The 288,358-nt window shown below is 48.7% G+C and overlaps 1 protein-coding gene and 2 long non-coding RNA genes across 3 annotated transcripts; 2 read left to right on the top strand and 1 right to left on the bottom strand.

Annotated features, from left to right (window-relative positions):
• Positions 1 to 48,867: 48,867 nt before the first annotated feature.
• On the bottom strand, positions 48,868 to 212,359 carry Mvb12b (multivesicular body subunit 12B). The gene is made up of 10 exons (XM_052725728.1): positions 212,196 to 212,359; positions 199,095 to 199,217; positions 162,967 to 163,074; positions 155,596 to 155,692; positions 149,455 to 149,584; positions 145,728 to 145,850; positions 123,125 to 123,219; positions 74,593 to 74,648; positions 71,671 to 71,730; positions 48,868 to 52,609 (listed from the first exon to the last, which is right to left on the bottom strand). Exons 1-10 carry the CDS (start codon positions 212,268 to 212,270, stop codon positions 52,523 to 52,525), a joined length of 954 nt encoding a protein of 317 aa, XP_052581688.1. The 5' UTR covers positions 212,271 to 212,359; the 3' UTR covers positions 48,868 to 52,522.
• Positions 168,457 to 172,166, top strand: LOC128102173 (uncharacterized). Its single transcript, XR_008215336.1, has 3 exons — positions 168,457 to 168,884; positions 169,317 to 169,394; positions 171,499 to 172,166. It is a non-coding gene; the product is annotated as an uncharacterized LOC128102173 (long non-coding RNA).
• A 66-nt stretch (positions 212,360 to 212,425) lies between the features above and the next one.
• Positions 212,426 to 221,913, top strand: LOC128101591 (uncharacterized). Its single transcript, XR_008215131.1, has 3 exons — positions 212,426 to 213,625; positions 214,894 to 215,025; positions 221,092 to 221,913. It is a non-coding gene; the product is annotated as an uncharacterized LOC128101591 (long non-coding RNA).
• The last annotated feature ends 66,445 nt before the right edge of the window (positions 221,914 to 288,358 follow it).

The following is a 288,358-nucleotide window of genomic DNA, read 5'->3' as shown; positions in this document are numbered from 1 at the left end:
GTGTGTGTGTGTGTGTGTGTGTGGCCAGAGGACAGCCTTGGATGTTGCTTCTCTCATCAGCCTGGACTCTTCCATTAGGCAAGGCCTGCCAGCCAGTGAGCCCCGGGGAGCTGCTTGTTTGTGGCTCCCCAACGCTGAGATTACAAGCACCCACCACACCCACCTCGTTGTTTTGTATTTTACGTGCGTTTGTGGACCAAGCTCAGGTGCCCGTGTTTACACATTGAGTGCTTTGCCAACTGAACTGTCGTTCCAGCCGGACTAGTGAGAGTTAGCCGAGAACTTGCCTGGCATGCAGCAGTCACTCAAACGGTTGGTCCCATTGCTGCAGATCCAGCGGCACAGACAGAACACAAACCTGGACACGACGTTGAGTGCAGAGTGTTCACACTAACAATTCTCTACTCCCCTGCCACGGGGGCTGCACCTCCAATTCCTCCGCAGGTATGAAGTCTGTCCACTGTCCAGGTGAGCCACAGAGGGCATGGACCCATGCAGGCTACGGCAGCAGCATGCAAGCAGGCCTGGGGTGGGGAGGCCAGCGTGTCACTTGAGGGCTTTAGGGTCTTGGGTCTGATCTGACTCAGGGACTTCCCACTGGGGGGCCTGGGCAAGTCTTGATCACTCTCTCTTTCAGCTATCTGTGAAAAATAGGGACAATAGGCCTCACTCACTGAGTCACAGCGAGAGGTCAGTAAGTCACGTGTGCTTCCTTGGCCAATAAGGCTGACGGAAGCTCTGGGCCGTCCTGTCTGGCCCAAAGCCCAAGTTTCAACTTTATGGCTGCTATGGACTGTCTCCAGAGGCCCCTGTGCTAAAAGGCTTGCTCCCCAGAGGGCTACTATGGGAAGTAGTAGGACCTTTCAGGGGCTGGGCCTAGCTGAGGGCCTCTCTGCCACCGGGGCTGTGCCCACAGAGGGGATTGTGGGAGCAAGTCTCTTCTTTACAAACTGACTTATCTCAGGTAGAGTGGGAAGGGCCATCTGGGAAAACGGTGGCCTCTACTTTCCCTGTCATGTATCCTCAGGTCACAAAAGTCAACCAGAGGTGCTGAGGGGAACCCAGAGCACCTCCTCCACACACACACACACACACACACACACACACACACACACACACACACACACACACACTCATACGACACATCCATGGGCTGAGTGTTCAGGGCCTCTAACCCTGGGTGAATTTCTCTCCATCTGCACCTTGAAAGATGTGACCAAGCAAGGGAGGTTCCCTGGGGGCTGGGCAGGTTTCCCTCTTCTCAGAGTGTCGTCCTTTGAGGTACAACACAGCCAGTAACTCAATGGTGAGATTGTACAGGCTTGCTGTGTGGACAGTGAGTCCCAGACATAGCCTTCAAGACATAGAAGGTCTTGAACCTTCTATGACTCCCACTGTCCAGAGGGACCATTCAGGTACCTTAACTGGATCAGTTCTGCAGCCCACACACCTGCCCGTCTATGGTGTGGGGTGCCTTGGGCACAGGCGTGTCTCTTCTGAGGCTCAGTTTTCTCACCTGGAGAATGGAGAAAATGTCTTCTTCCAGGCTTGCCGGAGTTAAAGGAAGCCCCGGGCTGTGGGGGTGCTGTTAGTTCCTTCCCCTGCTGCTTTGATACGACACCTGCCAAAAGCAGCTTCAGGGAGAAAGGGTTTGTTTTGGCTCACAGTGTGAGGTTATGGCCCATCATGTCAGCGGCAGTCACAGTGGCTGTGTCTTGAGACAGCTGGCCACTTGCCTCCACAGCCAAGGAGCAGAGTGCTGGATGCCAGTGATCAGCTTAGCCTCACCTTTTTATACAGACCAGGACGCCACCCACAGTGGGCATAACCTCCTACCTCAATTACCCTAATCAGGATAACTCCCTCCAGCTGCCGGGTGATTCTGGATCTCATCAGGTTGACAATTGAGATTAACCCTCACGTGGACTACAATGTGTCAAGGTCCAGGCAAACCGGTATGAGCTAGAAAGGCAGGTTTGGTATGAGAGTTGGATTCAGCATGAAACCTGGGCTCAGTGTGAGGGAGCTGAGCTCACCATGAAAGTAGGGCTCATCAAGAGAGTCACGCTCAGCGTTAGGGAGTCAGACTCAGCACCGGGGAGCAGGGCTCAGTAGACATGCTGTCCTATGATGAGAACCCCGGGTCTGCCCACTGCCAGGGAAGTCCTTGGCTCTGCCCTTGCCACCACATGTAGGTGGTGAAGCCTGGGAGGGTAGATGAGGAGGTGGACAGGCAGGCTGTGGTCCTGGGGCAGGGAGGACCCGTAGCCCTCTTGCTGCCTAGCTCTGCCACTTCTGCAGTGTGTTGGATAAGTAAACTTAGTTCTCGGGTCTCAGTTTCCCTGTGCATGGTCAAGTGGGGAGCAAGGCCAGCAGGTGCCACCTAGCAAGGCCTCTCCAGGCGTTCATGGGATGATCCCTCTCAGCAGTGCGCTCACCAGTTTCTAAAGCAAGCATCAGTGAGCCATTCCAAGCTTGGGATGATGGGTCAGAAACCCTCCCCATCCAGGAGCCCAGTATATCCTCATAACTTCACTAGTTCCAGAAGTAGCCACTATTGTCCCCATTTTCCGGATGGGGAAATTGAGGCTCAGGTCAAGGAAGGAAGTTTCCCAATGTTGTCACAAGGAGTTAGGTAGGCTAAAGGGACCACACATTTGTCCCTTCTCCAGACAGCTTTTCAGCCAGCACCCCCTGGCCCTGCTTCTAGACATGTTTGTCTTTCTCCCCTCAGGCTTGGTCCCTACCCTCTGGCCCCCTCTGTTTGTTTGTTTGTTATTTATTTATTTTTTGTGTGATGAGTGTTGACATTTTGCTCGTGCCTGCCTAGTGCCCACAGAGGACAGCAGAAGACAGAAAACGGTGTTGGATCCCCTGGAACTGTAGTTACAGACAATTGTGGGCCACCACATGGGTGCTGGGAATTGAATCCAGGTCCTGTGCAGGAGTAGCTGGTGCTCTTAACCACAGAACCGTCTCTCCAGCCCGCCTCACTGAATTCTTCGTTGTGCTTATCATTTGCGATGTTTCCTTGTTTCTCACTCGTGTCTCCCCACACGAATGGCAGCTCTAAGAGAGTGGCAACTTTTGTTCTACATTCACCGGGAAATCCTCAATGCTAGGATCAGGTTCTTAGAAAGTCCTTGTACCGTGAATCCATCATTTTCTAATTATCCCCAAAACAAAAAAAGTATTTGATGTTGTCTCAACTCCAGCTGTGATGCACTGTCCCTTTCCAACCAGAAGATGGCAGCAGAGAACAAGGCACCTGCCGGGTGGAGCCCAGGTGAAACCCCAGGTTTGACTTTCCAGGTTGGCCAGAGGGCCACTGTGGTGTGTGTGTGTGTGTGTGTGTGTGTGTGTGTGTGTGTGTGTGTGTGTGTGTGTGTGTCTGTGTGTGTGTCTGTGTGTGTGTCTGTGTGTGTGTGTCTGTGTCGTCTGTCTACTTCTTTCCTCCTAAGTCCCCTGTGGGGTGTGTGTGTGTGTGTGTGTGTGTGTGTGTGTGTGTGTGTATGTGTGTGTGTGTGTCTGTGTCTGTGTCATCTGTTTGTCTGTCTACCTCTTTCCTCCTAAGCCCTCAAGAAGCCTGTCTTAATAGCATACATTGACACTGTCCTTGAGGAGACACAGAGGCACTGCTGTGTTGAGATGGCATGGGACCTGTCTTGTGACTGGCCTCCTTGTGAAGGCAGGTGTGGGGCTGGTCTGCGCTGCCCTGCAGTGAGGCTTTGAGGATCTGTTGCTGAGCTGTGGCTCTCGAAGGTGCTGCTGGGAGGAAGTGAGCGCTTGTTGCTAGAGGTGTGCTGGTTGTGCCGGGTAGCACCCACTGAGAGGATGCAGGGCTACCATGACACCCAGAGCCAGCAGAGTGTGGAGATCTCTGTGCAGAAGTTACTGAGAATTTCAGTTGAGCTAGGCCTGCTACCACCTTAATAGTCAGAAAGCTGAGGCAGGGAGGTTGATGAAAGGTTGAGGCCAACCTGGGTTATATAGTCAGCTCCAGGCCAGCCTGGGCTACAGAGTGAGATCTTGTCTTTAAAAAAAAAAAAAAAAAAAAAAAAAAAAAATTAAAGCCGGGCGGTGGTGGCGCACGCCTTTAATCCCAGCACTCGGGAGGCAGAGCCAGGCGGATCTCTGTGAGTTCGAGGCCAGCCTGGACTACCAAGTGAGTCCCAGGAAAGGCGCAAAGCTACACAGAGAAACCCTGTCTCGAAAAACAAAAACAAAAAAAAAAAAAAAAAAAAATTAAGCCAGGCGGCTGGTGGCACACATGACTTTAATCCCAGCACTCGGGAGGCAGAGGCAGGCAGATCTCTGTGAGTTCGAGGCCAGCCTGGTCTTCACAGCGAGTTCCAGGACAGGCACCAAAACTACACAGAGAAACCCTGTCTCGAAAAACAAAACAAAATTAAACCAAAATAAAAATGTAAAAATGAGCCAGAAGATGGTACCAGCAGAGTGCTAGCAAGACAGCGAGCCCTTCTGAGCTCCAGGCTTTCTGCAGGATGCAGGTCAGGGTCAGGAGGCCAGACCGTTTTGCGCTGGGTGGGTGGCTGAAGAGGCGGGTGTCAGGGCTGTCCCAAGGTCAGCCCAGTGTGAAGGACTGGAGGCATGGGCTGGGCAGTGTGTGGAACTGAGCAGGAGAGATGGCCTGGAGGCCACTTGGTCTGAACCAAGGAGGCCAGCTCTGCGGGAGTCCCGGAAAGAGGCCTCAGCCCCTCTCTTTTCCTCAGATGGCTTCTTTCATCCATGATGTGATTTATCTCCTCATGAAGGACGGGGCAGCCTTGGAGGCAAAGGCACTTCTGATGGGCTGTGAACCTCTCCTTGGCAGACCGTCCAGCTGTTCTCCAAGGGGCCAGTCTGATCCACACTTCCTCTCTGCCAAGTGAGGATTAAGGAACTGTAAAATAAGGACCCCTAAAACCTGTCTAGAGAGCCCACAGATGGACCTGAGTGCTGTAGCCATTCAAGGGGGACTGCGGGGGCTTGAGGCCTGGAGGAGACTCTTCCCTTGGAGGCCCATTTCTGGCTCCCTGCCTTATGGAGGGAGCTTCCTGGTCCAGCTGGGAGCCAGAAATGGTCAGGGTCACCCCCAAAATAAGGGACCCCAGATGGAACCAGGGTTAAAAGTGCTCACTGTGTGGCCAGGGAGCAAGGGAACCCAGGCTAGACTGAGAATAAAGGCACCCCTGAGCGGACTGGAGGAGGAGCCCCGTGCCCTCCACGTGCTCACACAGATGACACAGGCTGGTCTCCTTACTCCCAGACAAAGAACCCAGGAGTGGGGGTTGGGTGGGCTGGGGGAGGGGGCTGCCTACCAAGGCCATACAGCCAGGAAGTGATGACGCCTGATAAATGGATAATAAAGAGAAAATTTTTACATTTTACCATTTGAAAAGCATCTATTTCTCAAGTGTTACTTCTCTCTTTTGATACAGGGCCTCAGATAATTAATATGTTGGTAAACTTGATGTTTAGCTGAGGACAACTCTTGCCTTCAGCCTCTGGTGCTGGGATTACAGGGGTGCACCGCCACACAGGTGTATGTGATGCTGGGGGGTCAAATTCAGAGCTTCGTGCACCCTAGCAAGCACTGTACCCATGGAGCTGCGTCCCCAGCCCACTTTGAAGTGTTAAGTACTTATTTGGATACAGATTCTCACTATGTCATCCAGGCATCAAACTCCTGGGCTCCAGCAATTCTCCTGCTTCAGCCTCCCAAGAAGTTGGGCCACATGCACTTTGTCATATCTGGGCAATTTAATCTCTGTTAATGACTCAGTTATGTGGCACCTGGTGTGCAGTCCAGACGTGCTGTAGGAGCCTTGCAGAGCAGCCTTCTCTGCTCACAATGCCCTGTAACTCCAATTCCTAGAGACTGAGCTCCCTCTTCTGGCCTCTGAAGGCACCTGCATTCATGTGCACAACCCCTCAGCCCAACACTCTCACACACACACACACTCAGACATACACAAGTTTTTTTTAAAGAGAAAATAGTGCTCAGTTACATGTGGCTTCATGTTCTAATGAATTAATTAGAATTAATTAATGTGTCTGTGTGTATATGCATATGCCAAACATAGTATCTTTTTTGTTTCTTCGAGACAGGGTTTCTCTGTGTGACCATGGCTGTCCTGGAACTCACTCTGTAGACCAGGCTAGCCTCAAACTCATAGAGATCCGCCTGCCTCTGCCTCCCAAGTGCTGGGATTAAAGGTGTGCACCACCACTGCCTGACCGAATATGGTATTTTAAGGAGAGAATGAGAGACTTTTGGGTGTTCAGTGGAGAGGAATGGGAACTGCTAGGGTATCTAGGTATGGGAACAGAGCCTCAGTGGCCTCACATAGAGCATGGTGATAACAGGGCCTAAGCATTTCAATGACAGTGTTGGAGAAGTGCAGCCACCAAATGGAGAGTGGTGATACAGCCTATAATCCCAGCTCTTGGGAGGGAGATGGAGGCAGGTCAGAAGTTCAAGGTCATGTAGCCACCCTGGGCTACAGGAGACCCTGTCCCACATAAAGGTGTTATCAGTTATTGAAACTTGTACCATACCCTCCACTGTCTTATTTGGGAGGCTCATTATCTTTATTTCCAGGTAGAGAAACTGAGGCAATGATCCTTTCAAATCCTAACTTAGCTACAATCAAATCCTATAGTCCCCGGTACATCATTTCTGAGCCTCGGTTTACTCAACTGGAAGGTGGGGTAGCAGCCGTCCCTCCTTCAGACACTGTGGAGCACATATTTTTCAAGGTGGGCTGGCACCTGAGCCCTATTCTAAGGTCACATGCCACACAAGGAGCCAGCCTCATCCTGCCTAGGCTGCCTCTGGCTCCTGGGGTAAGAGAGTGCTTCTGACTCAGCAAGGGGGCTGGATGGTAGAAGCCTGGCACACAGTAGGGCTAGAGATGAGGATGCCTTGCTTGGAGTAGTGACGTAGTGAGAAGTATGGCCAAGGCCAGGGCAGGATGCTGGAGGAAGGGCTCAGGGCACAGTGCCCAATGAGGCCAGTGTTTCCTAGCAGCTAACGCTGTGCTAAGGGGCTGTGTGACCAGATTTAATTAAGAAGCATACATGTCCCTGCTGCAGGCTGGCTGCTGCCGGGCTGTGGACCTGCAATTAAAACTTAGCCTTATAAAGCTAACACACAGGCATGGGTGCTGGAGCCACTGGCTTTCCCGAGAAGAGCATGCCCTCCATGCCCATGTTATTTATTGAGTTAATTTTGTCTTCTGCAGTGTGAAGCCGATGTGGGACCATGAGTCCTAACCCTGGCTCAGAGTGGGCCATGTGCTGCCTCCTTTGGGAGAGGAGGGAAGCCCCTACGCCTGCTCTTTACTCAAAGGACCTGGGTGAGGCTCTCGTGGCTTTAGTGAGAGTGTAGGTGACAGTCCCCCGGGGTCTTTAATCACAATATCCAGATGGCAGACAGCTAGAGCTGCTCCTGAGCGGAGTAAGGCCCCACAGAGACACCATGGGAAGGACTTTACACCCGGCATCTACAGTGGATTTGGTGATGCCTAGTGAGACAGCTCGACAGAGCCTCGGGCAGCTGGGGCAGCTGGGACAGCTGGGGCAGTTGGGACAGCTGGGGAGCCAAGGCAGGCACACAAAGTAGTGTCTTCAGGAGTTAATGTGGAGGCCTGCCAGAAAGATTCAGGTTCGAGTCTTGACTACTCTACTTAGTGGTCATGTGGACCCTGGGTGTCTGCTCATCTGCGGAGAGGGGCAATATCAGCCTTCCTTATCTGGTGCCTTGAGCGAGCTGAAAGGTGTAGCCGCCTGTACAGTGGTCTTGAGGACTCTGAAGGCTGAGAGTAGGTGTCGGGGAGAAGGGTGCTGGCTTTGGGCCCATCTCAGGGCAGAGCTTCCCAGGGGACCATCAGGTCAGCACTCTGCTGGCGGGGAAACCACTTCCCGCACATTTACTCACAGGTGCCAACTGCTATGGGCCAGAGGGGTGGGGGAGGCAGGGGCGTAGAGGCAACAGCCTCATGGCCAGATAGAGGCCCGATAGCAGGGCCTTCGGGACAAAGCTATCAGAGGCGACGACAGGATACTGAATGGGCTTCTCGGAGCGGGTGCGGAATTGCATTCGGCTTGGATTTAATTAAAAAGACTCAAATCTTTCTGATAATCCTCCCCGCAACGGCTGAAGCGGGGCCTGCAGCAGGCTCCCTGGCAACGGCGCATCCTGCCGATAAAGAACTTTCAGGGGAGGAGATTGTGAGCCCCCGTTACTGCCGCCACTGCTATCACCCTGCCCATCGCTGGGCAAGGCCAGAGTAGCAGCTGTGGCCCCCACCTCTACAGCGATCCTCAGTCCTTTGTGCCTCACACTCCTACAATGCCCGGCTGTGGATCTCTTTGTTCATGGCTGAATCCTCTGCCTGGCATCCACACTCCTTCCCCGTAGCGCTGGGCTCCTGCCTCTTCCTGATCCTTGTGGGGGCTGTAGACCACTGCAGATCTGTCTCTGCGTCCTGGAAGTATAGCTCTCCAGCTCTGCTCCAGGTCTAAGTGTGCTGGAGGAGGACGAGGTCAGGCACTGGTCCCTGAGAGCACTGTCCACCCCCAGTTTCTGCCTGCTGGCCTCTGTCCAGCCCAGCATCCTTCCTTGTCCTTAGTTCCAGCCTCAGAAGCCCTAGACTCAAGTCTGATTTACAGGTGAGGATCCCCTCTGGAGACGAGAGCCTGGTAGGGAGTGGGGCTCAGGGATAGCTGATGAATGAATGAATGAATGAATGAATGAATGATGCCGAGACTGCCGTAGTCCCAGGGCTCCTGAGTCACTTCTGTATATCAGCATCTGTCAAGCAACTGACTTGCTTCCAAGCCAAAGGCCTCCACATCTCCATCGCCGTGGGTGTCCCTACTGACCCTTGGAGGCTCTACCTTGGGGTGAGTCCCGAGAATCAGACTGTGTCTAGTGGCTGTCACCATGGGCTCACTTGCCATGCCTGCTGGCCAGCATGGATCCTGCTGGCCGGCATGGGGCACTGGTTCTACAGTCAGACTGCCAGAATTTTCTTCTCATCATTGTGGCCCCTAAGCCCTAAGGTCACAGCCATCTCTGTGGTCTGGGCTTCCTCATCTGGAGAGTGGGGGAGTTAGGCTTTACATGGATCTGCTTTCAGGCTGGCGGTGACTGTGATCTCCTGTGGGCGATGGCTGGTGGCACATGCCTAGTCCTTGTGAAGACCTCTGAGGGGCGGAGAAGCAAAGGGCACAGAGGTGGAGCCGGGTCTGAAGCCAGGCTGTTACCCTCCACCAACTGCATCTGCCTCTCAGGGCGGCTTATTGCTAGCAATGCCTTCTCTGCCCACCGCAATGGTCTGTGTTACCCCGCCTCCCGGAGGTCATGTCCCAGCACTGAGGACAGATAGCCAAATTCCGTCTCAAAGATTGCATCCCTGTGTTCTTCCCTCCTAGGCATCCACACTGCTCTGACTGTCCTTCCTGTCTCCAGGGTCCAGTGCCAGGGCCAGCTCCATCCCACATCATCCTGGAATGTGAGGAGTTTCAGAGACAGCCCCTACCACTAGTACCGTGAGGAAGATGTGTGATGAGGGCGTGGGAGGGAGAGGGGGACTGGGGTGACAGGGAGAGCCTGCCACTCCTGCACTCTGAGCCAGTACAGGGATGAGGGTTAGGAATTCTCATCTAGGGCTGGAGAGATGGCTCAGTGGTTAAGAGCACCGACTGCTCCTCTGGAGGACCCGGGTTCAATTCCCAGCACCCACAAGACAGCTAACAACTGTCTGTAACTCCAATATCTGATACCCGCACACAGACATACATGCAGGCAAAACAAATAAAAAATAAGTAAATAAAAATAAATAAATTATTTTTAAAAAATCTCATCTAATCCATATGACAACTCAATGACAAGCCTGACTGTTATGTCTATTAACAGAGGAAACTGGGGTTCAGACAGGTCAGGACTTTTCTTGAGGCTACACAGCTCACAAACCAGTCCTCAGTAAAGGCCTTGGACAGATGACTGTCTTCACAACAGAATCAAAAGCATCCCCCCTCCCAATAGACCCCATGCCCTTTCCTCACCTGAGCTGACACATGTACCATTGTCCTTGTGTGCACCTCAGTGCCTCGGGGTGAACCAGATGGCAAGCTCACCCCAGGGGAGCGGGGCCAATGTGTTAGCATGCCTGTGAAGGTAGCCTGGGACACTTCTGGACTGTGTCTCTGTCAAGAACAGACCCAGGGCCATCAGGTAACCCAGAGGGACAGGCAGAGGAGCTGGAGCCCTGAGGCCCCAGAGTCAGAGCAGGTATCATGACTTACCTCATATCCAGTGTCCATCCCAGGGTGGGTCCCTCCATGTGTGAGGGAAAAGGCTTTGATGAGGGAGAGAGGGCAGAGAGTGATGCCATTCTTGAGAATGGAGGGCATGCAAGGAGCCATGTCCAACATAGCCAGTGCCAACCCTAAGGTCCCGCCATCGCTCCTCCCAGCATCAGGACATCAGGGCTTGGCTGTCACCTGCCGGGAGCTTGGGGCAGTGAGGAGTGTGCTGGAGGATGCCCAGGGATGGAGGAGGCTGCCAGGAGGAGCTTGAGGGGAGGGTGGGGCCAAGGTAGGGGCAAGAGAAGAGAACCAGAGCCCCTGAGGGCCAGACCAAGCAAGGATCTCTTCCTCCCAGAACTCACAAGGAGGTCCCTGAGGTGCTTGGCAGGTTAGGAGGTGCCACAGCATGATTTCTGGGAACGTCACCCTCCTCTAATCAAAGCTCCATGTTGGTATGTATGGAGCCTCTGTGAACCAGTGGTTTAGATGGAGGATAATGCCAGCTACTCTGGGCACTGGGGACCATATCCGTATGAAATGGTGGTTTTTAAGCATTTACCTAGAATAGATGTTCTCATCTGTGGGTCGTGACCCCTTTGACAAACCTCTGTCTCCAAAAATATTTACATTATGATCCACAACAGTAGCAAAATTTCAGTTATGAAGGAGTAACGAAATAATTTTTGGTTGGGGGTTACCACACCATGAAGATCTGTATTAAAGGGCTGCAGCGTTAGGAAGGTTGAGAACTACTGTCCTAGAACATCCTGCCTCCAGGATGCACACACAGCTACCAGTGGTGGGCTTGGGGCAGAAGGGTAATGGAGGCCAGGGCAGGTAAGGAGGCAGTGTGGAGATCCTAGGCCGGCTATCTCCAAGCTCACTTGGCAGTGGGGGGCTGGATACATACCTGGCAAACAGGTCCCTGGGTAGGGGTGACGGGAGTTAAGGGGGACAGCATCTCAGATCAGAGCTGTGTGTGAAGGTGCCAGGGGTGAGGTCAGTTCCGGGAAGAGTGAGACATTTGGTGGGGTGGAGGGGAAGGGGCCTTGGCGTGTCAGGCCACAGCTCCCTGGGCTAATCTTCAGAAAGCCTGGCTGGAGGCCCACAGTGAGTGTTTCTAAGGCACTTCTGGGGGACCTGGTGCTTGCTCAGAATGGAAACAGTGGTGGGAAGGATGCTAGGGAAGGAGCCTTGAGGGAGAGTGCATCTGGGGCAGGCTGCACCACGGGTTGTCTGCCCTTGACCAAGGCAATCAGCGCCATGATATCACCAGGTGTCAGTTTCTCGGCCCATTGGTCAGACCGTTAACTCCATTTTGTAGGAAACTGTTATGTCTATTTCTCAGTTGGAAAAACTTACGGAGGCCGGTGAGATGACTGGGTTGGGGAAGTGGATACCTAGGACCCAGGCAAAAGCTGAGTGTTGGGATACATACCTGTGACCTTAGAGCTGGGAGAGTGGGTGTGAGCGTTGACAGGTGGATCCCCAAAGCTTGCTGGTCACTCAGCCTAGCCAATTGGTGAGCCCCAGGATCAGGAGAGATCCTATTTCAAAAACTATGGGGAAGAGTGAGAGAAAAGACACTGACCTCTGTCCCTCATGGGACACACCCATGTGCACACAAACACAACCAAAAATATTACGAAATACACAAAATACCTACTAGAGTAGTGGTTCTCAAACATTAGATGCTGCGACCCTTTGACACAGTTCCTCATGTTGGGGTGAACCCAACCATAAAATTATTTTTGTTGCTGCTTCATAACTGTAATTTTGCTACTGTTAGGAATCGCAATGTAAAAACCTCTGTTTTCTGATGGTCTTAGGGGACCCCTGTGAAAGAGGGTCAATCGACTCCCAAAGGGGTCATGACCCACAGGTTGAGAACCACTGCTCTAGAGAACCCTTAAAGGAAGTAGAATAATAAAATAATAGCACACTATCACACAGGTGTTTGCATTCTGAGAATATGCATTACCTAGCCAATGACTATTCATGAATATTCAGCTTTGTGTGTGAGGGTGAGAAGAAATGTTGGATCAGCCAGGCACAGACAACACATGTACAAAAACGCAGGTATTCACGAACACGTACTCAGGCACATGTACTCATGTGCACATCCGCTTTGCAAAGATGGTTTATTATCTGAATCCTCTGTGCACCTCATTATTTTTGACAGCTCTGTGTGTGAAAATGCACAGACATGTTTAGCATGGCCTTTTCAAAGATTTGCTTATCAATTTTTTAAAGATTCATTTATTTTTACTTTATTTTATTTTTTTTGTGTGTGTGAGTGTTTCACCTCCATGTGTATATGTGCATCAGGGAGCCAGAAGAGGACATCAGATCTCCGGAACTGGAGTTACAGCTGCTTGTGAACTGCCATGTGGATGCCAGGAATTGAACTTAAACTCTGCAAGAGCAGCCAGTAGTCCTAACTGCTGAGCCAGCTCTCCAGCACCCACAATTACCTTTATTTTTTAAATTATGTGTATATTTGTGTATCTGCATGTGGGTAAGTGCATGTGTGTGTGCAGGTGCCTAAGAGTCCAGAAGAGGGCATCAGATCCCCCAGAACTGGAGTTACCAAGGCCACAAGCCACCCATGTGTGCTGGGAAGGGAACCCAGGTCCTCTGCAAGAGCAGTTGTTTCTCAGCCACTGAGCCATCCCTCCAGGCCCAGATTCACTTCTGACTATTTCCTATTTCTTGGACTTCTTCCTGTTCCCATTTAGAATTTTTTTTTTTTTTTTGGTTTTTTTCGAGACAGGGTTTCTCTGTGTAGCTTTGCGCCTTTCCTGGAACTCGCTCTGTAGACCGGGCTGGCCTCGAACTCACAGAGATCCACCTGGCTCTGCCTCCCGAGTGCTGGGATTAAAGGCGTGCGCCACCACTGCCTGGCTCCATTTAGAATTTTTATATTTCACTCATTCAGAGTAGTCTGATATGTAATTTTATTTAGAAATATGTACATGGCTTAATATTCAATGATTTAATTTTTTTATACTTAGAGTCTCACTTTTGTAGTTCTGTCTGGCCTGGAACTCACTATGTAGACCAGGCTGGCCAGGAACATACAGAGATCCACCCGCCTCTCCCTCCGAGAGTGGGATTAAAGACACTGAGCATCATACTGGAGTTGCGCTTAGGAGGATTTTTTTTCTCCCCACACTCAAGAGTATATAAGTATTCATCAATATTTTCTTCCTGTAATTAAAATAACTTCCTTCTGAAACCTTAAATCTTTTATCTGTCTGGAGTTTATTTTCCCATCAAAGCAGGGCTCCAGCACCACCTTTCCCTCTGTCTTCCCTTCCTTTTTTATTTTTTTTTTTTTTTTCAGTACTGGGGATGGAACACAGGGCTCCATCACTAACCTACGCCCTCAGTCCTCCTTCTCCTTTTTATATCGAGACCGAATCTTACCAAATTACTTGAGTTGGCCTTGAACCTGCTATTCCCCTGCCTCAGCTTCGGTAGCCAGAATTACAGTCCTGTGCCACCACAGATAGCTTCACTTTTTAAAAAGAAGATTGATTTTGATTTATGTGTCTGTGTGGATGTGCTGGGATGGCTTTTCTTGGTCGTCAACTTGATTGTATATGGAATTAACTAAAACCCAAGTAGCTAGGTATACCTGTGAGAAATTTTTCTTGATTGAATTATTTAAAGTGGTTAGACCCACCCTAAATTCTGATCTTTTGAGGTGGGACAATCCAGGTTTAATCTGGGCCATACCTTCTGCTGGCAGCCTGTATAAAGGACACGGAGGAAGGAAGCTTTTGTTCTTTGCCTGCTTGCTCCGGCTAGCAAGTTCATTTCTTCACTGGCATTAGAGCCCACTCCTTTGGGATTTCAGGGTACACTGGAGACCTTGTAGGCTGAGCAGCTACTGGATTCTTGGGCTTTTCCATTGGTGGACAGCCACTGTTGGACTAGCTGGACCACAGCCTGTGATCCACTCTAATAATATATCTTCAGTCTATCAGTTCTGTTCCTCTAGAGAACTCTGGTCAACACAGGTGCCTTTGGGGGCAAAAGAAGACAGTGGTCCTCTGAAGCTAGAGTTCCAGATGCTTTCAAGCTCCTTGATGTGGGTGCTGGGGACTGAACCTACATCCTCTAAAGAGCAGCAGGTGCACTTAACTGCTGAGCCACTGCTGCTGTCCCCACACTAAACATTAAGAGCAGAGTCTCCGAGACACCTAGATGAGAGCAGCCAACTTAATTACATTTAACTGGGAAAAGTACATTTTAGAATGTTGGATTATATAAGATTTCTCTCATCCAGACCTGAAAGAAATCACAATGCATTATACTTTAAAAAACATTTATAATTACATTTACTCGTGTGTGTGTGTGTGTGTGTGTGTGTGTGTGTGTGTGTGTGTGTGTGTGTGTGCACATGAACGGGTGAGCCTAGGGAGGTCAGAGGACAACTTTGCAGGAATCCATTCTCTCCTAGCACATAGGTCCCAGGGATAGACTTGGTGGCAAGTGCCTTTACCCCCTGGGCCATTTTGCTGGCCCACAGTGGATTACACTTCTAGTGTTCCCGATTCTCTCTGATAGCATTAGGTTTTGTATTTTTTCATCAGTATTTACAGAAAAAAGTATTTGTAGGGTTTATGTTGGGCTTTGGGATTTTGTGTGTGTGTGTGTGTGTGTGTGTGTGTGTGTGTGTGTGTGTGTGTGTGTGTGAATGTGTGTGTATGTGTGTGTGTGAATGTGTGTGTGTGTGTGTGTGTGTGTGTGTGTGTGTGTGGCTAGAGGCGGATACTAGGTATCCTACTCTTTCACTCACCACCTTATTCTCTTGAGCAAGGTCTGTCATTGAGCCTGGAGCCAGGTGAGCAGTAAGCCCCAAAGATCATCCGGCCTCCATCTTCCACGGGGCTGGGGTTATAGGCATGCAGGCCGTGCCCGGCTGCCTCCATCTTCCACGGGACTGGGGTTATAGGCGTGCAGGCGTGCCCGGCTGCCTCCATCTTCCACGGGGCTGGGGTTATAGGCATGCAGGCTGTGCCCGGCTGCTCGCACAGTTGCTGGGGAGTCTAACTCAGGTCCTTGTGCCAGCACAGCAAGTGCTCCTATCCACTGAGCCATCTCCCCAGGTCCTGATTTGTACCAGTTTCCTAAAAACACAAGTGAAATGCCTCCATCTTCCCAATTCCTTGGGAATATCTAGATGGCATACATAGTCTTTGTTCTTTTCGGGACTCAGACAACCATCAGAGCCTGGCGACATTTTAGAGTCATCACTTTAGAGTTGAAATCTGGCTCAATCCAGTGGATTCTCACTGTCCACAGAGAAAGCACAGAGCCAAAGCTCCTGCAGGGTCAGCCCCATGGCTCTTCTTATTCCTCTCCTGACACCCCTGCCATGCTTGGCTTCTTCAATTCCCCAGACCCTAGTCTGGTGCCTGCAAATTGAGTGGTCACAATGTTCCAGTCATTGCCCACCTCAGTGGCCTCTGTGACAGTGCTCCCTCAGCACCTGGAAAAGACACTCAAGCTTTAGTAGTTCTGAGCAGCTAGAGAAATGCGCACTTGCAGAAGGATGTGTGGGGGGCAGGAACTAGGCTGGTGTGGGCAGGTATTAGCTCTGCTGGGCAGAGCCTGCGGTGGGACAGGAGTGCCAAAGCCTTTCCTTAGAGTTGAGAAGGACCAGCAAAAGGTTAGAACTCTGCATGGGGATGGTCACACCGCCATCTGAAGGAGGGTGGGCTGGAGGGAGTGAGGGAGAGTGCTAATGGCAAGGACTAGGGTGCAGAAGGCTGACGTTGGGGCTGGGGGAACAGGGAGAAGGACTGAGGTGCAGCCCTGGCCATGGGGATGGAGAAGCCACACTCCCTAACCTGGCGTCTGTATAGAACAATCCTTTTGCACAATATGAATATATATTACTCTCATTGTTAAGAAAAGGCTGATTGGCTGATGGCGAGGCAGGAGTTTCAGGGCAGAGAGACCACTGGGGAGAAGAAAGGTGGAGTCAGACAAGTCGCCAGCCCGACGCAGAGGAACAGGACATGTACAAAATGAGGTTAGCAAGCCATGAGCCACATGGCAGCACATAGATTAATAGAAATGGGTTAATTTAAGTTGTAAGAGCTAGCTAAAAACAAGCCTAAGCTATTGGCCGAGCATTTATAATTAATATTAAGCCTCTTTGTTCTTATTTGGGAGCAAGTGCCAGGACACAGAAAAACTCCACCTACAGGGGTCCTTGAGGGGGTGGTTCTCTGGGACATGCCAGGCCCTGGGAACTGGGGTAAGGTGCTTGACCCAAGAAAGCAGTCTTGGGGCAGGTGCATAGGGACTGAGTTGTCATCATCTCCACTCTCACAATCTCCAGAACAATTAATAACCAATGGGGCTGGAGGGATGGATCAGAGGTTTAGAGCACTGGCTGCTCTTCCAGAGGTCCCAGGTTTAATTCCCAGTACCCACATGGCAGCTCACAACCATCTGCAATCTTAGTCATAAGAGATCTGGCGCTCTCTTCTGGCCTCTGTGGGTCAGATACCCATATGATACACAGACATTTAGGTAGGTGAAACACCCATACACATAAAAACAACGAGAGAAACAATATTTCATCACATTTGTTTAGTTATTTGTGTGTGTATATACAGCACATATGGAGGTTAGGGGACAGCTTGTGAGAATCAATCCTCTTCTATCGTGAGGGTCCTGGGGATGGCACTCAGGGTGTTCATTTGGAAGCAAGCTCCTTTACCAGCACAGGAACAATTCCTTTTTTTTTTTTTATTAAGTCAAGAGCTCAGTACCTGTACACAGAGCTCTGGGTTGATTTCCCTATTGCTATATCTCTAGATCTCATAATTGGCTTTCCAAAGAGAAAGACCTTGATTCGTGGAGTATGGTTTCCATGGTGTAAACACTCCCAAGGTAGGTGGCTGATCTCCAGTGCCAAACAGGAGCTCATTGAACACGCAGTTGGGTGATAGCAGGGAGCATCATGCATAATTATGGTCTTAAGTGCCTCTCAAGAGGCCCACATGGTAAAGACCTGGCTCCCAGTATGATGCTCCTGGAGGGTGTAGACCATGGGGTCTGTACCGAGTGGGGTCTGGTTGGAGCCTTTAGATCACTGAGGATGTGTATTCAAAGAGGATTATGGGACACTGGTCTTTTTAGCAGCAGCTCTGCCTTGCTGAGCTTCTGCGCAGAGGCAGGCCTTGCATGCTTTGCATGCCATTACAGGCCTAAAGCAGCGGGGCCCAGAGATGGTGGCCCAAACTTCTCAAGCCAAAGCCAATTAAACTTCTCTCTGTGAGTCCATTACCTGAGGACAGAGTTACCTCATCACACATGTCATCCACAGCATTCACACCATAACCATAGGGCACACTGCAAGATGTTGGATGGTGGGAAAATGATGAGCTGGGAGGTTTTATTACTTTTGATCTGAATATCACTTATTTCATTGCAAGTTTAGATCATTTGTGTGTGTGTGTGTATGGGTGTGTGTGCACACTTATGATCCTATATGCAACCTCTGATGGGTTCCTCAGGCACTATTCACCTTTTTAAAATTTATTTTTATTTTATGTTAGTATTTTGTTTGCATGTATGTATATGCAACGTGTGTGTGCAGTGCCTAACGAGGCCACAAGAGGGCATCAGCTCCCCCGGGACTAGAGTTACAGATGGTTGTGAGCTGCCCTGTGGGTGCTGGCAGCTGAACACAGGCCCCCTAAAGAACAGTTAAGTGCTCTTAACTGCTTAGCCATCTCACCATCCTCTACCTTTTTGGTTTCTGAGTCTGCAACTCACTAATTAGACTTAGGCAGGCTGGCCAGGGAGCCTCCTGTCTCACAATTACAAGTGTACACTATCACACTTGCCTTCTTACACATGGCTTCTGGGGGTTGAACTTTAAAGGTGAGCAGCACTTTACAGACCCAGCCATCTCCCCACCGGCAAGTTTGTATAATTAAAAAACTTAAACACATTCCCAGTTCACAACATTATTTCCTAGACATCTAACAAGGAGGCCTCATAAACGGGCATGAACTGATTCTGCCACATGGAAACAATCCCCAGCCAGAGATGCTGCTACCAGGGAGGCGAAGTGAGTCACCTAGACAGTAGATGGTACAGTTGACTGTCTTTGAACAAGTGAGTTCCTGTCTCAGAGCCTCAGTTTTCTCATCTGTGAAGTGAGGTACAAGAAAATGTACCTCCTGGGGTGTTGTTGGAGACTGAGCTACTTCCAGAACAATCAGCAAACAGGAAATGCTTGGTAAGTAGGGACCAGACCACTGTTGTGATATCATTGCTTATTTATTTTTAAATCTATTTATTTATTTGGTGTGTGTGTGCATGCAACTTTCAGCAGTCAGTTTTCTCCGTCCACCATAATTCCTGGGGGTTATACTCACGTCTTCAGGCATGCAGAGGCACCTCTTCAGGCGTGCAGACACATGTCTTCAGGCATGCCTCACCAATTGCCTCACCTCCATAAAGGCTCACCTTGCCAGGTAAGCCATCTTGCAGGCCCTAATTATTTTAATAACAAACATGGATCATGCCCTTAAGATATACATATTTGCCTTTAACCCCAGCACTCAGGAGGCAGAGGCAGGTGAATCTCTGTGAGTTAGAGGCTAGCCTGGTCTACATAGTGAGTTCCAGGACAGCCAGAGCTACACAGAGGGATCCTATCTCAAAAGAAAAAAAGATATTCATATTTATGCTCCAGAGAAAGGAAGTGAATGACAGAATATATATATATAAAATCTAAATCCTATGATTTATATAGGATATATATATCATCATAGGATTTTTTGTTAAGATTTCATGTATCCCAGGCTAGCCTCAAGCTCAAGCTCAGTATATAGTCAGGGATGACCTTAAAGTTTTGATCTTGCTTTTCCTCCTGTATATTGGAAATGCAACCACACACTACCACACCTGGTTTATACAATGCTGGGAATTGAACCAAGGGCCTTATGCATGCTAGGCGAGCACTCTACCAACTGAGCTGCATAGCCTTAGCCCTTCCTAGGATTCTGATTGAGGAGAAAAATCCAGGTTTCCAGGGTGAGGTTGCATTTGAACTGGGCCCAGCAGATTGGGAGACTGGGTGCTGAATGTGAATTTGCACTCCCTTCAGATCAAAAGGGGGCCATGGCAGGCAGGCTGCTCAGCAAGGCAGGCTGCTCAGCAAGGCAGGCTGCTCAGCAAGGCAGGCTGCTCAGCAAGGCATTCTGCAGCCTTCTGGAGGCTCATTGTGACTGCAGTGAGGAGAAAGGCCAGGAGGGGGCAAGGATGGCAGCGGCTAGCGGCTAGCGGAGGTGCCCTTGACCCCTCCTCCCCTGCCGCAGGAGTCCCTCCCCCTCAGCCCTGACTCTGGCCCAGGTTACTAATCCTAGTGACACTGGGTCCTAAGGCTGGGTTGGGCGAGCTGGGCAGCTGGCCTCAATTAGCTTGGGAGGCGGGTCTGGACACTGTCATTAGGAGAAAACCAGAGCCCAGCCATAAACTCTAATGAATGCATTAATGGAAGGCTTGTGCGCCTCAAAGCGGGGAAAAAGCAGGTCTAAATAAAGTCATTAACACGGCCCACCTGTGCTCGGCCCTCGGCCGCTATTGTTCAAATAGCCCATTAGTTTCCCTGAGCAGCCTGGCTTGGAAGGCAGCCCTGCCTCTCTGAAGCAACCGTTTAACTGTGTTCATATAATTCAATTAGATTCCTCAGCCCTGGTCCAGAGGCATGGCCGGGGCTTTCATCTCGGTAATGACCTGCAGGCCAGAGTGGGGAGCATGGGGTTAAGAAAGGCTTGGACCCTGCCTGTGATTCCATTCACCAGCATCAGAGGACCCTCAAACGACTTTCCTGGGGTAGCACCCTCCAGCCCTCAAACGGAGTCGACGTCTCAGCTGCCCAGCTGCCGGGCTCAGGATTTGCACTCAGACTCGTGCGCATTATCCACCCTGTGTCCAGCCCGACACCTCTGGTTCAGCCCCGATCTCTCTTGTCTGAGAATCCAGCCCATCTCTCCTCCTCCATGCAGTCAACCCTATTAATAAAGAGTTAAGAAAATTCATTAAGAGTGAGCCTTTTATAGATTCCGCCAAAGCCTTCTTCCTACTCTGTCACCGAGAAAGGGATAAAACTCCCTTTATCACTCCACAACTTGTTAATGCCCCACCCCGGGAGTACTTCATCTGTAATAAACATCTTCACAAAATATGCGTCTCCAGGGAGGAGCCGTTAATTTCCTCGAGGCCTCACACATGTGAGGGATTTTATTGCCTGCAGGTGCTCCTGTGGTATTGCGGGAGCCACTAATAAACCACCAGTAATCTGCAGGTAACCGTGGCAGACCAATGGGGCTGTGCACCTGTCCGCCAAGGCCTACAATGCCTGCCTCTCCCTCCTGAGGCCCAGCCCTGGTCTGGTCCTCAATCTGCCCCCAACCTGCCCCTGGAGACGTCAGACAGGTAAGTTCTGCTGCCTCTAATCTCCCTGGTCCACTTAGAGAGCCTTGGGAGGGGCCAGGGCTCTGCTGTTAGCAAAAATTCTGCCCCTGGAATCTGCATGCTTGAGAAGGGATTTCCCCAACACACAAAGCTGTGGACACCCGTTTTCTTTGTCAGCTTCTTGCCCGATCTCGTTTGCCTCTTTGCTGCCAGTCCCTCCTAACGTCGGCGCTGAGGAACTGTGATTAAGGACACACTTAACTTCCCATTTTCTTAATAATCACTATGAAGGGGAGAGAGAGTGTTTCTCTTTCAAGTGGGGTTCCTGAAAAATGTGGCTTGCATATCTTAAGGGCAACTTCTCGAATGTTACCAATAATCACTAGAAACATACTTTGTAGCTCAGTCAGTAGGAAAAAAAAAACTAAAGGAATAATTAAAAGTTTGCATTTAATAAGTATCGCTCTGCTCTTGGGTCCATTCCAGTTTTTGATCACTGAACAAATTGTGAGGTCCTTGCTGGGGTTCTGGATGATGTGGCAGGGCTACTGTGGATGCTCTGAAGGCTGTTTCTGCCTGCAGATGTGAGCTGGGGACCAGTCCCAGGGCCCCGGGGCTTCACAGAGGCCCCAGTGGAGAGAGACAGAGGGACTGTTGAGGTCATGAGCTGAGGGCTCACAAGATGACCTGTGTAGCCCTTTCCAGGATAAGGTGACTTTAAGAACCAGGAGTCAGGATGCTTTGACCACTCTTAAAGGTAGCGTGTACTGTTTCTGGATTTGAATTCATTGGTATTTGCCGGGCACCTCTGTGGAGGTGGGGCTCAGGAGGCCATGATGAGATCTGGATGGTGACTGTTCAGCTCTGTAAATGTTGAGTGTGGATATTCAATACCCTGGGCTTGCCAGGGAGAGCTTGAGGCATGCACCTGGGAAACTCCCCAGCTGAGGACAGAGGAGGGACACCCATGGATTTAGCCCTCATGTGGTGGTTACGGTGGCTAGAGATTTGTCGAGAAAGGGGAGATTCTTAATAGGACTCTACTATATTTTGCAGGCAGAGACTCTGGAAAGTTCCAGCAGGCCCAGAACCCAGTCAGGCCTGGCAGGCAGGCTCATTGCTAGCCTGGGATGGGGAATTCAGCATAGGATGTGGTCATAAGGGTCAAGGCGAGTCTCGAACTCCTCCCAACACTCACTGGGGGTCAGCTCCTCAGGACCTTGATACCCATTCCCCCCCACTCCCCCCTCCTCACACTTCCAAAAGGGAAAAGAGGTGAAAAGAGAATGGTGGCCGGGAGCACAAGCTGAGGGCCCTGCTGAGCCTCCTCCGGGTCCTCTGGCCAGGCTGAGGGCCCTGCTGAGCCGCCTCCGGGTCCTCTGGCCAGGCTTCTCAGCAGTTCACAGAGACACTCACCTTGGCTGTGGGGGAGCCTGGCCCCGCATCTGCCCCCTTTCCTGAGGCATGGCTGCCTTCTCCTGCCCTGCCCCTGCCCTGGTCAGCAGGGGAGAGAGGTCACTCACCCCTGCCCCACTCCTGCTAGCCAGCCTGGCCTGGCCCAGCCAAGACATAGGAGGGCCAGGGACCCCTGGAGTGGCTTCAGAGGCACATTGGCCATGATGAAAGCCTGGGAGCATGGGGCCCAGCCCAAAGGTTAGAGGAAACAGGATTATTCTGCCCGGGGAGCGGAAGGCCCAGGGGGCAGGGGCCCTGGCTAATGGAGAGCACCAGATGCTGGCCAGCTGTTCTCTGTCTCCCTGGAGGCCAAGCAGGACCAAAGGGATTGTCCTACAGCACGATGGAGTTAGGGAGGATAGGAGAAGGAACTGGTTGGATGGATGGATGGAGCTGAAGAGAGGATGTAAGAGGCAGGATGCCAGCTCCTGGCTGGGTCCTGGGGGCTGAGAAAGGCTTAGACCCAGAACCCTAACCCTGATCAATGTACCCTCTAGAGATGGCAAGGAGGGGGCACTTACAAGAGAGGACCCTGGAGCACCTACAGTCTCCTTTTCTAGAGATAGAATGTAAATCAGAATTCAACTGTGCCCGTGTTTCTGCTGTGGAGACCAAGCTGGCCCCTGGCAGGCCTGTGGTGCCAGGTCTCACTCTTCCCATAGGCTCTCTGCAGTCTCTTTCCTCAGTTCAGTGCAGTAAGAGATACGTTTGGGAGACCTCAAGTTTCAGGGCGCTGGACCTGCTACTCACAGGGGACCACTGAGTCAAAGCCTTTGGTGGTCAACACCTCTGAAAGGTCCCAGTACCCCCCATGCCTCACCCCACCCCAGAGGCCATCCAGGCCATCTGAGTTAGGAAGGCCTCTGAGGCCCGGTACCTTAAGAAGTTCAAGGTTCCAGTGTTTGCTGGTAGTATGTACATGGGGCTGTTCAGTGAACAACCCAAGCCAGCACTGCCTCCTTAGAACATTTATACCTTCATGCAGAGGCCCTGGAAGATAGGCTGAACCAGACACGGAAATCCTCCCTCCATCCCTGCCTACTGACCTTACCTCCTCTGCTGTCAAGAATGGACACCAGGGCAAAGAAGTCCCTTTCCCTGAAGATCACAGCCAGCCACAGATCACCTGCCTGAACAGAGCACTGTTTCCTGGCTGGCCTCAATTCTGTTTCTAGATAATAGATAGATAGATAGATAGATAGATAGATAGATAGATAGATAGATAGATGAAGAATAGAGCTGTTCTCACTCAGCCTTAATCAGCCCATTTAGAACCCAGGGCTCAGGCGACAGGAAGAAACTGAGAGCTTCACAAACAAGTGAAGGGCAGTTTTCAGTGCTGGTCTGTGTAGTACTTTCTTCTGTGCTCTTTGGGACATATTTAGATGCAAAAAAAAAAAATTCCTTATTTAAAATTCCTATGGCATGGAACGTCCTTATTTTTACTTGCTAAATTTGTCTGTCCTATACAGGATCCCATACCCTCACAAAGGGGACCTTCCAGGCCCCTTCTGTGGTGACAGAAACTGCAGCCAGATAGAGGCGCTTGCTCTTAGCCTACAATGACAACAGGAGATTGAAGTTGCCCCTTTGCTGTTGCAAAGAGCAGAAAAATGCATTCTTTATAAATATAAATATACACATATATTTGGGGGTGCTCCCTCTCCAGGGAGTGAGTAGGGAACAAGGTGCTTTTGAATTTGTTCTTGGTGGCCCTAGTGCAGTGGTGTGTGTGTGTGTGTGTGTGTGTGTGTGTGTGTGTGTGTGTGTGTGTTGTATGTGTGTGCATGTACACGCATGTGTGATTTTGGTAACATTGCAATTTAAAGAACAAAAAAAGGAGAGCCCAGGGCATAAAGACACATTTCCCCACTAAACTTCTGGGCCCTAAGTGCCTTGATTTACTGCTTGCTGGGACACAGGTGGATTTTCCAGTGTTAACAATGGAAAGAAAGGAAAATTCAAAAGTGCTCCTTGAATTGTCTGCCAAATGGCCCTGGGCACGCATAGATCCTCGCAGCAATGCGATTTCATTTTTTAAATTGTTGAGGGATTTTTGAAAAGATTATTTCCAAAAGAGCTGTTCCGTTTGCTCAAGAAGCCTTTTCCTCTCTCTCTCTTTGGGCCTCTCTTTTTTTAAAAGCAAAGACAAAGATGTTGAAGACATTATTTGAACTAAGCAAACAGGAAAAAAGCTAGCCATTTGTTAAGATGGAAAAATTGCAACTGGGTTATTCACCTGAAAGTGGACACAACACAGGGCAGTGAGAGTCTTCCTATTAGATTTTCTTAAAAATATTTTAACGTTTGAGTTTCGGTCTTGTGTACCATTAGCCATACAAAACATTTCCAGTTCAAATCTGGGATACTTTCTCACAAATTTCCTTCTAAAGATTTGATGGCTTAAAGAGATGTGGGACTAGGAGAAATACTGCAGTGTGGGAAGCTGACGTCGTCAGACGTTCCCTCTCCCGAATGGTCTCCAAGAGCAGCCAAGCTCTGATCTTAGAACATTATGTTTTGTAAAACCCTAGCTCCGGTTCTCACGGTTCACACCGACATCGGCACTCACCACTCCACTACACACGTGCAGCGGCGAAGGCAGAGGGATGAAGGGGAAGAGTGCGTGTTGCTGAGAAAGGAGCACAGCTGTAGCCCAAGCGACCAACTCGGACCCTGTACCTGGCCTGTACCCCATTTCCCGTTCTTTTCCACTCTCGCTGAGCTCGGCTCTCAGACGGAAACCTCGGTGGAGCGTGGAGCCGGGAGCCGGGAAGACCGCTGGAGATTGTGTACAGCCAGTGGCAGTGGTGTCCCCAAAGAGTTAACTAGGATGTCCCAGTGCGCAAATGGGGGATAATTGGGAAACAAATTCTACAAACATCTTGAAAGAGGTAAAGACCTTTGATCTCACCATAGAGAGGCAGACATCACCACGCTGCCGGCCTTTTGGGGCAGGCACACATCTCATACCAGGCTAGAGGATGGCATCTTTCTGAGAAATCAGCCAACACCTAATCCCACAGTCCCTTAATTATCCTAACTGGTTTCGCATGGCCTGAGGCATTTTCCCCAAAGATTAGAGCTGGAGGAGGACTGACACCATAATTAAATATGCAATTTGCCAAGCGTGGGCAATATGGCTTTGAAATCACCTTTGCAGGAAGCTTTACTGCTTGTTCATTGACATGTATATTGCAGGCTTCAGACTTTTATTTAAGCTGTTTTGATTGCCTTAATGGATTAATACGAAGCACCATCAGTGAGGGGACAAAGACTCGGGGGCTGTTTCTAATTTCAAAAATATTGCGCCTGCTTCCTTTGGTGTTATGACAAAAACAAGTTGTGTAGAACTTAAAGCAACAGGCGGGTCCCACAAATAATGGCCCACCGTATGAATGTGTACCTCACGAGTGGTAGCTTCCAGGATGCGAGAGCAGGGATGTAAGCAGGCCTAGGTTGCGTGCTTTTGGCACTTGGCTCCAGTTGGGTGGCATTCTTGAAATAAGCCCATTGTCTGTGGGGAGCAGGATGCCTTTCAAATCAGGGCTTGGCAGCATCCAGGAAAGTGGAGGAATGTTACTGTCCTAATTCTAACTCCCGGACATTCCTCAGGGCTGGGCCAGGGGAGCCTACTAGCTGGGATTTGAAGAATCCTGGCTCAGGCCGTGCTGCTGGCGTCTGTGGGAGGCTTTTGGAAACCCGAGCCTGGAGCAACTAGTTTATATCATGTGCTCAGATGCGGGAGAGAATCTGAGTTCAGGACAGGGACTCTGCATGGGGAGGAGATTGCACCTGCCAGCCATTTCACCAGGCTGGGGGCTGAAGGAGTGTCCTGGAGTCTCCCCCAGGATGGGACCTGCTAGGAGAGGAGACTATAGGGATGCGACACCTTGAGAAGGTTCTCCTTGTGGGCAGAAGGCTTGCGGGCTTGTGAGGAGATTGGGGCCGAGCCAGATTAAAGGGCTGGCTGGGAGGGAAGAGGCTGGAAAAAGAATCAACAAGAAAAACACAAAAAGATCAAAGAGCTCTAGCAGCTCCCACCTGTGGTCTGAGCACTCTGGAAGATCATCTTGAGTTTGAGGCTGGTCTGGTCTACATAGTGACCAGCCTGGGCTACAGCAGGAGACCTTGTCTCAAAAAACACAAACTAGTGATAAAAGAGGAAAGTGAGTCTCATATAGGTAGATGTGGTCACAAGCTCCTGCCCCATGCAAGCAGGGACAGTGGGCTCCTCCCCTTTGAAGGAGAGACAAGGCCTAATTGTCCTGGGATGTGCATAGCAGCTTGATGTTTTCATCCTTTCTGAATGCCCTAATGAGGCTGTGGCCTCTCGCCGTGAGAACTTCACTCTCTGAAACCAGCTTTGATAAAGTGGACAGGCCGTCTGGGACGAGTTACCGGGTCCCATTCCTTTCCCTTTTGAACCTTGTGGTGCTTTTGTTCTTTCATGGCCCGCAGAGTGGGGACAAAGTGTCTAGCCTCTGGCCTCAGTTGGTGCAGGCCATCCTACCTCCCGGGATACCCCATTGTTGGGGGATAGGGAGACCATGGTCATTAGCAGTAAGTGAAAGGGACTGGAGGGAACTGCATATTCCAGCGTCTTTGTCCATCAAGCAGGGGTGCCAGCACTGGTGTAGGCAGCTTAGGAAACCACACAGCCCTCCGGCTAGCTTGGGGTGTAGTCACAGGCTTGAATCACAACAGTATTGGTGCTGCTGACTATGGTCTGTGGATCTCTCTGCACCAGGCTTGAAGCCAACAGTCTGACAAGGACCATTGATTATGGCCTGCAAGCAATCATGCCCTTTGGTAGAGGATAAACAGATTTAGAGAACTAGATGGGCTATTGGGCAGAAGCAGGAGGTGACGGCCCCTTGGTTAGAGCCCCGAGTGGTTTCCAAGCCCCTGAACACCCTCAGTTTTTGATTGTATGTTGCTCTGGCCTATATTTGTTTCTTATTAACATCAAGACCATATCTGTGAATTAGCCCTGGCTCTGGGATCCCAGGGCGCCTGTCCTCGCCTCTCCCCATCTGATGATAGAACACAGAGTCCAGACTCCTCTGAGCCCTCACTGGCCTGCCAGGCTCTGGAAGAGGTGCTGCTGAGCCAGGCACACATGGACAGGCAGGAGGCAAGGGGAAGGCTTGGTGCACACTGCAGCTGTCCCCTGAAGGAATGGCAGCCCAGTGGGCCTTGGCTTTGATCTCTGGTGATTAAAACCAACTCCCTCTGGGTGGGCGGCTCCTCCTTTGAGGATGCCCTCCTTCCTGGTCAGCAGACATCCAGCAGATTGTGGCTGGTATGTCCAGTCTGGCCTTGATTCCAAGGCAGCTGTGAAGTGCCCAGCTCTGGTCATGGCAGCCTTGTCTGCAGTCCAGGAGGAGCCTGCACCTCCTCTGCTGACCCCAGCTGTTCCTCTCTTGCCCTGGACAGCAGCTGGTGCTTTAGGCTTCTCCACCAGGGTTCGACGTCCTTCTCATGGGCAATGCCAGCCTGCTTGCCTGCTTATGTCCCACTGCTGCTGCCCAAGAAGGCAGATGGCAGGGTGTCCAGATGTCATGGCTGGCCACTCACCCCTTCTCTCTGCGGGTTGCTGCTCTGTGAGGAATGACCTTGACTTTCTTGTAACTCGTGAGAAGCAGGACACTGGCTGAGGGTTGTGACTGCTCTCTGGAGCATCGCTTTGTGTCCAGGAGCCGGTGGGGGTGGCGGGGGCCAGGGAGGGATGTGGCTCCTGCATCAGAGTTTCTTCTGTGCAGCTGCTTGGGGAAGCCCAGAGTGTGGCCACACTGGCAGAAGAAGCCAAGGACCCTCTGGTGGCTGCTCCTGGCTGCTCCTGGGGAAGGAGGGTGTGAGGATGTCACACTAGGTGTTTCGTGTTTCCATCTTGGTGGGCCCACAGCAGCTCACACGCTGACCTCAGGATGTCTCTGTGAGGAGCAGGAAATCGGGGCACACCTGTGAGCACTATGAGGTTTCTCCACGGGTAGAGACTACAGAGAGTGAAGTGAAGAGGGAGGGGTGTGGTGAGAGGGAAGAACCCCCCAACTTAAAATTTTGTCTTTATTATTGAGAATGTCCTGTATGTAAACAATGAAATGTAGTCCTTTCCCCCGACTCCTCCTTCCCCAGTTCCTTCCTCCTAACTTCATCTTTAAAAAATTCCACTGGGTTTTTAATATGAAAATATCCAAATACAGAAAAGCAAAAGTTTAAAGAGCATGACAGACCCTCTGCTGGTCATCTGGCTTTCTGCTGTTAGTCTTTTGTAAAAAACCCGGGTTCCAAAATATAAATACTCGTTATGACTCACTTGAAAGAAAGACCACATTCGTATAACTTTCATTTATTTCTAAAAATTAAATTAATTTATTTAGTGTGTATGTTTGTGTGTGCACACATGCATGGAGGTCAGAGGATAACTCACAGAAGCTGGTTCTTCATGTGGCTTCCAGGGATGGAGCACAGGTCAGCAGCAAGCGCCTTTAGCTGCTGAGCCATCTCATTGGTCCCTTACATAACTTTTATTATATTATATTGTCATGTCATTTTATTATAAGATATTATCATGCATAATTCATAAAATAAACTCATCATAGGGACATATGCAAGAATACACAATGTATGCATAAGTATCTGTACATGATCCACGAATGGTGATAGCAGACGAGATGAGGGTCTTAGAGTGTCTTTTCAGTGGATGGGGGGGTGACTATACAGTGAGCGCGCACATGTGTTGTAGGGAGTTGTCTCTGAGCCTAAGAAGCATCATCATCATCAGAGTGGCAGACCACTTGAAGTGAGCCCAAAGACTGGGCCTGTTCACTGCTGATGTCCCCACACAGCAGGGGTGTGTGGGAAGGGCCATCACACCCTTATCTCATCCCTCCTGCACCTCCCAGCTATGCGTGTAATTCAGTCCTCACCAGTCCTCACCACACGTAGCCTTGTGGTCTCAGGGGCTGTTAGAGTATGTGAGTGTGGAGGGTTAACTGAAGAGGACTCTCCTCTCCACAGGCCTGGGGAGTTACCACATGTGCTGGACTAAGACTTTTGGTGGGAACAGCACCCATACTCTGTGACCAAGCCCAAGAATCTCACTGGTTCCCCAGGTAGGCCTTTGGTAGAATTACATTTTGGTTTGTCTTTGGGTGTTCTGCAAGGAGGGGCACATGTGTATCTACATATTTACAGAGAAAGAGTTCCCGTAATGCACGCTCCCCCCCTCCACCCCCACACATAAAGCCTTGGCTGCCCCAGCTCTCTGTATGTGTATACACATGTCTACATTGTTTGGAAGTAAGCTGCAGACGCCATCCTTAAACACTTCAGTGTGCTTTTCTGTGGGTAAGGGTATTCTCTTAACCACAAACCATTTGAAGAAAATTAACAGCAATCGGAGAGGGAGGGACCTGGGGTTGTTGGGACATCAGTACAGTATCGCAGTTTGAAACCCTAGGCTTTACAGAGTACTATTCCGTGGAAGCCTCCCTTTGGTTTCTGTCCCCTGCTGGGCAGCAGGGGGGAAGATAGACAGATGCTTGGGTTATAGAGTCCAAGCTGGAGAGGCTCCCAAGAGCTGAGGCTGGTTGGCGCACAGCAGACTCTCAGCTGTGCCCCTCAACTGTGAGTAGAAAGGGAAACTCTCCCCCACAGAGTCTGGCCTCCGGATTGTTGTTTTAGCTCTGCCCTGTCAGAGGAGAGGGGCGAGTGGGAGAGGGGAGCTTTGCGGGGCCTGGAACTGGGTTTGATTTCCTGTGAGACTTAAGCCGACTAGGGTCCTGGCTCTCCTGGGACTGTAGAGGCTGAGTTTAGACAAGATGGAGCAGTGGCCCCTTCTTTGACCCCTGAGGTGGGAACCTGAAGACAGCATGGGACACATGGAACAAGGCTGGAGTTCAAATACCTGAGTGCCCCCTCTCTCATTTCTCAGTGTGGGGATGGGTCCTTGGAGCTTCCAGTTATGATATCCAAGAGCCTGCAGAATCTCTCACAGTCCCTTCCTACCTGGACCAGTGTGGCAGGGCTGTTCCCCTGGCCCTTCATGTGCACCCCTGACAATGTATCAGCATATGGAGACCTACATACAGGTGTCTCCATTGATGTGGGACTGTTTTTCTTACAGGTCTTGGAGAGTGGCCTGCATGTGCCCACATCTGTCCTCACATGTGTAAGAAAAATGGAGCAGAGAGTGTATTATTGGAGTGTGTATCTATATATGTGACCACTTGGGGTTCATGTCCGAGTGGATCTTCACATAGGAACATGGACCTGCATTCCTGTATGATATCACCAACAGGACCTGAGTCAATGGAATAGATGTGATCCTTCAAAGGGGAAAGATTAAAAAGTTCCACGCAGGGTCCACACCTGCAGTTCCAGCAATTGGGAGTTAGAACCAGGAGGAGCAGAAGCTGAAATTCATCCTTTGCTCCACAGCCAGTTTGAAGCTAAGCCTGGGCTATAGAGACCATGGTTTTTGTTTGTTTTTAGAAAAAAGAAAGAAAGAAAGAAAGAAAGAAAGAAAGAAAGAAAGAAAGGAATTTTGACCAAGGCTGTGTCATAGGTAGGCCTAGGAAACTTTAAGTTAAGTGAAAAAGCCAGTCACGAAGAGAAAGGGCCAGGAACCTGGAGGTGTGGCCGCCGAAGCCAGCCGAGGAGGAAGAATGATGGCTGTGGGGACTGGGAGAGGGAGGAAGGAGAGGTCAGGAGTTTTGTTTCCTAAGATGCACTCTGGAGTTTGGATGTGGGCACGAGCTGCCCAGCCCTGGGTGTGTGCCCAGCGTCCCTGAATTGTATTTAAAGACTTAGGGGATTTTGTTACACGTATTGAAACACAATTAAACAAAACAAAACAGGTGAGGTTTGGGTGTTGTGGCTGCAGCTCCTTCTTCCTGGCTTCCCGTTTCAGAAGGACAGCGGCGCCATCTCCTGTCCCCCACCCCCCAGGTGACATGATGGCTCACCGCCCATTGTTCTCCAGGAAGGCCAGAATACTTGTCAGTCACAGAGACACTGAGCTGGTGCCAGGCAAGCTTTGAGGAGCGTGTGGGTACTCAGCCCCGAGACCCACCACTTCTGCCTTTGGAAGCTTGTCCCTCCAGCCAGCAACATCAGAGGTATTTTGTCAAAGGCAAGGACCTTGATGAAAAACTGTTTTATGAAACCTGAATTCCGACGTGTTTGCACGTTCCAGTTTGTCAGAACGCAGGGCCATAAATGTTAAGCATGTTGTTTATTATTGTGCACAGTGGATTTCTTTATGATGACAGTCTTATTTAAAAGTTCGTCACAGAGTGACTGCAGTACCGTGCGTGTGTGCTGCATGCGTGTGTGTGTGTGTGTGTGTGTGTGTGTGTGTGTGTGTGTGTGTTGGGGGTTCCAGAAGAATTCTAGAAGGGGAGCAATGTCTTAAAGAACCATGGGGGAAACAGCTTTTCTTTAAAATGAAAATGGACTGCGAGGCCAAGTCCCTCTTTTGTCAGGGGTCTGTGTGGTGCAGTTCTGGGGTTCCTGGCCATGGAGCTTTGGCTGGTGGTTACTGATGGCAACCGGAACAGAGGGAGCTGCTGCCCGCTGGCTGACACTTCGGTAACATATGCTCTGACTCTCTGTTCCTTGTTTGGGTGGCATCTTTCCCTTTGCAACTCTTCAGCGTGCAGGGGGTCTGTGCGACCTGGGAGGGACACTGAGCTACCCCATAGCTGGCCCTGACACCCTCAGACTGTGCCAGACTCTTTCCCTCTGGGGCCGCTGTTCTCCTGGGCTGGGTGCTTTGGAGGGGATGGAGGGGACGCCCCACCCACATCCTCAGGCCTCTCTTCCAGCCCCGGTGTCGGCTGCAACAGCCCCAGGTCTGTCTGATAAGTACTTGTCCAGGAAACACTGTGTCTGCCTCACTAGGTCGTTGACATGGATGCTCTTCACCCAGGAGGTGATTCCGTACTTGATTTCAGGGCTGTGGTGGGTGGAGAATGGGTGGGGGGGTCCTGCTCTGAGCAGAGCTAAGTGGTCTTGGCTACGCCGATGTACCTTTGCGAAACCTGGAGGGTCTGTACTCTGGCTGAAGCCCCACCCTGGGGCTAGTGAAACCGTCTGCAATTGTAACTTGGCTCTTTGGGTTTTGAGCTGGGACACCAGCTCCTGGTGGCAGGACAGTGTCTATAGTGGCCTTTGCAAGATGGGAAGTACAGGGGCAGGCATGCAGAGCAGTTTCCACGATCGTTTTGTGAGTAGGGCACAGAGACTGTGGCCCTGGTTTGGGCTACACAGCCCTTTGGCAGAGGGGCTTCCTGCCAGTCCTTCCTGGGCTGAACTTGGTGGGACTAGGGAAAGCATCTCTTATTACAATACTCCCGTCTCTGGCCGCCACCTCCTCCGCTTTCTGCTTCCCCTTTGGGCATGTAATGTGTCCCTTACCCCAACCACCTCATGCATCACATTTCTACTTTTGTGCATACATTTTTGGGCAGGAGGAACCTATGAGGCTGGCCATGAGTTATTTGGGGTCTTTTTGCCCCCACAGAGTCCAGAACACATCTAGTCAACTGTGCAGGACTCCTGTGCCCCTGAGCCACCACTGTGCTTTGGGAAATGTTTTTAAGAAAGACAAGGTGGGGAACAGGAGACATCAGCTAGAGAGCCTAGTGTCCCAGCCCCTGCCTGGCTCCTGCCTCCTCTGTCCTGACGCTCCCCCAGCCACTGCCACCACCACAGCCCCAGCTCCACAGCTGAGCCTCTGTAAAGGATAAAGGAGTTCGTTCTTCACTTTTTAAGTTGCACAAAAGCTGTATACATAATTAATGTGCAATAAACGTGAGGGGCTGGAAATTAACTAAATGAAAAAATGAATATACTTAACTGTGAAAATGTAATTTTGCCTTCCTTCGCGCTGCCTTTCTCCCGGCCCCCTCCCCTGCCCTTTTACAGCTTGTCCTATCCCTCCCAGAGACCACTCGGGGCTTGCCCGAGTCCACACTGTGAAAGCCTCAACTGCTGACCTCTTGCCAGGGAGCCTCGGCCATGATTAGTTTTAAGCTACAGCCCCAGTCAGGGACTTGTGGCCCAGGGTCCAAGGGCACCCATGAGGCAATGCTGGGGTGGGGAGCAGGGGGGTTAGCCTGTCCCACAACCGGAGTTCTGCCTTGAGGCACATGCCTGGTTGTTTAAGGCTTTGGTGTATGCAATTTTGAAAAAGTCAAGCAATAAATCCATCATGGTATTTAAAATTCCTAAAATGAATTTGGTACTTAAAAGGCCAGAGGACTAGCTATATTTACATATATTCAGACACAATGTATCATAAACAATGAATCTACCCTGCCTTTATTTTTCTAATTTTTAAAAACAGGATAAGACCTTTCTAAGTGGTGAGATTTGACATCCCAGTGGGCAGAGGAGGGACATGGTGACATGTTCTCATTACCGAGTAAACCTTCTTAGTGACACATTTGACTTCAAGAAACAACCATCCAGGTGAGAGAAAATTTGAAAAGATTTTTTTAAAAAGAGAGAGAATAAGACTCTACTGATAGTTATTCAAAAGTTTGATTTATTGCACACATGTAACAATAAGTGAAAATATCCAGTCTTTGGAAAGACATCCCTGCCGATCCGGGCTCCCGTTCGTGCCTCTGCCATTCTCGGCCCCAGATGTATCTGCAGATAATTATCGAACCAGCAGCAGGATGGAGAGATGGAACCCACTGCTGCTCGGCTGCTTGGGCAGGACAGGGGCTAAGTGTCCTGGGTTGTTTTTTCCCCCATGTTCAGCTAGCTGGTCTTTCTCAAGTCTTTGCAGGATGGACTCAGGTTACCCTATTGCTGGCCTCACCGACAATAAGAAAAGACGTATTCCATGCAGCCTTCCTGCACTTACTGCCAGCTCTGCCCAGGGACCTGGGCTTGCAGCTGCCTGATGGCTGGGGACCACAGCGAGCTGTAAATAACCAGGTCTGTGACTGCAGACACCACTGGCTAGCCAGCCATGCCAGCTCCACCATAGTCCAGCTGGCAAATTCGGCTGCCTCTGAACAGGTGGCCTGCAGGAAGCTGAGGACAGGCAGTGGCAGACAGGTTCTACAGCCTTCACAAATCTGTGTGGTTCCTGCCCATGCTGCACGAGCACATGGCTGGACTCCACACTCACACTACTGTACTAAATAGCTTCTGAAACTAGGACCCCGAGTCTGCTGGCATTGTCGGAGCAAGACAACACCGTCCTCAGGTCCCCTTAACTGCAGACAGAGCTCACGGCTGTTCCCAAATAGATCTCTGTTCCATTTTTATTAATCACAGGGATAGGTCTCGTTTCCTGGGTGACAAGTAGGGCCAGCTGGGGACTTGTGAGCACTGGCAGGAAGACATTTGTTTGCACACTAATCTGGGGGACCCTGAGCTGGAGCTATGGTGACAGTTTTGAGGTTGAGACAGGAAAGCTGTAGCCGAATGCAAGATTACAGACCACGGGCCAAGGACACAGTCTCAGCCTACCCGGGAGTTAGTGGTGTCTCTAGAAGTTTATTCTGTAGAATGTAGAGAGAGCACTCACATCAGGACTGCTGAGCAGGACATCAAGGATGGAGCTGCCTCCATGTCCATCACTGAAGATGGACCAGAGAAGAGGGTATCGGGTAGTTAATGGTAATTGCCATTTTTGTGAGTAGACAGTGGCTGAATGTTGGTCACGTATGAACCGATTTCTAACACATCTATTGAAAGGAATGGCTTACAGTCTTAGGTGAGAGATGGAGATGCTACCCTAAGATATATTATTAAATGAAAAGGCAGGCTATAGAGCTGTGCACCAGCTGTGTGCTCCAAAAGACACACACCTATTTGCTGATCTCCACCTTCTAGATGGGAAGGGGCATGAGAAATTGTCCAAGGCTTACCTGGAGGACTGGAAGAAGAGTCTGAGGGCAGGGTGGCAGTGGAGCTGACTCTGTTTCATAGCCTTTGAGCTGTTTGAATGCCACACAATGTGTGCATGTGATAGCAAATAGGTCAGCATTGAAAACAGAGATCCAAATGTCCCCAGGCTCTCCTTTGTCTGTACTAAGGGCTGAGCGGGTTCTGTGTGCAGGCCCTTCTGGGCTTCGTGGCCTTCATCTCATAGTCTCAGTTTCCCTATCCATCAAGTGCAGTGACACCAGAACAATAGTATCCACATCTTTGAGACATAAGTGTAGCCCAGGGAAGTCACTAAATTCTGTGTGTTTTATAAACGACACGTAAATCAATCTGCACATGTTAATCCATATATTGACTGGTATGTCACTTTGATTTTCCTGGAAGAGACCTGAAAACTAGCTGCGTGTGTTCCAGGTCCAAAGCTGAGGTGGCTGGGAGTGATGCTGTCCATCCGAGGGACCGTTGCACTGTGTGGTCCATGCTGGGTTTGCAGAGTGGGGCTGACATTTTTTTCTGAACTGGTAAATGGTCTTCCATGTCTCTGTATACACAGGCAGGTGACCTAACAGAATTAAGCTTATTGGTTTAATTCCTTTGGGCCCCCTTGGCAAGGGGAGAGCAGCTGGGTGAATATTTTAATTAAGCTCCGACACCCAGAAGTCAAAGTCTCGGGTGGTTTCATCAGGCAGCGGCTCACAGTTTGGGCTTTTAATCAAGTGCACCTTCAGAGTTCAAAATTCTTCCTGGACAGAAATATGTCATTAGGCATCCAAGATTTTCACTGGAGAGAGAGAGAGAAAAAAAAAAATACAACTTGACTGTATTTTCTCTAGAGAATGACACCATGATTCGATTAGCCTTTTTCCTTGACATTTTGCCCATTTTATTAACTTCTGCTCTGCTTTTAGGCAAGCAACTACTGTTTTACTTCCCTGAAGAAGCCCATAATATTATAATTCAAGTGTCAGGACAGATTAGGTTAAACGAACTGTGTAATTCCCGAAGGAAAACAAACTTCAAAACGGACTCCGTTAGCCTTGTAACATACCATGGATTGCATTAGCGTCCAGCCGGCGAGCCCGTCACCTAATGTGCTAAAGTTGGCTCTGATGTCCCCTTCGCTCTGCAAGGTGAGAAATTACTTAGCTAACAAAATATTCCGTTTCTCCCACCCCTCTTTGCATTCTTTCTTTATGAGATGCCGAATTGTGACATTCGCACCAAAAAAAAAAAAAATCTCTGCGCTTATTTGTGAAAAATGTATATTAAAACCAAAACCCATCACATGGAGAGAAATCCCAGATGGTTTTATTCACAAGCAGTAGAATTAATGGCCTCTCTTCTCTTTATAAATATTAGAAGCAGATGAGTTCATTAGGATTGTGCCGTAATAAAGAAAACCTGCTTACTCTGACAAGACAGGCACTTATCTAATCTATCTACCAAGTAACAAAGCTACTTCCGCCCTGTAAAACACAGCCCAAGTCACCGGCGTTACCTGGGCTGTTTTGAAATTAATGAAAACCACGCCAATTCCACATTCTGCAAAAGAAAGTCTTGGGGTGGTAGTGGTGGAGAGGAGATGATGGAATTCAAGGGATTTTTTTTTTTTTTAAATGTGAGTGATTTTGAAAAGCGAGGGTTTTGAAATGTTTACTTTGTGGTGGTTTGAAATTTTTACATCTTTCAACAAAGAGGCCAGAGAAGTGAAAACACGTGAAAAGACTTTCTGAAAAGCACGATTCAGCAGAAGTTGGGTGAAGCCGCTGAGGGTCCTTTATCTGGGGCAATCTGTGCATGTCATGGGGCGGGGAGGCTCGGAGCTCAGCCCCGCTGGCCCACCCCAGCCTGAGGCCTCGGCTCCAGCTTCAAAGCGCAGTTAGTGGAGCGTCTTGGGAGGGAATCGGACACCTCACTCTGGGGACCTTTATCCCCAAGCTCTGTCGCCTGATGTGGTCATCTCGTTAGTCATGGGAAACCCGGGGAATTTCTGTTTGTGCCTCTTTCTACACTTATTAAGCAAGAAGTGGGAGGCTGGCAGGAGAAACCAAAAGATGATTGTTGTCCCCTGGGCTGCAGCACTTGGGACCACAGCCTATCCGTCACTTCGGAGGCTGTATGGAGAAATGGAAAGAGTCAACCCTGCCCAGAGTGGGAGAAAGTAAGCACTCGGGGGCCTCCTTGTCCACCATGTCCTGGCTGGGCTCCCATGGAAGGGCGTGGGCTAATATAGTCTGAGAAGGGAATGCCTTTGGGGGAGCCAAGCCACAGCTTAGAAGAATGGCATGTCACCAGGTTCTGTTGTCCCATTGTGTAGCTCAGACCTTTCCCCCACTTCCCCCAGCCAGGGACCAACAAGAAGCTGTCACACAGAGCACAGACACCTGCACAGACCTGTCCCTGCCGTGGAAGAGGGCCAAGACAAAAATCCTCCAATCTCCTTTCCTCTCCTCTCCTCGTCTGTCTGTCTGTCTGTCTGTCTGTCTGTCGGCAGTGCTGGAGTTGGAATCCAGTGTTTCATGGCTGCTAAACAAGTGCTCCTCTACTGAGCTGTTCCCCCGACCCCAGCCTAGAAATCCAGTTTCTAAGCATCCTTTAGACCACCAAGTCCCAGTACCTCCAGATCCTTCCAGAACCTGCATCTCTCTGGCCGTCTTGTCTAGTGTTCTCTTCCTCCAAGTGTGCTGGGCTGTGACGCTCCCACAGGCCCAGGTGGACTTCTGAGCTGAAAGATTATCAGAATGCCCCTCATGCCCCAGTCACACATGCATCAAACTTCTGGGCAGAATTTTTGGGGAAGCAACAAGTTTGAGCCAAGACCCTGCGATTGAAATTCTCCAATAAATCCCTCCCAGCTGAGCCCTAAGGGTCTGCAGCTAGCTTCAGCAAGCAAGGGTGGTGGGGAGGGTTTTTTCCTTTTTTCTTTCCTTTTTTTTGCAAACTTCAAACAGGACCTGGGGTTGGGGGTGGGGGTGGGCTGTGCTGAGAGAGGAGGCCACCGGCCAAGGCTCCGAGTTAATTAAAGAGACTGTGCTTACACCTATAAACTCAGCCCTTCATACATGAAAGCGTGCTGCTTGCTTTCTTGCAGGGCCACCTCTCGGGGCGAGCCTGGAAGTGGGAGGAGACTCAAGCCACCCTGGGAAGGTGTTGCAGCCCCTGGAAGGCTCCAGCCAGGGCACTTTGCCTTCCACCAGGAGCTAAGACTGTTCAACGGCTTTATTAAACATTGATCTACAATCTTCCAAAACAGTCCTGGGCACTTCCCTGGGATGCACGGGCCACCACCTCCCCTTTTGTCAGACAAGGAAAGTGAGGTTCAGAGAGGCCAAAGTGACCCACTCAAGAGGATGTCCTGGTACTGGAGAAGGCAGGGCTAGAGCGCTATGTCAATGGCTGGGGCAGGCACCAGCAAGGGACAAGCTGCTCTCACCCCAGCCCTGCCCCCTTGCACTGCCCGTGACATTCAATCAGGTGCTGGTGATGCCTGGCCCAGCAGTCCGGGCAGGGCCTCCTTAACCTCCCACCGACAAATGGTTCCCGTTTGAAAGGGAGGTTATGAAAACACATGCCCAGAGACACTGTCAGGGAACGGAGGATTAATCTCACTTCAGTCAAAAGACCATTCCAAATATTTTTCTGGGGGTGGGAGGGAGTGGGGGTGGAGAGCAACCCTATCTGGGAAGGCAGTCAGGTTCCTGGGGTACCCCTCAGGCTGGGCTCCAGGGGCATGCTGTGGTGTAGACCACTGGGGCTGAGGTTGCTTGTATGTACCTGGTGAGGCTGGGCCCAATCAAGCCCCTTGCTCTGAGGCACAGGTCCCCACAGCTTGCTTTGCAGGAGGCCTCCATGCTGGCTTGCCTGCTCACACCATGTCCAAGGTCTTGGCTGTGTTTCAGAACCCTTTAAGTTGCCGAAGGGAGGGATTAGCCGTCTGGGACATTTTCATTTTCTGGATGGTGTCAAAGGCTGAGTGTTTTTTCCTGGCCTCTGGAGCAGAGAGGGCCCTGAAGACCAGCTAGGGGAGGGCACTACCCCATGCCTTTACCAAGACCCCAGGGCCACACATCAATTCACTTCCAAGACTTTGGGCTTGCTTCTAGGCATAGACTCTTGGGGTGCAGACTCTTGGCAGCGGCCAGGCCTCTGTTTTTCAAAGGCCCTGCTTATTGAGGGCATAAAGGCCTATAGTGGTATGTTATAGATTTATTCATATCCTGGAAGGGCTTTAATTGAGCCCACTTTCCAACAGGGCAAATTGAGGCTCCGGGATGTGCGGGTGGCTTACCTAAGCCCTGGAAGCCAAGAAACAGTGACACATTTCCTTAACCTTTGAAACATCTTTTCAAGTAGGGACTGTTAACTCGCGGTGTTACTCACGCAGAAGTCGAGGCTCAAGGCTGACTTCTCCAAGCCCTGCCCTGCTGGCAACGGTGGGACTCCCAAGCAGTGAGGACGAGGACGCCACTGTGGGCTGGCATCTTTCCAAACACACGTCAGCAGCATGCAGACGGTAGATTTGTCTTCCATCTGTTAAAGGAGTCCCGTGTAGTGCTACTTTCCCTGTGAGACGGTTGGTCTGAGGGCCCGAGGTCCATGGTAGCACATGTGAGGTGAGGGCCATCCCCATGGGGTCCAGTGAGGGCTGGCACCAGGCCACATGTACTTACCCCAGCAGTCCAGTGTGGCCTGACTGGGTGCAAGTCAGCTGTCCAGAGCCAAGCTAAGGCTGGGGGCACAGTGGGCCCCCATCTAGGCTGCCCCCATCTAGGCTACCCCACACCCTGTTGGCAAGGTACTATAACAGCCTTCACTTTATCAAAAATGACCAGAGACCCACTTCACAACCACTCATGGGACCAGGTTGGGCCTATATAGCTGTGAAGTGCCTTTTCTCTGGGGACCTAAAAGAGGGACTCCTGGCACTCAGAGACCCACCCCGGAGCCCCCTTTCAGCAGTGAGTCCTGTGCTGTGGTCTTGCAGCTTTGGGTAAGTCTATTGGATTTCAGTTTAGCTTGAAAGTAGATTTCAGACAGGATCTGGGACTGTCTGGCAAGAATGGGTGATGAGCAAGAGGAGGGTGCCTGTGTGCACAGGTGTGCGGGAAGTCAGACCTTCCATCCTCGGCCCCCTTCCTGCCCACCGTGCAGGGGTCTTTAGGGAGCACTTCAGTGGATGGTGTCTTTCTCTGGACAATCCCATTCCAGCACTGTGCTCACTGTCCTGACCTCATACCTCCATCAGAAAGTCCTAGAGTGGCTGATGGCTGTTAACCTGGAACTCCCGGGTCTGAATCATACGGGGGGAGGTGGTAGGCCTGAACTGCCTGACTTCAGGAGCCATCCTGTCCCCATAACCTCTACGACAGAACATTTTCCTTTAGATGACACCCTCTGGCTACATTCAGGCACTGGAGTTGGGGCTGTATGGGATACTGTTCTTGGTTTGATGGGACCTTCTAGGCATCACCTAGGCCTCAGTTTCCTCATTTGCTAAGTCTAGGAATACCTAGCAGCAAGGCTATTCTGGTAACACCCACTGGAACACTGGCATTCTTCATCATCTCTAAACAGCATCTCCTCACCCCTCACTCATGTTCACCCAGGGACTGACGCCCTCTTGGGCCGGCCCCCACACTCGGGGCACACTTCCATCCTCCAGGAAGTTTCTCCACTCATCCCCCACCTGTCTTGGAAGAAATAAATTGTCAGGATAACATCCATCTTAAAACTATTTGAGAGGACAAGGAGATTTAAAAAAAAAAAAAAGGTGTGTATAAGTGCGTGCCTGTGTGTGCGCATGCGCTCATTCTCATGGAAGTCAGGAGGGGCGTCATCCTCTGGAGCTAGAGTTACAGGTGGTTGTAAGCTTCCTGACACGTGTGCTGGGAGCTTGGGTCCAGTCCTTGGCAAGGACAGGAAATGCTCTTAGCCACTGTGCTGTCTCTGCATCTCCCTTGGTCTCTAAAATTAGCAAGGTCTTGCTGTGCAGCCCTGGCTGGCCTGGAATGTGCTATGTACAGCAGGCTGGCCTCAAACTTGCAGTGACCCTCTCACTCTGCCTCTGGAGCATGGGGATCACAGATGTCAGGCAAGAGTTCTTAATTAAGGCATAGGAGACTAACCGTAGAGGAAAAGATGGACCAGTGACCCAGATTGATGATGTCCACGGAAGAACTGCCAAGGAAGAAAGGGAGCTATGGGCTGGGATTGATGTTGCACACAAATACAGTAAAGGAGTCCCTTTGAATGTGTATAGACAACATGAGCCAGGTGTGGCGGCATGTACTTTGAGCCTCGGCTACTTGGGTGGCTGAGGCAGGAGGATCACTTGAGCTGAGATGTTTTAGGCCAACATGGGCAACACAGGGGACCCTCTGCCCTAAAGAAGCAGAGTAAAGAGAAGAGGGAAAAGTTCCCCTCCTCCCACAGTTGGGGAAAGACTTTCAGGCCTGCATAGATGTTACCAATGACCCATAGACATAAGAACATGAGCTCAGCTCCATTTGTCAACAGAGAAACACATTTCAAGCACAGTGAGATGCAAGTTCACACTCTCTAAAAGCCCGAAAGACCTAGGATTTAGTTAAGGGAATGAGGCTATGGGAACATCCATGTCCCCCACTCTCTTATCTCGGAGCCTCTGATTCAGGGCCACACTGCTTTTAAACCCTAAAGAACATTTTAGGACAGTTTCAACTATAGAAAAAGCACCATTTTTCAGAGTCCACATGTAGTTTTGCTTCTTATTAATATCCCTCAGGAGTGTGGTGACAGTATGTATTTTTGAGTGGTTTCATTATTTTCAGTTATGTGCATGTCTGCACATGTGCAGTGCTCATGGAGGCCAAAGGCATCAGACAGCCTGAAGCTGGAATTACAGACAGTTGTGAGCTGCCTGGTGTAGGTGCTGGGAACTGAACTCGGGTCCTCTGGAAGAGCAGCCAGTGTTCTTAACTGCTGAGGTAGCATCTCTCCAGTCCCTGACACACTGTTTTCATTAGCTGTGCAGTATCTGTGTCTGGAAGAAGGAATCCCTCTGTGAAACATGTTTAGAGCTAGGGCTATAGCTCAGAAAAAGTGCACTTGCCTGGCATTCAAGAGGTCTGAGTGCCAAAACTGTTTAATGTTGAGCTAGGGAGATGGCTCCGTGGGTGAAGATCCTTGCTGCCAAGCTGGCAACTTGAGTTTGATCCCCAGGCCCCACTTGGAGGAAGGGAAGAACCCACTGCTGGAAGTGACCTGACCTCCACATGCACATCACCACACTAATGTATTTCCACATATACACAAATAAAAACATTTTTGGACAAGCTTAATGTAGACTTTTATTCTTCATTAAACACTTGAGCATTTTAGAATAACTGTCAAATGCTAGCAGGATTCTTGCATGAATTTTTACTTTTAGAATTTTTTTTTTTAGGGGGGGATTCTTCCTCAATCAAGTCTGATTTTCTTTTCTTTTTTTTTTGAAGGTTTATTATGTATACAATATTCTGTCTGCATGTGTCCTTGCAGGCCAGAAGATAGCACCAGATCTCATTACAGGTGGTTGTGAGCACCATGTGGTTGCTGGGAATTGAACTCAGGACCTCTGGAAGAGTAGTCAGTGCTCTTAACCCCTGAGCCATCTCTCCAGCCCCACTTTTAGAAATTTTATAATTTTTAAAAGTTGTGTAATTTTCTGCTGACTTGAACTGAATATATTAGTTGGAAAAGACAACATTTTCACATTAATTCAATAAATAATTACCGAGGACCTATCTTATGCCAAACATGGCCCTGGTCATTAGAGTCTAAGCTAAGAGTAATTACTAATTCTTTTTTTTTTTTTTTATGAAGCATAAAATGGTTTTAGAATGTTAAGGTAACATAGGGTATTTTTAGGGCTGGAGAGATGGTTCTGAAGTTAAGAGCACTGACTGTTCTTCCAAAGGACCTGGGTTCAATTCCAAGCACCCACAACTATAACTTAGTTCCAGGGGATCTGATGCCCTCTTCTGGCCTCCATGGGTACCAGGCATGCAAGTGGTGCACAGACATGCATGCAGGCAAAACACCCATCCAAACTCATAACAATAATAAAATCATAGGGCTTTTCTACTAATTTAGAAATCCTTTGCTTTTATGTATTTAGAAATCTTCACAGACAACTTGCACCTTGTTAATTCCTCAATATATTTATGCCTGTTTGAAAGACTTTGGATTTCATTTCTTGGTCGGCTGCCATCTATACAGAGGAGCACAGATCCTTTCTGATAACCATTTTTATGTCTGACACCCTTGCTCACCTCTCTCCATTCTGACCATTTGTTGGTTCTTTTGGTTTTCTCTGCAGATGATTATATAACAAGTCAAGCATGGCGCCTTTGCCTCTCTCCTTCCCAGCTGTATTCTGCCTTTCCTCTTTGTCTTACAGCACTGGCTTACACCTCCGTGCACAGTGAGGAAATGGTGGTTGAATGCCTGCATCCTTGACTTGTCCTTATCCATAAGGATAAGGTTGGTGCTTACAGAGGCTCCTAAATTAAGGTGTCTATTAAATGCGCCTTCTGCAGTGGGTGACAGGTCTGTGGCTGTATTTCCTTAGCTCATTGAGTACATTGCCCAGGCCCCCTTCCCAGTATTGAACATTCTTGAATTTAAATAACTTATTTTTATGAATATGGTGTGTTGTCTGCATTCATGTGTATGCATATTTGTGCCTGGTACTTGCGGAGATGAGAAGAAGGCATTGGGTCCCCTAGAACATGAGCCACCATGTGGGTGCTGGGAATTGAACCTGGGTCCTCTGTAAGAGCAGCCAGTGCTCTTAACCGCTGAGGCATCTCTCCACCCGTTGTTGAAAATGGCATTTAAAATTTTAATTTTGTGTGTATGATTGTATTGCTTGCATGTATGTGTGTGTACCACATACATACCTGGTGCCCTTAGGGGTCAGAAGACATTAGATCCTGTAGAAATAGACTTATGGATGATTGTGAATGACAGTGTGGGTGCTGAGAACAAAGCTGAGTCTTCTGCAAGAGTAACAACCGTCCCTAACTGTGGTGGCATCCCTTAAGTCCCTCTTACATTCTTGAGATAATCCCTACTTGTCATAATTATTTTTGAATATGCAGGTGAATTCAGGTTTATATAATATCTCATGGAAAATTTTGTTCTCCGACTCCTAGGCCAAACAGGCCTCTGACTTCTGTGTACTGTCCTTGTTTGGCTTGAACCAACTTAAGATGAACTGAGCCACCTTCTTCCTCCTGTGTTCTAGAGACAGATGTGCCAGGAAAGGCCTGTTGTTTCCTGTGTGGCTCAGTTCTCCATCAGTGTCCAGAGGTTTGCTGCTGTGCTTTGTGCGGGCACATCACACCAGGAACACAGGGCAGAGCAGAGCCTCTTACCTCAGGGATGGACGGGAGCAAGAGAGATAAAGGGGAGGGCCGGGCTTCCACTGTCCACTCTGACCAGTGACCCGAAGACCTCCTACTGTGCCTCATCTCCTAACAGATCTGCCACCTCCCAAGAGTGCGACCCCAGTGAGCAAGCCTGCAGCACAAGGGCCTTTGGATGACACTTGGGATCCACGCAGCAGCTGCAGGAGTAAACTCAGCCTCACGGTACCTTGGTCTATAGTTTGAGGGTGTGGAAAGAGATCGTTAACTATTCTTTATTTTTCTTATATATTATTTTTGTGTGTGTGTGTGTGTGTGTGTGTGTGTGTGTGTGTGTGTGTGTGTGTGTGTGAGAGAGAGAGAGAGAGAGAGAGAGAGAGAGAGAGAGAGAGAGAGAGAGAGAGAGAAAGTAAGTATATGCGTATCTGGGCAGGTGTCCTTAATGGTCAGAAGTGTGTCAGATCCCCTAGAGATGGAGTTACATAGTTGTGAGCTGACATGGGTATTGGGGACCAAACTCAGGTTTTCTGCAAGAGATTATGTGCTCTCTTAACCTCTAAGCCATCTCTCCAGCCCCATGTTTATTTTTCTTTTATTATTGTTATTATTACTTGTGATACTGGTGTTTATTATTATTATTATTATTATTATTATTATGTGGTACTGAAGATTGGACCCATGGCATCACCCATACTAAGCAAGTGTTCTCACTGACTTACATCCTCAGATCCAGTGTTTTTAAAAGATTTTTTTTGTGTGTGTGTGTGTGTATGTATGTCCGCGCGTGTGTGCGCTGGTGAGCGTGCATGCATGCACGCATACACGTGGAGATGCCTGTAGAGGCCAGAGGTGTTGGATGCTCTGAAGCTGAAGTTAGGGGCGGCTGTGAGCTACCTAATGTGGATGCCTCCTCCTGTTTGTTTTCTTGATACAAGGTCTTACCTAATTCCCCAAGTAGTCTAGAACTTACTATGTAGCTCAGGCTGGTCCCAAACTCCTGTTCCTCCTGCCTTGGTCCCGTTGCTTGGGACCTATTATGGGAAGGGATGCCTTGGCAGAGGAAGTCTGTTTGCCTCATGAGAACCAAGAAGTGGTGAGAGTAAGAAGGGGTGGGTAGGGGAGAGTGGGAAGCTCACAGTTCTCTCAGGGGCACACCGCTGATGACCTTGCTTCCTCTGACTTCCTGAAGGTCCTACACATGCTGGCAACCAAGCTGTGGGCTTCTGAGGGCTTGGAAGATCCAAACCACAACCCTGGGGAAGTGTTGGAAGCCTGGCTTAGACATCCGTCAGAGCTGCAGTCTGAGGTCACCTGTGGAGGGGGGCGCTGGAGGGGATCTCCTGGAACTCACTGCCCCCGAAGAGGTTGTTGTTTGATCTCCTGGGGTGGGTCTGGTGCATGAGTGTGAGGAACTCTCGAGACGCCCAGTGGTGGCTGGGGTTGAATGGTTTAGCCTCAGTCCTATGGACGAAGAGAGTGGGAGATGGACATGTCTTGTCCATTCGTTCACCTTGTGCAGCCTCTGCCCCTGTGTCCCCAGTCAGGGGGTCCAGACTCTCAGAACCATTCCCAAGGCCTGCTGTCTGGCCACAGCTCCCGAGCCTGAGGTGTGGGAGAGGGGAGGTGGGAGCATGGGTCCAGCCTACCTGCTGGGAAGGTTGCTGGCTAATGCCCTTCCTCCACAGCCCTGTTTTCCTACACCTTCCAAAGGCCAAGAGTTTCCACCAGGGCCAGGCAGGAAAGAACAGAGCCAGAAAACCAAGTCCCTAGCAGGCTTAGATTAGGTTCTGTGCTTCGTTAACCTTCGATTGTCTTTCTCCCCAGAACAGGCTGCCAGGGAGCGTCTGCAGCCAAGGCTAGTCACCGAAAGCCTGCCAAGCCTGGAGCCAAGCCTGAGCTGGGGCAAACCTGTTGAGACCCATTTCTGGTTCCTTTGGACACATCAAGACTAGTGCAGAGAGGCCACCGAAGGACCTCATGGTACCACTGGAGTCCATCCCTCCCTGACTTCTCACGTCTGTTTACCTCTCCCCCGTTGGCCCTGCCCACTCCTGTGGCAGGGGAGGATATGATAAACAGGGCATGGCCCCCTCCTCTTGGGATACACTACCAAATGAGAGCATCCAGTGGCTGCAGTTCAGTGACGTGTGGGCACTTGTGGTAGGTTCAGGTCGCTTGAGATGGAGAACCAATACCTTTGCTGCAGAGTGGGGCAAGGCAGAGGGTCTTGAAGGGTGAAGAGGAGTTTACCAGGCAGAAGTAGGGGAGATGCATCCTAGGTAGAAAGAACAGACTAAGCCAAGACAAGGAGGCATCTCAGAGTCAGGTGGGGATCACATGTCATCTAGCAGGGCCACTGGGAGAAGTGAGTCGGATCTGGGAGGGGGACAGGGACTCTGGAGGGCTCAGGCTTCCTTCTTAGGGCGCAGTGGGAGTGGAAGGGCCTGCTGGGAAGATGAATTCGAGGAAGGCGGGGTGTGTGCCTCACTTCTGCTGGGGAGGGCTGCTAAGGGTGGTCGCAAGCCAGGGAAGAGAGCGGAGGCCAGGGAAGAAGCACGCTAGCATCAGATAAGGATTGTCTCCCAGCTGACTTTGTAGGCCCTGGGACTCTGCATTTGGGATGAGATTGGGGCTTCAGCTATAACTGATTACAAGACTGTAATCTTGGAGTCCATGTTAACTTTCTGTTGCTATGGTAACATACCCGAGAAGATCAACTTTAACCATCGGAAGTCTGTTGACTCTCAGGGATTTCAGGTCATAGTCTTCGACTCTGTTGCTTCGGGCTGGGGAGACTGGGGAGAGCTGCTTACTCCACAGTGGCCAGGAAGCAGGGAGGAGATGGGGAGGGGTGGGGACAGGAGATGGTACCAAGGGCAGCCCCAAGGATGGAGTCCTGTCAACTAAGTCTCACTCCTTTACTCTTTTTCTGTCGCCTCCAATGGCTCATCAAATCATAATCACACCAGTGGAGGTAGCCACGGCTACCGTCAGAGCCTTACGATCATGTCTGAGAAGCCTGTTAACTGGCAACTATGACTTTATCACGGCCTTTGGAGGACATCTGAAATCCAAATTATAACTGCGCCCATCTGCTTGTGGGAATCATATAAACTGCCGTGGGGGAGAGGCGGGGACTTCAGGTACCCAGATGGTGGTTTGATGAGGCCCATCAGTGAGGTGGGGCAGCAGCAGCTGGCTTGGGCTCCCTGAGCGAGTTTCTGGCTTGGTCACCTCGCCAACTTTGGTCTAGGTTGGAGGGCATGTGGGCACATCGGGTGAACAGGCTCTGGGCACTGGGGCTCATTCTGTCTTTCCCAAGTGGTGCAGAGGACTCCTGTGACTAAGGTCTTACTTGCATTTTCTTCCCAAGTGCCTTGCACTCTGTAGCTAACTGGCAAATTGTCCTTGCCCCAGAGAGAGGCCTCCATGTCACTCCGCCTCTGAAATGTGCTCAACATGCTTGACCTCACTCCATCTTCCAGAGGGAACTCTGGAGGGAGGGCAACCATCATTCTGTCAGATGAAGGAGCCTGCAGTCAGAACCAGAACTCAGACCTGGTTTCCCTCAAAGATGCGTATATGTGTCGGGGATGGGGGGTGAGGGGGAGACTTTGCTTTGTGGTAAAAAGACTCGAGATAGGAGGCTGGGTTTGGGAAGTCAAGGGTACAAGTGTGCAGGTGCCCCTAAGTTTCCAGGAGCCCAGGAGAGGAGTGGTGAGTCAAAGGTCACCATTCTAGCTCCTTCCCACTGAGGTTGGTGTGTGCTGAGCTGCAGGCAGCCAGTCAGGCTGTGAGGTGGATCCTAGAGATGCAGAAGTCACAGCCAGGGGTGGGGAGGCAGGGCACTGATAAGGACAGGGAACCTCGAATGTGTGTAGGACCCTGAGCCATCTCTGCAGGTGGCATCCTGCAGCAGGTGAGCAGTTAGGACTGTGTGTGTGGGACCCTGAGCCATCTCTGCAGGTGGCATCCTGCAGCGAGCGGGTGAGCAGTTAGGACAGGCCCAAAGCAGGGAAGCTGCATCCCAACCCGCTGAGGCCCAGAGACAGGACAGGGCGGCAGGAGACAAAAGAGCCCTCTGTATTCTACTGGGGTCTTGTTCATAGCAACTGGGATTTCTCTCAGGAGCTTCCGAGGGTCAAGGATGTCGGTGGTACCGAAACCCTCAAGCCACCTGCCAGCTCTTTCTAGAAATCTGAAAAGTGAAGGTAGTGACCACTTGGCCCTCAGGAGCCCTGGAAAGCAGGGCAGACAGCTTGCAGCTGGCCAGAAGGCCTCCCCTGAGGGACACTGACCTCTGCTGGCTTTAAAAATAACAGCAAACTGGGGAAAAGAGGTTAAAACAAACATTTATTTAACAAATTATATTAAGAATACAGCCACACAGTGAAACCCCCTTTGCCAAGCAGTCACCTTGAATAAATACACAGGAAGGCAGCTGGGCCTAAGGTCCTCGTTCCCAGCGCCACACAGTGGCCCAGCAGCTCACAGGCTCTGAAGGGAAACAGCCTGGACTGGTGCTGATGGCTGCTCCACCTTCCACCCAGAGCAAGGGAAGCCGGGCCGCTCTGCTGTGCCTCGCCACCTGAGAGGGAGCTGGGTACAGGAACGAGGGCCCAGCTTCTTCATCAGGCTCTGGGGGTCAGAGGGACGCAGAGCGATTCCGTGAATTCGGCACTTCACGGCCTGGCGGCACATCAAGGCCTTTCCTATGACCGCAGCAGGAGACATGCTCAGAGGCTGGGGGGTCCTCGGGTCACAGGAGGCACAGGATGAGCTCTCAGCCTGACCTGTGCCCAGGATCCACTGCCATGGTGAGGTGAATCCATAGCAAAAGAAAGCCCATCACAGGGATGGGCACAAAGGCCAGATGGTTGGCACAGGGATTTTGGGGTCAGGTTCTGCCCCTGCTACTGGCAAGCTTACAGACATGCCCCAGGCTCTTCATGTGACAGGGGACAAAGAGCACCCAGTGCTGGGCTTGTTTGGGGATGACAGGAGATGTGCTTAAGTCTGCCAGGTCTAGTGCCCAGTGAAGGAAGGGGGTGAGCTCAGTATCTCGGTCCCCTTGTGTATGTGTCCTTCTGGCAGAGGGTCATCAGCTGCTTCCTGCAGAATGGCCATGGTCACAGGTGGCCACATGCCACTGACCACCAGGAAGAATACTCATGACTCTGACCTGTCCTTTTCCCAAGGTGAGTGAGGCTGATGTGAATTCTTAGACTTGGCCTTATGATAAATTTGCGAGTGAGCCTGGAGCCCACCTCCCCCTGCTCATCACCCATGTGCCACTTCCAAGGCCCTTAGGAAGGAACTGACTTTTCAATGTGGGGACTGTGGGGTAGGGTGCTGTGCTCTGGTTAGCCTTTTCAAGAGAAAGACGTGTGCTTGGCAGGGACAGCAGCAGCTGTGGGACATGCTGGTGGGGGAGGAGGAGACCTAAGGGAGAGGCTGCAGCTCTTCACCCCTCCCAGGGTTCTGTGTGCTCATCGCACAGCGGCCAGGGGTCGTGCGGACAAGCGTTCCACACCATACACAAAAGGCTGTGAGCCGCAGCCCCGTCTCCTAGGTCTGGATCTGTGCTGGGTCCACACAAGGTGAACAAGGGTGTGCACACACCACCACTACCACTGCCAGAAGACAAGAAACCAGGGGTTTGGTGCAACCTAAAACTTACAACAGACACCAAGTTGTCCTTAACACTTCAAAAGCTAGAAGCTGTTGACGCTACATCATTCACAGTCAAGGTTATTCTTAAATTAAGTCTGCCATGTCCCGAGGTTACTCCAGCTCAGAGCATGCAGTTTGCTCTTGTCCCAGTGGCGGAGTCCTGTGGGAGGGCGTGAGTGGGCTGCAGAGGCTGAGTCCCAGTGGCGGAGTCCTGTGGGAGGGCGTGAGTGGGCTGCAGAGCCCGAGGCCCAGTGGCGGAGTCCTGTGGGAGGGCGTGAGTGGGCTGCAGAGCCCGAGGCCCAGTGGCAGAGTCCTGTGGGAGGGCGTGAGGGGGCTGCAGAGCTTGCGTCCTTCCTCCAGGAACCTCTTCACTTGGCCTTTTTGATTACCGACAAAGGGTCCACTGTCTTCACCTTGGAACGCCCAGGGCCTGTAAGAGCTTCAGGGAAGCCACATTCTCCATCAAGGGAAGGAAGGGGGAGGACCACCTGGCATCACTTGGTAGGGACAATTTCACAACTGGGAAATGGAAAGAGGTGATAAGACAATGTGCGCAAGCGTAAAGGAAGTGGCCAGGAGACGCTGGAGCTTTACCCCCAACCTTCCCACTTAACTCAGGCTATGAGTGCTCGCTTCTCTGTTGGGCCACTTGGTGTTACACCAGGAGCAGTAGACACAGGTCCTCAGGTCCCCAGCTTATGGAGCGGTCTGGGGGACAGTTCATCAGCTCTCCTGAGCACCAGTGTGGCATAGGTTTTGACCCCACAGGCCTCTGGGACACCGGCATTTGAGTTAACTACCTTTTCATGGCCTGTGCTGCCTAGAGGCTGTGGGACCCAGAGTCGGGGGTTGATGGGTACCCCACAGGGTGTGCTCAAATCTGAGAGAAGGTAAGGTGACCATTCCTGACACAGAAATGAAGTACCATCAAGCAGAGAAGGCTGACTGAGGAGAGAGGGTGGGCCACAAAGGACCTGAGGAGCTGAGGGGCTGATGGAGGTTGGTGAGGTATTTTTGGCCCTGCCCTGGCTCACTCCATCTTGTCGGCTGGTTCTTGCTGCTGATCCTTTTGCACCTTGGCCACTCAGCTGCTTGTGGCTCTCTGGAGCTGTAACTGGAGAGGTTTGTACCCACTGGAGTGTAGCTGCCTATGGCTACTGACCACTGTGCACACCTTCACATCCACAGACACTCCAGGGACCAATGTCAGACAAATCCTAATAGCCAAATATGGCAAAGCAGTGCATCACGTGAGGCTGAGAGCTGGGACAGTAGTGGCCACTATTTTCATGGCAACACATGTGGAGTTGAACTTGGCACCTCAGATGGACACCCATGAAATGTTCTAGGCAAAATTCAGAGGCCTGGGACATAGGGACTTTTCAAAACAGCAGATCCCTGGTAGGAGGTGCCTTCTGGACTGTGGGTGGGTCTGGCTGAGAGGAGTTGGTGCCCTTGTGCTGTGTCCCTGCAGGGCTGGGTACCATGCCTCTCAGAGCATGCTCTGTGTCAGTCGCCACCAGGTCAGGGCACCAGGCAGAGGCATATGGAGGCTGTTGCTGGCAGGTGGATGCTCCATAGATGAGCCCTTTGTGGGGATTGGAGCTTGTGGCCAGGCCCAGCACCCTAGCAGCCAAGTTTCTGTCCAGGTAGGCACCCAGTTACCTCCACAGAGAGCGGAGTCCCATCTGTGCTCTCTGGACATCCAGTGTGTGCATTGGCGGAAGAGTCCACAGTTGTCTGGAGTGAAGCAGAGTCCTGTTTTCTCAGTGTCATCATGAAATGCATGGGCCACTTGAACCTGTTGACAGGAATGCTTGTTCTCAGGTAGCCTGGGTCAGAGGTGAGCAGTGCATCTTGCAGGGTCCTATGTGATGCAGTCAACCCTGGAGTCTTCCAGGAGGGCGACAGTGGCTTTGTGGGATTCTTAGAGTGGGTGATGGTCATTTGAAGGGAGCCAGTGGGCATCACTGGGCCGCTGGAACATGTGCCCGGGCCCTCATGGGTGACTCCAGGTAGGGAAGGGTTCTTCTTTCTTTGTGGGGTAAGTGGTCATCACACAGGTATGCTAGGAGCCTCTGGTCACTAACAGCACATACATTAGTCACAAACAACGTTCCCAGGGAGGCAGGGGAGTCTTGTTAGGCAAGCTGATGACCGTATATGACCACACAGCTGCCCAGAGTCTCTTGGTCAGTGGGGAGGGCAAGCAGAATGGGCAGGTGGGGGAGGGAGTAACTCTCCCCCCAGCCACCCCATCAGTAGTCTGGGCACCGGGTAGGAGACGTCTTCTCCCCCATGAGGCTGTGGGCTCCTCACGACTGGGGGATCTGCTGGCACCGGGTAGGGCTGGGTGGGAGCCGTGCTGCTGCGCTCTGCTCCGTGCGGAAACTGTACTCGTACTGCAAGAGGAGGAACAGAGAGGCACGGTCAGGCCAGAGGACTCTAGAGAAGGCCCCAGCTGAGCAGCGATGATGCCAGCCCCTGCTGAACCCTGGGCAGAATGGCTGCTGGGAACTGAAGCCGGGATAGTATGTCACTGTTCCTATGTGTGTGTGACAGGCTCAGGAGGTGACAATGGGTAGGTAGCGCTCACAATCCCCGCCTGCCTCTGCAGGGTAAGACTTTGCTGAGTGCATACTTCTGGTACCAATGGCAAGCTTGCATGAGAACCTTGTGCCAGGCCGAGAGGCAAGTACCTTCCTGCTCCTGCTTGTACCTCAAGGAGGGACCACTGCAAGGCTGTGGGGAAAGACCTGTGAGTGGACTCCAGGACTGACCAGCGGCCTCCCTCAGCCCCCAGATCCCGGGACTCCTTGCCACCAGGCACACTGTGCAGGACAGCACTTTAGTGGCCTGACGGATCAGGGAAGGACTTCTGGGCTGCTCTCACAACCGCATACCCTCTGCAAATGTTCCTCACTGCACCCAGAACCTGCCCTGGTGGGGACCCTGCACAGCTACACAGATGGGCCAAGCAGATCCTGGTGGTGGTGGTGTGCCAATGTGCGTGAACCTGCCTTTTGCTAGGCCATGCTGTCATCCTGAGCCAAGAGCCAGTTCTATGGAGGATTATTAACTCTTGCACTGGAGACCCCAATTCTGTAGGGGCTGGAAGTAAAAGGCTCCAAGTCCAGTGAAAACTCTGAGAAGAAGCGAGTAGTTTGGGTGGGGAGAGGGGCCCTGCAGTTCACTTGAAGGCTGAGACATTCAATGTGGCCATTGGTGAGGAGCAGCGGAGGATCCCTTATCCTGACAGAGGTGGAGGGGGGTTGTGGGATAGCCTGGCAACATTAAGTGAGAGATGTTTAGGTTAGTGGTTGCCAGACATGTTCAATCAATCGGAAGTGGTGAGTGGTGGGAGGCCCTGAGAAGGCTTTCCAACAGAACGCAGCTCTGAGAAGAGCTGCTGTCTTTGAACTCGGCTAATCTGCAGGACACCCACCTACTATGCAGCCTGTGGAAGAGAACGTGGTGCAACTGTAGCAGGAGAAGCTGCAGACCCCAGCCAGGCTGTGTGGCCCCATGGCCCTGCTGCCATGCGCACTGGCCAGTAAAGGCCGACCAGCCTCACCACACACCCAAAGAAAGCTGCAGGCAGCAGGGTGAAAGAAGAGCAGCTGGGGACCGAGGTCCAGTCAAGACAGCACCCACGCAACCCGCAACCCGGTGCGGCCTGCCCCACAGCATCTGTTACCAGGATGGGTAGACAGAGACTGGGCCGGGTGCTGCAGGAGCCCTCGGGCAGGTCTCCCCGCCCAGGATCTTGATGGACTCACTTCTAAGGTGAGGTATGATCTTCTAATCCCAGGGGTGGCATGGGTCCATCCTTGGTAGCAAGCAGTTTCCAACTAAACATCTGGTGGCTATGAGGGGAGCCCATCAGAGCATCCCACAGCACCCCCTCCACAACACTGCCCTCTAGTGACCCTCGAAGGTACACTGTCCCATCAGGCTAACCTATCCCATCAGGCTACTGGCAGCGGGCTACCCAAGAGGCTTCAGGCAATGGTCAGCACAACACTGCCACCTGGTGGCTGCTCAGGTGTGTGCATGTCAGTGAACAGCAGCATGTTAGAGCCTCTGTTGGCTTTATCAGCACCTACAGGTCTTACTCTGCTGGCGGTTGGGGTGTCGGTGAGTGGGTGGGAGAAGGAACATTTAGGGGTGCGGGTCAGGATTGCAAAGGCATAAGTTCTATGAAATCCTTTATGCCTAGGGCTCATACGGTGGTAGCAGAGGGGCCCAGGAACTTTCCACACGGCCCAGGACTCAAGCAGGAGCACTTCTTGGAGCATGGGCCTTTCCCAGAGAAGAGCAAAACATGGTAGGGCAGGGGAGCAGGGGGGCTTAATGGTACAGGCTTGGGGATGGAGGGCCCAGGTGCCGTTCCCAATGGTACAAGGGCCTGGAGCATCAGGACACCAGAGGAAGTGCAGGCTGGGGAGAGGACATTGGGTTTGCTGGTGGCTGGGAAAGGGTCCCCAGGAGTGTCCAGGGGAAGAGACAGTTAGTATTATATGTGTGTGTGTGTGTGTGGGAGGTGTTGAGAAGTATCTGGGGCCATAGTGACAAGAACATGCATTCAGAAAACAAGAAGACAGGCCTATGCTCTTAGGGTAAGGACTGGCAGCCCTTGGGAGCAGGATGCACAGCCCTGGAGCAGGGTGAGAGGCGACACCCTGGTGTGAGCCACAGATCCTCACCTGGGAGCCGCCAGCCCCAGGTTAGCTGGGATGTAATTCTGGTGGTGGGGTCTGGGATGATCTGAGGTGTGCATTTTCAAGTGGTTTCGAGGTGACTGGATGTTGGGGTCAGTTCTGAGAGCCAGCCTGACCAATCCCGTGACCAACACAATCTGGGAATAATGTGGGGAGGGTAGGAGTGGAAGGGGCCAGAGTCTATAACATGGTGGTTGATGGGTACCAGGAAGGAGGGACCAAGGACAAAAGGGGTGGGGTACCCCACTCTGAAAGCCAGGACTGAGGTGCAGTGTCTCTCAGGTGAGGGGACGTGATACCGGCAGGGTCAGGGCTGGCGACAGCCTGAACTGTCTTGCTGCTGTTTCGGAAGTGTGCTCTGCCGTGCTTGGCTCCCAGGGCAGGAGGAAGCCAGGCCCCAGGGCGGTGGTGCTTCCTTCATTTGGTACTGTCTGGTTGGCCTGCCTCCAGACTACTCAGTCTGAGACAGGGTCTGGGTCTGGGCACCTGCAAGTGGATGGAGCTACAGCTTCCTGGGCAGTGTGTGTTTGTGGGGGGGACATTTGGCTGACCAGGCAGTGGGGCCTCAGTAAGTGGGGGTCATGCAGTCCAGGCCTGTGGTGGCTGGGAGTAAGAGAGGGTCTCTGGAAGGGGCAAGGACTTGCCTTCTAGTTCACCATCTGAGTTCCCATTTCTCTTGCACCCTGGCACAGAGCACAGGGAGGAACTGCAAGCGCACACTTGCCCTGTCTTGCCCTACAGCCCGCGCATATGGAGACCCTGGGGGCCGACACAACACGCAGATCCCTTGGTCCCCTGCCCTCTCCCTGGAGTTTTTCCCTTTTTAGGTTATCCTGGCTGGAAAGAGTCGCCACCCCCACTCTTGTTTTCCCTAATTCCCCAAATGAAATTTCAACATATGTCCCCCGACATAATCCCCCTTAGGCTGCGGATAGCCTTCCCACAGACGATGTCCTCCGCCTGGGATTCCTCGTCCCCAAGATGTTTGCCCAAGAGACTAGGGCCGCTTCTGGAAGCCCTTTCACTCCCTTGGGCAAACAGAGAGTACCTTTGAAGGTGGATTTGAGCCCAGATCTGTTTACTCAAGACATTAGTCTTCTGCATAAGGAAAACCTGCACTTGAGTACAAACAGCAAATCCTTTTTGAATTAAAAAAATTTTTCAATTAAAAAGCATTTGGTGTGCAGAGTCCAGTTCAGCTGAGCAGTGTGGGGCAGTGTGCCCTCTGGTGGGCACAGTCTGTCATTGCAACTGTACCGCTGGCCTGGTCTAGGAAAGAGATGTCACTGTCAGGGGCTCTGTAGGGGACTTTCCCGGGGGCCCAGGACCTTCAACAGTCTTAGGCCTTTCAGGCAGGGCAGGTCACAGTTGCCACAAGCCCTTGCTCACCATGAGACCAGTGTCCTGCTAGTAGAACGGAGCAGCATCACAGAGGCTCGGTCACTGCAGCACCAGGAAAAGGGGTGACCAGACATTTCCTGCCACTCACAGGGGAGCTGGAGGAGCCACTGGGGTGATCTGTGCAAACACACCCAGCAGCACCTGTGCCCAAGAGGCAGAGATGGGGACAGCAGCGACATTTATAAAAGTCCCTGGCCTGTTTTAATGGTTGGTGAGGGGAGGCACGGCCTGAAACAGAAGCGCTACCCACCTAGGGAGGGTTGGCGAGCACACACTGTGCCTGCCCTTGGCCCCGATCTTCCTCTCCTCATCAATACCAGTCATATCCACCAGAGGGCTCTAGACGAGGAAGGCAGGAAGGAAGGTCTCTGTCCAGCACCACACTCACCTGGGGAAGGAAGGGTTCAGCTTCCCGAGACCCCAGAGTGAGCCAGGGGAGTACTGGCCCAGGCCCAGAGGGGCACTGGGAGCAAGCGCTGAGCTGGCCAGGTGTCCATGCCCACCCCTTGATGGGCTGCAGATGGGACATGGGGCCAGGCGACAACCAGAGCAAAGGCAGGCTATACCGCACCAGACCACAGAGGTCCTGCAAGGGTATGGACAAGGGCGAGTTTGGGGGCCCAGGTAAGCTTCTAATGTAGGCAACTACAGGGCCAAGACTCAAGCACAGAGGTGCTTCAGGGCTGGAGAACAGTAGAGGAGGGCTGGGCTATCACAGATGGCCTAACATCAGGGCAGAAGGAGCAGAAGAGGTTAGACCAGTCAGCCCAGGATAGCTATGAATGCAGCCTAGAACAAAATACTCAAAAACAATCTCATGATGTTTTAAGTAAATTAAGTTTTTTTCTTTTCTTTAAAGACAGGGCTTCTCTGTTTAGTCCTGGCTGGCCTGGAACTCTTGAAGTACTGGGATTAACGGCATGCTCCACCACACCTAGCTGAAGTTTTTGTAAATTTTTTGGAACTCAATCATACTGTTCTTGAGGACGAGCTTTGTGAACGACTGTGTGGCTCAGAGAGGCTGAAAGGCTGGACACAGTCACCCACCTGCCTGCTCTCTGAGGCACTGCCATAGCCCAGGCTCAAACCTGCCTTCCATGTGTGACTAAGTTCTTAGGCCACAGTCCTTCCTCACCCACAGCCCAGCCTCCAGAGAACCTCTATTCTGGAAGGGCCTTTTCCACTCAAGGGTTCTATGCTCTCCAAGCTGTGTCTCGGCTCTGGGGTTCAACCCTGGGGAAGGACCGGGGCAGCCCTGCTGCCCTGCTTTCCTGGGATGAGCTAGCTTAGACTTTGCATCTACCCTCTAGCAAGGACCCCGGGTATTCCACTTCACAGCCAGAGCTGGGAACTCCGAGGTACAGCCAGTCCTTCAGGCAATGGAAGGGCATGGCTGAGGGATGGAGAGGGAAGGACCTGTGTGGTCCATGTCCTGTCAACTTTTCTTAGAGGTGTCTGTTTCCTCCTTAGACACGGGCAGACAGTGAAAGCATGGTCCGGCAAGAGTGCCACAAGCAAACTGGGGGAGCCGAGCCCCTAACGGGCAGGGTGACTAGTAACATGACAGCCAGCACACCAGTCCTGTCCTCTCTCCACAGGGACAGAGCAGAGCCACACACCGTCTGACTCCCACAGAGTGACCATCAGCCTTCATGCTTCTCCCGGAGAGAGTGCACACTCCCCAGCTAGGCAGAGGCCTGAGGCTGCCACATCATGGCGACAATAATACCCCTGTCAACAGGGACACATCCTGCAGGAAGGTGAAAAGTCTCTGTATTCAAGACAATTATTAAAATTTGAGAGTGAAAGATTGGCAGAGAAGTCATGCAGTTGAGAAAATGGGAGCATGCTCACTTTACAGATACAAACCACAGCCTTCCCTTGCTGTGGTCTCCAAGGGCAGGCGCACGTGTGTGTGTGTGTGTGTGTGTGTGTGTGTGTGTGTGTGTGTGTGTGTGTGTGTGTGTGTGTGTGAGTGTTTGAGTATGTGCAGATGCCTATGGTGGTGAATGGAAACCACAGCTGTACCACAGCCTCTGGGCTGCCTAGCATTGAGATGGCATTTCAGAATTCACCTCTACATCTGCAAAAATGGCTGTTTGTAATGTTCCTCTTCTCTAGGTCATGGGAGAAAATAGAAATACCGGAAAGAACACTGCCTTGCAGATGGGGATGTAGACTGTGTGGCATGTTCTGTGGAGGCCCCATGCCACTCCATTTTTGCTGTAATGATCACTTCTTGTCACCTGTGCCTGGCAACTTCTAGTTGAGTTTGGGGACTTGCCTTATTTTAACGTGTGGGACAAAGGTCCCATGAACCCAGAGAAAAGAGTGGGACACCCTCGTGAAGGACAGGCAGAACCCAACCATTCACCTCGACTCTGGTTCTGCACAAGATGGTGTGGCTCATGACGGTGACCTTGACAGACAATGCAGCTTGAACCCATCTCTGCGGCAGCTACAGTTCCACGGCTCTTCTGTTTACACGCTGGGCGCCCTAGCCACTAGGGAATACCCTCTCTGGCAGTCACTCTTAGGAGTTGCTGCCTTCAATAATTCAAAACATAAAGCAGCAGTTTCCAATGTGTGGGTCATGATCCCTGTGACAAGCCTCTATATCTAAAAATATTTACATTACAATTCATAACTAGCAAAATTACAGTTATGAAGTAGCAATGAAATAATTTTAGGGTTGGGGGTGACCACAACATGAGGAGCTGTATTAAAAGGTTGCAGCATTAGGAAGATTGAGAACCACTGAGATCGAGGTTCAGCCATTAAGAGAAGTCACTTCTCTTCCAGGGGAGCTGAGTTTGGTTCCGGCATCCACCCTGGGTGCCTCACAGCTGTTCATAACTCCAGCTCTCTGGGATCTGACTCCTTCTCCTGGCCTGTGAGTGCACCTGCACACACACGGCAACCTCACATGCAGATACACATGAGCAAAAACAAAACCTCAAGGACAGTGAGGAGAGGGACCCGGGGAGTCACACCCAGGACTCTGTTGACACAGTTCACCAGGCTAATATGCAGAGAGGAAGAAGAGCCCTCTCCACAGATGACCAAATGCCGCTGCCGAGAAGCCGCCACCCATCCTGATGAGAAGCCGCGGGAGGGACGCACGGCCAGCTCTTAAGCAGGAGAAAGAAGAAACCAGAGCAGAACGTGTGGATACTGAGAGAAGAAACTGCCACTAAAGAGGCCCAGGCACCCAGAAGGTCCTGCTGAGGAGACAAGGACACCAGGAAGGGGCAGCTGCTACACAGAGCCCAGGACAGTGCCTGGGCTGCTTGGCTCTGGGCAGGGTGACAAGGAGAACAGTATCACTGCTGTTTCAGGTCGGGAGAGGTTGGCTCTAGACTCACTGCCAAGGCTGGGAACTTTGTCTATCATGTGACAGATGAGACAGAACAAGCAATGGTCCTGCTGACAGAAGCCTGGGTCACATGACACCCAGGCATGTCTTGACAGGAAGCAGGAGGGGGCTTGGCAGGTGGCTCAGTTGGCACAGTGCTGGCCCAGCGTGCGTGCGTGAGGCCTGGGTTTGATCCCCCAGAGCTGTACAACTCTGGCATGGTGGTGCATGCACTGGGAAGAGAAGACAGGAGGACCAGAAGCTGAAGGTCATGTTCAGTTACATACAGAGTTCAAGGCCAGCCTTGGCTGCTTGAGACCCCATCTCAAAAGGATAACAAAAAGAAACACAAGAGAACTCTTCAAAGAAAATCCTTTTGGTTTCCCATCGGTCAATGCGCAAAGACCCGGGCAAGCCAGCACACCTGTCCCCAGGTGGACATGCCAGGTAAAATGTCAAGTACCCTGCTACCATGGGTTCAGTGCCAGCCTGATGACCTGAGTTCGATCCCTGGGACCTCCATGGTGGTAGGGGAGAAACAGCCCCTCCATAAGCATGCACCTAAAATAAACCAAATGTACTAACACCAAACAAATGGGAGGTGGAATGGTGGCCTGTCTATAATCCCGTTTTTTTTGAGGCTGAGGCAGGAAATTCATGAGCTCAAGGTCATCCTGGAATATACAGAGAGACCAGGGAGACCCTCTCTCAAAATAAAAAAGTAGTTTATACACTCTCCGCTCCTTGAAAGTCTGTAAGGTTCAGATGGAATCGTGCCTCTAATTAGGAGAATCAGCGGGAGCACAGAACTAACCCATCATATACGAGAGCAGTCACAGAGCAAGAGTTGGAACAGAAGGCGCGGGAAAAGCCCCACAGCACACACGCCCAGATGCAGCAAAGGTGAACACTTAGAAGTCACAGAAGAAAACGACCCGAAAACTGCCTAAAACATTAGAAATAAAGCCAGCTCTAGAGTTTTCTTCCTAGAACATGCCAAATAGACGAAGTAGTTGGTGTTTAATATTTAGTATTTTAAAATATAAAATAAGAAAATGCAGTGGTTTTTATTGTAAGAATGACATGAAAACAAAACCCAAAGCATCTCCCCAGGCCCGAAGTTGCCATTTTGAAAGCATAAAGGGCTCTTAAAAATGAGAAGGGAGGAGTCTGAGAGGGGAGGGGTCCGACTGAGAGGGGAGGGGTCTGACTGAGGGGGGAGGGGTCCGACTGAGAGGGGAGGGGTCCGACTGAGAGGGGAGGGGTCCGACTGAGAGGGGAGGGGTCCGACCGAGAGGGGAGGGGTCCGACTGAGAGGGGAGGGGTCCGACTGAGGGGGGAGGGGTCCGACTGAGAGGGGAGGAGCCAGACCGAGGGGGGAGGGGTCCGACCGAGAGGGGAGGGGTCCGATCGAGAGGGGAGGAGTCCGACCGAGGGGGGAGGGGTCCGACTGAGAGGGGAGGGGCCAGACTGAGAGGGGAGGGGTCCGACCGAGAGGGGAGGGGTCCGACCGAGAGGGGAGGGGTCCGACTGAGAGGGGAGGGGTCCGACCGAGAGGGGAGGGGTCCTACCGAGAGGGGAGGGGTCCGACTGAGGGGGGAGGGGTCCGAGTGAGGGGGGAGGGGCCAGACTGAGGGGGGAGGGGCCAGACCGAGAGGGGAGGGGTCCGACTGAGGGGGGAGGGGTCCGACTGAGAGGGGAGGGGTCCGACTGAGAGGGGCGGGGTCCGACTGAGAGGGGAGGAGTCTGACTGAGAGGGGCGGGGTCCGAACCTCCCCCCACCCACCAATTGGGGAAGCTTCTCCTTGCAGTAGGTGGCAATGACCACCAAGCAGTCAACACACAGAGATTGTGGAGAGCCCAGCCCTAAAAGGGACATTTGGAGACATTTGTATCACACCCTCCTCCAAGGCTCTGGATCTTCAGGAAGAGGGGACTGAAAGATTTATAAGAGTCAGCAGCAGGAGCTGGAGAGATGGCCTAGCAGTGAGGAGTACACAGTGCTCTCACAGAGGACCTGAGTTCTGTTCCCTACGCATAAGGTGGGCAGCTCACAGCTGCTTGTAACTCCAGCTCCAGGGATATCTGAAGCCTCTGGCTTCCCCAGGTGCACTAACATGCACCCATCCCACCACCAGGCAATTAAAATAAATTCCTTTTTTTTTTTTCATTTTCTGAGACAGGGTTTCTCTGTGCAGTTTTGGTGCCTGTCCTGGAACTCACTCTGTAGACCAGGCTGGCCTCGAACTCACAGAGATCCACCTGTCTCTGCCTCCCGAGTGCTGGGATTAAAGACGTGCACCACCACCACCTGGCTTATTTATTTTGTTAAGAATTTATTTATTTATTTATTTATTTATTAAAGGCACACACCTTTAATCCCAGCACTCAGGAGGCAGAGACAGGTGGATCTCTGTGAGTTTGAGGCCAGCCTGGTCTACAGAGTGAGTTCCAGAACAGCCAGGGCTACACACTGAGACCCTGTCTCAAAAAACCCAATAATAAATATATAGAGAGAGCTGAAGGTGCTCCATTACTCCCAGACCTCACTGGACACAGGAGCACACAGCAGCTGTGATAGTGCGTTAAGACCAGACCCCGGCAGCTGACAAAATCCCGGCAGAGGAGGGTAAAGTGGACAGGTAGTCCCACCCCAGTCACCGCCTGAGAAACTCCCGGGAGAGGGGGGTCTTTTAATGTGACCCCTTGTAGGAAGACCACATACCAGAGCAGACTCCACTCCCACCCAAGATTATCAGGGCAGCACAGACCAGACTCAATGGAAAAAAAGAAAAATAGAGACATCTCAAAGGTGGGTGAGAAGGGGTGAGGGTGGGGTAGAAATGGAAGGGGCTGGTGGTGAATATATTTAAAATACATTGTATGTGAATTCCAAAGAATTAAGAAAAGTATCACTAAAAAGTGAATGAGAAGAGGTTGGAAAGATGGCTTAGAGCAGCAGTTCTCAATTTGTGGGTCATGACCCCCACAGGGGTCACATATCAGATATCCTACATGTCATGTATTTACATTATGATTCATAACAGTAGTAAAATTAGTTAGGAAGTATCAAGGCAATAATTTTATGGTTGGGGGTCACTGCAGCATGTATTAAAGGGTCACAGTGTTAGGAAGGGTGAGAACCGCTGGCTTAGAGGGCAAGGTGTTTGCTGTGTGAGTATGAGCATCTGAGTTTGGATCTCCAGAACTCAGACAAGTGTAACAGCTTGCTCCTGTAACTCCCAAGCTGTGGGACAGCAACAAGAGGTCCTGGGGCTCACAGGCCAGCCTAGAGGAGAAGAGCAGCTCCTGGTTCAGGGAGGACCTTGTCTCAAAACATTAGGTGAAAGACACGGGATGCTAAGCTCTAGACTCTGCACATAGCTCTGCATGGGCAAGTGTACCCACACATCCATGCGCCCTGAGGAGAGGGGAGGCGAAGGAAAGGGAGGGGGATGAATATTAAATAAGCTGGAGGAAACCCACCAAGGCAAAAGCACCAACAGGAGAGATTCCCAAGACAGATGCAACCAGTGGACAGCCACTGACGACAGAACCACGTGGGGGCCAAGGAGACCTTCAGCTCTAGAGTAGGTAACAATGGCAATCGTTAAAAGCACAGTGTTGCTGGGCTGGGGTTGGCATGTGGAGAAAGCTAGCCTCATACTCCTTTGGGTGGCTTAAGTGGGCTCACCTCCATTTGGAAAGCAAAGAACTAATATTTCCCCTTCTAAAGAAAGCCCCACTCAGGGGAGCAAAGCCATGCACACAGAAAATCAAGTTATACGCACTGATAGAGAGTCACTGGGGATGACTCCAAAGTCAGTCAGCAGGTACTGGCTAAGTATGTCAGAGCATCCTCATAGAACGGCATGGCATGGGGGTGAGGCTGCACCCCACAAAGCCACAGACAACAAAACCCCCAGCGCCAAGCATGAGGAGCCTGCAAGCTGTTAGTCAGGGAGACTATGATACAGGTAACTGCTGTTGCCATAGAACTGGAAGGCAACATGCTGCTGCTGAAGGTGCTGTGCATGTTGGACACAGGACTTGGAGAAATCAAGCTGGAGCTGACCTGGAAGCCTTCTCCCTGAGGATTAGACAAAGGTGCTATGTGGGCTGCCGAGGGAGCAGAGCAATTAAAATCCTACTCAGCTGTAAAGCCTATGATCTGTGACGAGGATCAGCATGATGTACTGGAGGGCAACAGTGGCACCTGTATTTTGGAGGTAACCAACGCCTCCTAGCTGGACTTAAGGCCCACTCAGTATAGGAAGATGCATGCCTGCTAATATAGACCTAGGCAAATACCTGTGGCTGGTGAGCCCATACCTAAGCCAGTCTGATTCCCAACAGCATTCTAAATACTTGCCCTTATAACCACAGAGAAGTACAGCTCACTCCTCATCCAAGAAGCTTCTCTTCGCAGAAGACAAGACCATTATAGAAGCCACAACTGACCAAAATGCAAAGACCATCTGACTGTAGGGTGCACATGCCCAATTGATAAATACACACAAGTTCAAGGAACACTGCAGGTGGTGTTGGCAGGAGAGGGGGGCGGGAGATAACGTAAGAGCCAGCGAGCCAGGATGCCAGCTATGAGATAGTGTCCTCTATTTAAAGCAGGGAGATATACCCATTAAATCTCAACAACATGGCTGCTCAGACAAGACCTGCACAGTGACACCATTAGGTGACATCCCAATGTGGACAAGGGAAAAATCTCACACGGCCCCAACACTAGAGGAGGAGCTATAGGCAATTAATGGCTGCCGAGAGAGGGAGAATCAGCCTTCTTGAGAGATGAACCCCTGATAGGTTATCCGATGCCATGTGGTCAGCCAATCCGATGTGGTCAGTCCCAAGTACAAAATGTACTAGCAACACTAAATGGACCCAGCGGGGTGTGTGTGTGTGTGTGTGTGTGTGTGTGTGTGTGTGTGTGTGTGTATGTGTGTGTGTGTGTAACAATAATTGAAGAGGTCATGAAGTTGAAAGGGAGTGGGAGAAACCCAAGAGAAGCTGGAGAGGTAATGGAGTGATATAAATACAGTGTTTGTGTATAAAATTCTCAAAAAAGTATTTTTAAAAAGGCAGAGAATGTGGCCATTAGAACGTGGCCATTAGAAGGAACGACTGTAAACTGCATTTTGGCCCGTGGTGGCTGCTGTAATAGTCTCCATCTGCTGTGAAAGAAGCTGCCTTGATGGAGGGAGAGCTCCAGTTACCTGTGGGCCTAAGGGGAGGTATTTAGAATGAGCGGGAGTGGGGAGCAGGTTACAAAACTGTGATTGCAGGCAAGCTGGCCCAATGGTGTGCGTGTGTGTGCATGCATGCACGCGTGTCCAGGGTGGGCAGCAAGGGATGTTCACTCCATGTGTTTCTAAGTTTGCATTTTTATGCATGTGAAATAGTTGTCTGTAGGGAAAATACACAACACTGAAAAAGCTGATGTCTGGGCCAGACAAAATGGCTCCGCTGGAAAGTGCCAGCCACCCAAGCAGGAGGGACTGAGTTCAGATCATAAGCATCTGTGTAAAAGCCAGTATAACCCCCGTCGTGAAGGATGGAGACAGACAGATACCTGAGGCTCATTGGCCAAGCTAGCCTAGCTGAATCAATGAGCTCCAGGTTCAGTGAGAGCCCCTACCTCAAAACTGAGGTAGAGGATCAAGGAAGATACCATGTTGACTCCTGGTTTCTAATGCACACACGCACATGAGCACGTGTGCACACAATCTATTCCAACTGGAAAGCTGCTTCAAATGATACCATACCAGCAAGATCAGTGCTGGTCTGTGGCATGAACTGTGGTTGTAGAGCACGTGGCGGGGTGAACCAAACTCCTCCCACATTTCGGAAGACATCTTTTGTGCCTTCAGAAAAGCCAGTTAGCCCACCCATTAGGTTCTTTAAAAATTAAAAAATATTTCTTTGCACCTGGCAATCATCACATGTATGCTGGCAGCTCGGTGTGGGACGCAATATAAACTGGTGCAGTCATCTGACTGGCACACCCCTACCTTACCAGCATACCATCTTTTGGGGTTTCTTTGTTTTGAGCTGGAATGGTCTCAAGCCAGTGTGAGCTCTGAAACTTGGGTGGTAGCTGGGGCCTGTGAAGAATATATAAGAGGAAATAAGAGTATTCCAGCTTAATTACACCTAGTGCATGAAGTAGGCAGAACTATTTTTCCAAATATTTCGTCTTCCTGGCTGAAAATAAAGCCATTGATGCTGGGTGGAGAACCTTGCATCTTACCTAGTAGAGAGGCGGCCATGTAATCTGTTGCAGTTCAAGACCCAACCACTAGATGGTGGAAAGGGACCATGTATTCCTGTGGCTGCAACTCAACCCTTCAAATCAGTTCACATTCATAAGCACAAGGAAAGCTTTCCAACAGCAGAAAAGAAGGAACAACTGGGCTGGATCTGAACACTTTGCTGAGATAAAATTGGGACTCTGCCATTTCATTATGAATGCAAAATCCTGCCTGACTTTCCTCCGGCAGACGTAACTCCCCAGCCCACCCTAACCTCGTGCATTTGAAGAGGTCCCAGCAAAATGGACATCCAGAAGTCGAATTTGAAAATTCTTTTAACCTCACGCTGCCAAATGCATTTCCATTAATTTCACCTTTGAGTCGTGACGTAAATGCTAGCGGATCAGCCCCAAGCTAAACAAGCAATAAGCCCCATTTTTCAACAGGCAAACACATAAAGATGTCAGCTCAAACTGTTTACTAATTAACACTTAAAAAGACACAAATTAGATATGCGTGGCTAAGAGCAATTATAATCAAGACGAATTCCTCTAGTCATTTGGGAACTGGAAAAAAAAGCCTAATTGCTGGAACCAATGTTTTAAAAACTGAAATCATGCCAGTTAGCAAATATGTTCATTTAAAGAGTATCTCACGTGACTACACTCCTGAGGCCCGACTACAAACGCGAGAACAAGGATAATATTTAGGGATAAAATTAAAATTTTAAGCTCTCTTAGATTTATAACTTCTTCATTAAATATGTCTGCAAACAGCAGCCCATAAAAACCTGTAGCAATTAAGTGGTTAAATGAACTGCCTCCCTTGTCAATTTTAAGGGGGTGATTAATATTAGATGGTCCCTCTGCTAATGAGACTCTCCCCCTTTCAGCTTTCAAGTCCTACAAAAATGGAGACTGGTTGTTCCACCAGCAAGAGAGGTAGGCTAATGAGAGAACTCCTCGCCACAGCTCCACGTGCCCCACCAAGGGTTCTGGGTGAGCTGGTTCACATGGAGCCTGGAGGACTGGTTTCCCAGCTGCGCATGCCCTTTCATGACAGGGATGCACTGCTTCTGATTTAAAAGGTTTGTGTGGGATGTGCCTTCAAGCCCTGCCTCTTGGCCCATGAGACCTGGGATGGAGAGGGCAGTGAGGTTGATCTAGTTGGGGTGGAGGCTCATGGCAGCATAGGTAGGTGGAGGCAAACGGGATGCAGGCAGCCACGGCAGGGATGGTTTTTGAGGAGGTGGCTGGAAAGAGAGTGTGGGGCACGCCCACCCTGGCTGCGACAGGGAATCCATCAGATGGAGAAATGGGCAACTGCTTACAAGGGAAATAAAGAGCCGCGGAGACGGGAATATTTATATGCCCATCTACTCACTCATGGGAAGATGCTTCATCATGGACCGCTGTGGAATTGCATTTTTCCTCGTTCTTCAACAGAGCAGCTTTTGCTGGGGCAGGGGCGGGGGGAAGTGTGGCTTTGTGAAGACAGTAGCCCCATACCACCCTCCCACAGAGGCAAGAAAACAAGAGGAAGCCATTCTGGAACAGGCCAGCAAACCTTGTGTGACCCCTTGGTCACCTCCCATGGGAAGGGGAGGCAGCAAAATTCAGCCTATTGCCTTGACCTAACTAACAGGAACCCTGCTGAGGCCTCTGCGAAGATGGGCAGAGAGGAGCGTGTGCCAGCCTTCCAGGCTGAGTTACTGTATTAATCACGGCTTCATTCATTTCTACCACCCACATCTCAGTGTGTGCCTGAATGGTGAGGCTTTTGTCTTCAGTGACTCCTCCCCCGCCACAATGCAGCTTGATGGCATGTATTTTGACTCTAACTTTTAAATAGCACCTTTCTTAAGTGTCTTCCTATAATCTAAGGGCTGTGCATGCCGGGAAGCTCTGGGAGCATGACAGCTGAGGCACACGAAGGTCTCTGCCAGCTGTGAGGCGCCCAGTAGGGACACCATGCTATGGGGTTGGTCCATGAGGCCTGTGCTCCAGCTGGGGTTGGAGAGGCAAAGGAACTTGTCTGAGGTCTGAGCATGGTGGTGAATAACCCTATCAACTCTGGAGGCAGAAGCAGGCAGATCTCTGTGAGTTCAATACCAGCCAGAGTTACATACTGAGACCCTGTCACAAACAAACAAACAAACCCCCAACCCCAACTATGGGTAGATTTAGCATCTGACACAGACAGACTGGGGACCTGCCCACCATACCATATCACATCTACTAACACATGGCACTCGATCACAGACTTGCACACTGCTCACCTGTGTCCTGCCTGTAAAACTATCCTGTCACCTGCACCATCTGAACATGGACACCAAGATTCCCAGTGTCCTGTCCATGACACCACGTCACCTCCAAGAGAGCATGCTCAGTGAGGTGGTCTGAATGAGAATGGCCACCACAGGCTCATGTATTTGAATGCTTGGTCCTCAGTTGGTGGGACAATTGGGGAAGGATCTGGAGGTGTGGCTTTGTTGGAGGAGGTATGTCACTGGGGTGGCCTTGGTTGTCCTGCTCTTTCTGCATGAACTCGTGAATCAGATGTGAGGTCTTAGCTTCTGCTCTAGTGCCTGCCTGCCTGCCACCATGCTTCCCGCCATGATGGTCATGGACTAGCTCTCAGAAACTGTAAGCCAGCCCCCAGTTAAATGCATTCTTCTGTAAGTTGACTTACTCATAGTCTCTCTTCACAGCAGTGGAACACTAACTAACACACTCAGCCTGATGGACAGACAGACTGGCCAGCTGTCTTGAGGGATGGGCACTACTTCTTCAAGCTGTGCCCTCTCAGGAGACGGGGCAGGGGTACACTTATTAGGCCACACTGAGTCCTCGTGTTTTCCCTGGACCCACCTGCTGACAGCTTAGTCACTCTCAGGGACTCTGCTGTCCACTGGACCTCAGCCCTGGTTTTTCTTGCAGGATGGCTGGGCACCGCTTCTGCCCACAGAGGAAGTGCTTCCCAGACACCTTGCTCCCACTCTGGGGAGGAGCTAGGGGCAGGGTCCTAGATGTTCAGGTCTAGCCTGTGCTCCAAACTCACAGATGGTTATCTAGGCCAGTGAGATGGCTCACTGGGGAGAGACCTGCCGCCAAGCCTGCTTACCCGAGTCCCATCTCCGGAACCCACACGATGGAAGGACAGAACAGATGGTGCAAGTTGTCTTCTAACCCCCACACTGGGCATCAGGCTGGAAAAAAAATTAAGCACCCTATTTTTTGTTTTGTTTTAGGGTGTGGTTTAACAAGTGTAAAGCACAGAATTGCCAGTGAGCAGAGCATGTTTCCAGCAGATCCTGGGCTCCTTCATAGGGGCAGCCGGGCCAGCAGGGAATGAAAAGCGAAACCAAATGTCCTGACCCGGATGGCACATGCCAGCTCCCGGGCCCCCACACCTGTTCTAAGGGACTCCCGAGCAGTTCCAGCACCTGCTTGCTCCAGGCCCAACACTGCATGCAGGCCATGGCGGAGGGCTCTTCAGGTTTCTACATCACAGAAGCAACTCTGAGTTCGGGTTAGGAGAGGCAACATCAAGCTGCTCCCAGGAAACTCACTGAGGCGGCTGCAGAGGACGGCACTGTCCTTGGGAGTGTGGGCAGTGACGCCCGAAACACCGTGACATGAAGCACATGGGTGGTGAGCGTAGGTGACTTTCAAGTCCTCAGTGGAAGACGCTGTGCCACCCCCACTCACGGTGGCCCTTGCTTCCACACCCCGTTTTCCCACCACTGACTGCCCCCACACCGTTCTGTGTCTTCCTCATGGCAACTTTAACATAATTCAGGAGCAAATGCAGGCCTGTCTTCGTACCGAGACTAACAGTGAGAAACAAAGCAAGATGGCACCCCTCAGCTCCTGACCAGGATGGGCGGACACTGCCTCCTGCCCCGGCCCCGGGAAAAGGGAGGGCAATAGTGACGGGCGGGGGCAATGGTTATGCTACCAGCTCTGCAGGTTCAGGCCCCGCTCCAAACCCCACAGTCTCAGCAGAGCATGGCTGGTATTTCCATTACTACCCCATCTGACAGAAAAGGAAACTGAGGCTCAGAAAAGTCAACTAGAAGAGTTGGGATCAAGCCCACAGACTCCTTCCAGAGCTGCCCCCAACACCCAGTGTTGTGTCTTGGGGGAAGCCACACCCCCAGCTCAGTGCTGAGGTAAAGAAAATACACATTAGAATATGCTTGGCCAGGTGCCAGCCCTTGGAGTAGAGGGAGAGCCAAGACCTCTGGTGTGAATATCACACCCCAGCCTGACAACAGGGTCTTATCTATTCACTGCACCCAGAACCCTGGTGGACTGGTCTCCTAAGACCCCACTGTCTCCACCAGGCTGGAGAGCCTCCTTCAAGGGACTTCCAGCCACAGGACAAGGCTAGGCCTCAGTCTTGCCTCATCCAAAGGAGGAAGGAGGTCACTTGGTCCCTTGGGCTGAGAACAAGAGAGCCCCAAATACGAGGACTGTGCCCACAGAGGTGCTTAAGGAAAAGATGCGGCGGTCAAGGCCCCCAGGCAAGGACAGGGGTGGTCAGGAGGGAGGAGGTGGGATGCCCCTTCCTGCAGCACCCCACCCCAGCACTGGGCACCCACTGCCAGCAGTGTTTCCACCTGCGCACACTGCACTGGCTGATCTCCTCTGAGACAGGCTCTCCCTTGCCCTCCAGAGACCAGGAGGTGGCCGGCCTGGGTCAGGCAGCCAGGCTACTCCAATTCGGTCTAGGTGACCTCAGTCTGTCTTGTCCCCCAGAGCAGCTGGAGCAGCCCACCCTCTCAAAGCCTCCCCTGGGTACCCACAGGCTCCATCCCACCTGGAGGCCCACCCTATGCTGGTTCACAAGCAGCCGGACTGCAGAACCATTTTAAGGGCAGATGTGAAATTCTACACACATCTAGATTTCTAGCATTGTGGCCAGCCATTTCTCCTGTCGCCAGCCAGCAAGCAAATAAGACTACAGGTGACAGTCATGTTTTTAGGATTTACTGAGAATCTAAGACAAAGGGGGAGTTTTTCCTCTTGTTTTTGCTTTGACAGGTTTAGGAATTTGTTGTACTGCATTGATTCAATTTTCCTTGATTCCAGCCATCTTTCAATAATGCAGCCTGCTTCTGCTGGCTGGGTACACACAAGAAAACCCCAAGGAACCAAGGATATTGAAATGGTTCTGCCATTTCCATCTGTGAGACAAATGTTCCTCTCTGAGGAGCTCTGGTGGCAGCACGTGACCATGGCAGTCTTCTCTACACAGAGGATGTGCACACTGACGCTAGTCCGTGAACAGGGCAATGCTAGCATGCCTGGCCTCCCATAGAACCTCACTGTTTCAGGCCTGTCTCCTTGGAACTTTCCTTTGGACCCTGATCCTGGTGTTTCTTATGATGTCCAGACGCCATCCATCCATCCAGCGGTGTGTGTGTGTGTGTGTGTGTGTGTGTGTGTGTGTGTGTGTGTGTGTGTGTCTAAGTATGAGGGGCCTAGGATACTCCTCTGGATCAAGCGGGTTGACCAAACGTGAGACGGTCCTGGTGGCAAATGACGGGAGAGAGAACAAGGCACTGGTCACAGTCTATGGCAAAGTGCATTCAAAGTGACTCACTGGTTTTTCCCTCAGAAGGACTCTTACATCCACCTTTTCTAGAACAGAGCCCTGATAGAGGGACAGGGACTCCAGAGGAGTGAGCAGTGTCGCAAGCCCAGCGTACTTACCTCCTTTTCAATTTCTGCCAGGGACTTGATGGTGATACCCAAGAGATCAAAAGGCTGCATCTGAAAACACAGACCAAGTCACCCTTCGATGGCTGGAGAATGCCCCCTTGCTCTTATGACAACTGTGATGTTCAAGCTGCCCTAGTTCCCCGTCCCCCGCCCTCCCCCCACACAAGGAACAGGTGTTGTGACGCTCAGTCATTGCGGGTCCAGGAAGAAATCACAAAGCACATGGTGGGCTGAGCCTTCTGTACCACAAGACTACTTTGTCACACAGTCACAGCACTAGAGGGTATCGGGGGATTGGGGTGGGGGTCATGGCCTCCTGGAAGCTGTGCCTATGGTCAATCAGCTTATCCTATTCCCTGATACCAAAGGAGAAAGTGAGTGAGATTTAAGCTTCTGTGATGGGATATGGGGCTGGAAGTGTCTGGAGCAGTCTAGACACACTGCCCGCTGTCTCCAGAGTGGTGGAGGGCCTAAGGGCCTGCAGTGTCTAGGGAAGGCTCTGGTGGATTCCAGGTCTTTGTCAATAACAGGAGAGGGAAATAACTATCCATCAGCTAATGGTTTGCAAGGTCAAGGGTGGCGAAAGTGATAATGTTGCACATTAATGGGGGTTCTGCAGTTCTGTGGACAGTGAGACATTTCTTGCAAATACACAGGTTAAGAGAATCAGCTGCAGGTGACTGGCCTGGACCGGTGAGCTTCCCTGTCTGTGAGGCTGCCAGTGCAGAATCTTTCCAGGTACACTTGTTCTGTGTTTTCACGGAGCAGCAGCAGACCAGCCTCCTGCAGCCTAGCTGGCAGGTAGCACCAGAGGTCCCTACAGAACCCAGGACTAGGAGCCCTGCCCTGGGTTGGGAGCTAGCGCTGCCCTGGGCTCCAGGGATGTCCTGCATGGCAGGTGGCCAGAGGCTGGCTCCCAAGTCCAAGGCTTTGGATTCCAAACTGGCTGCCTTGTGCTGCAGGATGGGTTAATCTTCTCTATTCACTTATTCAGCATATTTTTAGAGTGTGAGTGTGGACACACACATGCGGAGGTCAGAGGGCAATTTTCAGGAGTTGGCTCTCTTTCTGCCTTGCCGAAGCAGGTTTCTCTCATTTCTGCTCTCGGCCAGCTGGCTCACGACTCCCATCTCTTCGGGGTACTAGGATCACACATGCATGCCACTGTATCGGGCTTTTTTATGTGGGTTCCTGGGTTCGAAGTCCAGTGACTGGGCTTTTGCCGCAAGCCCTTTCACCTGCCAAGGCATCTGGATGCCCCTCATATTTACTTTAAAAGCCCGTTAAAGTGGCACAGTGGGCCCTTCTGGTCTGGCTGCAGGGGGAAGGGCTGAGCACTGGGCTTGGCCTGCATCTGTGGCCTTGAGTCTTTGCTGAATTGGCAGTAGCACATTGTGAGGGCAAACTTGGGATAGGGCCACCGAATTAGACCCTGAGCTCCTGGGGCTGCTTTACCAGTAGCCACAAAACAGTTTGGCTAGGGTGAAGATGCCAGCCTTCATGGTGTGAGGGTGGGGCTGCCTGCCCGCCTGGCCCAGGAGCCAGCAGAGGTCCAGCTGTTGCATCATTAGCTCTAACTATTCCACTAAACTTTCCCAACTGGAGCTGGTGAGCAGGGCAGAACTGCCTCTCCCAGGGAGCATGCGGGAGAGGTGCCAGTGTCTCCATGGCAACGCAGCCAAGTGGAATCTGCGGAAGTTCCTTAGACTCCCCATGTCACGTCAGGAGCATTTTTCACGATTAAGCTGCTTACCAGAAGGGCTCAGAGGAGGCCTATTATATTTCATAAAAATGGAAACGACAGAGCAGGTCGGATCGCCAGCTGGGTGGTTTTAAACTGGGTCCAAGAGAAACACTGTGGGGTCTTCGCTGGGCCAAACTAGGGCCTTGGTGTTTAGTGATGCCTCAAAGCAATCTTCTACAGGAAGGATAAAAGCCAGAAACAACTTTACTGACCCAGCATGGCCCGGGCCTGCACAGCTGAGAGGGTGAAGGCTGTCCTGAGGACCAGGCACCATCCACCAGGAGGGCATGGAACCCAGTGCAGGGCCCTGGCTCTGGCAGGCACCTCGTGTGGTCTGGATACTGGCCTCTGCCCTTGGCTGGCTCACCTAGCTCCTCTGTCATTCAAGAAGGCTCAGGGTGAGACCACAGCCAGAGGCCCTTGACACTCCGTGCCACAGCAGAGCATGCGGCACACACAGAATGCAGTGATGACAGCGAGGAACTGGGCCAACTCCATCACTATGAAGGAAAAACTAAGAGCACGTGTGTGAACCAGCAGAGGAGGAGGAGGAGGCGGCGGGCGGATCTGAGTTTGATGACAGCCTAATCTATGTAGTGAGTTCCAGGCCAGTCAGTGCTGTATGTCTCAAAAATAAAATCATTAAGTCTGGTTGTGGTGGTGCATGTTTTAATCTTAGCACTCAGGAGACAGAGGCAGGTGGATCTCTGTAAGTGCAAGGCCAGCTTGGTGTAGAGAGCTAGTTCGAGGCCAGCCAGGGCTACACGGTGAGAGTCAGTCTCAAACGAACTGCTAGACTGACTAAGCTCAACTCAGGAAACACTTTGCAACTGTCCAACGAGGCTCAAATGCCAAAGTGTGGCCGTATGCACTCATCTGCTAGTGTCTCGAGAAGCTTGTACCCTACCTGCTCTTTCCTTCTACTTCTCAAGCATTTGCTAGGTGCAGGCCCCAGCTGGAGAGCCCAGAGATGAGCAGAACGCATCCCAGCTCTCAGAAGTTGTGCCTTCTGGTTTTAGGGTTCAGCATCCAGAATAAGAGAATCATCAGGCAGAAATGCTTCCACGGGCCCAGGGAGCTCCAGGGTGCAGGAGCAGCTCATGCGCACAGAACTTGAGGGACTTCAGGTTAAGGTGGGAGATGGGGAGGGGATCATGCATTAAACTTACACTTTCTGGGATGCAGGAAAACTTCTCTGAAATCATGAAAGGCACACCATCCATTGCTGTAAGAGGAAAGAAGAGAAAGGCATTGAGGACACCATTGCTGTCCAGGAAGCTAAACTGTCAGTCCAGAGAGAACCGACCAGTCCCTGGCTGGAGGCAGGTGCTGCCCAGTTCAAGTGAGTGGGACAGGGTGCCCTCCATTCCCAGGGACCACATACCCAGGGATGCAGACGCCTTGTGTGGATCCTCTGAGTGCAGTTAGTCATGCAGAGAGGGTGGGGGAGTAGCACGGGGCTGGTCTGGAAGCCCTCTCCCAACCTTACCCAGGAGTCTGACTTATGTCCTAAGTGGTGGGAGCCACTAAGGGCCTGACAGCAGGAAGAAAGTGACGTGTGGCTAGGAGGGGACAGAAGTGCATTCTAGGAAGAAGCTGGCAGTAGCATGTCTATTGTACATGCTCTAGGCTGAGCCATCACCTCTCCTGGGTGGTGTTGGGTGCTCATCAGGGTCTCCATGAAAAGACAAGTTGTCTGGTAGTCAGAATGACTGAGCTGGAGTCCTGGCCTGGACTTGTGGTGAAGTCAGTCATGTGTAAAAGAAGTGTGGCTAACGGCTTCGAGGTGTGCTGTGGGTCTGCAGTGAAGTGTGCCCAGAACCTGCCAGGGCCGTGAAGAGTGGACTCAGTGTATGTGGCAAAGGGGAACATGTGCTCACGGTGACTGATTCCTTGTCAGAGCTTCAGGGCTGAGGCCGACAGGACACGAGGGGAGGAGTGTGGAATGAGCAGCCTGCGAAGGAGGAACTCAGTTCCTTTCTGTACCACATCTCCTGCAATCTAAGTGTGTCTACATCTTGCCACAGAGGAGCCTGTGATGCAGGGTCCTCACAGTGTGACCCATGGACTGCTGCTGACTGAGACACCAGTCTTGCAGAGACGGGATGGAGCTGAGGCAAAATTCAGCCTACACCTCTGGCCCTCAGCGTAGGGACCTGCAGGCTGCAGTGAGAGGGAGTTTGTGGCAGATAGTGGTTGTAGAATGGACATTGTACGCCACCATTTCCTAAAATGAAGGCTTCCTTGGTACTCAAATGCTGAGCCCAACTTCTAGGGCTAGGGCAGAAGAGAGGCAGGAGTGGAGAGGAGAGTCAGGAGGAAGGCGCAGCTGTGCCCTGCAGTGTGTGTTAAGCTGTGTCCCCAATACTGCAGGGAGGGAGGGAACAAAGGACAGGGCTGGCCTGCACCGGAGCCCCTCTGCAGGGCCACCTCCTGTGTGCTTTCCAGGCTCTACAAAGGCCTGCAGCAGGGACCGTCTCCCACTGCAGCTGGGCCCCACAACCCAGAAGAGGCGAGGATGGGAAGAGCGGCGTGATGTATCCGACACTAGCCCAGGGAGGAGGGACAATCCCAGATAATGTCGGAGACCACATGCAAACACCCTGTATGACCTAAAAACCTATCACAGCAGACAGCACCACAAATGAAGGATCCCTGGAAAGCCACAAGCTTGCCAGAGAGGGATGGAGGTCCCATCAACACCCAGAAAGGCCTCCCATGGCTCCTGCCACTGGCCACCCAATGTGAACTCTAAGCTTCCATTTACCCCGCACAGCTCTTGTGTGTTTTAACCTCAAATGCTTGCTGGGTCCAGGGCCCTCATATCACTTCTGATCATTTTGAGATGATGAAACAGAGGGTCCAGAGGGAGAGCCCACCAAGGTCATATAGGCAGGAAGCAGTAACCTGGAAGCCCTGACTTAGGACAACTGGACACAGATGACAATTGACACAGGCACTGTGCAGGGACTAATGACACTTCCCCTCAGCCACTTCTACAGTGAAGTCCTTACCGGGAGCCTTATGGGAGCTCTGGGGCCTACCAGACGACAGGGGGCAGTGTTTCACACTGTGAGAAACATGAGGCTGCTTGATGGTGGCCACCAGGATGGTGGTGGCAGGTCCACTCCTGCCTGGACGGGCAACAGAGATGGAAGCCCCTGTGCCCAGTCCTGACGGAAAGAAGCCATTTGGTAAAGTGACTGAGGTCACATTTGGTAAAGGGGACTCACAACAGGAGGCTGGGCAGTCAGACACTCCTCTCATTCACTAGAAAACAGATCTTAGCCTATCTGCCCAGCAGGGCAGCGCTCAAGAGAAACCGCCTAGATAGGGCTCCCAGTGCACAGGACACACAGAAGCAGATGTGACCTCCAGGCCATACTTACTGGCCAAATTGCATTAAAAAAAATCTAGTGTGTGTGTGGTTGGGTGCAAGGCACTGGAGAGATGGTCCAGTGGCTAAAATCTTTCAGAGGATACTGGTTTTCATTCCCAGCACCCACATGGCAGCTCACAAGCATCTGTAACTCCAGTTCCAGAGGATCTGACACCCTCCTCTGGCCTCCATGAGCACTGTATGTGGTGCCCAGACAGGCATGCAGGCCAACATTCACACACATAAAATAAATACGTCTTAAAAAAATCTGGTAGGGGCTGGGTGAGACGCTCAGCGGGTAAAGGAGCATGCTGCGCAAATTCAACACGTTGAGTTTGAGCCCTGGAATCACAGAAAGGTAGAATGACGGAAATAACACCACAAAGTTGTCATCTGGCTTCCACAGTGGCATCCACCTCCCCCTTCCATAGGACACAGCCTGCACTGGAGAGGCAGGTTAACCAACTGCTCTGCAGGGGTCAGGACATCACCTGTTATCTAAGAAGAAACACGGGATAGAAACCTAGTAGGAATGCTTGTTAACTGGCCAGCAGTGAAATCTGATGAAGGGCGCAGAATATTGACATCTGGGCTACGTCAGAGCATGGAATTTCCCAGGGTCAATGTAACACCTTGTAGTCTAGGTCCAGCTGTACTGGATGAATGGGAGACATGCACAGTAACAAAAGGGGAAACGGTTTAGTGCTGGTTGGACACATCAATGTGATTTGATTATGAACATGGAAGGTGCCATCTGCAAAGCCACAGTGCCACAGCATGGCCACAGGATCCAGGTGCCACTTGGTCTGCTTTGAGCTTGTATAATATTCTCGAATGATCATCCTGAGAGCCATGAAAACAGGGAGGACATTGTAGGGCCCTAAGCTAACTCCACGCGGAAATGGAGAGGCAGACTCAGGCCTGTTGCCCCAGAGAGGTGGGACTCTGCCCAGCACCCAGCACTGCATTTGACACATGGGGAGAGGCAGAGTGGGCTTGTGTCTGGAGAAGAGAAGGCTCGAGGTGGGCTAAGAAGCCACAGCTGCGGGGAGGGGGGCGGGCCGGACCAATCATGGTTCAGGGGGCCTCACTTTCCTCTTGGAAGATGTACTGCACAGAGCAAACAGGGGGAGCAAGTGATACTTGCTGGGCCGGAGCAGGGTCTGTGTGTTGCAGAGTTTAGCTGTAGGAGGAAAGGCCCCTTCTGATTCAAAAGCATCCATTCCTAGGAGTCTTATCTGGACAGCCTTCCATATTTGAAAATATTCAGAGGTTTGGCAAACAAAATCCCTAAAAATGATGGCAAGCATTTTTCACGTGGTCCCCAAGATTGCTCATAAACCATCTCTGTCCTCCTTCTGATGGGGAGCCCTGTTCCCCTCCTTCCTCTCTCCTTCCCCAGCCAGGGCTGGTATGTTTTCATCACGACTGTTCTAGAGCGGAAGCATGGACTGCTGTCTTAGTTACTGGTCTCTCACTGACCCTAGTCAGGGCCACACACGGCTGTGACTTGGTTCACAGGGTCACTGTGCTCTGCCAGCCAGCAAGAGTTAGGGCAGGGCTTCTCCCTGATCCTGCCTGACTTGTGTGCATGGTCATGTTGCAGAATCAGGTACTGGTCCTTTCTCTGGGTAGGGTTCCCAGGGTGACATTACAAAGGCTCCTCCAAGCCTTGGAGGTAATGAGAGAAGAAAGGTAGAGGACCCGTGGTCCCTCCAAGGTTTCTTCCACAGAGGAGAAGCCAGGAACCAGGTGCCTTCCCTTGCACAAGGTGGTGAACCTTCAACCTTCCTACCTGCAGCCTCTTCACCCAAGTCAGGCACTCAAGAGTTTCAGGGCTGTGACAGAGCTAGGGTTCAGGTCCACAGCCTGGCCTGTGGTAGAAGGATGGGCTGGTGGCTGTGTCCACACTGGGCCACCACACTTTTGAGCCTGTCTATAAAATGGGCCTACACTACAGTAGCTCAGGAGCAGACTCCTTACATCAACGGACACATTTGACGACAGCAGCCAGGGGTCTGCTGTGGGGACAGCATCCCGGCACTGTGGCTCCCGATATCTGACTAGAGCTGTGTCCCTTTAGTGTCAGGCCACTGCTTTCTTCTTTTTACTTAAAAAAGAAAATTGGTGGCAGTTTTAACAAATGCCGATCCATGGATGGAACAACAAGGAGCAGATGAAAGCGAGGATGTGCCGTGGGCTCCGTAGCGCAATTAGCATTCTCCTAAACAAACGAGCTGCAACAGAGCTGTAATTAAGCAGGCCTGTAATTAAGTATATGCCCTTTATCATAACGATCATGCTTAAAAATGGCACGAAGCACGGAACTGTGTTATTAATGCTGTAATCCCAGACTGAAGAGCAAGTACATAGAAATCTGCATGTCAGGCCTGTCACCGAGAGTGTTTGTAAAATACATTAAAGAAAGAGGCCCCCAAACAATGAGCTCGTTCAACTGTTCTTTTTACAACCAGGCAGCACAAGTCAAGAGGACTGTGAATGCTTACTGATCCTGAGGTTTAAACAAATAAAGCTGTACTCTGCTGCACGCCTCACCCCCGCTGCAGAGAGGGGCGTCTAGAGCTGTGTTCTCTTCTTCGGCTGACCCACACCCTGTCTTTGCTGCTCTCAGGGAAGCTGCCCAATTTGCATGCTGCATCTGGTTGGACATCAAATTGGATTTCTGCTCCCACAGATAACTCTATGAACCTGTAGGAAGTCTGCCTGGCAAATGGGCTCCCCATCATAGCTCCTGCCTCCTCCCTTTGTGTGGAAACTATCATTTTACTTCCCAAAGCCATCCCTAGAGCTCGCCTTTGATCCCCCATCTTGACACATGCTTCAGGCTTCTTTAGACTCCACACAAACCACCCACTGGCCAGCTCCCAGGGTCCGGACCCCGGGCCCTCCACCGTCACCCAAAGTTGCTCAGAGCAGTCAACTCCATCCCTCCTTGACATCTCCATAAGCAGAAGGGACAAGGACACTTAGATTTCATCTCAACATGCTTGATAAAGAGTCATAAAATAGAGTTGTAAAAATGTAAACTTTAAAACGAAACCCTATTCCCATCACCTCTGCTGTTACCTGCTTACAGTCACCACACAGTGGTAGGTGAGCCAGGTAATGGTACCTGGATGTCCCAGAGGAGGCTTGGCAAACTGGCTGACTGGCAGGTAGTCGTTTTTTGGAATGGAATTCAATGTGGTTGGAGGGGGGGGGGGGCTTTAATCTCCTGTACCTGCTTGGGGCTCGGAGCCATAAGCAATCAGTATCCCACCTCTTCCCCTCCTTTTCCTGTGGCATTCCCAAAGTCCTTTGCAATCTGGGATGGGAAAAGTGCCAACAGCTCAAGATCTCAAGGCCATTTCTCAAAACTCATTTGCAAACCAAAACACGGGGCGTCCTGCTTTCTGGGTGACTCACTTTGGAGATATCTTTGGAAGATATTTGTAGACGCCTCCGGAGCTGTCTGCTCGGTGACATTCCAATTGAGTTTACACAAGGCCAACAACTTCCTTCTAGGTCCCCAAAGTAATTTGTTTTGCCATGTTATTCATAAGCCAAAAGGAGCAATTTATCAGCCACAGCCGGAGACTCCGGAGCCCCACGCACAAGAAGAAGAAGAAGTGTGGGCACTGGTGTCAGTCACATGTGCGTTGGTGCCCGCTTGCCAGGCACGTGGTTTTGGGTAAGTCACTTAATCCCGAGTCAGAGTTTCACCTGCCTCTTCGGCAACGCCGGGGTGGGGGCAAGGCAGCAAGCATGAATGAGCCGAGCCTAGCCGTTCTACGGCCGCCACTTGACGCATGACTTCCATATACAGAGCACAGACCGTCTCTTTGGGGACTGAGCTCAGAGCACAGCCTCCTACCCCACAACTGTTGTGACTAGGACAGGGGTCGCTCTATCTGACCTTTCTTTCAACTGTAAAAGAAAATGATAATATCTGGGCCACTCCTGTCGAAATGAGATAAAAACACAAAGCCCATGTACAAACAAGCTTCTTGGTTGGTTAGGGATGACGATATTACTGCTGCACAGGAAAAGGCCCTTCATAAACTCCATGTATCCATATTAAACCATATTACCCGTGAGTCCCGGTCAAAGGCTCGCAGAGGTATAGACGCAATGTCTGCCCTGCACTGTGGTATGACGCACAGGGTGCCCAACAGTGCCCTCCCCGCCATCTGTTCTCTCGGCAGTTACAAGCAAAGCTTGATCCAGAAATGGGGTTCTGGAGCAATCTGGTACCACACAGGTAAGGAGTAAGATGTGAGGTGACTGAAGAAAACCAAGGCTGCATCTTAGCTGGTCTCCCAAGTGGCCAGAATGTTGTTGTGGTTAAATATCCCTGAGCTGCAGCTAGGCTTGTGCTATCCTCCACATGAACTAGTGAAGGGGTTGTATCCTCAAGAGACCTGGCACCATTCAAATACCGTTTGCATTGTGGTTTTGACCTCAAGCCTAGTCCCAGGGGCTTTTCTAGAGGACCATGGGAAGAAATACCACGAAAGGGCAATCTGGTTCATTATGAGTTGGGAGGGAAAAAGGGTCACCTCACCCCATGAATATGTCACCTCATAAATATTCCACAGACTTTGAAATCCAGATTACAGAGCGCACTAGGCTGCATCCCACTTGGGGGCAGCCCCCACCATCTCTCTTTGACTGTTGGTTTTGCTCTGCTAAATGAACTTCAGCTTAAAATATCTGTGTCTTGACTGAATTCTTTTCTTCAAGAAAACAAGAACCAAGACCCCGCCCCCAATAGGTCCATTTGTTTGATGTCCCCTGGAAAGAGTCCTAAAGGGCTTGGAGCTCAGCTCAGGGATAGAGGCCTTGTACCCGCTTAAGCCCAGCACCACAGGCAGAAACAAAACACAAACAAAACTGCTATAAAGAAGTCCAGGCTGAGCCAGGTGGATCTCTATGAGTTCGAGGCCAGCCTGGGCTACTAAGTGAGTTCCAGGAAAGGCGCAAAGCTACACAGAGAAACCCTGTCTCGAAAAACCAAAAAAAAAAAATAAAAAAAATAAATAAATAAAAAAAATAAAGAAGTCCAGGCTAATAAACTACAGGCGTCTCCCACTAACGGGCATTCCCCAGGTTCTGCCGGGCACAAGCATTCTGGATCTCACAAACACACAATCATCTCCAGACCCATCTCTACACAAAATGCCCGACCCTGTCACTTCAATTGAGGGGTGATTCCTCTCCACATCCCTAGTACCACGAGAGGAATGAGGCCTCAGCCCCTGCTCAGAGCAGCCCTCCTCTAATGCAGACGACTGGTCAGGTGAGGGAGGTTCCTGGCGAGCTCTGAGAGCAGGAAGGGTAGAAGGACATGTCCTATACTCAGGAGGGCCTAGAAATCCAGCTAGACCAGCTGCATTCCTCTGAGGAAACTTTTTAACTTTATAACTCTGTAATGGCTTTGCTCCAAGACCATTTGCACTTGGCTTAAGGTGAAGACGGTTGTCTCAGGATCACATCCATGGCACTAACGGGAGGCCTCTGTAGTCAGGAGGCTCTGGAGTCAGTGCTCACACCTGCTGTTCCAAGGCAGAAACTCTAAAGCCTGTTGGCGAGCAGGAGCTGAAGCATGGGGGCGTGACTGTGCCGAGCGGAAGGCAGGCTGTTCTTGAGGAACAGCCGTCCTCAGGGAGTCGGGTGCTGTGAAACAAGGGCCATTCCCACCCAGCCACTTCACTGTTACTGCAGGCAAGTTTGGTGGCCAGGACAGGCCCTGCTGGCAGAGGTCACACACAATGGCCTCTGTGGGGGCGGACACCTCAGGAGGGGAGGTACGCCTTCCCTTCCCGGGCCTCTTTTCACCTCAACACCAACACAAACCATTTTAAACTGTATTTTTTCTTTTCTTTTTCTTTTCTCTGAGACAGGGTTTCTCTGTGTTGCTCTGGCTGTCCTGGAACTCACTTTGTAGACCAGACTGGCCTTGTACTCACAGAGACCTGTCTGCCTTTGCCTTCTGAGTGCTGGGATTAAAGGTGTGCACCACCACTGCCAGCTAAATTATATTGTTTGAATGTCTCAATATATGAATCTGTTTTCAAGGAATCCATCCCTAAAGGACAGCTAAGCTAACACACTCTGAACCCTAGGTCAGCAGTCTGCATGGGCCTTGGGCCTGTAGCTGTTTTCTGTGCATTTATGTGTGTCTGAAAGTGTAAAGAAATATACTTTGTCTGTCTGTGTGTGTGTGTACGCATGTGTGGGTGTTTTAACAAAATCAGCACCACAGTGTAACTGCTCTGCACTTTTTCACTTAGCTGTGGAATTTTCCATGTCAGAAGGTGAAGTTCTAACTCGGACTTTTAAACGTCTGCACAGGAGTAGGGTGCAGAGACCCATGGCCAGTGCCTTAACTGTCATCCCAAATGGCTGCTAGATGAGTCACACAAAGGCTTGTGGGCTGGGAAGACTAGGGAGAGTCAACTTCAGGATGTTACCCTAGCAGATGGGGCCATTCCAACCATCCAGTCTAGCTAGGGTGACCAGACAGAAGAACCACCTGGGAGACTCTCCTGGCTGGTTTTCTTTTTGTCAACGTGACATGTTAGAGTCACGTGGGAAGAAGACCCTTCATTGGAACAATGCCTCCATCAGACAGCCTGCAGGCAAGTCTATGAACATTTTCTCTTTTTTATTGAAAATTAATTTTCACACAATTTATTTTGATCATGTTGTTTCCCCAATCCCTATGGAGCACTTTTTAAATTAATGATCGATGAGGGAGGGTCCAGATCACTCTGGGTGATGCCATTGCTGGGCATAGTGTCCTGGATGGTATAAGGGGTGTCCTGGATGGTAAAAGGAAGCAGGCTGAGTAAGCCAGTAAGCAGCACCTCTCCACGGCCTCCGCTTCAGTTCCTGCCTCCAGGTTCCTGCCTGACTTCCTTCGATCATGGACTGTGATATAGAAATATAAGGTGGAACAAACCTTTTTCTCTCCAAGTTGCTTTGGTCACTGGGTTTTATTACACAAAAAGAAACCCTAAGACAGACATATTGGTACCCGGGTTTGTGGGGTATTGTTGTGACAGACCTGACTGTGTTTGGGAGAACTGTGGAGTCACTTCCACTTTTTGGCTGGAAAAGGCATTGAGTGATCAGGGCTGGCTGAGCTGTTGTGGGAACTTAGAATATAATGCTGAGAGCAGTGCAGATGACAGAGACCCGGCTCGTGCAGTTTCCAAAGGAAGTAAAGACTCTATGCTGTGCTATTCTGTAACAAGACTATGCAGCCCTGAAGAATTATCTGTGATCAACACGAGACAGAATCACCCAAGTACAGCCTTTGCCTTGCTGGGACAATTAATACTGGTCACCTGGGGCTGAAGAGTGAGCTGTGATTAAGAAAAGGCTAGCATCACTGAGACAAAATCTTCTGGGGTGTGTTTTCTCAGCACTCAGAAGTTATGGCCCGGACGGGGCCAAGGCTGCATCTCATGCCGGCAGCAGAGTGTGGTGTAAGGAAGAAAGAGCAAGAGTCTTGTGAGCGTCTTCCAGGTGATACTGGTTTTGAAGGCATGAAAACGTCATGGAGAGCAGCTGAGACTTGGCATCATAAGAGCCTAGGAGAGCCTGTTGGTGAAGGCACAGCCCAGCTGCAATGAAGACTCCAGCATTTGGGGGACGCCAGTACCATGGGACTACCACCAAGGACAGCAACAGATGTGGCGTGCACCAGCCTGAGCCTGTGAGATGAGCTATGACTGGCACAGCCCGAGGGGTGGAGCTGCACAAGTCCTGTGGAATCCGGAGGGTCCTAAGTGAATCCCAGATACCATGCACCATGCTTTTACACCACTGGACTTTGGTTTTGCTTTGAAATGATTATAACTGTGCCCTGGCCTTTCCTATTTGAAATAAGAAGTACGTAGCCCAATTTTTGATGTTACAGGAGCCCACAATTAGGAGACTTTAGATATTTTAGAGAGACCTTGTACTTTGAAAGAGACTTTGGATGTTTTAAATAGACTGAATTTTTAAAGTGTTTAAATTCCTAAAGACTGTGGGAATTTTAATTTAATTTTAATTTGAATGTTTTTATTTTGTGATGTTGATATTGAGACACTGGGGATAAACATAAAAGAAAAGGTTATGGTTTAATTGTAATGCATCAGTGTGCCAAGTTGACAAGGGGTCAATTGTCCTGGCTGGTTTGTTTGCTTGTTTTGTTTTTTGTTCAACTTGACACAAGTTAGAGGTATATGGAAAGAGGAACCCAACTGGGACAATGCTTCCATCAGGTTGCTTGTCTGGGGGCGGGTATTTTCTTGATTAATGATTAACATGGGAGGGCCTGGGCCACTGTGGGTGGTGCCAGCTTAGGCCTGCAATCCAGGTTGGTATAAAGAAGCAAGCTGAGCAAGCCATGTAGAGCAAGCCAGTAAGCAACAGTCATCCATGGACTCTGCTTCAGCCCTGTCTCCAGGTTCCTGCCTTAAGTTCCTATCCTGACTTCTTTGATGATGGACTCTGATGTGAAAGTATAAGATGAAACAAGCTCCTCCCTAGGTTGCTTTTGACTGTGATGTTTAATTATTTCACCAAAACCCTAATTAATACAGGTAGTAAGGCTGATGCAGGTGGTTGGGGCAAGAGCTGTTTGCAAAAGGAGTGTAGGAGAGGGAACGTACAGAAGCAGACATAGACGGAAGAACTGAGAGCCTGGGAACTGGGCTAGAGGAACAGGAGGGATCCAGGGTGATGGAACAGGATGCCAGGAATTGCTATGAGGGTGGGCAAGCCAGCAGGCAGCAGATGAGCTGGGGTTTCCATCTAGCATGTGCTTTTTGTGGGGCACTTGTGAGGTCCAACAGAAGAAAACTGGTTTGTGTAGGTTGGAACACCATGGGCAAAACTGTTGGGACTAACTAGTAAGGACAAGAGAGAAAAGTGCTAGGCCTGGTGCCCTGAGAGAAGGAGAGAGAGAAGAGGGGGATATGGGGAGAGAGACTATGTGGTATGGACCAGAATGGGGTTAGTCAGCATAAACCTGGCTTCAGTGTCTAGGTGGAGGGACTATGTAAAGATGGAAGTACAGGACTGTGTGTAGACACATGGACACACGCATGAACACATGCTTCTCAGCTAAGGGCCTAGATTCAAGGGCACTTGGGAGCAGCATGCAGGCTTGGAGCCCCAGCTTTTGTTCCTTACACCCTGCTCTACAAGAAGCAGGCTCTTAGAGAAATGGCTGATTCTAGACTGAAAAGGAAAACCAGGAACGTCTTGAGCCACAAAACAAAGACACTCTCACAAAACCATGGAAACATGGAAGTTGGCTCAATGGAGCTCCTGCTGGTAACTACAGGACAGTCTGAGCATCTAAGAAAACAACAAAGGACACAGATGGGGTGGTACATGCCCGTGATACCAAATTCAGGAGGTTGAGACAGGAGGATTGGAAGTTCAAAACCTGCCTGAGCTACACAGCTGTCTTAGGAAGAAAAAGGAGGTCAACAAACGAGAAGCCACTGGTTCATGTTGATAGAAGCTGATAAACATATCCACAGGCTGCGAGAAAGCCCCCCTCATCAAATGCCAACCCCCAAATATGAACAACTGACAGTGACAGTCAATGGCTACAAGTCCAAGTGTGCCGAGGGACAGGCTGCTCTGTGTCCAGAAGCATTTCACTCCCCAGACTGCATGCCCATTATGGAAGGGACAACAGTGACTTCCCAGTGAAAACCCAGGGAACCTGCGCTAACCCCAGTGCTGAGCTGCGACAGCCCATGGATCCCCCGATGTCCACCCCGAGGAAGAAGACAGACTGACTTGGGTGCTTTCCCTATGGCATGCACAACACACACCTATGCCAAGAGAAGCTGAACCCAAGATCAGGCTGAGGGACAGGGCCCAGCACAAGACCCCAGGCACAAGGCACTAAGCGCAAGACAGGACTCTTCCCTATTCTACTTGACAACTAAGCAAAGGTGACCGTGTGTCACTCAAACCTGATTTCCTGTCAAGTCCACAAGCACACACACAAGGTTATTATGTCTACCCCAGGGCTGAGATCCAATTTTTAATAGGAATTATCTCAAACACTAGATTTCTTAATTATGAAGTATATATCTCTGAGGCATCATTAGAAAGTGCTCTAAAGTAGATGCAAATAAACTTTGGGATTTCAACACTGGGATCCTTTCTTTTTTCCTAGTGACCCCCACACCAGTCAGAGGAAGGCCTGTGGTCAGGACAGGGGTGTCTCTGAGAGTAGATAGGGGTTGGTAGGCTGCAAAATACCACATGGGCCTAACCCAGCACCCATCCCTCTGCAAGGGGACACGGATGCCATCACGAAGTGTAACCTGCTCTCCTTCTCCTCCATCAGGGCTTGGCAATGTGACTTGCTTTGGCTAATGGTGTCACAATGTCTATGTGACACCAGTTTGTACACTTGGGAGTGTGGTTCCCCTGCTGTGTCCCAGCTGGGCTGGCTGTGTGGAGTGAAGGCCAACGGTCCTGGTTCTGCTCTTGCCACATCAATGAAGCTGTCCCCTGTCATATGTGTGGATGTTTCCGTTCATGACCATCTAGTCCAACCACCTGTTGACCACAGAACACTGAGTGAGTGTAACTGTTGGCTAGCTCAAGCCCTAAGTCTTGAGGTAGTAAGGCAAAGAAACCGATAGGGGCTTTGAGGAGAAAATTCACAGAGATTTTTCAGATGCTTTGGCTGGCTGGGCACACTCCACGCACTGTCCATCTCCAGTTCCCCAGAACTAGGTTGCACACTTGCACCATCACATCTGACACACACTTCCACCACCATATCTGACACTTTACCATTTACGTGGGTTCTGGGGATTGAACTCGGGTCCTCATGCTTGAAGGACAAGCATTTTACTGACGGCGCTGACTCCCCCGCCTAAGCCAATGCCTTTTACTTTGATTCCATGACTGATTCCTATCTTCCCAAGTATTTCAGCAATAAGAACAGTCTGTGAACAGCACACACTAGATAAGTATAATGTCCCCCCCCCCCCCCGCTGCTAGAGGGCATACGGCACCACACACACACACACCCACCATATATACCATACACAAATACACATCACATACACACCACAACACACTCACATACACACCATACATACCATACACAAACACACACACACACACACATCACATACACACCACAACACACTCCATACACACATACACACACACCACACACCACATACACACCACATACACACACACACAACACACATACACATACCACACACGCCACATACACACCATACACACACACACCACACACACACACATACACACCACACACACATACCACACACATACACACCACACACACCATACACACACACCACATACCCCCTACACACACCACACACATACCACACACACCACACACACACACACACACCACACACACACACATACATACACACCACACACACATACACACCACACACACCATACACACACACCACATACCCCCTACACACACCACACACATACCACACACACCACACACACACACACACACCCCACATATCCTCTAAATATTGGCGGCTGGTTCACTTTGTAGATCTTCCAGAGGAAACAGGTGTGAGGCTACCTCCTGTTTCTGACTGTACTGGTCACCTGACAGTAATCCAAGGCATGATCATCTCCTCCGACACCTCTCCCACCCCAGGCAAACGGCTCCGATAACCACTCCGGCCCACTGTGGAGCTCAGCCTTGAGGTTTAACAACAGCGCCCACGCATTCACTCTGATTTCTCGAATGCTGAACTTTCCCAGGCAACACGAGCTGAGCTAATGAGCATGGGGATGACAAAGAATCTTCACCCAAGGTTCTTTGAGCTCTCCAGGATAATAAGTACTTGTTCCTTTCTACAATGGGCATATAAAAGAGAAATCTAAATAATAATTGCTGTAATTATCTTGCAAAATATGCAGAGATTAATGGTGATTATGAAAGTGTCTACTTTCTCTGAAGTCACCGCTGATCAAGTGGTATCCGAAAGGGCCGCTGCCAAGGAACTTTTGACACTGAACCGCAGGTGGGCAAGGGGACATGTCACCGTGCCTTTCTCCCCAGGAAATCTTACCCTGTCTTTATGAAATCTGCTTTCATCACTCCCAACCCCCGACTCACATTTTAACTCTTCACACCGGTGCTCTGGAGAGGCTTCCAAGACACCCTGAACGGGCTGCGTGGTGTCACTGTGGTTCAAAGCCCCAAGTTCAACTTGTTATTTATTCAAATAATTAATTACTCGTGTATCCATCGAGCAGTTTGTCATGACACATTAATGACTTGATAGACTTCCATGAACTGGTGAACACAGAACAGCAGAGCGTTTTTATCGTCATTTAATTTTAAAACGATCCTGTGTGAAATTATCTCGTCATGAGTGATGGGCGCATAAAGAACCGACTCAGCAAAGCCCCTTTTGGATCATTGCCTTATTAATGGGTAACGTCAGGGGAATGAAAAATGCTAACATTGTCATATTCTGCTGCTGGGTGGAGACGGATGGCGGGAGAGTGGGCAAGGGCTCTGCATGATCCCTGCCACGAGTGGCACTCCCCCTTCCCCACGCCACAGCCAGAACACCCACTAACCCATCCAGCGGTCCAGAAGCCCAGGCGCCCTATTTTGGAGTTTATGGCTCTCAGCATTAGCGTGTGTGGTCTCTTTTCTCTTAAACTTGGGTTTTCCATGAGTGATATAAAAGCATTCCACTTTATTGCTTTGAACATTAAACGTTATTAATCCAATAGAAGAACGTTAAAGATATTGCTGTCACCTTTAAATGTGAAATGATATTAGGAGCTTAAAAACGCTGGGGTAGGAGAAAAGATGTTCTTGTTGCTTTCAAGTCTTCAGATGCCCATGCCGGGCTGAGGATAAAACCCCAGGTCTACATAGCTCACAGCACAGCATCTGCTTAAGAGGGATGCCCTGTTCAGCCCAGCTCTCTTTTCTCTCGTGCCCTGAAAACCCTTCTTCCTTGTTCCAGTTGCAAACTTGGGAGTCTTCACAATGACTTCCCTCAGTGCCACCAGCAGCCAGCAGACATAGCTGGTGACCTCTGCAGAGCCAGTGCTCGCCACCGCCACTGCTAGACATGCTGGGCTGCTCTGACAGCTGCAGGCCTGCACTCCAGGGACCACAGCAGCGGAGCGGGGAGCCAGGTGCTATCCCTAGCCTTCTAAAGGAAGGCGGACACCAGGTTTGTCTTCCAAGCTTCCTGCTTCTGCTCTGGCGTAGCCAGGAATAGCTTCACCACTCGCTGGGATGTCCTCCTTCCTATCTGCCACACTAGTTGCCAGAGCTTAGACTCCCCAAGAGGATGGCAGCCGAGATGGCAGCCGACGTCCTCACCAGCTGTCTCTGTGCTTCCTGCTCACCTGCTGTTGACGCCAAGAGAGTTCTGTGAGGTTTGCATAAGGGGCGATTCTCCTGTTACCTGGATGATGTTGACACCCATCTCACAGAAGTAACGAGTGGAGGCTTGGACATTAGATGGCAAATGTAGACCAGCTGTGAGCAGTGTTGGGGCAGAGGGCACACAACAAAACCCATGGGTGCTGGTAGAAACTGAGCTGTCAGGGGCTGAGGGCGCAGGCCAAGGCAGGCAAGCGAGGTGCAGCCAGAGGCTGGCTGGGCCGTTTGTCTTGTGGAGCACCTTAATCCTGCAGATGGACACTGGGGCCATTCCCAGAGATGTCTAATAAGGATGTGGCAAAGCTGCCTTGTGTGGTGGGTACATCCGAGTGACGAGTGGAGACTTACTCATCTGTGGGTGAGCAGAGCAGAGGCACAGCTTGTAGGAAAAAGAAGTACTAAATCCAAAGTCCACGGCTTTGTCCCATCCGCGGGAGGCACAGCCTCTCAGCGAGGCCAGTCAACACTGCAGCCAGTCTGGAATCAGCTGGGCCTGCAACAGGTACCTCAGGAGAGCATCCTCATTCTTCCGTGGTGGTAGGGAGCTAGTGACTTCAGCCCTCAGAGCAAGTGGCACCCCTTTGTCAGAGGCAGCAGCCCTGATGAGAGAGCCAGTCCTGGGTGCTGACGAACTCGGCTAGCCTTGGTGCTTTGAAGATGGAGTCTTTACAGCTGACCCTGAATCCCAGAAGCTTGGTTCCTTCTGAAGTGTGTCAGAAGGCACAGTCCCTTGGATGCTTATTAAGCACACAGCCCTCAGCCCTGGACCTCAGACTTCACTGGAAGCCTGCAGGTGTGACTGTGCCAGGGATCCCAGAGGCGGGTCCTTCAAGTCTTCTGCACACACAGGTCCTCTGTTACCTGGTCAGGATAGCTACCTGACAGCTGGTGAAACTGTGGCCTGTGTGCTAGGCACAGCCCTTAGTGAGGAGCCAAGTTCAGCCAGGCTCTGGATATCCCTAATGAATACAAGGCAAGAGACTTAGAGATCCTGGCTCCTGAGTACAGCCAATAGATTACCTAAGGGTTCCAGAACTCTCAGAACTGGGTCTCTGAAATCTGCAGTATGAAAAGACCCCAGAAAGAACCCAGGCCCACACTTTCACACTGTGTGGGCCTGGGTTCTTTCTGGGGTCCCTATGGCTTATTACTTTCCACAATAGGGAAAAAAAAACCATTAATAAATGCAGACACTCTGGGAATGACTCTTCTGGAATCCAGACAGGGGGTTTTGTTTTCTCCTCTTTCTCTGCATAATTCAAACTGAGCTCTTCATAGTCTGGGGCTCAGGACTGTGGCGCTGCCAACGTGAACTGGAGCCTTTGGTTTCTTCCTCTGTCTTCTGTGGGAAATCACTTACAGCCACTTGAAAACCTGCCCTGATGTTTTTAAAGAGGCTCTTTGGTCAGAACAAAGTGAGAGAACACATTTCTGTACAGCCTCCCAGCGTAGAGGGTTCCACACAGGCGACTCCCAACTGTGAAGTTTCCAGAGCCCTTAGGAGCCAAGGAGGACAGGAAAGCAAGGCCTGATGGGAGACACGCAGTATCTCATGGGAAAACACAGAAACCCCAGTGGGAAATGGGACTGTGCTTCAAAATACTTTCTTAAAAGCCCCAGGGGAGGCAGAACATGGTGTCAATCAAAGAGGAGGAGGAACCCACATGAGCCAGAATCGAAGAAGAGTCATAGATGATGGGATTTCCCAGACCCTGCACACCTGGCACCTCTGGAACTCTGAGAGATTCAGATCCAGGAGGGTTCTGCTGGTTCTCACCTCTCCCCTGGGCTCCTGTGAGACTGACTGCCCCCTCGCCCCCCCCTTGTCCCTGACCCCCCTGCCCTACCCCACCCCTTCCCAGTTTCACCTTAGCAACACTTGCCAGAGAGGGGTTACAGGTTTGCTTCGCGCACCCAGCGGGTGGTAAGAGAACCAGGTGCACAGTGTGGCTCTCCTGACGGCTACATAACTATTTATTGGTCCAGTGGAAAAACTGTCTCAGCTTAGGCATGGCAGGGACTCCAGAGCACAAAGTTAAGGCTCCGGCTTGGAGAGGGAGCAAGGCTTAGAGGCTCAGGGATGTGGGGCAATGGCCAGCTTTCTGCTCCTTCGTTCCTGTGAACTGTCCCCAAACTGTCTCTTGTCAGGCACTCCTGGAAAGCAGCAGCTTTTGCTTGTCCTGTGATCCTGGTGGAGTGGAGGCAGCTTGTGATTGTGCCTCTCAGTTGATTCCACAAAGGCTGTTGGACAAGCACCAAACTGTGTTTTAATTTGTGTCCAGAGTAAGGAAAACACAGGTGGCCATTAAGTTTTCTGCCTGTGAAACCCCAAATGGCCAGGAGACAGGGTGCTGCTCCACCCACACACCTTTCCTCTTAGAAAAGAGATGCTGGGAAAAGATGCTTCTAAGAACCATACAAGAAGCCCTCCGGTTTGAGGTCTCAATTGTAAGAGCATGGTACAATGTAGGGAAGACAGACGGACAGGGTGCTGTGTCCTTCTGTCTAACACACGACCGTTTGGATCTGAGATGGTAACATTCATGGTAGAACATTCTGCCTATGGCAATCCAGAAGGTGGAGACACAAACTAATTTGTCATCCTGCAAAGGTGCATTGGGGTTCTGCAGGAAGGGTGCTCTTGTGGGGTGTTCACTGGCCAGTGAGTGAGCCTGTCTGATACTCCACCCCAGAACCCGTACAAAAGCCTATAGCGAGGTGGAGACAGGAGACACCAGCTACCCTGGTGTACTTGGGGAAAATAACAAGAGACCCTGTTCCAAAATAAGGTGGAAGGTGAAGTCTGATACCTGAGGTTACCCTCTGACCTCCACACATGTCATAGCATGCACACACCTACGTTCACACATGACTGCACACCCCCGTATGTATACTCCTCTCTCTCTGTCTCTCTGTCTCTCTGTCTGTCTGTCTGTCTCTCTCTCTCTCTCTCTCTCTCTCTCTCTCTCTCTCTCTCTCTCTCTCTCTCTCACACACACACACACACACACACACACACACACACACACACACACACACACTCTGATACTGTCAAAGGGCCAACAGCTAATGCTACTGATGAACTTCTTGGGGGACAGGAGCTTGTGGTGTGAGGACGCCGCCGAGGACAAGGCATGCTCAGAGGGGCGCAGGAGAAAGCGGTGCCAGTTACCAGGAGCTCCAAGCAGAGAGCGGCTTTAGAATGTGAAGAGTCCTAAGGGGCTATGGGCAGAGTCTGCCACTAGTAAAGCAGTTTGTGTCCTTGGAAGTGAGTGGCTGTGGCTGGGAGAGGCTTCATGGGCCTGTGTCGCAGCAGAGGCACTCAGCTGTGCTTCCGAGTTCGAGATGGCTACAGCCTGTTTCAACAGCAGCCTGTCCACCCAGCCAGGCCAACATCTTGAACACCCCCCTACAGGAAGCAGGAATGGGCAAAGTTAGTAAAAACTCCAGCCAAGTATACTGTCAGCCTGTTAAAAAAATCCAATTCGTTTTTATATAAAGAAATCTCACAGTTAAAATTATTAACAATGATGTCACCTCTCAAGGAATTCATTTTAGTGAAAATTTATTTAAATAACTTGATAAATGATGTCATCTTTTACTTACTGAGTCATTCATTCTCAAGTTCACCAATGTCTGTGTTGTTCCTGCACTGCTGAATTTTGTGAGGGACACTTATACTAAAGAGTTAGGTTTTTTTAATTTTTATTTCATGTGCATTGGCGTTTTTGCCTGCATGTATATCTGTGTGAGGGTGTCGGGTCCCCTGGGACTGGAGTTACAGACAGTTGTGAGCTGCCATGTGGGTGCTGGGAATTGAACCTAAGTTCTTTGGAAGAGCAGCCAGATGCTCGCTAAGCCATCTCCCCAGCCCCAAGAATTTTTTTTTTTAAATGTGGAGATCTGGGGACATTGTAGAGAAGTATCCTACAGAACACTTGCTGTTTGAGATGACCTTGTGTCATGACCTTTTGTCATCAAGTACAAGCAGTATTTGTGACTCAGGACTTCTCACGGGGTTAAAAACAACGCCCATGTCCCATCACAAACTCATCCTTACTCTTTTTTGAGACAAGGTTGAATTCTGTACTCTAGGTTGGCCTTGAACTTGTGGCAATTCTCCTGCCTCAGCTTCTTAAGTGTTGGATTTATAGGTGTGGCTCACTATGTCTGGCTTTGTCCACTGTTTAAAAAAGTCACTTAAAAACTTATGTGTGTGTGGTGTGTGTATGCCGCATGCACTCAAGTGCCCACAGAGGCCAGAAGAGGGCACTGGATTTCCCGCAGCTGGCGTGACGGGGGACTCTGAATCCCCTGACAAGGGTATTGGAAACTGAGCTCCAGTTCTCTACAAGATCAGCAAGCTTTCTTAACTGCAGAGCCATCTCTCCAGCCCGTCCTCACTCTTAACCAACTTCTTTGGTCAAGGCTGGGAACCCCTTTCTGATTTCTGGGCCATTGCAGTACCCACTCTGAGAAGGACTCACTGGGATGGCTGGAGAGCGGTGAACGGTGCCAAGATAGAAATGAGTATTTCCAGGAAAAAAGGCCCCCTTGCCTCATTAATCCCTAGCTGAGTAAAAATTACCACCTGAAGGCGAGAGGTGGTGAGGACCCGCCACAGGGGTGGGCGCCTGGCACGGCCTCTAGGCATTTGCTTCACGGGAGGCAGCCTCCAGGCAAACCTTGCTCTCGGATGTGCGTAAAACCTTTGGAATCTCACTGGAAAACCTTTTTATTTCCAGGGTGATCTCTGAAGTGTGAAAATGGAAACAGAAAGGCTGTTTCTGAGTCTGGAAAGCTGGGCTAAAGCTGTTGGAGAGACCCAGGAGGCACTGTGGGGTGCGGGGCTCCCATCCCTGTCCTGGTTAGGTCCCCGACTGCTCTGAGCACCCCTTTCCTTTCCCTCTCTCCTCTGTCTTTCCGGGGCCGGGAAGGGTGGCTGGACAGTGCACCCAGCAGGGAGCACGGGCATGCAGCACGTGTACTACGTATGTGTGCATGTAAGGGGAGTGGTTCCGAGATGAGCCTGGTAGAGGAGCAGAGTCACATGTGTGTGGTCAACACCTACTTCTCAGAGCCTCTGACAGGCTCTCAGAGCCTCTGACAGGGGCTGGGCTACAGAAACAGATTCCTCCACAGTCCAAGCACACAGACAAAGTATCATCTGTGACATTACTGATTTCAGAAGTTAAAAAGAAACTCCAAACTTTTGCCAGGCTTGGGAGGCAGAAGAAGAGGATCTCTGTGAGTTCCAGGGCAGCCTGGTCTACACAGTGAGTTCCAGGGCAGCCTGGTCTACACAGTGAGTTCCAGGGCAGCCTGGTCTACACAGTGAGTTCCAGGACAGCTTGGTCTACACAGTGAGTTCCAGGACAGCCTGGTCTACACAGTGAGTTCCAGGCCAGCCTGGTCTACATAGTGAGTTCCAGGCTAGCCAGGGCTACATGGAGACTCTGTCTCAAAGGCAAACAAACAACCTCTGCCTCCACCAAACTAAACTGGACCTAAACTGCAAACTTGAGAACAGAAGCAGGACAATGGTGACAGGCACCTCCAACTCCTGAGGTCCCTTCTGCCTGTACCAGGCCTGGCTCACTGCCACCCTCTGAAGCCTCTCTGGACACACCAATCCTTTCAGCAGGACTGGTCCAGACACTGCAGCAGGCTCAGGTACATGGGGAGACAGTATCTTCCTGAGGGTGATGTGGGAGAGATGGGAAACATGTTCAACAGAATGTCCCCAACCAGTCGAGAGGGAGACTCTCCTTGTGAGTGTCCCAGCCAGCAGTACCTCAGTGCCTCCCCTAACCACTGGCTAGGAAGGGGAGATAGCGGGCCACATCTTCATTCTATTTGACAGTGGCTTGTGTGGGGTGGAGCTGAGTCCCCCACGGTTCTAGGGCTGCACTCTGAGGCTCTGAGCAGGTCACATGTCCCCATGAAGGGCTTAGTTCCCGAATGGCTGGTAAAGCCTCACTGGGCTGCCAAGCCTTTCCCAGTGCTTTCATTTCTCACAGCAGTGAGCAATCGTCTTTGCACTCTCCTCCTGAGACTGCGTTACTTCAGTCCCCAACTCCCCCCAAACCTCAGGTCACCCCACCCCACCTACCAGGGAGATCACAGGCAGCTGTTCTAGGCCGCGAGGACACTTGGCTTAATGGGGAACAGAGGATGGGCACCTGCCTTCTTCTTTCCATGTCTGGGTGCGGGGACAGCTCACCAGTCTTCAGGCCCTGTGGCCCTGGCCCTGCTGCCTCAGACCACAGTGCTTTGACTGGAATCCAGCTGTCTGCTCCCAGGCCGAGCTGGGCTGTCATCACGCGGCTGTGCACCTGGAGCCAAGCACTGGCAGCTCTAGCTCAAGCGAAAGCAGGGCCAGGGTCCCCAGAGCAGTACACAGTGACCTGTGGATGACAGAGCCTTTGGGTTTAGTGAATATAACTTAAAGGAGTGAATATAGTCTATACCAAAACACAACAACTAGACTGGGTCCATTATTAAAAGGGAAAGTTATGTGTGAGCCTACACACGTATGTGCCTGCCTGCATGTGCGTATATGTCTACATGCACATGCATATCGACGTGTGTGCAAGCCCATAGCCTCAGGTGTGTGCACCTGTCTACATGCATGCACTTCATCTAACCTTTTCCCTTTTCTTTTCTGTAGGGGAGGGAAGGCGCAGTGACTTGTCAACAAGCTCTGACACACTGACCCTCGCCTCCCCCGGACCCTAAGGTACGCTCGTGGGCTTATCATACTGTACTACTTGTTTATACCCGGTAGAGAGGCCAAAACAGTGTGGTGCTCAGAGCAGTCTCCACTGTGTCTGAGGTGCCCTTGATCCTCCACCCACATGGCATGTATACAGGGTCTGGGCAAACAGCATGGTGTGGTCACATGGGTAACCCTAACTTGCTCTTCATCATCCACCTGCTTTTCAGGAATTTGCCTGTGATGTAGGCTGTGAGCTCTGAGCACCTTCAGGCCAATGAGGAGGGAGTAAGTCCTTTTCAGAGAATGTGTATCCCGGCTCCAGGCCCGGGCTTCCTTGTATCTGGGAGGTAGTGGAGGTTGGTGTCCCAGTTCCCTGGCCCAGCAGGGTAGAACTCTTTACACCACAGCTCCTGGGATCCTTCTCTTGATGGAACCGTGACCTTGTCAACCTCAAAGCACCCTGAGGGTCAGCCCTTGGCCACATTACTCTTCCTACGCTCCTTCAGGGAGAACAGCTGTGGCCTGGCTCTCCACTCCTCTGGAGAGGTGTCTCCACCCAAGGAAGCACAGCTGCGGGGGACCAGGCATGGCTCTCTGGTCCCCAGCAAGGAAAGCTTGGTACCAAGCTTGCTGGGCTAATCCCTACCCTAGCAGTCCCCGCTTAGGGGAACAAGAAAGGGCTTCACCATAGTACTTGCCAGTCTAAACGGGGGCACACAGGCCAGAGACTGGGTCCATGCTTTGGTCTTCACCTGAGGGTCTGAAGGGCATGCCTGGAGTGTCATTTGTTCGGTCTGCCTCTTTGACTCCAGGCCTGAATGAGAGGCGCTCTTTGAGTGACCATGACCCACCAGACAGTGGAGGGTAGTCCGTAGACACTGGGCTAGCCTGGAAAGCTGTGGGACTCCACAGAAACTAGCTGAACTCTCTGAGCCTTAGCATGCCCACTGTGGCCTGGGATTAATGATGCCCCACCTCTTTGCATGGCTGTGTGATGGGACAGAGGTGACCGTGGCACTGGGGACAAGGCGGTACTCTAAACATCATCACACGTGGCTACTATTATTATTGTTCATTTCTGGAATATAAAAGAAAATAATCAGTTCCTGCTCTGATGCCTGCCCCATCTCCCACAAAGCAGAATCCTGTAAATAACTCTCACGGGAGATGCTGGGGCAGCATGACTACCAAGCTGTGGGCCAGGCCCAGCATCGTCAGTGTGCTCCCCTGGGCCGAGTTAACCAGCGCTTCCAGGGACAGCACCTGGCACCCAGTCCAGGCTGCTGGCCAGAGGCTAACATGAACATGACAGAAGAGCTCTCACTGAACGCTCGGATGCTGGGCTGTGGAGGCCAGGCACGGGCTTCATGGGCGTCCGAGCAGCAGAAAGAAAGGTATTCTTGGGGAGGTACAACAAATAGATGGCATTGTCTTGATTGCTGTGTGACCTTGGGAAAGTCACTAACCTCTCTGAATCTCAGCTCCTCATTTGTAAGATGGGGATAACAGGTTTGGGGGAATAAGGGGGTCTACCCATGAAGGTGATTTAGTTCCATAAAGGCACAAGTCACTTGCTTCTCTACGGAAATGTCAACTAGGAGGACAAAAGCCAGACTCATGACACACTGTCACCCCATGAGCACAGGGATGCTGGGTGCTTACTGGGCCCAGGCGAGCCCTATCCAGGTTCAGAAACACACAGAGGCCGGTGGCAGGAGACAGAGCAAGTGACTACATTAGCCCAGCCTGCAGGCCGTCCTTGTGAGGAGGTACTGTGGCCTTACTGCCATGCTAGTGACAGGAAGCCAGGTGGCCATGCTGCTGCTGCACCCAGAGGAAGCACTAAGGGATAAGGGCCTGGGTGCTCTGCAGATACCCGGGCTGTGGGCCTCTGGTCAGCGAGACTACCCTATGACTTGGCTGGAGCAGGGCAGATTACACTCAAACCCTAGAGCGCCTGTGTCTATGTGGGCTGGCCCGCGTGGCTCTGCACTAGGTTCAGGGGTGCCGTGGTCACTGTGGTGTGTCATGAAGCAGCTGGTGTGCCACATGAACTTCAGGGACAGAGCTGTCTAGCAATGCAGCTGCCACAAGGCAAAGAGACCACACAGGGCTGGACACACAGCATCACTCTGTCCTGCTGGAGCTTGGGAAGGAGGGGCAGCTATGGCAGGCTTCGGAAGGGCTCCTGCCCTAGGTATCAAGAAGAAGCACACCGAGGAGAACAGTTCCCTGAGGACAGGACCTATCCAGGAAGAATGGGAGCCTACCTAGGCTAGAGGCCTCCAGGATGAGGGCAAGGACCTGGAAGGGTCCCTGGGACCAAGGGACAACCAGAGGGAAGGTGGAAGCTTGGAGCAGACAGAGAGGATCAGGGCTCACAACAGCCTGGCCCCTGCACAGAGTCTCCCTAACCAAGATGTCACAGACCCCAAGGCCACCAATGTCACCTGAACCCCAAGGGACACTTCTATCTAGACAGAAGAAAGCTGCAGAGGACATACCACAGGTACCAACCTCACAGCCTGGACCACCCTGCCCAGTGTGGACCTTCAGAGCATCAACCAGAGGCATGGTATTATAATCCTGCCATTCTCAGTACTAGAGGATAGCCTGGGCTACACCGTAAGACCTCATCCTCCATCCCATTCCTCCAAAAAGAATTCCACTAAATACACATGAGAAATCTGACTCAAGGAAAAAATAGCATAAAATTCAATAATTATGAAAGAAATTGAAATTGTGTTCCTCCCCCCAAAATACTCCAGCTGGGCCCCACATGCTTCTAAGACCAGTTAATGCTTAGAGGGAAATTTTCTCCATTCCCAACCCCCAAAGGAACAGACATTACAATATTTCAGAAATATTCACATATTTGAAAGAAACAGTCCTGACCCTTCAGTCATTCAAAAATGGTATTTTGATAAGCATCAATCCCAAATAATTTCCATAAATGCTAGAATCATAGCACAGACACAGCAGCCCGGAGCTAATGTACTTTTAAAGAATGTCGCACTACGCTAAAGCATGATTTATTTCAGAATACAACAATAGCTTTCTAAATGCAGAATCATCAAAACAAAGTGATTCGTCTCAATAAGCTAAACGAGAGGAAAACCTCGATATTGTTTTAATATATTCTGACTTTTTAAAATATGAAATATAAATTAGTGCCTGAATTTAAAGAAAGAATCCCGAGCAAGGGAAGGCCTGTTTCTTCACCACGTCACAGCTCTGCACTGGTCTTCACAGGAAGTTCACAGGGAGCTCCTGCAGCCAGGAGCCAGTGACAGGGTGCACAGCTGTCACACTGCCATTTGCTGCTCTGGAAGCTCTGCCCAGGAGTGTGGAGCAAAAAAAAAAAAAGAGGAAGCGTCAAGTTGTCAGGGAAAATCACCTGTGTCTACAGAGGATGCTGTAGTCTACCAGGAAACAGAAGCAAATCATTTTGGAAGTTACTGGAAACGACAAGCAGAGAGGTGGCCAGTTACAAACAAGTACTGAAACTCAGCACTGTGTGCACGTGCACATGTAAGCACTGAGTGTGTAGTGTATGTGTGTGCATGCACAGATGAGCATGTGTGTGTGGTGTATATGTGTGCGTATTGTGCATGTATTCACATATGTAGTGTATAGTGTGTATGGTGTGTGTAGTATGTGTTGTGTGTATGCATGCACAGGTGTGTAGTGTATGTACTGTGTAGTGTGAGCTTTGTGTACTATGTATTGTGTAGTATGTGGTGTGTGTGTATAGTGTGTGTCTGGGTATATGAAACCACTGGTTAAAACCTAACAGGCAAAGCAATACATAAAATGTCAAGACCTAGAAAGGGACCTTTGATACATGGAGACTCACTCTTCTGGAAGGAAGGATCATGTTCTTTAAAGGTGACCATCCTTTCAGAATTAATTTGTAAATTCAATGGGTTTCAAACAAACCTAGAAAGTATTTTTCTTAGAACTTCAAGTTACTTTAAATTTCAACTGGATTTTAAAAAAGTGAGCTAGAACTATTAAGACCATTTTGAAAAACAGCAAGACAGGAAATCAAAGACATGCTTCTGGTGCTGGAAAGATGCTCAGTGTTAAGAGCATTTTGCAATCTATGCAGAGGACCCACATCAGGCAGCTGACACTCACTTGCAAATCCAGCTCCAGGGGGCACCTGGCATCCTCTTCTGACTGCCATGGGTACTGTACTCACAGATCCACACACAGACACACACACATCATTTTTAAAAATCTTTAAAACAAAGGTACACATTTGTAATAAATAAAGGTGTGGTTGTCATTAGGCGGTGTATCCAAGTCAACATGTCAGGGAAGGAACCACAGAACATACCGTGTAAGCTGTGACGGTCATTTAGGACTACCTTTCAGATGCACTGGTTAAAAAAGAAATATGATGTCATAGTGACACTGATGAGCAATGCATGTTTATCCTTGTCATATAACACAAAATTATAGGTGAATTTTAGATTTAAAGGTGAAAAAAATAACAACAGTACCTGGATTACCAGGAGATAGGGAAGGTTCCTACACATAGCATTAAAGACACAAAACAGAAAAGAAAATCTAAACCAAAGAACAACATGCAAACTGAAAAACGCAGTCATGATCCTGGTTCACAAGGTCGTGAGTGTGGGGGCCACTGGCCGAGTCAGGAAAACACAGTCTCACTAGTTACCCAGGAAACACACTCTCAGGAAGCCACATTCCCGCCTTATAGGCAGACATACCATTAACAGCCAGTTGTGAGGCCTTGAGAAGGGACCCCAAATGGACCTTCTTTTGTGTATGTGTCGGCAACATAAACTAATTCAACCAGTATGCTGGGCAGTTGATCATTATACACTACAATGGTCAGACCCGTTCCACCTACATACTCACCTACAGAAATAGAGCACAGGTGCTGGTTCCCCACAGACCCACAAACCCAGGCAGAAGCTCTGGCTATCCAGAAAGGCGACAGGTTCAGGGAATCACCACAGCAGTTCATATGTCACAAAGGTTCCCTGCATGCAGTCATGACTTAAAACGGCACCTTTATGCTTGTTTACATTTCTCCTGACTGTAAATGGTGTTGTGCACCATCTGTGAATGCCTGGGTACATGAGTTCTGAGAATGTGTAACTTTTCATAATGTATGTGTGTGTGTGTGTGTGTGTGTGTGTGTGTGTGTGTGTGTGTGTGTGTTTTATGTTAGTCAGCAATCAAAAAGATGATTATCTACATATATTTTATGCATTCATGACATATTTGACTTTTTCTTAACTTTATATAGTCCTGTAGTCTGCAGAGGTTTTTCAAATCCTCATGAATCTCAAAGATAAAAATTTGCATGTAAGTGGCTGGTAAAGCTTGAAGCTAAGCCAGTGTTGTCCACAGGTCCCTCTCAGAGGAGGCGAGGATGAGATTCCGTGACGATGAGTGAGAAGCATGATGTCATCATAAATAGATCCTTAGCCACAGGAAGGATCAAACTGTCCACACATGCAATATTGGAGGCCTCACAGTGTCAGGCTGGGCAATACACAGGTGGGCATGGTATAAGCCATGAGACCACCAGAACTGTCCATGAGGGAGGGGAGCAGCCAGAGTGGATGTGAGTGAACTTTTCGCGGTGATGGATACATTCTCTATCTTGCTTCTCAAGGGGGTTGTCATATAGCTCAGCATTCTTCAAAATCTCATAAAAGTAAAGGATTGTATGGTATGTAAAAGTGTACTCTAGTAAATCAGATTTAAAAATATCCAGAATGGACAATTACCTCTGCACATAAATGCCAAGCCTCCCCCTCCCCCCCTCAAAAAAAAGTCAAGAAAGGGTAGTCTCTAAAACATTGTTTTTCTGAGCAAAGAGAGTCTGAGTGGCATTTGTTTCCTTCCCTCACTTTCATGAATTTTTCTCAACTTTTGTTTTTAGTAGTGAACATGGGACTTTCATAATTCAGAAAGGAAATGGTTTGCATCTGGTTTTGATCTAACAACAGAAAAAAGAACAAAAACCCATCAATGAACCATGTGTCTGGCAAAGAGCCTGTCTTTCCTTTCTTTCTTTCCTTTTTTTTAAAAAAAAAAACAACAAAAGATCAATTTTTGTTATTTTTAAGTATGTGTATTTGTGTGTGTTGGTGTGTGGGTATGTGAACACAGGTACCCAAGGAGGTCAGAGGCCTTGGGTCTCCCTGTAGCTGAAGGTAGTTGTACGGTACACCATGTGGGTGCTGGGAACGTAACCTAGGTCCACTGCTGGAGCAGTATGCACTCTTAACAGCGGAGCCTTCCCTCCAGGTTCCACTGCATTGGGTTCTTACAGGAAGTGTCGGCCAAGCTCGAGTCCAGTGAAGACCTCCGCCCCATCAGCGCTGATGAGGGCCAGGCGCCTATGAAGTGTCTGTTCTCCAAGGAGGCTCTGAGCGGTGAGGGTGAGGGGAGCTTCTGGGAGGCACATCTGGTGCAAAGCTTCATTTGCAGATAGGAAGACAAGCTCTGGAGACTCGAGGCCACCTTCTAAAGTTAGGAAGGGAAGCACCCCTGGGGACTCAAGTTTGGCTAACCTGTGAACAGTGCACACCTGCCCAGGTGCTTGGGCTCTGCCTACCTACCCAGCTGAGGATGGCAGTCTCAGGTGTTGAAGGTATATCCCTGGCTGGTGGTGCTGTTTCGGGAGGAGGGGCCCATTTGGAAGAAGTCATCACTCACTGGAGGCGTGCCTTAGGATCTTTTCCCGCTCCTCCCCATCTTCCTCTTTGCTTCCTGGCCACCATGGTGTGAAAGCTCCTGCTGTCTCACCCCAGCCACAGCGATGGAGTCAGTCACTAGAGAACCCAGTAAATCCTTCTAACTCTAAAGCTGTTTCTCTCAGGCATCCGTCACAGCGACGGAGAGCCAACCCCTGGACCAAGCTCCTGCTGCGCTGAAGATCAAAGCTGACAGCAGCAATGGCTGTAGATGCTGTCGGTCAAAGCCTTCCAGGCCAGGGACCACTGTCTCATAGTCTGGATTCCTGCTCTTCCCCAGTTCAGTGACTGTATTTTCCTTACAGCTGAAACTCACTTCTTAAATTCAGAATGCCTACCACTAATGGGTGGCTCTGCCACCCCAAGTATGTATTCCCACTTCCCTCAAGAGTATGACTGTTCTCACCCACTGTCCTGGCAGGATGGAGCCTCCTGCCCCACTGCCCCTGGTTGGGCTGAGACTCTTGCCATGTCCCACAAGAGGATGCAGGACTGCTGGCCATGTCTTTTGGGTTTTCATTATAAACACAGCTACAGATAGGGACTGCTCTCTCAGCTTGGATCCCAGAATGAGAAGACACATGGAGCAGGTCCCAGCCAACTTACAGCCAACCAATGGGTAATCTGAGTAATAATACATAAAGTAGGGTATGGTAAGCCCTGTGAGCTGGGGAACTGTTTGTTACTGCAGAATACCTCAGCAAAGACTGATGGATACACACATTTTAATATTCTCAACAAGGGCACCCAATGTATGCTATTGTGGATGAAATAAAAGATTTTAAAGGCCACTGTATCTACCCTGAAATCACATCCCCACAGCACACACCTTTGAGAAACACTGCAACAATCTGAGAGAGTGGAGAGGAGGGGAAGGGAAAACACACGAAAGAATTAGCTCTGAGGTGAGGAGCCTCCAGAGCCACGAAGAAAAAAATCCAGAAAGATCTGAATCATACTCTAGAACCAGGAGCCCTGGCATCAGCTTACAGCTGGCCGCACTCCTGTGTGCATTACTGCTTAAAAATGTGTATCGGGGCGGGCGAGATGACTCTGTGGTTAAGGGTACTTGCCTCCAATCCTGAGGGCCTGAGTTCGATCCCCAGAACTCACATGGTGGGAGCACTGAGACCCACAGGTTGTTCTCTGGCCTCCACAGGAGGTATGTGCACACTCCCTCAACACACACACACACACACACACACACACACACACACACACACACACACACACGTTAAAAAAATTTAAAATGTTTGTATCAGTTGGAGGAAAGATCTCAAATTCAGTTGCTAATGTGTAGGCAAAGTACCTGTAAGAATCAAGGGCTATTGGGAGACTTGGAGAAATCAAAGTCAAGAGGCCAGTTCCCTGAGCAGGTGGCATCATTATGAAACTACTCAGCCATTAACTCTTGTTAAAGCAAAATCCACTGGACTGCCTTGCTGACCTCATCTCTAATCTAGACATTTGGCACAATGGGTTCCATTCGGTGACCTAGAACTTTCAGTCTAGATGCATCATGCTCTAATCATTAATGGTCCACTTGTTTGGCTCAGGTAAATGACATTTGCATATGCAAATTATGTCTAAATATTCTGTACTATTAATGCTAGCACTAATTACATAATAATAGTTACCAATTTCCACACAGATCAAACTTACAGTTTTGTAGCTATTAGGGAAATTGTGCTTTGTAATTAAGATAATCTTCATTTCCAGATGCTAATTAACTATATAATAATTAGTCTCACTCACTAATGCAAATGAAGGATTTTCATCTTTATTGATAAAGGAGTTACTTCTTATCGGTTAAGGAGCGGTCTCCCAAGAAATCTTGCCGAGAAATGCTTTTCCCTCTAAAGGTTAAAAGGTAAATCCATTTTTATCAGCCTCATTTGCAAATGCAAATGAGGCCTGATTAATCAAGGCGAAGATAAATGCACTGGTCTTGTATCAGGATGGCATGTGTGTGGCTTACTGGGTTTCCCTCTACAAATACAGATAAACAGAGTCCTGCTCAACACCAGGCCCCGCCTGTTACCCTGCCTTTTGCTTCTCCAGGACAACAGGAAGGACAAGAAACTGCAGCGACTTATGTTCCAGCCACCGTGGGAACAGGGGAGCGGAGAATTTTGTGAGTAAATACACAGGCCAAAGGGAAACCATGTTTGCTCGGATTATTAAGTTTTCTGTGCTGCTGCAGAACACAAACTGGCACCTCCCATCGTGACTAATGAGAGCTGCCTGGGCGAGAACAGAAGGGCTGACAGCCAGCGAGGCCTCGTTGGCAGGCCCCAGCCAGGGCCTCGCCGCATTCATCATCCGCTAAACCAATCCACCAATTCGGCACCACCATTTGTCATTAATTATGCTAATCAGCACGCCATTACTCTCTGATGACACCGTAGCTGTTATTAGCTAGTTACGGCTTTTCAGAAGTACAGCGATTGCGTATGCACGGGCTGTTCCTGCATTAGCCTACAGGGAAGAAATGTCCAATTACGAAAAGAAGAAATTTGCTATTATCTTTTTATAACAAACCAATTTAGTAATTATAAAAAGTCTCTGAACTCACACATTCTTTTTCTCCCCTTTCACCTAAAAAATAATTGAAACCCCAAAAATTTGCTTTTCAAGAATTTTCTGAAAGAAGGAGTAAAACAGAGACATTTAAAAGTGGGGTTTGGGAACCACCTGCTTATGCTTTGGGGATACCTGGCCTCACAGGGTGTCCTCCCATCATGCCTCTGAATTAGCAGGACTACTTTACTGTGGTTATTTCAGTCATGCTAAACTCTGAAAGATGGAAGCACACCCATGTGACCTTCACAGCATGCTCACAGTGGATCCAGGCTGCTCCATAAGGATGCTGTTACCCTGCCTTTTGACTCACCCGGCAGATACTCCCACAACAAGGATGGTGACAGCCCCCTTTAACCCCTCGTTCTCCCTGTGATGCTGGTGGCCTCTCAAATAACCTTGGAGATGCACATGGTTTGGGGGGAACAAAGGGACTGTCCCTGGGCATCACTGTGGACAGCAGTCATGGCCAGGCAAGGAAAGACCCTTTTCCAAAATGCCAGGCCTTGGCAAAAGGCTCACACTGACCCCTGGTGTCAGCAGGGCCAAGCTGTGGGCACTTGTCCAAAGCAGGTATCAATCCCAAGTCTCCGAACTCGGGCTGGGAGTCTTTACCACTAGTTTGAGAAGCTTCAGCTGGATTAAGAGCTCATTAATATCATCAGAGTAAATGGGCCTATTAAAACATCTTTAAGCAGTATCTGAACATAAATCTCCCTAAACTATATTTAATGACTGTACTTAAGATACATTATATGCAAGTCTTAATGAGACATTAGATAGCATTTTGAAGATTAAAATTAGAGAATCCATATAAAGCCTGTCCACTTAATGTAGCCGTAAGCTATCCCGATGAACACATTACTACCAAATTATACTGCATTAGAACAAATATTTTTAATCATGTCTGATTTATGCATTCCCTTTTTGCATAACTTTCATTTAAAAAATCCATTTGTAGTTTACAAAAGAGTATATGTGAAAGATGCTAAGTTTTTGAAAGTATCACAGAAGGAAGATGGAAAGAGACTCTTGGTGCTGTAGAATGCAACTGCTCAGAGTTCCCGAACTACATTTCTTCCTGTGTGGTTTCATGGGTGTAGCCACATACATTTGACTTTAAATTTCCTTCAGACCAGAATGAAAATAGAATTCAACCAAACATATTCTGAAGACCGGAATCAACAAAATGGATGCGTGTCACAGGTGCATCCAGGCACCCAGCACTCTGCCCCCTGCTGCTCTCTGCCTGTGTCCTGCGCTTCGTCGCAGATCCAGATGGACACACTCGGCTGCAGTGTCACGACCTTCTGTTTGCTTTTGGTCCACCAGAGCCTGTGGAGGTGCCAGAGAAGCCCTGTTTCTATGCCAGGGCCGTGCAAAGACCACTTGGTGTGGTTACTGGAAGAGGGATAGCTTCCCCTGGGGATGGGGGGATTTAGAGTCCCTAAACAGACCAAATCCTCTCCAAGTCTGCTCAAACCAGATCACATTTTCCAGGACTGCAGAGTGGCTGGGGTGCTGGCCTCACAAGGAGCTGTGGGTCACAAAAGGGAGCCACGGGGGTCTCTTTGGAAGACAAGTCAAAATTCACGTTATCTATACTGTATTTAAAATACTACATAGCTTAACAAGATTTCTTCTTTTTCAAAGTTCTGGGGATGGAGCCTAGGGTGTCAGGCATGCTAGACAAGTGCTCTGCCACTAAGCCACACCCAAACCCAGCCCCAATCAAAATGGGGAATTTTAATGCAAGAGAAAACTGGCTACCCCCTCCTGCATGACTCTTGAATCAAGGCAGTGACTTGAGGATAGGGCCCTCGAGGCTGAGTCTGCGAGGTGTCTCAGACCCTGCTGGCAGCAGACCTCAAGGTGGGGATACTGGCCAGGACTGGCTGTCATGAGTATCACTGGGAGCAAGGATGACTCAGACCTGCTACCAGCTCAGATGCCTGGCAATAAACTGACACCTTGGAAGATGTGAGAACTAAATCGCTCCTGATGCCCTGTACCAAATGTGACCACCTTTTATGCAAGCTATTCAATTATGGAAGGCTTCTGGGATTATGCAAATCAAGACCAGTCAACCCACGACATTTCTCTTAATAGAATGAGATTATGCAGGCTCCCCCCACCCTCAAAAGAAGAAAGTAACACAATTCAAATACAGCAGTCATTAAAAGAAGACTCCTCCCCTGCATGTGAACTGGAAAGCAGCAAGCCCATCTCTAGTCCCTCTCTCCAGATAGCCTCTCCTAAAAAGGAACTACTCCATAACACAATTTTGCATTTTTAACAGTGCAAACGAGGGCATTCTTCATAAACAACAGCCACGCTCCGTGTACAGGAGCTCCTTTTTATTAGGGACACAGTGAGGAACAATGAGCAATGTGTTCTATTATTCTTTGTCAAATCACAAAACGCTACATTAGAATAACTGTGCTGGTCAATGTAATATAGTAGATTAAATTCAACTTCTGTGGAAAAACCACTGTAAAACAGCATGATAAGAAGGCTATAAAAAATTTAATTTTACTCCAAACTCCATCACAAAAAAAAAAACGGTGTGAAAAGTAATTTTGCATAATCAGTACACGCCATCTGGAACAATTAACCGATTTCTATAGAAGTATGAGGATCAGTCATATCTGCTTATTAAAGATCAGAAATTATACAAGTAATAAATCCTTGAAAAAACTAAGCGTACTCCCGCCTGTCAACGCTATTTTAACTTCAAATACTGAAGAACGCCTGATAAGGCTGAAAAGAAGAGATTAATATATGCAAATTACATCCAGCATTTAAAATCCCCACAACTGTCTCTGGTTTTCTGCCCCTTATTGCTGCCTTTATGTTTTATTCATACACCAACTCACCTGTCACTTCATAAGCTATAATATTATGGGGTATTATTAAACAGCATAAAGCCATGCTTTAATTGGAAAGCTTCATTGCATTTTCCAATTATTTGGAGTAAATTAAAAGCAGATGCACATAGTTTAATAAAGAGTCTAATATCAGTTCCGGGAAATCAAAATTCATTGTCATTACTATGCCGTGATAGTTTTGCAAACTGTACTCAATTTCAGAGGTTTTCAAAAGAAAATCTGTCTATGCAATCTGTTAATTGTCATTCGGTTAATAACTGTTTAAATATCCAAACTACACAGCAGCTTCCTATTAAAAAAATTAACTATAGGCTTTCCACAAGCAAACAAACAGAGCGAGCACTCCTGGGCTGGGCTGGACTCTGCAGCCTTGGTGGCGGCACCTTAAAACAATGGGTGGGCTGGGCTGAGACACCAGCACAGGCAGCAGCCTGAGCTGAGGACAAAGAACAGCAATTCTGTACTTCCCTCAGCACAGGGGTTACAGTCCTTGCAGGCAGCTCTCTGTGGAAAAGGGTAGAAGCCGTTATAAATTGTGCTTTCAGAGGTCTGCACTGCTCAGCAAAAAATTAGCCTCCAAAGTTTTAATTGGTACACCCAAAATAAATCCTTTTAATGAGTGAATTAACTGATTCAGGACACAAATATGAGGGAAAAAAAATCAAAGAAAGCAAATGTTGTGAGCAATTTGTTCTTTAAAAATGGACCCCAAAGGGCCGTTCCCTGACTAGTTCACAGCCCTTGAGTGGAGTGATCTGGGAGCTCTTTGGCACCAGCTGGCCTCAGTGCCTACAAGTGGACTGGACGGCCAGGTGAAAGGCTGTGTGCAAAACTGTTCTGAGTGGCTCTCAAGGACCAGTCTTCAAGGGTAGTCCTGGTAAGGAATCCAGCGGGCGATGGAGCCCACAGCTACAAGTTGCAAACATACAAATACGTGTAGCGAACGCACTTACAAATGGAGGGGCAGAGAGCACACCAGCTGGACCGCTAACCTTTTCATTTCTGTACTAAGTGACAGACTTCCTCAAATCCTAGTGTGTAAATTGTAATAGGGCCAGCAGTAATTGACTTTTCAACTCCACCCACCGCCAGGGCTACAATTAAGAACTGCTGCTCAGCAAAGTTCATAATTTGTAGACTCTTTCCCCCAATCCAATTAAAACCCAAGTCTTCTGAGAAGGTAAGAGGTAGGATTTATACCGCAGCTCTTGTTTCAAAGGGCAGAGTGGCCACATCCAATCTGGCAAGGCCAGTCCCCTCTAGGCCAGAAAGAACACAAGAGCTTTCTGCCCAATAGCCGAAAACCGTGTTCAGAGATGAAGATAAAAGCAATTCTTGTGCAGTGATCCAAAAAATAGCATCTCTTCCCCCCCCCAAATTACTTGTTTTAATAAAGTAGACACACTGTGCCAACTCAACCATTTAATTATCTGCAAAAATGATGAGTCAAAACAATAGTTTGCAACAATAAATGACTAACCTCTGATTAAAATGTCTGTCCTCATTAAATCAAAATAAAAGCTACAATATCTTAAAAAAAAAAAGTAGCCTGAAGAAATGAGCCATCTCAGCCTCCGTTGCCTTACCTGTGACAGTGACCATGACTTCCTGCCTGGACACTGGAGGAAGTTGACACAGGAACTTCCTGAGCACACATAAGATTCTATCTCAGATAAGCTGAGCAGGCCCCAAACCCAAAACCTTGAAACCTTAAAACATCTTTACCCAGTAAACTAGAGTCTCAGGCAGGTAGTCAGAGGCAGGAGGGTGGGTGTGCACTCAGGACACCAGGGGGGAGCTGAACAGCAGGCTGAGTGAGAGCAGGACTTCTGGGCAGGTGCAAGGTACCCCCCCAGCTACCATTTCTGGAATGCCCTCTGTGGATGTTATTTCTAATCTGATAAATGCCAGAAGAGAAAAATGTGATTCAAACTTATGAAAGAGAAAAGGGAATGGCGATGTTACATAACTCATCTCTAGTCACACGTCTGGACAGGGCAGCATCAGGCAGGAATGGCTTTAAGACCAGTTCCTCTCAGGAATAAGACCACAAATACTGAGTACCTCCTGTGTACCTGGTCTGGGGCTAGGTGCTCAGCATGCTGGGAAATGAGATGTCTTTGTTTTGCTCTCCTAGCTGAACTTTGGCTGTGAAGACAAGTGTGTGTGTGTGTGTGTGTGTGTGTATACATGTGTGTGGAGGATGGAGGACAGAGGTCAGCCTCAGGTGTCATTACTCAGGAAGGCTGTCCACTTCAGTCTCTCACTGGCCTGGAGCCCTCTGCTAAGCTAGGCTGCTTGCCATGAGCTCCAGGGAACCTTGTCTCCGACTCCCCGGCACTCTTAGTTTTTTGTTTTTTTTTTCCCCCGTGGTTGCTGGGAGTTGGTCTCAAGTCCTCACACAAACCCTCTACTGACGGAACATCTTCCCAGCCCTAAATGGCCCTGAACAAGACTTGTTAGCCAAAGGTTGGGCTCCTTCCTTAGAACTGGGCAATCAAGCACAAGGCCAAAGTTTTGCAAGAACCAAAATCAACCAAGAAGTTCACTGGCCTAAGAAGACACCTGCCCTGAGCCTACAAAGGTGCCAACACCTTCTGCAGAAACAGCAAGAGTTGGGGACCAGGTGACTCTCAAGACAAAGAGCCTTCTCTAAGGACAGAGTTCTGCTGGCACTGGATATATTTCAAGTAAACACACAAGGGAACGAACATAAAAGCCCAGCGTGTTTATTGCCTCTAGGTAGTGAGCAATTAAGGATGCCTACGGGTGTCAACAGAAGCGATGTGTAGGGCCAACAAGGCAAGCTTTACTCTCTCATTCAAGATTATGGATGTCGCCTCGCCAGTGGATCAAGAGATTGCTCATGCTGTAAAGCATGCCAGGCGTGAGAAAGTGCTCGCCAACAAAGGATCTCACCTTGGAGGCGAGTTCAGCATCATTCACTGTCTCAGAGACGATGGTCAGACAAATCTTAGTTGGAAGAGTCTCATTCTCTGTGACATGTGATAAGTAATTCCATCCCAACCCCAGGCTGGAGGACAGAAGGTGCTTTACTTATGTATTTGTTTGTTTGTTTGAAATAAATAACAAGGGGGCTTAGGATCATCGCTGACTGTAACCAAGAGGAAGGAAGAACCGCAGGGGACATGCAGAGCAGCGCTGAAGGAAAGCTGAGCTGAGCCAGGGGCTGGGGAGACTCAGGTGCTCTGGCGGCAGCAGCTTGCTGTTCTGAAGTGGGCTGGGAGCTCCTCTGTGCAGCTGTCAGAAGCTAGATGCATATGTCCCCAGAGAAGGAAGGACCCTGGTGTGAGACACTAGGCGGCTTCTGAGCTTATTACCCGCACCTGGTCCTGCTGATGCCTATGCCATTGCCTGGTAAATCTTAAGGCGCCAGCCTGAGCCTCACATCCTTGAGGCAGGTGGGTGCAGAAAGAGGGATGTGTGAGGTGAAGGGAGTGGGCTGGTGGATCATGGGTCCTAGGCTGGGGATTCTCCAGAGGTGGCTGGAGCATAGCATTGGCAGCTGTCCACTATTCCTGGCTCTGACTTCAGTGAAGGATGGCCCTCTGGAGGCCTGAGCTAGAGAATGAACTTTGAGGAAGGAGAGGCAGGTGACACTGAGGTGGTCACCAGTTCAGATGGGACTCCTGCTGGTGGACAGAAGTAGGAACTCAAGGAACAGTAAAGCTCACAATAGGGAGAGGAATGTTGAGGGTTCAATCCCAGCATGTGACATGGTGGGCTTGGGGCTACCCACCAGCACTTGAAGGTTCACAGACTCACAAGGGGACACTGGTACCCAGAGATCTCTAGACAGAGACTTACACAGCACAGTCAGTCTAGCCCCACCTACTGATAAGGGGTGTTGAAGATGCTTCCTATACTCCTTACCTGTCCTGGACAGGGCCTGAGAAGGGCTGGGAGGGGCTTAGAGTGCTGTGGTACAGCAACACTCCTGTGGATGGATCCAATCCTCACCCAAACCCACCCACATTCCCCTCCACAGAGAGGGAAGCAAAGGCAGAGGACGAACTCACCCCTTGCCCAAGGTCACTTCAAACCAAGCAGCCCTGGGCCCCCTAATCATGGTTCTGCCCACAGAGCCCATCATTCCTGATGCCCTTGGGACTTGGAGATCCTATCAACAATATGTCCAAGGCCTCTCTCCAACTGGGCCCCAGAGGATGCGGCTACTCGTGATTTCAGACAGACTGAGGCCCAGCCTGATACCTGCCTGAATCATTCTGGGTTTGTACACTTTCACCCTTCAGTTGGACAAAGGGAAAGGAACACCCAGCAGTCCGGACTGAACAAGAGTCACGGCCTCAGGGCCTGCTGTCCAAACTGAATTCAAATCTCAGCCCTGGGTACAACTCCCGGCAGGTCCCTCCCTCCAAACTCCTCCTGCCACCTAGGAAGGGCTGTCTTGGGAAGGACATACATTTTAAATTAGTGGCAAAGTGCACAAAAAAGTGCACACCGGAGCCCTGCACACATACTGGGGAGGGTGGGTATTATTAGATACATTATTTCAATTAACTCAATCCATTTTAATAAAGTAACACCAACTTCAGCTCCCTAAACGCATTTAAATGAAAGAAGTTACCTTAATCACACCCTCTCTCTTCTCAGCTGATGGCTTATTACCAAGAGAGAAGCTGAGGGGAACAGAGGGTAAACCTGATACACAACCCTTTCCAGACAGCAGCGTCTAGAGCAGACCCCGGCAGGGGAGTCGAGAGCAGAAGAGCCGGGGTTAAGTACACGTCCTTGGTTACTAGAATGTTTTGGGCCAGGTCTGCAATGGTGTTCTCTGCCAGACAGAGAAGGTAAACATCTGGGGAAGAGGGAGTTCCCAGACCAGCCCTTCTCTGTCAGGGTGGTGTCTGGACAGAGTGCCCATGACATCTAAGGGCTGTAGATGCAAAGCAGTAGGCAGTATCTTAGACCACCTTGAGTTGCACGTATCCATGGTACCTATGGCCCTGGCGGGTGTGACCACACCTGTCTCAGACAACTCAGCTGTTTTTGCCAAACTGATGTGGGAGATGGACGGGCTTCCATCCAGACCTGGTGCTCCTCAGATCCCTGGAAGGGAACTCAACCTGCAGCTGCTCTATGAGTCTCCACCAAGGTCCAGCCAAGGCCCCTTGTCTGCCTCACCTTTGGATTTAAGGCATTGCTGCCCATGTTCCACCAGGCTTTCAAACCAAACACAGACTGAGGACGCAGTGGGAGGCGGCTACCTTCTTAAGAGCTCTGAAGTACCTGCCACCTCATAATATTTTTATTTTCCACAATGACGGAACTGGAATGCGTCTTGGTGCTCCCCACCTGCAGAGTGCAGGCGTGCACACAGGCCTGGGCAGCCATCAGCCCCCATCAAGCATTTTTCCTGCAGACACCGAAGGCACATACAGGAAGATTTTATAGACGCTGGCAAGCTCTGCCTGCCTGGCACTTCCCTCCTTCCTGCCCCTGAGCCGTCATCCCGTCACCTCCCCGAAAGGGCCTGTGGGCTGTCTGCCACGGAAAACAGCCCACTTCTAAGTGATGATGCGTGTCGGCATCCTGGCTTCCAGAGGTGCTGGCTCAACTGTGGCAGAGAGCCTTTACTGCCTGATTTTCTGGATTGGGGTGGGGGAGGACATATTTTCTCAGAAGAGAACATATCCATCAGATCTCTGTAAGGGAGAAGCAGGCTACAGTGAAGGCCATGCTAGGCACGTGCCAGCGTGTCCCAAGTCATCTTTGGCTCCTCCACAGATCATGCCCTGCAGAGAAAGGAAGTATGGACAGCACCCACATCCTACACAGCTTTCTGCCTTGCAAACTGCTTTTATATCAAGCCCTGAATCCTCTCTGCAATGGGGTGGGGTGGGGCTGGACAGTTCTTGTATTTCTCAGCTGTGAGAATAACTACAGCATTGTGACACCCGCCTGAACTATCATGATTCAAGGCTCCAGGGGACGCTTGATGTATGTTGTTCAGTGTACAGCCTGGGAGGCTGCTCCAAGCAGCTCTCTCTCTGAAAGCTGGGTAGCATGTATCAAGACTCTGAACATGTGTCCCATCAGCGACATGATGGTTTGTTTGTCAACAGGCCTCCTGCTGATCACAGGAGCCCGGGGTCTGCCCCAGCCCTGGGAGGCTGATAACCAACGGAGGGTGAGCAGCCTCGCTCCTCCTGCGGACGTCGTTTACTTCTATCTTCCTGGCTTAGAAAGTGGAGAAGGCCACCTCCAGGCTTCTGAACAGGCGTCTGTCTGCTGAAGACGCCCAGCACAGGCAGCATGGGGCGAGCCAGGAGGATGGCAGCAGACTGGAGGGGATTAAAGGCTTTGAGAGCAGCTTGACAATAGGTCTTTGAAGATAGTTCGGGAAAGGTGAGGTGGGCTCAACTGCTGTTGTACCTGGTGCAAAAGCAGAGACAAAGGCAAGTTCCGAGAGAGTGGCCCGGGCTGGCAGGATGCAGGCACCACGTGTCAGGTGGCGGTCATCCAGGCAGGTGAGGTCTGGACGATGCAGGCACTAATGCCCCGGGATATGGGGAGACATGTCGGTTTGACTTGAGAGGAATGAAGGGCCCAAGCTGTGCTTGGAGGAAGCATTTCCCACCTGGGCAGCTAGAAGTGAGGGTTAGAAAAGGCCTGGTCAAGCAGGAGAGCTGTGGGGGCGCTCAGCATGTCCAGGCACCTGCTTGGGCTGGACCACAAGCTTTGTGAAGTGGGGATGCAGAAAACGAAGAAGGGCCATACCAACACTCAGTGCTGAGGGGTCACAGGGCACACTGGACCAACACTCAGTGCTGAGGGGTCACAGGGCACTGGCCAGCCATGGGCAGGGGTGTCGGGCTCAGTCCCTCTGTGGAGTGCTGTGGAAACGCTAGCAGTCGCAAAGCTCCAGAAGGCTTGAGCTCTGAGTGCCCCGTGAATGTGCCTGTGCGTAGTGTTCATTAACTCCCGTGACATGGCGACCATGGTGAATGTACAAAAGCACATCCAATTAGCCAGGCCTCTGTGAGTATTTGCACTCTTAAATCTTTTTGCATTTCGAAAGGGTTAAAGCTTATTATTAGCATATAATTTACAGTCCTTTCTCCCAGGGAAGGAATAATGCACAGTAAATGCCACATTCATTTTAATAATACATGTTACAGTCTGTGCCCACATCTGCACAAAGGTAAAGGAGACAGATTTTTTTGACATGTCCCACTCTGCCATCTAAACACAGGCTTTTTGTTTCTTAAGTGACGGAAGGTTTAATCAAGAAAGCAGGCAATTCATCAATCGAAACAAGGCAGCGTGCGTGCGCCTGACAGCACACACATGGTTGTGTACAGAGCGAGCCCGGCCACCTGTCAACCACCCCTTTACAGCAGGATGTGCAAATACACTGGGTGATCAAGTCCCCATCCGCTTCTGCTCAGCTCTTCTTTTCCTTATTATATTTTTCTTTAGATTCAATTTCATTGTCAGTCGGGGCTGGGGCAGACGGGCAGACAAGGTGAGCCATGGCCAGCACAGGTGGTGGTGACAAAAGATCCTCCCACTCTGCCACCACTTACTTCCTCTTGACCCAAGAGCTGCCGTCGGTCACGCTTCTCACTGCGTCAGGGACTTTCCCCACATGCTGCACTCTGTGGCTGTGTCGAGTTGCCATTCTCTGCCGAGACCTTTGCTGCATACCCAGGAATTCACCTAACCCCTTTCTAACTCATTCTGGGTGTCTCTGAGCACCCCAATAGAGGATAAAGGGAAGCAGAGATCAGAAACACAACATCACCCAGGCCATGCGGGCATGTCCACCAAAGACGAAGGCCGTAGGGACACTGGGACTGCACAGGCAGTGTCCCTCATGTGCTCCCACAATAGGCAAGGTTCTTTCCCTTGGTGGCGATCATTGGTGACCCACTCAACCCATGCATGAGCTAAAAGGAGACCCAGAGCATATGCACAAGTGGACTCACGGGCAAATCCTGTTACCCAAGACCTCACCCCTTTGCACCAGTGGCCAGGGTCAGCATACCACACAGGTCTGCCCTGCTGTCTGAGCCTCAGATCTCTCATCCCAACCCTGCAAAGCTTCACTAAGACACGAGACTTACTTTCAATGTTTTGTTTGGGCAATACAGCCTCACTCTATAGCTCAGACTGGCCCAGAGCTCACAGCAATCCTCATGCATAACCTCCTAAGTGCTAAGATTACAGGTATGAGCAATCACATCCAGTTTTATTTTTTACCCCCTCTCCCCACTTAGAGAGAGAGGGAGAGAGAGAGAGAGAGGACTAATCACTCCAAATGAAAGGAACCATGTTTGGGATGAAGTGTTCTTCTGCTTGTGTGGCGGTGAGGTTTTAAACAAGTAGCCCTCGAGACACACAGACTCTCTGCCATGAAGCACCCCACCCCCAAGACTCTTCACCACAAGATGAAGAGCTGCTGGCAGAAATTTTATCCCATTGGATGAAATGTATAAATCACGAGTTTCATAATACTGATAATTAAATGTCCATCTTCCCATTTAAATGAGAACTGGATTAAAACTGCATGGAGAAAGGCTGATCCTCAGAAATCATTAATTATTTTTAATTGCTTCGTGCCTTTGCAGTCCACGTCAGAGTTCCACAGCTCATGCACAGATCTGTGTTTCAGATAAAATTGTCTTCTTTTCTGCCCTGACAAGAGGATGGACTTTGCCCCAAGCACCTTCAGCCCTCCTTGGTATCAAGCGTCTTGAAAGGAAGTGGTTTTTAAGAGAGTAGCCATAGAGGTCAAGAAGACAGTTTTTCTAGTAATCAAGAGAAGTCGGGGTGGTGGTGGGGGAAACCTAACATTGGGGAGTGGGGAGCCAGGGCAGATCTGGGTGTGCCTTTCACTTTGGTGTATGGCCAGTGATGCTGTCGGTGGGGCCACCTGCCTGGGTGGTGGACAAGGATGAGTCCCCACCTCTGCTGGGCACTAGCCCTGGTGTTTCTGTACTGTGGTGCTTCCTCGGGACCTGTGTGTTGGGAAGTTTGGATTTCCTCACTTGCCAGCTTTCACTCGTATTTGCGTAATTTTACTACCTTAAACTCCAATGTTAGCGTTTATTAAAAAACAAAAAACCTAGTTTTCTGGGGTTTAAAAGGCAATTGGAGGGAGGGGAGGGAAGGGGGAAACAATGTAATTATATTTTAATTTAAAAAAAAATTTAAGAGGCAATTTTGCAAAGCTTGTAACTGTAGCCAACAAAGGCCTGGGCGGCCCAGCTTCCACTGCTTTGGGGCTTGTTCATTAAGCACATCTGCCACAGAACTGAAGAAGCACCCTGGATTAGGAAAGTGACATCAAGTCCCCTTGGCTAAGTCCCTCCTCACGGGAGTCCTCTGGTACAGATGTGCCTTTCCTGGTAGACACCTGGCATAGTATTCCACTTACAGGCAGGGGGCTGGGAGGAGTACCCATTGCCCTAACATGCATCTCACAAAGGTCTCAAGTGGTGTGGGTCATTTCAACTGAGAATGGATATCTTTCCCCAGGGCCGTATGAACTGTTCTCATCAAACACCATTATTGGCACAGAAAGTTGGGGAGGGTGCTATGAAACACCCCCCAATGGAAATATTTATAATTCTCTCATCCATGCACAAAGTTGCCTGATGGACCTGCTCCTTTCAGTCTGTATCTGGGGGATTATTATCCACCTGGGGCATCTTACAGATGGCAGAACTGAGGAGACAAGGCTGGCTGCAGCGTGACACGCACATGCAGAGTCACTCTGTCATTTCATTCAGCTTTCAGGAGAGCATACCTGGAGTTGTCCTGGGAGGAAGGGTTATTCTCTGTGATCAGGAAGAAGGACACTTAGCACCTCCCCACCAGAGACTGAGAGTCAAATCCAGAACTCACTGCCAGAGAGCCAGCCAGCTGCACCCAGCACCCCATCCTATTCCCCATACCCTATCGTGTTCTCACATGTGTGCTGATTCTGTTGTATGTATTTGGGGCTCTACCTAGGGGCTCTCACCAGCTGGGCACTGAAGATCCCAACACACTTCCCCTAAACCTACAGTCTTCTAGGAGTCTCACCAGAAACCCCCTTACAGTAAACCCCCTTTAGTGCACGTCCTAAACCCTGTGGAGGATCTGAGTTTTATCCAAGGAACATTCAGAGTCCACAAACAATCTTAGTTATCAAAAAGGGAGGGGGTGGTTTCTTAAGAACCCTCTGAGGTTAACCCAAGAGCCACTGAAACAGTACACACGGCTGATGTTGAGTTGAGGCCCATGCTCTGAGTGTGCCTTATTTTTCCCACAGGTGTTTCTCTAGTTTAATAAAAGTACAACCCTGATTCATGCTGGCTCATCCTGAAATCCCTTTTAGTATCAAATCCAACAGTGTCCTGTTTTACTGGAGTCCAGGTTCCTAAAAGAACTTAGACACTTCAGGCAACAGAGTGCAGCTGTGCCTCTCTGTCCTTGCTACTGCTGACAGGGATAAAATGCCAAAATAGAAAACTTTTAATTAATAAGAGATGCTGGGCTTGAGAGATGGCTCAGTGGCTATTAGCCCTGGTTCTTCTTCCAGAGGACCTGGGTTCAATTCCCAGGACCCATGGGGTGGCTCATAATCATCTACAACTCCAGTCCAGGGGATCTGGTGCCCTCTTCTGGCCTCCGTGGGCATTAGGCAGCACACAGTGCATGTACAAACATGCAGACAACATTCATAGACATAAAATAAAAAGAAACCGACCTTTTTAAAAGTAGCTTAAAAATAAGACATACTCAAAAAGAAAAATGTTAGCGAGGGAAGTCTATAGGGTTGGTTGTGGAAGATCTTGTCAGATCCACTTGTGATGCTGAGGCCAGGAGGCGCCTCAAAGGGCTCAGATCCCAAAGGCGCATGCCGACAGATGTTCATATGTCTATGGAGCTCACTCAGGAAAGGACCGCGTGAGAGGGACAGTGAGAGGGGCATAGGCAACTGCTCGCCCACAGTCAGAGGAAAATACCCTAAACATGTCGGTGTGGATCTTTCTAGAATTTATACCTTAAAAATGAGATCTCATTGAAAATTCAGCTGCCGTGTTTTTTTTTTTTTTTTCTTACTTGGCAACATTCTGTGTACTTTATTTATGGCTAGCTTTAAAAGCCAGGCCACTGGACAGACAGTTTGTAGGGCATCCTTGTACTGGACATGCGAGAGACACCCCCCCACACCTTCTCTGCCTGCTTTACAGTATTACTTTTAAAAGCAACAGTCCTCCTCATCCTGGTGGGATGAGGCACTCCCCTCTTCTGATAGGTGAGAATGCACATCTGTAAGAACTTTTTAGAAGGCAGTCCCAGGAGAGGAGGGTGAGGGCCAAAGAACCGCTCCACAGCTTGTTTTGGGGGGAGGGGTTCAAGGGGCACAAGGGATAAAAATAGTTTAGAATTTTAGCACTGAGCCAAAGTTCCTCATTCTCTTCCATGAGCAAGAAATAATCCTCTGGACTGAGTAGATCATGGCCAAGCTGCCTGGTGAGTACTGAGCACCGAAAACCACTGGGTGGGTATGAAAGGGAAGGGCCGGGAACAGGCAGGGGACAGGCTGGCTGGAGCAGGTGGCCTAGCATTCAGGTGGCAGATCATGTGATTACACACTGAAGGGTTCTCACATGGTTTCTGGGCAGAGCAGATGCTGGCTTAGTACTTCTCTGCCCGCCTGGCAGCATCCTGGATGGTCTCTGCTGCCGCCACAGAAGCTCTGAGCTAAGGCTCTCTGTGTAGGCATCAGGGTGGGAGGAGACTGTCCTGGCCCAGGGAAGAGGGATCCGTACCACTAAATGCCACTGAACAAACACTGGAAAGTAAGTGTCCCCACACCTATCCAACAGGACTGCCTTTTTACATTTCTAGTTACAGTGTTTTGATATCTCCTTATCTCAGCACAGGGCTGTAAGTTACACAAATGACTATCGATATCTTCAGGAACCACAGAGAGCATGCCAGAAGTTTGCATCAGTGCTGGCGGCTGGGAGGAGATAGTCTGGTGATTCGTGTCATGATTTGCTGAACTCCTACTGTGGGGAGTCAGAACTGGGCTAAGCCGATTGGGGCACATGGCACCTTAACTGTTTTTGGATTAAACCTCTGGAAACACTTTCTTTATGCCAAACTGAGATGTGTGTCACTTGGTACCAGATAGTATTTATGTTGGGGTCTCTGTGCCCTTGAGTCAAACAAGACAGAAGCAGGCAGCCAGTATGGGAGGATGGAAGGAGGCAGATGAACTTCCCAGACCCCTGCCCAGGTACCATGGTGAGCCTGCAGGCCTTGTGGAGCCCCCAGGGCCTGCAGGGTACTTCTGGTGGCACTGTGAAAGCCTGCTCCTGGCAGAGAGATCTGGTGCCTACAGCTGCCAGGGAGACTTGAGCTCTGTGGCCTGGGCTGAAGCCTCAACTACCTCTGGAGAGAAAATCCCAGATTGTCATTTACATAAATGGGACTAGGCGTTTCTGACATTTCCCTGTGTCCCGAGGCTGTTACCTTACTAAACCAGCAGCTGAGATGAGCCCAGTCAACACTTCATCAAAGCTGCACTGAAGAACCAGTGGGCCAGAGGCAGAGGGAACATTCCTACCAGACCAGAGCATGTGCCGTGTGGGCCATTTGCTGAGCAAGCATGAACAGTTGGGAAGTCCACAAGGACACAGGGATGGTGGGTGCGGCCCAGTGTCAAAGTCAGAAGATTTGCAAGCTGCCAAAGACAAGAAGTGTGTGAGGGCACCGTCCTTGCATGGTCTGAGGGGAGTGGACCTGGGTTTCACAAGGGCATGGTCCTTGCATGGTCTGAGAGGAGTGGACCTGGGTTTCACAGCCCTGTTACGAACCACTCTGCCACTGAGCATGTGGGAAATAGTCAGCTTCTGTACAGAACAGGCCATCTTCCCACACTTGTTAAGTTCCCTGATGACGCCCCTAAAACAGCCATGGTGCAGAAGCCATGCTCCCCACACACTCACCCTCCCGTCCTGCTCCTGGAGTGCAGCCAGGGCCTAGACTTGGGGCTCCCCCTCCCAGCAGGAGTGACGCCAAGAAATGAAACAACCTGCCTTTGCTTTCACATCCAAACCTATTAGGGAGTGATCATAACAAGAGAAACGCACACTGACAAGAATCATGCCACTGTTGGAGTTCATCTATTTAGTAACCTGAAGTTACAGTTTTTAGAAAGAAAAGAGAGGGAGAGGGAGAGAGAGAGGGAGATTACCTTTTAAATAACCGATTCATTATGGGACACGAATGAATGTCATGTTCCCATGTTCGAAATGTCACTCAGCATTAAGGATGTGTGCTGGTAAGTGGCAACCATTTACCACATTCCCTTGACAGACAGACACCTCTGTCTGGGGCCCCAGCGACAGGAGGCGTTTGTGGGTTTCCTGTGTTCTTAGCGCGTCACCTGTATGGCCTCACACCCCATGCATCTCGGTTCTGCAGCGAGGCCGTCCCACTTCCCCTCCCTGGTGAAGTCCCTGCCACAGTAACACTATCCATTTCGAGGCTGAGCACAGAAACCACAGGCACAGACTGGGTGAGTGAGGGGGAAGAGGCTGTGTCCCTGCTGGACACATGCAGGCTCTGAGAAGTGTGAGGTGAGGAGAGGCAGGAACAGGGCAGCCCGGCACTCTCTGTATGTGGTGAGTATCCCCCGACCTTCCCTCAGCCTCAAACACCCACACATGGTCCATCGTCAGCCGCCAGACATGCACTGGGCCTTTCTCTAAGTTCCAACACACAGGAAAGGGAAGGCCAGGTCCTGCAGGGAAGGGACAGACAGGCCTGGCGGGGGTAGGGGGTGGGGTGGGGGGTGGGGTGGGTGAGGGGACTGAGACGTATCAGCATGGAGAAAGTGGCCACAGGCACAGTTCCGCACTGGCCTGCTCCAGTGGCCCGCATACCTGATATGGCATACAGATTGGAGAGCTGGTACTCATAGTCTGTACTGGTGTTGTTTCTGCCTCGGAAGGTAGCCGGTAGTGTTAGTGAGATGTGCCTGAGAGAGACAGGAGAGAAAGGTGGTTACAGGAGTGTGCAGTGGCCCCTGGACTCAGAAAGCACATGATGTCATCCATGGTTGACCAGCAGCGGCAGTGGCCAGGGCAGGTGCTTCTGTAGACCTCCATCTCTCAAGGAATCAGCAGCCATTTTCTTCCAGGCAACCTGGCCCAGGCCTCAGTGTGGCATACAATGCATCAGTATGACCAAAACACCCAGGCTCAGAACAGCGGCTTCCACACCCACCACAGCTGGCGAGGATTTTACTATCAGGTCAACTGAGGAGACTAGCAACCTCTGGCAGTGAGCATGGCACCCTGCTTTGAGCCACTGTGTCCTGTGCCCCCTCGGCCAGAGGACTCAGGAGGTTCTCAGGAAAGCCCCTTCCATAAGTCCACAAAGCTGGTAGGAGCCTGTGAGCAGAGAGTGGAAGTGAGCCACACTACTCAACATGCTCATGGCTGCCTCCAGTCAATACTGGCAAGGAGAGCTATTGTGATGGGGTACAGGGCCCAGCAGGTGTGGGCAACCAAGCACCACTAACTTCCTGGAGGGATGCCTAGGGGCTGGCTTGGAATAGCTCAGTCACCCATGCTCGGGCTATCCCCAGCTATTGCTCAAAGCAAAGATGCTGGTGGAGTGATCACGTCAGAATTCCTGTTCACCCCTCAAGGCCTCACCGCCTACCTGAATGCATTCTCTCAGGGCTGAGATGGACTCAACAGCAGGGCCAGATCTCAACTTTGCACCATTTGCTAGGACAGTTTCTATCTCAGAGCAACTATTGACTACTTGTCAACCCAATCAAGTGTTGAACTTAATCCTCTTAGTCCTTCTGCGGTACCAACTGCTGCTGGCTCACTCATCAAACTTCTCTGAAGGGTGTTTTCCAAGTGGACTTGTGGGTCCCATTCTTCTCTGCCATGGAGAGAGGCAGGTGGGCGAAGGAAGAAGGCAGGGGCTGTGGCAGCCACGGCAGCCACAGCAGCCACAGTGGCCAGGAACATACGAGGGGAAAGGAAAGTTTCTGTTCATGTACATGGGGTGACATGAGGGGTATGGGATGTGGAACTAAGAGAGGACAAAGGCAGGCCTAAATCTTTGAGGAAGGAGCCACTCAGCAGACAAGTATTAAACAGAAATCAAGTTTCTACATTGTTTGCACGCACTCCTCTCTCAGGAAGGAAGCAGGGACTTGGGGCTGAGGAGAGATCCCCAGTGCTCAGGTAAGAGGAGCTGAGTCTGGAGTTCCAGTTCCTAGTGTCAGACACAGGGTGCCAGCCTCACGTCCAACGCCTAACTTCTCCACAGATGATAACGTACGGAGGAGGAACAGGCCCCTCCACAGCAAAACCAGTACGAAATTTGGGAATGAGAGACAGCGGATCCCCATGTCTTCTAGAGGTAATGGCAACTATTATTTAAAGCTATGCTGCCTTAGGACTTGGAGAGAGGTCATTCAGGCAGGATGGCAGTGTCCTGGCCATGTTTCTGAAGCCAGCAATGCCACAGACCCAAGATCCCTGCCACACACTAGCACAGCAGCCCCAAGTGACAGCTCATTGTACACAGATGGACAGCTAGCGGCCTGGCCTCTGTGGGTCAAGGCCACTGCCCTCCAGACTTCACTGGATGTGGGATTCAATCTCAGTGCTAGCACTCTGGAGCTGGGTGGCCTCCGAAGGATGTGCCATCTCCCAGCACACAAAGGTTGCTATGTAAGCAGAGCAGGTACCACTCACAGTGAACCCTTTAACTTGGTATGAGGGTTAATCTTGTCAACGTGATGGGACTGGAGATGGGATTTTCCATCTTGATGCACACAAGTCTCTGGACATGCCAGAAAGGCAGCTTCCAGATTAGGTTGAGGTGGGAAGGCTTACCCCAAGTACGAGTGGCACTGTGCCACCGGCTGGGGTCCTTGGTTGAACAAGGAGAAAACAAAGTGTGTGGCAGCGCTTACCTGTGCTTCCTGACTATGGACACAGTGACCAGCCGCCGCCACAGCTGTCCCCACACCTTCGTCACCATGACAGACTCTACCCTCAGAGGTGAGCTCACATCAACCTTCCTTCCTTAAGCTGCCGCCATCCTAACGTCCTGGCTCCTGAGGGCCTGAGGGTAGAGCCAGGGCCAACCCACCAGGACTATCCCCTGCCTTAGATTGCACCTCGCCGGCTGTGAGGCCCTGCCAGCTTAGCCCAGCTCCCACCCTCACATTTGCCAATCCCAGCTTCAGCTTTTTGTGCCCTATCCCTCTGCCCTTCAGACCTGCTCAGGCCTTGCACTTGCTATTTCTCTCTGCCAGGAATACTTTTTTGCAGCTTCCCAGAGGCTGGTTTCTCCGGCCAGGCCGCCTCACAGATGCCTGCCTTGGCGACCGGTGAAGAGATGCCCCCTCCCATGAATTCTTTTCTAATGATGCTCCCCCCTTGCTTCCTGCACAGCCCTCCCTCTGTGGAGAAGAATTTGATCTCCATCACTTCTTCTCCCCTCAAGAGCCCCAGTGCTGAGAACAAAGCCCTGTAAGCTGCACTTGCACACTTCAGGGGAGATCCTGTAAAATTATCTAGGACTTGCTGAATGAATAAATTTGATTTTGACTTGTAATTAGGGATAATTTTGGGACTCTTCCAGCAAGGCTTCCCACTTGCCTCCTTCTCACCCTCAGGACTGGGCTGCTGGTTAATGGTTTGGAAAATACAGCCCCCTCTGACTCAAGGACAGCTTTACATAAGCAGTCAGTACTTTCCTTGTGGCATGGCTTAGAAAGCCGATGACATCAAACAATGGGGGACAGTTGAAGCTCCGGGACAACTGTGTGCTCAAACAGTTCAAGGTCTTTGTACAAATCTTAGGAGACTGCTGGATGGACCAAGCTGGCACCCATGAAAAAGAGGGGACCCAGTCTAGTTTCCACATTGAAACTGGAACCTGCTGGCCCCAGGCACTGGCCAAATTCAGATCATGGCACTGCACTGTGGCAGGGAAGGGAGGGACGGGGCTTCACAGGGCCAGTCCATTTGCTTAGCTCTTGAGCAGCTGTGTCAAAGGCTGCACAGCTTCAAACGCCACCAAGATATTCCAGGAGGTGACCTGGTGCCGTTGTGTAACAGAAACAGCAGGATTACAGGAGTGGGCTCCATGGGCAGACACAGTGGCTGTGGAGACACCCCTAATGACCAGGAAATCTAAGGGGCAAGCTGCCCTCCCCTCGGGAGTCTTGGGGATCATCAGTGAACAACACTGCTACTTGAGTCAGGTAAACACTGCTACTTGAGTCTGTCCACCATCTGGTTGACAGAAAGGCATCGGTGCAGTCTCCAAACCCTAGAGAGCCTTTGCCCAGGTTTCCTTCCTCGGGACCTGCCCTGGGGAGACAAGCTGTACCCGCAGGGCTGGTGCTGGATGCTGCTTCTGGAGCCATTACATCAGTGCAGAGGGGCTGGCGTTCTGTAACAGATGAGCATCACGCTGTGCCAACAACAGATCCAGCTAAATAGATGCTAAGGGAAATTTCATTCTTGCCCCCGAGTCAGTGTGAGGCACCTTATTCAATTAACATGGCCACTAAGCCTCAGACAGCCCTGTACAAAAGCCCTTCAGTTACAGATGACATTTTATTACATGACAGTAGTTGCCAGCACAATTTATTTCCTTTGATTCTGCCTTTTCCTTGCTAATTTAAATCCGTATTTTCTAGTGTTGATTCCAGGTCTGTGTGAATTTTTAAAATGTGACCATCAATCTTGTGGACCCAGTGGTCACAAGGAATGGGGACGGCGCTGCTAGGCAGCAGCGGACCCTATCGTCTCTGCAAACTGCCGAGGGCAGCAGCGGGGACGGGGGTGGGGGTAGGGGTGAGGGGTGGGGTGGGTGGGCAGCAGCTAATGTGCAGCCGGACATGGCTGATGTTGTCATGTCGTGTCCCCTGTACAGGCATGCACAGCTCTCTTTGCTCTGTCACCTTCCGAGGCAGCGGACTCCCATGTGCACTCCAGGGACCAGGGGGTCCTGAAATTCCGGGTGGGGTCCAAGGTAATAACACTTACCACAATATTGAGCTATTTGACTTTCCTTAAATGGGACATTAAAAAGCATAAACCAAGCCATGTGTGGTAGCTTATACCTATAATCCTAGCACATAGGAGGCTGAGGCAGGAGGATCGCTATAAGCTCTAAGCCAGCCTGGGTTATATAATCAATTCTAAGCCAGCTTCATAAACAAAACAAAACAAGAAAACAAAATCCATACTAGCACAAACTATAAAAAATTCAATAAACCGACTTTGAAATCATGCAGCTAAAAACTGAACCGAGGGCTGGGCAGCTAGCTCAACAGTTAAGAGCACACACAGTATGCTCTTGTGAGCACCCACATCAGATGGCTTATAACCATCTACAACTCCAGCTCCAAGGGCCCCAATACCCTCTTCTGGATTCTGCAGGCACCTGCACTTACATGTACATACCACACATAGAAATAATCATACACATAATCACAAAATAATAAAAACAAGTATTTTTAAAATGACAACAAATGCTAGGCCTGGAGAAAATAGGCACAAATCTGACTTTTGCCTTGGGGCATATTCAGAACACTTACTGAAGGGGACTCCCACACAGCGGGGGACTCCCTCCCAGACTCCAGATTAGGCACAAACCACACCCAAACACCTGTTTTCACAGAGAGATCCTTTATTAAGCTGGGAAGAAAAGTTAAAGTGGCTGCTTCCTGACTCTGGCAGAAAAACAGCAGCAAATGATGTTGCAGGTGTCATTCTTAAAGGGAGAAGAAGGGGAGGTCTCTGTTAGGGGGGCTAGGATGCAGTGGTAGAGGAGATGGGGATGAGGGAGAAGGGGAGGGGGGAAGGGAAAGGAGGAGGGTCATCTGTCCAGAGGGACAGAGGACTGGATAGAGAGGAACAGGCATGGCCCTTAGGCAAATGGCGGTTCGTAAAGGGAAAGGGGAAACCCTGTGTTAGGATGAGGTGTTTACTTTTAATTTAATTAGGTGAATCAAAGGGAGCTTTTGATTGCTGGACCTTGGTAGTCAGCCTCAGGAGGAGAAAGTGGCCAAATTGACCAAACAGGCCTTGGTGGCAGCTTTAGGACTGTAATCTAAAGGATTTCAGCAAGGCAGAGGGAATGGGGGAGGGGTAAGGCCTGCAGGAGCCACACGCTCACCAGGCTGGGCAGAGTCTCTTCACTTACAACTTAACAGAAGATAACCCAGGATAGAATGACCACAGCATTGGAACTGACACATCCCTAAGGAAAAACAAATAGCAAATTTGCCATGAAAAGACTTACTAATCATGAGTCAGGAGGGACATGCAAGTTCACAGCACAGTACAGCCCTCTCTACCTTCAGAACGGCTGGTATGAAAGAGATGGATATTGTCAACTGTTGGCAAGGACATGGGTAGCCAGAACCTTCAGGGGGCACTAGCAGGAGTAGCAGTACAGTCACATCAGAAAGCGGTTTTCACTTTAGTTTTTAAAAGTTGGCTACACCTATTCACACAACCTACCGAGGAGAAAAAAAAAAAGTGTGTGTCGACACAAAGATTTGTTCACAAATGTACTCTGGCTTTATTTGCCATAGTGAAAATACTAAGATCAAAACAGATGTATAATTCCAGGTGACTGGGCTGGGTGACTTGTCATACTATGGTGTCACTCAGCAATCAAAGAGGAATAGACTACCGATATGCAAAATGGATCAATCTCAGGGCAGTTATGTTGAGTAAAACAGGATAGAAGGGAATATGCATGAGATGACACCATTTCTAGAATATTCTAGAAAATGCATGTAATCCACAGAGTCAGACCAGTGGTTGCCCAGAGGAGGAGGGATGCTTTACAGGGGTGCACAAAGGGCTTGTGGGGGACACACTTGTGACCTTGGTTTTGGTGAGGGTCTCACATGTGCACACATATCCACATTCAAACGTATACACAGCTTACAACATGCAACTGCCACTTCAACAAAGCAACAACACTCTCCTGCTAAGAGTGAGGACCTGTGCAGCAAAGACAAGGGGGCTCATGGAATTCCAGAGCAGGCAGCAGGGCCTTCAGACTCTCCCTGTCACACTGAGTGACAGGAGGAGGGCAGAGACTCCAAGTCTGGAAGATAACAAGCGGTGTCATGAAAACCTTTTCACTTCTTCCAGCTGAAGACGATGCAAACCATTGCCTCCTCTTTCTCTGGAAGAAGTGCATTAAAACTGTGGCTGCTAACCCAGCTACTAAGGAGGCTGAGGCAGGAAGATTACTTGGGCCAGAAGTTCAGGGCTAGCCTGGTAACATAGTGAGCTCCTGGATCAAAAATCCAAACACAGCCGGGCGGTGGTGGCGCACGCCTTTAATCCCAGCACTTGGGAGGCAGAGGCAGGCGGATCTTTGTGAGTTCAAGACCAGCCTGGTCTAGATGAGCGAGATCCAGGAAAGGCGCAAAGCTGCACAGAGAAACCCTGTCTCGAAAAACCTAAAAAAAAAAAAAAAAAAAAAAAAAACCAAACACAAAACAAAACAACAACGAAAACCAAATGCTCCAGGTGATCTCAAGCATAGGAATGAGAAGCAGATGGGGTAAAAACACTGGATTATTCACTCCCTCTGGGAACGTGAGGGCAGTGAGAACGATGGGAACTGGGTGCTTTAGACAGAAACATGGCTAGCTGGCATCCACAGAAACTATCTGGAAAGGCAGTACACAATCCCTGACCAGCTAAGGAGCCAGGTGCTGAGGTTGCCCCAGACTGCAGAGGTGTGCGTGGGGGTGGGGGTTCCTTAGCCACTGGGCTAAGAAGGTGGACACAGTTTGCTGGATGTTGATTTGGGTGCCAACTCTGCCCTGGCTGTGAAGATGCACGCAAACCTGAAGACACTGTAAGACCACCATAGAAAGTTACACAGACATAAAGCAGTGGGAATGGGGGCTAGGGCTGGGAGGGGTTGAGTGAGGAACTGGGGAGACCATGTGTGGAGTGGAACCTCAGCTGGCAGGAACCAAGTCTTTGAGCAGCAAACTGGGGTAGCTTTGATGACCTCCCGACATTAACGGGGGCAGAACAAGAAGGTACGAGTGAGCTGGGTGTGTTAACACAGCTGCTAGGCAGTTCCAAAACAGCATGTCACAACCAGCCCTGAGGGACAACCTACTTCTGCACATAGGTGCAGTGTCAACAGGCCTGCAGGGTGTCCAGTCTTGTGTCATCACAATAACCCTGAAGGGAGCGCACACCCACCCACCCACCCACCACCCCACTCATGATTTTCATTGCTAGTGTTTTCAACCAACAATGGCAAAGCCAGGGCAGACTCTCAAAGCTGTGGGCAGGACTCTAAGAGACGGCACAGGGGACAGCCCAGCATAGCACTAGTGTGACAGGGCTAGACGTCTTAGCATCTATGCTATGCGTCTGGGGGACTGTGGGACGTGACCCTGGGCAGTGCATGAAGGAGAGTTGAGGACAGTGGAAGAAGGGACGCAAAAACACCAGTAATCGAGTTAAAGTAGTGGGGGCGTGGCAAACGGCTACATGAAATTCCCTTTTATTCACACAAAACACCACTGGGAAAAAGTCGGCTGCGAGGCATCGCTTCAGCACCAGGTGTGAGGACGTGCTTAATGAATGCCATTTAATGAAAAAAAAAAAGGCTCTGATAAAACACCTGGTGCGAGCAGGGTGTGGGAGTCACAGGACGGGACCTCCACTGCACCTGCTGGCATTTTAATCAGCACCTTTTGGAGCATCCGTGCTACAAGCTGGTCAACAGTGTTAGAAAGAGGTCCCTGGCCAGTGCCCACATTCGCTGACAGTCTGGGGACCCTTGCTTCTTAAGGACCATATGCTCAGGGGCGGACTCACCCTGAAGGTAATTAAAATGGATTGTCTTCAGCTGGAAGGACCTGGCCAGCACGCAGACCCCTCTCTCGGACCTCCCAGCCTGGCTCCTGCTTCCGGGTCCTCTGAGCACCTGCACTGGGACTGAGCTCGGAAGGGTCCCAGTGAAGCCAGAGGCCACTCTTCCTTGGAAAGAGCAAGGCAGCGCGCACGCGCTCCAGCAGCTACAGGTCCGGCCTCGCTCTCATCCGTGACTTTTCTTCTCTTGCTGCTCTCAAAGGTCACGTCCAGGAGAATGCACTGCTGTTGTTTCTCCAATCTGATGTGACACATTTCCACACCCTGAAGGCAATGAGTGCTGTAAGCCTACCTCAAATGCTTTCTACACCCAGACAGAAACCGAATCCTAACTACCCTAGTGAGCAGGGCCCCACCCAGGGAGAGAGGGCTGTTATCCGTGTGCACACAGGCTGTTTGCACTAACAAGTGCCCACAGACTCTGTCCAACTGGTTATTCTTTTAGGTTTATTTTTATATTTATGTGTATGTGTATATGACTGTGTGCTGTGGTGTGCATGTATGTAGAGGTCAGAGGTCAACCTGTGGGAGCTAGTTCTCTTCTAACATGGACCCAGGAATAGTTAGGCTGTCAAGCTTGGTGGCAAGTGTCCCTAGCCCCTGGGCCATCTCACCAGCCCTGTCCAATCATCTCTAACTGGACGCCTGCTGTAATGTAAGCACTGTGCGAGTTGCTGCAGCGGTTTAAGAAGCCAGAGTGCAGCACATTCTCCCAGTGGGCGCCTGCTACCACAAACTGGAACACGGACACAAATCTACTGCAAAGCAAAAAGCTCTAAATTCCGAAGACTAAAGGAGTATAAGGTTGCAGGCTCTGGTTTTAAAACGATGAGGGCAGGGACAACAGCCAGCACCTGTTGAGGGTCTCCTGCACGGCCCTAGCTGGGACGGGAGAAAAGGCTCAGGCCACAAAATAGCTATTCATGTGTCAAAACAACAACTCAAGAGATGTCACATGGCAAGATCCAGGCAGTGCAGGGTCTGAGAGGGAGAAGTGGGAGATAGGTACTGACTCAGACCATGGAGAGGGCTTTCTGGAGGAGGAGAATGCTGGGGGCTTTGTCCCTGCAAGCGCCTGAGACCGTGACAGTTACCACTGTCCCACCTGCCTCACAGCCATCTCTAAACAAGCTAGGAGGGTACAGGTGGGGGCAAAGTGGCTCAGAGGGGTTAAGGAACTTGCCCAAAGTCACATAGTTAAAGAAAGTGGCTGGGCTCCCATGGGAACCATGCTCTCCCTGTTACACCACGCTACCTCACGGAGGGACGGCAAAGCACAGTGCAGAGCCGCTCACTTCCATCCGAGCCACCATCTGCCTTGATCAATATGACTCCAGCCTACCAACCTGACTACACAGTGAGCTTCCCTCCTGGGCCATCCCCCGGCCCCCACCAAAGCATAATGCATTGGACAAGTTAAAAAAAAACCACAAACAAAAGCTGTTATAGGAAGACTAAGGAAATCACAGCGCCCCGAGTTCCTACTGTGCAGCTTTAAAGTGTGCACAGCTCGACAGCATATGGCAAATCAATTACTAGTTTAAATCTTAAAACAAAAACATGGCAAATGCAGCACAGAAATAATCAGGTACAATGGTTCGGCTCAGATTACGGCGGCCACTGGAGTTTTGAATACAATTAATCATCGTTCCAGGCAATGGGAAGCCATATTGACACTTATTCCTAATTTGAATATTTAATTAGGGTGAAGTTCTTCATCAAATTATCGCAGAACTGGGAGAAAGCCTGGAAGACTTACACAATTACTATCTTAACCCCTTCCCAGCTGCTCCCTGCCTGAGAGCACGCCAGCTCTGCAGGAGGAGGAGGAGGAGGAGCGCGCTGCCCTGTCCTGCCCTGGTTCTGAGACTAGGGAGGCAGGAGGAGTTAAGACTGTGTGCAATAGAAAGAAACCAAAGAAAGATCCCAGGCTGTGAACCAGGCCTGCACTGATTCAATTCCGAGATGGGCCCTGACGAGCAGGAAGTGGCGAGCTGTGTGCTTATGGAGCCTCAGCTGCAACAGGTCTACCTACATTCCCCACTTAACTCTAGCCAGGCCTGCAAGGAGGTGCCATTACCCCATCTTAGAGAAGGAGAAACAGAGGCCTGGAGCAGTGCTGGGACTTGCTCAAAATGGTCAAGACAGCCAAGTTACTCATCACCCAACAGTTCCTACAGCAGCTTCCTTCTGGCACTGGTCTAATCATCAGTTAATCAACATGGACTCTCAGCCTGACTTCTGACTTATATTCATTCTATAAACCACATCTACATACAAAGACATGCTTATGGTGTGTTGTGTGATGTCAGAGTGAACATCAGTAACCAAGAGAGGAATGAGCCGGGTGGCAGTGGCGCACACCTTTAATCCCAGCACTCGGGAGGCAGAGCCAGGCGGATCTCTGTGAGTTCGAGGCCAGCCTGGTCTACAGAGTGAGATCCAGGATAGGCTCTAAAACTGATGTGCCTTGGCTAAGGTACCACGCACGGAAGGCAGGCTGATGACAAATTTCTGTCTTTAGAACCATTCAACCTTGTGAGTTTATTGTTATTCAATAAATTCTGACTCTGTGGGCAGACACAAAGCTGCTCAGCTGTGTCTCTGGCAGTGTGCTCAGGGCACCCACCACACCTGGCTTTTCGTGTTGGTTCTGGTATTGAACTCAGGTCTTTATGTTTGCCTGGCAAGCACTTCATGGACTGAACTGTATGCTCAGCTCCCACAAAAAGGCTTTGGTTGGCCTTTCATTACATTCCACCCAAGTGATTACACAACCCAAAGTAAGGACTCTCTCCTCCAAGACACCTCTACTCTCAGCCCCCACTCAGGCTAAAGGCCTCTTCTGAGCTCCATGGAGATGCGAAGGATCAGTGACAGACTGGGCCACGGGAGCAAATGTCTTAATGATTCAAATGGGCTCCATCACCCGCTTTTGGGGGGCCTCCTACCTCCCTCTGCAGTGGCCCCTTCAGCAGGACAGAAGGAAGGAACCACTCCATACAGTCCAACACCACATAGCCTCTCACCACAGTCACCCACCATCAGACCTAAGTCCGGTCACAGCAGGAGACCCCTGGATTCATCAGGCCCGCTCTGAGCAAATGGCGTCAGGAACTTTGAAACTTTCCTTTGTATATTACATTAATCCATATAAGAAAATCTCGCTTTTAATGAGGAGTGATGTAGTCACAAACTCTCCAGAGCCATAATTAGAGCAAACTAATTGAAGTTGTGTTTTGACACACTTTCCAAATTCACGGGTGCCGGATGACATATTCACAACCCTGCTGCCGCACAACCATGGCGACAGCAGAATCATTAGGCTAAGAACGCTTATTTGCATTCTTATCATGCCGGCAGCTCTCCCTTAAATGCTGTTTCTACTACTGCTCCTTTACTGTAACTTTCCACTAGACGGTATTAACAGTAATTATTAGTGCTCTAGTGGAACTTTAATGTTAAGAATAACAACGTGCATTAGCATACACTGAATGGCAATGCTGTCTCGTGACCACCACCCATCTGCAGGTTTGGGGATGCTCCCTGGCCCCGGACCCCAGGGTGACCAGATGCCATCTTTGCAGCATTTATAGCAACCTCGCAGGGTCCACACCCAATGAGATCTGAAGTTCCTCATTTACTGTTTCAAACGCTCGATGAGAAAGTCTTTCTTCTCTTTTTCCTTCTCTCTCTTGTAAGGACAATAAAATGAAATAGTTAAATAGGGATTTTTCCGAGCTGTTAAAAAAATTCTCAATTTACAGTCCTGTCTTGGCCAATAATACTAATGAGTTCCAGGAGGCCAGGCTGCGGCCCGTCTCTGTCGCCACCCACCCTCACGGGGATTAAAGGCAGACAGGGGACAACTCACTAGTGGGTGGGAGGAGGGCTGGATCCACCAATGTGGAGGCACTGTTTGCCACCAGCAAGACCAAGTTTTTGTATGTTTAACTCAGACAGACAGACAGACACACACACACACACACAGGCATGCACAGGCACACACACACACACACACACACACACACACACACACACACACACACACACGCATACCAAAGACTCGGCAGTTTTAAATAATGGTTATTAATGACACGCTCTTTGAAAGTGACAAATTACTTCTGATATTTAGAATCCAAGAGGTATGAAGAGTAAACATGTTCCATGGAACATGACAGGAAATGACAGTGGACACACAGAGCTCTCATTGACCTGGAGTGAGAGGAAGGCAGAGGGCCTGCTTGGGGCACTGGGCTGGTGTACACAGTGGTGACCATAGACGGCCCCAGCTGTCCATGTTGTGACTGAGGGCACATCCTGGCGGGGGCACACACCCTGGTGGTATGCTCATCTTCAGTGGAAAACCTGAGGTTCTTGCTGTGTTGTGGGGAGACCTGGGAGCCAATGAAATCCCAGACTCCTTAAGTATCCTAGGATTAGAAACAACCATGGCTTCATTCACTGCCCATGAACACGCATGGGTGGAATTCCCAGCTATTCAACGGACTGTGGGACCCTGTCAATCCTCCACTGAGAAGAATCAGACAGGCGGAGAAAACACTTCCTTAGAGAATGGCCAAAGACGATCTGTTCCCCCAAAGCCCGGGGGTTTTCTGTTGACCAGCTTACAATCCTGTACCAATCTGCTATTTTTCAAGTCACATTAGTTCCAAAAAATTAAAAAGGGGAGCAAACTCTCAGAGCTTCCGTGGCACTCTGATTCACTGTATTTATTCACTACACTTAAGTTTTATTACAGTCGAACCATGCAATGCCAAACACCTACCTCTCATATGAAAGAAATGAAGAGGAAAAGAGCCAAGCCTGGCCCAGGGCCGCACCCTTCCATCCCAAATGATCAAGTCTAATCCTATAAACTGAAATATTTAAAGAGTCACTAAACCTCGCTGACCCAACTTCTAAAAACCAGGAACACATGGGTACCGCTGGCTTTTCATCTCCTTCCAGCTGACATGGCCGCCTTTCCGAATTTCAAAAGCAGCAGCCAAGCCCATAACGAGCTGCATGTGTGAGAGCCCAGGGCGGGCAAGTGGCCAGGCGGCGCTCGAAGCCCCAGACCCCAACCAAGAACCCCAGGCAACAGTTTCCTCTTCTAGCCTACTCCACCTTAAGAGCCATGGAAAACATCTTGGTTAGCAGAATTAAGTTTCTGGCAAGGAGGAAGTGGGATGTGGGCCATGGGCTGGACAGCTGTGTTTGGTCTGGCGCCAGTTCATACCTGCTGGCTATAGGAAACACCGAGGCAAAGGGCTGAAAAACCAGGAGGCCCAAGGCTCCTTGGAGGAAGCAGGGTGTGATCGTGGTCCTGGACTCTAGTGCTGGCTTCTCCTAAGCCTCACTCTTTGCAGGTCAGTCTTCTCTCTTAAAAGAGAGACTGCATTGTTTACCTTGGAAAAGATAAAAGCTATGCATGTACATGTACCCACATTCACACATATGCACATACACATGCACAACCACGGACATGCACTTCAGTATTTATATGATGCCTAACACAGGATGCTCAGAAACTTGTAGCTGAAATGATAACAACTGTATTTATTCTAATAATCACTATTAATATCATTCAACTAGAAAGAAAACATATGCTGTTCAAGAAGGATCTTTGAATTGAATTTTACCCAACCCATGGGCAAAAATTCAACCCAAATAAACTCAGAAGATTTTCTGAAAGTTACTGAAGGCAAAGGATTTTATTAAATATCCAAATTAATAATTGAAACCCTGTCTTGAAACAGAGCAGTCTAGAGGGGAGGGAGGTGAGCCCCTGGAAAGCGTGCGGGCAAATGATCATTTTTACTGTTTCGGATCTCCACTGGAGACCCAAGTGAAATGTTCCACAGAGCTACCTGCACAGAGACTGTCAGCTTCAACTCTGATAAAAGGTAAAACATGCTCCTCTAAGTGGCCAGGTTCACAAAACCAACCCCAAAGTGAGCTGATAAATCTGGACTGATGCACAAAGAACTATTTTCATAATCCTGAAAAAGGCCTTTCTCCAAAGCTGGGGGCTGACCGCACAAAGAGCAGGGTGCACTGGAGAGCGAGCCTCAGGAAGGACTTGGCACCCACAACCCAGCTTTCCAGGACAACCTCTATGCAGAAGCTACACAACTATCACTGTGAGAAATGAGACACTCGCTATGTCACACGAACTACAGCACAGCGTTCTAGCAAATTCGCAAGCAGCAGACACCTTGTTAAAACCCGGTGTGAGGGACTGACAGCCGCCGTGGCTCAGAGGTAGGAGCCATATTGACTAATAGTCAATTCTTCATTAAACAGAAGCCCTGACTTCCCAAGACGCCATATTAAAAATTAATATCTAAAAGTGTATTGCTCAGCCTAAAGTCATCATTCATACAGAACAATACCAAACTGCATTCTAATGAAATTTCTCCTTCAAAATTCCCCGACACCAGCATGAAGCCGAGTTTGGCTTCAGAAGTGGTCGAAGGCTCTGGTCACCAGCACCTTACTGGGAAGGTGGCTTTCACAAGACTCTCTCTGGTCCGGAATCAGCAATACTTCCCGGAACCCTGCCAAAGTGGGGTGGTGGAGTTGTGTGAGGGATGATGACATGGACCTTTGGGTACGGACGGTACTGCCTTCGGCCAGCAGCTACAGCTCAAGGGCACCCCACTAGAACCCTTTAGTGTGAATTCAGACGCTGACGTCATGTCCAGCCAGGGGGCCTGGGGAGGCGACGTCCAACCCCTATAATCCTTAGGAAGTCCCTGCCACCACTTCCCACGCTAACTGCTGGTCTGGAGCCTGGAGAAGCTGCCTGTTTAAGATAGCTGAGTGCCAGAGGGCTGTCTCTCAATCAGGTGTGGGCCCAGTTCTCAATGAAAGCTCAATAAACTCAACAACCAGGGGCCATGCAGTCACAGGCTGTGGGCACAGGGCAGGCCTGCAGGCTGAAGGGAGCTGGCCTATGGGCTAAGATCTGGGCTCTGATGTACCAGCTGTGGACACTAGGAAAGGAACCTCATTCCTTTAATATCCATTTCTCTACTTAAAATGGGGCTGACAGCAGTGCCTGCCCCATGGAGCTATTGTTAGGATGTTTGTTTATTGCTTATAAAGTTCCCGAGACAGGGCTGGGCAACCCAGCACTGCTGTGTGGGTCTCTGTTGCTGGGGCTGGGTGACAGGAGCGCTGTACAGACAACACAAGAGGTGAAAAGCAGGTGGTAAGTATGTACCGACTCCGAGCTCTACACCAGCTCACATTGCATACAGTCAACACATACGATCTGAAATTACTTCCCACATGCTGGGCACCTGGGACTCAGAGGTCTTAACCAGTCTGCAGCCACATTTCACCCCAACCACTTCCTGTATCCGGAGAAATGGCACAGCTGAAAGGTTCCAGTTCACGGTGCCAGCGTACCACCATCACCGCTGCTTATGTGGCCAGTCTTCTTTGGGCACCACGGGCCAGGAGGATGTCCAGCCTAACTCTTCACGAGGGAAGAGGCTAGCACAGGTGGGCACTCTCATAGTGGCTGCCAGAATGAGTCACTGCTGAACCCCAGCAGCCTCACCCCTGCCCCAGCTCTGGAGCCTAGGCCTGGTCTCTGCAGCAATCTTACCCCTGCCACAGCTCTGGGGCTCCTCCAGCAGCCAGCTGCTGGTCCTCTCTAGGGAGTGGTGTGAGGCACACAATGGATTCAAACTTCAGAGCAAATATCTGTGCACCTTGGGCAAAGAAGCTTTACACCATGGTATGCACCTTAAAAAGCATCTCACTAAACAAATAAAACAAAATCTGGGTGGGTTTTGTGAAGGAAAGAAAATCTAACTGCAGTGGTGTTGAGCCCCACACTCTCTGGACAGGACCAGGGCAGAGCACCCACCCACCCCCGACTTGCCCGTGGCTTACCATGGAAGACCAACTCAGAGCATGCCACGGCTGCTCACTGTTAGCAGGGAGGAACAATTCATTCCTTGGAACCAATTCTGACACTTGTCTGCAGCCTGACCAGGAGGTAGGGTGCATATGGCCCTTCTGAAAATGACGACCCTTACACCACACCACAGCATCTCACCCCAACCCTCAGGGCAGAGTCATCCCCTACGAAGACTCTGCCAGGCAAAGGTCTGCAGTGCCGTCTCTCACCATGCAGAACAGGAAGTTTGTGCCACCACAGGAAGAGAAGACACGGCCTCCCTGCCCTGAGCTGGGTGGGCCTCTCACTCCAGTCCTGCTCAGCAGGTGAAGTGGCAGATACATCTGTGGTGCAAAGATAATCTTGTAATTGAAAGCTGACAGAAGGCAGCTGGAAGATTTGAGGCCGTCGGTGTAGACATGAGGACTCCACTTGCAGGGTATCTCCTGTGCTAGTCGGCCAGAACATTCCATGAGGCAGCTAACCTGGGCCCTGGGTCCAGCAGGGAGGCGGGGTCGGGCAGGCAGGATGCTGTTTGGCTCATGGGCTGTGACAGGGGATATGACAACAGTGAGAGCAGGTGGCATGATTTCCTAGCTCCTTCAGGAAGGGCCATTAACCTTTTAGATGACAGCCCCGGGACCCAAATGATGGAACCATTTTTGAGGTCAGCAGGATCTATGTTCTTGAAATCTGACACCGACATGCAAAAGTTGTGACTGAATCGTGGTGTCCCCGAGAGGGAGACTAAGTGCGTGTGACAGGTCTTCTGCCGTCAGAATGCCCCACTTCTCAGAGTATCTGTCACGGAATGATAATACCCATGCAGAGAGTTCAGTACAATTATGTCTGTCACTGAGAAACACACTTTGGAAACCGACTGACAACTTTCTGGGAGCTGGCGAATCACGGGGAGACCCCAAACACCTCTAAGGAGCACGCACCAGGCCACAGAGAGGCCAGCTTGGCTGACGGACTCCTGGGAACGGCTCCAAGCAGCTGCACCTTGAGGGGATGATGCTATGACCCCCTGCTGGAAAACGTGGAGTGCACTCTGTGGCTTTTGGTGAGACAGTCCTTTCTCCTGGGGGTCAGATGTCCATGAAGGACAGGCAGGCCTGGTAGGGTTTCTCCTACAGGACCACAGGGCACAAACAAGGACTCATACTCCAGGCCTGTGAGTAGGGCAAAACACAGCCACTGTGTGCATGTGTTCCAGTTTCTAGGCAGTCCCCATTCAAGGTCTACACAGAAACGAACTGTATCAGCATGTCCAGCACTCTGGGGCCCCAGCTACTTATTTCAGATGGGCACTGGAGGGGCTCACACAGCAACCGCTTAAACACACCAGTGCTTGGCTGAGACACAGTGTCAGCACCACTGATGCCTGGGCGTCCTGCAAGGACTGTCTGCACCTATCCCAGGTACGCCACAGGAGCTTTCCTCCTCCTGGAGGCCCTGCCACTGACACCAGCACTTGAGTGCAAGGGGCAGTACCTGTGGAATCTGGAGCAGGTCTCAGTGGCCAACACCTACTCTGACATCCCAACATACCATTGACCAAGGCTACCACAGCATGGTGTCTGTTGAACCTGAATTTCTAAGGGAGGGAGCACGATGGGTGGTTTTAATTTGTCAACTTGACACAATCTAGAAACACCTGGGAGAAGTCTCAGTGACGAACTGTCTAAATCAGACTGGCCTGTGGGCGTGTTGATGAGTTATCCTGAGTATGTGAACTGATGTTTAGAGACCCAGCACAAAAGTGGGCAGCACCATTCCCTAGGCAGGGGATCCTGAACTGTATAAAAGTGGATAACGCAAGCTGAGCACAAGCCTACGGCACGGCATGCGCTGCTCTCTGCTCCTGGCTCTAGAGGTGATGTGACCAACTCCCCTGCCTCCTGCTGTTCTGGCCTCCACTGTGATGGACTTCAGCTTGGAGTTAAAGGCTAAAGAGAATGAGCTAAAGAAACCCTTCCTCCTCAGCTGCATAGTCAGGGTATTTCATCACAGCAACTGGGAACTAAACCAGGCCAGGAGAGGAGGGAGATGGACACTTCCTGACTAAGGTGTGAGAAGCATGATTCCTCCAGTGGCATGGAGGTCCAAGAGACCTCACCTCCTTTGCTATGGTGACAATATCCCCGGATAAACAATGCCAGAGAGGGAAGGTTTGGCTCACGGGTGCAAAGCTTTCACAGTCAGCCAGCTCTGTTGCTTTGGGGTGGAGGGAAACATGTAGCTGAGTAAAGCTTCTCAACTCAAGGTGGCCAGAAAGCAGGGAGGCTTGAGGGGAGACTCCAGTGACTCACTTCTTCCTATCAAGCCCCACCTTTCCAGTGTCTACCATTTCCCAATCACCTGTTCAACTGCGAATCCATCAGTAGATTAGTTACTGATTAACTCAGCACTATCATGATCTAGTTACACACACAAACAGTCTCACCTCCAACACTCACTAGAGGCCAGGCCTTCAACATACGAACATCTGAAGGATACTTCCCACCAAACCCTCAGCAGTAGCTCATGCCCCCCCCCCCAAGTGGTCCCGTCAAGCCACAGAGCCCACTTCTGTGAGGTTTATTTATTTATCTATTTATCTATTTATTTTTATCTTTTTGGTTTTTCAAGACAGGGTTTCTCTGTGTAGTTTTGGTGCCTTTCCTGGATCTCGCTCTGTAGCCCAGGCTGGCCTCTAACTCACAGAGATCCGCCTGGCCCTGCCTCCCGAGTGCTGGGATTAAAGGCGTGCACCACCACCGCCCAGCTATTTATTTGTTTTGAAAAAGAAATGTTGAAAACCCAGTGCAGTGGTCCATGTCTCCAATCCCAACACCCTGGAGGCACAGGCAGGTGGGTCTCTGGTCTACAAAACAAGTTAGTAAGTCCCAAGGCCATGGAGAGGCCTAGTCTTGGGACGGGGTTGGGGGATGATGTCCCAAATCTGTTACCTTGTACCTTTGAGCCACCTTAGCTTCCCCCTTCTCCATTCACAAATGCTCATGCTCTCTCTAATGTTAACCATTTAAATAGCTGAAGCCAGCTGCCTACCTGTGCTCAGGTTAAAATTCAACACTGCAGTTTAGCAGTTTACATGACTCTCTGCCGAACCTGCCGGGTGTGACAGGACATAGCATGGCCATACACAGCAGGGTGCATGCCACAAGCTCAGGATCAGTTCACTTCACATGCAGGCACGCGCGCGCACACACACACACACACACACACACACACACACACACACACACACCCTACCTCTGGGCCAAGTCTTCTGACCCTGTGCTGTGGACCACGTGACCTGTGGGAGGCCTTTCTTTACACCCACTGCCCTCTGCCTCCTGGTTCCCGGGGGTGCTGCAGCTGTGGAGTTATACGATACTGACCCTATCCTTGGCACAGCCGCTCTCCCTAGTGACTGTGTCGTCTGTGGGTTGATAAGCATGACTCTGACATCTTTATCAAGCTTCTGATCCCACTGCTCAGCAAGCTGGGGCCAGCAGCCCACCAAGATCCATACCCTATGCCCCCAAGTGGCAGCCCCGAGCAGAACAGGAAGCGTCCCCTCCCCACAAAGCTGGCTCACTTAGCTAAGGCCAGCCCAGCAGAGGGGTAGGGAGCTAGGACATGACCTCAGCCCTCAGGTCACCCCATCCTACTGGATAATGTGCCTGACACTGATGGGCAGGGGTGGAATGCTTGCTGACTGGAGGGAGATCTAGCCTCCAGGTCCTGGACAAAGTGGTCTGCCCCAGCGACCTAGCAGAGGTTTGTGGGTGAAACCAGGGCTCACTGTACAGAGGGTGAGTTCTGCCAAGCTATTTTATACTGCTTTTGACACAAATTCCACTGAACTCAATGCTCAATTCACCGGTCATCGCCAACGAGCATCCTACCAACCCTGAGGCCTTTGTTTAGGAAGACAGGGAGGGGCCCCAGATCATGTTCCACCATGACTGCCCCTGCAGCAGTGGGAGGCTCGGGTGCTGCTGGGATGAGGAAGGTGACGGCCTGTCACCTGTGAAAAGGTCAGCAAATGCCCCTTTTGTCTGAAGTAAAGTTGGAAATGACAGCTCTCTGAAAAGCTGCTGGGAACGCTTTAAATTCAAGTGTTGGCAGAGCACATGTTCTTGGCTTTTGAAACAGACTCCCAGGCTCATGAGACAGCTTGTCTGCCACCCACTCCATCTCCCTCCCAGCGTGCATCCTGCCACCTTCTAGGTGGCCAGTAGAGGGCACCCCACCACCACGCTCCTGGCAGCTACGCTTGGGTTCTCAGATCAGGTGTTCCCACACAAAGACCAGGGAAGTACCTGATGTTTGCGATTTACTGCTCCATGGGAAAATCATGAACTTGCTATATATGCGATGATGTCACCTACATAAAAGTACACAGGGGAACGAGCTCAAAGGAAATGTAACAAAAGGTTATGAGAATGTGCTCACTGGAAACGGGTTTTGTTTTTCCATTAAGTTCTATATTCTGCCAATTTCCCACAAGCACTTAGTGCTCTTGTGATTGAAAAACTCAGCAGTGCTCACGGATGGGGAGTCATCTGGAGGGGCAGAAACATGGTTCCTCACTGTTGGAGAAGCATGTGCTGTGACAATGACAATGGGGGACTCTCACCCAGTGACCTGAGCACAGGCAGCCCCGAGGGTGGCCCAGGGGAGGCCCAGGGTTCCTGTGAGCACCGGCTCAGAGGAGGAAACAGGACTGGAAGTGAGGTGCCAGTCTGCCTAAATTCTGGGGTCTGAAGCTGGGACACAGGACTGAAAGTCACGGGCAGGGGTGGGGTGTAGGAATTTGGGCGGGGGTAGTCTATGGGGGGAGCTGAGTCTTCAAGTCATCTTAAAGCTGTCAGTCCCTACAAAGCCCTAGCATGCCCAGCCCTTCCTGTCTTCAATAGAAAATTGAAGTAACCAGCAATTCTTAAAAAAAAAAAAAATCAAAGATACTGGATAGGAAAAGAATAAAATCCCAAAGCCAACTCACAAAAGATAAAAACAGCAAACCCAGATGACTTAAGAGGCGCGCGCAGGCATGCACACTGCCTGTAAATCAACACCCAGCCAGAGAGGAGACTGGGAGAAACACACAACAGCATTTGCATACAGGAGGTGATCCTCCTGAATGCTGCCGACTTAACTCAGCCAAATTAGAATACATTTTATATTGACTATTTTGACATTTGTTTTATTTGGCAAGTAAAACAGAACTGATCCAATTTCCTTGCAGCCATTGTAAACCATAAACTGTGCTCCAAGGCCATAAAACACAGAGCCTTGTAAGGGCTGTGCTGGGTGACACCACCCTCCAGGCCCACCAGCTCTGGGCTACCCGCTGTGGCGTAGGTGACCTGGCTCTCCTGTGACAGGCAAGCTCAGGACATTCTCTGTTTCTTCTGGGACAGTAGGGACCCTGTCCAGTAAGTTCTTGTCAAGTCAACACAAGCTAGGGTTATTAGGAAAGAGGGAACCGCTACTGAGAAAATGCCTCTATCAGCTCGGCCTGCACGCAAGTCTGTGGGGCATTTTCTTGATTACTGCTAACTGATGTGGGAGGGCCCAGCCCACCACGAGGAGCAAGCCATGGAGAAAGAACACTCCTCCATGGCCTTTGTCAGTTTTTACCCTGTCTTCCTCAATGATGGGCTATGACAGGACGGACACACCAAGTAAGTCTTCCCCGGGTTGCTTTTGGTCAGTGTTGTTTGTTTTTGTTTTTGTTTTTTTTTCCTCACAGCATAGAAAACAAATTAGAATGCCTTCATTCCATGCAATAGGACTTATTAACTGATTGAGGTGATGCCCGTTTCTGGTCCTTCCAGACCGCATGTGTCTTTGGAGACTGGCTCTATTTATCCAAGGCCGTTGAGCCCCAAGGGGCTCTGCAGCTCTGCAGCTGACTCAGACTTGAGCTGACAAGAGCGCTGGAGACAAGTGGACCTCCCCCAGCACCGACGACAGCCTGAAGCGACGCTGGCAGCGTTGTTCTTACTGTAATGAGTGCAGCCTCCTGAAAACACCACTTTCTAAGGACTTCTGGCTTGTAGTCCCTGGAAAGCACAAACATCCTGGGCAGCTAACCAGTCCTGCTGGGTCTCCGGTGGGCTACTGGCAGAGCTGAGAGGGAGTTCTGTCCTCTGGAAGCCAGGGCCCTGGTCACTGGCTGTCACACACACCTGTGTGTCTATAAGCTCACTTGAATGGCAAGCCAAATTTTGTGTTTTGTTTAATCTGGTTTGGTTTTTGAGACAGGGTCTCACTATGTAGCCTTGGCCTGGAACTTGCTATATAGACTTGGCCTGGAACTCAAAATCTGCCTGCCTCTGCCCTCTGCCTCCTGAATGCTGGGATTAAGGGTGAGAGACACCACAGCCAGCTTGACCAACCAAGTTTGAGCTTCACCTCTTGCTGTGTTGGGAACCTGTGGTATACCCACGATATAGAATATCGAGAGGCCTTTATACACACGGAACACACAGATTTCTGACCATGACTTTTTAAGGCCCAAGTTTAGACCTGCAAATTTTCAGCTACATGTTGCACTATTTCAGCAGATATTAAGTGGGTGTTTTCTAAACTGTTGCATGGCTTGGCAGCGCCCAAGGTCATGGAAGTGCATGGGTGAGAGTCTCAGCAAAGCCTCACCTGGGAAGGTTTGGGGCTGGGGTGGAAGCCGCTGATGACTGTGAGGGCGTGGTGGGTTGAGATGAGTCGTGGTTTCTTGGCACTCTGCCCATGCGATACCAGATGCCCATGCTGTTCAGTTCCCTGCAGGAGAAAAGGAAAACCTTCAAGGCACTGCTGAGCTTGGAGCACCGACCTGAGCCACAAAGTCAACCATTACCTCAAACCCCAGGAAGACCACTCTCACCATGTAAGACAGGCTCCATCACCTCCCTTCATGCCCCGGACCTAGCACGACTACAGCTCAGGCCCTCTTTGTGTGTGATGTGTTCATCTTTACCTACCTGGGCATGCCCACCTGCCTGCTCTGGGCATGCCCACCTGCCTGCTCTGGGCATGCCCACCTGCCTGCTCTGGGTACACTGCCTTGCTTGTTGGCATGTACTCACTATTCATTTTACCATCTCACTGCTCTCAAGTACTCTATGTGGTCAGGGTGAGGCAGCTGGCAAAAGTTCTGGAGACACATGCCTGACTTCCAAGCATGAGAAGGATTCTTCTTCAAGTTCACACACACTTCCACATGTCAGGATTTGGCCCCTCATAGCTGGGAGTCACTGCATGTGGCCTCACTCCAAGGTCAGTTGGGAAGATGGCCTCAAACCCTCAAACTAACGGCTCACAGCCCACAAACCAGCACAATCAAGAGTAGATACACAGCATACATGGTGTGACAGCCACAGTGGCCATGAGTAGATACACAGCATACATGGTGTGACAGCCACAGTGGCCATGAGTAGATGCACAGCATACATAGTGTGACAGCCACAGTGGCCGTGCTCACACTGCACGCCTGTGATGTGAATGAGGCAAGCTCACCCTTGGCAATCAAACAGGATAACTTCTGCCACGTGCAAGCCCTCTCTGCCACCCCAAAACGGTGTCTATGGGACTGGAAGCCGAGGGACAGCATCTCTTCTTCCAAAAATAAAAGGCATTTACTCTGTGGGTCTTGGGTGCAGCCGGGGTGGGGGGGTTTCTAAGCCAGACCCTGCCTCATCAGAAGAGCAAGCCCACCTTTCTCCACCCCGCTGCAGCCTGTACTTCAGTGGACGATGTGCCCTTTCCAGTCTGAGATTTCTGCCTCTCAGAGCACAAGTTCAGGCCCTTGTCATGTGGCACTCAGATTAAGTGACTTTGGTACTTAAAAATCATGCTATGTCTTCTAGGAGAGGATGTTATGGCTTAAGATGAAATAAAAATTGTACTCCAGCAATTTAAAAAATTATACCAAGGAAGAAAGATTCTAGTTTTGTTTATCAAGACAAATACTGATTTTAAAAAATCCATTCTTCAGAATTGTTTAAAACAGTTAAAATTGCATCTTTTAAAAATAGTATTATAGGGGGCTGAAAAGATGGCTCAACAGTTAAGAGCACTGGCTGCTCTTCCAGAGGACTCGAGTTCAATTCCCAGCACCCACATGGCAGCTCACAACTGTCTGTCACTCCAGTTCCAGGGGATCTGACACCTTCACACCAATGCACATAAAATAAAGTTAAATAAATTATTAAAAATAGTATTGTGATGAGAGATGTGAACAGTAGATGCAAGTACACTATGAAAGTACAGTGGCTGCTGTCCATGTGTAAATGGAAGCCTGTGGGGTGATGTGAGGTTGCTCTGCTCAGGGCTTCCTCCCCTATAACCTGCCTGCACAGTTAAACTCAGGGCACAAAGCAGGATTTGCAGGTGTGGGAAGGGAATGGCCAAGCCCTTCCTTTACCTGTTCATTTTTGGTGCAGGGGATGGAGCCGAGTTGACACTCCTAAGCATGGGCTCTACCACTAACGCCCAGCTTAAACCCATCTTGACCAGAGTACGTGAATCTACAGCGGAAGAGGCTGAAGAACCTCAGCTGCAAGACCCTAGACGCAACCACCTCAGTGCAGGAAGCATCCATTTTCTTGAGTTCATCCAGCCCCACCCCAGCCCCCCCTACCTGACCTCCTGCACATTTTGGCACAGCTACCCTCTGGTGATATTTTATTTGTATTAAAATGTTATTTGTATGTTAATAAATAAAGTTGCCCGGGGTCAGAGCTATTAGCAAGCCATAGGAAAGCAGGGCAGTGGCGGCGTATGCTTGTAATCCCAGCACTTGGTAGGCAGAGCTAGGTAAGTCTCTGTGTGTTCAGGGATACAGCCATTATTGGATACACATGCCTTTAATCTCAATACCAATCTTAGAAAACCTGGAGGCCTATACAGACAGGCCGTGACGAGGCAGTCATGTGGTTGGGTTTACAACCAATGAGAAGGCAGGACAGGAACTCTATATAAAGACTTTAACACAGGGGAAGCTCTGGTTCGGAGAGGTAGGACCATCGCAGGAGGAAGGGTAAGGTTTTAGCTCTTAGGTCTGACCTCTTGGCTTTCTTCTTTGCATTGGTTCTGTGTTTCTTATTTAATAAGAAGGTTGGTTACATCTACAACGCTCCTTTACTGTTCCTCCTTGAGCTCTACTGAAGCAGTCCTTACTTCCAGCTCAGGCCGGCCAACGAGGGAATGACCTTTCCCAGGTAACAGTGACCAGGTAGGGCTGCACCTAATGCTGGTCAGAGGAATCAAAACCAAGAACACTGAATTCAAGAATTGTGATGGGAACTGCAGGAAGGCAGACTTGCTAATCTCTGAAGCCGCTCAAAGGGACAGCAGTGTCATGCCTCCCCAGAGGAACAGGTATCAGATGGAGTCCCACCAGAGGACCAAGAGGGCAGGAAATGAGGTGTTCTCATCCTCTGAGTTCCTACTTCTGCCTGCCTAAGCCTGGCTGCTGCATCAGCCAACAAATGCCTCGTTTTGCTTAGGTCACTCTGGGTGGGCTTCCCGTCACTCAGGCTCAGAGGCCCAAAGCGAAGAGCTGGGGTTTGCCTGCACTTGGAGTTTACGGAGCTGCTTTGGAGCCAGGCCCTGCTTACTTCTGAGGCTCTAGGTGACCAGGACCCAATGGGCCCAGCCTCCAGCAAGCTCTCTGCTATTAGAAGACATGCATTGTAGAGTCCTGTAATATGTGGGTTTCTTTCTGACTTACAACCAATGTGACTAGAATAAAACCCAGAGGACCACTATTTCCCTCTGGGTCCAACGTTAGCTCCGGTGTGCCCACAGGTGGGCCTCTCTTCCCAGGATGAGCCACACTCACTCCCACTCTGCCCACCCAGTTCAGTCTTCTCTTCACTGCTGGTTCTCCTGACTAAGAGATCTATGCTTAGTAATCCAGCCTCCTGTCTTAACTAGAGTAGGCCAGTTCATCACATTCCCCTCACTGTCTGAAATGACCTTGTTCATCTTCTTGCTCACTGATTATCTCTCTTTTCAGAACAGCCTCTCTATGAGGACAGGGCCTTTGTCTCTCTCTCCTGCACACAGGATCTGTCCAGTGGTACAAACAGGTTGGCCATAAAATGCCCCAGGCCGATAATCAGTGTGAAGAGTTGAGGTCCACAGTAGCATTCAGGCAGCATGCAGAGGGGCCTGAAAAGTGATTGGACAGGGACCAGAAGGCCCTAGGATGGAGCTACACTGTAAGCTGAGGTAGACTGAGGTCAGAGTCAGTGATGAGCACCAACACCAAGAGCTACGGATTATGGCTGAGTCTTATGAGCCATGCAGGAGTGGTCCCAGGAGTGGCCCAAACACTCTCAGGGGAGGTGGATCTGTGTGTGGAAATACTGTTGAGACTTACCCAATAAATGTGTACTGGGGAGGTGCCTGCTTGGTCCGGCCCATGATGCGAATGTCACAAATGGCAGCTTCGGTTGAATCCCGGGGAATAAATTTAATGCATAGCCTCTTCTTCCTAAAGGCCACCTCCTCTAAGGAAATAACAACGGAAAGGTGTGAGTCTGATGGAGATGCCACCTCCTCTCCCATTTGGGCTGCAGAAGGGATGGTCACCCTTGTCATCTGAAGAGGCCCCTAAGGACGTGTGATGGCAGCAGAGTACACCAGTCACCCTGCCCTGCATCCAGGGCCTGACCCCAGACATGCTGGCCAAGAAGGAGTTCCCTGAACTGCTGCCACAGTCGCCGTCTGTGGACACCACCCAGGGACACCCCACTATAGGGCTGCTCTTGCTTTTCAGTTTTTAGTGTAGAAATCTTCAAGCACACCCCAAGGGGTGAGAACCGCAGGGCAGAGCCACCTGCTTCTGGTCGGCACACTGGCTCCAGCTCTTGACACACCTTTAATTTTCCTGTCTGGATATATGGAACAACCCTCCCAGCACTACGTCATGTTGCCCAGCTCGACCCCAGAAGGCATGGCTGTCATGTCCCTGCCATTTCTACCAAGAACAAGGAAATTCCTGAACTCATGGTCTGAATTCCAGTTTCTCCATCATCGCACAATGCCCTGCACCCCTGCACTGTCTGGAGCCACATCTAGACTGTGTGCTGTGCAGCGGGCTGGCAGGTCTCTCGGTCCTGTTTGCACTGTCGGCACCCCCCGCGGCTCCTTGTTGCTTTGTGGCGCAGACAGGCAGGGAAAATAAACAGCTGTTCGGCCCTCATCCAGTGGCACGTCGGAGCTGGCTGGCTTTGACCCAGTCAGACCTCTCTGGAAGGCAGCACACGTGTGGGCTCCCAGGGCCACTGCACTGAGTTCCACAGTGCGGGCCTGAGACCTGGATCACCGCTCTCGCTGTGGTTTTTTAGGATGTGCGTAGCTAAGAGCCATACCTTGGTTCGAGGTTTCGAATAGCAATTCCCCAAATCCTGCCTTTCCTTCTGCATTGATGAGCTCAAGTTCTTCTATCTAAAACATAACTCTTCTTCAGCTATGCGCCACTCTAAGGTTGATTTTGACCAGGAAGGAATGCCAGTGTGTGGCTCTTCTCTGTCACTTGTCCAGCCCCCACACAATGGGCTGGTGCTGTAGCAATGGACAACGGTGCCCATCCAGGTGGCGGTGTGGCTCATTAGTGGTTCTGAACTTTTCCCAACAGTTCACGAGTCTTTCAGTTGGATTTGTGGGTAACTTTTTTCATTTTTTAAAGATTTTTGAAATTAAAATAATTATACCATTTTCCCCTTTCCTTTTCCGTCCTCTGGCCCTCCTATACACACCCCCTTTGCTCTCTTAAATTCATGACCCCTGGCCTTTTTCTTTAATTGCTGTTACGTATATATTCCTAAATACATAGATACAACCTGTTCGGTCTGTATAATGTCTCCTGTTTGTACATGACTGCAGGGCCCACCATTTGGTATCAGACAACCAACTGGAGATGCCTTCCCTGGGGAAGACTGTTTCCTCCACTCTCTGCACTCAGCTGCCTGTAGCTTTGTTTGAGACAGGGTCTCACTGTGCACCCTCGATCAGTCTCAAACTTGTAATTCTCCTGCCTCAGCCTCATAAATGCTGGGATTACAGGTACGTGCTACCACACCTGGCTCCATCAGTAGGGTCTGGGCTAGGAGCCCAGCTCTGCCACTGCTGGCACTGGCACCTCAGAGCCACTTGACCCCTCTGAGCCTCGGTTTTGCCATCTGTAGAAGAGAACTGGGGAAGCCCACCCCAGAGGAGTATGGGAGATGCTGTGTGGGAACATGATTTCTTAGCCAGTTCTAGGCACATGGTAGGTGCTGAGTAAAGGACAGCTAGGAGGGATTGGCAAGCCAGCACAGTGTGCACCTAACATCTGCGCTTGGTACTGACCCTCCAGTGGCAGAATCTGTGACCATTTACACATGGTCCTGCTGCAGGCAGGCGGGGGAGGGTGGTTCTGCCGGCCCGGTGGAATCAGCAGTATTATTGGGTCTTTGCTATGTTTTGGAGGAAAGGGGTGTCTTTTTAAAAAGCCAGAAAGCTGGGCAGTGGCGGTGGTGGCACACACCTTTAATCCCAGCACTTAGGAGGCAGAGGCAGGCAGATCTCTGTGAATTCGAGGCCAGCCTGGTCTATGGAGCGAGTTCCAGGACAGCCAGGGCTACACAGAGAAACCCTGTCTTGAAAAAAACAAAGAAACAAACGAACAGGCAAACAAAAAGTCAGGCTGAAATGCCCAAATTCTGTGAGTTCTTTCCCGGAAATAAAAGCAAAGGGCTACATCCTCAAGCCACAAAGCTTCAAGCTGTAGAAATGTCTATGACACATACAGCAAACACCCTCCTTGAGGCAGAGATGGCATCCTGGAGGAAGGGGGCGCCATTATCAGTCCTGTACCTAACACCATTAGCTACCAAGTTCAAGTCCTGAAGGAGATGCACTGGAGACCTTCCCTGAGGTAAACGGCAGGGCAGCTATTCTGCTAGCCTTTGCCACAGCTTGGCTCCATGTCTCCATCTGCAGCCAGCTCAGTCCAGGACGATCCACTCATTCATTACACATGCTTAAGCAGGCCTCATTTTAAGTAAACATATTATACATAGTCAATAGAAATGTGTTCAGTCATGCTAATGAACACAGGGAGAGTACACAGCACTTTACTAAAACAAACAGTCTTCCAGTGTTTAAGTGCTGTATGGACTGCAATAGGCTATATTTTAAATTAATTACAGGAGTCTCATCTTTTTGGCTGACTTCATGAAATCAAGGCTTTAAGTGCTCTCAGGAGATACTGGGCTGACCATGAGGCTTTTGATCCCCTGGGAGTCTTTGAGAAACAGTCCCATGACTAGAGGTATGCTTAGACACCTGAGGGAGAGCACAGGGCCCCCTGGACAGCAGCAGATGCAAACATGGGACCTGGCTTCCCAGTCAGAACCACTGGGCCCCAGCAGTCCCAGCACCGGTCCACAACAGGCCTCCTCACTGAATGAGCTCAACAAACCGGAAATGCTGAATGTGGAATCCCTTGTGGCTACACCATATATCCACACAAAAGATACTACGCATCAATTAGCTGTCAAAATAAACATCAAGGAAATATTTAAAACTCTGAAAACCTCAGGAAGAAAACAGAACAGGAATGAATACAAATCACTGTAAGCAGAGAATTCACCTAAGAGAAAAAGGTAGCAAGCGATCGTCGCAAAAGCACTCAGGCTTGCTAATAAGTAGTGAACTACAAATTAAACACAATTTAAATAGTGAAACAAAGTAAGAGGCTGAGCGCCTGCGTGGCAGTCTGAGGAAATGAAGCCTCTGCTGCAGACAGTGAGAGACCTTTGCGGAGGTCAGCAGCTGGCAAGTCCAACCCGCAAGGGACCAGTGTGCTCCAGCAACGTACCCTCCTCGCCTGACAAACAGGGAAACTGAGCCAGGATTCTGAGAGGACCTGCTCGGGGCTCCACAGCATGAGCAGCAGGGCCAGCCTGAACCCATGGACACAGAGACAGATTCAGAAGGAGGGCTCCGGACTGGGGTCCTCCTGTCTGCACACTTTCCACAGCCTGACATGACTATGTGGGAATGACCGGAAACAGGCGGAACTACATGGGAAGCACCGGCTGGGGGGCAGGGCGGCCAGGGCTGGGAAGCAGTGTCTCCATGACGTCCGTGCCTGCTCTGAGGGCAGCTGTGGTGAGGAAAGGCCCATGATGGTGGTGCACAAGCATGACTATTCTGAGAAGTACTGGACTGTGTACTTTAAATGGGTGAATTACATGGTACTTAGATTGTACCTTAAACCACTATTAAAAAAAAAAAAAACCCTGTTACTTAGAAACTCTGTTTGCCCAAGGTGCTTAGTACATGTGTGTGTGTACATGTGCACACGTGTGTATGTTCTGTGTGTGTGCGTGTGCATGTGTATATGTAGGTGTATGTGTGCATGTGTATATGTAGGTGTATGTGTGCATGTATATATGTAGGTGTGTGTGTGCATGTGTATATGTAGGTGTGTGTGTGCATGTGTATATGTAGGTGTGTGTGCATGTGTATATGTAGGTGTGTGTGTACAGATGTATGTGTGTGTACTATATGCATGTATGTGCATCTGCGTGTGTATGTGTATATATATGTGTATGTGTGCATATGAATCTGTGTGTGTGTATGCATATGCATTTGTATGTGTGTGCATATGTACATGATTATGTGCATGCATGCATGTGTATTGTGCATATGTGTGTATGTGTAAGCATGTATATATCCATGTGTATTTATGCACATGCATGTATGTGTGCATATGTTTCCATGTGTATGCATGTGTATGTGTATATGTGCATGTATGTCCGTGTGTGCATATGCATGCATATGTACGTGTGTACATCTGTGTTTGTATGTGGGTGTGTTCTTACACTTGGTTAAGATGCAGTCACTGTACCTTGTTTTTCTCACATGCAAAGCAGGCCTAACACCCATCTCCATAGAGGTCTCCTAAAGATAAGATGACATCATGAGGGTGGAGTGTTTATCATGGGGGCTTTACATGAAACGTTAAACGTCAGTGTCCTCTTTTTCTGTTGCTGTGGTAACACATCCTGACCAAAGGCACTTGAGGAAGAATGGTTTATGTGGCTTACAATCCCAGGCTAGAGCACGTCACTGAGGGGAAGTCAAGAACAGAGAGAAACAAGCTTCCTCAAGTTTACAAGAGAAACAAGTTTACACTCCGTCGCTGGCCCTCTGCCCTCACATAGCCCAGGACCTCCTGCCCAGGTGGACTGGGTCAGTTAACAATCATGACAACCCCCTGCAAGCATGCCCAGAGGCCGATCTGATCCCTTCTAAGGTGATTCAAGGCTGTGCCACAGTGGCAGTTAAAACCAACCAGCACCATGACATTTGCTGGGACACGGAGCAGCACACGAGGGATCCGTGCTTTGCTGAAGTAAGTTCCACTGGAGGGGCTGGAGACATGGAAGCTGTTCAGTTTGAAATGTGAACAAGAAAATGGCAAGCAAGTAATGGGTTCAGAAACATTTGAACCAAGGAAAACCTGAAAACACACACACACACACACACACACACACACACACACACACACACACACACACACAAAATAAAAACAAAGAACAGGGTACAGAATTCCATAAAGGAATTTCACAGATAAAGGGATCTCTGTTCTCTTATTCACTGCCTCACTGCTGTGGAGGGGGCTCAGGAGTGATTACAAATAAAGCAAGTTCCTGTACACCAAATAAAGATGCTCAGATACACAAAGTCTCCCTGACTCTATCTTACCAGTCCTGCTCCAGAACCGGCCCTAGCCCAGGATCCTGAGGCAGCTTCTCCATCTTCCACAGTTCTCTGCTGTTCAGCTCAATGCAGTGTTGCTCAGTGGTTGGAACATCTGGTCTAATTCAAATCTTGTTTTTATTTGTTTGAGGTTTTTGTTGTTGTTTTGTAATAGAAGGGGTCTCATGTAGCCCAGGCTGGCCTCTCACTTGCTATGTAGTGAAGGATGACCTTGAATTCTGATCTTCCTGCCCCTACCTCCCAAGTGTTGGGACTACGGACATGAGCTACCACACCTGGCTCCATTTGATCTTGCATGCTCTAACTTGCAGCCTTTCTGGTTTGTGCCTCTTGCTCGCTCTGTGAGCCCCAAACCAGGCACAGAGCCTTTCTTGCAGCCTCCAGGGATCTTTTGATCTCTGCCCTTCCTCCCTTTTGCTTTGGGGTCTTGTGCCAAGCCTGGCTTCAGCAACAGTTGAGGGCAGACCAAAGACCAACTATCCCTAGACTCTCTGTCCTGTTATCGAGTGACCCCCAAGCAGCAGGGGCATCATTCTAAGAAAAGGGACTCTGCTCACTTGCAGGCAGGGCCCCACATACTCTTTGGACACACAGAGAACCACAGTGGATGTCACAAGTGGCAGGCTTTCTTTACCAGTCACAGGAAGTCCCTTCAAATGTTTCCAGAGAAAACCACACAAAGTATTAAGTCCACCAGAAGAGAAGGAGACTATCCCCAAGGCATGCATGCTAAGAGCAGACTCACGTGTGTCCACTGTCTCCTGAATAGGAATGAAGCCCACAGGCAATGTGTCCTTGACATCGATGAGCTTCATGTCCACCAGCACATTCCCCAAGTGACTCTTGGGAAGAAGAAAAGACACACAGGCTATTAATTGGAGCTCCTCAGTCGGCTTGCAGTCCTGGCTTCAGGACACATATTTAATACAGTGACCACTGCAGCTTCCCCTCTCAGGTTAGTTAGAGAAGACACCTAATGTTGCCCAGCATTTACCCAGGGACCACAGTGGACCTCAGGAAGGAGGTTCATCTGTGAAACCTCAAAGCCACTCACTCAGATGTGGCCTTGATGAGCTGGATGAACCACGCTGTAGACAGAACCCAGCAGAGGGCACGTGGGCATGTAGCCTAGATCCCACCCCCTCTCAGGGTCTGCAGGGTTTAAATGGAGGAGGTTCTGGGATGCTTGCAGGAGAGAAGTTGCATCTGAACTGAATGGAGACTGGTCACACAACCTAAGGGGGTTTTGGTCGCAGACAGTTTTCAGTTACAAGATGAACTGTACAAAATCCCAAGAATCATAAACTAACAGAACAGCAGCCCAGCCACTTCCGTACCCCACGCCTTCTGAAAAGAGTCGCTGGGGGGCTCTTAGGAGTTCCTATTTAGTGGTGGCAGAAGGGTCCACAGTGCACAGTTGCCATAAAGACATCTTTTGAAGATGGCAGGTGGCGTACCATTCTATAACCACAAGAGAGAATCTTTGCAAACACGCCAGCACTTGCAGCCCTTACTTCATGCTAGAAACGGCTCGCAAGAAACCTGCCCTATGCAGGGCTGCTGTGGAGATTACATTCACATCTTCAGAGTCCTCTCAGCCTTGTCAGAGCCAGTTAAGGCAAGAAAAGTGGGTTCCCAGCCCAAATCTCCCATTAGGGTCACAGCAATGTGCTCTGTGTGCCCACTTTGCAGAAGCACCGTCCTCCAAAGCCAGCTTGAACGCACGCACACTTCCCTTGTCTGCAATTCCGAAGAAACATCTAAGGGGGCAGCCCAGGCTCGGTTCTCACAGGCACTGCTCAGGACAGGGTCCCCGTTGCCTAGAGAAGGGACCCAACTTCATCTCTGAACTTGGGGAACACAGACTCCTCTCCATCCTGAGAGCACAGGCATCTCCGAAATCCATACAGGGAACATCTGCTTTCTGAACTAAGCCAGGCACTCTCTCCTTAAGCTCCTTTAAACTTCCTATCAATTTATAATTGGACTCTGTGGTGGTTTGAATAAGACTGGCCTCCATAGGCTCATAGATTTAAACACTTAGTCATCAGGGAGTGGAACTACTTGAAAAGGATTGGGAGGTGTGGCCTTGTGTCACTGGGGGTGGCCTTTGAGGTTTCAAAAGCCATGCCAAGCCTAGTGTCTCTCAGCTACTGCTCCAGCACCATTTCTACCTGTGTGCTGCCATGCTCCTGGCCATGGTGATAATGAACTATAGACAAGCCCCCAGTTAAATGCTTTCTTTTATAAGAGTTGTCTTGATTATAGTGTCTCTTCATAGTAAAAGAACAGTGACTAAGACAGACACTGTGAGGTATCCATCTACCTACCATCTTCAAAGATGTTGTTACAGAAACTGTGCAGTGAGGGTCAAGAATTCATAACTAATAATGTCTCCCTGTCTTTATTTGGGAGCTGGTTGGTGGCCCAAAGAAAGTTCCAACTACATTTGGTGGCACACTTTTCAACAGGTGGGTGCTGATGATCAGAAACCAAATCAGACTTCCTTGGATGGCAAATTGAAATGGGTCACCCAAATTCTGAAAGCTTATTATTGGTTATTATGGTGCATAAGTAAAACACATGCCTCAGGTAGAAATCAGGAGTGAGAGTGGCATGTGTAGTCTGTGCCCAGCACTTCCATGATTGTCCCATCAGACACCTGTCCTTTTCTCTCAACATCCCTGTGCTTGCCAACAGTTCCATGTTATCACTGCTCAGGGGGCCAGGGCTCAGGAAGACAGAATGTACTGAGGTGCAGCATGTGGGAGTAGGCCCTCTCTAGTGTGGAACAGACTTCTAACTACACGGGAAGGCCAGGCTCAGCCGAGAACCTTGGAAGCACCACCTGCCTTGGGAGCAGACCAATCTAATCTACTGCGTTTACCCCGAGGCAGCTGCCCTTCTATGTCACGCTGCTTTCTGCATCGAGGAATTAACAACTGGGCGTGTTCTGCTGCCCCAGAGATGGATGGGCACTCATCAATATTGCACTTGAACATCTTCAGCTTGACAAGCTGGACTCCGTAGAAGTCAACTGCAAACCACTTAGCAGCGTCAACCTCCCCACTCTCGAGAAAATGCCCTAATCATAACATCAGAGCGTTGGTGGTGCAGCCACTGAAACAAGCATGGCGAAACCCTTCTGTGCATAAAAAATGGGAGGCTGCCCTGTCGACGCTTCCAGCAGCCTGAGTGTGGCCCTCTTCTGCGGGCTGTCCCTCTGTGGGATTTTTTTCTTTTTTTCATACTGTAGGCCTACAACACCATGAATTTTGCTGGTTCCTTTCCCTTCCCCCTCTTGTGCTCTCTTTCATTTCCTCCTCATAAATATGAAGAACGTATTCCCAATCCTTGTTGAGCAAATGATTCATACCAGAAGCCCGATATACACTGACTCAGGGTATTTATATTGTCTCTGGTAGCCAGTATTTGCTAGTATACTGTAATTATTTTTGACAACTTTGCATTTAAGGTGGCCACAGATAACCAACTTAATATTCAAATGTTCATAAATCCTTCTGTTTAACATCCTCCCTACCTAATCCATGTACATTATTATTACAGGTAATGCCGAAAGTACGGGGCATGAAAAGCGCAATTAATCTCACTCCTTCCCCAGGAAACGACGTCACTCTAAAGCCAGGTTCCTATATTAATGGTCTGATTGGGGAAAGGAATTTAGGATTCAAAGGAAGCTCCCCAAACTCCTATGCTCGGAATCTCAAGTCACCTAATTAAGACTTGGCCTGCTCTGGAGATCCCACACCCTCCCATATGGTTGTAAAATGGTACTCTGCCAAGCCTCTGTTGACTCGAGGCCAGGACAGACAGGCAGCCGCCACCGGCTAGCATGTGCCTAGCTCCTGCCTCACTCAAGGACTGGCAAGTGGGCCACCCAAAAATTTGATCCCAAAGCAAATTCTATCCCCCGATTTGATCATTTAGATGATGGCAATGCTAAGCTAGATCCCCCTGCCCTAGACATATTCATTCTCTTCCATAAAAAGGGAGCACCCAGGCTTCAGTACAGGGCAGGGGCTTCTTGGGCTGTCCTCCTGGCAGCCTCACACCTCATCACCCCAGCACCCAGCTACTGATGAACAGCAACATGTTTTCTGGCAGTGCCAGTGCTGTGGGGTGTTTTGTATGCTGTGAATGTGTTGCTCTGATTGGTTGATAAATAAAATGCTGATTGGCCAGTAGCCAGTGTAGGCAGGATAAGCAGACAAGGAGAATTCTGGGAAGAGGAAGGCTGTGTCAGGAGACGCTAGCCCACTGTCCAGGGAGCAGCATGTAATGGCACACAGGTAAAGCCACGGAAAACGTGGCGACATATGGATGAACAGAAATGGGCTGAGTTTAAGTGTAAGAGCTAGTCAGTAGTAAGCCTGAGCTAATGGCCATGCAGTTATAATTAATATAAGCCTCTGTGTGTTTACTTGCAGGACTGGTGGGTAAGAGAGATTTGTCCTGACTGCGGAACAGGCAGGACACAGGAAAATTTTCAGCTACAGTGCCAGGGACCGAATCCAAGGCCCCATGTATGCTAAGCAGGTACTCTACCACGACCCTCAAGCCCAAGAACTGTGTTTCCTCCTCTGAATCATAATGGACCTGTTGCTGCCCCCACTCCCAGGACTTCAAGAACTCTTCTGCCTCATGGATTTCAGGAGGAAATGTAGCAAGCCAGTGTAAGTGACCCAAGGGACTGTGGACATCCTCTGAGCACAGGGCTGGGGTGATTTGAGTGAGAAATGTCCCACATAGTTTTGAGGATGTGAACACTTGGTCCTCAGTTTGTGGGGAGGTTAGGGGAGGTTTAGGAGGTATGGCCTTACTAGAGGAAGTATGTCACTGGGGTTGGACTTTGAGAGTGGAAAAGTTCACACCGCTTCCAGTTCTCACTCTGCTTCACACTTGCAATTGAGGATGTGAGCTCTGAGGTTCCTGCTCTTAACACCACGTCTTCCACTTGTGGTCACGCCTTCTACTTTTGGCCACACCTCCCTGCCTTGATAGATGTTTATCCCTCTAGATCCATAAGCCAAAATACACCCCTCCTTCTGTAAGTTGCCTTGATCATGGTGTTTTATCACAGCAACAGAAAAGTAACTTAGACAAGGTGCTTGACAAGTCTTCAGGACTTCCTCCCGAGAGTCCAGCAGCAGCGACTCCATGGCAGTCCACGGGAACAGTGGTCAGCGGACTGAACAGAGGCAATGGGAGCAAAAAGCAGAAAGAGCTTTCAAAAGACATTTGAGTAGACTCCAGGGACAAAGGGACTGAGGAGGGTGCGCGAGGGTGAGGGTGCGCGAGGATGCAGGTGGGAAGGATAGTTTATGGGTCTACTGATAGCCTCCTGAGCCCAGCATCTGGTGTGCTGATGTCACCTCACCCCTGCTCTTTGGAGTCTCATCAGGCTACAGTGAACCCAAAGGGTCTGTGCAGACACCCCACAGCACTGTGCAGGTGCCTACTCTGGCTCAGCTGCCACCATCCTGATACTGAAAAAGCATTCAAAGGCCTGGTAGTAAAGATCTCCACTTCAGTCATAAATACTTTACAAGCAGCAAATGTATAGGGGAACTTAATGGGATTATTTCACCTGAAATCCTGAACACGTTAGGAACAATATTCATAACAAAGAATTATCAATGAGCAATGGGTAGTGTGTGATCACATTACAGTCCACATTCAGACACTGCTAAAGGGACACACCTGGAACTGGCAGTGGGACCCCAGGCTGGAGGGTTATAATGAAGAGAAGGGCTATGACAGAGAGGCTGTGATGGACAGGGAGGCTGTGATGGACAGGGAGGCTGTGATAGAGAGAGGCTGTGATGGACAGGGAGGCTGTGACAGACAGGGAGGCTGTGACAGACAGGGAGGCTATGATGGACAGGGAGGCTGTGACAGACAGGGAGGCTGTGATAGACAGGGAGGCTGTGATGGACAGGGAGGCTGTGATGGACAGGGAGGCTGTGATGGACAGGGAGGCTGTGACAGACAGGGAGGCTGTGATAGACAGGGAGGCTGTGACAGACAGGGAGGCTGTGATGGACAGGGCGGCTGTGACAGAGAGAGGCTGTGATGGACAGGGAGGCTGTGATGGACAGGGAGGTTGTGATGGACAGGGAGGCTGTGATGGACAGGGAGGCTGTTATGGACAGGGAGGCTGTGATAGAGAGAGGCTGTGACAGACAGGGAGGCTGTGACGGACAGGGAGGCTGTGACGGACAGGGAGGCTGTGATAGACAGGGAGGCTGTGATGGACAGGGAGGCTGTGATGGACAGGGAGGCTGTGACGGACAGGGAGGCTGTGATGGACAGGGAGGCTGTGACGGACAGGGAGGCTGTGATAGACAGGGAGGCTGTGACAGACAGGGAGGCTGTGACAGACAGGGAGGCTGTGATGGACAGGGAGGCTGTGACAGAGAGAGGCTGTGATAGAGAGAGGCTGTGATGGACAGGGAGGCTGTGATGGACAGGGAGGCTGTGATAGAGAGAGGCTGTGATGGACAGGGAGGCTGTGATGGACAGGGAGGCTGTGATGGACAGGGAGGCTGTGATGGACAGGGAGGCTGTGACGGACAGGGAGGCTGTGATAGACAGGGAGGCTGTGATGGACAGGGAGGCTGTGATGGACAGGGAGGCTGTGATGGACAGGGAGGCTGTGATGGACAGGGAGGCTGTGACGGACAGGGAGGCTGTGATGGACAGGGAGGCTGTGATGGACAGGGAGGCTGTGACGGACAGGGAGGCTGTGACAGACAGGGAGGCTGTGACAGACAGGGAGGCTGTGATGGACAGGGAGGCTGTGACAGAGAGAGGCTGTGATAGAGAGAGGCTGTGATGGACAGGGAGGCTGTGACAGACAGGGAGGCTGTGATAGACAGGGAGGCTGTGACAGACAGGGAGGCTGTGATGGACAGGGAGGCTGTGACGGACAGGGAGGCTGTGACGGACAGGGAGGCTGTGATGGACAGGGCGGCTGTGACGGACAGGGAGGCTGTGATGGACAGGGCGGCTGTGACAGACAGGGAGGCTGTGATGGACAGGGAGGCTGTGACGGACAGGGAGGCTGTGATGGACAGGGAGGCTGTGACGGACAGAGAGGCTATGGTGAAGAAGAAAGCTTCTACCTTTCGTTCTTCTGATTGGCATGTTTTATGCTGTGTGGATTTTTTTTTTTAAAAACTACAACCTATATTACCATTATAATTTCTAAATTGGCAAAAAATATTTCCAAAGTAAGTAAGTATCTGAATTAGAAGAGACAAATCCTCTCCTCCCCAGAGAGGAGCAGTGCCTTCACGGTGGGATAAAAATGGGAGACCATCTGAGGAGGGAGCGTGGTACTGTCATGCGTGGGCCTCTCATGTCACACAGAGGCTCTTTAGAAACGAGGCCATGTAATGTCTGGGGACAGGCATGGGGTAGTGGGTGTCATGGACCCTCCACTGAGCTGGTATGCCCTCTGAGAGCTGCTGCTCACCCCCTGCCCCAGAAGACTCTCCTCCATCCACAGTGCCCCAGAAGACTCTCCTCCATCCACAGTGCCCCAGAAGACTCTCCTCCATCCCCACTGCCCCAGAAGACTCTCCTCCATCCACAGTGCCCCAGAAGACTCTCCTCCATCCCCACTGCCCCAGAAGACTCTCCTCCATCCACAGTGCCCCAGAAGACTCTCCTCCATCCCCACTGCCCCAGAAGACTCTCCTCCATCCACAGTGCCCCAGAAGACTCTCCTCCATCCCCACTGCCCCAGAAGACTCTCCTCCATCCACAGTACCCCAGAAGACTCTCCTCCATCCACAGTGTCCAGTGAGTTGCCACTCGCAGGAACAGTAGGCAAATGAGAGAGCAGTGAGAGGATTTCCTAGTCTCCTTTGGAGAAAACATCTTAATGGAATTCACTGTGCACTTGGGGGTGTGGTTAATAACATTGTTAATAAGTGAAACATGGTGCTGGCTGCCGATTCTACCCTGCTCACTGAAACCACCGATAAATTAATACAGCAATGAACAGAAAGCACACACAAAAAGGGAAAACCCCAACCAGGACTGTCAATCACTCCTGCCCACTCAGCAAGGGAACTGCCATCAGACTCACATTCTCTTTGGAAAACGACCTCGTGAAACACAGGTATCTGGTGACCTTGGACTTGAATAAGCCGTCCTTCCAGAGGTCAGCATCCACGCCATCTGCTGTCTGTGCGACCTGTGGCAGAGAGATGAGCAGAGGGCACAGGTAAGATGAGACAGAGTGGAGGCGGGTGCGGCGGCTTCCCCGTACCTGTTCCAATTAGCACTGGCCCCAACTCTCCTGGCATCTCATTAGTGCACCGCACTCGACACCGGGAAGAACGTTTCCAAAAGGGAAAAGGGGAGGCTGTGAAAAATACAACTTCTAAAAATACTGTCCCCAGGGAGGCCATTGATTAAAGACCCCCTGGCAGAAATGGCTCTAATGAGGGAAGAATAGCTCTGCTGTAATGGACTGGGCAGGGACTGGGCGGTCAGCACATCAGACTGTTTGCTGCCACTTACTCAGGGGCAGGCGCAGGGCACAGGAGAGAGCCCGATGGGGTTGAAATACACCTGCGAGGGGTACCCCTGCGGTGGGGACCATGTGACTCCCTGCCCACAGAGGCCAGAGGGAGCTTCGGGAAGGGGTTCTGTCGGGCTGTGGGGTAGGTCAGGAAATTGGCTCCACACTGCATCTTCCTGGTGCAAGCTCCTAAAGTGGAATTCAAGGTCAGAAACTACATCATGGTGGGAAAATAAACTGGACTCAGTTGATTCCACCTCTCGTCTCCCTAGGAAGCCTCTTCTCAGTCCCTCAGGACACAGTCCAGGGTGAAGAGAGCCTTTATTTGCCTCACTGGGCATGACATCCAGTGGTGAGTCTGGGCACAGAGTTGACAGGGGACTGGAGAGAGGCGTCTGTGGCTTCTATGTCACCTGAGTGGCCTGTGCCATCACAACGCAGTGTCAGGAGACCCGGGGAACGGCTTCACATTTGGGCACAGATCTGGAGGGGGCTTCACACAGCCTCTTTTCTGACTGAGCCACGGCTGACCTTCTAAGGTGTGCACAGGACAGGGTCCATGGTCTGACAAGCTCCTGGCTATCCTCGTAGATGGTTGAAAGTGGTTCTGTTCCTATGAAGCTGCAGGCACCTTAAATTGTCAGCAGCCTCTGACATACATGCAGGAGTTTGCCACTATGTCCCCAAGCCCACCCCAGCTGCCACCCTGGAAGACACCTCAGAGAAGCTGAAGGCTAGCCAGCAAGAGAAACCCACTTATTTCCCAAACTGAACAACTGTCAGTTAGCTGATCTGAGGGTAAAGAGAAGACAGGCCATTGCACTGAGGTGGTAAATCTAATCTGAAAGCTCACGAGGGAGGCTCTGGGAAAGCTAATGGCTAGGTAGTGGCCTCAGCTGCTGTCCCCCGAAGTCTCTGCTGTACTAGGCAGGCACTTCTCAGCCCATTCACACAAAGCTACACGTTAACCTGAACTTCTCCCCCAAGCCGGATGAGCTAAGTCTGTGTGTGTAGGGAGGAGGATCAGGGCCCCTAGCAGGCAGTGAGGAAGGAGGGCCACAGCCCTACCACAGAAGAGGCAGCGTGGAAGGAGGGCCACAGCCCTACCACAGAACAGGCAGCGTGGAAGGAAGGCCACAGCCCTACCACAGAACAGGCAGCGTGGAAGGAGGGTCACAGCCCTACCACAGAAGAGGCAGCGTGGAAGGAAGGCCACAGCCCTACCACAGAACAGGCAGCGTGGAAGGAGGGCCACAGCCCTACCACAGAACAGGCAACGTGGAAGGAGGGCCACAGCTCTACCACAGAACAGGCAGATCTGAACTTGAAACCCAGTGGCTTCCGGAAGCCCTGTCCTATGTAGAGTACACATGCTGCCCTCCCCAGGGGTCACGGGGATGCTGTATATGCAAGAGCACTCACTGGTGAGCATCTGCAAAGATGACTCGGTGCTTCTAGACTAAATTTGAGGACACTTGGGATGATGTGGAACCAGGTATTTAGCACAATGTCACATCATCATTCACAAAGTCCTAATTTGTCCCATGGGGGTTAACTGTGACTTCTGGTCCTAAGACTTCTTCACCATCTCCAGGATGTGAAGAAATGTAGGTGATGTACTGTGTGATAACACAAACCCTCCCCTGCCACCTACCATGACCCAACACAAGGAAGCTCTACGGAAACTTGATTAAGGAATGGGTGAGCGAGGCAACTTTTCAACCATAACCAAGTGTGAGAAGCCATGGCCCATGCAGCTTCCCTAAGCAATATCACTCCCAGGATTGAACCCCCCACCAAGCGAAGCAGGAGGCTCACCCACCCTCACTTCCCAGCCCACCACTCCACCAGGCATCTGCTGCTAATGCTGAGGCCACTGCGCTGGGCATTGTGTCTGTTTCCTGCCTTGACCCCAGCAAGGCTGCTGCTGCTGCTTGCAAAGCCTCCAGACCTGAAGGAGGCCAACATGTCCTCAGAGGCCAGGCTTGGAGTCAGCAGGTGCCCTGAGGACATTGGTTCCTTCAGTGGTACTCAGTGTTTGCACTGTCACAAGATGTAAATGCTGAGCAGAAACTTGTAAGAAATTTGTGATACCACCTTAGAGGGGGGAACTACAAAAACACTCTAATTTGGAAAAAGTCAGAGAACTGGAGAAATGATCAGTTATGGTAGCAGAATCAGGGGCTCTTCTAGTGGTACACAATCTCATTTGTGGTATCAATCTCATTGATGGTATCAACACATTTCCCAACTGGTGACTCTGTCTAGGTGGTACATGAGTTGATTGCAGCCTTCTCCATTGCCAGTATCCACTTTCAGTTGCCCCCAGTTAGAGCTTCCCAGCCAGGGAAGCCCTGAGAGGGGGTGACAGGCACAGCAGGGCTATGGGGACCTCACAGGCCCAGCCAGGGAAGCCCTGAGAGGGGGTGACGGGCACAGCAGGGCTATGGGGACCCCACAGGCCCAGGCTCTCTCTTCCTTCTCCCACGTGACCTCACGATGCTGTGGGATGTTCTGTATGGCAAATGTGTTGCTAATTAGTCAATAAATAAAACACTGATTGGCCATTGGCTAGGCAGGAAGTGTAGGCGGAACAAGGAGGAGAATAAAGCTGGGAAGTGGAAGGCTGAGTCAGAGAGACACTGCCAGCCGCCATGATGAGAAACAGCATGTGAAGGTGCCGGTAAGCCACGAGCCATGTGGCAAGGTATAGATTAATAGAAATGGATTAATTTAAGCTGTAAGAACAGTTAGCAAGAAGCCTGCCACGGCCATACAGTTTGTAACCAATACAAGTCTCTGTGTTTACTTGGTTGGGTCTGAGTGGCTGTGGGACTGGCAGGTGAGAGAGATTTGTCCTGATTGTGGGCCAGGCAGGAAAACTCTACCTACATCACGAGTTGCCTTGGCAGTCACAGAAGACAGTGAATCTCAGAGAGCGCCAAGCTGCCCTGTGAACGGTGTCTCAGCTACCTGCAGCTAGCATAGACAGTCCTTGATAAGAAGGACCAGAGCCAAGTGGGATGTTCTCCTGCGGCTAGGGACCAGGCCCAGGGCAACACTCCGCTCACAGTACATTGTTTGCCAGGCACTGGTCTACACAGGCCACCTGCAGTTTCTCACTGAAGGGTCCTGACAGCCTAATGACATGGGTACCCCCCATCCTCATCCCAGTTTAGAGCTGTGAGCATGAGTACAGCAGCAAACTTACTCTAAGTCATTCAATGTGCTCAGCTTCAGGGCCAATCCCAGACACCTAGGGCCGCTGCCTGGGAAACTGCCTTCAGGACATTTGACAAGACATAGGCAGGCTTATCTAGAATGCAGGAAAAGGACCAATCAGAGAGAGAGAGCCACATCAGACTCCCCAGCTATCACTCTGCTGAAGGGAAGAGCTGGGAGCACCAACTAGGTGTTGAAGGCTACAGAGATGGGGACTCAGGCACATCTGGACGCATGGCAGCCCTGAGGGTTTTGTCTGATGGCAGAGGTGTGAGACTGCCCAGGCTGGAGTGTGCTTGCCTCTGCGCTGTGAGGATGAAGAGGCGGGGCCTGGACTGCGTCTAGGCCACAAGGGATCTGCCCTAGGAGAGGGGTTCAGGCTGTTATGCGTGGATGCTGTGGCAGTGGAATGTTCACCTCATACATTTCCTGTGCACTTCCACCATGTGACGTAGGCTACATTAAGCCACTGCAAGAAAGCCTTCATGGGACATGGCCCCTCCATCTTGGGCTTCCCAGCCCCAAGAACCCAGAGCCAAATAACTTCCAATGTTTATAAATATCCAGTCTGTTACAGAAGCTGAAAACAGACTGAGACACAGCAACACAAACTTTCACACCAAACCATTACCATACATACACATATACATACATACATATATATACATACAAACACACACATATATACATACAAACATATATACACACACATATATACATACAAACATATATATACACACATACACACATATATATACACACATACATATATATACACATACAAACATACATACATATATATATTTATATATATTTTTTTCCTGGCCTGAGTCTAAGCAAGATGCTGAATGGCTTGAAAGGTCTCTACACCCAGATGCGACCACTTGGGCTTTCAGCAGCCCAGAGAGCAGTGCATACCAAAGACTGCCAGGCCAGGGGGACAAAGGAAGGCTCAAGCTCACTGGATCCAGGAAGATTCTGAGCTGCACCCCAAGGAGAGAAATCACGTTGGTCCATCTGAGGCCTGGATGCCCTTTCCCCTCAGTTCTTTCACCACACAGTATTTGTACTCTCCTTAACTCATCAGTTTAGGCAATCCATGTAGCACAGCAGTGCACACGACAGAGCTATGAGGAGGTAAAATCACTGTCTAGTTTACAGGTAAGGAAAGCGAGACAGAGAGTATTGCCTACATAAATACAGCAAGTCCACAGGATGGCATTCGCCTATGGGGCTCTGCCCAGGGTGTGTTATAGAGAGGAAGAGCAGCTTATCAAGAAGCACATGGGAGAGGATACGCAAAGAGCTCTCATGAGGCAACAGAAAAGGGCACACACTGAGGCAGGCCACGTGCATCAGCCAGGAATGGTGTGGAACCACGCAGTAAGGTGAGCGGCTGCTGGGCTTGGCCACTGGTCTGAAAGGAGAGCTCACTGGGGCTTCGTCAGACTGATGACGACATTTAAAGCGAGGCTGGTACACTCAGTGCAAGTTAGCCCTGAGAACAGACGTATGCATCACTGCTGGGTGACAAGAGGACAACCAGGCCTGGGATGCCTTAGCAGGTAAAGGCACTTGCTGATAAACCCGACAGCCTGAGTTCCATCCTTGAGATCTACATGGTGTGTGGAGAAAACGGATTCCCACAAGTGTCCTCTGACCTCCACACACACAAAAGAAAGAAAAGAAAGGGAGGGAGGGAGGGAGGGAGGGAGGACAGCCAGAGCTAGGTGAGTTTGGCAGCCTGTACCAAAGCCATGAGAACACACACACATGTCCCTTGAGCCAGGAATTCTGCTTCCAGGCAGACTCTGGGAACATGGTCAACTGTTCACTGTCCCTTCACCGAGGACGCCTGGCTTCTGAGGCCACACGCTGAGGACAGAGTGCTGGAGGAAACACTGGTCACATTCTTCATGGGGCAAGACACACGATAAAACATCTAGGAGCATGAGTTAATGCAATGTCTCAGGTGAAGTTTTTAAAAAGGCTGATAGACAGCAACTTGGAGGAGGCAGGGAAATGTGCTGTGTCGGCAGCTCAGCCTGGCTTCTGCTTGGGAAGAAAGGGACCTGGAGAGCAGCAGGGGGGATGCTGTGAATATGTGCTGCTCTGATTGGTTGATAAATAAAGCTGTTTGGCCTATGGCAAGTCAGGTTATAGCTAGGCAGGAAACTGAAGAGAGAGACAGGAAGAAGAAAGGCAGAGGGGAAAATGTCAGCCGCTGCCACCAGAAGAAGCAAGATGTAAAAGTACTGGTAAGCTACGGCCATGTGGCAACTTATAGATTAATAAAAATGGGTTAAGTTACAAGAGCTAGCTAGCAAGAAGCCTGCCATAGGTCATAGAGTTTGTAAATTATATTAAGCCTCTGAATGATTATTTTATAAGTAGCTGTGGGACCTTGGGCCTGGGCAAGACTAGAGAAACCTTCTGACTATAGGGGAAAGCCGCCCTCCTGTAGAAGATGGGGAGGGGACCACAAACCTCTTCCTGGAACTGGGGAGAGGGGACTTGCTACCTGTGTCTTCACTAGGGCTGTTGATGAAGGCAAAGGAGAGGAAGAAGTTTCTTATGATTACAGGACTACCTAGGAATGATGGGTTGGGGGCTTTGGTTTTGTGTTTTAACAGCCATGCACAGAAAAGGACCTAGAAACTAAAATGCAAAGCATTGTTTGGCTCTTACAGCTGGTACCTGGGATGTACAGAGATGCACAGGACAGAGGGTGGCTACCTGGAATGGCTCAGTCAGGCGATGTCAGCAGGGTAAGTATGAGGACTGGAGTTTGCAATATCAGAACCCATGTAAAAGCCACAAGGATGTGGAAGCCAGCCTGTTGCTCCAGCTCAGTACATGGGAGATGGAGATGGGGGAATGGCCACAGCAAACTGATTAGACACAGGCTGAAACTGCAACCTCCAAGTTCAGTGAGAGACCCTGCTTCAGTACAGAAGGTGGAGAGCAATCAAGGACAGGAGAGTGCACTTGGGCAACCATGTGTACTCACACGTGTGTATACATATATGTACACTCACCCACACACAAATACATGCAAATAAATGCATAATGACAGTGTCTTTAACCATTCTGTTGCTTTGCTAGCACATGTCACTTTTTTTTTTGTCAACGAGCACTTATAGCTTTTATAATAGGAAAAATAACAATTGTAAACTTTACTTGATGAGGTGAGAAATTAAAAATCTGCTGGACTAAAACTTGAGAAAACCCTTGTGAGGAAACTGGTGCCCGGCTACACATCCAAAGTGCAGAGGGGCCTGCCCTGAGGAGAAGAAAGTCTCATGGTGTGGCCAGTTCACACCTGCTGTTTCAGGAGGGCTTGCCCCAACTCACAGGTGACTTTGGCAAACACAGCAGTGGGAGGTGGGGGCAGGGAACTCTGCAGACTTTCTGGGGCAACTTCCGGCTGACTGAGAAGTTCAAAGGCCTTCAGACATGGCAGCTCGCAGGTCAGACGGCAGCTGCCTCACATTCTCAATCGGACAAGGCTGGGACCGCCAGGAGGCAAGGCCAGACCCTGCAGGAGTGTGCCCCAGGTGAAGGCAAGGGCAGGCTGCCCCCTTGTCTGCAGTCATGAACTCTTGGCTGCTTCTGCCTCCCTCCATAGTCTTGGTTTCTGAGTGGAGTGCTTAAGTCAGCCATAGACTCTCTATTGAAATGTCTAATATTTCTAAGAAAAAAAATGCATGACTCAGTCCCGGAGACTGAGCGATTCTGCCAGCCTCAGGGTTGGTTTCTCTCCTACAGCACAGGACACCTCAGCCCTCCTATTGCCTGCCCCCCTTTGTTCCTTCCTCAGACTTGTCTTCCCTGCCTTGGCTGCTGCCATGCCCTAGCACAGCTTCACACTAGAATGCTCTTGCTATCTGGACTTTGGCTGAAGGACCCACCGCAGCACAGCCTCCATGAAACCAACAGACAGAACTGGGATTTTTGGAGTGATTTGGATCCGACTTCAAGTCCTGACTCTGATGCTCATGTACATCATTCCCCAAACTCATTCTGACTCATTCCACCTCATCAAAATGTGGAAACAGTAATGGGTAGTGTGCATAGGATTCTTTGTAAGAACTGAATAAAACACAGAAAAGCACTTGTCTACAATGAGATTCCACTTTGGACATGTTATAAAAGCTGTAAGGCAGACAGTAACAAACATCCGAGGTTGTGGCCATAGGAGGATATGCACCGTAAGCTGGCATGGCCACTATGGAAAATAGTGGGGTAGCTCCTCATAATATCATCACAGAACTTAGCAATTCCTCCCCTGAATTGCTAAGAGAACTGAAAACATACACACACAAAATCATGCACATGAAATAAGTCACTGAATGGTGGAAACAACATAAATGTGCACTAACCAATGGACATTGTGTAGTTATCCACAGTGGAATTTTATTGGGCCAGGAAAAGGCATGATGTCCTGATGTAACACCACACTAAGTAAAACAAGACAGTCACAGATGCCCACACACTGCATGATTCTATTCTAACATGTCCCAAAGCAGACAATCCTTAGGGATAGAAAGGAAGGAGATGGTGGTTGTCAGAGGCAGGGGAGGTGGGGGTGGGGGGAGGTAGAGGGGGTAGGGGAGAGGTGGAGGAGGCAGGAACAACAATCTATGGTTAGATATTGGTGATTGTTAGGTAACTCTGTGAATATTCTAAAACCCACTGAACAGTGCACCCCAAAGAATAAACCACACCATGTAAACTGTGTCTCAATAAAGCAATTAGCATGAGACAAGACATGGCAGACCCTCATCTCTGGCCCTCAATCCAAGGGTCCTATTTTATCTAGTGGACACTTCCCTAAGCATCTAACCCAAAGTCTTATTAATATGCACTTAGATAGTTGCCAAATGGCTGAATGAGTCATTCAGAAAATGGACCACGAACAATGCGAGACCAGTGCCTGGCACAGCAGGGACGGACACAGGCCGCTTTCCTCACTCAGTGCCCAGGTGTCTGCCACAGCAGCCTCAGAGAAGATGGCCTCTTGGGCTGGGCAGGGCAGAAGGAAGCAGAGCCTGGGTCCCAGAAGCCACCCTGGAGGTGCACGGCCCAACAAGGCCGCTCTTGGCAGGGAGCAGCAATCACACAGGAGCAGCTCCCAGGACTCAGGAGAGAGGGGGCCAGAGAGACACAGCCTGGCCCCGAAGAGCCTGGTTTTTACCACACCCAGAGGGCTAGGTCAGGCCTTGACCCTGGGCCTCCAGAGCTGTGGGAGCAGCCTGGTGGCCGAGGGAGCTCCTCACACTGGTGGGCATGAAGGCCAGTCCTCTAGGTCCTGGTGCATCTGTGGACTCTAAGGGGAGGCAAAGACTGCTCAGCCAACAGCATGAAGATATGATGCTGGCCGCCACAGAGCAAGATGCTACATCAAGCAAAACTTGAAAACTTTCAGTAGAAATTAAGAGATCTTTGCTTTAATAGAAGGAATTATTAAAGAAGTAGACATGTATACAAGGGTTCTGATGAATTTTACTTCTCTAAAATAAAAGAATTTTGTGTGCTCATATGTGCGGGAGTGACAGGCCTAACAACCTCATGTGTTACCCACCCCTCCACTTTTATTTTTGAAATAGGGTCTCTCACTGGCCTGGAACTATCCAAGTAGGCTAGCCTGGCTGGCCAGAAGCCACAGGGATCTGCCTATCTCTGCCTCCCCAGCACTGGGCTTAAATGGGTGTAACTACCACACCCAGCTTTTACAATTTTGTTAGCATGGCATTTGGAGATCAAACTCAAGTCCTCATGCTCGCTGACGGCACTATCTCCCCAGCCCTACAATCAAAAACCTCAAATTACAAAGACCACGTGTGCTGGCTAGTGTGTCCACATGACACAGCTGACCAACTGGAAAGGAGGGAACTTCAGGTGAGAAAATGCCTCCATAAGACTGGGCTGTGGGGCATTTTCATAATTAGTGATTGATGGGGGAGGGTCCAGCCCACTGTGGGTGGGGTCATCCCCTGGGCTGGTGGTCCTGGGTTCTATAAGAAAGCAGGCTGAGCAAGCCAGTAAGCAGCACCCCTCCATGGCCTCTGCATCAGCTCCTGCCTCCAGGTTCCTGCCCTGCTTGAGTTCCTGTCCTGCCTTTCTTCAGTGATGGACAGTGATGTGTAAGTGTAAGCCAAACAGACCCTTTCCTCCCTAATTTGCTTTTGCTAATGGTGTTTCATCACAGTCATAGAAACCTAAGACACCACACATACACATGACATGCACACATACCTAAACATACAAGCAGCCCATAATCGATGTAGATTAACAGCCAAAATAAGGAGACAGAGAACTCCTCAAATAATTAAGTTCAAAAAACAAAGCTGGGGATCTGGACAGATGGCTCAGCAGTTAAAAGCACTGTAGCCAGAAGGTTTCTCCGGTCCCGCCTGGCCCAGCGGTCCCTCAGATCACAACTGTCTGTAACTCCATTTCCAGGGGATCTGGCACCCTAACACAGACATCCATGCAGGCCAAACACCAATGCACATAAATTTAAATAAATCTTAAAGAGAGAGAGAGAGAGAGAGAGAGAGAGAGAGAGAGAGAGAGAGAGAGAGAAAGCTGGAGACTGATACTTCTGTGTAGAAGCCATAGGAGAAAACAGCTCACCTCTGAAGAAAATGCAAATTCAAAATGACAGTGACTTCTATTCCCAGGAAATGTCTGACAAAACTCTATGTCCACTGGAAGTCAGCTGAGTGGATCTTTTGTGCCATAGGGTGGAGCCCAATCCATTACATTACTTCAATGAGCACCTCTCTACACCCAGGCAGGTGCAAAAGGACCCAGCATGTCTACCCAAAAATCATTTCCAGGAAGAAACTTTATTTTATTTATTTAAAAAATTTTTTTATTCATTTTACATACCAACCACAGATCCCCCTCATTCCTCCTCCTATTCACCTCCCCCAGCCTCCTCCCCTGACCTACCCCCCATCCCTTCCTCCAAAAGGGGTAAGGCTTCCCTTGGGGACTTAGCAAAGCATGGTACAGTCAGTTGGGGAAGGACTAAGACCCTCCCCCCCCCCCCCCCCCCCCCCGCATCAAGGGTGAGCAAGGCATCCTACCATAGGAAATAGGCTCCAGAAAGCCAGCTCATACACCAGGGACAGATCTTGATCCTACTGCAGGGGCCCCTCAAACAGACCAAGCTACATACTGTCTCCCATATGTAGAGGGCCTAGTCCAGTCCCATGCAGGTTCCACAGCTGTCAATTCAAACTCAGGAGATCTCATCTATTTCCCCTTCCCAGGGCAATCCATGAGTCCCTCTTTGGGTCCTCCTTGTTAGCTAGCTTCTCTGGAGAAGCAGAGAACTGTGGGTGCAGTCTGGTTATCCTTTGCTTTACATCTAGTATCCACTTATGAGTGAGTACATACCATGTTTGTCCTTCTAAGTCTGGGTTACCTCACTCAGGATATTTTCCAGTTCCATCCATTTGCCTGCAAATTTCATGATGTTGTTTTTTATAGCTGAGTAGTATTCCATTATGTATATGTACCACATTTTCTTTATCCATTATTCGGTTGTGGAGCATCTAGGTTGTTTCCAGTTTCCAGCTATTACAAATAATGCTGCTATGAACATAGTTGAGCATGTGTCCTTGTGATATGATTGAGCATCTCTTGGGTATATGCCCAAGAGTAGTACCATTGGGTCTTGAAGTAGATTAATTCCCAATTTTCTGAGAAGTCATCATACTGATTTCCAAAGTGGCTGAACAAGTTTGCATTCCCACCAACAGTGGAGGAGTGTTCCCCTTGCTCCACATCCTCTTCAATATAAACTGTCATCAGTGTTTTTGATCTTAGCCATTCTGAAAGGTGTAACATGGTATCTCAGAGTCATTTTGATTTGAATTTCCCTGATGACTAAGGATGTTGAGCAATTCCTTAAATGTCTTTTGGCCATTTGAGATTCTTCTGTTGAGAATTCTCTGCTTAGCTCTGTAGCTCAGTTTTTAAATTGGATTATTTGGTATTTTGATGTCTAGTTTGAGTTCTTTATATATTTTGGAGATCAGCCCCTCTGTCAAATGTGGGGTTAGTGAAGATCTTTTCCCATTCTATAGGCTATCATTTTGTCTTATTTACTGTGCCCTTTGCCTTACAGAAGCTTCTTAGTTTCAGGAGGTCCCATTTATTAATTGTTGCTCTCAGTGTCTGTGCTACTGGTGTTATATTTAGGAAGTGGTCTTCTGGGCCAATGCCTTTGAGGCTGCTTCCTACTTTCTGTTCTATCAGGTTCAGTGTAACTGGATTTATGTTGAGGTCCTTTGATCCATTTGGACTTGAGTTTTGTGTATGGCAATAGATATGGATCTATTTGCAATCTTCTATATGTTGACATCCAGTTATGCCAACACCATTTGCTGAAGATGCTTTCTTTTTTCCATTGTACACAAGTTTTGGCTTCTTTGTCAAAAATCAGGTATTCATAGGTGTGTGGATTAATGTCAGGGTCTTCAGTTCCATTCCATTGGCCCACATGTTGGTTTTTATGCCCAATAGCAAGCTGTTTTTTATTACTATAGCTTTATAGTAGAGCTTGAAGTCAGGGATGGTGATACTTCCAGAAGTTGCTTTATTGTAAAAGATTGTTTTATCTTTCCAAGGTTTGTTTTTCCATATGAAGTTGAGTATTGTTCTTTTCAGGTCTGTAAAGAATTGTGTTGTGATTTTGATGGGGGTTGTATTGAATCTGTAGATTGTTTTTTAGTAAGATTGCCATTTTTATTATGTTGGTTCTAACTATCCATGAACATGGGAGATCTTTCCATTTTCTGAGACATTCTTCAATTTCTTTCTTCAAAGACTTAAAGTTCTTGTCATACAGGTCTTTTACTTGTTTAGTTAGAGTTATCCCAAGGTATTTTATATTATTTGTGGCTATTGTGATAGGGTGATGTTTCTCTGATTTCCTTCTTGGCCTGTTTATCATTTGTATATAGGAGGGCTACTGAATTTTTTTTAGTTAATCTTGTATCCCTCCACATTACTGAAGGTGTTTATCAGTTGTAGGAGTAGCAGGAAGAAACTCTTATCACAAAGACTGAGGATATGATTTGCAGTGTTCTTCATAGCAGTGGAAAAATCCTGGAAAGAGACCCTATCCCATAGATGTAAGAGATTTAAGTTCCCATCCATTCAAAAGCAGAGCTCCATGTGGCCTTACAAGGTGTGCCCATGTTGAGCAGGAAACGCAAGCTGGAGAATATTCTCAGCATGTTATCATGCCTATGCTAGAACCTAAACAAAGCTGAAAACATGAGAAACATGGGGGTATGCAACACCAACTTGGAGTAGTTTGAATTCTGAGGAAAGGGGTATGGCCCCCATGAGGCTTTATTTCTTTTACTAAAAAGCTGCATGAGCCTAGAGAACCTTTGAGACTTGAGGAGTCACCAGATGGTCCTATAGGTATTTGTTATGTTATTCCTGATGTTTTTCTCATATATGTTTTGTAATATAATTTTTATTTTTAAAAATCAGATAATAGGACTGGGCATAGTGGCACAAGCCTTTATTCCCAGCAGAAGCAGAAGGATTCTGAGTTCAAGGCCAGCCTGGGGTACATAGCTCTAAAACAGTTAGGACTAGAGAGACCGAGTCAAAAAAACAAAAAAAGAAACAAAATAAAAATCAGACAATAGACCCAGAAAGAAGAAGATTCAAATATTAACCGACTGTGCACAAGGAACAGAGAGCTGTGAGGGACCACACAGGATACCCAGTTAAACTCCAACTTCAAATGACAAATCCTAACTTGTTGACTGAAAAGTCATCTTGTGCAAGATGTGGAGAGGAGAGTCAAGGCCAGCTTTGGGTGGAATACAGATGGTGAAGAGCCCTGCAAGGACCCCAGGATCTGTGAGCGTCTGCAGTTCCTAGGAGGGATACTAGTGGGCTGGTCTGCATTGGAGGCTAGAACTGAATAGAGAGCTGAGGTCAAGCCACAGCCATTTTTACTGCCCATCCCTTGGTAGGCTGGTCTCTCAGGCAGGTGGAAACACAGCCAGCCCCTAGGAAGAGGGCAGCTATCTGTCTGACACAGCTTTAGGCCTGTATAGTTGGACCAGGGCAGGAGACAGGAGCTATGGAGCTGAGTCGGAGCCTGTGCTGCCCACACTGCAAAGAGGGGACCCAGGAGAGCAGAGCAGCAAACAGGGGGAAAAGAGAGATCCAAGACAGGCTCACAGAAGAGGATGTGAAGACCTACGCCCACACTGTGAGCATAGAGTGAGGAGCTGACACAAGTACAAACTGATGTACACAGGAAGAGGCTTTAGAAGGGCATACAACTGCTCCACCGTCTCTAACAAAAACAAACCCACGGCAGAAAGCCCAGAATCCCTTTTCTCCTACTGGGAGAACATGGGTCACTTTTCTTACTTCCCATGATCTTCTTAGTCTGGATTCCAGGTGAGTACGCTAAGGAAGAAGGCAGGGATGAGTTGGGGTGGAGAGCAAGGAGTAGACACCTGTGAGTGGGACTAGGGCATGAGGAGATGATACAGCGGAAGGACAGCCAGCGGACAACCCAGGGAAGGAACATCAGGTACAGGGACAGAAGGCGCTGGTGGCGTCTGCTTGTCCAGGAGGCAGCAGCAAGATTTTGTGTTCAGTCGATGGTAAAGGAGGTAGAGACTGGGGGCTGGAGAGATGGTTCAATGGTTAGGAGCACTGGCTGCCCTTCCAGAGGACTTGGGTTTGATTCCCAGCACCCAAATGGTGGTTCACAACTGTCTGCAACTCCAGTCCCAGGGGATCCAACACCCTTTTCTGGCCTCCGTGGGCACTAGGTACACATGGGGCACACACAGACATACATGTAGGCAAAACACCCATAATATAAAATAAAATATATTTTAAAATGCAACTGAGGCATTGGCTCAGCAGTTAAGAGCATGTGTTGCTCTGCTTTGACTCCCCACAGCCACCATTAGCTCACAATTAGCTCACAACCATCATTCACTCTTGTTCTAGGGGATCCAATGCCCTTGACCTCCAAGGGCTCCAGGAATATATGTGGTACACATAAATCCATGAAGACAAACCCTCAATATACATAAATCTAAAAAAAATTTTTAAAAGTAATAATGCATTTATTTAAAAGAGAGAGAGAGAGACAGACAGACAGACAGACTAGCAGGGGACATAGCAGTGAGACCCCAGGCAGGACATACACCTGGAGGAGTGACCTGGGAGAGGGGAGGGAGTAAGGGAGGGTGGGAGGGAGAGACTGAACCCTCTGCCAGCTCTTCACTCATGGACCCTTCTGCCTGGGAATGTAAATTCACACAGGCAGAGACTATGCCAACTCACTCACCAATTGACTTCTAGAACCCAGCCCGGGGCCTGCACAAGGTGGCCTGAATACATCATTGCTAATTAGGCATGCAGCCAGCCCCTTCCAGAACTTGGCACAATCCCCCTTTGAACCCAGGAGGGTGAGAAGGAACTTGAGGTTGGTCTAGGGAAGGAGTCTACATTCACAAGTCACATGTGCCGCTCACTGATCATGAAAACTTTTAGACACCTAGATGCCTTCCAAAGAACAAGAAGGAAGCTCTGCCATCAATCAAGCCAAACCAACCAACTCTAGGGAGGTCTAGCCATTGGACGCTGTTCTGAATACAACCAAAAAGGCTGTGAGAACCATGTGCTTCGATGTGCGGGAGGCCACACCCAGATAGACAGCCCTGTATCTAATGATCCTAGTATCAGCATTGAATAACCTCCCTAGGCTTGGAAAGGAGTCTGGTCTGTGTGCTGGCATCACCTCTCCCTCCTTCCTTGTGTGGCTTGTCTCTGCTCCCCTCTGTGCTTGGACCACCTGGAGAGCAGAAGCCCATCAACTCTGGCCCTGGGCTTCTTGTGGGTTTGAATAAAGAGGCCCTGAAGAGACCCAACAAGAGAAGGCAGCAAGAGGTAAGCGAAGGGAATTAAGAGAAGCTGAACTCATGAGTCACACTCAATGACAGCAAGCAAGAAAGCCAAGGAGATGAACTGGCGGCTGACTGAGTCACTCTTCTTATTTACTCTATTACTCGGCTCTCAAACCACATTGCCAGCTGTAATTGCATTTCAATTCATGTTTAACACACACATAACTTAGCTGTATGCTGGCATCCAATATCCCAGACACAGAAAGGCAGAACAGAAAAGATCCAGCTACTTCAGTGAGCATTCTTCACAAGCCTGGTGGAGCCAATGTGTATCCAGGCACTGTGCTGAGTGCTGGGATGCAGTGGTGTGGATGTCACAGTTCCCCAGCCTGGGATGCAGTGGTGTGGATGTCACAGTCCCCCAGCCTGGGATGCAGTGGTGTGGATGTCACAGTCCCCCAGCCTGGGATGCAGTGGTGTGGATGACCCAGTTCCCCAGCCTGGGGATGCAGTGGTGTGGATGACCCAGTTCCCCAGCCTGGGATGCAGTGGTGTGGATGACACAGTTCCCCAGCCTGGGATGCAGTGGTGTGGATGACACAGTTCCCCAGCCTGGGATGCAGTGGTGTGGATGACCCAGTTCCCCAGCCTGGGATGCAGTGGTGTGGATGACACAGTTCCCCAGCCTGGGATGCAGTGGTGTGGATGACCCAGTTCCCCAGCCTGGGATGCAGTGGTGTGGATGTCACAGTTCCCTAACCTGGGATGCAGTGGTGTGGATGTCACAGTCCCCCAGCCTGGGATGCAGTGATGTGGATGACACAGTTCCCCAGCCTGGGATGCAGTGGTGTGGATGTCACAGTTCCCCAGCCTGGGATGCAGTGATGTAGACAACACAGTTCCCCAGCCTGGGATGCAGTGGTGTGGATGACCCAGTTCCCCAGCCTGGGATGCAGTGGTGTGGATGTCACAGTTCCCCAGCCTGGGATGCAGTGATGTAGACAACACAGTTCCCAAGCCTGGGATGCGGTGATGTGGATGACACAGTTCCCTAGCCTGGGATGTGGTGATGTGGATGACACAGTTCCCCAGCCTTCAGGGGCCTGCTGCATGGAGACAGCAAAACTGCACAGGAAAGGAGTGGTGTGTGTGAGTGCATGGCCGCAGAGACACGAGCGGCAGAGCACTGCAAAGGGGCTATGTGGAGTTCAAGGGGGCAGGAGCTAGGGCAGCTCTGGAGGCCAGTGAAGTCTACCTATCTACTTGGTAAACATCTACCCAGTGCTAGGTGCTGGAACTTCTCTAGAAAGCTAAGCAGCACATTTGCCCTTGAAGCTAAAACCAGACAGCCAGGACCCCATTCTGGATGGAGGTGGTGGCTGATTGGGGGCTATGGACGGGGGCATCTTGTCAGTCAGTGGCTCAGGAGGGATGGGGGAGGTTGAGAGTGGAGCTGTGGGAAGCTAGGAAGCTAGTCTTTATCACTGAGGAACAGAGAGCAGAGTGGCTGGGGACTTGCTTAGTCAATAGGCTGTCCCTCCCCACAGTTTCAAAGTGTCATATAGACCTTGTAACATATAGACCTGAAGGACAACATATAGACCTGAAGGGCAACATATAGACCTGAAGGACAACATATAGATCTTGTAACATATAGACCTGAAGGACAACATATAGACCTGAAGGGTAACATATAGACCTTGTAACATATAGACCTGAAGGGCAACATATAGACCTGAAGGACAACATATAGACCTGAAGGACAACATATAGACCTTGTAACATATAGACCTGAAGGACAACATATAGACCTGAAGGACAACATATAGACCTTGTAACATATAGACCTGAAGGACAGCATAATAGACCTGAAGGGCAACATATAGACCTGAAGGACAACATATAGACCTTGTAACATATAGACCTGAAGGACAACATATAGACCTGAAGGACAACATATAGACCTGAAGGACAACATATAGACCTAAAGGACAACATATAGACCTGAAGGACAACATATAGACCTGAAGGGCAACAAGTGGAGAATGGGAAACAGTGGGGAAATACGATGAAGTTCTTGGGCTATACATGAACATCAACTTAAGAAAAAAAACAATAAAGACCAAAACAAAACAAAAAACCGCTTTCTCCTAAGCAAAATGTAGCAAACTATAATCAATAACCCATGAATACACAGTAGGAGTCCAGGATACAGTAGTGATGCCATTAACAGCATCAAACCTGCTCTCTGAAACAAACTGATTCCTACCTTTTTGTCAAAGCTTTGGAACAAAGCTCTGGATGAAGTCTGACTCACCTGTTTCTTGGCAGGTGAAGGGATTATAGCAGTCAGAGCTCTTTGGAGGAATGGAACTGATAGAATACACACACACACACACACACACACACACACACACATCATACACACACATATATATGTATTAGAACAGCTTACAGGCTTTGGTCCAGCTAGTTCAACCAACAGAAGGTCTAAGAACCCAGTAGTTGTTCAGTGCATAAGGCTAGGTGTCTCAGCTGGTCTTCAGTGTACACTGGAATCCTGAAGAAGTAGGCTCTAGTGCCAGTGAAGGAGTGGGCGTGCCAGCAACAGTGAGGGCAAGCAGGCAGAGAAAAAGAGCTTCCTTCCTCCATGCCCTTTATATAGGCTCCCAACAGAAGGTGTGATCCATCCCACCTCAAAAGATCCAGATTAAAGGTGGGTCTTCCCACTTCAAATAATGTAATTAAGAAAAAAAACCTCTCAGCCAGGCGGTGGTGGCTCACGCCTTTAATCCCAGCACTCGGGAGGCAGAGACAGGCGGATCTCTGTGAGTTCGAGGCCAGCCTGGTCTACAAAGTGAGTTCCAGGAAAGGCGCAAAGCTACACAGAGAAACCCTGTCTCGAAAAAAAAAAAAAAAAAAAAAAAGAAAGAAAGAAAGAAAAAACTCTCACAGATATACCCAGCTGCTTCAGTTTTAATTAATTCCAGATGTAATCAAGTTGACAACAAAGACTAGCCATCCCAGGGATGTTACCTAAAAGCAACCTAGGTTGTTAGTTTGCTGGAAATATTCTCTAACAGCACTGCTGGTTTCTTCCTTGGAAACAGGGATGGTACCGGAGCTCTTCTCAGAGGGAGTAGAACTGGTGTGGTGGCACACATCTGTAATTGCAGCACCTGAGAAGGCGCAGCAGCAGGAGCAGGAGCTAGAGGCCAACCTGAGTACCTCAGCTACACGAGACCTTGCCTCAGAGAAAGAGAGGAAGGGCCTGGAGAGCTGGCTCAGTGGTTAAGAGCACTGGCTGTTCTTGCAAAGGACCTAGGTTCAGATCCCAGCACCCATGTGGTGGCTCACAACTGTCTGTAACTCCAGTTCCTCTTCTGGTCTCTGCAAGCACTTCATGCATGTGGTGCACATATACACTTGCAGAAAAGACATTTATGCATGTAAAAAACATCCAGCAACCAACATAACAGGAGAGATTCTCAAACACATTAAGGTTTTCCATTTTGGCACATTAAATCACACATGACTGCACATAAAAGCTACATGTGACCTTCTCACACTATTTCCAGATTTTCTGGCATTCTAATTTTCCTATTCTTGATCTATATTTTGCTTAGTTTCCTTTTACTATCAAAGACTCAATTCTCAATTAACAATAGTCTCTCTTTTTTTATTCTGATTTTATCCTTGCTTCTTTCTATATATTTTCCTGGACACTTAAGCCATGACACAATATAAAGTGGTCAGATACACATGTCACCAGAACCCCCAGGAAAAGAGTTGAAAAAGAACTATATACTCAACGATCAGAAATATTCCAAACTTAACCAGGACTATAAACTCACAGATCCCAGATAAATAACTGGCCGGCAGACTAACCTTAGGAAAACCATCAAAATGTTCTATCCAGTGTGTGTGTGGGGGGTGTAAAAAACAAACAAATGAATAAATAAAACCTCAAAAGCAGCATGGAAGACAGAGGAGTGTAAGTCAAGCTGGGGTGGCCCACGCCTTTAATCCCAGCATTTGGGAGGCAGAGGCAGGTGGATTTCTGTGAGTTTGAGGTCAGCCTGGTCCACAGAGCAAGTTCCAGGACAATCAGGGCTACACAGAGAGACCCTGTTTCAAACAATCTTTAAAAAAATAAAAAAGACAGCTAATTTTCATAAGGAACAACACATGCTGAAAGATAATGGAGCCACACCTTCAATATAGTGAAAGAAAATGCTAGTAAGAATCCAAAGGAAAACATCCTTCAAATAATAGGGAAGAAACAGACTGTATCCAGGCATGCAAAAGATGAGACATTACACTGCCAGCAGACAGCACAGGAAGTCCTCTCCCCAGCCGTTCTCCAGGTTGAAGGAGAGTCATATCCGCTGAAAACTGGACACAGAGCAATGAATACAAAATATGGAATATAAGGATTGCTATAAGTAATTCACTGTTTGTCTTTTTTATAAGACAATAAAAATTTAAATAAAACTGATAGCCATGCATTGTGGGTTTATGGCATGCATAGAGGGAAATGTCCTCTAACCACAGCACCAAAGACAGGAGGGACCACCACCGTGCTGCTTGTCCATGGCAGACCGCTACTAAAGAGGTGTGGTGTGAACGCAGAGTAACTAAGGAAGAACAAGGCACTGGGCTGCAGAGACAGCTCAGCAGTGAGGCACTGGCTGGTCCCAGAGGACCCCGGTTCAGCTCCCAGCACCCACACTGAGGCTCACAACTGTCTGTAACTCCAGTTTAGGGGAATGTGATGCCGAATTCTGGCCTCCATGGGCACCAGGCACATACATACATGTAGGCAAGCATTCATACATATAAAATAAAAATAAATAAATCCTTTTTTAAAATCCATATAGTAAGATAACAGAGGAAATAAAATGGGATAAAATAATTTAAAATATGTGGGACTGTGGGGAATATAGTTTAGTGGTAGAAAATTTACCTAGAACGAGCTAAGCTCTGAGCTTTATTCCCAGCACTAAAAGAAAAAAAGAGAAAAAGAAAGACACTGGGAAAAGGGGGGGAAAGGAAACTATATTGGCCTCTCCTCTGCTGCTATGACCAAAGTGACTTAGGACAGTTCCTTTTGGCTTACAGTTCCAGGGGAGAGTCTATCGCTGTGGGGAGGCTTGGCCACAGCAGCAGACAGGCAGCAGGAGGAAGCTAAGCTCACATCTTTAGACACTAGCACACAGAGAGAGAGCTGACCACAGGCAAGGCTAGATGATCCCACCGTCTGCTGCTGTGACGCCCTTCCTCCACCTGGGAACCAAGTGTTCACAGACCTGAGCCCATGGTGGTCATTACTCATTCAAATCACCACATAAACCAACAGCAGATGGGGGAGGGGGAACAAAAGATAACAAAAAGCCAATTAGGTAGAGTTAAACCCAAAACACATCAATAACTCTTTAAATATAAATGATCTAAAGAAGAAATAGTCAGAATGGGTAATATCCTGTTTATAAGAATCCCAGTTTAAACATAAAGACACAGACAGATTCAAAGGAACAGCATAGAAAAGGGTGCTCCATGTCAATACTCATAAGAAAGCTACTGTTGGATATTAATATACCCCCAAATATTCTTCAGAGCAAAAAATGTTGGCAAAGTAAAGAGTCATTTAAAATGGTAAGAGGTCAACCAATAAGAATGGTATATCCATTCTAACGTTTATGTGCTTAACAACAGAACTTCAAAATGCAGAAAGGAGGAACTAAAAAACAGACAGACTAATCCACAATTATGGTCAGAGATCCAGTACTTGTCTCTTGATAACTAAACAAACAGACAGAAAATCAGTAGGAATACAGAAGACATAGATGACACCATCAACCCACTAGGCCTTACTAACGCCTGTAGAAAACTCAACTGTGCTAACAGAATATACTTTCAGATATACCAGAGTGTTTCCCAAGACAGATCACAGTGTAGGCTCTTAGGTAATTGGGGAGGGAGAGGAGAACACACATCAGTCCTTTTCAAGTAAAAGGTTTTTCATAATGCCACACACAGAGGGGGCTGAGGCAGCCTCTCTCTTCCAAAGGTTTCCAAGAGCACTGCTCCTTGCATCTCAAGAAAGCAGGCTCAGCGTCATGGCTAGCATTAATGGTCAGAGTGGTACAGGTGGGAAGAGGGACCTCAGCTGAAGAACTGCCTCCACCAGCCTGGCTGGCCTCTAAGCACATCTGTGGAGCTTTTTCTTAATGGCTCACTGATGTAGGAGGGCCCAGCCTTCTGACCACCCAACCATGGGCAGCGCCATCTCTGGGTCTGGGCTGTGTAAGAAGGTGGCTGAGCAAGTCAGGGGTGCATGCCAGTAAGCAGCACTCCTCCGTGGTCTCTGCTTCAGTTCCCATCTCAAGCCCCTCCCTAGGCTTTCCTGATGTTGGACTGTCACCAGTAAAATAAACATCCTCCTCCCTAGATGCTTTCAGTCAAAGTGCTTATCACAGCAACAGGAAAGTCACAAGAACACTTGGTTAATATGTGACCTGTACTCTGGGGTATATGTGTGACTAAGATCACCTACAAGAGGGCTATGTGATGGAAGCTTCCTGACAGGAGCCACAGAGGCACTGGATGGGGGAGTGACCACAGACACACGGCCCTGGACGGGAGTAAAGTTTAGGTATGTCTTCCCCACCCTGCTGTACCCTTATCTGGCTCTAACTGCCTTGGTTGCCTTGATTACCTGGAGGGCCTGGGGTCTGCACACAGTTTACAGAACAGGACAAATAGAGCCTGCAGCCTGTGGGCAGCCTGAGATTTGCAGATGGTTTTTATACTCCTTAAGGGTTAAAAACATAATCATCGGCCATAGAGATCACACACAGCTCATAACGTTTAAAAATATCAACTATCAGGTTTCCAAGAGAAGGCTTCCAACAGTTACTCTATGTTCTCTGGCCACATGGAACTGAGCAAGTTGTCAAAAGTGCACATGTCTAAAAAAAAATCCCCAAATGTGAAAACAAAATAGCACACATTTAAATAAAACACTGATCAAGAGAAAAATAAAAAGGTATTAGACAGTTTCGTAAATGAATTAAAATTCTCTACTACATGATCACATATGAGGAAGGAACACGGCCAGTGCAGAGCTCAGGAGGAAATCAGTGGACAGAACTCCCCCGTAGATGCCAGACTATGAAGTCTAAAGATGATAAGAAGAAAACAACAAAATAGAAAAGAGAAAAAAGAAAAATCCAAACTAAAAGCTGGGGCTTTGAGAAAGTAAAATTGACAAATTTCATACATTCCAAGGAGGGGAAGAAACCAGGGACAACTTCAATTATCATTATTGTGATAAAAAGAAAGCAACCAACAGATCTTATAAAAAACTAAAAAACAAAATAAGATAATAGTATGAAGAACTTTATGCCTAGACACTAGAAAACCTAATTGATTGGAAAATGTTTTGTTCAATATAAACGACTGATGCTCATCAAGAATAGCTAACATGGGCTGAAGAAGCTGCTCAGCAATGAACAGAACTGGCTGCTCTTGCAGAGGACCCAGATTTGGTTCCCAGAACTCACGTTCAGTGGCTCACAATTGCTTATAACTCCAGTCCAGGGGGGTTTCAATGCCCTGAAGCCACCTACAGGTACATACACATTTCAGGCCCTCTCCCCACATTTAAAAAAATGTAACTCAGATTCCTTTATTTAAAAAACAACAACAACAACTGTTACAAATTATTTAATGTATATGTATATCTATCTATCTTGGAGGACTAGGGATTGAACCCAGGACCTTGTACACGCTAGGCAAGAGTTCTACCACTGAGCTACATCTTTAGCATAATACAAACCTTTCTACATCCTAACACCACAGAGTTTCCAGTGGTAAATTCCATAAACATTTAAAGAAAAAAAACAAATTTACATTCAGCATTTCGGAAAAGAAAAAAGTGACATCCTTCAACAATATCAGAGTCAGACAAAAAGATAAGAACAGAAGGCCGCAGTAATCCATATTTCTCATGAATGTATACATAACATTTCTGTTTTCTTTTTTCTTTTCCAAAGTTTCAGGCATGCTATATAAGTGCTCAGCCACTGACTACATCCCTAGCCTCACATAACATTTCTTAACCCAATTCTAGCAACATATAAAAAGGACAATCTTTTACATCCACATGGAATTTACCTCAGGAATTCAAATTTAGTTTAACACTCAAACATCAGTGTTTCATCACACCAAGAATTAAAGAAAAAATGTCCAACACCATAGCAGGAGCATATAAAGCATTTGACAAAATTAACCTCCTATGTAAGACTAAAGCTTTCTGGAAGGGTACTCTGCTACATGGTATTATAGATAAACCTACAGCCAACACCATATTTAAATGGTCAAACACTGAAGGCTTTTCCTCTAAGGTTTGGAACAAGGCAAGAAAATCTGAAGTCATAACTGTTAGTCAGTAATACACTGTACACGCTAGCCAGTTCAATAAGGCAAGAAAAAGGAATTGTAAAAGCATGTGCAATAAGGAAGAAATAAAACTTTTTATTCATAGACATCATTGCCATCTATGTAGATATTAAAGGAATGTTTTTAAAAGCTGCAAGAACTAATTTAATAGGGATGCAGAAGGCCATCAAGATACAAAAGTCAACTGTATTCCTATAAATGAGAATAAAATAAGTAGCATTTTACAAGCATATAGAAAGTATGAGATAACAAGGATAAGTTTGAGAAAAGGTCTGCACACACCATATGCTGCAAAAGAAGAGGCAGCAGAAATTTAAGATTTAAATATCATATTCACAGACCTAAAGACCGAGAATCATTCACATGTCCAATGCCTGCCAACTGACCCATATATTAATACAGCCACAAACATAATCCCGCAGGGTATTTGTAAACATTGATGTAAGGATTCTTAAACTTCTATTAGCATCCAAAAGACCTAGGACAACGAAAGGAACACTGAAGAGAATAGAGTTGAGGACTACCCCATTTCAACAATGGCTCTCAAGCCACAGTCACCAAAGGCTTGATAGACAGATAGACAGACCAGCAGCACGGCAGTACAACCAGTGCCTACCAAGCAATTGATTTTAGATAATAGGGTTGAGGTAATTCACTGAAGAAAGGGTAATCTTCAAAGATTACAACACAATAAACAATGGGCTAACAAGTGACCTTTGACCCACACATCAAACATACACAAAAATTAACTCTAATAAGTCACTGATTTAAACATAAATGCTACAGTCATTCCAGTGCTGGGTGTTAAGCAAAGGAAAAGAATGCATGTTTGTACATGTTCACAGCAGCTTTGCTCGGAATAGCCCAGATTGGAGACAATCCAAACACTATCTCAGGTCAGCTCCATACAGATGTAATGCAGGACAACTCCTTAGGCAAGTCAAAACTGCTAACAGTCTCCACAATGTGAGGGCATCACCAAATAACTACACTACACTGGGCAAGGGGAAGGTGGCAGAGGCAGGGAGGAGAGAAGGAGGAGGGGAGGGAGGAAGGGAGGGAGGGAAGGACAGAAGGAGAGAGGGAGGGAGGGAGGGAGGGAGGAAAGAAGCCAGCAAAAACATTGAGAGAAAAAACAAGAACAGACCAATATATACATAGTCTAGAAAATGGTCCTTGAGGCAGAAGTGGAGCAGCACCTCCCTACCGATGGGGATGGGGAGGGTGGGATAAACACCGGGAGGTGGGAGGAAGCCTTTGGTGGTGATGATGAGCAAAGAACAGTGCTCAGATTCACCAACAGTACACTTTAATTGTGAGAATTTCTTCCCTGGGGAGATGTAAACAACATGTACTCCTCTGTGTAAAGCTCCACAACACAGTCCCACCAAAGGTCACCCTGGGAGCTACTGAGTTTATTGGGCTTACTTACAGACCATGGGTGAAGGGTTATTTACAAGCACATGAGGATCCCAAAGCTCTCACTCTGGAAGGTCTTCAGCCATTTCTCATTAGAAATCATGGTGCCCAGAAAGAAGGGCCATTCTACTTTCAGTGAAGTTTCCTCCAGGGAAAAGGAGGAAATAAAGGTAGTATAGGCAGACTTTTCTTTCTGGGCCTCCAGCTCACAAAGAATGACATGGTGACTTCTTACTAATTATGAAAGATTGGCCAATAGCTTAGGCTTGTTTTTAGCTAGCTCTTATAACTTAAAGTAACACATTTCTATTAATTTATGTGCTGCCCCAAGGTTCATTTAACTCATCTAATTACTGTTCAACCTGCTTTCCTGCTTCCTCCACATCTGGCTGGTGACTCTGCCTTCTTCTTCCCAGCATTCTTTCTGCCCCCAAAATCCTGCCTAGCTATTAGCTGTTTAACTTTTTATTAAACCAACCCAAGTGACACTTCTTCACGTGTACAAAAAGATTATTCTACAACAAGATAGTCTCAGAAAGAAGAAAACAAGTCAATGAAAATGAGTAAATATGGATTTCCTCCTCGTGAATGCCCTCAATCCCACGCGCCATGGTGAGGAACATGATGCTGGGTTGCACAGCATGAAGCACATGTGCAGGAAATGTGATGATGATGCTGTGCTGTTAATGAAGGCTGGTGAAGGAGGGAACGGTCTAATTTCACTTGAGAACTGGTAAAATGATGCTGGTAGACGGATAGGCTAGAATCCCCGACAGAAAGAACCACTCAAAACTTCAATAAGCCAAAATAGGCTCACAACAAATGTCCAACTAATTCAAAAGAAAACAGAAACAAAAACAAAGACTAAATGGAAAACAAAAAATAAAATGGTTTAGTTAAGCACTGAGATATCAAAATCTGTATTAAGTATAAATGGCCCAAGTATACCTATTAAAGAGCTAGAGATTGGCAGAGTCCATTTTAAAAAGTGATATAAACACATCTGCCCCTAAGAAGTGTGTCTCAAAGGCAGACATGGAGGCACACGCCTTTAATTCCAACACTCAGGAAGTAGAGGCAGGCATGTGAGGCCATCCTGACTACACATATAATGCGTGTGCTGGCTAATCTTACATCACCTTGACACAAGCCAAAGCCATTTAAGAAAAGAGAACTTCGACTGAGAAAATGTCTCCACCAGACTGACCGATGGGCAAGCCTGCGGTTCATTTTCTTGACTGATGATTGATGGAGGGGGGCCAACTCACTGTGGGCAGTGCCATTCCAGAGCAGATGGTCCTGAGTGCCATACGAGAGCAGGCTAAGCCAGACGGAGTAAGCCAGCAAGCAGCATTCCTCCATGGCCTCTGCAACACTTCCTGCTTCTGGGTTCCTACCTCAAGTGCCTGCCCTGGCCGCCTTCAACTATGAATGTGATGTGGAAATGTAAGCAAAATAAACCCTTTCCTCCTCAAGTTGCTCAGGGTCATGATGCTTTACTGCAGCAATAGAAACCCTAAGACTATACAGAGGGTGGTTATAAAAGTGTGAAAAAAGTATGTAAGTACTTAGTTGAAAGGAATATCTATATCACATAAAACTATGAAATTAATGGTCAAAAGGGATGAAGTCATCAGTCAATCCACTAAGAAGACCATTCGATGGTCCTGCAAAATACATCTGTGAAGCAAAAACTGACAGCTGAAAAGAAAACAAAAGATAAATCCATAATTATGGTAATAGCTCCCAACACAGCTCTCTCAAAAACTGGCCAGACCCCCATAGAAAATGAACAGGATCTAGAGCAAAACAAGAACACTGTCAACCAAGAGCGTCTACTCAACCTTCGGAGAGCACTTCACCACCAGCGGAACATTGCTGCTTCACAGGCCCTGCAGCACAGACCACTCAGATCCTTTGGTGGCTACGAGACATTCTCTCCAACCACAATGGAGTCAAACTAGAAATCAATAAGGAAATCCTCTCAGTATTTGGAAACTAAGTGTTAAATACTTTACGTATCAAATACATCATCTAAATGAAAGTTTAAATGTACTGAAAAGTGTAAATAAAACATGGAAACCTGTGAAGCAAGAAAAGCAATGTTGAGAGGTAGATCCGGACACAAACCACCAGAAGTGAGGAAAAGTGGCGCATGGAGGCTTGCACTTGTAATTCCAGCATTTAGGAGGCTGAGACAGGAGAATCACTGCAAGTTCCAGACAAGCCTGAGCTACAGAATGAGAGCCCATCTATCAAAACAAATCTGACAGAAGATTATGAATCTCTCAGACCTCATTAGAGGGACTTCTACTTGCAGGAGACGGCAATTAACACAGAGACCACAACCAGTCCAGGCACAGAGCAGGAGACCATGGGCTGCTCAGGCATAAACGGGTCATCTGTACACACCCCTCCTCCCAGGCTCGGGGATCAGCACAGAAGGGGGGTGGGTGACTAAAGGACACAGCAGGGCAGCTGTATGGATGAACTCATGCAGTTTTGACAGCACGCACAAGACCTGTGCAAGCACAAGCCACACCAAATCCACTCCTGGAGCGGGGAGCTGTGCACAGTGTTTTACTTCTGACCAAGGAGATACTGGCAACTGATGGCTACTGGGAGAGAAAGGGTCTGTTTTCTAAGAGTGTTGTAGCCTCTGGTAAGTCAACCACACTCCAGTGGAAGGCCACACACCCACTGGGCAGCACAAACGGGATTGATGGGTTTATTGGGGATGGGGACTCAAAGGGAAGGCAGAACAGATCTTGGAGGAGTTGGGGAAGGAAATGATAGAATAAAAAAAATGAAATTCTCAAAAGAGCTAACAAAATAAATAAAAAGGAAAAGTCTCAAATCAGCCCATTAAGCTTCCATTTTGGGAATACAGAAAATGAACAAAATAAGCCCAAAGCAAACAGAAGAAAATAATAACAGAAATCAATGAAACTGAAAGAAAAAAATCAATATAAAAACATCAATGAAACAGTTGTTTGGGGAAAAAATATCAATAAAGCTGATTAACTTCTAGGAAGGCTAAGAAAGAAGACATAAATTATCAATACAAAAAAGTCACTACAACCTCTGTAGATGGCAAAAGAATGAGGGAATGTTACGAGCATTCTACGCACACTTGATAACGCAAATGGAACAAACCAATTCCTTGAAGAAAGCAAGCTGCCACAGTTCACTAAGAACATATGAACAGCCCTCTGATTATTAAGGAAACTGAATTTGAAATTTTCAAACTTAAAAGAGTTAAATCTCCAGACTCAGGAGGCTCTTACATTTAATGAGTAATTAACACCAGTTATACAGTCTCCTCAGAATGTAGAATAAGGAGAGACAATTTCTAATCAGTCCATGAATCTAGAATTAGTGAACCAGACAAAAACAGTATAAAATCAAGGAAACAGCAAATGATATTCCTCATGAACAAAGGCACAGAAATTCTTCAAAAAATTAGCAAGGAGAATTCACCAATATACAAGTATATATCATGACCAAATGGGATTTATTTTAGGGGTGCACGCTATTCAATATTCAATGTAATTTGCCATGTTAACAAGATAAAGAAAAAGAATCATATGGTTATATCAACTGATGCAGAAAAGGTATCTAAGAATTCCTCTGTGGATCATGATATTCTCAGAAAAAACATGAACAGAAACTTCCTAACTTGGTAAAGATATCTACAGTAGGATCTGTAGTCAACATACTTGATAGTGAGTATTTTCCCCTATGATCAACAGAACGAGGTTAGCTAAGCTCACCACCCTGTTTCTGCATCAAGCAAGACCAGGAAACAAAAGGCTGGTTAGAAACCCACAGGCAGTAATGATATTCCTATGTAACAGTAGTTAACATACCAAAATTAAAGCACAACTCAATCTATAATCATTCAAAATAAAAACCAGAATACTCTGGGGCCGGTATGATGGCTTAATTGGTAAAGACACTTGCCAAGCCTGATGACCTCACTTCATACCTCAGGGACCACACAGCAGAAGGACAGAGCATAGTCCTGCAAATTACCTCTGACTTCCACACATGCACTATGGTTCACTCCCACATGCACGATAAATTAAAAAAAAAAAAATTCTAAAAAGTACCCACACTTAGATCTACCAAAACATAGGTATATTTATATATTTAAAAAGTATGAAATATGAAAAAAATCAAAGACCCAAATACTGTACCATGGTTGAGGAATTAGAAAGCTCAATCTAAAAGATAAAGATGTCCAAGTCCTACACAGATCTAACATCAATGCCCTTCAAATTCACAAGGGAATTTTTTGTTGATATAGACAATACTATTCTAAAAGTTATAGGACAGACACAAACAATCTTGAAAAGACAACCACCAATAAAACAACAAACAAATTAAAACTGTACCTAGGAGGCAAAGCAGGACAACTGACACAAGACAGAACAGTTGGGGTTACATAGTGCGTTCCAGGCCAGTCAGAGCTACATAGCAAAACCCTGTCTCAAACAAGCGGGGGTGAAGGGGGGAGGAGAGGTCGTTCTACTGACTTCGGGACTTAGTTACACAACTTTACATGACTGACAACATTATGTGGTACTAGCAACAGGACAGACACAAGGACTGAACAGAGAACCACACCCATGTCCACCACCTCTGTCACAGGTTCAAAAGGAAAGACCACCTTTTCCACAAATGGTGTGTTTGGTCTGCGAAGGGGGAAAGGGGGAAGTTCAACCCAAGTTCACATCTTCTGTAAAAATGAACTAAGCCAAGAACTCTGGAAAGTCAAGTAAGAAACGACACAGAGAGCCTTGCATGGAGACCCACAGACGGGGAATGGGCCTGTGAAGAGCTTGGCACAGCACAGGTCACTAGGAAACCCTGACACCTAGAAAGTGACCGCTGCATACCTGTCGGAGTGGCTGCAACAGCAAAAATACCTACGACGAGGGCGGGAAAAGACACAGGGAACTGCATCGCTCCTACAACATAAGCCACACCGGCCAGCCATTTAGTATTCTGAAAGCTAAACACACAACTACTGCACACTGAGCAAACGCTCTCACGCCATAGCTGTGAAAGCTGAGGTCCACAGAAGAGCCCACGCATGAGCACTGTGCTTGCAGTCGCTCCAAACGTGGCAGACGGCCATACCCTTCAGTGGGTGAATAACTGGCATGGTGCATCCACACCCTGGGTCACTTATCAGAAAGGAACTACTGACACATGAGACTGCTCTCAGGAAGAACCGCTGCAGAATGAGGCTGACGTCTGGATGAACAAAAGCCGGTCTCCAAAGACGGCATACTGCAATCTGTATTATCAGTTCACACAACGCTCGTCCTAGTCAGGATTCTGTTGTGATAACTACCATGACCAAAAGCAACCCGGGAGGAAAGAGTTTACCTTATTTCTTACAAATTATAGTCCATCACCGAGAGAAGTTAGGACAGGAGCTCAAGGCAGGAACCTGGAGCAGAAACCCCAGAGGGGTGCTGCTTACTGGCTTGCTCATCCTGCTTTCTTATAAAACCTTGAGGCCAGGCAGTGCTGGCACACACCTTTAATTCCAGCCCTCGGGAGGCAGAGCCAGGCGGATCTCTGTGAGTTCGAGGCCAGCCTGATCTACAGAGCAAGATCCAGGACAGGCACCAAAACTACACAGAGAAACCCTGTCTCGAAAAACAAAAACAAACAAAAACAAAACCTTGGACCACATGCCTGGGAGTGATACTGCCCACAGTGGGCTGGGCCCTCCCACAACAATTATTATTAATCAATTTCATCTTACACTTCTAGGCAATAGTCCATCAACTAGGGAAGCCAAGGCAGGAGCCAGAAGCAGGAACCTGGAGGCAGGAGCTGAAGCAGAGACCAAGGAGGAACACAGCTTACTGGCTTCTCTCCATTGATAGCTCGGCCTGCTTTCTAATAGACCGCAAGGTCACTTGCCTAGGGGTCACACCTCCCACAGTGGGCTGAGCCCTCTCACATCAATCATTAATCAAGAAAATGCCCCACGGAGGGCTTGACAGATGTGACTCAGTGGTTAAAAGCACTGGGGGCTGCTCTTCTAGAATACTCTGGATTCAATTCCCAGAACCCACATGGTGATTCACAACATCTATAACTCCAGCTCCAGGGATCCAACACCATCCTCTGGTCTCCTGGTGCACAGACCTGCATGCAGGCAAAATGCCCATACACATAAACTAAACAAACATTTTTGACAGAGAGAGACAGAAAGAGAGAGAGAATGAGAATGAATATGCTCACCCCCCAGGACGGAAAGAAGTCTCAGTGGTTAAGGGCACCTTGCAATGATCTTGTCAAGGACCCAGGCTCACTTCCCAGCACCCACATGCAGGTAGCTCACAACCAGCTGTAACTCAGGATGCCCTCTGGCCTCCACCGACAGCACATAAATTCATTCTGTCTCAGCCACATACACATGACCAAAAATAATAAACATTTAAAAAAGGAAGAGGAAATGTCCCACAGATGTGCCTACAGGCCAGTCTATATGGAGGCAATTCCTCAATTGAGAGTCCCTCTTCCCCGGTGACTCTGGTTTATGTCAAGGTGACAAAAACTAGGCGGCACAGATCCCATGCATCAGGCTCCCGCCACCCCAGACATCAGCTACCTGCCAACCAGACACTCCCCCTGTGGCCCAGAGCCCACAACCATTACACTAGACAGGCTGCAGGCCTTGCCCACAGAAGCTGCACGCTCACCCATGCTGCCTTTGCTCTCCAGGCCCTCTCCACCTTGGCACTTCCCCACCAGGCCCTGCCAGCAGCAGGACATGCCTATTCCTCTTGGGAACCATGAGCCGAAACCATCTTTTCAAGAGCAATCTACTAATCCCTGATCACACGTCACTTGATTAAACTCGGAGTCCTGGTTCTGAAACTGTGTTAGAGTTTCCAAACACTGCACCTCTGTGCTCTCTCTCCACTTGATCCTGGACAACAGGCTGAGAGTGTGGCTTTAGTTCTTAAAGTGCATACAAATCCAGAATTACCTCAAAGCAAATTTCAAATTCAAAAAAGAAAAACTAACTTCTCTGTCAATCCTAATAATTGAGGCTTTATTTTTTATGAGTCTTAGCAAAGTGAAGCAGACACTTCTGTGAGCAGAAGGAAGTATCAAACCACTGCTCCCCCATTGTCTGAGTGAGCCTTTGGTCAACCCTGGAAGTGTAGGGCTGGGGGCAGGGGAGGCCAAAAGAGAAAACGGCTCCTCCCCAGCTGCCACAGGAAGCCACAGTTTCTGACAGACTTCCTGAGGCAGCCTTGCTGGCCTCTTGCACAACCGGTCACTACACTCACTCCACCAAGCGCCAAGTGTGTTCTCCCAAGTGCAGGTCTGTCCTCAGACAGTTCACAGAAGTTTGCCAGATTCAAGCCACAGGAAACCAGGGCCCAAGGGCTGCTCACAAAACCACCTGCCATGTTTTCAGTGAATCTGGTTTAAAGTATTCTCTTTTTTTAAAGATTTATTTATTTATTATGCATACAGAAGAGGGCGCCAGATCTCATTACAGATGGTTGTGAGCCACCATGTGGTTGCTGGGAATTGAACTCAGGACCTCTGGAACAGCAGTCGGTGCTCTTAACCTCTGAGCCATCTCTCCAGCCCGATTTAAAGTATTTTCTATCAAAACAACAAAGAGGAACACCTGTTACCTTTATCAAAGCAAGCTCAGATCTGAAAAGAAACCAGCCTCTGATGAGGGGCTGTGGGGTATGGGGACCTCCAAGTCCCCATTTCTTTGCTCAGGAGCAGTCCCTTGTGGCAGGGCCATGCTGAGGGGGACAGGGGCCCACAGGGGTAAGACGTCCCTTATCGCTCGCCCGCTACAGTGTGGCACAGGAAGTGGAGCACCTGTGGGTCAGAGGTCAACTGTCCTCTGGCCATGAGGGTCAGGGGCCTCCTACCACACCTGGCCTTTCTAGAGACCTGAGTGCCAGCTCCAGTCAGTACGGAGGGACAACTGTGGCTCACTCTTAATGTCTACCACATGCTTCAGGCAAGAGCTCGCACCCCTCCTCCTGAGGGTTTTGATTCCTTGAGCATTATGAAAACACACAAGCTTTCTTGACCCTGCTTCAGCGCTGAACAGATGGTTTTGTGTTTTGTGTTTCTCTTTCTTTCTTTTTTCTTCCTGCTTTGGTGACAACTGACCCTTCATTTGTAGGTTTCCAATTTTGAGCCTGTGGGTCCTTTTGCTCCCTAAACCCAACCCACTGCCCAGAGGAGAGTCGATTTGTCTCAGTGTACACACAGCACCTACATCTGATGCTTCAGACATTGGCAGCTCCAGTGATTCCGAAGACAGGGCCTGGGACATGTTGGGCATCTATAAATTATGCAAGACCAGCAGTTTTGAAGAAATGTTTTGTCGCCTAATTAGCTTCAACACTATGGAAAGGAAGGGAGATGGGAAGCGGGGAGAAGGAAGCGGGGGGTGGGCAAGTCACATGCTGCCCATGGAGGCCACCCCCCAAGGCTGGCTTCTCAGCACACAGGAGCAGGAAGGTGTAAGAGCCAAGCAATGGGGACCCCACCAGCCAGGCCCTGCCCACATGCTCCCTCTCTTACCCTGGGATCCTCCCGATTTGTGTCGAGGCCAGCTTGGCACCTGCCCGCCTTTATTCCAGGTCCAGCCCCCACTCCCCCACTCTGTTCCTCAGAGACATCCACACCCACCTCTCTCACTCCACCTCTCTCTCACTCCAGCCCCGAGTCTTGCTTCTGAGCCTTTCCTACACTTTCCTGAGACCCAGTCCAATCTGAGAGCAGGTCCCATCAGCCTGTCACTCAAGGACAGAAACGGGAGGCTGTTCACAGAAGACTGCAGAATGGGGACAATGAACTGAGACCGTTAGCAAATGACCTCCAGCCCCCTAGTCCATCCAGAGAAGGGAAGTCATTCAATTACATTTTTATAAATGAACTTTCGGCATTTTTAGCTTCAAGCAACAGCAGTACCTGGAAAGCCTGTCATGGCAAGCTGCAGCTCGGGGCCTGCAGCACCTCTGGTGAGTAATGGCAGGAAGCTGGTCAGAGTATCTCACGGTGTGAGGGAGGGAGGGGTTAATCCTAGACAGACTGTACACCCAGCGGGAGTGGTCTAGCCTCCAGCTGCCACAGGCTTCCTCAGCCTCTGGTCAGTTCTTGGAGCCTCCCCAAACATCCCTGCACTTCTGCTGACTTAATATGGAGCTCCAGATGAACAGAGAGGGAAGCGGCTCCTCTCATCCTGCCTTCTCCACCTTTCCCCTTGAACTCAGGGCTCTTGGGAATGAGATGTTTATCTCAGAAGAGGCTAGAGGCCAGAGGAAGAGAGGACTCCCACCCCTCTCCCAGAAAGCTCTTAGAGGAGCCTAGGGCCATGTGCAGGCTGGGTAATTACAGGCGAGCTAGCTCAGGCCTCTTGCCCTGCTCACCTTCCACTAAAATGCATGGTGCGGCATGATGGTGAAATGTGCTTATTAATTTCACTCATTTGACACCACGTTCTCCTGCCCTAAGCTAGATGTCGGAAGAAAATGATAGGGATGGATTGTGCCCCTGTCAGGTTTCCAGAGACTTTCAGAAAGCCAAACCATCAAAGGCCATCTGCCGCCCACTAGCCAAGTGGTCCGAGTGACCCCAAAGGTGCAGCCAGAACGCTACAGATACTGATGGACAGAGACGAACAGGAAGATGTGAGACCCAGGCCCGGGGCTTGAGCCTCCTGCAAACCGTGCAAGGGGACCCTGGGCGGCCCACAAGCAGGCCAGGAGCTCCCAGGCCTGTGTGATGCACGATGTGCCATCTCACACCCAATCTATCAAAGCACACTTCGGCTTCTCAAATCAGGAGCATTTTTATTAGCTTCCCAAGAGTTTCATGGCACAAAGCCATACCTAATGATTCTATTTTATGGAAAGTTAGACATTCCAACTGGGCTTTGAAGACAGGGGCCGGCCAGACGCATATTTTTGTCAAAAAGCTCTTCCCGAGCTTCTCGACACTCACTTGGGAAGGAGAGTTTTTGCTTTGTTGGGGTTTTTGTTACTGTTTTTAATGGGCTCCTCTTTCTGCAGCAAGGACCTGATGCAGACTGACCAGAGAGGTTCTCAAAGGGACTGATTTTGCCCACCCACCCTTCCCCGGGGAACATCTAGAAACATCTGGGGTGTTCTTCACTTCAACTAAGTAGAGGTCAGGGGTGCTGCACACAGACTGAGGCACAGGACAGCCCCATGACCAGGAGTTACCCGATTACTGGACCCGACACTGGGGAGCCATGACTCAGGGCTCCCGCCTGCACAGAAGCTAATCACTGTAAGGTTCTGGCTATGGACAAGACAACACACTCAGAACACTCACACTCCTGACACAATACAAGACAACCCCCACGATCTTTCCTAAATCCTTTCCATGAACCATCAAAACTAGAGGTGACTTTGGAAATCAGTGGATTTAATTAAAAGGTGAAAAATGACCAAAAGCCAGTTATGGCCAAAGCCAGGAAATCATCCTCGCACTCCATGACCTCAGAAGGCCCTCTGACTCCTGGCCACCTCCTCTGGCTGTGACCTTCCTCTTTTGGTCATTCCAGTTCTGAGAGACAAGCACATCTTCCACACAGGGCAGAACCGACAAGCTGACATTGTGTCTTACCACATCATAGCCCGTCGGGGCTCGGTTCCGGGAAGCCACCACCCCGACTCCGGTGATGGGGTCCATTGGCGTCTCTGGCAAGGCTTCTGAAAGCTCTTTGACTTCAGGCATGGTGGCGTGGTCCTGGTTTGGAAAAGGAAACAGCACAAAATTCAAACTCTGTTTAATGTGAACGAGGGAGAGCTCAGAGACAGAGAATCCGGGGCAGCTATCCTCAGCTGTGCGCTGCATTCCTCACCTGGCCTTATCAGACCCCGAACTCCGATAAAGAATTCACCCCGACACACCTCAAGCTGTTAGCATGGAATGCTGAGGGCTCCTGTCTACTCTCAGGAGGTAATTTCAACTCAAACCCAAAAGCACATTGCCCTATGTTCCAGGGTGGTCTCGAACTCCTGTCCTCCTGCCTCCAGCTCCAAGTGTTCATATTAAAGGTGTGTACATCTAGTTTTATATGGTACTAGGAATGAAACCCAGGGCTTTATGTAGGCTAGACAAGCATGCTACCCACTGAGATACCTGCCCAGCCCCACATTGTTCTTAACTCTGCTCCCAAATGCCTGATTTCTGAACAGGGACCAATACTGGAGGGGCTCCCCTTGTGAAGTCTCAGAGCAACTTCTGTCCCTCATACAATGCTCCCACATGGAGCTAGGATCCCAGACATACAGTCTAGCCACACCATGGCTAGACATTGAGCAGAGAACTCAGCAAGCACCTAAAACAGAGAAGGCATTTGGGGCATGGGCACAGGAGGCACCGGGCTCTGGATGCCACACTTACAAGTTAGTGTCTGAACAAGGAATTAAGCCTTGGAGAGCCCCACCCAGCTTTCTCTCAACTGTAAAATGAGGTCTTGATTCACTCCCCATCTGTTGCAAAAACTAAGAGAGAGGATATAAAAGAAGGGCCCAGAGCGGTCCTGGACACACAGTAGGCACCCAGAAAAAAAGCAGGTGGACTGAAGGGCTTAAGAGCACATGGGTTCTGGCTTGGGCAGCAATGGGAGGCACCATTCACTAGGGGTCTGGCCCATTTCTTTGTCTAGTAACCGCCCCCGGGTCAAGTGGCACTTCCTCAAAGCTAAGCACTAACAGTGATCCTAATTCTCACTGGTCACTGGGATGAAAAGAAGGAACATGGAATTACTATACTGCTGCTCAGTGCTTCTCCACAGGACCAGTGGAGGAGGCTGATGAAGTGTGGGGAGCAGTGGACCTGGAGGCTGGGGTGGCAGTGCCCCAGACACCAAACAAAAACAGCAACACCTGATACAGAGTACTGTTACTGGGCAAGCTGTGGAAAAAGAACAAACAAATCCCACCTCTCTGCAGCAATTAAGCCCGCTGGCTGCGGCGCTCTCAAGGCTGGCTACAGTTTCAAAAGCAAACCAAACATCCTGCCCAAAGAGGCAGCAGGGGGCAAGTTCCTGCTCCTCAGCTTGTTATCAAAAGGCACTGGCCGCTCAAAATGCTGTAGCCTACCTCACAGGAACCACCAAAATGCTACACACAGGTCACCCATTTAGTCAGCAGAACCCACAAAGCACCCCAGAAACAGACTTGTTTCTGGATAGGGCTTCGTCGTGCCTGGAACCCCTGCCCTCTCAGCCAAGTTACAGAGTTATATTTTATTTGCTTATACCAAAAATAAGCTTCCAACAACCCGGGGCAGGAGGTGGCAACCATGCCACACCACTCTACCCTTTCCTAGTTTCGATTTTCATTTTCTAGCAGGTTTTATCTGTAACAGGCGGGGCTTAGTGCTCTTACACCCAGTAGGTATTAAGCAAATATCACCGAGTGACTCCACACGTGTGACCCCAATATGGGTTTAGGGTTAAACTCCTGCACCTGCCCAATCCAGAGCAGCTCTCTAAACAAAATGCTCTGCCCCTGAAAAAGTCTGTATTATGGGAACATAAAAACCACACACGGCTGCAGTTTGCAAAATATTGGTACCTGCTGTTGGTTACCAAAAATGCTTTGCAATTAACAACTCATTAGCAGAATGTACAAATCCTGCCAGTGTTAAATATCACGCTGTGAGTTTAATAAAGGACATGTGAAACAACAAAATATTGTTTGAAGACTACTGCCTTTACTATCAAAGGGAAAGGGATGGGAACGAAAAGCAGAAAAGGGAAGGAAAGGAAGAAGGAGAGGATGGGAAAGGGAGGAGGCAGGGAGAGATTAAGTGAGCACACACAGGGAATATCTCATTGGCTGGGAGACACATGGTCTGGGATGGCAACGCACTCCACAAGGCATGATGACAGGGTGAGGGAGAGTGTGCTCACAAGGGGAAGGTACTGCTCCCACAATGCACCTGGGGAGGCACCCAGACGCAGTTTCCAAGATGGCTGCAGGCAGGCAACCTCCAGCTGAAGCAGACAATGAGCGGGGCCTCAGAGCTCCGGAGACCAGCCTGGCCAGCCCACGGCAGGTCTCCATGCAGCCAGCAGTCATCTCCATGCTCTCCCCGCTTCTCTCCCCCGGTTGCTGAGTTGCTGTGCCCTGGGGATCAAGGCAGCCTTTGTGCCTCGGAGACAAATGGCTGTTCCAGGGGCTGAGGCCCACTTAGCGGTGGGGCATGGCCGCCACCAGCCAAGGAGCCTCTTAATGAGAAACGCCCAAGATATCCATGGCAGAGGCCATCGCTCAAAGTGGCTTGCCCTGAATTACATATTTTCTGACTGCAAATGACTTCTAACAGCATCTCGACCGGCACTTCAATTGACCTTCCTAACAAAAGGCCATTTATTAACTTGCTCTCCATGTTTCCTCAGGCTGCTTGGAGCCTCCAGCTCCCAGGGAAGGCACAGGAGCAGAACAGGACCCTGCCATCCAGGGTCGTGGGCCAGGCCTCTGCCAGGAGTGAGAGGGGCCATGAATGGGAGCCTAATAGAGGGCCCGGAGGGAGAGCTAGGGAGCAGGTGTTTAAGACCATCATTGACCTGCCAGGCAGGAGGTGACTGGGTGAAATACAAAAGGCCTTCCCACAGCAACTCTGGTTCCCCCTTAGTGGCTCCTCAGCCACGTGAACACACCCCGTTAAGTCTGTACAGAACTCTGCAAGTCAGCTGAAACTCACCTCGGAGCAGGAGGGCCCACCAAGCTAGCCTTATGTTGTATAAGGGAAACTGAGGCTTGTTCCCAGACCCTGGCAGCTGGCAGTCCTCAGGCTAGCCTGTGCTCTGTTTCACGGCACACAGAGACCAACATCCTGCCCAAATGGGAAAGCAGTTTCAACACTAATTATATTTTAAAACGCCAAAGTGCCTCTTTCCCTGGCCATAGCTCAGTAAGTCAAGTAAAGGGGAAGAGTACAGAAAGATAAAAGTAGCATGGGATTAATTTCCCTCACACCTCAGTTTCGAGATTCAACATTCCCCTCATAAATAATTTACAACAATAAAAATGAGCTAAGGCCATGTTTGTGTAGGACAGAGGTAAATTCAGGCCTAATGAGGGAGATCTGAGCTCGGCACAGGAGGGAATGGGATGATCTATGGGCTGGCGTGTGCAGGATCCACAGCACACAGGGGCTCCATTACCAAACACGAGCATCAGGGCCGACCTGGAGGAAGGAAGTCGGGAGAGAGGCAGCTGCAGCCGCAGGAAGGTGTCCACAGGGGAAGCCAGAGTGGACACCCTATTGGGGCAGCTAGGTAACAGACACTGGGCCCAGTGGGTTCTCAACACAGGCCAGGTAAGGAAGCACAGTGTCGGGCACTTGAGAGTCACAGTGACCTTGAGCTGTTCTGATGTGACCTTCCAGGATATCAGATGTCAGTCCCCAGTGACTTTTCCTGAGGGGGGGCACGGGCCTCTGCTGGATCATTCTCAGGCTGAGGGCTGCAGAGCCCTGCTCCAGGCAAGAGTGTGTGCAGGCACACACAGGTGAGAGGGGGTCTTTCCCCCTCCACACCATGCTAGCTGCATTCACAAAGGAGGACTGGCCAGGAGGAGGTTTGGTCCCCCACAGGGCAGCACCTCAACAACACTGTCATCCCAGGTTCACAGAGAAATGAGCTTTAACTATGAAGCCCCTTCACAGTGTGGTGGCCAGCCGCCACACTGCTCCCTTGTAGCTGATCAAAGAATTACCACAGCCATGCACTTAATCCCCCAAAGCCAGCAGTTCTGGGCTTAACTGATGTTGCCCATTGTTTCAGAATCAAAGGCTGCCTCCAGCTCCAGCCAGGGAGAAAGTGAGGCTACTGTGTGTAGCACAGCTGAAAACTCAGGGGAACTTTGATATCATCTCTGTTTAATTTCCACAGCCTCAGTGAGCCTGGGGTTTATCTCGTTTTATCAACTCCAGTACTGAAATCAAAACCCAGCTAACAACACACAGTCCCTCCACAGAGGCCCTTCCAGCGATGGGGAGTGGGCCGGGGAGTTTAAAGTGTTTTCCAGGGCAAAGACTGCAGGGGGCAGGAGCTGCGGCCTTCAAAGGAGGCCGGCCTCCCTGCCATCCTGGCCTCCCTGCAGAGAGCACAAGGAGGCTAGCTCAGAAGCAGTGCCAGCACTGCCCGCCAGGGCTAAGGCATGATCACATATCTTCTGAAAAGAGTGATTTCAAAGTACGGGGCGGGGGCGGGGGGGGGGGGGGGTTAAACTGGCAGACTGTAATTGAAATGGTAAAATCAGTGGGTTAATTAAGTCCCTGCAGAAGGATGAACTGTGTTCAGCTTGCCTGGGTTCCAAGCTCAAGGGCAGCAAAACCACAAACTGTCTGCCCATACCCCGCTGCTTGTGGGGCATGAAAGGGGAGGGAGACGAGTTCACCCTCCAAGGGCACATGGGTGGACGCCTTCCCCAGTGCAGCTGCTGCTAAAGCCAGGTGTCCTCAGACAGGAAGGGCTCTGCAACCCTTTCCCAGTGGCAGGGACGGTCTCTGGGACCTCCCAAACACCAGCACCTTTCTGCGAAGGTAGACTATGGCTGGGCCTCCCCATCACACATCACACTGCACAGAAGAACACAGAGCTGAGACCAGGCGCCATGCAGCACCCGGTAGGGAGTGGGGCCAGCATCAGGCTACCTGACAGGGACAGTGCACCGCTGAGGGCCATCTGCTGGAGAGCCTCACACAGGACCTGCTCTGCCTGCACCTTGGAATGTGCACAGCTAAGCTGGTGACCATTAGAAGTCGAATCCCTGGGCAATTGCTATTGGACAGTTGGGGCAGCAGGTCACTGACTGTGGGGAGGACTGTTCTGATACCAGGAATGATGGTAAATATTTTTCTAAGCTCTCCTAGGTCACAGAATTTTCCGGCTAGGGGAAAAAAAAAACAGAAAAAAACAAAACAAAACAATGGTGAGCACTTCCTTTTTCCCCAGTAAAGGTCTGAGTTTTTCCTAATAGAAGAGTCTGGTACACACATGCATCAATCTAATCAGATCTTTCTCAGATTTATATTAATCATTTGAGGACCACACATGGTTCCCATAAAGCACACAAGTGTGGGATGGAGCTTCCCAGCACTGCCCAGCCAAAGTACCCAGCTCTATGAATGCCCTGGAACCCCGATCTGCACATGTCCTGGAACACAGCTCTGCACATGTCCTGGAACACAGCTCTGCACATGTCCTGGCACACAGCTAGAAGGCAGAGACCACCAGAACACAGTTGAGTCTCATTCTGCCTGGCGTATGAACACAGCAAACCAGGGCTGATCCTGCCCATTCCCATCGGATCTAGTCTGGTGATGCCATATTGGAAGACCCTGATAGAAGGAAAATGCTCAGCAAACAAAATCATCCCAGAAGGTCCCAAAAGCAAGGATCCTTTTCTGTTTAGTGCCACAGTATAAGTAAGTCGTACCGTTGTCCTGACGGCCAGCAACCGCAGAGCCCATATCCTTTTTGGCTTTCCCATCTTGAATGTTTCTCTAGTACATTCATCAATCTAATCAGTCCATCTGACAGCTGACAGCTTCCACAAGGACCTTCCAGTTCTCTCCTAAAACTCAGGGGTGTATCTGGTACCCTGCTGGCTGACTTGAACTGCATATCCCACTGACACCCCAGCCTGGCTCACCTTCACACATCCTCCCTCACCCCCTCCCCAACAGGGTCAGACATCTGTGGAGAGCTAGGACGAAAGGGATGCTCTCCTACACTTGGTAGCAGGAGTCTTCTGACTGATGGCAGGTTGTATGCAGGAGGGTCTCCTGGGAAGCCACTAAAACCCACAGCCCTGAGCCCTATGCTAGAAACAGATTCCAGGGCTGCCAGGGACGTGGGCAAGGAGCCTACAAAGCTGCATTCTCACAGGATCTCAGCTGATGCTCAAGCAGCTGGTCACCACCTGCAATTCAAGAACCCCACTGCAGGTCCTTATTACACGTTTGATAAGCAAATGATCAATTAATGAATGGAATGAACTGGAAGGTGACTTCCATTGAGAATAATCTCTGAGTTCCCTAGCCTCTCCCTCCCCATCTCAGGCCAGCCAGAGTACCCAGCTTCTCTTCCACAGACACACACCCCACCATTCAACATGTTAGGCACCTCTCCAGCTGCCCATCCAGACAAGTGCCATCACCCAGAGCTCTAATATCATCCTTAGCAGATGATCTCATTGTACACATATGCTCATGTAAACAAGTGTGAACAAAGGTGTGTGCACACATAGCCTTGCTGTTCGGGCTAGACGCTTTCCTAACACTGTTCAAAGGTGTGCTATGTGTGCCATAGTGCGATGCTCATACTAAGTGCTCAATACATGGTCTATTATGTATGGATAAAGAAGAATGAATGAATGAATGAGGGTCCTGCCTTCTCAAATACTGCCCAAGTTTCACTGGATTAAGGGGACTGCATAATGCAGCAAGAAGCAAATCTATCTGGCCCCTTTTGATGGGACCCCAGGCAGGGTCACTGACGTCCCAGAAGGACAACCTCAACTACTTGTGGAGGGGAGGAGACCCTGCAGTCTTCTAGACTTTTCCAAAGTGGATCTCAATGCAATGGTGATGGACGAGGGCCTGGCAGGGGCTGAAGGTGTCACGGGAGCAAGGAGACTGTCCTGAGGAGTTTGTCTATCAACAGCAACCTCACTCCCTACCCCGGTTCTGGATCTGGGCTGAGACTGGATAATGCAGACTGGGAGAAGCTCCACAATGCTGAGCGGCAGCAACAGATGAGATGTGCGCCCAGACTGCAGGGAATGGCCCCAAGGCAAGGAGCTGCAAATGAGGGGCACCTCCCTTAGAGGGAAGAGCTGTCCCCTAGAAGACAGAGGGTGGGGATGCTACAAGTCTCGATGACACTGACAAAGACTCAGTGGTCTGAACAAATAGGGACTGGGGGGTACAGCAAGCAGTAGATGAGCTCTGAAAAAAACGTTTATGAAATGCCAAAACAAACAATAAACAAAATCCAGCTAAACTTGATTTAAAAAAAAAAAATGGTGCCAGGCATGGTGGCGCACACGTTTAATCCCAGCACTTGGGAGGCAGAAGCAGGTGGATTTCTGTGAGTTCCAGGCCAGCCTGGTCTACAGAGCGAGTTCTAGGACAGCCAGGGCTACATAGACAAACCCTATCTCAAAAAAAACAAACCAAAAACGAAAAGAAAACGGCACTGCTGTCTATTCCACAGGATAAGCAATGGTGCCCAGGGCAAGGGACCGGTGGTCTGAAGCAAGGTATGCCAGGGCTCAGCGATGTTTCTCCCACCTACACGAATTCCTTCAAGCCTCCTCAGGCCTCCTACATTATCAGCCAGTGCAGGATGGCCAGCAGAGCGTAGTAATGGAGAAGGCACGGCTTTCCAGTCAGACCAGAATGCCAGCCGAAGCTCAGACACACACAGCTGTGGGCTCTACCCTCATTCAACCCAGGCCTGAGCTCTCACCAAATGAAGCCGGAGTCGTAGATATATTTTCTCTATGGAATTATTATGTGAATGGAACATCCAGAGTTGCATTGGAGGACATGATCAGCAGGGTAAAGGGGTGACTCAAACAGTGGGGGAAGACAGTTGCCAGCCACCTCTGCACACAGCATCTGAGGAGTTCTGTTCAAATCTATAAAGAACTAAGCTAAACAAGAGTCACCTGACTCGTCTCCAAGGGTGAGAGATGCCCAGACAGTGTGCAGCACAGGAGGAGATGTTCAGCTAGGAAGTCTCTAGGAAGTGCAAGTTAAAACCCAAAGCACAGTTAAAAGTGTCTTATACCCATTCGGCTGGCTACCTACAAAAGTAAAGAAAGTATCCAGAGGGTAACTAAAGCTGGAGGAGATGGAGAAATCAGAAACTTTGATGTTATTGGTGGGAATATACATGGTGGCCATCATTTTTGGAAAAAAGTGTGCTAATTTCCCGTATGATCCATTTCTAAGCTATGTACCCCAAAGAATTGAAATCAGAGTCAGAGCAGCCTCATTCAGTGGCCAAAATATGAATGGGCAAATGAAATTCAGTAGATATGTTCAATCATACATCATTTGGCCCTCAAAAGGAGAGAAAATCTTATTGGTGAAATTATTAAGGCCACTCCACGTAGTTAAAAGGAGATTTATTTAATGGCGTAACTTACAAGTTAAGGGATAGGTAGGTCGCGGGGTCTGGGGAAGGTGTATCGCAGTCCAGCGGTGTTCTCTGGAGCTCTGCTTGGCCCACCTTCACCATCCAAGGTCCTGGAACCCAGTGAGTGCGCCGCCCATCCAGATCTCAGGTCTCCAGGCACCTCCCTTGGCCCCGCCTTGTAGGCGTGACAGTTGCTGAAGTCTCAATGGGGGTTGGAACTTCCAGATCAAAGCTGGAATGGCTACCCACTACAAAATCTGACCCACACTATAACATGACGAAATGAGAATACTGTGCTAAGTAAAATAAGCCAGTCAGAAAAACTGACACATCGTAGCATTCCAGCTCCGTAAGGCTCCCAGCATGGTCATACTCAGGGATACAGAAAGTAGAGTGGAAGCTGCCAGGAACCATAAGGAGGGGACACGCGGAGCTGTTTAATATTTCAATTTCGCAAGCCAAAGAAAGTCCAGTGAGCTGGAGAAATGATTCAGCCTTGAAAACACAAGATGACCTAAGTTCAGCCCCCAGAACCCATGTCAAAAAGCCAGATGGAGGTGGGTGGGTGGTGTTGGAGAGATGGCTCAGCTGTAAAGAACACTGGTTGTTCTTCCAGAGGATCTAGGTTCAATTCCAAGCACCTACGTGGTGGCCTACAACCATCTGTAGCCCCAGTTCCAGGGACCCTCTTCCATCTTCTATGGGGACCAGCACACAAGTGCACCAACATACATACAAAGCAAAATATTCAGACACATAAAACAAATTTAAAATGAATAAATATATAAATAAAAAGCCAGAAATAGTAACACATGCTTGTAATCCCAGTGCTGAGGAGACCTAGATAGGAGGCTTTCTGGGCAGCCTAGGCCAGCCTAGCTTAATTATCATGGACCTAGGCCAATGAGAGACCCTGCCCCAAAAACCAGTGTGGGTGGTTTTGAGTAGTAGTACCTGAGGTTGACCTCTGACCTCCACACACATGCAAAGGTACACAAACACACAGAGAGAAAAGTTTCAAAAATCAGTTGCCCAACTATGTGTCTAGACTTCCTGCTACCAATCTATACACTTAACACTAGCTAAGGTGGTAAAGTTAACGTTGTCTGCATTTAACACTTTTCTAAAAGTGTCTAGAATCGTAGTTCTCAAATTTCAGCAGGCATAAGAACACCCCAAATGAGCTTACTAAGTACACAGGTTCAGTAAGGTCCCTTTCCTGGACACTCTGCCTCAGTGAAATCTGGGAATAAAACCCTGCACTCTGCATTTCCATAAACTTCACAGGCTTGTATGGCTCATTAAGAACTCATGTATGGAGCTGGAGAGGTTGCTCAGGGATTAGAACAGCGTACTGCTCTTGCAGAGGACCCACGTTTGGTTCCCAGCACCTGTGTTGGGTGGCTCATAACCACCTGTAACTCCAGCTCCAGGGGCTCCAACACTCTCTTCTGGCCTCCAAAAGTACCTGCACTCATGTATACATGCCTACACACACACACACACACACACACACACACACACACACACACACACACACACACACAGATAATTTAAAATAAAAATGAATCTTAAACTCTTGTATGGGTCAGGATGACGGTACAGCAGGTAAAGGAACTTGCCACTAAGTGTGATGACCTGAGCTTAATTCCTGGGACCTACATGGTGGAAGGAGAAATCAGGCTCCTACTAGTTGTCCTCTGACCTCCACGTACATGTAACCCTCGCCTGCTGTCACACGCAAGGATGACCTTTAAAAGAATCATGCATTTCTCTTTTAATGGCTATGAGGGTACTCGTCAGAACATTCTGTTGGTATCTAGTTTTTTAATTTTTTTAAGAGTGGATGTGGCATGTGCACACCTATCTGTATCTATATAGATAAAGAGAACACAGGAACACATCAGTAAAAATCCCAGCTAGAAGGCCCTCCCTCCTCAGAGAAGCTGAGATACTGAGCTCCTGTGTGTGTGGCCCTGGGTCCTGGGCCCATGGGGCTCTCATATTTCTGCCAGGACAAGCTTAGCATCTCGCCAGGAGTGTGCCAACTAAACCAAACACTGCCCATAGGATGTCCCCGACAAGGGAGGTGATGTCACACACCCTGGTGGTGGCTCTGCCTGCCAGGCAGCTGGAGTGAGGGAACTGACTTAGGCTCTGCTCTGCACACAGCACTGGGAAAGACAATTCCCTGGGGCAGCACAGTATGGTGAAGGCCTAGGAGAGCCCCAGGGATGGCAGAGACAGGAGAGGAAGCAGTTTCCTGCAGACGCCCTACAGGCAGCACCAACAGGCAAAGAAAGCTCTGCTCACCACCCACAGCTGGGTAGCCAGCGTCCTCAGCCCAACCACATCCAGGATGCAGTCACGTATCACTTCTCTGTCTCAGCAGCACTTGACACTGCCCATGCTCAACTCAACTCCAACGCCGTCATTATGTGGCTGTGTGGTGAAGCTATTGCCCTTTGGACATGAAGCACGGAGCACTTCTAACTGGCTATAGCAGAGGGACCCAAGTCACTTGGCTCCTGATGCCCCTGAAGCAGCTCTGCCATGAAATGGAGCAAAATTCAATGTTGGGACTCTCCCTTACTCCTTAAGCCTTGAGGGGGCATTCAGCCACTGTGTTCACACGGCCATGTGGTCTTGTAGCACATACAAAATCAAGATATTCCTGAATTCTTTTTCTGATGGGGCCTGACCCCAGCAGCAAATCATGTAAGCATTGCTGCGTGCTGGATCCCACTTAATTTTCATGAGGCTTTCCGCCTCTTGAAGGGTCAAGTGCGTTCCTGATTGATGATCTTTATGGGGTACTCATTATTTGCAAGCCACTTTTACAATTAAGAAAATGGGGAATCAAGAAAGGGATAGTGTTTTATTAGGGTCATCTAGGGTCTAAAGAGTGGGACAGAACTCAACCTGAGCCCTCAAATTCAAGCCCCATTTACTATAACATAGCGTCCTATTGCCCTGAGAAGGTCCTTCTTATGCCTGCAAACAGGCACTCAAAAATAAACTAAGTAAGCAAGCTTGATTACCAAATGCTTAACAGTAACTGCTAACTGGGCTGGGGGATGTGGCTCAGTGGTAGAGCTCACCAACATGCACAAGTTTGATCCTGAGCCCCAGAAAGAATACTAACTGCTTTTACTGATAATCCATGATAAACCACACCATGGCAGGTGCTGCATTAAATTCTCCTGCAACACTTCATTATATCCCACCATAACCCCACCATAGAGTCATTAGCTTCAGTCTATGTAACCAGGAAATGGCGACACAGAAAAGTTCATTAGAAAAGCCAGACACAGGCCAGGGTCTCGTTCTAAAGCCCTTGCACTTAACCTTAGTGAAATATTTTTGAAGTGGCCAAGGTCCACCAATGTAGGCACAGCAAAGGTCTTTAGCCTATATCAAGGACACAAAAACCAGAGGAAGGGATGGACGATGAGACAAGGTGATTTTATAGCCAATGAACCAGCCACCGCTCTGTCAATCGACCTCTGTGGGTCTTGGGGACCAAGCCCCTGCAGAAGCCCCGATTCTCAGAGACTGGCTTCAATGTGAGTGTGGCACAGTTCCTCAAAGCACCCCCAAGCGATTTCCCATCTCTGGTAACTAACCTCTGCCTACTCGGAGTTTGTCATTTAGCTTAGGTTTCTTCAGGGCTTATCTTCTAACTTTTCCAAGACAACTGATAAGATTTGCCAGCCCTGGTAAAAGGAGATAGGATCCAGCCAGCTGTCGGGAAACCCTCTCCAAGAAGGCACCACCAGAGACAAAGGCCCTGAAAGAGGAGCCCTGCCTGCTGTCTGCCAATGTGGCTGAAATCCAGGCGCTCTGGGTCTCACGTGGGGGCAGGGAGAAGAGGCAATGGCCATTTGCTTTGGGCCTGCCTGTCGTTTTGCCCCTTGTCTTGCTGAACAGGTCCTTGGGGGTCAGGGGACAGAGGAGAGATCAGCTGATAATTCAGGGACAGCTGTGTGCTGAAGACAAAGGGAACAAAGATGCTCCTGGGTCTACCTTATTCACATTCATCTGAGGATGTGGTCCCGGGTGCTGTGCCAAGCAGCCCCTTAGGCCTCACTTGCCCTGGCTGGCTGGAGTCGTTGCCAGGGGAGGTTCATCAACATGCCCACCGTGCTTCCTGGATGGCTGGTCACCTTGCAGACAGGTGCCCTACAGTCTGGGTACCCACAGGGAATGATGCCTGAGGGTCAGGTGCGCGCTCATCTGCACCCACGTGACAGCAAAGAGCCGGACCCCTGGCCAGGCGAGTCAAGGGAACTGTCCCCAGCGTGTGCCCCGGTGGATACCATCGCCCCTCACCTGGCTCCACCCTCGGAGCGGGGCTGCCACTCGAGTCCCCAGCTCGCTCCAGCCGCAAGGCCGGGCCGGAGCCCCGGGAGCCCGCGGCACCGCGCCGGGCGGAGGCCACCCTCCCGGGCCTGTCCCCACGCGGGGCCGGGCGCGCAGCCCGCAGGCCTGGGCCCGGCCGACTCCTCCCGCGCCCGCCCGCCCCCGCCCGTCCTCCCGCGCGGGCCTCACTTAACTGTTCCCCGCTGGGGCGGCGGCGGCTGCGGCGGCGGCGGGTCCCGGCTCCGTCTCACGCAGAAGCAGCTTCTCATCGCCCGGGCGGCGCGGGAGGAGCCGGGCCCGGGGCCCAGGCGGCTGCAGCCGGCGCCGCAGCTCGAGCGCAGCCTCCCCGGGAGCGGCGGCGGCGAGGGGCGGGGCGCGGCCTGGCGGCGGCGGCGGCGGCAGCGGCGGCGGCAGCGGCGGCTCGGGCCGGGGCCGGGGCGGGAGGGGCGCGCAGCCTGTGGCGGAGCCGGGAGCGCACCGCCCTGTGGCCCCCGGCGCCCTCGGTCCCCGCCCCCAGTCGGCCTCCGCTCGGCTCCGCTAGGCCTCGCCGTCCCCCTCGTCCACCGTTCAGCTCGGCCGTAGGTCCCTGGAAGACGCTCCGGCTCCCAGGCCTGCAGGCCCGGAGTGGCCCTTTGCAGGGACGCCCTCCCACCTGGCCCTGGGAGGCTTGACTGCACCCCGGGGCGATCCCCTCTGCTCTTCCCACTGCCCGGCTGACCTAAGGCGGCGCAGCCGGGCCTCAGACTGACCCCAAGCTCAGAACAGGTCTCAGCTCGCCCCTCTTGCTGGGCAAATGGTTTACCCACAGAGGCCTGGGGGCAAGCCTTGAGGAGGCATCTGGAGTAGGACGCCTGCTCCTGTAGTGCCTGGGGAAGGTACAAGAAGTCACAATGAAATGGAGCAGGACCCTCAGGCTGGGCAGAAAGGCGGCAACAGCCTTTGATCCCTGAACCACCTGCCCCTGCACAGCCGGGCCTGCAGGCCCTGGAGGGGACACGTGCTAAACTGGACATTTAAAACAGCACCATACACAGTAGCCAGCTTGATTTGCTCATGCACCAGGACTCATAGTCACACATCTCAGGCTTTTCCAAAATAGCCAGATCCTGAAGCTAGTGTGCCAAGCAGAAGTGTCTGTGGAGTAAAAGATCCAAATGTGTGCATGTATTCCAGGTATCTGTGCACTCAGAAACACCACTGGTCCAAAGGATTTGTAACAAGTGCAATCACACCATAAGGGGACAGACAATCTGTGTTATTAAACTGCTACAAAGCCCGGTGTGGCAATCGCTTTTAAATTCCAGTACTCAGGAGGCAGAGGCAGGCAAATCTCTAAGTTCAAGGCCAGCCCTAGTCTACATAGCGAGTTCCAGGACAGCCAGGGCTTCGTAGGGAGACCCTGTCTCCAACAAAAACCTGCTAAAAGGCAAAAGGAAAACTAATGTATTTACAGATTCATCATAACCCTAATACGAAGATCCAACAGAGATTTCACCAAAAAGAACACAAGTACAGAGCACTGTCTAGAGAACTGAATGTATGTGCTTTGATAAAAGGTGTCTGCTGTCTAAGGAGATGAGAAGTACTGTGTGCCACCCATCTGTCCACCTTTGGGAGACTCACAGTAAGTGTTACAACACAGAAGCCTCTGTGAAGGCCAGTAATAAAACAGAAACCAGGCTCCTTTGTTAGCCATTTCCCAGAATCATCTGGGCTAAGACTACTCTTTTCAAAGCTCATCAATTAACTTCCCACTGTATGAATCACTGCCATAGACTGACACACTTAATATGGTTGTTGCCCTACTAAATAAAATTGTAGCACTTTCTGATTCAGTTTGCTGTAAAACTCTCTATGATAAAGCAATATTTAGTCCAAAACTACAAAGAGAAAATTCAATATTAAGAAATCTATGCCGGGTGGTGGTGGCACACGCCTATAATCCTAGCACTCAGGAGGCAGAGGCAGGCGGATCTCTGTGAGTTCGAGGCCAGCCTGGTCTACAGAGTGAGTTTCAGGACAGACTCCAAAGCTACACAGAGAAACCCTGTCTCGAAAAAAACAAACAAACAAACAAAAGGGGAGGGGATCTGTGGATTTGGGCCTGGAGAGTTGGCGCAGAAGTTGAGGGCACTGACAGCTCTTCCAGAGGTCTTGGTTCAACTCCCAGCACTCGCATGGCAGCTCACAACTGTCCAGGGCACCAGGCACACAGTGCACAGACATAAAATACAAATAAATCCTTTTTAAAAGTAATAATAAAAGGAAAAGAGATATGTAAAATCAGGCCAGGTGTGTGGGGGGAGGTTTATTTATGAGCACTCTGTCTGTATACACACCCACATGCCTGAGAGGGCATCCTGATCTTATTACAGATGGTTGTGAGCCACCTTGTGAGTGCTGGGAATTGAACTCAGGACCTCTGGAAGAGCAGCCAGTGTCCTCCACCACCGAGCCATCTCTCCAGTCCTAGTAGCACACAGCTTCAATCCCAGCTGCCAGGAGGCAGAGGCAGGTGGATCTCTATGAGTTTGAGACCAGCCTGACCTACATAGAGAGTTCCAGGTCAGCCAGGGCGACATAGTTACCCCCTCCCCCTTTTTAAGATATTTGTAAATTCGTTGTATTGATTTTTTTTTTTTTTTTTTTTTTTTTTTTGGTTTTTTGAGACAGGGTTTCTCTGTGTAGCTTTGCGCCTTTCCTGGAACTCACTTGGTAGTCCAGGCTGGCCTCGAACTCACAGAGATCCGCCTGCCTCTGCCTCCCGAGTGCTGGGATTAAAGGCGTGCGCCACCACCGCCCGGCTGTATTGATTTTTTAAAAACAGATATTATAATATCAATAGGATAGATACTTTACATTTTTACATGTATTTTTATTTTGTGTGTATAGGTGGTTTGCATACATGTATGTATGGACACCACATGTGTGCAGTGCCAATGGATGCCAGAAGAAGGCATTGGATGCCATGGAATTGGAGTTAAGGACACCATGTGGGCGTTGGGAACCAAACCCTGGTCCTCGGTAAGTGTGTCAGGTGTTCTTAGCCTGAGACCTCTCTTCAGCCCTGGGATGGTTACTCTAAAAGTACTTAATGGATCTCAGCACCAACGTCTTATAAATGAAAACAAAACAGTGAACTAGAAAGAACGTTCGAAGGTGTTTTTGTTGTGTGGTAGTTTGGGTTTGGATTTTGGTTTTAGTTTGGTTTTGGTTTTTAAGAAGGGTCCCACTTTGTAACCCCAGTTGGCCTTGAACTCTCTCTGTAGACCAGGCTGGCCTGGAACTCACAGAGATCCATCTGTTTCTGCCTCCTGAAAGCTAGGATAAAGGCGTGCACCACCACACCTGGCCACATTTAAACTTTTTAACACGGCCAAGTTTATCTATCAGAAGCCATCAACACACACATCTGATGGCGAAACATTGGAGATATTCTTATTGAAATCAGAAACAAGAGTGCTTGATATGAGCATTATAAAGACAATGCAATAAGATAGAGAAGTAATTGAGAAGGACAAATTAAGAAGACAGAGAACATTTTTGTGATTAGTTCATGGTTTGTTTCCCTAAGACCAAAACACAAAAGAATGGACTTAAAATGCTACACACTTCGTTAAGTCTCTCTACACGGAGAGACTTTCAGGCTCTCCACCCTAGTGAAAAAGTAGATTGGAAGAAGTGATTAGTGAGTTTGGTGAAGGGATTAAAACAGAACAGATGGCTCTGAATTCTGTTTTGGCTCTGAGTTGACTGTAGACTGAATTTTTTTCATATGCTTTCACTATTGAGCAGAACTGTTTCTGGGGCGTAGACATATCACTGTCCCATTATTCTTGAAACTATAAAAATAAATCTGTCTACTTACAGGAGAAAGACAGCAAGTCTTCTCAGGCACCTTTGGCAGTAACGAGGGTAGAGTGTTTGTGTCCCATTTCCTTTTCCTCTGTGCCTCAGTTCATCCAAAACTAAAAGGCAGAGAGGCACTACCATAGAAGCCTAATACGCAACACTAAATACCAGTGATTACCATTCAGAATGTATGGTGGGAAATTATATTCACATTATTGATAAGTATTATGAGGTGTATGGTAATCATAAGCATAATCAGAAATGGCAAAGTCCATATAAAGAAAACAATAAAGCCTTACTAAGGGACATAAAAGGAGATGTTCATAAATGGAAACATAATAAATTCCTGGACAGGAAGTCTCAACATTACAAAGAATATCAATTTATGTATGCATAGATCTACAACAAGAAACAGTGTGATTTGGGGAAACAGTGATAGTAAACCATGACAAAATCATTGTGAAGTTTATTTTAGCAAATAAATATTGGGAAAATATTTCTGAAAAGGAGTTATGAGGTGATATTGTCTAACAGCTATTAAATAGACTATAAAACTCCAGCAAACAAATAAAACTACAGGTCGCTAGTGTAAGAATTTATACCTCTTAAAAAGATTGATTTTTATATGTGTGTGCACACATATATGTACAAGCACCCACAGAGGCCAGCAGAGGGCGTCAGATCGCCTAGAGCTGAAAATACAGGTGGATGTGAGCAGCTCAGTGTGGATGCTGGAAACTGAACTCAGGTCCTCTGTAAGAACAGCAAGCATTCTAAATTGCTGCTCATATCCCTGGCTCCAAGAACGTTTATCACTGAATTCCACCAATAAATATTTTCTTTTTATCTGTTGGTTTGTTTATATATTTCAATACAATTAAATGATACAAGTTTGTGTATTTCCACACACTCTACTACAGACCATCTTATCTGCCTAGACCACTCCAAAAACTTTTGCTTCTCGTCGACCAAATAGGTCTCTATTTCCATACTGCCTTAGTTCATTTCCCACTTATCATTCACCCTAATTTACAAAGATCCACTATTTGTTTTTCTATTCAGCTACCAGACCCTTTTCCAGAACAAAAACTCCATCCACTAAACAGGTAGACTTTAGATTTGTTTGGTTTTCCAAGCATAAATATAGCATGTGCCTTAGTAAGCATTTGCATAGGGAGAGGTATCAACCTTTAAAATGAGCATGTCCACAAGTTTATTCAAAGTAAACTGGAATATTCCTTTACACTGTGTGAACACATGCCACTGTGATTGGGTTAATAAAGAAGCTGACTGCCCAATATCTGGACAGGTAGAGGTTAGGTGGGACTGGCAGACAAAAGAGATTACAAAGAAGAAGGGAAGGAGTCTCAGGAGTTGTGAGGAGATGCAGAGGAAGCAGATGAACTTGCCGTACTGAGAAAAGGTACCAAGCCATGTGGCAGAGCATAGATAAAAAATATGGATTAATTTAAAATGTAAGCATTAGCAAGTAACAAGCCTGAGCTATTGGCCAAGCATTTTTAATTAATAATAAGTCTTTGTGTGATTATTTGGGAACTGGCTGGTGGGGGAAAAATTTAGCCTACAGTAAACTGACAGGTGTATTTAGTTGTTGCTTATGGTGTGAAAATATTGGACATACCCTGTTTAGCAATAACAGATTAGTCATTTTTTTAAAACTATAATGACAGAAACATACCATGGTATTTTATTAAATAAAAAGCAGGCTATGAGGATGGAGAGTCAGTGAAGTACTTGCCATGCAAACTGAGTCCAATCCTCAGAGCCCATAAAAAGGCTGGGCATGATGGTTTGCACCTGTAAGGCCAACACTGGAGAAGCAGAGGCAGGCAGATCTCTGGAGCTCAGTAGCCATGGATCTAAGCCTTATAAGAGAGCCCCAGGCCTACTCAGAGATTCTACCAATAAATAAGGAGGACATCTCATGAAGATCAACACCCAGTGTGAACTTCGGGCCTCCACACATATTGCACACACACACACACACACACAAACACACACACACACACACACACACACACACACACACACCAGGTTTAAAATATAATGCACTTAGTATATAAATGTCAATTTTACATGTATTTGTATTTATTTATAAATATTCTGTTATGCATAAAGATACTTAGGCTAACATTGATTTTTTTTAACCTTGGCTATCACTTAGAGATGGTCTATACACAAAGCATTATTTCTTTGTTAAAGTATTCATCTCACTTAGGAATATGGATGCATGTGTTTCACTGGACACCAGCCCTCTTCCTTCAGTGTCCTTATGTGGAAACAGAGCCATCAAGAGCACACATGTTGGGGCTGGAGAGCTGGCTCAGTAGTTAAGAGCACTTGAGGACTCACATTCAGTTCTAGCACCCACACTAGGCAGCTCACAATTACCTGAAACTAGCATGAACACTAGCATCCTCAGGCTGGTCCTTGCATTGAACACTAGCATCCTCAGTCTGGTCCTTGCATTGAACACTAGCATCCTCAGGCTGGTCCTTGCATTGGGCATCAGCATCCTCAGGCTGGTCCTTGCATTGAACACTAGCATCCTCAGGCTGGTCCTTGCATTGAACACTTGCATCCTCAGGCTGGTCCTTGCATTGGGCATCAACATCCTCAGGCTGGTCCTTGCATTGAACACTTGCATCCTCAGGCTGGTCCTTGCATTGAACACTAGCATCCTCAGTCTGGTCCTTGCATTGAACACTAGCATCCTCAGTCTGGTCCTTGCATTGAACACTAGCATCCTCAGGCTGGTCCTTGCATTGGGCATCAGCATCCTCAGGCTGGTCATTGCATTGAACACTAGCATCCTCAGGCTGGTCCTTGCATTGAACACTTGCATCCTCAGGCTGGTCCTTGCATTGGGCATCAACATCCTCAGGCTGGTCCTTGCATTGAACACTAGCATCCTCAGGCTGGTCCTTGCATTGAACACTAGCATCCTCAGGCTGGTCCTTGCACTGGGCACTAGCATCCTCAGGTTGGTCCTCTTTCCTTGTGGGCACAGGCTTGCTCCCTAGCTCCAGATGTCATGATCTCCTTTCCCAAGACAGGAAATGGGAAGCAAAATGTCCCCAGAAACTCTCCCAGCAGATCTGCTTAAGATTACATCTGACCAGAAATGATCACATGACCACGGCCCACTACAAGGGGAGCTGGGAAATTTGCTTCAACAGTTATGGTCACTTCTTGGAACTACCAAGATGTCCAGGCCATTTTTTAAAATACTACTCTGTTACCAGAGAAGAAAGCAATTAAGACTTTTGAAAAGGTTGTGATAGTAAATATATCCTTATAGGGCAGGCAAGCTGGCTCACTGGATAAAGGTGGCTTGCAGCCAAACCTGATGACCTGAGTTGGTGGACCTCAGTGTCCCTGAGACCTAAATGGTGGAAGGAAACAAGTGACTCAAATTGTCTTCTGACTTACACACACACACACACACACACACACACACACACACACACTAATAATGAATAATATTTTTTAATCCTGGGGAAAATCTTATTAGCTTATCTATTCTGATGACCACCCTAACCTAATCAAGCCACAATGTCAGCAAAGAACCCAGTTACTTCTACCATAAGAGCTGTTGTACAACAGTGGGTGGTCCCAGGCAAGCTCACCAATGTTTTGGTTTGGTATGTGTTACAATTGTATCTGCTTGTTCCTTACTACACCCTTTCCTAGATGCCTCTCAAACTCAGGGGGCACACCACATCTCCTCTCTTCTATCAAGCCTCACATTTGTATCCGGGTTCTGAGACTCGACCCTTCAAAATCTTCCCTTCCAAATCTCTGTGTTGGTGTCCATGTGTGAGTGGGCGGATACTACTCTCACTCCGTGTCCCTCCTGTGACCTTTAAATTCTATGCCCAACAAGGCAACTTGCCAGTCTTCCAGTGAAAGACTTCAAACATCCATTTCTCTTTGAAGAAACTGGTCCTAGCAACTCAAAAGCAGTGTGTCTTTCAGACCATTTATCTGCATGGATTCTTGTAAAACTTAACATTTTGGGAGGTCTATTTCTATAAAGCAGTTTAAGGTTTGTAGCAAAGTTGAACACAAAGCACAGTGCTCCCCCCGCCCCCACTACACTTTGCCCTTGCTACAAACATGACTTTCCACCCACATTGACATACCATTGTCACCCAAAGTCCAGAACTTACATCAGGGTTCATCTTGGAGTGTGTGTCCCATGCCTTTGGGTAGATATAATGACATGTGTCTAGCATCATACTGTGTATTCCTGGCCCTGAACAACCCCACATACCTACCTGTTCAACCTTCCCTCCCACACTCCTGGCAACCACTGACTTTAAAAAAAAAAGTCATCTCCAAAATTTCACCTTTTCCAGAATATCACATAGTTGAAATCTAGACTCACACCCTCACTTCCATGCACAGAAGGGTACTTTGTATCCTTTCATGGCTGGATAACACTTTTCTTTCTTCCTTTTTAAAATAAACAAACTGAAGAGAAAAAAATAATCTTTACTTTTCTCATATAGAGTTAACAGGTACTATTATTTTTTCCTAATGGCTTTTTTGTTGTTGTTCCAAGGTTTAACTCATTGAAGGTGGAGAAAGAATGCCATCCTAGCTTCATTTCCGTTACCTGATAAAATACTCTGACAAAAACCAACTGGAGGAGAAAGGGTTTATTTTGGCTCACAGTTCCAGGGTACAGGGAACTCACAATGGCAGGAACCTGAAGCATCTAGTCACATCACATTCAGTCAAGGGCAGAGAAAAATGAATGCATGCATGCTCACTCGCTTGCTTGTACTCAGCTCACTTTCTCTATTCTTATGTAGTTTAGGATGTTCTGTCTAGGGAATGGTGCTGCCCACAGTGGGCTGGGTCTTCCCACATTGACTAACTTAATAAAGACAATCCCTCACAGCCACAGCCACCACCAACTTAATCACACATTGAGACTCTTCCCAGGTGATTTAAGATTGTGTCAAGTTGACAACTACAGCTGACTACCACAGATGGGAAAGGTTCATTGCTGGGCTCAGAGTTACAATTGAAGAGGAGCAAGAGGGTCTTGGGTGCTGCCCCAGAGTGGGTTGACCGCAGTGATGTTCAGAATACAGAAGGAAAGAGTTTGAAAGGTTTGCTTTTCTTTGCCACAAAGGAATGATAAATATTTAATAGTACCTTTATTTTTATCACTGAATGATATTCCCCTGTCTGGATATACCACAGGTTATTTACCCGAGTAGCTCTACACCTTCTGGAAGGAATCTGATTGCTCTCCACTTCTGCCAGTGTCCACTTGCCTTTCTGCTTCCCACCATGTGCTGTGATGGCAAGAGGCCCTCTGCAGAGCCATGCTGCTGGACTTCCCCAAACCCAGAACCATGAGATCAACTCCATTCCTTTCGATGATCTCACCTCAGGTTTTTTGTTACAAAAACAGACTAATATGAGTCCCCTAAGGACAAAGTCCCTCACACAGACACAAAGTTATTCAAGTAAGAGGCCCACTCAACTTCCAACAGGACAGCATATGAATAAAGAGATGAACCAGTAAATGAAGGCATACTGGCTTTAGATGTGACTTCCACACTGGATGTGTTGAGAGGGATCTGCCACCAATCAGCTGCCTGAATGTGGGGGACTGTACAGAGTTCTACAGTGGGCCAGGACATAGATTCAGTTTTCTGAGCATAAAGCGTACTCAAGCACAACTCCATGGAGCCACCCAATCTAAACTCCTGTGTATCTCTAGCTAGGACACACAAGCATATCTGTGTCTGTGGCCCATGCATGTGGGTGATATAAAAATAAGTCAGTCTTTTTCTATGAAAAGAATATTCTGTACAGTATCATTGTTCCTTTCAGCTCACAAATACTAATGTCTCTTTGTTAGTGACTGCCTATCTGCTTATGAGACACAGTGTGCTCATTTGGTTTCCTTGCAAACAACTCATGGTTGATTTCTAAATTATCTTTAGAATTTACCAGTCCATGAAATCCCAAAGTCTGGGAATCAGGGCCTCCCTCATTAAGAATTCATGGTTTTGAATTTTTTTTTTTTTTTGGTTTTTCGAGACAGGGTTTCTTTGTGTAGCTTTGTGCCTGTCCTGGAACTCACTTGGTAGCCCAGGCTGGCCTCGAACTCACAGAGATCTGCCTGGCTCTGCCTCCCGAGTGCTGGGATTAAAGGCGTGCGCCACCACCGCCCGGCCGGTTTTGAATTTTTAACTCTATCTTTGACCTGAGCATTCCCTTAGGCAATGTGCTATTGTGGAATATTTTACTATGTAAAGATGTGTTACATTTGTTTATGCTGAGGAATATTACTTTAACTGTGTAAAGATGTGTTACATTTGTTTATACTGTATTTGTTTAATTATATAAAGATGTGTGGTGATATATTGTGTACCCCAATAAAGCTTACCTGGGGATCAGAGGACAGAGCCAATCACTAAATTAGACATAGAGGTCAGGCAGTGGTGGCACACACCTTTAATGGTATCACTTGAGAGGCAGAGATCCATTTGGATCTCTGTGAGTTCAAGGCCACACTGGGCTACATGAGAAAAACAGAACCAGGCAGTGGTGACACACGCCTTTAATCCCAGGAAGCAATATGGCAGGACACAGAAAGGTATATAAGGCATGAGGAAACAGGAACTTGCTCTCTTGAGGCTGAGGATTTCATAGAGGTAAGCCAGTGGCTGGATGTTCTGCTTCTCTGATCTTTCAGCTTTCACCCCAATATCTGGCTCTGGGTTTTTTTTATATTATTATTATAAGACCTTTTAAGATTTGTGTTACAAAAATGTGTTGCATTTTTTCACCTTGCCTGCCTAAGGCACCTGATTGGACTAATAAAGAGCTGATGGCCAATAGCTTGCCAGTAGAGGGATAGGAGGGGCTGGTAGGCAGAGAGAATAAATAGGGGGAGGAATCTAGGCTCAAAAAGAAGAAGGAGGAGGAGGAGGAGGAGGAGGAGAAAGGAGAGAACAAGGGAGAAAGAGAGTGACGCCTGGGGGGCAGACAGACAGCCACCAGACAGCAGACACAGAGTAGGACATACAGGAAGAAAGGTAAAAAGCCCCAAAGCAAAACATAGATAAAGAGAAACAGATTGAAATAAGAGCTAAGCTAAAGCCGAGCATTCAAAACTAATAGTAAGTCTCCACATCATGCATGATTTGGGAGCTAAGTATATTTTGAACTACACTATATTTTGGTGGCCCAATAAAGAGAAAGCCTGTCACAATGTGCTGGCTAGTTTTGTGTCAACTTGATACAAGCTAGAGTCATTTTGGAAGAGGGAACCACAATTGAGAAAATGCCTCCTATGGGAAAGCCTGTGGCGCATTATCTTGGTGATGGATGTGGGTTGGCCCGGTCCACTGTGGGTGGTCCTGGTGCTATAAGAAAGAGACTGAGCAAGCTATGAGGAGCAAGTCCGTAAGCAGTGTTCCTCTGTGGCTTCTACATCACTTCCTGCCTCCAGCCTCCTGGCTTGAGTTCTTTCCTTGACTTCCCTTAAGACTGACTGTGATTGAGACATATAACGTAAACAAACCCTTTCCTCTCCAATTTGTTTTTGGTCGTGATATTTTCTCACAGCAGAAGAAACCCTAAGACAGGATACAACCTTCAGTGTTTGGTTTCGTTGTTGTTTCAGGGGACAGAATTGACCCACCATGTAAAGCTACAAATGACAAACTCAAAAAGGGAAAAAGTTGGAACATTGTCCCCGTTAGCATTAATTGTCAAGGTGACACAGCCTAGAGGCACTTGAGATGGAGTCTCAGTTGAGGAATTACCCATGTCAGATTGGCCTGTGGCCATGTCTGGGGAGGATTATCGTGACTGTGAATTGATACCAGCAATCCCAGCCTGCTATGGGTAGCACCATTCCCTGGGCTGGTGGTGCCAGGCTGTACAAGCAGCCAGCAACTCAACAGTGGTGCATGGCTTGGAAGAAAATGCTGAAATAAACCCTTTCTTCCTCTAAGTCACTTCGGCTCAGAGTGCATTATCTCCACAACAAAGAAAGCTAGAAAGATATCAGTTCAGGACCCGGTCACAGCCACGACTCCCACTGCTCTTGAGTCGGTTGTCAAACAGTTACAGGAGCAGCAACTAAAATATAAATTAGCTCATATTGCTGTCTGTGGTAGATACACTCAGTGCTTCCCCGTGTAACTCTGTGATTCCTATACTCCTTTGTATAGAAGAAGGCCATATGAATAATCTCCCAGGTAGGTAGGGAGGTAGAGAGAGAGAGAGAGAGAGAGAGAGATAGATAGATAGATAGATAGATAGATAGACAGACAGAGACACAGAGAGAGACAGAGATAGTCAAACTAAGATGGGTAAATATGAGCTGTGATTTCCTCAGCCCTTCCTCCCCCTGCCCTCTGCTCCCAAGGTCACGCCGTTTCGGAACATTAGTCCTGGATAGATGTTTAAACATGCCAATCTCATTGGTCCATCTCACCTCAGGGCACTTATCTGATCAAGTCTTCCTGCCTGGAATATTCTGCTGCCATATTTCAACTCCCTCTTGATATTCATCTCTACTTCAACATCACCTTCCTGGAGCTGCCTCCCCATCACCTAAGCAGAAAGCCCTCTCGTCATTCAGTCTCATAACATATTCATTTCATCTTGATACTTACGGCTGCTTGGTACTACCTCGTGTTTCTCTATTTAATGTCTTGTGTCCAGTCGTCACTGGCTTGTCTCTCCTGTGTGCCTAACACAGAGCCGGGGGCACAGCAGGGCTCTATGTGCGTTCCTTGAGTGAATGGATGAATGAACAAATGATGTCCCAGGCTAACTGTGTCTAGTGGGCAACAGGACAGTGTCCCTGATGTATCACTGAATGACAAACCTTACCCTGAGAGTGACCTACAATAACAACAATAATTTTCTTTGTTCACAAATCTGGTGGGCCACCAGGCTCTGCCAGACCATTCTCAGTTGGGGCCTCTCACAAGTTTGTATTCAGATGGTGATGTGGGCCATTCTGAAGACCTCATTGCTCCAATGTCCGGCTCTGAGGCTGGTAAGAGTCACTGGTGGACTCAATGTTAATGCTATGACCTACCTAGCTGTGTGACTTCAGGCAGGTTACTTAATGTCTTTGAGCCCTAGACTTTTATTATAAAATTGGAGCTGATGTAATAGCATCAATCATTTGTTAGACATTGTTCTAATTTCCTTTCTGTTTCCATGATAATACACACTGACCAATAGCATCTTAGGGGAGAAAAAGACTCATTTTAGCTTACACTTTAGGTCAAAACCCATCATTGAGGGAAGTCAGGGCAGGAACTCAAGACAGGAAGCTGGAGGTAGAATGCTGAAGCAGAAATGGTAGAGGAACACTGCTTGCTGGCTTGGGCACAGGCTCATGCTTAACTAGCTTTCTTATACAGCCCCAAACCACCTGCCTAGGGATCTGCCACCCACAGTGGGCTGAGGCCTCCTGAATCAATTACTAATCAAGACAGACATCCCCCCTGGCCAGACTGAACTAGACAATCTATCAGTCAGGGTTTCCCTTCAATGCACCAGGCTGTGTCAAGTTGACAAAGTTAACCAGCACGTTAACATCTGTATTTCAGACACAAGAAAAGCAGTCTGGCTTAGAAATGAACAAGGATAGTGGCTCTACCTGTCAGGACTTTGCTGAACTACAAGAGAGGCAAAAAAAACCCTAGGTCTGGGAATGGAGGAAACAGAGTCCAGGACTGTGCCATACTCCAGCTTAGAGGCTGGAGCCACAGGCACTTATCCTGAGAAGTTAATCCTCATCTGGACCCTGAGTGAAACCTTGGAGCTGGAAGTGAGCGCCAACTGCGCTAGAGTCACAGGCTAGGCCTGGAAACACAGGCTGTCCTCACTGAGAACCCACAAAGATGCCAATCACACCAGAAACCAGCTACCAAGAGAAAGACCCAACAGGTACAACCAACATGGCTTCCTATACCCCAGTCAGGAGGGACTGTGCATTTGAGCCTGTTTGCTAAAAATGAAGCCAGTTGTAACATCACAAACCAAGAAGTGGAAAGGAAGAAAAAGGAACAGGTTGATGTGTGGTGGGGCTGGGACGCACCGCTCCCCCCCCAACACACACACACACACACACACACACACACACACACACACACACACACACACACACACACCCCAGAGCTGAATACACAGGGCTGAACCTTGGTGTCTATGCAGTTGTTCTGAGGGTGGGAGAAGATGACCAGCAGATGACAGAATCCCTTCTTTTTGGGCCAAGAGAGACCAGTGCCACTGCCTCTTATCTGTTACTGGCTTTCAAAAAGAACACAGTAACACCACGATCAGCTTCACATTTCTCAGGGCTGATGCAGATGGTGGAGAAAGTCTGGGTTAGCTACAACCCTGTTCTCACCAGAACTTGGACATGGGCCCTTTTCCAAAGCACAGGCAATGTCTCATCAATTCATTCATTCATTCATTCATCCCTTTCCCAACCAAGCAACACCCCGGGACTAATGGGAACCATCCATGAGAATCAGGTTGCAACATCCTTGTCTCTTTGGGTATCAGTTTCCTCCACTAGTCAGTCAATAGGGATAAAAACTGCCCTCCCCCTTTACAGACCTGTAGCTTGGTGTAGAGCATTGCACATGAAGAAACGACTATAGTCCCAGAGGGCCCAGCAGGGAGGGTCCTGCCTACCCACAGCCCCAGGCTTCAGGGAGCAGGACCTGGGTGGAGAGCAAAAAGGCCTGTTTTGAGCCCAGCATGGCCCGATGGCGCTGGGACAAAGGGACTTCTTTCCGGCTGCATGTCCTCTCCTGGACCTGCTGCTTCCCTAGCGCCCCCTCCAGCACATTCCACTCAGGCCCACAGCTTTGCTTCTGTGCATGTCTTTGTGCAGTTTTCAAGATCCAACAAGCCACTGAATTCACCCTGGAGGCAGCCCAGCCTCAGCTGCTGTCCCAGTGTGACAGCCCCAGTTGGATCTGCCCACTTGTCCTCTGCTAACACAGGCTCTCTGGCTTCTTCCAACTCTCAAATCCATGGGCTCTTTCTACTCCCTTCACCAGCCGCCTTCCAGCCTGGTAGCCACAAATGGTCAGGGCAATTGCCACAGACATGCAATTGTGGGTGCCCACATCCACTGGGACCCAGAAGCAAGCAGATACTGTTCTCTCTGGCCCCAGATTCCAGACCTCCGACATCATCTGACTCACAGACATACCAGTCAGGCTGATGCAGAATGCTGACCAGGTCTCACGGCCAAAGGCAGGACCAGACCCCAGAGCTTCACAAAGATCGAGTCCCAGCAGGATGCTCAAATGAACACATAAGCACCTCAAACAGAAGCACAGATGTCCTTTCTAGGGTCACTGACACCCATGGAGCAGTCATACAACCACAGACATTGTCGTGAGCTGAACTGCATCCCCAAAGTAACTATCTCAGTATGTGACAGTATATGGAGACAGAGCCCTTAAAGAGGCCATTAATGTTAAGTGAGGTTACAAGGATAGACCCAACTCTAGTGGGACTGGTGTCCTCACAAGAGACTAGGACATAGACACACAGTGTCAACCTAGTGACGTTACAGGGAAAGATGGCCAAGGAGAGAGGCCTTGGGACAAGCCAACGTTGCTGACACTCTGGCTTGGGAATTCTAGCCTTCAGAAGTGTGAGTCACAAGTACTGTTGTTTAAGCCACCTGGTCTACTGAACTTTGTTAGGGCAGCCTGGGGAAGCACAGCAGACAAGAAGACCAAGAGTCCCTCGGAGCCCCCCAGTGCAATGCCAGACCCATTTCCACCTCACAGCCTCACCCAGAGCCAGAGGCAGATTGTCAACCGCACACCGAGGAGGATTCCCGGAGCGCCTTCCTCAGCACCAGGATGGAGTCTGACCGATCTTTCACCATCACTGAGATGCAAGGAGTTCCTTGCACTGCACAGCAGAACTGTGGAGAATGCTGTGACAGTAGTGTCCCACATGCGGTGCCCCAACTGTTTATATGGAGCCTCTAACCTCCTCAACAACCCTCTGAGGAAGGCACTTCTAGAAAAAAATCCCTATTCCAGAGGTAGCAAAATGAGGCTCACAGAGATTGTGTTAGCTTTCAGTTACTGTAACAAAGTACCCAATACAGGCAACCGAAAAGGGTTTACTTTGGCTCCTGACTTTAGAGTTTCAGTCCTCGGTTAGTTGATACCATTGTTTTTGGATCTGTGTTGAGGAATTCATTGTGGAAGGAAGCTGCTCACTTCATGAGAGCCAGGAAGTGGGGTGGGGTGGACCACATTTCATGGGAGCCAGGAAGTGGGGTGGGGCAGGGGTACGTGAGGTTTTAACACCCCCTTCAAGTGCATGCTTCTGGTAAGCTAACTTCTTCCCTGATAGACCCCACCTCTTCAGAGTCCCATCACCTCCTAAGGAATGCTGTGGATGGTTTACAAGCCCTTCATCCAACACATGAGCCTTCATCCAAACCTCAGCAGAGATCAAATAACTCTGATCAAATCAAATGGCATGAGGACACATAGTCAGCAAAATCAGAGCTGGACCGGGGATCCAGGAGGCTTGAGTTGAGTCTGCCATGAGAACTGGGGACAAGGTCAGGAGAAAAAGGGCCTCAAATGCCCGGTGACAAAGCAACTGAGCCAAGGTGTCTTCCAGCCAAGTCCCTGGGGCCTGAGATCCCAGCTGACCGGGGCTGCAAGCCCAGGGCCAGAGCTAAACGAAAACCTGAACCCCTGTCTTTGATCAGGAAGCCACAAAAAATCAAAATATTAAAACACCAAAGCACCTGCCTGCCTCTACTGTTCTTTTTCTTGAATAGTCTGATGGTTTTACGTGCTTGTAATATTGCTTTAAGTAAAGAGTGTAATATAATTTAAAATTATTGCGTGGATTTTACTTTGCAGTTTGAAAAGTCACCTTTAAATGCAAACAGGAGAGCGTTTAACTCCTGGGTAGAATTGCCTAGATTATTTTGTAGCTCATATAGACAGATGTAGTTTGCTCTTTCTAGACACAGAATTGCTGCCTCCAACTAGCTTAACTGATCGCATTTCATGTCCTAATGCACACACATCTTCTCACACTATGTTAGCCCAGAGACAGGAAGGAGAGACTCGAAGGAGAAGGAACCGTGGCTGCTAGGATTTCCTGCCCCTGGCACGCCCCTTCTCCCCTTTCTTCCTTGAGTTCTGGGGTTTGCCAGGGGGTCTCATGCATGCCAGACATGCATGGTCCACCAGTGAGTTACATGCCCAGCCCTCTTTTACTTTTATTTTGTTCTTATTTTTAACGTTTATTTATTTATTATTTATATATATTGTGTGTGTGTTTGTGTGTGCACCTGTCACAGCTGGTCCATAGAGGCTGGAGGACGACTCTCCCGGGCGGACTCTTTCCTTCCACCGCGTGGGTCCTGTGGATCCATCTCAGTCATCAGGCTTGGCAGCAAGTGCCTTACCCAGGGAGCCATCTCACCGGCCCTTCGCTTTGTTCTTTTCTTTCTTTGAGGCAGGGTCTCACAGAACGCGGCTGGCCTTGTATTCCCTCTTTGTCTGAGCATGACCTTGATGTACGTCTCTCCAGTACCTCTAAGTGCTGGGGTTACAGGTATGCACCACCACATCTGGTTTATGCTGTGCTGGGGCCTTAACCCAGGGCTTTGTGTGTGCTAGGCAAGCGCTCTACCAACTCAGCCACATGTCTGGCCTACTTCTTTTTTTTTTTTTTTCCTTTCTATTTTGAGACAGGGTCTCACTAAGTTACCCAGGCAGGCCTTGGACTTGTGAATCCCCTGTCTCGGCCTCCCAAGTAGCTGACAACGTGTGTGCCCGGGCCTGACTTCCTTTCTTTCTGTCAATATTTTCCGTGTGAGCTAACACTGGGAGGTAATATGAGGAAGAGAGACCATGATGGGGGTTTGTAGCCATTTATGTGTCTTGGAACCTCACTGTCTTCTCAGCATGTAAGCAAGTTCTGATCCAAGAGGCAAATGTGGTCCCCTGGGGCTGTGGCACCCCACTGAGTGGTAGGCGTGGCTTGGTAAGCCTAATGGCTTTCAGTCCTCCTGGACTTGTTGCAATGAACTCTGCACTCACAGAGCTTCAGAACTGTCCCATGAGCATGACAAGCAGGGGACAGTAGGTGTGCACTAGTTCTCTGCTCGCATCTCTGTTCACATGCGTGTGCCATTGACTCGTTTCACTTGACTTAGGTAAAATCATGAAGCAAATCAAACCTTCAACAGCAAAGCAGGAAGCTAAGAGTGTGTGTGTATGTGTGTGTGTGTGGGGGGGGTGCAAACAGCTTGACCACACAGCTGCCATGACAGGTTTAGAGGCCCAGACACAGCTTCTGGCAGGCAACACCTGGATCCAGGAAAAGTCATAAGCTGACCCCACCCAGGGGGAGCCTGCATCTAAGGGGAAATACCTGACATTCTAAACATTCCCTATACCCCTAGACAGATGTCAGCTAACCAGGGTCCTGAACCCTGGAAATCCCCTCACCCCAACCTCTGCTATGATAAAAACCCCACCCTGCCTGGGCTCTGGGCTCTCACTGCTGCGTAGGACAGAGAGTCCAAGCTCTGAGCTTGAAAATAATGTTCTTTGCTTTTACATTCGGGACACTTATCTTCTCTTGGGTTAGTTCAGGCACTACTGTGGGACTTATAGCTACATCTTAAAAAGTCTTCATGCCTCCTAGGCCTTTCCCTTGCCAGGGCTTCCTCAGCCAGCATGGTTCTTTTGTCCTGCACCAAAGAGGGACAGTTATGCCAAATTTCATCCTTAGCCAACTTGATTTCAGGATTTAGGGGTGACAAGGACATGCTTGTTGCCTATTTGGAGGGGAGCTAGGTGCTTCTTGATCCTTCTATGCCAGAGAATTATCCCAAAGATTCAGCCCCCTCAAGTACCACCCATGCTCCCGAGTGTCACTGGAATGCAGGTGTGTGTCTTGCCTCCTGCGGGGTGATTCTAGATGAATGCCTTTGGACATCACTCACCAGCCTTATGTCCCTAGCTCAGCATTAGGAGCCTCAAGCTTTGGGTCTCTATTTTAACCTTCCCATTACATCCTCCAGAGTCCTCCTCCATCCAGGTGCTCACACCTGCTCCAGACCTTCCTTCCACTTCTGACCCGTCACTGTCTTTTCTATCGTTAGATTTTGTCCTATCCCTTGTCACACACGGCCTCCCCCTACCCCCACCTCCTAGCCACAAGCTTTTGAGGCATGGATCCCTCACAGTAGTGTCTCTGGAGTTCCCAGGACATCTAGAGACATTTAAATTCCTTCCTGGGTGGACTTTCCTCCTGGAGAAAATAATCCCCTAAAGACTGAAACCAGAGTGAGCATTTGTATTTGGGGAGGAGGGTAGGCTGTCCCTCTGCTGTGTGAGGCCAAGGTAATCAATGAAGACAGAATGTGTGACTAGGCTCACAGGACAGTCACAATGAGGAACCTTTCCTAGGCACACAGTGTGAGGGTGGCTTGGGGGAAACAACTCAGTGCAGAGAAGGGGTGTGCTTTGAGCAGTGGATGAGGCTATTTCTTAAAATAGCCTTGTAAATAGGAGCTGAGGTTGCCATGGCTGGTTGTAGCTATGATCAACAAGTCACTCTCTTCCTCCTGACTACTGCCCTAGACTACATTTCCCAGTTTTCCTTGCAAGGAGGAGAGCCAAATATCTAAGTCCCAGTCAGTAGAATGTGAAATAGAGTGACTTTCAGGCCTGTGGGAGGGCATCCTAAAATGACAGCAACACAACAAGGAAAGGGCCTGGGCCCTGAGTGACTGAGTGGAATAGAGCCACAACAGGGAAAGGGCCTGGACCCTGAGTGACTGAATGGAACAGATCCACAACAGGGAAAGGGCCTGGGCCCTGAGTGACTGAGTGGAACAGAGCCTCTGCTCTTGGAACCTGAGTGACTGAGTGGAACAGAGTCTCTGCCCTTGGAACCTAAGTGACTGAGTGGAACAGAGCCTCTGCCCTTGGAACCTAAGTGACTGAGTGGAACAGAGCCTCTGCCCTTGGATCCCAATAAACTTTCAAAGTGAGAGGTGGATTTTGTTACAAGGCATGGAGACAGTAGTAGTGTTGGGTGCAGCAGTTAGCTTGTCTCTACTAACCCACCATTTCTGCCACCAGTGGTGGGGGTGTATATGTCCCTGGCCCCTCAATATCTTTCTGTTTGTCAGAGCGCATTTATCAGCCTTCTAGACCAACTTTTTTTGTCTTTAAACGTTCCATAATTCCCTTCCCCTTTAATAAAAATTTGGAAATATTAACAATTAAACTCTAATCCCTTCTGAGAGTCCTTCTCATCCACTCCTACCACCACCAAGTTTCCTCCCCACAGTCTCAAAGGCTGCTACAGGTAAAGGTCTCCAATTTAAAAGAGTCACTCACATCAAACTTGGCAAACCTAGATGAAATGGGCCATGACAGAAGGACTGTCATGCAGGAGTCACAGGATGACAGCAACGACCACAAGCCAGCTTTCCAAACCTCAGCTTATGACACAAGCCACAGGAGGCCATGTGGGAATGTAGGGACAGCTAGATGCTTCTGCACGAACATTCACCTGATGCTGTCAAACACTCAAGCCAACACCATAGCCCACAGGCTTTCTTGGCAGTTGCTGTCACTCAGTTATCAGTTTACCAGCTCCCAGAATCAATATCAAAACAACTTATGTAACTTTCCTCTTTCCCAATAAAACCCCAACATCTCTGATTTATCTGTTTGCTTGCCTGCTTATTCTGAGACAGAGCCTCATGTAGCCCAGGCTGGCCTCAGACTCACAATGTAGGCCAGGGTAGCCTTGAACTGCTGATCCCTCTACCTCTATCTCCCAAGTGCTGAGATTATAGACCTGAGCCACCATGCCCTGCCTCAATCCCAGCCTGTCCCTTTGTTCTTTGGACACATCAGCACTTACCCTGGTCTGATATGTGTGTCCAAGATGCACTATATTTTTTGTATATTTTCAAATAAGTTCTTTGTTTGGGGACTTATGTATGATTTCATGTTGAAACCAGTCTTATTCCCATTTGAATTGTCCTTTTAAGTATTTTCTATGCATTTTTATACATAAAAGTATTATTTCTGTCTTTCTCTTTCTTGTCCCTATCTATAAAATGTGTGGCTGTGTGTGCACATGCACATTCAGGTTCACATGCATATGTGTGCTGTGTATGGAACCCAGAGGTTGGTATTTTTCTCTATTGCACTCCACCTTAAAATTTTTAGGCAAGGTCTCTCACTGAAGCTGGTGTTCACTGACGGGCTAGATTAGTTGGCCTGTCTCCACCCCTCACCCACCACCGAGGTTACAGGTACTCCCAGCTTTTCCTGGGTGCTGGCGACCCAAACTCAGGGCCTCATGTTTGCAGAGCAGGCACTTTTGGCCTCTGCTTACTTACTGCTTTAACTGCCCAGCAGCGTCTCTTCATGAGAAGTTACAGGCTTGCCTCATTCTTTTAAGTGGTTGCACAGGCCTATGGTTTATTTCATGAATCCCTCGTCAGTGGACATTTAGTGTTTCACTCTCTTCTTATTATTAATTACAAAAGAAATGTAAAGATATTTTATTTTTTAAAATAATGGGTGTGTCTGTGTCTGTATGTGTAACGTGTGTGTCTGTGTGAGTGGGTGCCCACAGAGGCCAGAAGAGGGCATTGGATCCCCTGGAACTGGAGTCACAGGCAGTTGTGAGCCACTTGATGTGAATGCTGGGAACCAAGCAGGTCCTCTGGAATGGCAGCAAGATCACATGCCGCTGAGTTGCCTCTCCAGGGCCAGGTTTTCACTCTCATGGACGACACTAGAGAAAACACTCTCACACAGGCCCCACCCCAAATGCCTTCTCTGGGAGAAAGACTTGCAAGCAGATTTTTATTTATTTAGTTTTCACTTATCTTTTGTTCTTTAAAGTTGTTGTAACAATTAGTATTTGAAGGTCCCCATTTCCAGGCACCCTCATTAACATTGAATATCAGATCTTAATTTTTTAAACCAATCTGATGAGGAAAATATGGTTCATGGTCACTTAATGGTTTAGTCCCTTGATTGCTAGTGAAAACGAGCATTCTTCAAGTTTATTGGCCATTCCAACTTCCTTTTCTATAAATTGACTTTTTTTTAATCATTTGCTGAGTGTTCTATTGGGCCATTTGTCTTTTTCTTATTGATTTGTTAGAATTCTTTATATATTCTGGATGCTTATCCCTTATCTGCAATATAAATTGCAAATATTCCCTCCCTGGAGACAGCTGTTTCTGGCTTGTTTATGGTGTCTGTTGTCGTTTTGAAGTTTTACATTTTAACGGAGCACATCTGTCAATCGCTTCTTTTGCACTGCTCGCCTTGGCTCATTCTGTTTTCAGCTCACACTGTGGGTCAGAGTAAAGCGGTCAGGAACATAAGCCTGGGGATAGTGGAGCTTTCCTCATCCCCTTGGAAGGCATCAGTGGCCTTGGCTGATTGTGGCTGGGGAGTTCAGATTCAGCTTGAGGTGCAGTAGGGGTCAGGGGGAGTGCTAAGAGGGAATAGGAAGGCATCTCTTTTCCTATGGGGTGAAGGGAGTTGTACTTCAATGCTGGGGAAGCCAGGCATACGACTTCCGTTCCAAGTCTTTCCGGTCCCTCTTCACTTATTGTCAACTGCTTCCTCATAATCTTCATGCCAGTTTCATTGAATTCTTTAAAACAAGATTTTGATTGCATTATTTATTTATTTGTGTGTGTGTGTATGTGTGTGAGCATACACACACCATGAAGCATGTGTGGAGGTCGGAGGACAACTTAAGGGGTCAGTTCTTTTCTATCACATAAGTCCCTGGGATTGAACCCAGGTCCTCAGACTTGGCAACAAGCACCTTTACCTGCTAAGCCCCAGTCTCATTGAGTTCTTAACCAAACCAAATGCTCCTGGGTTTCCTCCGTTTAGTATGGTTCTGTGGCTTTCAGAAGAAAGGAATGAAATAACTGTGGCATTATTCAGAGCCCGGCTCTGTGCTTAGCTGTTTGAGCACCCTCTTACCACTCAGGATCAGCCAGGCTGAGCTGTAGGAACAAAGAACTCCAAAGTCCCAGGGCCTCACAATGGCCAATGTCTGTTTTCCTCTGTGCTGTGCGTTCAGAGTTGGCTGTGGTTGGCAACTTAAGCTTTGTTTTTCTTCCAGGATCCATAGCAAAGCTTTTTTTTTTTTTTAATCTGGAACATGTCGTTTCAATAGGAAAGGGGACGTGGAAAGCACAGCCTGGTCCTGGCAGTGCCCACTTAGTGTGACATGCCACTTCCACTCACATTCCATTGGCCAAAAGTAAGTGTGGGTTTAACACTGACTTGACAGGACTGGGGCATGAGTGACTGAAGGCATCACCTAGGGAACCCTGTTCCTCTGGCCACTACTACCTCCTACCTCCTGCATGCAGATCATGCTCCTCTTTAGACAAGTCAGTGTGCCATTCAACTACTAGGTCAGGTAGAAGCTTAACATCCATCACGCTGCATGATGAATGGAATGCCTTTACTAGAGAAGAGAGAATTTGATCTCTCTCTCTCTCTCTCTCTCTCTCTCTCTCTCTCTCTCTCTCTCTCTCTCTCTCTGTGTGTGTGTGTGTGTGTGTGTGTGTGTGTGTGTGTGTGTGTGTGTGTGCACATACATGTGGAGGGCAGCGGTCAGCCTCGGGTGTTGCTCTTCTGGAGTGGTCCACATTTTTCATTTGCTGAAGGAGATATTTGAATTGTTCAAGTCCAGGCTTGGGAAATGGGCTAGAGACTATGTGCCCCACAGAAGAACATTCTCCATTTCCAAAACATCAACAGTCTCTGGGTTTTCTGGGGGCCATGGATGGAAGATCCCCACCTTTGGAGAAGTGTCCCCCGTGAGGAAGTTCTTTGGAAGATTTATAGGGCAAAGGCTTGATTTAAACAAACAAACAAAAATAGCCTTCTCCTTCAAGTGACCCTGCATTAACACAAGGAACATGGGTAACCCCACAGTACCTGTACCAGTACCGCTCCATCACAGATGACCACCTCACAGAAGCTGTACCATGGAGTCTCCTCAGTTCATCTTCCACTTCCTATTTATCCTAGCACCAATTGAGATGGGGCAGTTCTTTGAGTTGTGTCTCTTGTTGGACTTGGGGCTCATTTATTAGCCTAGGCTGGCTAGCCAGTGAGCTTTGGGAATCTGTCCCTACCTCAGTTCAAAGTTCTATAGAGCAAAGTGACCCAACCGTCACCCACAGCCTGGTAAACTGTGGTTAAGCTAGATAGCATAGTTAGACAGGAGAGACCCTGCAAATTCCAACAGCTCCCTCTCCTGGGTAAAAGCAGCTTTTCCTGATTCAGCCCTCTCTACACTCCCTCCCCCAGCCCCCCAGCCCTGAGGAGTACCGAGCCTAATATTTCGTATTGCTGTGTCTAAGGCTGAACCACACAGAAATTCATCTAGGGGCCAAAAAGAGTTGAATACTGGCAATTACCCATTGGAGAATATAGCCAATTTGGAAACAGAGCAGATTTCTCAGCCTTTTTTCTATCTATAGAAGACAGGAGGTCCCAGTCTGGAGACATGTCTCAGCCTTGCAAAAGACCCTGGTTCTGCTCCCAGCACCCACAGGGAAGCTCACAACCACCTGTAACTTCAGCTCCAGGGATCTGATGTCCTGTTCTGGTCCTCATGGGTGCCGCACGCATGTGGTACTCATACATAAAGCCAGGTCCATGCAATACACATTAAATAAAGACAGAGGCCCAAGGGTAGCCTTAAGTCTTGAGAAATTACAATATCTGTTGTATTAATAAGGAGGATGTTGTGAATAGTGAAACAGTCTACCGCATAATATGTTCAGTTCACACTTTTTAAAAATAGGCTCTCTTTCAAGGGTGAGGGAATCACACAGAGGTTGAGTATGCAATCCCCAAATCACAGAGTCAGATGGTTTCGAGAATACAAATGTAGCCACTTCTGCTTCCTCCTCAAACTGGGATGGGCGTGGGGGTTATCACAGGCTATGGGTGTACAGGGGTGGCTCTTCTAACTCCTGGTGCACAACACCTGAACCTCTTAACAAGTCTTCCCATAGCTCACCAGTCCCAGGAGAGGACATCTGACTGGCCTGCCAGGGGTCATAGGTTACTAGCCCCACTATGATTGGTTCCAGTGGGGTCAAATGACTCAGGCGGGGGTTACACAATAATGAATGTGGCTTCAGGGGCAGGAGAATGTCTGGGAAATGGCTTCATCCCCCATAAATAACTCAGTGTAGAAACATTGAGTTCTAGCTCTGTGCAGGCATAATGTAGCATCAGGAGCTCTGTTACACATACTGAGTGCATTTGACCCTCACAACCCCATGACATCATCTCTAGCCCCACCATGAAGCAGAGGCTCAGAGAGACTAAGAAAGCAGTCCTGTCTCACACCTTAAGCCCCTGACTGGGGCTCCTGTATGAAAACTGTACTGTGAGGTCCGGGGGTACCTTCTCCCAAAAGCCTTCAGGGATTTCTCTCCCCAGCAACTTCTCTTTGCTGGTCTCTCAGCCTTCCTCCTGCTCACTGCAGCCGAGTCCTTTGGCCTCCTGTTCCTTCTGAGGGTCACGAGCCACTCACTCCCACACGTACACGTGCTCACCTTGAGCCACTCACCCGCACACATACACGTGCTCACCTTCTTCCATTAGCCGCGTATTTCTCGAGTGTCAGGTTCTACACACCACTGAGACCCCACTTCTGTGCACTTTATTGTCCAGCAGGGAAGACAGACATTGAACAGATAATGACACTAATAATTATTTCATTGCAATTGTTAGAAATGTTATGAAGAAGTCCAGGGGGGCTCTGAGCATTTACGCCCCAAGAAGTGACTCAGGAGGACTGGGACAACGCCACCATGAAAGCAGTATTTAGATGGAGTTCTGGAAGGACAGTGAGAATAGAAACTGACTGAAGGAATAAAAGATGGCGGGGTGCGGGGGGAGACAGTGCTTAGAGCAATAACAAGATTCCAAGGCTCAAAGAACTTGATAAGGTGAGCCTGGGCTGGGAGGATTGGCTAGGAGGGGTTCCACACATCTGGTTCTGTCCTCTAGGCAACTCTGCCCGCACCCACGCTTCCAGCCCAGGCTAAGTCTTGTGGAGGATGGCAGGGGCTGGAGCAAGGGGCTGCGGGCATCTGTCTCTGCAGAGCCAGCAGCTGCAAGCAGCTGCTGTTCTCTGGCCATTCTTCCGCTCCTGGGTCAGGAGGAGGGAGGGAGGGAGGCAGTGGAGGACGCGCCTAGCACGGTTTTTATATATGTGTGGCCATAATATTTAAGTGTCTTGGCTGTAAGCCTGAGACTAGGTCCCCCGACAGCCAGGCCTTGCTCCGCGTGCTCTAACAGCTGTCTGTAAAACCCGTTTATGGAGCCGCCATAAATTTCCCAGATGCTGCAAACCACAGGGCCGGGGACAAAGAGCCGTGCGGAGGGAGGCGTGGGAGAAAATGGTGGCCTCAGCATCTCTCCCAGCTTGTCCTCTGGGCCCCCTAGTCTGCCCCCTGCCCACCTGGGGCCATCTTACCCTAAATTCTTTTATTGGAGCTGATCTGAACACTGACCCCGTGGGGCCTGGCTGAGCAATCCAGCTCAGCATGGATGCAGGCGCTCTCAAGATTGCGGCAAAAGGTGCCGTAAATCAGAACTAAGTGTCATGATAGTGATTTGAACTGACACTGTTTTCACCTTGTCCATTTACTGGGAAATATATAACAGGAATAGATTGAGCCTGTCATATTGTACCTGAAAAATACAGCTGTTAGGGGAGGAGAGGCAGGTGGCACCAAGTCAGGGTCCCAGCGGGCAGTGGGGTGCTTAGCGATGTGTGTGTGGGGGGAACCTTGTCAGCATTCCACTGGACTGAGAGCTTGCCGTGGCTACAGAGGGCCAGACTCTGCTCTGCAAGGGTCCTTTTAAGGCGGAATTGCCTGACCAGCCTCTCTGGTAGCCATGTCCCACCTGCTACAGGGACCCCTCCCTCTATTGCTGTAAGGGCCCCACTTCCCCAGGCCACAGAACAGTGTGTATTGTTTGGGATGGAATCCAGGGCCTAGAATATCGTAGGCAAGTGTTCTCCTACCACTGAGACATACCCTCAGCCCTAAAACAAGAAATCAAATAACAAAAAGCCTTTTAATTCAGTATATACATTCAGAAAAGCACACGGATCATAAATACATTGTTTGGTTAATCTTTCCAACCAGACAAAAAAAATACCTGCATTCCCAGCTCTCAGACAGAAGCCATACCTCCATCCCCAGAAACGCCCAACTGCCCGCTCCCACAGTGGAGGGGACACTAGTCTGATGGATGAAATCGGTTCAGTTTTGTACATGGCATTCAAGTGAGGTCGTTTTGAAATTCTCACCTGTTAGTTGGGTCCCCAGAGTAAAAGAGGAGCCTTTTGTCTTGAACATAATTTATAGCCGGGGTGGGCTGCAGTTCAGCAATGGCCACAGCTGGGCTCTGGGCAACCCGGCAAAACAATGACAACACTAACGATGAACAGGAGGGCCCGGGAAGATGACTCGGTTGGTTAAAAAGCTCACCATGAGAACCAACCAACCCCCTGCATCTGTGTGTGTGGGTGTGGCTGCACACCCCTATAACCCTAGCACAGGAGGGCAGGGTAGAGTGTGCAGGAGACAGGAGACTCTCTGGGCTCCCTGGCAAGCCAGTTCAGCCAAACTGAAACGCTCCAGGTTCAGTGAGAGACGCTGTCTCAAAAAACTAAGGTGGAGGGAAACTGCAAATGCATGTCGTAGACATCTGGCCTCCACACACACATACACACATGTGCACACACACTTGTCCACACACATGGATATATTCACAAAGAGAGGGAGAGAGAGAGAGGGAGAAGGAGGGACGGAGAGAGAGGGGGAACAAAGAGCATAAACCACAGGTGCTGTCTCTCTCTTCTCCTCCTTTGGAGGATTCCAATAGGACTCCAGAGGAGAGATGGGCAGGAAGGACTTGGGGCAGGGTGTAGGATGGCAGGGTGAGACAGAGTCAGAAAGAGTTCGCCAAAGGGGTCTTCACAGCAACAGAGCACTGACTAAGACAGCTGAGACTCCGGACTTAAAAGGGATTAGGGACAGGCTAATAATGAAGTATGATCCAAGTGGAACCCTGAGCTGGAGTGGCAGGGTGGGAATGGCAGAGAGGTACAATGGGTCCAAACCTTACAGTACCAGAAGGTCGAGGGCCCAAAGCCCTGTCAGGATGTGGAGGAAGGGAGAATTCTTTGGAGTCGGGGCAAGGCTACTTCCTTTCCCACTGCTCCTCCTTGAAGGCCCTACGTGGGTTGTTATAGAATATCATTTTAACTGGGCAAAGATGTGCCTCATTTGTTTATGCTGCAGAATATTACTTTATGTAAAGGTGTGTTACATTTGTTTATGCTGTATTTGTTTAATTATGTGAAGATGTGTGTTAATTATGTGAAGATGTCTGTTAATTATGTAAAGATTGTTGCATCTGTTTTACCTTGCCTGCCTTCGGCACCTGATTGGTCTAATAAAAAGCTGAACAGTCAATAGCGAGGCAGGAGAGGAATAGGTGGGGCTGGCGGGAAGAGAATAAATAGGTAAAATCTAGCTGGAGAGGAAGAGAAGAACGAGAGAAGAAAGAGAGAGAAGAGGAGAAGAAGCCAGGCAGCCATCAGCCAGACAGACAGAGAAAGCAAGAAAATAAGAAAAGGTAAAAAGCCCCAAGGCAAAAGGTAGATAAAGAGAAACAGGTTAATTTAAGATAAAAGAACTAGCCAGAAACGAGCCTGAGCTAGGACGAGCATTCAAAACTAATACTAAGTCTCTCTGTCATGATTTGGGAGCTGGCTGGTGGTCCAAAAAAAAAAAGCCTGGTGCAGTGGGTGTCTCTGCCTGCCCAGATCCCCCCAGCGCCACAGACCAAGTAGAAAACAGGGGGGTGGCCACAGCGCCACCTGCAGGCAACCTTGCGTCTCACTCTTGGGCCCAGCTCTGGGTGGACTCTTACTGATTCCTACACTTGTCCATCTTTTGTCGGCCTGGAGGTCTTCCCTGAACCCATCCTGCTGGCTGGAATCAAACCTCCTGCCATTGAAGGACACCCTCATGAGCAGCTGCCCTCTCAGAAACAGATGACTGACCCCACCCCTTCCTCCCTTCCTGTCTACCCACTCAGACTCTGCCTTCTGATGTCAGCCTGTCGGTACCTGCTCATTAGGGTGGTGGCCTTGGCTTTCAATGCTTCAAACTTTAGCCCCTCCCACCTGTTTCCCAGTCCTGACTTTGTGCTTGGACTGGTTTCTCCCCACAAAGCACTCTGCTAAGGCAGTTACCTCCTTTCCTTGGGAAGATGTCCTCATTCCCATGCAGATGTTCCAAGTGTCGCAGCAGGCACCACATCTGTCTTGTGCAGCTCCAGTACCCACCTCAGTGTCTGGCAAGGAAGTGCCACTTTACAAACACCCGTTGAGAGGCTGGATGACAAGAAGCTCAAGGGCCAGCTTTGAGGTGAGGAAATGTAAGGTAGAATCTTATCTCGCTTGGAACAACATTTAACTGTTCCAGGCCTCATTTGTTGAGTGTGTGAAATGAGACAATACTGCCTTCCTCCACGGGGCTTCACGAGGACCAACACAACAATGACATTAATGCCAACCTCATGAGGGTGGTGCCAATTGCTCTCTCTATGGCCTCTTCCTATTGACAACACTGCCATTCAGTCCTTCCCACCACCGACTTCCGGCACCTCTGTTCCTCCTCCACAGAATCTCTGAGGTCCTAGGATGCTTTGAGCAGCTCGGTTTTTTTGTTTTTGTTTTTTCCAGATCCTCTGGGTATATGCTCATGCCCTCCATAGCTCACGGGAGCTTCGGAGTCAAGGCAGAATGTTACCTGCCCTGCCCCTGCCTTGTGTCTGTTGACTGTCTGTGGCTGAGCTGGAAAAGGCCTGCTCCTCCTTTGTGGGACTCTTATTTTACTGGGTGCCAAACTCCCTTCCCCATGCTGGTTTGCAGCAGGAGTCAGCCCAAAGGGCCAGCATGCAGAAGGGACACCGCTCAATGGCTGATGGGAGACTCTGTGGTCCTGATGAAGGGCCTTTATCGACCTCTCTCTGCAGAACAGGCTGCATTGCTCACAGGCCCGGGGACGGGAGCCCATCTGTCTGGGGCACAGAATGCCAGGAGGCTGGGATTTCTCATCCAAAGGCGACAAGGACTTCACATTGGGAGACATTAGTCTGATGAGTTCCCTGCAAGTGGAGGGACCATCAGGCATTCATCACAGCCAGGGGGAGGCAATGTCAGGCTCTTGGACCAATCCCCCAGGGGTCCATCCTTTCTGGGAACTTCAGAACCTCTCCAGGTCTGAAGACAAGGATGAAAATCATTCTTGGAGTTCAGGACCTCTCTGTCATCTTCGGAAGCCTCTCTGCCAGGGTGGGAGCTCTTCATGAGAACTTGGGCAAGTAGCTCAACACTCTGAGCCTCAGTTTCTCTGTCTGTAAAATGGTGCAAGAAAGAGACCTCCCTACTAGAGACTACAGAGCCAAATTGAGATTCCCATGCCAGCTGCCTCACTCCAGGCCTAGTAACAGTAGACACTGGACAGGTGTGCACTTGAGTACAGCCCTCTAGTGTTCCCCAGGCACTGTCCACCTCTTTTTTTTTTTTTTTTTTTTTGTCTCTCAGGGACCTGGGGCCTGACAAGGAGGTTCTTCTGGCTGACCGCGAGCCCACGGATCCACATGTCTCTGTCTCCCCAGCTAGAGGATCACACCAGTGTCTACACCATGCCTGGCTTTTTAAAGCTGTGTTCTTGGGATTAACCTCCGGTCCTCACTCTCGTGCTTACGACAAGCTGCCTCCCTGTCCAAAACACTGACCACACACACTTCTCTGTGGGGAAAAAAATGGAAGAGAAGGACTGTGTGGTCCTTGACATGTAACAAATGTTCCCCTTTTTGGTCTCAGTCCACTTCTGCACTTCCGTACTGAAGCACTAATAGACATGCTGTAAGGACGGCAAGAAGATGGGGTCAAATTTTGGTGTCATCTCACTCCTTCACTTAAGATCCTTCTATGGCACCCCAGTGCCCTTGAGGTAAAGCCCCAAATCCTTTCCTTGGGTCAGCTGAGTAGGTACCACCCCTCCTCTGTAGCCTCTTCCAGCCCCCACCCACTTCTCTGCCGCAGCCTGCCTAGTCTTCCTAAATCCCTCCATGCCACAGTCTCTGATGACACAACCTTCCCACCCCATCCCACCCTCTATCACGCTGGCCCTTGTCTTCCAGCTCTGAGCTCAAGCTCACAGGCAGACAGTTTTCTCTCTTGTGTCTAGGATTTTGATGATCCAGTAGGACCTGTGGGCCTGCCCCTTCACTTCCTGTTACCCAAAGGGTCTGTTTGAACAGGATGGCTATGGGAGGAGAGTCCCTTGGGGCACCCCACCTGTGTTGGGATGATGAGGCTGTCCAGTCCCATGAAGAATTCATGGACTCGTACTGTAGTCCTGTGTAGACCAGAGAGAACTGGGGACAGTGATGCTATGCTAGCATCTGGGCTTAGCTTCCTACCTAGGACCAGCCATCTAGTATGATTTGAGGGCATTGGACACTAATGGAACCAGTTTGGGAAACTTTAGCCCCTTCTCTGGTAGCCACAGCCATTTTTCATGGCCCCCTATCCCTTTCTGATCTAGCCTGGGCAAAGTGTGTCCCAGTTTCCCACCTTGCTGACAGCCACTACCTTCTCCCGTAGGGTACTTCCCTGTCCCCAGCTGAGGCGCCAGTGCAGAAGCCCAGGACTTGCCCCACTACTTCACTTCCTCAGTCTGTGCTATGAGAGGTCTCTGCCTTTGGTATCTGCCCATGGCCCAGAGTCAGGGTGACTGCAGAAGCAAGGATGGTGGGGGCAGGGCCTGCTGGAGCCAGACATGTTTTACGGCTCTGTCCAGACTGTTAATGGCCTCTGTGACATTGCTGCTCCAGCACCAGCCGCAGAGCGGTCATCCATCAGGGGGCGCCTCCCCAACAGCACCCCCTCCTCTCAGGTCATCTGTCCTGAGAGGGAATGCTGCCAGGAGACTTGTCATTTCCTGGCCGGGGGCTAGAGAGTGGCTGGCATCGTCCACTCCAGCCAGGCTCAGCAAGGACATGGAGACCCTAGCCAGGAAATGGCCAGGCGTGCATGCATGTGCACACATGTGTGTAGGTGTTTGTTCATTCATGCCTGTGCACCCAAATGTCTGTCTTTAGATATGTGTGTCCATGAGAACATGTTTATATGTGTCATGTACAAGCCTGTGAATATTAGTATGTGAGTTCATTTACCTTGCACAAGTGTTTGTTTAAATGTGCTCTATGATTGGGTGACTGTAGACATGTCCATGTGATTCTGTGGCCCTAACATGTTCTTCAGTAAGCCTGTGTGTGTGCCTGGCCATGTGCCTGCCTGGAAGCATCTCTCTAAGTGTGTGTGTCTGCATCCCTGAATGTCTGTCTCTTCGTTACCCGGTACTAACTGCACCCACTCGATGCTGGCTTGTCCTTGCTGAGGTCACCGCACTGAACACTCTCTGCTTATGTTCATCAGGGGAACAGACAGGAAAGGGTTGGTAAAGCACTTGCCACAAAAGCATTGAGGCCATGTGTGGTCCCCAGAACCCACATTAAAAAGCCAGGTGTGGTAGCAGCTGTTGTAATCCCAGGACTAGAGAGGAGGTACATGGGGGTCCCGGTAAACAATTCTAGCCTACTTTGGCCCGCTTCAGGCAAGTGAGAGACCATGTCTCAAAAAAACATGGATACCATCTGGGAAATGACACCAGAGGTTGCCCTCTGGCCTCCACACACATGCAGGACTATGCACACCTGCACATATATGTACACCATCATATAGACGAACACATGCAACAAATTAAGCTGGGCCAAGAGAAAGGCTTCGGGTGGGAATGGGATACTCTTTTAGCAGAGTGCTCAGAGAAGGCTTCTCAATGCAGGTGACATTGAGCAGAAGTGTACACACACACACACACACACACACACACACACACACACACACACACACACGGAGGCTCCTGGGAACCTGGGGGAGGAGCTTGGGGGAAGGACACAGACTGAACAGGATGTGGGGCAGGAGGCCAGGGTGGGAGGCAGGCAGGGCCAAATCTCTGGAAGTCACTTAGTTGGGACTGACTTTAGAAGCCAAGAACGTCAAGTCAGAGAATGGCACATCCCAGTTGGAGTCACTCACAGCTGTGTGAGAACAGACCAAGGGCATGGAAGCCAGGCCCAGTGAGGGAAGTGTGGGTGAACAGTGATGGCCGTGAGATCAAGGCGGTGGCCATGCCGGGGTGACCAGTGGTGGGACATGTTACCTGTTTTCCAGAGCTCATGTTAAAATGTATCTATTTTTGGGGGGGCACACACATGACATGCATGCGTGTGGAGGTCAAAGGACACTTTTGGGAGTTAGTTCTCTCCTTCCCCCTTGCTGAGGCAGGGTGTCTCTTGTTTCTGATGCTGCCTGTGTGTTTCAGGCTAGCTGACCTGGTAAGCTCTTGTGGGCCCTGTGGCTGTCTCCCACCTTGCTGCAGGAGTGCTGGAATCACAGATGTTCACCAATGCCTTCGGCACTGCACTGTTTTTCACGTGTGTTCTGAGGATGGAAACCATATTATCACAAGTATGCCTCAAGCACCTTCATCCACTGAGCCATCTCCCCAGCCCCGGCAGCTTTAATTTTTAAAAGAAATTTTTATTGTTTAAGTTAATATAATCTTTTCAGCACTCACTAAGATCTCACAACAGCAGTTTTCTCTCTTTTTCCTCCCCATTTGAGTCAATTGCTGACATCACAAGGTTTTGTCATGAGATATCTCAGTCTCTATTCCAGGAGCAAAGATGTTCTACACAGTCACAACATCACAGCCACACCCAGAAAGTGACTGCTGACTTAGCAACTTCTAATATAAAGCCTGGGTTTACATTCCCCCAGTATCCCAATTCTGTCTCTCTGAAATGCAAAGGTACTATACAAGGCTATTGGTTACACAAGTATGCGCACGCACACACGCGCGTGCACACACGTACTCACATTAAGTTAGGTCAAGAAAAAGATGGTAGGAATGGGATGCTATTTTAATAAGCATATTATCAGCGTTCTCTAAGTAACAGCAGATAGGATGAATACACCTATTAAAAGGAGATTTATCAGATTGACTTTCAGGATGTATCTGGGTATCCCAACAGTGTCTGTCTCACACTGGAGGGGCCAAGAATCCAGTAGTTGCTTCATCCTCAAGTCTCGACGATGTCTCAGCAGTCCTGACTAGAGCCAAAGGCCTGGAGGATTCCCAGAGAGCTGCTGGTCCTCAGTCTGTTTTGGAATCCTGAAGAAGCCAAATCAACAACATAGATGATGGACTTGCCAGTAAGAGTGAGGGTGAGCAGCAGGCAAAGACAGTTTCCTTCTTCCATGTCCTTGTTTCTGGGCTGCCACCAGAAGGTGTCACCCAGATTTAGGGTGGGTTTTCCTGCTTCGAATAATCTGGTGAAGAAAATCCTTCAGGGGAGTGCCCAGTGACTTGGGGTTTAGTTGATTCCAGATGCAGTGAAGTCAACAACCAAAATTAGCCATCACAAAAATGGAGGACCTGCCAAAAAGTAATAGCTTGAAGGATTTGGCCAAATTCTAAACAGTTTGAACATTAGAAAGAATGGCCGTCGTGGGTTATAGCAAACAGAATAAAAAAGTAATCCATAAATCTTCATCAATATTCCCAGAGAGCACAGAGAAAAGCTCTTCACAGATAAATGTGCAGTACTGATAGAAGAAATGGTAAAATTATGAAAATTACCATTTTGCAGTCATCAAAGCAGTATTTGATTCAAGGAAGGCTCCCTCATGGATGCTAACATCTCTGAGTGAAGTCTTAAGGAACGCAGTATGGCCACATAAGCTTCAAATATACTCAGCAAATTATTTTCCTATTTCAAGGAGAGCGTCTTCTTTCCCAGGGCAGAATCTGGCAGCTGCCCATTAGCCAAGTGACTGAGATGTCAGTGTTGCTGACAGTGGACTACACGGCGTAGTTTGAACATGGACCCTGCAGGGTTGCCCTTGGATTGAACCAGGCATTGGAGAGCTCAGAAGATATTGACTGCCTTCCACATTTGGGACTTGATCAACTTGATAAGAGGTGTTTATTGAGATGGGGAGATGGGAAGAAAAGCAAGCCCCTCATGCTGGCAGGCTATGTTCTAGGTGCCATGCAGCAGAGTTGCTGAAGAGGCAGCTTGCTTTATGAACTCTGTGAGTGGTAACTTGTGACTGGTTAGAGATGGAGAGGGGAATTCAGGAGTCTCTCGTACTGCGTGACTGGGGTGTGCACCATTATCCGTGACGTTGTTTAGGGAGAGAGTGCACATGGCAATATCCCAAGGCTCAGGCTGTGCCTGGTGCTCAGGATGAGTAGGAGCCTGAGAAGAGGAGCTGGAAATGATGGAGGCGCCAAAGAAGACCCCAAAGCTAGTCAAAGAAGGCACTCAGAGCAGCGGAGTGGCCAGCTAGGATGAAGGCTGAGGAAGGTCAGGTCTGATGAGACGGAGGGAGGCCAGCTTCCCCTTCCTCTGGGCTTCAGTATATGAATAGGGTCACAATTGTGCCTGTGACCGTCTCTATGGTGAATGGGGAGGTTTCAAGCATTCGGTTGTCTGGAAGCCCCTACACTGTGCCTTTCCAGGCTGTGGCGCTGAAGCCTTGTACTCAGCAGCTGAAGTGGAATCTCCTTTGTGGATACTTTGTACTGAGAGATGGTTCCTCATAAACTGAGTGGAGGTACCAGGTCCAGGGGCGCCAGGCACCTGGGTCTGTGATTCACAGCAGGAGAGAAGGGACAGAGGAGGGGACAGGTCAGACACTGTTGCTCAGAAGTCTCCAAGGACACCACCTTGATGTACATGTCTGTCTTCTTTCATTTGGATTTCTTTTTTTTTTTTAACTCTCCATTAGGAGTCAACATACAAGATACATACTTACTACATACAACTGGATTAGACTGGGGATGAGCATATGCCCAGGAAACCATCACCACCATCAAGGCCTTAGCCATAGCTACCACCAAGAGCTGAGGATGCAGGTCAGAGGTGGAGCACTGACAGAGCACCAGGCCCTGAGAATGAACCCAGGCCTGTAAGAAAGCACACCTGTCATCCCTTGTGGTGTCCTCCCAATTATTTCCTTCTCCACTTTCATTTTAAGCAAGAAAGTAGCTTTTTTGGATTAAGAAAAATATTGCATGGGAGCTGGAGAGGTGACTCGGTGGTTAAGAGCTCTTGCTGCTCTTACAGAACAACCCAGGGCCTGGATTGTTCATGGAGACTCACAACCACCTGTAGCTCCAGTTCCTGAGAATCTGATGGTTCCTTCTGGCTTCTGCAGGCACCAGACACACATGTGGTACACATAGATACACATGGGCAATGTAAATAAAAACAAATCTAATAAAGATGTGTGTATATACTCTGTAGTGGTTTGAATGAGAAATGTCCCCCAGAGGCTCTGGTATTTGAATGTTTGGTCCCCAGTTGGTGGTGCTGTTTGGATTGGGGGGTGTTGCAGACCTTTGGGAGGTGCAGCCTTGTTGGAGGAAGCGCATCACTGGAGTCGGGCTTCGAGTGTTTATAGTCCCATGCTACTTTCAGCTCAAGCTCTGCTTCCTGCGTGTGGGTGGAGATGTGATGTCTCAGGGTCCTACCCCAGCCACCTGGTGCCATCCTCCCCATCCATGATGGCTCTCCCTCGGGAGCTGTGGTGCCAAACAAAGTCTTCCTTCTGCAAGTTGCTCTGGTCATGGTGTTTTATCACAGCAGCAGAAAGTAACGGACACACACACACACACACACACACACACACACACACACACATACACACACACACACACACACATGATACATACATACAAATATATGTATATGTATTATGTAATATATTACCAATGTGCCTATTTGCATATATAATGTAGTTAATCTCAGGGTTCATTTATTAGAATAGAAGCCCTGAGTGACAGAAATAGGAGCAGTACCACAACATTTACCTTCTATACTTTTGTAGTTAACAATATTTCTTCATGATAAAAATGGTGACTGTGGGGCTGGAGAGATGTCTCAGTGGTTAGAGCACCGGCTGCTCTTCCAGAGGACCTGGACTCAGTTCCCAGCACCCACATGGCAGCCCTTCCGTAACTCCAGTCCCAGGGGATCTGAGGCCCTCATTGACCTACTTGGGCACCAGGTACACATGTGGTACACAAACATACATGCAAGCAAAACATTCATACGCATAAAACAATAATTAAAAAATAGTGTTTGCTCTATCTATGTGATTTATTCTCAAAACCAATGTCAATAACCTGGTTGTGTCCTTCCTCACACTTCACACACCTGTGTATCACACACACACACACACACACACACACACACACACACACACACACACATGTATGCTCACGCGACTTGCTGATGTGTGTCCTTCCTCACACTTCACACTCCTGTATATTACACACACACAGGCCTTGCTGGTCATCATTGAACAAAATGAATCATATTACATTCCTGGATGGATTTTCTCAATTAGCAATACATGGTAGAAACCTATCCAAGCAAACCTATTGTTTTTTTTTCTCCTTTTAAGTCTTATTTTTTCTGTGATGTAAGCCTGCCATGATTTAAACATTCTCCTATAGATGAATTCTTTCTAGCTCTTTAGCCAAAGTAAAAACTGCCACATTAAACATCTTTATCTATGCCCACATCTGAGAGCTTTTGTTTATTTCTTCGGGAGATTCTTATGAGCAGGGCTATTGGTTGAAGGATTATATATACACGTGTGTGTGTGTGTGTGTGTGTGTGTGTGTGTGTGTGTGTGTGTGTGTGTAAAATAGATTTTCCATAATGATTTCCAAAAACAGGCAGAATTAATTCTATTGTCATCAGTTATCCTTAAAAATCTACTTTTTCTTCCATTCTCTCTAGGAGTAGGTGTGAACGTTCTTGAATCTTGGCCAGTAGTATGGGTGGGAAGTGCTACCACGTTGTTATTTTAATCTGCATTTCCCTGAGTGGAGAGGCCCCAGCCATATGTTTATTGGCCATTGGGGTTTACTCTTCTCTGAGCCTATTCATGTCCTGGGAACAGTTTTCTGTCCGATGCTTTGTCTTTTTCTTAACAATTTGCAGGAGCTGAAAATTAACCCTTTGTCTGTCACAGGCACCGTGAACACATTTGCCTCCAATTTAATGTGTGTCTTTTAATGCTGTTTATGGAAATCTACAAGTGTTTAAATTTTATCTAGTGACGGGGCTGGTAAGATGGCCAATGGGTAAAGGGACTTGCTAGCTAGTCTGATGGCCTGAGTTAGGTCCCCAGGAGATAACTAACCTCCAAAAATTCTCTCACCTCCATACATGCAGAGCGACCCTTGAATGAATGAATGAGTGAATGAATGGATGAATTTTTAAATTAAGCTTTATGTAGTACATTCCATTCCAATAACAACATAGTACCTGACAAAGGGCTGTTGTCCTAGATCATGATAATAAGACCTGAACAAAATGTGTAAAAGGCTCTGTGATCATGACCCAAAGCAGGCAGCAATCAGAGACTTGCCCTCGTAAGAAGTGGAATTCACGGCGTGAGGCTCTTATCTGCACATGTTTGTGTTTCGGGCAGGCCTCATGTGGGCCTCATGAGCTAAACTGGATGGGAATCAGGGCTGTGACTCCTCCAGGGCAGGATGGGAATCTTCCATAGAAGCTGGAGAGTTAGGGGTGTGGAGACCCCAGGAAGGGAGAATCTGTGCACTGCGATGCCAGAATATGATTAGAAACTTCACCCAAGCCTCAGGCTGTTTTGGAACTATGCATCCACTTAAGAAACTTCTAGAATCCTAACAAGGACAAAACTAGATGAACAGAGAGTTTAGCTATTTGTCTACCACAGTTGAAGTTCAGCCAAATGAAATTAAAAAAAAAAAACTTTAGCCAATATAATATTATTTTTAAATCATATAGTTTTATACTAAAATGAAACATATGCTTCAGAAGAACATTAAAAAATACAGAGTTCCTAAAGCTAACTGCCAACAGTGTCCTGGTTATGCTCCAAAATTATTGACTTGTGACAATATGAGATAATATAATCCATATTCAATAGGAAAGGTCATCAGTGGAGGCCACCCTCAAGATGACCCACTTCTTAGAATTAAGAGAAAAATATTTTAAGGCTATTGTTATAGCTCTGCTCAAGGACATGGAGGGAAGTATGCTAGCAATTAACAATGAGAAAGAAAACATAAGCAAATAAACACATATAAAATGTCATAGTTGGCTTCATTGTCAGCATGTTACAGACCTCAAGTCACCTGGAAAAGGGAACCCAAACTGAGGAAATAACTGCCCAGAGCAGACCAATCTGTGGCCGTGTCTGTGAGGCATTTTATTAATTGTTAGTTTGCTGTGGAATGCTACTTTAACTGTGTAAAGGTGTGTGGCATTTATGTTACAGAATATTACTTTAACTATGTAAAGATGTGTGGCATTTGTTTATGCTGCATTTGTTTAACTATGTAAAGATGTGTTACTGTTTTACCTTGCCTGCCTAAGGCACCTGATTGGTCTAATAAAGAGCTGAATGGCCAATAGCTGGGCAGTAGAGGGACAGGCAGTGCTGGTGAGCAGAGAGAATAAGTCGGAGGAGAAATCCAGGCTTGAGAGAGAATGAGGGAGAAAGAGAAGGAGACACCAGGTAGCCGCTAGCTAGACATGGAGGAAGCAGGAAAATAGGACATACAGAATGAAAGAGAGGTAAAAAGCCCTGAGGCAAAATGTAGATGAAGAGAAACAGATTAAGCCATAAGAGCTAGTGGGACAAGCATAAGCCAAGGCTGAGCATTCACAATTAATAATAAGTCTCTGTGTCATGATCTGGGGGCTGGCAGTCTAAGAAAGTCGGCTACATTAGTATAGGAAGGCTCAGTCAGCTGTAGGTGGTGCCATGCACAGGCAGGTAGGCCTGGGCTGCATAAAAAGGTAGCTGAGCAAGTCAGAGGTCGCAAGCCAGTAAGCAGCAGTCCTCCATGGTCTCTACTTCAGCTCCTGCCTCAAATTCCTGCCTTGTGTCATTCATATTCGAGTTTAAATGTGTGCTATGAGGTAAGGATCCAATCCCATTTCTTATAAAAACATAGCTGCCTTTTTCATTTTTTATCAAATTTGTTTTTGACAATTTCATACGTACATATCATGTATTTGATGATGCTGTCCCCACATTCTCTTGCCTTTCCTCCATTCCCGTCACCACCTCTGCCTTCCCCAGCTTCATGACTTTGATTTTGTTTTGTGACCCACTTGGCTTAGTCAGGGCCACTTCCATGAGCACTGGATGGGAGTTATCTGTTGGAACCTGTGGGGTCCTCAGTGGGTAAGCAACTGAAAGCAGTGACTTCCCTCTCCCTGAATCTTTCCCTGGTCATCAGCTCAGCAGTGAGGGGCAGGGCGTCATGAGCGCCTCCTCCATCCACGCTTGACCGCTAACAGGCAGACCTCCAGGCATCCTCCAGGCATCCACAGTTGCTGGGTGTTCCCAGAGCTTGGCATTTCAGTCCTTCTTCCTATCATTTGACTCTTATGTTCTTTCCTCCCCGTCTTCCGAAATGTTCCTTGTGTCTTGGAGGGGATGGTAAAAATCATCTTGTTGCGGGGTAGGTACTTACCTGCCATTTATTCTCAGAGACAGCAGCTTTTTGCTAGTGTAATTTGTTAATTTATTTTCTTACGAAGTTGAAATACTGTGTATTGAAGAGTGTGTGTGTGTGTGTGTGTGTGTGTGTGTGTGTGTATACATTTCTGGTGATCACTTAATTTTGTTTGGAGGTTTTCTGAAATCCAATAAACCCTGGAAGTATATTGTAGAGGACAGAGAGATGGTTAAATGCACTCACTGCTCGTGCAGATAACAGGAGTTCACTTCCCAGCACGTGGCGGCTCACAACCATCTATAATTCCAGTTCCAGGTGATACTCTCTTCCGGCCTCCATGGGCACTGCACATACAGGGTGCACATACATACAGGAGAAACATTCATGTACCCCCCAAAAAAGTAAATAAATCTTTTTTTTTTAAAAAAAAAACATTCATTTATTATGTGTACAGTGTTCTGCCTGCAGGTCAGAAGAAGGCACCAGATCTCATTATAGATGGTTGTGAACCACCATGTGGTTGCTGGAAATTGAACTCAGGACTATCTGGAAAAGAAGTCAGTGCTCTTAACCTCTGAGCCATCTCTCTAGCCCCAAAAGTAAATAAATCTTAAAAAAGAAATACTACTTTTGAATTTGGAAAAAAGGTGCATTTTAATATGTTAGGCAAAGCGAAACCATTAAAAGCACCTCTCTGTATGCACATTCCTTCAAATGTATATTCTTGGCCATTCTTACACATTTATTCTCTTACAATAACTTTATGACCACTTGATCTAATTAAAAATGTTAGACGTGCATGTAATTCCAGTGCTTGAGAGGCTGTGGTGGGAGGGTTGCCAGTTAAGGCCAGCCTGAACTACATAGAGACCCTGTCTTAAAGGAGAGGAGGAGGTACTGTAGCTGGAATTACGTTAAATTTCTATGTTATGTTGGGAGAATTGACTTTTCTTTGTGAGTTGCGTGTGTGTGTGTGTGTGTATGTGTGTGTGTGTGTGTGTGTGTGTGTGTGTGTGTGTGTGTGTGTGTGTGTTTACACATGGAGACCAGAGAATGACTTCAAGTGTCATTCCTCAGGAGCCATCTACCTGTCACTGTCCGGGAACTAAGCAGGGTAGACTTGCACAACCTGGGGACCCACCTGTCTCTGCCTCCCTGGAGCTAAGATGTCGAGCTGGCACTACCGCACTTTACTCTTCCAGGGCTTGAAGTGGCTGCACAGGGAGCGCTCTCCCGACTGTGCGGTCTCCCCAGCTGACAACTGACACGCTTATATCAAGGCTCCATCCAGATGTATAGTATATATTTCCAATTTCTTCACATTATGTATTTAAAAGTCTGAATATTTTCACAATTCAATGAGAATCGAGGTGAGGTTGAGAATATTTTGTGCATTTTTGTATTCCAGCATTTGTTGGAATAATTTAGCACAATTCTTCTCTCAGCCAAAGTAACCTGTGTCTTATGCTCGATGACAGTTTCGTGCTAGTTTATTTCATTGTCAATATGCTTTGTCTGTTGAAACATCTTAAGCCGGCATGGTGGTGCATGCCTATAATCCAGCACTGGGGAGAAGAGGTGGGTGGATTTCTGTAAGTTTGAGGTCAGTTTGGGATACTTTTTTTTAAAGGTCAAAAAGGCTAATTTATACACATCTGAAGTTTTCCAGACAATCCATAAACCTATAAAGAATAAAATAAACAATGCCTGGAATTCTCCACCACTTTTTGGTGTATTTAATACCAGAGTATTTTCCCGTTTTCTGTACACAAACATATGCTCATATCTGCACACATGCATACTTAGTACACATAAATTTATGTGCACTTGCATCATCTAATGTACATATCTCAGATATTTATATGCATCTTACATATACACATACATACATACACCCAGATGGGCTGACACTAATAAGAATGGGCTTTTAACTACATCACGAGCATCTCTTAATACACATTACCATTTTTAGAAAAATGTGTCTATTCCTTCATAAGGGTGCAAAGAACTTACTTAATAAGTCCATTTTTTTTTGTTTTGAGACAGGGTATCTCTATGTAGCCCTGGCTGTCCTGGAGCTTGCTATGTAGACCAGGCTGGCCTTGATTTTGATGTGATTGATTCTGCTTTACAAGTGCCAGGACTATCAGCCAGCCTACACTCCTTGTTAAATGTGCATACACATCTCTCCTGTTCCCCATCAGCTACTTACTCTTTTCCTATAATCTTCTTGGAACACAAGTTCTTGATTTCAATGTTTCATAGTCTGTACTTAGCCTGGTGTGATCTGTTTAAGACACGTTGGCCTGGCCCTTGGCTCTATGATGACCTCCTTCCTGTCTCTCTAATGCTTTTTCTTTTGTTGTTCACTTGATGATCAGCTGGGATTGATGTGATGTGAGTTAGGAATCAAGAAACTCTTGTTTCCCATGGACATCAGCACCAATTTCAGGGGATCTGAGTTCGGTTCCCAGCACCATGTCAGGTGGTTCACAACCACATATGACTCCAGATTCAGGGGATCTGACACCCTTTAATTGTCTCCACAGATGCCCCCTTTACACATAGTACACACACACACACACACACACACACACACACACACACACACACACATACACACACACACACAGACCCACAGACAGACAGACAGACAGACAGACACACATGCACATAGACTCAGGCAGACAGACAACAGAAACACAGACAGACAAAGACAGATAGACACACAGACACACACAGAAACCCTCAGACAGACACATACACACACAGACAGATACACTCACATAGACACACAGAGAAACCCTCAGACAGACACATACACACACAGACACAGATGCACACAAACATACACAGATAGATGACAGACACACAGACAGAGACAGACACACACAGAGACAGACACACTCACATAGATACACACAGAGACCCTCAGACAGACACACACACACAGACATAGATGCACACAGACATACACAGATAGATGACAGACACACAGAGACGACAGACAGACCCAGAGACACAGACACACACACACACACACACACACACACACACACACACACACACACACTTTTTCATTGTGCTGCTCTTGTTACAGGTGAGAACATGCATGAACTAGGGAGGTAGAATGCTTGACTAGAATGCATGTACACAACCTGGGTTCAATCCCCAGCAGCACAAAGGCAAAATGGAACTTCCCCAAAGCATCAACACAATATAGCCAGAAAAACAGTTCCACACACTAAGTCAGGTGTGGTGGCACACAGTCTCAATTTAGCATCAACAGTCAGATCCCTCGGGTTCCCGGCCAAGCAGTCGACTCCTTATCAGAGAGCCCTAGGTAATGGGTTTAATCCACAGAGTCTATTTAATGAGCAAAAAATGTATTTGTGGGTTAACTCACAACCACAGGAGATTTATCGTAAGGTCCAGAAAAGTTGAGTTATGTCCCACACTGATCTGCCTGGTCCAAGATCTTAGCATCCAAATCATGAGGTAACCAAGAGAGATCTTGTACGTGCATGCAGGTCTTAACGGTCCCCCAGTGGCCACACCCAAGGGGCATGTACCTCAAGGTCATAGACAGGTGTAACAGTTATCTGCTACCTCACTAGGGGCTGTGCTTCAGGGCATGGCTCAAACAGCCACCCACTACATCTCCCCCTTTTGTCTAAATAAGAAAGTTCTAACCTAACACAAAACTATATACAATAGGAATGATTATTAAGTATTGTCCAGCAGAAATAATGGGTAAAGACCTAAGCAAAATGGAACTACAACCAACAAGAACATCAAACAAGAAACATGTATGCAAATCCAGAGATGTCCAGAACATAGGTAAATGGTATGTTAGAGAGATTATTCCAAAAGCTGTCCTATCCTGAAGAAACTGAATCTAGTACTTAGTGTATATTTTACTGTGGAAAACTTGAACATTTTTAATATCAAAATGGAAAGTTTGTGTTTATTCTGGATAGAGAAAGGATCCTCCAAAAGCAAGGACAAGCATGGAAAGAAATAGAATCATGACGACAATGGTCCCTTTTTATTGGTTTTCTTCTGTCCCACACCAGGCAGCTCTTCTGATATGAGACAGAATCTCTTAACTTTTTCTTCTAGCAACATGCTTGGGTTTAGAGAAGGAGAGAGCCATATTCCAACTCCAAAGCCAGCTTGATTTATAATTGAATTGGAACCATAACTTTTTTTTAGAGTTAAAGAGATATAGATGTTAGGCAGTGAGATATTATCCTGTATATATTGATACCAATAGATTCTTTCCTTTTGCTGTAGACGTCTGGATATCCAAGGTTTTATGATTTTTGGAAAATGGGTGTTTCTATTATCCTGTAAAGACAAAAAAACAGAACCCTGCCCCAACCCTTGCTTGTTGAGTTTTTCTTACAACTTGTAGAGATGTCATATTGGTGGATGAGCTGTCACTTCTCCTCATCAAGGGATTTCTCCTGTTCAAATTGAATTTTTATTAATTTTGTTGGTATCCATAGCTTTTCTTTTCCTGCAGAAACAAAAGCAAAACCCCTTCCCCAACGTAGGACATATCCTGGTTTCCATTCTGGGGTCAACACATCTTTGAAGTAAACAGGTTGGTTTAGCTCAGGAGTTTTTTCTGTTGTCCAATGTCTCTCTGCAGCTGTTGTCCCTTTCCCATCAGCATTGAGAAAAGTCAAGGTTAATAAAGCATTATGTAATCTATTTCTAGGGGTTATTGTTACCTCTTTCTGTTTATTTAGCACATATCCTTTAAAGTTTAGTTGGATATTTCTATGACTGCTTGGCCTGTAGGATTGTGTGATATACCTGTAATATGCTTTATATTGTAATAAGCAAAAAAAAAGTCTCATTTTATTTGAAACATATGCTGGAGCATTGTCAGTCTTAATTTGTACAGGTATTCCCGTGATGGCCATAATTTCCAATAGGTGTGTAATCACAGAATCAGCTTTTTCAGAACTCATAGGAGTTGCCCATTGAAATCCTGAATAGGTGTCAATGTTATGGTATACATATTTTAATCTTCCAAATTCTGTGAAATGAAACAATCCATCTGTCAAATTTCATTTCTTTGTATACCTTTTGGATTGCTTCCTGCAGGGAATGGAGTTTGGTTATAGAAGGAACAAGTAGGACTTCTTAAAAAAAAAAAAAAAAAAAAAAAAACCAGTTTCCTTGGCTTGTTGCCAAGTGATGGAGAGAGAAATCCTTCTTCAAACCCTTGCTAATTTACATGGTGTTTCTTATGAAATTCTGAGGCTTCTAGCATATTACCTATTATTAACTGATGAATCTCATCATTACCTTGTTCCAGAGAACCTGGGTTTAATTCCCAGCACCCACTACACCTAGGTGCCAGTGAGAGATCCTCTCAAAACAACGATGTGGATAGCTCCTGAGGAACACACCAGAGGTTGGACTCTGTCCCCTGACCCCCTGCCCTACCACACTGTGAGTGGGTCTGCTCCAGACTCTTCCTCTGTCCTCCTGGGTAGTTTGTCCTTGTGACCAAACTACTCTCATTATTGTAGCATTTTTAAAAATCTTGCTGTTCAAGTTTTATTCCTCTTCTTCAAATTCTTCTCCTCCATTCTTGGTCATTCTCCTGTTAGACTCCTGTGTTTGGTGTGCACTTTCCAACCCCAGGGCCTTTGCATGTGTCCCCTCTGCTGAGACTCCCTGACTTTCTAGGTTCTTATATTTCACCTCCAGGGTCACTTCCTCAGAGATGCCTCCACTGACCTGGCTAATTGCCCCAGGGAAGCACGCCACACTAACCCACTTTCCATTTGTAATATTGCTTACCACTGATTTTACATTTACTCCTGTGAGTATTTGATCATAACTCATCTACTGGGTTCCACAGGGGAGAGGGCCACGGTGATTTTCTTTATTGATGTAATAAGGGTTCAGCACAACCAGACACACCATCAAAAGTTTTTGCATAAGTGAAGAAAAGGGTCCCTTGTTTATGGTGATCCATGTGTACCTGTCCACGTGTGCCCTTGCTTGCTTGTGTCTGAGCAAAACATTCAGTGTGCTATTCTGGTGGGAATAGTGACACACCACCCTCACAGCAGGAGACTGGTGCAGATCGGGCTCCTCCACCGCCCATCCCCTCTGCTGTCCATGCCTGCTGCGCTCTCGTCTCTGAGTGGCGAGGAAGACGCAGGTCTCCAGCTGCCTCTCTCCGCTGCCCTTGTGCAGTTGCTGCCAGTTGTGCATGCCGATTACTGTGAATGCCACCATCTGGTACGCCACGTGGACATCATAATCTTTTCTTAATTACATTAGCAGCGCAATCAGTTACTGCATTACAAGGCCGGCGATGAGCTTTTAAATCTTGGTGGAAATCATAAATAATTGCACTAAATACCAGGCGCCAGATGTGTGTGCCAACTTTGGTTGCACTAGATAAATAGTAACCTTACCAGAGTGCTAGACAGCAGGCGGTCCGGCCGGCCGGCCACAGGGCCACACCACACCTGGGCCTCCACTGCAGGAAGGCGTCGTCAGCCGCTCACCCTAAGGCAGTCTGTGGAAGGAGGCAGAGGCTCTGGGAGGTGTGGGTGCGAGCCAGAGGAGCTGATTCTTAGGGCCAGAGCCAGACTGCGTGAGGACAAAATGTTGAGAAAGACAAAGAGAAAATGAAGTGGGTGGATTGGGAGGGAGGAGGGGGGAAGGGAGGGAGGGAGGGAGAGACAGACAGACAGACAGACAGACAGACAGACAGACAGACAGACAAAGACGGACAGACAGGGACAGAGATAGAGAGACAGAGAAACAGGGACAGAGACACACACACAGAGGGGTGGAGAATAGGAAGAACGGGAGGGAAGGAACGGCCATAAGCCGCACTGACGACAGTTTGAGTGTGGCAGGGACACAAAGACACGGAGCCTTAGAAATCCCAGGAGCCGGAGGCTGGGGAGACACAGGGAGACCTTGTTTCAGCTGAACTGGCAGGCAGCTGGCAGGGACCCCAGCACCAGCTCAACTGCTGGGGCAAGAGCCATGTGACCAGAGAGAGGGTGGGTGAAGCTGTGGCCAGGCCTAGTGGGCTTCCAATAGAAGGATTCTTTTCTTTCCTCTCCTTGACTCTAAGAGGGAGGGAGGGGTCATGGCAGGCCCAGAAGTGACAGTTTCCTTTTGCAAAGGTCATGGCAGAAGCTTCCAATAGATGGGAGGAGGCTCAGGGCTAGGGAAGTCTTTTGGTGGGAGTGTGTGTGTGTGTGTGTGTGTGTGTGTGTGTGTGTGTGTGTGTGTGTCTGAGACAATCTGATAAGTTAGCCAGGTCAAGTGCAAGCCAGAGGATAACAATGGTGTGTGAGAAATCATAGAGACAGAGACAGAGACAGAGAAACAGAGACAGAGACAAAGAGAGAGGGAGATAGATAGAGAGAGAGATAGATGACAGACAGACAGACAGACACAGATATGGCTCAGGTGAGGAGAGCAAAGGGAAAAGAAATGCCGAACCTTAGGTAAGCAGCTGGTTGAAGGTGTCTCTTCTCACTTGTGACATGTCACCCAGATGGACTTAAAATGCGTAAGTCCCCGGACAAAAGAACAGGAGGGGAGGCCCAGTGGACCAGATGTGAACCCGACGCTGGAAGCAGGTACATGATGGCACCTGGCTTGCAGGGCCAGCAAAGCTGGGTCCTCAGCCTATACAGGGAAAGTAGCCAGCCCCATGCAGCAGGCTGGGTATGGTCACAGGGGTGGAGAGACTGACAGGGGAGACAGGGGACATCTTTCCACAACCAGGGGCCATCCGCACTTTCTACCAAGGCAATGCCTCTGAGAGGGGGCTGGCACAGCCTCTGGACTTGGGACTCTGAGGAAAGGGAGAGACCCGGACTGACCCTGGGAGATAATACTGTAAGATCTACAGTATGAAAGGCTTGTCCTTCTCCCCCACACGGCTCACAGCGCTGGCTCCTAGCCTGAGTGCAGCACCCACATCCCTTCTTACTCCAAACCAGTGTGGAAAGAACTGTGTTCTGAAAAAGCCACTTGTGGGGATGATTATGATACCCTCTGGTGATAGGGCTGTCTTGCTGATTTCTTGTGGGTGCACCCAGAGCATCCTATATCCATGGCATCGTGCCACACTCTTGAATATGAATAGCAGCATGGCACTGACAGCTATGTGTGAGAAATTCTAGGAGAAAGACGGAGATCAAACATTTAAGTAAATCAAAAAAGGCAACTAGGAGGGAAAAGCGATGAGGTTCACATAAGCACCCTTTAATAACATCCTGAGAAGATGAGACAAAGCAAGGTGACATAAAATAAGGTTAAAGTGATAGAATTAGAAGGAAATGTCTAGAGAACCTGGAAGGGTTGAGTGCGGTGACTCAGGGAGGTCGGGAGGTCCTGTCACCGGTCACTTCAGCTCCAGGGGATCTGATGCCCTCTCTGGCCTCTGTGGGCATCTGCACAAATGGAGCATACGTATACGCACACACAAGCACATACACACAAATTTTTAAAATGTAACAGTTGATTCTATGTTTTCCTTTGAATATGCTGCTAGAAACAGCCTATAGGTAAGTGAGGGGGAAACCAGGAAGAAAAAATAAGAATCGGATCCAGAAAATAAGACTCAATGGAAAGGCAAAGGGAAAAACGGGAATAGAAAAAGCAAAGCAATGATTAACTATGAAAAAAACAAAAGCTGTGAAGAAAAGAATACATTCAGACCAGATGTGGTGGCGCACGCCTTTAATTCCAGCACTCGGGAGGCAGAGGCAGGAGGATCTCTGTGAGTTCAAGGTTGGCCTGGTCTACAAGCGAGTTCCAGGACAGTCAGAGCTGTTGTTACACAGAGAAACCCTGTCTCAAAATTATATATATATACACTCATAGTACACTTCATGACTCAGCTATAGCCAATATTTTTATAGCCTTATCTATGTAAATAGTGAATATTCAATTAACAAAAATTGTGAAAGAGCTGTTGTTAGGATGGGGGGAGGGAGAGGTGCGGTTAGAGGACTGAAGTCTCATCTGCCTCACTAGAAAGGCACTAGATAGATCTCCCTGCTACAATATGGAGCTGGCAGTGTAAACAGTTATTCTGAAATATGAAAATAAATGGAAGAAGAGACATGAAAAGTTGAAATTGGCTGCATTTGTTAGCTTTCCATCACTATAATGAAATACCTGAGCCAACACATTTATTTAACTCATGGTTCTGATGGTTCAAGCTTAAGCTCAAACAAATCTACTTCCCTTTGGGGCTGGAGGGTTGGATCCTTTGGTGTGTGTGTGTAAATCCACCCACAGCAGGCACAAGGGAGGAGAAAAAAAAGGATCTGTGTACGTTGCCGCAACCCCTCTCAAGGGCATGCCCACAATAACTTAAGGGCCTTCCACGAGGTCCTACCCCATGAAGGTCCACTTACCTTCCACCCTGAGGATGAAGACCTCTGGGGGGCACTCATCACACCACAGATCTCATGGCAGAGACACTGGGAGTGTGGCAGGGGTGAGGCATTTTGTCACTGACGTTGGCCGTTTGACTTCTAAACAACATGTGCGTTCTTTGGTAGAAGTTTAATACTTCAAGCTGGTGGTGTGGCTCAGTGGTAGAACACTTGCCTGATGTGCAGGAGGCCCTGGGTTTGAGCTTTAGCACTGGTGATGTGGGGGTGGGGAAGAAAAAAAAAGCCCAGAACGGTGGCTGGTTGTACCCAAGAGCAGAAGGAGCGACTTTGGTGTGGGTCCTTCCCACCTCTCCTCTCTGGCTGTGTCAGGAGAGGCGGGGTCAGTCTTCCATGTCACCAGGCCTACGGTTCCCCCTGTCACTGTCTGTCTGTTTCTCAACGAAGAGCATGCGGGGGTGGTTTCTTCTCTACCTTTTAATCCTATTTACTTTAAAGTTGATCAGGCCCAGGCCCCTGCCACATCTACAAGTGAGCATGACTGTGTTTCTGCTCTAAGCTTTTAGTCTGGGTTGAGGAGAGAAGCTGGACTCAGCGCGGAGCAGAGGCCGTGTGTCCATTCATCTGTAGTTGGACCAAAGCTGACTGAAGGCATTTTCAAACGAGCCGCTGTTGTTGTTGTTGTTGTTATTATTATTTCGTTTCTCATAGTCTGTGACAAACACACAGAACTTGGAGGGCTCTCCAGGTCCAAACCATTGCAGATAGTACAGCAGAGAGCCCGGGGCTTAGTTTTTTGTTTATATGTACAATTTGAATTCATTCTGTTTCCCTCCCTCTCTCCCTCCCTGCCTCCCTCCCTCCCCTCCCCCTCCATTTGAGGGATTGTTAGGATTATGCTGATGGTAGGATTATTCTTTAACATTTTCTATATTAAAAAATCTAATAAATGGTATCTTTAAAAAAGCAATATATAACCAAAAGCTATTAGAAATACCAAGATGAATCTGGCAAAATCACTGTCTTAATGAGATACCTTAACATTATTACATTGTTTAGTCTTTGTCAAATCGAGTAGGCAAAAGAGAAATAAAACCATGGAAGAGATGAGTAATTTCATTAATAGTGTTGTTTACTAGGTGTTTCACGTGCTGTAGCCTGCATAGAACACACCGTTTTAACCTGTTCCATTTAGCACTTAAGAACGTTTATCCTTTTTCTAACTCACATGAGCCATTTTTCTCCCTTTTAAAAGTCAGAAAGTTAAAGCCATAGGAAGGTAGAGTGGTTCTGCCTCAGCTCTACTGTGGAGTATCTGGGACCATGCTTATTCCTATCCAAAAGATACACTATCTTATTTGAATGCAATGGAATAAAGCATCGTGATTGATGACTTGATGGGGTTTAAAATCACCATGGAAACAAATCTCTGGGCCTGTCTGTGAAGACTTACCCAGATTAGGTTGAGGTTGGGATCCTTGACTGAATGCCAGGGAGAAAGTGAGCTGAGCACCAGCGTCCATTGCTCTCTGCCTCCTGACTGCAGACACATGTGGCCGGCTGCTTCACACTTCTCCTGACTGCAGACACATGTGGCCAGCTGCTTCACACTCCTTCTGACTGCAGACACATGTGACTGGCTGCTTCACACTCCTTCTGACTGCAGACACATGTGGCTGGCTGCTTCATACTTCTCCTGACTGCAGACACATGTGGTCGGCTGCTTCACACTCCTGCTGACTGCAGACACATGTGGCTGGCGGCTTCACAAGCCTGCTGCATGCTTTTTCAGTCATGGCAGCTCTTATTCTCCAGCTACGAGCCAACATAAACCCTTCTCTTCTTAAATTGGCTAGGTAACTTGGTGCAGCAGTGAGAAACTGAACCAACACAACATCCAATTACAAAGTTTAAGCCAAGGGTATAAAAGTTTTTAGGAGCTATGGCAAGTTCACCCCCACATATTTGAAAACAATGTAACATCTCTTACAACTTTGTGGAGTTCTTTATCGAATTTTACAAGTTGTTCCAGAATTAACATAGAAACAAATGTACATGGATGGATGAAATGAGGAAAAGAAGCCATTTGAATTTCTTCTTTAACTTTTTTTGGGGGGTAGAGAGATGGATAAACACCTAAGAACATGGGACTCAGGTTCAATTCCTAGCATGCACATGGTAGCTCACCACCATCCTTCACTCCAGTTCCAGGGGATCCAATGCCCTTTTCTGGCCTTCAAGGGCACCATACACATGCGATACACAGACTTGCAAGTTGGCAAAACACCCCCACACATAATATAATAGAATAAACTTTTTAATTGAAATTTGCATTATGTGTATTTATTTTCTGTGTGGGTATGATCATATATATGTGTTGACATATGGAGACATGTGGAGTTAGGGGACAGCCTTGGCCCAGGTCGCCAGTCCTGGCAGTGAGTTCTTTACCCGTCTCCATCTCACTGGTCCCATCTGTATTTCTTCTAAGATTTACAATTTCATAAAATTAGAGAATGTATTCTTTATTACTGTGTATGCACATGAATGGCAGGCATGCCATGCACCTGTGTGGAGGTCAGAGGACAATTTTGTAGAGTTGATTCTCTCCATCTGTCATGTGGATCTTAGATGAACTCAGGTCCTCAAGCTTTTTCGGTAAGCACCTTTACCCACCGAACCATCTCGCTGGCTCAGGAGATATTTCTAAATGGTGGGATAATAGTGCCCCAAACGACAACTAAGTTAACATAACTAAGTAGAATTCAGAGACTCGTGACCACTGAGTTATTGGCCTAAAACTGTTTGAGGAAAGAAGCATTATTTGACTGACAGCCACGGGTGACTGTCTGGGTCAGGAAGAAAAATGGAATGACAGCCTTATCTCACCTCCCACGGGTAGAAGTCCCAGAAGCAAAAATCCTGGCACCCATGTGGTGGAAGAGAGAACCAACTCCTACTAGTTGTAGTTCTCTGACCTCCACATGTGTGCCATGAAACACACATGCACAGGTACATACACACATGTATGGACATGGACACACACACACACATGAACACACATGGACACAGATGCACATACATGGACACACAACACATACACACAAACATCCACGGACACACATGGATACAGACACACATGGACACACAACACACAGGGACACACATGGACACAGACAAAATAAATGCAATAAAAACAATTTTTAGCCGGGCGGTGGTGGCGCACGCCTTTAATCCCAGCACTCGGGAGGCAGAGCCAGGCGGATCTCTGTGAGTTCGAGGCCAGCCTGGACTACCAAGTGGAAAGTTCCAGGAAAGGCGCAAAGCTACACAGAGAGACCCTGTCTTGAAAAACCAAAAAAAAAAAAAAAAACAATTTTTAAAATAGCGCAACTGTATGGGAAGAAGTCAAGGAGACTGTGGTCACTCTGGGGTCAGAGTGCACGAAGTTGCAGTGCCAAGCTGAATGAACTTGACCCCATCTATGACAGTGTGCTGAGCATTGACAACCCACTTAAGGGCTGAAGAGTTGGGACCAGGAAATCACCCTGTGAACAGAGCTCAGTGGAGCTGGAGAGTGGTTAAGAGCACTGGCTGCTCTCCCAGAGGACCTCCGTTCAAATCCCAGCACCCACATGGCAGCTCACCGCTGTCTCTGACTCCAAGATCCAACACCCTCACACAGACACACATGCAGGCAAAATGCCAATGCACATAAAATAAAAATAAATGTTTTTTTAAGAAAACAAGAGCCAGTGAGTTGGATCAGCAGGTAGAGGTGCTTGCCACCAAAGAACAAAGAAGAGGGGGTGAGGGGGGCAGGGAAGAGAGAGAGGGGAGAGGGAAAGAGAGGAGAGACTGTGGGCAGGAACCACAGAGAAGGAAATGAGGGGCTTGGCAATCCGATTAATGCTGATTCATTTCATTGGGGGACTAATTATAAAATAAACAGAGGCAATTGTTGCTCTCTAGAATTTTTTCTAAAATATCTGTGTGTGTGCGCGTGCATATGTCTCTGTGTGTGTGTGTGTGTGTGTGTGTGTGTGTGTGTGTGTGTGTGTGTGTACCTCTCTCTGTGTGTATATAAGTCCCAGCCATCGCACACCACATGTGGTGATCAGAGTATGACACCATGTGGGTCCCAGGGACTGAACTCAGGTCATCAGGCTTGGCAGCAAGCACCTTTGCCCACTAAACTGTCTCTCCTGCCCTCATTAGCAATTGTTTTCAAGAGCAAATGCATCCATTGCCAGGGGACAGGAGCAGTAGATTCATCCATGAACAGAGAAATATAAAATGCAACTAAAAATGTGCATGAGCTGGCACTCCTGCTCTGAGGGGCTTTGGGCAAGAGCAGGATGATCAAACGCACGCTCTGAAGCATGCCAGCTGCCCGCCCTTGCTTCTGTCTCAGAGAAAGAAACACTGGCATGCGTTCCTATCCACCTTTTTTGTCTCTGTGTGGTGTTGAGTGCAGCATTTTCTATCCCAGCAAAACCTGGAAGCAATCTCAGTGCCCATCAAACAGAATATGGTCCAGGAAACCACATCTGACCCATATGCAAGACACTGCAATAGTTGAAGTGAGTGCATTGACTACATAGCTATTATCAGGAAAAGATGGTCATGCCCAGAAAAGAGAGAAGCAGAATGTGTGTGTGTAGGATAGCTTCAATGGTGAACGACAACAAAACAGTCTGCTTTCTCCAAGCTCCCACGTTTACAACGGGCAGGAGGGCTAGAGAAAGACAATAAAGCAAGCTGGACGATATGGTGCTCTTTCTTCTCCCACCCAGAGTCCTCCTCAAACACTGCATAAAATAGTCTGTGAGACTTTCAAACTACAGTCTTTTACACACATGCTTATATGTGTGTGCACCTGCTACAGAAGTGTGTGTGTACACACTCCACATAAATGAAAATACCCAGAACTAAGAATCAAATAGGGATGTTTTTAAGATTTATTTTTATTGTTAATTATGTGTGCTTGCGTGTGTCTGTGTGGCTATGTGTATGTGAGTGCAGGTGCCTGTAGAGGGCAGAAGATGGTGTACTATGCCTCTGAAGTTCCTGGTGTATGTGAGGCACCGGATGTAGGTGCTGGGAACCAAACTCAGGTCCTCTGCAAGAGCAGTCCATGCTCTTATCCATTAAGCCATCTCTCCAGCCCTGAGAGGGATAACTTCTTTGTTTGTTTGCTTGTTTTCTCTCTCTGTAGATTGGGCTGGCCTGGAACTCACAGAGATCCTCCTGCTCCTGCCTTCCAAGTGCTGGGATTAATGGTGTGCGCCACCATATCAGTCTTACTCTGTGTGTGTGTTTGTTTTTAACTAGGTCTGTAGGCTAGACTGAAATTCAGTGGCCTTGGGATGAGGAGGCCAGACATTAAATGCATAATTAATACGGAAAAGTTTTAAAATAAATGTTGCATTAAATTTCTTTCCAAGAGTGAGATGGACAACATTGGGGGAGTGGCTCTCAGAGTCCTCAACATCTGGGGACAAGGGCGTGGTTATTAACTTCAGACGTTGGTAACTCAAGCATACAACATATAAATGTAATCATGCCCTCTGAAAGCAGAGAAATAATTGTTGAAAGTTCGAGGGGCTGGGGAGATGGCTCAGCTGTTAAGATCACTGGCTGCTCTTCCAGAGGACCCAGATTCAATTCCCAGATGCCATCTTGTGGCTCATAATTGTCTGTAACTCCAGTCTCAGGAGATAGGACACCCTTTTCTGGCCTCCACACCCACTACATGTATGTGATACACACACGCACCGGTAAAACATCTGTATCCATAAGATAAAAATAAAAGTTAAATAAAAAAAAAAAGTCAGGTGGTGGTAGCTCACACCTTTAGTCCCAGAGGCAGGCAGATCTCTATGAGTTTGAGGCCAGCCTGGTCTACAGAGTGAGTTCCAGGACAGCCAGGGCTACATAGTGAAACCCTGTCTCAAAAAACAAAACAAACAACAACAACAACAAAGTTTGAGCCATCTGGGAAGAAGAAGGAAGACAGAAATAAACGAACCTGATTGGCTAGAGAGATGATGGAAAATGAATTAAAAGAACTCGAGCAAAGAACACAGTCACAGCAAACAGGAAGCCCAAATGAGACCGTAGCAGGGAAACTCGGCACTAAAATATCTACGAGTGGACGAGACCTCTCACTGGAAAGACAGAGTGCCCAGACTGGGGTAAGAAAGACTGAGAACCAAGATAACAAAACAAAAAGTGTCAAGTTAGAGAAATTCAGTCCAAAAGCCGGGGTGCCGCTGCATTAGGATCTGGAAAACCAGACTTTGGAGGCAAAAGCAAGGATACAGATAGAGTGGTGCTCAGTGATCGTCACAGCTGACAAGACCTGAGAACCCCGAATTTGTGTGCACCCCGACAAGCTCAAATACGTAAAGCCAAACTTTGCTGGAACTGTAAGGAGAAATAGGGAAAACCAAAGCCACTGAGGGAAATTTGTGAAGTTCCCTCTCCTTTGTATGTCAAGCAGGCAGGATGTAAACCAGCGGGATAATGAAGAGCCAAGTAGCATCATTAGCAGGTGGAGAGTTACAGCTTCTAAGTGTTGCACAATTTTTTTGTTTTTCGAGACAGGGTTTCTCTGTGTAGTTTTGGTGCCTGTCCTGGATCTTGCTCTATAGACCAGGCTGGCCTCGAACTCACAGAGATCCTCCTGACTCTGCCTCCCGAGTGCTGGGATTAAAGGCATGTGCCACCACCACCCAGCTATGTTGCGCAAATATTAAAAGGTCTTTTAATAAAAAACCCGGAGCCAGATATTGGGGTAAATGCTGAAAGACAAAGGAACAAGCCATTGCCACATCTCACCTCTAGGACTCCTCAGTCTGAAAAGGCTTCAGCCGAAAAGTCTTCAGTTCCTGTCTCTTCACACCTTATATACCTTTCTCCACCCAGCTATCACTTCCTTGTTAGTGCTGGGATTAAAGGCATGTGTGCTTCCCAAATACTGGGATTAAAGGCATGAGATCTCAAGTGCTAGGATTAAAGGTGTGTCATTCCCAAGGACTGGGATTAAAGGTGTGTGCCGCCACTGCCTGGCTCTGTTTCTCTCCTAGACTGAGTCAATCTCATGTAATCCAAGGTGGATTTGAACTCACAGAGATCCAGACAGATCTCTGCCTCCCAAGTGCTAGGATTAAAGGTGTGTGCCACCACTGCCTGGAATCTATGTTTAATCTTGTGGCTTTTCTGTTCTCTGATCTTCAGGCAAATTTTATTAGGGTACATGATATATCACCACATTTCCCCCTTTTTGTCTAAAATAATAAAAGAAAGTTATAACTAATATAAGAAAAACTATATATAAGAAGTACAATAAGTATATACAGTCAAGAATTACATTAACAATGTCCAGTCCATTAATATTTGACAAATTCAGAGAAAATACTCCATTATTTATCCTATTTTGGTGATTCCAAAATGTTGTACCTAGTTCACTTTCTATCCTAACTTGTATTATCAACCCAAAACTATCTTTTGATCTAAGAATGTTATTATCGAAGTTAGTGAATCATCAGCCTTTTACTAGCGAGTGGTTATAAAAATCAACCATGAAGCAGGAAACCAGACTAGTTATGTAGACCATGTGCTCCAGAAACAATACAGCAAAGTCAAATGTTAATCATCCGTAGACTGCCAAACACCCTAGTCATTTGTAAGTAAAGCTAAAGTCAAAACGCCGTATTTCAAAAGCCTATGGGAAGCAATAGCAAGAAAACGTAGTAAACAGAAAATCAAGCTAAGCATCCAATTCAATAAAAACAGAATAAACTTAAAAGGTAATAACAAAGAAATAATAGAAATCAATTCTATGAATAGCGAAGAGAGGATAGGTAATCAAGCTGCTCTTCGCAAATGTCTTTCTTAGCTGTTTTGTTGCTGTGAAGGGACACCATAATGAAGGCAACCTGTAAAGACAGCACTTAATTGGGGTCTTGCTTACATGTCAGAGATTCAGTCCATACTATCATCACCATCACCACCATCATCACCACCATCACCATCATCATCACTACCACCATCACCTCACCGTCACCATCATCATCACCATCATCACCATCATCATCACCACCACCATCACCTCACCATCACCATCATCATCACCATCATCACCATCATCACCATCATCACCATCATCATCACCACCACCGTCACCTCACCATCACAATCATCATCACCACCACCATTACCTCACCATCACCATCATCATCACCATCATCACCATTATCACCGCCATCACCATCATCACCACCATCACCATCATCACCACCACCACCATCACCATCATCATCACCACCACCATCACCTCACCGTCATCACCATCATCACCATCATCACCATCATCATCACCACCACCACCATCACCATCATCATCACCACCACCATCACCTCACCATCACCATCATCATCACCATCATCACCATTATCACCACCACCACCATCGCTGTCATCATCAAAAATACAGTCATTTTTATAAAGAGAAAAAACATATTATCATCCCGAATCAATTGTGGAAGAAAGTATGTGATAAAGGCGAATGCTGACTTCTGAACTACAATCGAGAGAATAGAGAGGGGCCTCTTTTGTCTTACAGTCACATCTCTCAAGAAGTTACATTACACATGCTATTTACTGCATAAATCCTTCTACTCAGTAAAAAAATTAAAGGTTGCTATAACCATTTATCTTTAATTATATTAGACAAAATTGCGATAAAGAGAAGAATCTATGGGAAGGAAGTGAAAGAATTACCTTATTACCCACCCCCAAATACTACTGTCTACATTTGAAGAAAGTTTTAAGGAGATATAACAAACTATGAGATTAAAGGAATTCAACAAGCATGGTCAATACAATCTCATAAATAAGTTTCCATGTTTCTAGACACTAGCAACAAATAGAATATGTGATAGTTATGAAAACAACACAGTGACAGAATCTGGGATGTTACACCTTAGTAAAGGAAATGAAAGACCTAGGCCAAGCAGCAGGCAGTCGAGCGTATGAACTCTTGATGTCTAGGACTGAGCGTTTTCTTTAGGTAAGTGTACCAAGTCAATGAACGACCGTTTTAAAACACCAAGAGAATTTCCCTTGAACCTGATAGTCTTAACTCAAGAAAATGCAACTATAGTGAAGAACATTTTAAATGTGTGTGCAAGCTTACAGATGAAGTGATGTCCTTCCAGCTATGGAGACATCTGATGAGCCAGAGAGGTAACATGGCTCTGTTTCAGAGCCAGGAGAGTAAGGACAGAAGAACAGACAAGAGAGCGGCAATCTTCCCACCCAGCAGGCACACATGAGGGCCGAGGGACGGACTGCTGTGTCACATGCTGTAAAGGTGAGGACGCAGAGAGGGTACTGGGTTGCTGCTGTCTCTAAGCCTTAGTGGAGTAATGGATTTAGACAGCGATGACTCTTGGTGTTCCTAAACTGTATTGGTTGACAGGATACACTCACCAATGGGAACACACAGCTTCTGGGAGGAGCAACCTGGCCCCACATCAACCCCAAATCTCATCAAATTGACGTGTTGAAGGACGCTAAGGGAAAGCAACTGGGGAACCTCGATGTGTGTGTGGGTCTATGTAAGACAAGAAGTCCAATTTCTATAATAGACACATTTCAAGGAGGGCGGAGGAGAGAGGTGCTTGTGTGTTGAAATAGACTCGGGTACCACACAGTCACTGTTTGGATCCTAATGAAAACAAACTGCAAAAAGCAGTGCTGGTCCCAGAGCACTTGCCCAGCACTCATGAGGCCCTGGATTCTATTCCCAGCATTGAAAACAATGCAAAAATAAAATTATGGTCATTTTTGAAAGAATTTTAAGTGTTATGCATTTATTTGTTTATTATCACGCATGTGTATGCGTGGGTTTGCACAGGACAGTGTGCTCATGGAAGTGAGGGGAACTTGTGGAGTCAGTTCTGTCTAACTTTATGTGGGTTCTTGGGACTGAACCCAGGTTGCCAGGTTTACATAACAATCGCCTCCACCTGCTCAGCCATCTCACCTGTGCAGAAATGTTTTTATTGATCAGAGGGCTTATTGTTATTTTGAAGACTAATGATGTTCTTATGGTTTAAAAGAGTCCTGATCTTTTCAAGACTCATGCCAAAATATTTATGGGTGGAAATTAGATGATGTCAAGATTCATGAAGACTTGATACTATCATCTGTCAATCAAAATATATAAAGATATCATTCTATTAAGGGAGTGTTTGGAGGTAGAAATGAATCAAGATTGTTCATAATTGGATAATTGCCGAAGCTGAGCCGTGACTGTGAGAGGCTGGCGAACCCCACAGTCTGTCCCTTTGTATGTTTGACATTTTCTCAAATGAAAAGTTGAAAGGGGAGTAAACAATGGTGGAACTAGCTGGTATTCATGTGAGGAAAATATAAAATTAGATCTCTGTTGTGGTGTCTATAAAGATGGGTATCGATAAAGGCAGATTGAAGACAGAGCATAAATGGCAAAATCTTGAAACTTTTGGAAATAAACCAGGCACTTGTGTTTATGAGATTGGAGTGGGAGAGGTCAGCTAAGCAAGACAGTCAAAGTGCTCACCATAAAGGCAAACGCCGATACTTTACATAAAAATCAAATATTTACACACAATTAAATGTGCCTTTAACAGAGGTGAAAGACAAACTGTGGTTCGGAGAAACTCACTTGCACTAAAAATATTAATGTCCACAATATATAATGATCTTTTACAAATCAATAAGAAGGAACATGGGAAAATGGGAGAGGCTCTAGACAGGGAATTAAGAAACACTTGAGTAGTAAATAAATATTGAGAAATTGGTCATCAGTGGTGTTTTGATGGCATGACCACGTTATGTAGCAGGTATACATCATCTAACTGTCCATGGCCACACGTCTACCCTAGGTGAATTCTCTTCTCTGTGCCCAAGACGACATAAGAAGGAATTGTTATCATGAGTCGGATGTAGTAGTGTAAATGTGATTAGTGCAGAGGGGAAGTAGGAAAACACACAACTTAAAGTCTCAGCATCAGGTGACCCGGTGAGTGGAATCTATGTGCAGCTTCATAGACGTGCTTAGAATCAGGTTTTCTAAAGGACCGCACTGTGCTCATTCACAAAAGTGCTTGCCGTGAGGATCTGAGTTCGATCCTCAAAGCCGGCATGTACAAGCCTGGTGTTGTGGCACATACTTGTAGTTCCAGTTCTGGGGAGGTAAAGACAGGCGGGTCCCTAGGCTTCCCTGGCCAGCCTGCTTAGCTGACTTAGTAGCTCCAGGCCAGTGAGAGACCCTACCTCAGAAAGCACAGTGGGGCTGAGGGCGGTTCCGTGGGGGAGTGCATGCGGCACAGGATGCCCAGAACCCATGCTGATGCCAGGTGGGTGTGGCAGCCCTGAAAGTGAAGAGTGGACGCCCGGGCCAAGCTGCCTCACCGGACTAGCAGAGGCAGCAAGCTCTGAGTTCACTTGAGAGACCTGGCTTAGTGAACAAGGCAGAAAGCAACGGAGGAAGACCCCTGGCTTCAGTCTCCAGCCTCCGAACGCACACGCAGATGGATAAGCACCGTAACACACATGCGCACACACACATGAAAAAGCCAAAGGTGGGCAGCTGAAGAACGCGCCCCAAGGCTGACCTCCGACCTCTGGTCCCCCATGTGCATGCACACACAGACCCACACACAATGCACCCATGTACGTACTGAAGGCTTGTGCACAATGCCCAACCTGTGCTTTGCCGTTAGCCTCGCGCAGGTGGCCTTCAGGGTGTGGTGCCCTCAGAGGAACGAGGTGGCAAACGGATGGGGCGGGGCACTTGATCCCAGCTGGCACCACGTGGTCAGTTGCTAGTCTAGTGAAACGGGTAACTATTATGCCATTTTCTATAGTTTTTCATACACTTGAAATATTTCATAATTAGAATTCTATCTGTTTTAAAGAAAATGCATTAGTTTAATATCCTCGAAACATTACCTTGTCACACATTAACTAACCACTGCATGGTTTTTCTATCTGGGAAACCCTGGATAATTAACTGAAAAATACTTAGAACTAATAAGAAACAGTGAATGTCCCCTGGGGAAGGACTACAGAGGAACTCTCACTTCCCACTCTTTGGAGTTGTTTGTATTTTCAAAATGATGAACACCTATTCCTGTTATACTCAGGAAGCAACAACGACAGCTCCATTCTAAAAATTAAACCAAATGGAAGAGTGAATAAAACACCTAATAAAGTTTAGTATGGACACAGAAATAAATCAATGAAATTGATGAGGAGAACTGATGATGCTGGAATAAAGCCACAATTCAGCCCAAATTAATAATCAGAAGTGTACAGAATTACATACGAGTGGAACATCATAGCTGGGCACAAAGAAGACTTGAATAAGTGAAGAATGACCAGGAAAGGTCCTAGGGGTGGAGTTCATCTTCTGCGGATGTTCATGCTCCTCAGAGGGTGTTGTCAAAATCCCAAATAAGGAGCCAGGGAGATGGTTCAGCAGGTAACGGTGCTGCTGCTGAACCTAGTGATGAGTTAGATTCCCAGAATACACACACACACACACACACACACACACACACACACACTCATACACACATGTACTCATTCACACACACAATGCACTCTCACATACACATGCACTCACACACACACATGCATTCGCACATACATGTACTCACATACACATGCACTCTCACACACATGCATGCACACACCAAATAATAATGATGATAATTAATAATTTAAATCCCAGATAACATACGCAGGATTGTATTGGAGGAGAATCTCTTCACAGGAGGTTTTAAAGTTCACCTGGAGGAAATAAAAAAGATTAAAACAATGGAGAATTTACCCAGAAGGGTGATTAATAACAGACTTGTCCTACATGGATAGGATTTTTGAAGTTCATTATATTTTGTATTATATTACAAAACCAAAGCACATTAATTATACAAAATACAACAAACAAAATGTGGAGAATGTAAAACTTGTACAACTTCACCCACCAGAAACTGTCACTGTTAATGTTTTGGAGTGTAACCAGATTTCTGGTAACCCTGTAGGTGTGTGTGTGTGTGTGTGTGTGTGTGTGTGTGTGTGTGTGTGTGTGTAAGGACATGTGCCCACAGTGCACATATAACAAGAATGAATTCATCCTGATCATTCTCTCTCTCCATCTCTCTCTTTCTCTGTGTGGCATGTGTACGTGTCTGTGTGCATGTGTGAACGTGTGTCGGGGACTGGGGGTCAATGTTGGGTATTGTCCTCAATCTCTCTCCTTGTTATTTTTTGAGACAGGGTCTCTCTCTGAATCTGGAGCTTATTGATTTGGATGGGCTGGCAAGCCAATGAGCTCCCAGGACCCTCTTGCCTCCTCTCTCAACCCCAGCCTTGGGACACAGACTTGTGCCTGGCTTGTTTTCTGTGGGTCCTGAGATTTGAGGCTCAGGATTGCACAGTGGATACTTTACCCACTGGGCATCTCCCCAGGCCTATTCCATCTTTATAAAGAAACCCTTGGTGGTCCTCCTGCAGCTGGAGTCTGTGCTGATGTCCATGGCCTGTGTTACTACAGGGGTCATAGGGACCATGTGTGATGAAATCTGAGGGCCATGCTGAGCTGGCCCCTCCCTCCACCGGCCCTGGGATAGCTGGCCCCACCCCTCACTGGAACTGCAGCAGGAGAGCTGGTTCTGCCCCTCACAGGAGAGATGACTTCAACTCACACCACCTGCCCTGATGGAATGGGCCTAGGAGAGCTGGCTCCACACCTCGCCTGAGGGGGGCAGTCCCAGCAGCCCAGACTGACCAGCTCAGCTACCACTCAGACCCACACCCTGGGCCTTGGGTTGGCCCACCCTAACATCCACCCCGTCTATGAGCTGCTTGAGTGTGTGAAGGCAATGGTCCTGCAAAACACTAGCCACAAGATCTCCATGACTCAGGACAGCAGGAGGATGTCCAAGAGGAGTTTTGGCGAGGGTCCAGTGATGATGGTGTGCCAGAGGCCTAGAACCAGACAAATGACTAATTGCAAGGGACATTTGCCGGTGGGGTTGATTGGACAAAAAGGGACAGTGTGTGACACAGAGCTGCTCCCAATGCCATTGGGACGGATGAAGAGGTGTTGGAGAGACAGGAAAGACAAAGTAGCAAGGAGGAATTTTTTGTTTTTGTTTTTATTAATTTTCAAAAAAAATTGGGGGTTTGTCTTTTGGGAGGGACACTGTAGTAGTGAGGGGTGGACATGGAGGGACAAGGAGGTGAGTGGGATTGAGGTGTGTGATGTGAAATCCCCAAAGAACCAATAAAGAATATATTATATATAAAAAAGAAACCCTTTACACTTCGTGGGGCTTAATGAAGACATTTTCATATCCTAGATATTTTCTGGCAGAAATTCTAGTTCTAAGTCACATGGAATCTGGTACATCCTTAAATATTCTGAAATCAAATGCAATTCTGTTGCATGGGTGGATTTTTCTAGAAAGGACCAAGAACTTTTTCTTTTTAAATTTATATGTGTGCATCTATGTAGAGTTAGATGCATGTGAGTGCAGGTGCCATCAGTGGCCAAAAGAGGGCGCTGGATCTCCTGGAGCTGGAGTTACAGGCAATTGAGAGCCACCCAATGTAGGTACTGGAAACTGGTGATATAGAGGTGAGCAGCAAATGCTCTTACAACCATCTCTCCAGCCCATAGACCCCAGAGTGGCCCATCCCAAAATAAGACTAAGAACCATTATTGGAAAGAATTAACATTTTTACAAAAGACTTCATTGAATCTAACTCACACACCACACGATTCACCCAGTTCAAATGTATACTTAATCTGCCCCTTAGCACAGAAGGCAGTCCGCAGGTCTCATTAAGAGTATTTTTAAGGGCCAGGGAAATAGCTCAATTGCTGCATCAGCTTTAGGATGTCTCTCTCTGTGTGTGCATGTGTTCACATGTGTGGATACAGGCACATGCGGAGGTCAGGGAGCAACCTTGGATACCCATACTCTCCTCCCATTTTGTTTGAAACAGGCTCTCTTTCTTTGTTACTCTGCACTCCAGGCTAGCCCACCTGCAATCTTCCAGGGGTTCTCCTGTTCCTGCCTCCTGTGGCCTTTACACGAGTTGTGGGGATTTGAACTCGGGCCTTTGTGCTTGTGTGGCACATGCTCTACCCACTGGGCCATCATCTCCCAGCCCTGCCTTAGGGTTTAGACAGAGCTGTTACATGCTGCCCCCTGCTGGTTGTTGTTATTATTCTTTTCCTTCTTCAAGGCCGCTTTGGCTACCAGAGCCAGCCTCTGTAACACGAGTTACACAGACTCTTTCCTGATTTCGTGGTTTCTAGGGATATGGTTTGTTGTTTTTAGTGTAATCGTGGAGACGACTCAGTGGGAGAAGTACACAAACGTGCAGATCTGAGTTTTATCCCCTGCCCCGTATAAAGCCAGCTCTGTGGTGTGCGTGCTGAGGATCCCAGCCCTGGTGGTGGACACCGGGAGATTTTGCTGGCCAGACAGTCTTGTTTAACTGGGGTCCAGGCCAGTGAGCAACGACTTGCTCAAAACACAAGCCGAGAGGTTGGAGCAAATGGCTCCGTGGTTAGGAGCACTGGCTGTTCTTCCAGGGGACGCAGGTGCAATTCCCAGCACCCACATGGCAGCTCACAACTGCCTGTGACTGTGACGTCAGGGGACCCTTCTCACCTCCAAATGTTCTGCATGCACATACTACACAGGAAAATTAATAAATTAAAAAAGACACATGGTGAATGGCATCTGAAGAATTACACAGAAGCTGACCTCTGGCTTCCATAGTCATCCGTACACATGCACATATATACATACACACACATGCATACATGCACACATGCACCCGCACACACATGCACATATATGTATATACACATGCATACATACATGTACACACATACACATACACACACAAATGCACACATACGCACACGAACATGCACACATAGGCTTTTGCTGTCCCAAGATTCTGAAAACATTGCCCTGTAGTTATAGCTTCATTTCCAAGATCCCCACATGGGATTTGTGTTGATATAACATGTAGGGTAGGTGGGATCCACCCCCCATCCATGATGTCCCAGTAATCCACAGATTGCATGCCGCCTCTGTCACACCGGACTGCTCTGACCCTTCTGCACATACACACATACTTCTGCACCGTTCTCTTAGAAGCACATCATGTGTCTTGTTATCTGGTGAAATATTCTCTCAGATTCCTCAGCATTCAAAAGTGTTGAGGCTGGTGAGAGGCTCGGCAGGTGAGAGGCTTCCTGTGCAAGCCTGGTGAGCTGAGTTCGAACCCCAGAACACATGTAAAGGTGGAAGGAGAGAACCGACTCCTGCAAGCTGTGCTCCGACCCATACACACTCTGCACACACACACACACACACACACACACACACACACACACACACACACACTGACACACTGCATGCACACACTGCACAATGCACTCTGAACACACACGCTGCACACACATACTGCACACATGCACTCTGCACACACACTCTGCACACACACACACACACACACACACACACTGACATACTGACACACTGACACACTGCAGGCACACACTGCACACACATACTGCACACATGCACTCTGCACACACACACTGCACACACACACACACACACACACTAAATACATAGATGTTAACTGTGTACTGGCTTCCTAGCTCAGTTTGTCCATTTTATTAAATGGAATCTTGGACTCTGATGATTTTTATTTAACAATACTGTTGCCATTTTAGTGAGATCTCATTACATTGTAAATTAATTTAAGAATTTATGCATATGTATAGTGAGTCTCTCTACCCAAGATTACAAAGTAACTTTTGACTGTCATCTTCTATGCTCAGCTATTATTACACAGTTATTCTTATCATAAAATACTCGGTATTTGTGTGTGTGTGCATGTGTGTGTGTGTGTGTGTGTGTGTGTGTGTGTGTGTGTGCATGTATGTGTGTAGTTGATTATTTTAATTTAATAGTTTATCATGCTCTTGGACAATTTTATAGTTTATAATAGTTTTTCAGTTGGGCCCTTCTGTATCACAGCTAGACAGTTGTATCGTCTGCAGATAAAGATAATTTAACACCCCCACCTTTTTATTTTTATTCTTGTAATGTCTTTCTTTAATTACACTGGTGATTTCTTCCAGAACAATGCTAAATAGTAGTCCAATGTACTGATATTGGACCTTTTTGTTTTATTCTGACTTTAATGGAAATGCTTTTAGTGTTTTTCCCATTAAGCACTAAGCATAAATTATTTTTTACTAATAAAAATATCAACTAAACATCAACCCAGCTTGTAGAAAGAGACAAATCTATTTCATATGCTAAAGAAATAACTATCCCTTCCTGTTTTATTAAATGCTTTAAAAATTAAGACTAGTTATTGAATTGTGTCAAATGCTTTCTCAGGGTTTGTGGAAATGTCCTCAGATCATTCTCTTTAGACCTATTAATGTGATGAATTATATTAATAGATATTTCCCCAGCTTTTTATCGTGAAAGTTTTCAGATAAGCATCAATGGTGAAGGAAGGCACACTGAGCCTGCAGGACACACGGCTGTGCTGGCTCGCTCTGCGGTTCACCCTTGAGTCTCAAAAGTCATATGAATACCCTGATCGTGATATGATATGTGACATGCATGATACTCTCCCCACACAGTGGCTTTTCCTTACTTAGATTGTAAACGCTGCACTATTGAATATGTGTCTGCTTGTCTGTCTGTATACTGATTGCATGCAGTACCCTCAGAGGCAGGTAGAGATGGCAGTGGATCCCCTAGAATTATAAGTGGGTTGTGAGCCCCCATGTGGGTGATGGAAAGAGCCTTGGTCCTCTGCCAGAGCGGGAAGCACTGTTAGCCACACAGCCAGCTCTCCAGGCCCTTGCTTGCTGTTTTATTTGGGCTTCTATTATATACGTGAATATATGTGGTATGAATTTGTATGTTCAATCAGTCTTAGTCAAGACCCAGGATCAAATAGCTTTGTGTAAGTAAACTAATCTGAACTGTTATTTAAATGTGGACACTGGTACAATTTATGTAGTCCTGGGATTATTTGTCCCTTAAAAATGGGTAGAATTCCCCTGGAAGACTGTCTAGAATGAGTTATGTTTTGAGACTGTGGTGAAATCTGCATCACACTGTTTTCTCTGTGGTAACATGTCTGTTTATCATTTCTTTCTTTTCTGAACTCAGTTTTGATAATTTTCTCTTGCAATTAAAGTCTCAATTTCTTCTAGTTTATTACTTTGAAGTTAAGCCAAGCGTCACTTGCAATTGTTAAAATTGTGCCTCTACTAATGTCTACTTTCTAATTGCCATTTTCGTTTAGTCAACTTTCCCGCTTTTTTGGGGAAGAAATCACCAAACCTTTGATATTTTCCCTTCAAATGAAATTAAAAACCAGGGAGAGCTGCCCTGATCATTTTGAAAAGGCTAATCTAATCTTGATTTCAAAGTCAGATAGGAGCTATGCAAAATAGGAAAATTGTAGACCAACTTTACTTGTAGATGTAGAATCAAAAATCTTAAACAAAATTTTTGCTAAACAAATCTGGTAATGTACTAATATATTATACAAAGGAATGCAAGGATAGTTCAACATCAGAAAGACTCCAACTATATCAGCACATTAATAGAGCAGGGGAAAGAAGTACATGATAGCCTCAATAATCAGAAATTGTAGAAAAACAGTTTGACAATGTTCAGTACCTCTTTTTTTTTTATTTGGTTTGGTTTTTTTGAGACAAAGTTTCTATGTTTAGCCCTGGCTGTCCTGGAAGTTACTTTGTAGACCAGGTTGGCCTTGAACTCAGAGATCCACCTTCCGTGCTGGGATTAAAGGTGTGTGCCATCACCGCCTGGCCAGTTCAGTACCTTTTTATGATTAAAAAAAAAATCAGAACTGACAAGGTGGCTGAGTGAGTAAAGGGCCTGCTGTCAAGTCCAAGCATTTGAGTTTAGTTCCTGGGAGCCTCATGGTGGAAAGAGAGAACTGACTCTCAAAGATTATCTTCTGACCTAAACACACACACACACACACACACACACACACACACACACACACACACACACACACACACACACTAAATAAATGCAAAAAATTAAAACTAAAAGGTTGGAGTAGAAAAACATACTTAATTTGACAAAGTTAATATAACTCAAGGCAAGTGATACATATAACAGATACACTTGAGATATTTTAAGACCTCAGCATCCCTTAATAATAATTGATTGATACATGTGGTATTTTGAATGTCATTGGCCCCATAATCTCATAGGGAGTGGCACTATTAGGCCATGTGACTTTGTTGGAGTGGGTATGGCCTTCTTGGAGGAAGTGTGTCACTGTGGGGGCGGGCTTTGAGGTTTCCTATGCTCAGGATACTGCCCAGTGCTTCAGTTGACTTCCTGTTGCCTGCAAGATGTAGGACTTTCAACTACTTCTCCAGTACCATGTCAGCCTGCACGCCATCATGCTCCCAGACCGAATCACTGAAACTGAAAGCAAGCTGGTAAGCAGCACTCCTCAATGGCCTCTGCATCAGCTCCTGGCTCCAGATTCCTGCCTTGTTTGAGGTCCTGTCCTGACTTCCTTCAGTGATGAACAGCAATATGGAAATGTAAGCCAAATGAACCCTTTCCTCCCCAACTTGCTTTTTGGTCATGGTGTTTTGTCTCAACAGTAGAAATTCTAACTAAGACAACAGGGCATTAGAGACATCACTAATACTGTGAGGAGTGTAGGAAGAGTATGGGGTCTGGAAGGGATGGCCTAAAACTATACATAGGATTTTAATCTCTATGGGTGTGGGTGAGATATGGATGAGCTGCTAAAGTAAGTGTGAGGATACAGTGAGGTCTCCAGATACAAGATCACCTTACAAAGTCAACAGCATTTGCTACAGCAGCAGCCAAATAGGAAGTCTAAAAAATGATTGATATAATATGCAATGTAAAGAAATCATGATAAAAGAAATTATAAGTAAATGTAATGAAAAATAAACACCACCATGCTAGCAAAAAAGTCACCAAGTATTTGAGGATTAAGCTAAGGACATATAAGATCCCTAGGACCTGACCTTTCAAGTGAATAAAGTGACAGCCCTGGTTAAGTTGGTGATGGTCATGACCAGGTCAGTCTCCCAAGACTCATTCATAAATTCAGTGAATCAATCTCATAGTGACAGCTGTATGAAAGCATGTACATATGTACACAGATTCAAACACATGCGTATGTAACATATTGGATCTACTCCAAAAGTAAAATAAAGTCCATGAAAAAGTAAGTTTAAAAGATGAAGGAGGAAATATGGAGATACAGTAATTAAAACTGTGGGGATGGGGGGGCAACCCAGTCAGTAAAATGTCGACTTTGCAAATCCAACCCCCAGAACTCACATGAGGATAATAGCACAGGCCTGTAATCCCAGTGTGGGGGGCACGGGGGGGGGCAGGGGAGACAGGAGGACCCTAGGCTTGCTGGCTGGCCAGTGAGTCTAATCCATGAGACCTAGGCCAACAGACACTGTGTCTCGAGGAGTGGATGGCATTCCTGGGGGTGATATTTGAGGCTGTCCTCTGGCTACCTCCCCTCTATCCCCTTCATCAAAACAAACAACATTGGTACATGAATAAGCAAATCCAGCAAATGAAACTAAACAGCCCATGAACACACAGTATGGAATATGGATAAAGGAAATCCATAGGAGAGGATAGGTTGTTTTGCACGAGTTTAATCTACTGAGAAAATTATAACCAGATCATCATTTAGCCTTGTGGGTAAGGAAACCCTTGACCAGATTAAAGACTTAAATGTAAATGTTAAAAATCCTGAGGTTAGTAGGAAAAAGAAGGGGCTACATTTTCAGACTGAGGGAAAGGAAATTGCTTATTTCCCCAAACTTTAAAAGCACACACCGTGATCATGAATTTGATTACATCAAAATGAAGAAATCCTGCTTAACAAAGAAATAACACAGGCCAATTAAGAGTCAGACGATGGGAACAGGATTTTTTTCAAAGTCTAAAACTGACAAGGGATTCACACCTAGAACACAAAAGGAACTCTGCAAAGGGACGCGGAGAGGACATCAGGGTCCAGCAGAAAAATGGGCAAGCGACGTGACAGGCAATTTACAGAAAAGGAAACCCCAAAAGCTAATGAGCACTCAAAGCGATGCTCAAACTCATTAACAGTCCAAGAAATGCAAATTAAAACCAGACATCACTTTGCACCTTCAGACTGGCAAAAAACCTCCACAACCGGGAAATTCCAATTAATGCAAAATCGAGGAAACTAGGGTTCCTCACACGGGCTGATGGGAGTGTAAATTGGTAAGGACATTTTTGTGTGTATGATCCCACACTACTTATGCAAATTATGCACATAGGGACCCAGAGGACCCAAAGGGAAATCTACAAGGACGGTGTTGGTTTGTTGGAGGGCAGATGGCTGCAACCTGGAGTGACCCCACTATCATGAAGTTCCTGTGACCACAGAACCACACAGACAGATCTTGCCAGCAGAAAGACAACTGAAGTTAAGAAAATGTCGGGTGAATTATAAGCATGTGTCTTCACTGACCCCTAATGAACTGACAGGATCCAGGTTATTCAAACCAGCATGATGTCATCAACTGGTATGGGGTGGGGTGTTCTGTGCAGTGTGGAGTTATTCTAGACCTCGTTGGACTATTTCATGGACCAGCGTGGAAGAATTAGTATATCCAAGGGCAAAATCACAGATAACTGTTTTCTGTTTCGGGTCCCCTTCTGTTCTACTGCAATCGAACAGAATGTGTGACTGAGGACATAGTTGCAGAGTGCTTGCCAACCATGAAGCCCTGGGTTTGATCCTCAGCACCACATGAACTGGGTGTGGTGACACACAATGCCTATAATATCCGCACTAAGGAGGTAGAAGCAGGAGGACCAGGAGTTCAAGGTCATCTTCAGCAAGTTCAAGGCCAGCTAGGATGCTTGAGAGTCTGCCACCCTCTCTCTCAAACAAACAAACAAAACAAAAATATTCCATTCACCGAGTTTATGGCAATGTACCCTGTACTCAAGGCTTGTCTACTGTAGCAAAGGTGGCATGTCACACATGGAAGCAGGAACCAGGCCACTGTGACTGGTGGATAAGATGAGCATCCTGTGGAGACAAAGGTGTCCCCAGAGAGTATCAGAGTAACTTCTGTCCTACCAGGTGGGAAGGAAGGGAATCTCCTGAACCACAGATCCTAGGGCCACGTGTGAGCTGGAGGGTGCATCTGATGGCTTCTCTGGTCTCCACAAAGGGCGGCTCTGTCAGTCCTCATTAGAATTGAGCATTAGCGGGAGGAGTTTTTCCAAATAGCTATTTCTTAGAGATGCTGTTTTTGAAGGCAAGCCAGTATCACACCTGTGGACATGTGCAATCACTTGACTAATCCTCTGATGCAGCTGGCACTCAGCCCCATTTGTGGGATGCCCATCACTTCCAGCACCCCCTTCTCCATGAGAGCCTGGAAGGACAGGTTTTCTCTGCCTTCAAAGGGATTCTAAGAACTTCTTGGGAACAGCAGTTTCTCTGCCAACCACTTCACCTCACTCACTAAATAAGCCATTTTGCAGGAGACTAACTGTCCCTTCAGAGTACTTCACAAGCACACACACACACACACACACACACACACACACACACACACACACAGAGAGAGAGAGAGAAAGAGAGAGACAGAGACAGAGACAGAGACAGAGACAGAGATAGAGGAGGAGGAGAAGAAGAAAAAGAAGAAGGAGGAGGAGGAGGAGGAGGAGGAGGAGGAGGAGGAGGAGGAGGAGGAGAAGAAGAAGAAGAAGAAGAAGAAGAAGAAGAAGAAGAAGAAGAAGAAGAAGAAGAAGAATTATCTGACTCTTAAAAACCAAAAGGTGGGCTGGAGAGATGACTCAGTGGTTAAGAGCACTGGCTGCTCTTGCAGAGGACCTGGGTTCAATTCCCAGCACCCACATGGCAGCTCACACCTGTATGTAACGAGTTCCAAGGCTTCTGACATCCTCACACAGACATACACGCAGGCAAAATACCAATGAACATAAAATAGAAAACCAAAATGCTTGCCCACAGACACACGTGAAAGCCACAGACCCATACAAGCCCCATGGCACATCCAAATATCCATGCAGACCCTCACCCTTGCTCACAGGACTGCCTGCAGGTGGTGGCACACACACCTGCTGTCTCCCACCCTTAACCTGACCCTCCCATCACCCTTTCCACCTTCTGGGACAATGACTCCCTCCTTCCCGATTCCCAGTCTTGGTGTTATCCCTGATTCCTCCCTCATACTCTAATTTATCGGGAAAACCTGCTTCAAAGAGCTGTAGTCTCAGGACATGGTGGCACACACCTTTAATTACAGCACTCTGAAGGCAGAGGCAGACAGATCTCTAAGTTCGAGACCCAGAGAAACCTTGCATTGACCCCTCCCAAGCCCCCTCGAACCCAACAGCTGTAGTCACACCCTCTTTTCACCCTTTCCATGCACTGTCGTGAGTGACAAGAGTATTTCAGGAACCTTATTTTTTGTTTTGCTTTTTGGAGACAGAGGCTCATGTTATCTAGAATATACCTGGCCTTGAACTCAAGCCAGGATTACAGACATGTGCCACCACACCTAGTTCTAATTTCTCCCCATACTCTCTCTACCTTCATGGTCTGTTCTCAGGGCACAGATTGGATGGGGTCTGCAGGGGGGCCTCCCTTTCCTCTCTCCGACTGCTGGTGTTCTGTGGTTTGTAGACCTGTCACTCTGGTCTCTGTCATTATCTTCATGTGGCCTTTTCCTCTGTGTCTCTCTGGCTATTTCCATAGAGGGCCACCAGTCACAGTCAAGTGAGGGCCACCAGACTCTGGGATGGCCTTCTGTTAACCAGTTACATATGTAATGACCCTATTCCCAAATACGGTGTTGGACCCTAACATAATGGGGCACGGGGGAGGCTGGAGGAGTCCATAACAGTCTCTGTGGTGTTAGTTCCGTTTCCAAGGATTTCCCCAACACCATCGCTTCGTCGGTCGCTTTTCTCCTTGCTGTGATGGAATACCGGGCAAAGGCACCTTAGGGATGGAGGAGGGTCCATTTTGGCTCCTGGCTTCAGGGTGCAGTCTGCCATGGTGGAGAGACCGTGGTGGCAGGGATGTGAGGTCATATTTCATGTTCAGTCAGAAGGCAGAGATGGGTGCTGAGATGCAGCCGGCTTTTCTATTCCACAGGGACCCTGGCCCACGGGGTGGCACCACCCCTTTTCAGGGTGAGTCTTCCCCCTTCGGTCAGACCTCTCTAGAGCACCCTCACAGAGGCACCCAGAGGTGCGTCCCCTAGGCGATTCAAGATCCAGTCAGATTGGCAGTGAAGGTGGACAGTCACCTCAAGACGACTGTAGTGACAGTTATCTCAAAGGCCCACACTGGCTGACACACAGACAGCAGGGACCCAGCCCAGCCCCCAGCCCCCAGCCCAGTCTCCAACCCAGTCCCCAGTCCTCAGCCTCCAGCCTGCAGTCCCCAGCCCCCAGCCCCCAGTCCCCAGCCCAGCTCCCAGGCCCCAGGCCCCAGTCCCCAGCCCAGCCCCCAGCCCCCAGCCTCCAGTCCCCAGCCCAGCCCCCAGTCCCCAGCCCAGCCCCCAGCCTCCAGGCCCCAGCCCCCAGTCCAGCCCCCAGCCCCCAGTCCCCAGCCCCCAGCCCCCAGCCTCCAGTCCCCAGCCCCCAGCCCCCAGCCTGCAGTCCCAGCCCCCAGCCCCCAGCCTGCAGTCCCAGCCCCCAGCCTCCAGTCCCCAGCCCCCAGCCCCCAGCCTGCAGTCCCAGCCCCCAGCCCCCAGCCTGCAGTCCCAGCCCCCAGCCCCCAGCCTGCAGTCCCAGCCCCCAGCCCCGCCCCAGCCCCCAGCCTCCAGTCCCCGGCCCCCAGCCTGCAGTCCCCGCCCCCAGCCTGCAATCCCCGCCCCCAGCCCCGCCCCCAGGCCCCAGCCCCCAGTCCCCAGCCTGCAGTCCCCGCCCCCAGCCCCCAGCCCCCAGCCTCCAGCCCAGCCCCCAGTCCCCAGCCCCCAGGCCCCAGCCTCCAGCCCAGCCCCGCCCCCAGCCCCGTCCCCAGCCCCCAGCCCGGTCCCCAACCCCCAGCCCCGCCCCCAGTCCTCAGCCCCGCCCCCAGTCCCCAGCCCCCAGTCCCAGCCCCCAGTACCCAGCCCAGCCCCCAGTCCCCAGTCCCCAGCCTTCAGCCCCCAGGCTCCAGCCTCCTCAGCTCTGGTTTTGCTTTTGCTGTAGTAGATACCCCCACACCATGTAGTAGTTACACTTTTCCTTAAGTCTGTCATTTCTTGTCTGTCTGTCTGTCTTTTGGAATGCAAGTCCCATGAGGAACTGGTTTTGGCTTTGTTCTCTGACTGACTGGCATGCTCCATGAGGTTCTGGGTGGAAGAATGAGGGAATGCCTTGGAAACACACATGAGCATGTGTTCATGTTCACACCACTGCACACATGTGTACAAGCCACATGGCCACACACAAGTTTGTGCTACATGGAAGTACACATGCAAATGAACATTCACACATGCATGAACACAAAGACATACACACATGCACAGATGTACACGTGCACACATAGGCACAGGTGTGCATGCATATGCATCTACATGCATGGATTTTTCAGTCCCTGTTAGTTTTCTTGAGTTGTTGCTTAGAAAGTCATTCTGGTCTTGGTGATATGAAACAAGGCTACCCTGCATGCTCATGAGCCCCGTGGGCTCAGAATGCATCCAGGGCCTCAGCTGAGAGCATCATGTTAAAGGCATCTTCCCTCACCTATCTAGCAGCTAAATGGGGCTGGCTTGAAAGATTGGATGCTCATCAGGTCCTTCTCTCCCTCCCTCCCTCCCTCCCTCCCTCCCTCCCTCCCTCCCTCCCTCCCTCCCTCCCTCCCTCTTTTCTTAGGTTTTGACGTGCTCTCTCTAGGACCTCTCTCATATGGTGGTCTCTGAGCTTACTCTAAGAATGACTGCTGCATGAATAAGTCGGGGACCACATGGCTTCTGTGACGTACTTGAAATACCACGATGACATTTTGGTCACACTCACAAGTGAGCCTCAGCCCACCCACACTCAAGGAGAAGAGGATGTAGATTTTATCTCTTGAT

Source organism: Peromyscus californicus, unplaced genomic scaffold, assembly GCF_007827085.1.
Source record: "Peromyscus californicus insignis strain IS unplaced genomic scaffold, ASM782708v3 Scaffold_7__1_contigs__length_154581171, whole genome shotgun sequence".
Taxonomy (NCBI): domain Eukaryota; kingdom Metazoa; phylum Chordata; class Mammalia; order Rodentia; family Cricetidae; genus Peromyscus; species Peromyscus californicus.
Note: the sequence above shows the minus strand (reverse complement) of the source record. Positions and strands in the feature narration are given on the sequence as shown.

What these genes read in the sequence shown, in the direction of transcription:
- Mvb12b (XM_052725728.1), bottom strand. Translation starts at nt 212,270, where the DNA reads ATGAGAAGCTGCTTCTGCGTGAGACGGAGCCGGGACCCGCCGCCGCCG. An exon ending in CGCCGCCCCAGCGGGGAACA is followed by an intron (nt 199,218 to 212,195) that starts GTTAAGTGAGGC and finishes TTTCCAAACCAG; the next exon opens with GACCACGCCACCATGCCTGA. An exon ending in GGTCGTTTTCCAAAGAGAAT is followed by an intron (nt 155,693 to 162,966) that starts GTGAGTCTGATG and finishes CTTCTTCCCAAG; the next exon opens with AGTCACTTGGGGAATGTGCT.